This window comes from Pseudoliparis swirei, chromosome 15, assembly GCF_029220125.1.
Source record: "Pseudoliparis swirei isolate HS2019 ecotype Mariana Trench chromosome 15, NWPU_hadal_v1, whole genome shotgun sequence".
NCBI lineage: Eukaryota > Metazoa > Chordata > Actinopteri > Perciformes > Liparidae > Pseudoliparis > Pseudoliparis swirei.
Window position 1 is genome coordinate 8,850,291 of NC_079402.1, and position 205,428 is coordinate 9,055,718.

Genomic DNA, 205,428 nt, shown 5'->3' on the forward strand with positions numbered 1-205,428 from the left:
CTCCGGATCATGACAGAAAGGTTGGCCCGCTGGTTGACTTTGTGTTTGTTTGAAAAACAGAGACATTCAGAAAGAGAAAAAACGCAACTGGGGACTCCACCCATATCGGAGGCTTCCCTCTGTGACACAAAAAGTGTGAATGAGAAAGAAAAAAAGAATCTGTTGCATCTGCACACGAACACACACACACAGACACACACAAAATATAGAATCTAGAACATTTGTTCTGTCTTTTCTTACCAGATTATTTCTGCAAATATGCATGCACACACACACGTGCACACACACACACAGACACACACGTACATGATAGTGTTGAACTCAAGGTCACACACACACACATATCTGTACATACATGTTGTCTGTTGACCTGTACATTCATTGTGTTAGATGGTTTATCTATATTGCCCCAGGGCTACTGTAGACTGTGATAAATAATGTATCAAATCTTTACTTGAGGCAATCTCACATGGAGAGGATTAATTGAGGGTGAAGGGCCGAAAGCAACCTTTGCTTTTGAAAATTAAATTCATTGTAGAAGTGCCATAAACATGCATTCTTTCTAATGGCCATCAGAGGGCGACACTTCTGGTTGCTGAAATAAGTCTGATTGGATAGAAGTTCATGAGAAGCATACCCTTCTTCTCACTTGATTTAGCACCTCAGGACAGACAATGAAGCTCGTCATTGACAGTTTGATACAATGGCATTTTACCATGTGGGTGCTTTTGTCTTGAAACTTTAACCCTTTCACAGGGTGTGTTCAGTTTGTGAAATTTAATTGTAACATTTTGGTTGCGTAAAAATTACTTAGTCAGCATTGGAATTAGCTCCACCCTCTCCTGTCACTTCTGGCTGAATAGAAACAAGATGGCTACGGCTAAAAAACAAGACGGTAACAGCCAAACTCTCGAGGCTTAATAACCATAGTCCAGAAACCAAAGGGTGATGTCAAGGTGACACAAATGAATCTCTTCATCACTCAAGAGTCTGCACACATGTTTTTCTCTCAAAGGCTTAAGCTGTGTGTGGTAGCGGGGTGTGTTTAAGCTCGGCTGCAGAGTGGGTGGAGCGGGGGTGTGGTTCAGGGAACGGTGTCTGATTGTCGTCAGCTGGTCTGATGACAATCAGACCAGCTGATGACAATCTGTGTTTGTGTATCTGCGAGGCTTGGTCTCCATAAAGGAGCTGGACAGGAGGAAGAGGGAGAGTGCTGAGCAGAGACACGGTCTGCTGTCTGGAAACAATAAAATATATTACGAATAACCATCCGACTACTTATTCCATGGTGCTTGAAGGGGGGAACCTACTAGTGACGGCGAGACACGTGTCACACTGGAGCCAAACGTGGAGCCTCTTTTCTTTGGGAAAAAAAAAAGCAACAATTTTTTTTTTGAAAAGCACATGGAGAGCAGTCAGCAACACTCGGATCTGCCGACCCAGCTTTTGATGGCGCTGGGTCAGATGCTGGAGGGGATGGCAGCTATACAGCGGGACCAGGCAGAGGCGAACCGGCAACTCTTGGGGACACTACTGGCCCAGGCAGAGAGGCAGACGGAAGCCCTGGAACGGCTCGCCGCCCGGACAGCTGCGGCTCCACCAAACCCTCCACCCTTGGCGGGGGTGGAGGTCTCTAAGATGACAACGGCAGACGACGTCCAATCATTTCTGGAGATGTTTGAGGTGACGGCGGAGGCGTGTGGCTGGCCGGCGGGGGAGTGGGTGGTCCGTCTACTGCCTCTTCTCATCGGGGAGGCGCAGACAGCGGCGCTGTCCCCGACAGCGCGGCGCGATTACGCAGCCGTGCGTAAAGCCGTCATCGATCGGCTGGGACTGACTCCGCAGGACCACCAGCAGAGGTTCCGGGAGGCAACGCTGGGACCCAAGGACCGGCCGTTTGCCTACGCACACCAGCTGAAGGACGCCGCCACCAGATGGCTACAGCCCGGGAACTCCAGAGGGGCGCAGGCGGTGGTGGAGAAGGTCGTCATGGAGCAGTTCGTGGAGGGGCTGCCGACCGGAACAGCAGAGTAGGTCCGCTGTCACGGCCCCACGTCGCTGGAGGCCGCCATTGCACGGGCGGAGGATCACCTGGCGGTGCACCCCGGCGGGCAGGTCGACAGCGACAGCTCACTGGCTCTGGACAGACCGACGCGACCCATACAGGCCCCAGCAAACACCGGCACCCTTCCCAACCCACAGGTAGTCCCTCAAACACCAGGGCAGGCGTGTTTGAGGTGCAGGCAGCCCGGACACATCCGGCGGGAGTGTCCGCTGATGGAAGTGGGCCAGGTGATCTGGGTTGCTGGCTCTCCAATGCCCTCCCCAGGTCCGGGAGCGACATACCGCGTACCGGTAAGAATCCAGGGGGGTATACATCAGGCAATGGTGGATTCCGGCTGTACACAGTCTATGATCCACCAGAGCCTGGTTCGACCAGGGGCATTGGTGGAGGCATTGTGGGTGAAGATAAGGTGTGTGCATGGGGACATTCACGAGTATCCCATAGTGTCAGCGGAAATTAGACACAGGGGGAAAAAGCATAACGTGAAGGTTGCGGTTAGTTCCGCCACGCACCCCTTTAATCTTGGGAACCGATTGGCGGGCTTTGACAAGTTAATGGGGAAGGCTGGGGTGCGTTCACGCAGACAGGGTCATGCGGTGTGTGCGCCGTGCTCAGCAGTGACGCAAGGTTGTCCGACACTGCAGACGGGAGGGGAACCGTGGAGCCTCCTAGGAGACTCCTCCGCCCCGAGTTTCACTCCATGGAAGATTTTCCACTCGAGCAGTCTCGGATGATACTCTCGCTCAGCCTTTGACCAAGTGATACGAATTGATGGTCAGCTGGTGCACCCTGACGCAGCGCAGACATATCCGCACTTCACATTGATCAGGGACAGACTGTACAGAGTGAGCCGTGACACTCACACAGGGCAGGAAAGCACCCAGTTGCTGGTGCCGAAGAGCCGCCGGAAAATGGTTTTCCAGGCGGCTCACTATAACCCGATGGCTGGTCACATGGGATATGATAAAACTCTGGACCGGATAATGACCCGATTCTATTGGCCGGGCATCCGGGCGGATGTGCGCCGTTGGTAAACCCTCCGGCCATTCCGAGGGCACCTTTGCGCCCTCTGCCATTAATGGAGGTTCCATTTGAGCGAATCGCTATGGACCTCATCGGGCCATTTCAGCGGAGTGCACGCGGATATCGCTTTGTGTTAGTCTTCGTGGATTACGCAACACGATACCCGGAGGCGGTGCCCTTGCGCAACATTTCTGCAAAGAGTGTCGCGCAGGCGCTGTTTCAGGTCATCTCCCGAGTCGGAATCCCGAAAGAGATTCTGACTGACCAGGGCACCCAGTTCATGTCAAGAACACTGAGAGAACTTTACGGGTTACTGGGCATCAAGTCTATTCAGACCAGTGTGTACCACCCACAGACCGACGGTCTGGTGGAGCGTCTGAATAAGACTTTGAAGTCCATGATCCGTAAATTTATTAATGACGATGAACGTAATTGGGATAAATGGCTTGACTCTCTGTTGTTTGCAGTACGGGAGGTTCCCCAGGCCTCCACAGGATGTTCTCCCTTTGAACTTTTGTTCGGCAGGACTCCACGGGGTGCTCGACCTCATTAAAGAAAACTGGGAGGAGGGCCGAGCACCAGTAAAAACGAGATCCAACACGTCCTGGACCTGCGAGCAAAGCTCCACACACTGAGTCAGCTGTCACGTGAGAATTTGCTCCAGGCCCAGGAGCGTCAGCAGCGGCTGTACAACAGAGGTGCCAGGCTGAGACAATTCACACCGGGAGAGAAGGTACTTGTATTGCTTCCTTCTTCCAGCTCTAAACTCCTCGCCAAGTGGCAAGGGCCCTTTGTGGTCACACGCGAGTGGGGATGTCGACTATGAGGTGGTGCGTTCTGATAGGGCGGAGCTACACAGATTTACCACCTCAACCTCCTAAAAGCATGGAGGAGGCGGAGTCTGTTTCTCTGGTATCCTCGGTGTCTGAGAGAGGAGCTGGGGCCTGAGGTCCCAAAATCCACCAATCCGCCTCGCTCCTTTGTGAAGACCGTCTCTCCGGGACCCAGAAAACAGACATTGCCCGTTGCAAAAGCAGTTTGCTGATGTGTTCTCTCCTTCCAGGACGCACAAACCTCATAGAGCACGAGATTGAGACTCCTCCGGGCGTGACGGTGCGTTCACGACCCTACAGGTTACCTGAACACAAGAGAAAGGTGGTTCAGCGGGAATTGGCTGCAATGCTGGAGATGGGGGTAATAGAAGAGTCCCACAGTGCCTGGTGTAGTCCCATTGTTCTTGTGGTCAAGAAGGATGGGTCTATACGGTTCTGCGTGGACTATCGCAGGGTGAACGATGTGTCACGGTTCGATGCTTACCCAATGCCCCGGGTCGACGAGCTCCTGGACCGACTGGGCACTGCGTGTTTCTTTACGACACTGGATTTAACCAAGGGCTACTGGCAGATTCCTCTGTCGCCAGAGTCTAAGGAAAAAACGGCCTTCTCACTCCGTTTGGGTTATACCAATTCACCACGCTTCCCTTTGGGTTGTTCGGGGCCCCGGCCACCTTTCAAGGCCTCATGGACCGGGTGCTGCTGCCGCCTACCTGGATGATGTGATCATACACAGCACCACCTGGGCGGAGCATGTGCAGCAGGTGGGCGCGGTGCTGGAGTCCCTGAGGCAGGCGGGGCTTACGGCCAACCCGGGGAAGTGTGCAGTTGGACGGAGGGAGGTACGGTATCTGGGGTACCACTTGGGCGCCAGGCAGGTGCGCCCTCAGGTGGACAAGACCGCCGCCATCGCAGCCTGCCCGCGGCCCAAGACTAAAAAAGAGGTGAGGCAGTTTTTGGGGCTGGCGGGCTATTACAGGCGGTTCATCCCGAACTTTGCGGAGCTGACCAGCCCCATGACTGACCTGACCCGGAAAGGTGCCTCAGATCCGGTCCAGTGGACGGAGCGGTGCCAGTTGGCGTTTGAGGAGGTAAAGCAAGCTCTCTGTGGGGAACCACTCCTTCACACACCTAACTTCTCTCTCCCTTTTACTCTGCAGACGGATGCATCGAACAGAGGGCTGGGGGCCGTTTTGTCCCAGCAGGTGGAGGGGTTTGACCGCCCCGTGCTGTACATCAGCCGCAAGCTGTCGGAGAGGGAGGGCAGGTACAGCACGGTGGAGAAGGAGTGCCTCGCCATCCGGTGGGCGGTCGACTCCCTGCGCTACTACCTCCTGGGACGCTCATTCACCCTCTGGTCGGACCACGCCCCGCTCCAATGGCTCCACCGCATGAAAGATACCAACGCCCGAATCACTCGGTGGTATCTGGCTTTGCAGCCTTTTAATTTCAAGGTGATCCATAGGCCGGGGACACAGATGGTCGTGGCCGACTTCCTCTCCCGCTCTCATGGGGGGGAGGGGGAGTAGGTTAGGCCGGATGTTGCCCCGGCCTAAGTCGGGCGGTGGAGGTATGTGGCAGCGGGGTGTGTTTAAGCTCGGCTGCAGAGTGGGTGGAGCGGGGGTGTGGTTCAGGGAACGGTGTCTGATTGTCGTCAGCTGGTCTGGTCATCAGCTGGTCTGATGACAATCAGACCAGCTGATGACAATCTGTGTTTGTGTATCTGCGAGGCTTGGTCTCCATAAAGGAGCTGGACAGGAGGAAGAGGGAGAGTGCTGAGCAGAGACACGGTCTGCTGTCTGGAAACAATAAAATATATTACGAATAACCATCCGACTACTCATTCCATGGTGCTTGAAGGGGGGAACCTACTAGTGACGGCGAGACACGTGTCACACTGTGTTTACAACATTCTCGAGGGGCGGGGCTTATCTCCATGGCTTGTCTCCATAACATTTGTTGTCATTTCCGCCATCCACCACGGAAGAACTAACCACTAGTTCTGCACTATACTTGTTGTGGACCACCCACAAATGTTGTAACATCTAACGCCCTCGTGTTTGGGTTCATAACCTCATCCGTAAGCTCGGTGAATGTCACCGTCTAAATAACTTCCGCGTCCAGCGCCACTAGAGTGGCAGCAGCCAGTTGGATTCACCAACGGCGGAGGGTCTCAACGCTGATTGGCTTTGGAGTTGTGAATATTTCAACTTTATATATTGCAACTTTGGTGAATATCCGCAACGCCCAATTTGCGTCAAACGCGCCGCCCAGCGAAAATGCGTGGCTATCGCAACCACTCGCCTCTGTATGTTGACTTTGCATTTGATCTCCTCACGCCAACAATTCGCAACGTTTTTGGTGTGAACGTATGTTTACACTTTCTCTGCATTTAACCAACACACAACAAATAAATACAATCCTTTAAGCACACACTCAGCGTGTGACACGTTCCCCCTGCGGGGGGCAGGATGGATGGCTCAGCTGTCCGGTGACAGCAGGATGGATGATGTTTGATTCCCAGGTGACTCGTTTGACCACAGTCAGAATAGACCTCTACTCAATGGTTCACTGGCTGACTGAGTGCATGTGTGTGAGTGAGAGGGAGAAAAAAAGAAATAAAGTATATGTCAGTGATATATTGATATATTGCAGCCCTCTGTTTTGATCAGCATTAATTAGGAGGAGCAGATTTAGACAGAGAAGAGGAGGGAAAGGAAAGGAAGTGCAAAAATGGTAAAGAATGACTCACATTGCATACATTGTATGCCACTTCTATTGCATGAACTAAGCCTTTAATAACAACGACAATACTCACTTATGTTAATATGATATTACAACAATGAATGCAATGCTCCTAGAAAGGAATAAAAAGACAATATATAATTGATGGAACGGTCTCCAGTGGCTTGTTGCATATTTAAAACTCCATCTGGTAGCTTTAGCGGAAAGACTGCAGTGCTGAGATCAGTGTGCATCTCCACAGGCATGCTATACATGTTTTACAAATTGTGTTGTTATAACTCTTCATGCTTAATTGATTGCTTAGAGATGTGTATAAATGTGCCGATGGAACTTTCTATACCGGAGTGCCACGTATGAATATGTGCAGATACACTGAAGTCCATCTGTCAGGAGAAAGTGATACGTTGGCTTTCTGCTCCTGCACAGAGACGCTCCAGCCCTTCATTTTGTTTTTGTTTAATCAGCTTTCGTATGGGTTTTAACAAGTGCTGTATCACCCTTTAACCACACATTGTTTCACCTACCTGCGTTACGCTACTCTTTTTAGACAATGATTGTATTGCAGTAATTTCCGGAACAAGAACAAGAGCCGAGTGTGGGAACCGAATCTTCCAAGTGGACACTTGATGTAGCTGCCTGTCACAAGGGATACTGCTGTGTGTATTATAAGTGTGTTATTATTGCTTGATAAAACAAGTGGCATCTGTTTGATTTAAGTCAAGAGTTTTTCTATCAGTGAATAAGTGTTTTGCAGCAAAAATAAGAAAGAAAACCACTTTTAAAACATCTATGTCACTGTACATTAGTTCAGCCTCATGGAGGGATTATTCAATCCAAACTAAATATTCCCCTGAATGTCAAATGCATAAAAAATGTCACATGAGAAATATCCATATTGCCGCTCATACGATTGCGACCCAATTATCTCACCAATCAATGTCCTACAAGCTCTGCCCTCTTCTCCTTGTCACTCTCCTTTTCATCCCCTCTTTTCTCTCCCATTCTCCTCTGTCCTTTTTTTCAAGAGCATTATGTGTCATTTCCAAAATTAAGATGACGCTCCAGACCCCTCTCTTGGCTTCCCGAGTCGCCTGCTCTCTCCCATAGCTGCCAAACTGCCCTTTTCAAAAGGCTATCACACTTGTTTTTATTTTACCGATCTATTCATGAAAAAACATTTGCGAACCGGGGCATGACTTGTATTGGTAATTTAGACGAGTGAGATGAGTTCTGTGGTGTTGAAAAACAGCCTGTTTGCATCAATAAAGGGGTTTATTGGGGTTTAATCACACATAGATATGCTCTGAATATCTGATGATTAAACTCACCACAGTAAGTAACATCAAATTATCTGCAGGGTTTCGATACGACTGGATGACGGCAAAGAGACTCTCCCAAAGCTTAGTGCAAAAGACTGCAGAGAGAATCGGGGATAGGAGTGCTGACCGTGCCAGATTGATTTGTATTGACTTTTCCACAGCTTGTAATTGTATATAGCCCCGTGTTCTCAAGAGCTCTTATCCAACTCAGACATGGACTCACATATTGACTGTTTGCTGGGGGATCTTTTGACAACGGGACCCTGGCTTGTGCACTTTCATCCTCTGCTGCATCACCACAGGGCAGCTCACCTTGTTTGTTAATATTTGCCAAATTAAGATTCGGAGGCAAATCCACAAATGTGGCTTTTGCGACCACCAAACCTGTAGAAATAAGATAAATAAAGATAATAGAAGTGTGTAACTCTTGCGTGTAACCTGCAAAGGGTGAAATACCCCCTTAAATGTGCAGCCACGCCATTAGGGTGGTGGTACTGATGTGCTATGTGCACATATGTAAATGTGTAAACATGCATCAATTTGGCACTATATCATCCCCTTTTTATGCAAAAGAGCCTCAGTGCAAACAGAGCCAATAGCAACATGCGGTTCTAGTTATTAGGGTAATTGAAGTCCATTTATATATGGGGTGTCATGCTCTGACTTTCATGTCATCATGGCAGCAATATGAGTGAATGATTTGTCCTCTGCTTCAATGATGTCCTACTCAACATGACTTAATTAAAAGAACATGCTCTTTTAATGAAGTCATGTTGAGTAGGAAATAAGATTACATTAAGATACATGTTGAGGAATGCCACAGTCAGTTCCTATACATGTATTTTTTTCTCTCTGCCACTCTGTTCTTGGCACAAAGGCAACATTGATGATACTTTGTAACCCCCCAAAAAAAGACGCAAAACGTCATGACCGTATTTGTGTTGTAATATCAGGGGTAGAATATATTTCATAGATTTATAGTTGCAAATGATGTGCATTCATACTGTTATCAGTGGCCACACAAACGCTGCCCTTCAGTGTAAAGGGTATTAGTAAGGAGATACTTTAAGTGTGCTTGATAATGATCGTCATGACACAGTCATTCATTAGCCTCCAGTCTACGTTATTGTAACCTTCGATTTTCATCCTCTGACAGCAGCTTTTCCATAAATGCCATCCCACTCCGGCTTCTTAGCGTGGCTCGTGTTGACCTCTGTGTACTTGTTGTAAAAACCTGTATTCTCTGCACGGACTTGTGTTTACCACCCAAAGTGCAGGAGGTGGCACGGGCTCTCTTCTGTGTGTGACCAACAGATTCCCATTGACCAGAGCACCTGCAGCACTGTTGTAAAAGTGGTTGGATTAGGCGGATTAAATTATCAGTGTGTGTGAGCAGCTGGCATCAATCAAGGCCGGTCAGATCATCTGCTCTCGAGCCTTTTAAATGCGGTGCAAACCATTTGCTGTGGCGGGCCGACAGCTTTGTAATGTAGAGGAGCGGCCTGCCCCGATTCCCTCATGAGGGAACCAGCTGCATACAGTGAATTAAAAGTACCCTGCGGAGGGGTTTTGCTTTTGTAAATCAAATTATGTTTACATCTAAAATCGAAATATATAGAATTTTACTCAAGGCCTAATTGATCTTTTGAATGTTTGCCTTCCTCACATTTGCGGGGCTGATATTTTTGAAGTATTTAAAAGTGTTTACGTCCACTTTTGCGTGCGAGCAGTCTTCTTCTTGCAAGACTTTGTTTTAGCTCATTTTGTTAAGTTTCTTCACGTTAACTGGCAAAAGCGGCAACATCTCTTCAATACTTTGCTCCATTGCACTGCTGATGATTCAATATGAAGTGTAATTACCTTTTAGATTTAGTAAGACGGCAACACACTCATAAAACATATTTAAACTGGGGAATTAAAAGAAATCTCCTGTGAAATCCAAATATATCAACGTGTTAAAGTTGAAGTGCCTAGCTAAGAGACCTGTTGAGTATGCTGCATGTATGTAATCCTGGCTGATGGCTTGAGGAATGAAAGAGTTGTTGTTGTTTAATTTTATTTTGCAGCCTATTTTTCAAGGGTGAGGTTGCTGCTACTGCAATTGAAATGAACAGTATGGATATTATCTATCATAACATTTATTTCCCCCAGTTTTTGTGGGATGAGTTTGGTATGCCGGCTAGTGGCTGTGAACAACATGTGTGAAATCAGACGTGCAATTTTCAGATTTTTGAGTTGGAGAAGGGTTCCCGAGATTATAACTGAGGATTCGACTCCGATTACGTAAAGTCAACAGCTTATTGGTGTTTTACCAATACACTGAGTAAAACTAACACAAACAAATTACTTTTGACTACATTTCTATTTATCAGTGTGTATATCACTAAAACCTATTTAATTTGGGGTTAAAAGCACCATTAAACACTTAACCAAATAAACCAAAACACTTGTAGACCATATTAAAGCATCTGCAGGCAAAAACTGGAGTGGTTACGTACAAATAATTGCAGAAAATGCAACAAAGTGGAAATATTTATTTATTGTAAAAAATGTTCTTGAATTCTCATTTGTCTCCTCACATATTTGCCAAGGAAAGACTCAGAAAATGAAAAAAGTGCTTGCAGTGGAATTACCCCTTGACGGCACAAATCATTGCACTTGATCTCCACTTCCCCATTTGTCTGACTGTGTTATGATCTGGAGTGTTTCCTGTTTTATTTTGAAGTCCCTGTCTCGTTTCCTCTGTTTCCCTGCTCTTCCTTCCCTGTGATTGTCTGTTTCATTCATGATTGTTTCCACCTGTGTCTCGCTCCCCAGTGTATTTAGTGTCTTCCTGCTTGTTCTTTGTCTGATTGTTTTTGTCCATCTTCCTGCTTGATCCTGCTTAAATAAACCTTGTTTTTGAAGACTTTGTCTTCTGCTCTTGGGTCCAAGCTTTGCCACATCACGACAGACTGTGTGTGTCTGTGTGTGTGTGAAGGTGTGTGTGTATTTCTTCCATATCAAAACTTTGGAAAAGCCAGGCACGCTTTAAATTGACTGTTTTTTTAAGGAGAAAATCAAAGAGAAGTCAAAATATTGTATCCACTAAACATGCAAGTAAATGAACATATTACACATAACACAAAACTCGTGATTTGTATCTGCACCTTCCTGTGGATGCCTCTGTGTTGGCCTGAATACAACAGTGTATGTGTATGTTTACATTGGGCAGAGGTGAACTCAGGGTGCACCTCTATTCTGCTTGCAGTCAGCCGGGGGGTTGGAGGGGGTCAAATCCCACCTGACTTGTGCTTGATTACACGCCTCCTGGTACAAAAAACTACCGGTTTACGGTGGTGGCTTATGACCTCATAAAATATAGGGTCAGTAATCTCAGTTTGTTGAGCCTTAGCCATTAAATTATAATGCATGACTTTAAAAAATGGGCCTAAACATCAGAAAACGAAACGAAAAAAAAGGAGAAAGGTTTCACAAAGTAACATCGATAATATCCGCAGTAAAAAAAACAGACTTGGAATGGATTCCACACAGACGAGGAAACCACATTACCATCATCATCATCTTCTTCATGTGATGGTAATATTCATGACAATCTACCTTCACCACATGTCTGTTCACATTGATATTCCGCCCGCGAGTCAACCTTGCCTGCGGAAGTTGACATTACACTAAAGAGAGCTACTAGTAACTAATGAAGGACTTAGACGCCGTCTCGCCATAGATTAGAGTCAAGGGTAACTAGAAAGGACCCATGGAGATGACATCAAACGGCTTCCTCAGGTCCCTCTGGCTCCCTGTCCCCAATCGTCTACCACCCTTGAACACACACACACACACACTCACACACACACACACGCACACTGGAAAATGGCGCCGTACGTGATGGCTGCTGTGTTGCGAGCTCCCGGATTTTGTAGTAGTTTTTTGTTATTTATTCTTCTTATTGCGACTATTTTTGCGCAAAACGTTAGCAGCCAGTTAACGTACGACAGATGCACACTTCTGGAGATTGGATCGGCAGTTGCTCGCCGCCTACCAGAGTTTTTCAACTCTTACTCGGACGTCCCGCCAGGAACAGTAGCGGAACTATCTCCGTCCATTTTAGGCGCGATCTCACGCAAGCGTCGCCGACGGAGGGGGAAGCGAGCTGGCGTGCTGGTCAGGCTGAGACGTCGAGCCAATCGACCCCCACTACCCACCATTTTACTGGCAAATGTACAGTCTTTGGACAATAAGCTGCGCGAGCTACAGGCTCGTATTCAATTCCACCGGAAACTAAGGACAACTGCATCATCTGCCTTACGGAGACATGGATGTCGGAGGAGGTTACCGACTCAGCCATCGAGCCGGCAGGATTTTCCGTCCACCGCGCGGACAGAACAAAGACTCTCTCTGGTAAAGATCGTGGAGGGGGTATGTCTCATGATAAACAGATCTTGGTGCAACCAAAGTCATGTACATACTCTCAAGTCGTTCTGTTCCCCGGACCTGGAGTACCTAATGCTCATGTGTCGACCATTCTGGCTACCGCGCGAGTTTACAGCAGTCACCGTAACTGCTGTGTACATTCCGCCTCAAGCTAACACGGGCATAGCGCTGAAGGAACTCTACGGGGCGATCAGCGAGCAGGAGTCGGCACACCCCGAGGCTGCTTTCATTGTGGCGGGGACTTCAACAAAGCGAACCTGAAGAAAGTTCTCCCAAGTTCTACCAACACATAACAAGCAACACGCGGGGGGAGCGGATTCTCGACCACTGCTACACTCCCTTCCGGGATGGATACAAAGCCCTCCTCCGCCCACCGTTCGGCAAATCGGACCACCGCTCCATCCAACTACTCCCGCCTACAGGCAGAGGCTTAAGCAGCAACCAATCGCTGTGAAGGAAGTGCAACGCTGGTCGGACCAATCGGAGTCTATGCTACAGGACTGTTTTGAGCGTGCTGACTGGGATGTGTTCAGGGTCGCGTCGGACAACAACGTCAGTGAGTACGCGTCCTCAGTCACCGGGTTCATCAAGAAATGCATAGATGACGTTGTTCCTACCAAGTCGGTTCGGATTTATCCCAACCAGAAACCGTGGATAAATGGCGATGTTCGCGCTGCACTCCACGCGTAACACCGCCTTTGACTACGGGATTATGGCGGAATACAAAAGAGCCCGCCACGACCTCCGTAAGACCATCGGCTCTGCCAAGCGGGAGTTCAGGAACAAGGTGGAGGAAAAGCTCAAGAGCCATGACGTGAGAGGTGTGTGGAAGGGCTACAGACAATCACGGACTTCAGAGGAGAACCAGCGGTGAAGAGAACTCCTCTACCTCCCTCCCAGGCGAGCTAAATACATTCTTTGCTCGGTTCGACGTGAGCGGCAGCCCGCCAAGGCAGCGCCCCGAGGAGACCAGCCTGCTGATCATCTCAGAGGCTGACGTGCGCAGAGCCTTCAAGCGGGTGGACATCCGGAAGGCGGCAGGTCCCGACCACATCCCGGGCGCGCCCTCAGAGCATGTGCAGTCCAGGTGGGAGGAGTCTACGCAGGCATCTTCAACCTCTCCTGTCCCAGGCTGTTGTTCCTGAGAGCTTCAAGATGTCCACCATTGTGCCTGTCCCCAAACACCCCAAGGTAACCTGCCTGAATGACTGGAGACCCGTAGCCCTCACCTCGATTGTCAGTAAATGCTTCGAGAGGTTGGTCAAGGACTTCATTTGTTCCATGTTGCCTGCCACGCTGGACCCATGGCAATTTGCATATCGTCAAAACAGATCCACCGACGACGCAATTGCCATGGCACTTCACACCGCCCTTTCCCACCTGGAGGAGGAACTGTTGTGTGCGAATGCTGGTTGTGGACTACAGCTCAGCGTTCAACACTATTGTTCCCGCCAAGCTCGACACCAAGCTCAGAGGTCTAGGCCTGCACTCTACCATGTGCAGCTGGATACTGGACTTCCTGTCGGGCCGCCGCCAGGTGGTGAGGATGGGCAGTACCACCTCAGAGCCGCTGACCCTCAACACGGAGCCCCTCAGGGATGCGTGTTGAGCCCTCCTCTACTCCCTGTACACCCACGACTGCACGGCCATGCACAGCTCCAACGTCATCATCAAGTTTGCTGACGACACAACAGTGTTGGGGCTAATCACCGACGACGACGAGACAGCCTACAGGGAGGAGGTTGGATCACTGGTACAGTGGTGCCAGGAGAACAGCCTCGTCCTCAACGTCAAGAAGACCAAGGAGCTGATCGTGGACTACAGGAAGCGGAGAGGAGAGCACACCGCCATCTCCATAGACGGAGTTGCAGTAGAGAGGTCAGCAGCTTCAAGTTCCTCGGCGTGCACATCTCCGAGGACCTCACATGGACCACGCACACCACTCACGTGGTGAAAAGGGCCCAACAACGCCTGTATTTCCTTAGGCGACTGAGGAAATTCAACATGGCCCCCGCATCCTCAGAACATTCTACACCAGTACCATCGAGAGTGTTCTGACAGGTTGCATCACCGTCTGGTACGGGAACTGCACCGCCCTGGGCGTAGGGCACTACAGAGGGTGGTGCGGTCGGCACAGTACATCGTTGGAGGTGAGCTTCCTCCATCCTGGACATATACACCAAGCGGTGCGTGGCCAGGGCCAAACGGATGATGAAAGACAATAACCACCCGGCCACAAACTGTTCACCCTTCTACCGTCAGGCAGGCGATACCGCAGTATCAAGTGCCGCACAAACAGACTGAGGACAGCTTCTTCAGTCAGGCCATCAGGCTGCTGAACAAGGACTGAGACCCTCATTAACACTATACACCAGAACATATTCTGTGAATATCTATGGCCATGGTGTATATTTTATTACATTGTTTATATATATATATATTGTATATATATATTGTATGTATATACATATATATATATATTGTCTCAAAAAAGTGTATATTTTATTACATTGTTTTATATATATATATTGTCATGATGTATATTCTATTACATTGTTTTATATACATATATTGTTAATACTTTCTTCTTTTTTTGTGTGGATATTGTATAGTTTATTCTCATTCTTATTCTTTTTTTTAGTCTGCTACTGCTGTCGGGTGTTTTGCACATAAGAATTTCACAAACCGATTATACTTGTATAAAAGGGGATGTGACAATAAAAACTTGAAACTTGAAACTTGAAATGCACGGACACATGCAAGAAGTAGCTTTTACGGCTATATAGTGTAATCCACCACACACTGTATTTGGGCAAGTGTGTTCTACATCACGTCTGCTCCTTCATCCAACTTCCTCTGCCGGTCTATCGCTTTCATCCACACTCAAGCTGACAGTCTCTGATGTAATCGAACGTAACATTTGATCCCAGAGCCTTCAGATGAATATGCAAGCTTATAATAACCCTAAACCTAACTAATGCACTCCTAAAACAATTGTATTTAAGATTTGTTCACACCACTGGCTCTATTGCAACAGAGTGATACCTCCTTGACATTCATGGCGCAAAGTTGAGTTTAGCAGAATTGAATTATAAGTGAGAGGGAAGGGAAACATTCAGTCCAAGATTACATTGTATCTTGATTCCAATGATGATAAAGAGTCTTTATTCCATTACCTAATTTACAGAAGAACGGGAGAATCTGGTGATGAGATGCCATTGTGAAATATACAGCATTATGACATCTATATGCCCCAGTGGAGTCTAAGTGTTGGGGGGGGGGGGGGGGGGGAAGGCAGTGGAGACGACTGGGGGGTGTCCGGAAGCAGCAGCAGCAGCACTGGAGAGACAGTTCTCTAAAGTGGAACCAGTATACAGTAATGATGGCTCCTATGATCTGAATCTAAATCTCTTGTTAAATGTCTAAATATAAACTGGCAGCATGGAAAAGAAAAACACAAAAGACCACGGGGCAGCACGTGAAACGGTGTTTAAAACTAGAGTAAGTGTGTGTGTGTGTGGGTGTGTGTGTGTGTGTGTGGGTGGTTGTTTCTACGTTTAATACATAGTTCAATATCTTTCCATTGTTAATCTTAATTGTATTACTTAAGCCCTTGCTTTCTAAAAAGAAAATCGATACAAACGTCTGTGTGTTCTAAATGATGATGTCTGCTGACCCATGTGATGCTGCAATGGGGCATTCAGTTGAAATGTGGCCATGCTGATTTTTTAAAGTGTATACTCTCAGCACATCTCAGGGGTCAGAACAGTTGCAGTGTTCCTCGCCCAACTCAATAAATTAACACAATTTAAGAGACGCATTTTTTTCCTTTGCCTCCTGACTGAAAACCCCACGTCCACTTAAAAGCAATTCATACTCGGGCAGAAAAGAGAATGACATGTGCATACAATTGCATTGTGCAATGAACCAGATGTGAATCAACCGTTTGCCGGAGAAAAATACCAACATTTATTTGTATTTATTTTCCTTTTAACGTCCAATGCCAAACATTTTTTAATTATTGCGTCATACTATATCTGCACAATGGCAACATTATTATGGTTGACGTAAAGGAAAGATCATAGTTATGACACATGACATATGGTTGGGGTCAGATATTTCTCCTCAGATGAAGATATATTTTTCTGAGCTTTAACTCTCCGAATAAAGTCATCAAACAATCAAGTTGTGCCAAAATGGCTTCGCCTAAAGTCATGATAATTTTTAAATAACAACTCGGTGGCTCCGTAGTCGAAACCAAGACAGCAAACTTCATCATTCGTTTAACCTTGACAAAGCAGGAAAATGGGGATCCACTCCTTTTTGATTCTTACATTTCATTGAACATATGATTTTTACAGGCCATTATTTGCTACAGCTGCATCTTCTACTGCCAGAGAACATGGACACACACCAAGAACATCAGCCTCTCAAGTGGTCGTGTTTTATATCCACAATTAATAAGAGCGTCTAAAAGCCGTGCTTTTTCCACACTGTGTTTTTCAGTAAAAGCTGACACTGAACACAGGCTTGCCAACTATCTTGGCCCTTTTCCACAGCACACACACATGCTGATAGAGCTGACACATTCTTAGATGTATGGGGCGTCCCTTCACAACCTCCCACAGCGCTAAAGAGCCCAAATAAAGCGGTTTTCACGTCTTAAAGCCAGCTGTGCTTTGGCTGATGTCATTTATCTCACTGACTTAATGAAAAGCCATCGGTGCTCCCGACAGAAAAGGGTAAACCTGATGAGAAAATGAGACAATTAATCAAAAACGAAGATTCACTTCACAGCGGTCGAGTTCCTTCAGCTGTGGCCATGACGTGTGGCCTCGGTAGTGGACCGGGAAAAACACCGAAATGAAAAGTTGAAAAAAAAGTAGAAGTGCAAAAAGATCCAGATGGACAGTTGTTTTGCCACAACAATAGAGAGAGAGACTCCCATGAGTGCGGACATGCGACAAAAGAAGGACACAGGTGTACACAGAAACACAGCTAGACAGAAACATGCCAACTCAGGGACACGAGGGACGGAGGGAGACGGACGGGGAGACAGATGCTGCAGGACAGAAACAGTCGGCCGGGGGCCCGGTGGAGTCAGCGTGTCAACAGAGTTGTGATTATCATCTCATGGTGGACAGTCCAGGGTGGGACAAGGACATGGGGAGCGGCTTGTCTCGATGGATTAGGATCTATCTGGGTTGTGATGATGCGAGGTCATCGACTGTTCACGTGCACGCACACACACACATACTACAAATACACACATACTTTCATCTCCTAAATTACATTGCATGTGACGAGACATTAAGTCAGGCGCTGTCACATGTAACACTATCTTGTCGGTTAGATGTTGGTCACAGGTCATCATGGACTAAATAGTCTGGACACAATAGGATTTGTTATTATTAAAGGCTGTGTCCAGAATCGGACCGGACCGGACCGGAACAGGCAAAGTAATGGAACGTAAACGGCAGGGAGGCTGGATGCTCTTTTGGCAGGACTAGGGTTCCCAGTAGGGCGTTGTGAGGTTGTACAGGAGAAAGTGGGTTTATTAAACAGGTTAACATCTCTTGAAAGGAAATAAAGTTGCCTTGAACTTGATACGCTGGCACAGCATGCCAAAAGAAAGCATGTTTGGAACCGATGGCTGCCGGGGTGAACAGGGTGTCGGCAATTCTTCCACTTCCTGTTCTCCAGCCTGATGCAACCGCTTTCATTTACACAACAGAAAAGTCATTCACCCACTCGGCAGTGATGGTGAAGCCCGCGGAGCAGAAGTTCCCACCTGGTGGAATCGGACCTCGGTGAAGTCATGAAAGCGAAATGTATGTTTAACTGACCCTTAAAAAACGAGGGCATGATGGGTGTTTGTGAGACGTTAAACTTCATTTGTTGCGACAGGAAGAATATTCTGTAATGATATTTAGCCTTCGTTAAGTATGAGGAGACACTTAATGTATTATATATAAAGCTTTGCTCCAACATTAACACTATGCAATTAATAATAAACACAGTTTTAAATGTGTTATGGATTAATAATATTGACTATTATGCATTTCATGATTGGGTTGTCATACTTTATAAATTATATTTTCCCCATTTGTAAATTAATTAATATTTATATATATATATATATATATATATATATATTGCAAACCAATTGTTAAGTTCTTATAGAGGATTACCATGTGCTTTTTAATACTGCAATTCATGATTAATTTAGTTTAGTATTTTGTTAGTTATTAGTCGTTAGTAAAACCCAATCATGGAATGCATAATAGTCAAGCTCATTATCCAAGAACAAAACTTTTAAAACTGTGTTTATGAATTGCATATTAATAAGTGTTAATGTCAAATAAATGCTTCATAAATGATAAATTAAGTGTTTACCCATACCTAACTAATGCTAAATAGCATGTAATTATAGAGTGTAACCGAATATTATATTCCAGCGCTGGTGTTTCTATCTTGCAGCGATGATAATGTTGACAGCTTCTTGCGGTTGCACAAACAGCAGCCCCCTCCGGGGTTTGATTGCCAATTAGGAACACGAGCTCGGTGAGGAGAGTATACAGTCACAACTTGGTGCATGTGATTGGATTCCACCAACGTGATATTGGTCCATCGTGCACAGTCTGTTAGTCCCTCTGTTTCCAGAGTTGATGTTGACCTTTGTTTAAGGACTCCTAAGCAGTCTTACCAATGAGCATCCTGCTAATGTGACTAGAAATATGATGAGGCAAAAGAAGGCAATACAAAATGCTACGGTCCACAGATTGTTTGAATAATGTTTCCGTTAGCCATTTAAATAGAACATAATGAAACGATCAGCTTTGGTAAATTGTTTTTTTAGGGACATGGAAACAAATCAGCCAAAGCACTTTCAAAAAAAGAACCTATAGATGATGTACAACTAATGATATGAAACCCCTCTGAAAGGAGGAACTGCTAACCACGACGGGTACAAAGATAAGTGATTTAGTCAAAATACATTGAGTGCTCAATTAGTACAACGCATCTACACGTTTATCTCTGAGGCCCTTCTAAAACAGGTAATTAAAAGATTTGTTTTCATTTAACATCTTATTATATTACATTGACACAAGAATGAGATTTAGGACCTAGAAAACAATTCAGAACTATTACATTTCCAACATGTTTTATATTTTTAACCGAGTCGAGCTTGGCTTTGACATTGGGGTAATGTTCGTAAATCTTGGAAATAAAAGGACAACAACCTGCATTAAGTTGACTATGACTGATTTTAAAATCATATAGTACCCTGAAGGGTCAATGTCTGTCTGTATATACATGTTAATGATATTTAGTTTGAGAAGAATCAATCAGATCTTTTTTAAACTGTTAACATTCAAGTAACATTCCTCCAGACTTCAAGTCGCCCTCCCTTTTTCTTTCCAACCCTTCTTTGATCCCTCCATTATCCGCTAATCTGATTTGCATTCCTCTGTTTCTCGCAGTCCTGTTATATCACTCCATCTGGCCCTCCTTTTCATCACATGAAGAATCAGAGAGTATCTATCTAATTAAGTGCCACTCCCCATATCCATTCCCCCTCTGTTCTCTCACTCGTCTCTCCACCTCTTCTCTCATCTTCTTATTGCTCTGTAGAAGTGCTGTGACTTTTATTTTTTCTGGTCTCTTTTCATAGCGAGTTTAACTGCAGTTTGTGGATGCTCGAATAAAACGCACCATCAACTTGAAGCGCTACATTAAACTACCCGAGACTCCCCAGCAAAGGCACAGCACTTGTCAGAAACCACGTTACGACCACCATCAATAAACCCAAAGTCATCCCCAAAGGCCGAGGCAAATCAAGTCATATGTGAGACAGATAGACTGTTTGCATTGTAAAAGAGAATATTGTGTTGTCTAGTAATATGTAGGGTATTACAATGAAACTGAAATCAATAAACAGCGCGACATTATGATCAGCATTAAGGACAGTGAGTGAATTTGTTTTACTTTGTCCTTGACTTTATGATCTGGATTTATCGGACATATACCTCGTTAGGTATGAAGTCACAATTTTGCCTGAGATCTGCACTGAGTCCAAGTGTATTTATCTGTGGAACAAGTGTGGCGACTAGGAGATGATGACATAACAGTTTGGAATAATCTCAACATCCTTCTTTACAAAATGTTAAAGAAATAATCTCATAATTGTGATAAAAGAATACCTTCATTGTAATGAAAAACACTTTTGTAAAGGTCATTCTGACTTCATGCTGTCCTGGCATACACTCTAGACATGTGCACGCTGAATATCAATTAGTCAGTATCACACAGAGAGACCTCCGAGATAAACGTGCCATCTTTAAAAAAGGCTTCAGGCCAAGTCCTGATTAATCAGCTCCAATGCTCAGACGTTCCAGGGGATTCCTTTCAACAGTGGGAAACCCAACTCTTCTCCAAATATGTCCTTGGTGAATGGTGTTATTTGCAATACAGCATCACAGGAAAAGCCACTTCCAGCATTTAGTAAATAAAGCTGATTTAAAAACCTGTTCCTTTAAGACGGTTGGTCCTTTCTTTCTGCGTGCAGTGCCACAGTTAAATAATACATGTGGTTAATATATCGAGTGCCTCAGTTGAACCTCTGGTGTCTGAGTGGATCCTTTTTTGGCAAGTGGCTGGTTTCAACTCCGCTGATGTGTTTTGTGCTGGTGCTGCTCACGTATGGGATGAACACTGTGAGTGGCAGTGACTGCAACTCCTGTGTGTGCTGCTCTGGCCTGCCAGCAAGCAGTCAAGCAATCAGAGTCTCAAATGTTGCTTTTCATTGTTTGAGTTCCTTTCAGCAACACATTCTCACTCCCGACTCCTCAAATGTCGTCGCTTAATCATTGGCCATTTGGCCCTTTACATTTCAAATTGTGAAGCTCTCGGTCCCCATCTGGCGCCAGTTTTGGACTTGTCAGAAACGGCGCGCTATTTTCCTCTCAATACAGTCATATTATGTCTTCTGAAAGTTACCTTCTCGCAGTTGCAGGCAGGTGTGTGCCTAACATCCACCTCTAACCGACGCAGAACCGAAAAACCTTCTGCATTCTCCAAAGGTTTGAAATGAGATGCACTCAAGGAACATAAAGCAACATGCTATATTTGTACTCCTTAAGTCAAAGAAGCAGACAGACCTTAAACTCCAAAAGCAGTGAATGGTACCAAGATGACCTGAGTGTCGCAGAGTTTGCGGTTGGGATTAAAAATGTAATACAAAAGAAGTATTCAAGAACAGTCAAGTTTAAATGTTCAGGGACCCATATACAAGGATGAGTACATAGTTGATGGAGTACACTGCTAGATCTGATGACATATTCCTCACCATTTAGCCATGAAAAATCCACAACAGCTACCTAGATGGTTGCATCAACAGTACTTTTATTTTTTATTTTGTTATTCTTTTTGTTAGGCTGATTGCACTGTACACATTGCATGACATTACCTGTTCTCTACTACACATACCAACAACAAACAAATGAATCAAGTACTTGAAGAAGAACAAATCGTCGCCGCCATAAAGTATCACTTTATTTGGGCACACAATCAATGTTGTCTCATATTGGTCACATAACCCAAGGGGACAGTGTTGAATAGAATGCAGTTAAGTGTGAAAGTGTAATTTTGTACATACAAACTTATTACATATTACAAGAGGAAATACGTCTCCTGTGCTTTGTTTGAGGCAGTTTAGTTTAATTTCATTATTTAAATTGGTCCATTGGTCGGATCATTTTTTCTGCACACACCTTTACAATTCGCCTAATGGGAGCATTTGGCCATATTTAAAATCCAATGTGGCTCCATTATTCTAGACCACTCATTTGGAAGAGACACTGAACATTTATTTGCGGAATGAATAGCTTATTGGTCCTATATAGGCCATGAATATATATATATATATATATTGGGCAAGAATCTTCGATTGTGTTGGCTGATCATTCTATGTTGTATAACCATGTTGGTTTTTGTGCCACATTTCTTTTGATGCTTAAAAAAGCAGCTGATTCCAGACGCTTTGATTTTCAGGATCCTGGTCTTGTGCATGTGGCTCACTGTCCCTCTCCAGGGAACACTTGAGCCTCGTTAGCGTTATTGATTGGTAACACCTGTGCTTGTCCGACCACAACGACCTGAGCATATGTGCTGTGAAACAAGGCCTTTGGTCACCTCGCTCTGGGACCAGGTGTAGATCACCTGCTCATTAGGAGACAGTAGAAACAGGTGTGCGTCATCAGGTGAGTGAAAGGAAGAGGCAAATTAAAAGTTTGTGATATTTGGCTATATAAAATAAACTTAATTTAAGAGCAAAGCTGTTCTGAGCTCACGTGGGCCTCCAACTATATTCTGATATCAATAGATTAATCTTCAATGACGTGACCTTTATAAGGTTTGATCAGTCCAGGTCAACCCTCAAGTTACCCATGGGTTCCAGTAAAGATGAGAGGGTAATATCCAATCACTGTTCTATTGACATGGGAGATTTTACATTTATGTTTTTGTGTTTTAGGGGCACTTTTTGACACCTGATAAGACCCTGTGTTTCTGACTCTTTTTATCAGCATAGACCTCTCTCTCAACGACATAGTATCAGTTAATTATGTCAGGAGGACCGCAGGTTATGTTATGTTAATTTATCTAAGAGAGTAATGAATAAGTAATAAATAAGTTACACCAGTACTGAGGGGAAACTGTGTAACCAGCAGCCAAAAAACATTTGGGAGTGCAATTGAAACTCTTTCCATAATGTGCTCAGGCACTCATAATAACAATCCTGCAAGCCTAGCAAAAAAAACAGCACATATGTGCAGAAAAAGTGAAAATAAAGTTCTTTAAGATATAAATGATCACCATTTTGTGTTTGTAGAGTTTTTCCTTAGAGATTCACACATGTCTTAGACATTACATGTATCAATACATTCAACACGTACTATAGCACATTATATTGAATGCATTGTTACAAGCATTTTAAAACGTCAATGAAGTTGGTTTGAATGTAAGATTTATTTTATCTTAAATAATACAAAAACTCAAATTGAATCAACGCTGACTACTTTGGGTTGACTAGCGAGACTCAAATGATCAGAACATTGCATTTGTCAAAGTTAAGGATTTAACTTCTCCTTCTCCAAAAATAAAAGGTAGTCAAGGGCGCTTTGGCAAAAGGATTTAGCAACAAGAAATCTGACATTGTGAAATATACTTTGAGAAACTTGGAGTGGCTCCCTCCATTCCCATGATACCGGCTGGATAATGGAGAGAATTGGGGTGAGAAGGCCAGACAGAGGATGAAGAAAATAAAAGAACACAAAGAACTGACGGAGAAGCATTCATATCATAAAATTAAAAGGAAAAAGCCAAGTGAGCAGAGGATAAGTATATCAGGAGGCGTTATCACGGCGCTCCAGCCTCACCAGATTTAATGTAACAGTACAGTAACCGTCATTTGCATTGAATAAGAGGCCTTGGCCAAACTCTGCTGCCTGGACACGGATCCAGATGAGGGGAAAAAGAAAACTGACAATAAAATAATTCACTTTTCCTTCTTTATTCTTTTCCGTTTCAGACTTTATTGTTTCTGTGTCATTATCTTTTCTGTTTCCCCTCCTTTTTGTCTAACTGGTTAACGGAGATATAATAGCACTCTCACAAAGTGGTGTCTTTAACCGTCTGTGTATTAAAGTCTTGCATAAAGTAGCTACTGATGCACCAGAACCAAACCGGGACTGTTATTCATGCCGGAAGAGATGAAGGGAAGTCGGAGAGGAACCTCACAACCTGATGAAGGGAGAGATGCTGGGATTAAAAGAAATTGTATGGGGGGTGACTTCTGAGCTACAGACACAAATACAATCCCGGGATCCAACATCTCAACACAAATAAAGCAGAGAATAGACTGCGGAAGAGTAGGGGTTGGAGGGGCTGTTGCCTGGGTAATTTGTTGGATGCTGATTTAATATTTTGGTTGAGAAAAGCTTGATTTTTATCTGTTTTCTTCCCCAAAAAACTTGTATTATAAAGAAGCCAAAGGATAATGATCTTCATCACCCTCTCCCAGTGAATGCTGCAATGCAGTTTCACATTCACGGCACTGTCCGTGGTTCCGAAACGCAGCGGGAGACATCTACAGACAGAAGACATCACTTATATGGGTTTCTTAGCCTTCTCTGTATTATGTGTGGGAGAGAGAGAGAGAGAGAGAGAGAGAGAGAGAGAGAGAGAGAGAGAGAGAGAGAGAGAGAGAGAGAGAGAGAGAGAGAGAGAGAGAGAGAGAGAGAGAGAGAGAGAGAGAGAGAGAGAGAGAGAGAGAGAGAGAGAGAGAGAGAGAGAGAGAGAGAGAGAGAGAGAGAGAGAGAGAGAGAGAGAGAGAGAGAAGCCACTGTTTCTAAGCACCTTCCTCTGCTGATTTACAATCAATTGATTTTTAAACAGCAGCCATTGTTGTTGATAGCATTTCTAAGACTATTGCATGGGTAAATTAAATAATCAAATCAAGACTAATTCAGATCGGCAATGTCGTGTCCACCTTTCTTGACAAAAGAGGATACATTTGTATATCGACACTGTACCATGCAACAGAGGTATATTACACATATTTCACATATTTAAATTATGGAAGATAAATAGAGTCACAATCTTATTTTCAATTAGTTATTTCAGAACATACTGGATAGTCTACTGTGCTATTGAACCAAAGTCTAACAATGTGTACCACCTACTTAATGAATCGTTACTGATTAATTGAGTGAAATAACTCACCATGCAACAGCCCCACTATATATCCATTGAGCCATTGAGCACACTTTTATGTTTCATGGTGTGCATAATTAAACGCTAAGAAGCAGATCTTCCCAATAATGTGCGGTACATTACGGTAATGGTAAAACACAGCGGTGGGATTGCCTCTGGGGGAGGGCTGCAGAGCAGGAGAGGAGCAGGGGAGAGTGTTTGAGGAGCGTTTGAGTGGCATTTTCTCTGTAGTATACTTTGGTGTTGTAAATAATAGTATTAGTATTGTTTCATTCTCAATGGCCTACATAAAGCCCCCACTCAAGGCCACTTTCCTGTCTCCACAAACACAAAGGACACTGGGGAAGGAACAGACAGAAGGCCTGGGGAGGAAACCACTGCACCAAGCACTGCATCGATGTGCGAGGAGTGCAACGTTGGGTTCTGTCTTCAGCTGGAAAGGAACTGCTTCAGGGAGCTAAACAAATCTCTAAAACGCCTGTAACATGGACCAATATACCAACCTGTAAAATGGACCAATATAACAGCCTGTAACATGGACCAATATAACAACCTGTAACATAGACACTGAAAGCTGTAGGCAAAACCTACTGTTTGAGAAGATGGAAAATAATTAAATTGTATTGTCAAAAGTTTTCTAAAATTTCATTTTAAATGGTTTATAAAGAGAAACCTGATAAATTCAAAATACGTTTCTTTACTGTTGTGTTTTAACCCTTGTGTTGCCTTAGGGTCAATTTGACCTGAATCAATATTTAACCCTACTGCCGCCTTAGGGTTAATTCAATGTTTAATGTCGGTGTTCTTTCGGTCGTCAACAAACAAACATAAAGTGCCTCACACTTAAACTTGGAAAACAATATTAATTCTAATAATTTTCTGGAGGTTTTAATTGCTGGCGTCAAATTGAACCTTGTTTAAATTGCAAATTGCAGTTCCTGGAATGACATAGAAAGCCAAGAGGAGTCGATGGTCACAAATATTACCATCGTGGCCTCGCTCCAACATGTCAAATACCAGCTTAGTCCGCGTCCCTCTGATAGCGATGCACCGTGCTTTTAACTTACTAAGTGTGAACCCACCCGCGTCATTGGACGCGAAGAGCAACTAATGTGGTATAACGAGCGATGCCAGGAGGACTTAGAGTTAATCACCTAAGTAATAAGTGTTTTTAATCACTTGGCTCACGTTAATTGCTAGTCACGTGACTCATTGGTATCTCACTTTTCACCTGACTTCTTAAACATAACTAAGTGTTTCGTTTGCCTAAACCGTAACCTACTGTGCAGACGGAAGTTTATTTTGAAAAGACACTATTACAACGAGTGAAAACTGATGCAAGAAGGGTACCTAAAGCATCATAATGTCATGATGCGGAGGTCTTTTTTGTGTGTCTTATTTTGAAATCCCTGTCTCTCGTGTCCTCTATTTCCCTGCATTTCCTGTCCCTGTGATTGTCTGCCCTGTTCCTGATTGTTTCCTCCTGTGTGATTGCGAGCCCCGCCCTCGTTGTGTCCACCTGTGTCTCGTTCCCCTGTGTCCAATCACCTGCACCTTCCCTGTGTATTTAAACCCTGTTTGTCTCATTCCCCACGGTGGGTTCGTACTGTTTAGTTTGTTTGTCCTTGACCTGTTTTGAGCAAAAGATTAAATCTTCTGTGGACCGTTGTTGACATTTGGGTCTTCTCTCTCTCTCTCTCTCTCTCTCTCTCTCTCTCTCTCTCTCTCTCTCTCTCTCTACACACAATGCATCCTGACACATAATTTGAATCTTAGGCACACTGACTAAATGTTTGTGTTTGGTGATTTGCCAGTGAGAATGCATTAAAACAAGTGTCAAAAATATAAATTTGAATATGAGTAACCATAATGGTAATAATCTGAGTTGTCTCCTAAGGGGAGGCAGATGTATACGGAGCAAGAAGGGACGCCTGACTGCAAAAGGTTGGAGGGCTGATGGTTCCTATGCATTAAGAAAGCTAAACAACATGTTTTTTATTTTATTGATGCCGCATCAAAGACCCAGCAAGGTTAATTTAGCTCAGAACTGATAGCAGAATATAGTTCCACAGAGTGGAAAGAGCTGGCAGCTTATCGAAATATTTTCGTTACTGCCTGAGCTCTCTGAGGTTCGTCTTTTATGTTATGAATCAACAGGCGTCCAAAGCAAATGAAAGCTAGAGGGAGCGTGGAAGAAAGGAATTGAACGGTATAGAGAATTACACATTTCAGGAAGAAATAATGTGTGTACATGTTAGCTGTGTAAACTGCGTTTATCATATGATCATATTGAGAAGCAGGAAGGGCAGCATTGTCAAATGAAAGTCAAACCGACAGACTCGCCCATGCTAATCCTCAGAGAACTCATGTGTTGCTACATCTCAATGTTTCATCGTGGTGCGATTTATCTTTTCTCTCTTTTTTTAAATCGGTCTTTTTATGTAATAGATTTGAATGACGAAGGTATCATCCTCCATCGTTCATAAAACTACTTATTATGACAGTGAGGCCGTTAGTTTATTACCCGATAAGGGTTGTTGATGGTGGAGATCCTGCAAATGTTGGTGTTTGAACACACACACACACACACACACAGTTCTACAAACAACTATATTGTGACAACTCACAATAAGCTCTACAGAGATTCAGTATCCGGAAATACACAATTTACATAAACACAATTTAAATCAACCTAACCCGACACACACACACACACAACGCTGGCTGGTGGGTAATTGCTGTCTCATTAAGTCGCTGTAAGTTTTTGATGACTCTATTACTGAAGTAGACACAGCAGGGCAATCAAAGAGTGACGGAGTGGAGACAGAAAATGAACCCTCCTTCCTTCTCCTCCTTCACTGCGATGAATTGTTCTTCCTTGTGGACGGCTGACTGGATGGATGACAAATGGCATAAGTACTCTCACATAGGGAACAGAAGCTGAGCAAAAGAGGGAGGTGCAAATGGGGCGAGGATGAAGTAAAGGGAGATTTATGATGAGGGGAGGGTATACAGTCGAAGATGGTAATGGCCAGCAAAGGAGATATGCCGGCATAAATTCCAAAGATGGGCAGAGACAGACCGCCGCAGTGACAGACAGAAATGGGTAACAGGGATTCAGAAAAGAAAGCAGCAGTAAGAGAGTAGCAGATCATTTCAGGCCAGCTTGTACTGTAATACCTCGGCGAGGGAGCCCCCCCTGCCGAGCCCCTAATCCCCTGTCTCTACAATACAGAAAAATAGAGAAAAGTTTGAGGCATGAACTAAATGCTGACTCCAGTGCCCCTTCGAAAATAAGAGGGTCCAAAAAATGATTGGATTAGTCATCTGATTTCACCAGAGAGACGAGGCCGATACTGAGGGTTTTGTTCAGTGGACATTACACAGTCCGACCTGCTCACCGCCATTGGGTTTGACTTCTTCCAGCCAGGGACTGCATGAAAACCGAAAAAAAACTACTCAGCATCGTGGACACATTTAATTCACCTTGTAACTCCACCAACTGCATTCTTAAAGGAAATTAATATTCAAGGCAATACCTGAAGAATACTGTTAAACACAGACTGGCACAACGGGCTCCCTTAATGGAGTTGGTGACCTGATTAGATTCTAGAGCAGCTTTAGACACAATTTTAATTGTTAATTAGAGGGAAAGACTAATTTGTTGGAACCATTGTAACTTCTAATTGTTTCAGGATACAGGCTGTCTGAGGACGACTTAAATTCTTATTTATGAGCTTCTAATTTGCCAAGCTGGTTGCATTTAGTGCATCATTATGGTGTGACGTTTGGTAGCTCAAGTGCCTCTTGTCTGCTTTTACGTGCTTCCATTTGTAAAGCGTCTGCTTCTCATCACTTAGCGCATTACAGGTTGGGTGAAGGTGAGGTCACGGCTGAATGTGAGGTTCAGGTGCACTGGCTCGAGGGGACGTTTTAAGATCGGAGGTCTCTTCACGCCACGCCACGGAAGATAAACATCGTATCGGTAATTTGAATTTGTTGACGAGTGAGATTTCACGATGGCCTCAAAGATGAGCCAAGGCTTTTAGCCGGCCTCGGGCTGAAGGGAGCGACAGGTGTCACGTGACAAGATGTGATCATCAGGCCGTGGCAGCTGAACTCTGTTGTTTTTCTCCGAAAGCCCAGAAAGCTTTCTAAAAAGCAAGATACCTGTTTTTTTGTCATCTCGGATTCAATCTTTTATTCAATTAATAAGTTGATCTCAATTAATGTGTTGGCTCGGGGGGAGTCTGCTGCTTGGAGTGTCAGAGTGATAATTGCTCTCTGAATTTGAGTGCAGAATTGTTTCGCGTCTATTTCTAGTATTTTCCTCGATTGTCATATTATTGAATTTTGTATCCATTACTGAGATTATGTTATAAAATGCACTTAGTAAAAAAAAAATCACAAAAATAAAATCCATAATTTGTCTTGATAGAGTATTATGTCACCCATAGCCACATGGTTCTACAGGATCTATTTATTTTAAGGTATTAATATTTACACCTCACTTAGTGAACTCACTGTGAGTCTGACCTTTTGCTTCTATCTAAAGACTGTGACAATTACTGATGAGAGTTTCACATATTGTTCATACTCCTGACCATTAAATGACATCTTATGCAAATGAAATGAACAATGCTTTCCCAATCTCAAAAGAAATGTTTTGCCACACTGTAGAATACATTTTGATTATTATTGTTTTGTATTCTTTAACATTTGCCATGCCCCCAAGGATTTCAGTTGGAATAAACTCTGCCGGAAAGTGCACTCCTTATAATAAGAGCGATGGTGATGTTTACTTCATACTTTATGCATAAAGTGTTCTGGGTTGCTGCCGGCTTTTTCGTATTTAGGTTGAAGGACTATATAGTGGTAAAGTACGAATCTTGTGTTTCGGTACAGTATAGCAACATTGAGGTAGTGACTCCAAAAGAATCCAGAGATAAAAGATCTGCTTGAAATATATTTGGTGCATGCAAGGATATTTCCATGTGAGTCACATGAACAAAAGAGATGTGTTATCGGAAAATGAAACCGGGAGGACAAACCATATCAATGGGTGCACATAAAAAGGAAAGTAAAATGGGTCTGTCTGTACATACTTCATTTACTTCAGTGCATATTTCAGCGCAATAAGGGTGAACAGCTCGGTTCACCTCGTCCCGTCGCTCCTCTCGCGGTGAGCAGAGTTTTGCACAGTTAAAAAATTTAATGAATGATTTGAGTTTTCCAGAGGTCATACATCATTAACTGAGCTGTGGGGTTACCTCTGTGTCTTTATTGCGGTGTCAATTAAAAGGTTTGAGAGACAAACTTCCAACACTGCAATACTAAAAACAAACTATGTATCTAAAGTAACATATGTATGTTTTATTGTGTCTGAACAAGAGCGTCATGTCGTGTTTTGAATCTGATTAAGTTTCTTATCAGCTTGGTCAATGTTGGTGTGTTTTCTGAAAGCAAAGTCATCCAAAACAATATGCAAATAGGTTTGCCCGTAATTATTAGTCATCAGGATATTATATCAGTTACTCTGACCCTAACCTAAAAGATTTAATTGCTAACACGTTGGGTTTTCTTTGCATATTAACAGTATTTTAGATTCATTTTGAAATGCCTGTCAACGCATCGCCATATCTGACTCTAAATTACAGTTTGACTTTGCTTTGTGTCAGGTTTGTCTTACATCATGTTCATGTGGCATGCTTCACCCACATTGGCCTTTTATTATAATTAAGTAATTTCGCATTTTTCACAGCTTACATGCAGCTTATCACCCAACAGCTCCATCCCGTTGTTTACTTCATCGTTTGGATTCCCGGAGCAAAAAAAGAAAAGAAAGTCATTTGTTCTTCTTCTGTTAACCATGTGCCTTAGTGGCTGGATTTGAAGCCCAGAATCATTCTTACAGGTGCCTTAGAGTAGATGGTGGCGAAAACACAACAACACAGTGGGGGTGAGTGAGTAATGCTCTAACCTGACACATCTGTTGATTAGGGATTGTGTCTAATAACGTGTATGTGTGTGTGTGTGTGTGTGTGTGTGTGTGTGTGTGTGTGTGTGTGTGTGTGTGTGTGTGTGTGTGTGTGTGTGTGTGGGTGTGTTGGGGAGTAATTATGTGCACAGTCAGGGTGTGCACTTCTTTTCAGTAAAAATGACTCAGTAATGAGAACTTCAAGTACAAATAATAGAATTTGCTTCCCTTGATTCAAGGGTTTACTGTAGGTGTTGCTCTCCAGTACATAGTGTGCAGAGGAATAGTTGGTCATGTAGTTTTGGAATGCCGAGAAGTAAAAATAAAAGCATCTCATGGATATGTGGTGAAGTCTGAGGGTTGATGAATACACATCTGACCAGGCTCGGGGCCACGAGGGCCACACAGCTCCCCAACTTTGCTGATGCTCTGTTCTATCATTGGGGTTTGGTTTTACATATAATATAAAAATACATTCCTAAAAATGATGTTCCTGTACAACAAAATGTTGTGAATTAATTTTTTTCGTGGATTACATTTGCATTTGATGAATACATTTCAAATGAGTCTGCATACGTCAGGAGGTCAAACAGAGGGCGTTCACCCACGAGGCTCGTGTTTGTGAACCAAGGATTATGTTGCATAAGAAAGTTATGTTGCCTGAAGCTAACTAAGTACTATTAGATTGTTGTTGTTTTGTAACACAATTGTAAATGTAGCCAAACCGTGATTTTATTTTTTCCCTGCCTAAACATAACAAAGTAGACTTGTAGTGTTTTTTTATTTTGTTCTGTTTAAATTGATATTAACACATCAATCAGTTCAAAACTGCAAACATAACCTAGGAGGAACGATTTCCCGAGAAACATCATCAACAGTGCAGTTTAGATGTATGGCTGAGTCGTCTTACAGCAGACTTCTTAAACACTAGTGGTGTGGATTATTCAGTTTACTCACCAATTAAATATTTCTGTGTAAGAGCCCACAGACTCAGACAGCTGCGTTGGTTTTAGCTGATGGGATAGTGGTTATTGTCAAAGACCGTCTGTCTGGATAAAGATCTCATTATGAACAGAAAATAATCAGGAAGTGCGTGCTGGTCCCGTGAACTGCTCTCTTGCACATAAACACACTGATACATATGGAAGTGTCCATCGCTCAGCCACTTCTGCATACAAGTATAAAGGAAGTGGTGACATTTTAAAACATACTTTTAAATCCTACCTATTCGGCCAGACCTATGATATGAATATATAACGAATCAAATTGTATTGTCATTATTGTTATTGTATCAATCTGAGTTGTATAATGTGATACTAATGTTTTTATATTTATCTAGTTTTGATTTTAATGTTGTTTACTATTAATGCTGCTATTATAGGTCTTTCAGAATTGTGTTTCCTAATTTAAATTGATCAATTAAAAGTGTTTTCTTTGGTATGTTGATTGATTCCTTGTTAAGGCATAATAATATCTTTAAAACACGACAGTAAGTTACCACCAGGAAATGTAAAAAAAATATTGACAATAAATATATAGCAAAATGATTATGTTTGTTTAATTAACAAAACGTTAGCCTGCAGGTGATCGCTAAATAACGGGGCAAACAAATTAAACAGTTATACTAAACAGGTCTTTAGTTATTTTTTTGTACACATTAGACTGACTTTTCATCCTTTTGGGCTGGAGAAAATACACATGTTCAGCTTCTTTAAATATATGAGAACTTCATGAGAAAAATACAGGAGTCCAGGATGAGTCTGTAATCTTCATCAAATATGAAGGAGCCATACTGGCTTCCTTACCTATAGCTCCATGTTTGAGTGATAATCATTTGCCTTCTGTACTCCTCCTGAAACACAGCGAGCCGCGGCCGCTGTCGGTTTCTACCTTTCTAAAATATCCTGTGTCATCCTCTTTCTAGATCCCCTCCTTTGGCAGCAATGCGGAGGGATCGACAGCTGCATACCTCCAGGCCGTGATCCGGCCCTCTGCCCATGTACCACCTGCCGGCCATAATGCGCCCAAATCCATCAGCTTGTGTATCACGTCTCATAGCCATTGGCCCTGCTGATGGCCCCCTCCCACACCCCGGGGTCCATGCCTACTACACACTATTCATACACTCTGTCATACTCATTGAATGTGTTGTTTCTCTGTAATGCTTCCTTCTGTACACATGACATCTATTGCTTCTGAGGGATCCTCCTCTGTTGCTCTCCTGAAGGTTTCTTCACTTTTTTCCCCATGAAAGGTTTTTTTTATTTTTTATTGGGAGTTGTTCCTGATCCGATGTGAGGTCCTGAGACAGGGATGTCTATGTGTACAGACTGTCAAGCCCTCTGAGGCAAATTCTTAATTTGTGATAATGGGCTATACAAATAAACTGAACTGAATTGAATTGCATTCGGACACCCCTTTTCAGACAACTCAACCCTTCTGCGACACTGCCATTGATGGACTGACTTTCCTGCTTTTGTCAGCAGTACTCTGACACTTAAGCATGCTTTTTCGAACCCCCGCAAAAGAAAGGAAAAACATTTTAAAATATATATATATATATACACTTGATGATAAATAAATCATAAAGCCATCCAGACCATGATATGATAAAGATATACTTAAAGCAGCCATGACAACATCCATTTAACAATTTCAAAGATAAATTGAAACACTGTATTCATTTATTATATTTAAAATGATCCCCGTACATAATGCATAAAATATTTCCTTGGGCATCTCAAGACGAGCACTCTGCCGGCTCGCTTACCGTCTCTCCAGTATGATGTCTGTCATGACATGCGATCCGTCATCTTCATCCCCTCCGAGTTTCACCATGGTTCCGATGGGCCCCATCCTCAAATTCCTCTCCGTGCACCCACTTTGCAAAACACACATACTTGTTTACCTCCTTCCAAAATGCCATGCACGTGATTAGCAATTCTGCATCTCATTTCATAGCAAAAAAGTTTTACAAATTAAAGTGCAGGAATTCTTCAAATTTTCTCGGGCCTACGTGAGGGAATGTTGTCATGATTTACTGTTCTGTACGTCTTCAATTAAGAAACACATGCATCGCCTTTCCAGTTCTCTACCAGCTGAAAGTCTACCGATACGACACCGTTAAATAAAGTGTGTTCCAGGGATCAACGGCGTGTGTGATAGCAACCAAAGACACGTCCTAGGTATCCCTCACGATAGAAAGCACAAGAACATTTATACTCATTCTTGGTTTCAAAGTGTTTAAAGTATGAATGCAACCTTCCTAAAGAATACATCCTATCACACAATGTGCAAACGTGAGATGAAGGTAGACAAGACAGGCATGGCTCACATGGTCTCTTATACTGTGGCGTTACAGTTTAACTCCACACCTTCCTTTTTATTAATTGTTTTCATCCTGTCTCACGAACTATCATGTCATTCCAGATCCTGCTTCCCATCTCGTCAGTCCACCTCCCTTCACCTGCCTCTGATCACTCCCTCGTTAGTCCCTCATTACCTTCACCTGGTCTGAGTCGTGTTTTTGGGTCCACTCTAATAGCACCGTGACATACAGAGCATTACAATGTCAGTCATCATATTATTATTCGGGTTCCGGTGGCAACTTTAGCTTTCTGCTCACACGAGGAGCTCCGCCCTCTTTTCTAATAGATATTGGCGTGCTGCTGATCGCCGTGAAGCGAACGTCAGCAAGAGATTAGCCTCAAAAGACACGATGGCTTCTGGTCTGTCTCAATATTAGCATTGTCTTGTCTTCGCCGGTGGCATCTGCCGGATGACTGAAAATCCACACGGGCTGGTGTAATAAGCATCTCCCTGGGATGAATGAGCGGTATTGATTACGTGTTGCTGATGTTTGCCGAAGCAATCACCGAACACAGAGTGGATCATGAAGGGGCTTTTCGGATGAGACTGCAGATTTTCAATGCTTTACGTGAATCCAATACAAATTGTTTAACATGGCAGATTAACGGGGTAAATAACATAAACACAGGCTCTAAATAGGGACCGGACACCTGCAAAGACAATGATCTTCTCCCATCGTTTGGAAGTGTTGATGCTGATGCCACAACAATGTATTAAAAAACCATATAGTGGTGTACACACACACACACATACACACACACACAAACTGATACACCAAAATGAGAGCTATAGAGGTAGAGTATAACTATTTCCACTCACATTTTCATAAGCAATGCACCATCCTGAACGTGCAAGTCAAGGCAAGTTTATTTGTAGAGCACATTTCAACAACAAGGCAATTCAAAGTGCTTCACATAAAACCATAAAAAGCATCAAAACATAATGCAAAAGAAAAAAAAGATTTAAAAACAATTAAGAGCATTTATTAAAACTTTAAAACTGTCAAAAGGCAAGAAATAGAATAAAAGTTGCAATGCAGTTAAAAAATAATAATGAGGTAGTGAGATGCAAACATGTGTACATATATATATTTGGGCTGTCAATCGATTACAAAAAATTAACTAATTAATCTCACATTTTGAAATTCATTAATCGCGATTCAAAGTTTTTTTTTCTTCTAAAGACTACATCTTCTAAATGAACGAGTAATCACTTCAGACAGCGTTTATTTTAGACACTTGTTTAATTGTATTCTTTTTTAAAGACAAAACTTCACACAGAGCTGTGTTTTCAAAGAGGCTCCTACCTATAAAGTGCCAGCGAGGTATTTAATATCGTGGATGATAAATTGTTTCTTCAGTGAAACATCCAGATTAGTAAGAAAAGGTGTATTTGAGACACCATTGGTCCTGTCATCTTTAACATTGAACAACAGCAGAACCAATGGCCTTGGTAAACTGACAAATATGTAATGTTAACCCTCTGGAGTCTGGGCTCATTTTCTCGATTTTTAAATTCACCTTTTAAAGGCTTTTGCATATGACACATCCCAGTGTTTCCCCCACCATTCTATCAGGGTGAGGCCCCGCCCCCCTGAAATGTTCTCTATAGCGCCAGATTACAGCAGAAGTAATGTAAGGTTATTTTCTTCAAGACGTCTTTGTTCTTTTATTAAACTAAACGTCTGATATTGATCGTCTCTACAGCAGCATGTCATTCTGTCTCGACGTGTCGTTCACACTTCTCGGCTCTCCGTCTCGCGCGCCGCAGAGCTCCATGCCGGCGTGTCTGCGCGCGCATCGGGCGGAGCAAAAAAGAAAGTCACCTGCACCTTCCGCCCCGCGTCACCGACACGTCGCCCTCTGTTTCTCTGTGAATATCGAGGAGCAGACGGGAGGAAGGAGGCGGACTGCCGCGGCTTGAAAACTCACAGGAGTGCAACAACTTCAACGACACCGGAAGTAAACAAAGTTGCGTTAATTGCGTTAAAATATTTTTGTGCGTTAATCGCGGCCAAATTAATCGCATAGATTAACACGTTAACGCTGACAGCCCAAATATATATATACGTATATATATGTTTATATATATACGTATATATATATATCCTTGAATCTGTTCAATTAAAGGCAACAGCAAACAGAAACGCCTTCAATCTGGATTTAAAGGAGCTGAGGGTCTCTGAGGGTCTCTTGGGGTCTCTGAGGGTCTCTGGGGGTCTCAGCAGACCTGCAGCTTTCATGGACTTTGTTCCAGATATGTGGAGCAGAAAAACTGAACGCTGCTTCTCCGTGTTTAGTTCTGACTCTTGAAACAGGAAGTAGACCAGTCCCATATGACCTGAGGGGTCGAGATGGTTCATAAGGTAACAGCAGATCACAAATTTTTTAGACCCTAAACCATTCAGGGCTTTATAAACCAGCAGCAGGATTTTAAAGTAAAGTATTTCATGTACAGAAAGCCAGCGCAAAGACCTCAGAACTGGAGTGATGGGATCCACTTTCCTGGTCTTAGTGAGGACTCGAGCTGCAGCGTTCTGAATCGACTGCCACCTTCTGGTTGACTTTTTACAGAGGCCTGTGAACGCACCGTTGCAGTAGTCAAGTCTACTTAAGATAGATGCATGGACAAGTTTCTCCAAATCCTGTTGAGACATAAGTCATCTGACCCTTGATATATTCTTCAGGGGATAGTCGGCTGACTTTGAAATTGTTTTGATATGGTTGTTGTTGGTTTGTGGTTTTTTAACATCAGTGATTGAACGTGGTGAACTTACCTTCCATTCATCAATGCATTTGAATGTTCGCCGACATGCAGATTCAGAGAAGCGTAATTCTACTTTAAATGCGAAGTGCGTTGGGCACTTTTGTGAAGCCAGGCGTGTGTCATGTGGGATTGGGCATGAAATGGGCCACAGTGGAAAACCCTGCCTGGACTTCATTCTACTGTCACAGACAGCCTAACTCCACACACTCGAACAGCCTTTCAGAGAGGAAATTAATAACTGGGCTCATTTCTCTCTCGCAACAGTTGGATATATATGAAGTGCCCTTTATCATCATCGAATCAAAGAGCTTTAAAACCACTTTCTGCAATCTGTAACTTCCCTCAAGTGTGATGACTTTAAAATGATGCTGAAAACACCACAATTCATTGCTGTTGCTTGAGTATATATTTTCTTCGAAGATTCTCATCATACCTCCGAAGAACGGTGCCCCCTCATTTATCAGGATCATGTACAATGCCATATTCTCATCTATTTCTAAGGCAATTTTCAGTTTCCAATATTCGGCTGTAGAACGCGCCCCACGTGTATTTGCTCCCTGAACGTTGTGTTGTTGTTGTTTTTATGCTTTTCTTCTGCCTCATTTGACTTAATGACAACTTCTGAAATACACACAGATGAAAATTGGGAGAGAAATGGGAGAGTAGAGGTTGATGCTACAAGAAATGTAAATAGGACCAGGCCGTGGAGATTGCTCAGCAGGACTCGGCTCCCTCCGACTCCTTTGAGTGGCGGGCGAGAAACAAGGCTATTGTTCTCCTTTGAGTTTTGTAATCTGGGGCAACGGTCCAAAGGGGCAAGGCTGTCTGTCTGTGAGATACATTCAATTCAATTTATTTTGTATAGCCCAATATCACAAATTACAAATTTGCCTCAACAGGCTTTACAATCTGTACACACAGACATCCCTGTCCCAAGACCTCACATCGGATCAGGAACAACTCCCAAGAAATATAAAACATCTTTTCACAGGGGAAAAAAGGGAAGAAACCTTCAGGAGAGCAACAGAGGAGGATCCCTCTCCAGGATGGACAGAATCAATGGATGTCATGTGTACAGATGGAATAATTACAGAGTAACAACACATTTAATGAATATGACAGAGTGTATGAATAATTCCTGGTAGTCATGGACCACGATCCAGACCTCCACCATCCATAAAACAGAAGGAGGTAGAGTGGGGGCACATCAGCAGGGCCATGGCAGGAGGTCGGCTCACCAGGCAAAAGCATCAGACACAGCCAGTTCCAACGGACCCTATGAGACGTGAAGTCACAATGATGTAAATTCATCCATAAGTAGAAAGAGAAGAGCATAAAACGGGGATTCGGAGTGAAGGGCTGTTGCAGTTCAATGCTGATTAGTATAGAAAACTAAATAAATGATCATAATAAATAACAAAAAGAGTGCTACGTCCACTCTTCTGCTCCTTCTCTGGGAGCTGTGCATGGCTCGTGTGTGTTTCCTCACTGTGTTTCTCATCTCGTCATACTCTTCTCAACACGACTAGAGCACAGGACCCAACAAATGACTCACTCAAAACTCTCACGGTTCTTTAGCAAACATCCCAACATGTCCTTTTATATGACAGGCTTGTCCCTAAAGCCGCCCCTAACTGCAGCCAACTACGTGTTCACTGCTGTATTTTACTGCATGCATGTTCAAGCTGACACATTGAGAGGTAATAGAGACCATACCGTTTTCTAAGAAAGCACAAAGGTCGTTTACAGCTCAAATATTCTCATTTTCTATTATTTTCTTGCACTATGATCAAGAGCAATAGCGTGGATAAAAAGCAACAGATTACGTTTGTATTTGACGTATTATAATAACTTGTTATCTCTCTTTTCTACAATGCTGTTATGAATTGTCTCTAGTCTTATTTATTATTATGTTATATATGTTGTTTTTCTGACAGCAATAAGCGTTGTCGGATCATATGAATTGGCGTGAAGATTTACTGCTGGTGACTCTCCTTTATTTTCTTTTTTTAGGTGACAATACATTAATTAAAACTTCACCACCTCATCACCACCTTAACAGAGTCAGTCCCATACGGGTCAAATCAACTATTAAACTTGTTATAAAATGCGCATCTGTCCGTAATCTATGCCATAAAGTTCGCATTTTAACCTAAAAAAAAGTGCGCTTCCTTGTTACCTTTCAAAATAAAAGTCCGATTTGTCTGTTAAGCGGAAGTAGTATAAAACGTCTATATTTATTCAAACAATACAATATAAAAGGCATACATCAAAATCAATAAGGAAAATGCTGAACAGTCAAACAACTCAAAACAATAAACCCTTCATGGGGTTATTTACAGGCGTGTTTACTTCTCATCAAACAAAAGAGCAGGTATCTGGAAAATCTGGGAAATAATTTGGGAATTGTTAATAAAACATGATTTACGCTTCAACTTCCACTGATATGCATGCAGGCACATAAACACACACAAACACACACACACACACACACACACACACACACCCTCACAAAAACACATAGCCACTCACACACACACACACAGGCAGAGACACACATACTCACACACACAGACACACACACACACACACACACACAGACACACACTCACACGGACACACACTCACACAGACACACAGACACACACTCAGACACACACTCACACACTCACACAGACACACACTCAGACACACACATACAGACACTCACATACATACAAACACAGGCAGAATCACACACACCCACACACACACACACACACACACACGCACACGCACATCTGCAGACTGACCCTTGACCTCCCAATTGTCTCTCAGATATAACCCTTCTGCTATATATTAAATATATTATATTTACCTAAATGTAAGACTTTGAGGTCGTGAGAATCCTCCAAAGATTCACAAGAGAAAATTGTCACGATCCTTAAAACCAGTCTTTTTGTTAATTTTGCACACTTTCAATCAACTTAAAGATCTGGATTCTTTTCAGATTCAAAGAAGGGCATCTGAATATGATATACCCTACAGTTTTGGACCGATAGCACTGAGCTAAGGGCCCCAAAAACAGGTCTAAAGGGTCAAATTTATTCTCTTAAATTTGCATATTTTTGACAAGTGCAAAATGGCCATAATCTCCTAAATATTAGTCCTGAAATCCCAAATTGAACACAGACACTCAGGACAGAGCCTACAATGAGGTGATGGGGTGAAATTTCCTCAACACCCACAAGAGTTAATTGGCTGTCTGAAATCCAGGACTTGAAGAGGGTGTGTGGTTTAACAAATCTGAGACCCTGTTGTGAGTTTGGGCTGATTTTAGCTTTTTTTTCTTCTAAACATGTCAGAGCTTAGTTTGCAGGTTGTAGCCTCCCAAATGGGTCCCAACCATGTAGGCTGTATAGCACTTAGCATCCCTGCTTGGGAAGGGTTTAAAAACCCGGGGAAAAAAAATTCCTTCCTTCAAAGGTTAACAACTCCTCAAATGTTTGTACTATATGAACAATTTCAATTGTATTCTACCCCATTTGGGAGTGGCTACAACCTGGAAAAGAAAGCTAAGCTCTGACATGTTTAATTTGACCCTTTGGACCTGTTTTTGGGGCCCTTAGCTCAGAGCTATCGGTCCAAAACTGTAGGGTATTCATATTCAGAGGCCCCTCTTTGAATCTGAAAAGAATCCAGATCTTTAAGTTGATTGAAAGTGTGCAAAATTAACTAAAAGACTGGTTTTAAGGATCGTATAGGGTTATTGGCACAGTGACAATTTTCTCTTGTGAATCTTTTGGAGGGGATTCCCCCCACAACCTCAAAGTCTTATAGTTAGGTAAATATAATATATTTAATATATAGCAGAAGGGTTATATCTGAGAGACAATTGGGAGGTCAAAGGTCAGTCTGCAGAGTATGCGTGTGTGTGCATGTGTATTTGTGTGTGTGTGTGTGTGTGTGTGTGATTCTGCCTGTGTTTGTATGTATGTGAGTGTCTGAGTGTGTGTCTGTGTGTGAGAGTGTGTCTGTGTGTCTGTCATTCTGTGTGTGTGTGAGTGTGTGTCTGTCTGTGTGTGTGTGCGTGTGAAAGTGTGTGTGTGTGTGTGAGTATGTGTGTCTCTGCCTGTGTGTGTGTGTGTGTATGTGAGTGTCTATGTGTTCTGTCAGTGTGTGTGTGTGTGTGTGTGTGTGTGTGTGTGTGTGTGTGTGTGTGTGTGTGTGTGTGTGTGTCCGTGTATTAGTTTGCATGCATATCAGTGGAAGTTGAAAATCATGTTTTATTAACAATTCCCAAATTATTTCCCAGATTTTTCCAGATACCTGCTCTTTTGTTTGATGAGAAGTAAACACACCTGTAAATAACCCCATGAAGGGTTTATTGTTTTGAGTTGTTTGACTGTTCAGCATTTTCCTTATTGATTTTGATGTATGACTTTATATTGTATTGTTTGAATAAATATAGACGTTTTATACTACTTCCGCTTAACAGACAAATCGGACTTTTATTTTGAAAGGTAACAAGGAAGCGCACTTTTTAGGTTAAAATGCGAACTTTATGGTATAGATTACGGACAGATGCGCATTTTATAACAAGTTTAATAGTTGATTTGACCCGTATGGGACTGACTCTGTTAAGGTGGTGATGAGGTGGTGATAGTTTACGAGTTTTAATTAATGTATTGTCACCTAAAAAGAAAATAAAGGAGAGTCACCAGCAGCAAGTCTTCACGCCAATTCATATGATCCGACAACCCTTATTGCTGTCAGAATAACAACATATATAACATAATAATAAATAAGACTAGAGGACGCTTTACAATTCATAACAGCATTGTAGAGATAACAAACGGCAAAGATACGTTGATCAGAGACGTATTTGTTATTATAATACGTCAAATACAAACGTAATCTTCAGTCAAACGTAATTTGGAGAGAAATACGTTTCAGTCAAACGTAACTGCAAATTGCATTTTAGGTCTGGGGGAACGTAATTTTTGTGATACAGGGTTGATAAAAAGATATTAACGGCTAAGATGTGAATGTAATGTATATCCTGAGATAATAGCTTATACCAAGGTTACCATGTGTGATAGGTGCTGCCTGAGTTGTACGACACTCTGTACATTCTCACATGTGGAAGAAAAAATCTTTATCGTTCCTTCATTGGTAAAAATGGCATACCTTAACAGTTTGAGTTCTTATAATGAATGAAAGAAATACATTGTTTAAATACAATTAAAATGCATCATGAAAATATGTGTGAAAAGCTAAGTATATAGTATATCAGTCTCTTCTTTCTTTTCTGAGAACATCAGTTGTAAGTGAAGGGGTGCGAATCACAATCTTGTAATTGTTTACTTGAATGCACTGAAAGAGTGTGATTTCTAGTAAGGATACTTCACCACTCAATGTATGCCTAATTATTGATTTTTCTTTTCACCGAACAACAGAAATCCTCGCTTGGCTTTTCTAACAGCAACGGCTTCGCTTGACTTTGTCTCTTTATTGGAGACTCATAAGTAGATGAAAAGTGTGTGAGTGTGTATCATACATAACAAGACATTTGTGACAATAGTCTTGTAAACGACAATAAGAGCCCTGAATACTGATATTTGATGAGGGGGAAAAAAGAACATTTAATCTAATCTAATCGTATTCAACAGCTTGAGATGGTGACAGCAGAGTGGCAGTTACCTCTGTCGTAATCATACAGCTTTCTCAACAATTTTTTTTTTTTTAATAATATAAAGTCACATTTATGAAACATGTAAATACAGACTATTTATTCTGATATTGTACTTTTTTGCAGCCTTTTTCTCTCGTTAGATGCCCAATTTATAGAGTATGTTTAAAGTTAAATCTACGTATATTTACCTGTATGCATCGAAGACTTTCCGTCTGTGTTGGTGCATTTAGATCAGAGAGATCAGGTGTGTGTGTCTAATAGCTGTCGTGCTCTAACCTTGAGTTTTTTTCTCAGGTGCCATCTGTTCATACGCCCTGCTGCTGGAAAGGGAATTGAACCATGGAGGAATCTGTTTGTCAGGTGTAAGGGTCAGAGAAGTCTGCAGCATCTCGATATAGCAGACTAACTGAGACGGGCAGGCGGACCGGGAGAGGAGGCAGACGGCCAAACGATTACGCAATGATGCCGACGGAGGAGCGGGTGAAGGAAATATTCAGCAAATCAGACAACCAAAGCAGACACACGGGGACCTGGATGAATATGCAATTTGACAAGGGGTCAAACTGATTTTCCGACAGGGACAAAAGGGAATGTAGTATTATTGGTGTTCCAACCAGGCGGCTGGACGGGCGTGTGAAATCAGACGAGGCTGCAAGCAGGAAGACGGGAAGACATCTGGCGGGTGAATACAGGTCAACTTCAGTAAAGATAATGCAAGTGGACGGACAGACAAAGCAGCAGCCAAGAAAGAAAGAAAAAAAGTTACAAAAAGAAAAATTTAAAAGCAGTGCTGGGAAAACTATTAAATTCATGTTTAATTTTTTATTTTATTTTTACTTTTATGTCCAAAAATGGCCACCTCTTCAGTCACAGAGCCAATGTGTCTCTATTAGTTTATTAACTGACTCCCCATAAGCTGACACCTGCCCACTGATCTTCCTCTCAGATCAACGACATGACAAGACAAAGGCAGGTGATCAAAAGATCACACCGAAATATTAAATCACACGATCATTACTGTTGGAAAATCCTCCCCCGTTATTCATTCTGAAGGAGAAAGGGGAGGAGCTTTCTGCAATAGAATTCTGGCGAACCTTCCTTCTGCAGGAATATAAATTACTATTCCCTGCATACACCAGTCCCTTTCCCCTCTATAAATGTTCATACAGTCCCTTAAATGTCCCATCAGTGGCCCATGGGGAGTCAACTAGAATGGGATCGTGAAAATACATTTTAATAGGTGTGAACTTCCTCCAGCTCAATTCAAATGGCGGAAGTATAATCGTCAACATTTGGAGGCTTGAACTGTCTTCACAAGCTCTGAGAATAAGAATGATCACTCTGACTCAGAAGCCTTTTTGAAAGTCCTGTGCAGCGGCGGCCTGATATCCTGTTGCTCCACGCAGCGCAACATGTAATGGCAAAAAGAAGAAAAACGCTTTGAAAGAATTGCTTTTTTGGTTCAACAACAACTATGGCTCCTTTCAAAGATGCACTATAAATATCATCTAGAATCTTTCGCACAATGCAATTTCCTCCTATTTTGTCCACCCTTTGTAACACACGTAATTTTTTTTAAAGGGGTTGCAACCCAAGCCAGTAGGGGCGAGATCCCCCTAGCGACGCTGGCACTCAGTGGCACCTCAGTGGCAAGTCTGTGGCAAGTGCCGCTCGGTGCCAGTACTCAGCGACAACTCACTGGCACCTCACTGGCACCTCACTGGCAACTCACTGGCACCTCACTGGCACCTCACTGGCAAGTGCCACAGACATAGATAATGTATTTTTAGACTTACTTAAAATATGCTTGCTGTACAATACTGCTGTACTATATTGAATATTGTTTTGCTACTACTACGTTTCACTAAATATATAACACTTATATACCATGATATGTATAATGTACCCGCCTTTCTTTAATAATAATAAATATATAATTATTCTCTTTACCATCTCATACTGTCATACCTTCATGAAATTCTCCTTTGCGGAGATGCCACTGTTACTCTAAAGTTTAACCACTGGCACTCAGTGACACTTGCACTTGCCATCAGTTGCCAGCAGTTGCCAGCAGATGCCACTAGCCACTACTAGTCAAAAGTGCCACTACTAGTCAAAAAGTGCCAGCAGACGGAGGGTCGGCCGCGGTGCGAGGTCTGCGACGATTTAGTGACAAGCTTCACTGAAGTGGAAGAAATCACTTTCATGATCACAGAATGGAGGAGCTGCGGTTTAGCTAGATAGATAGATAGCTAAAATAGCTAGATACACAGATGGATGTGTGTTATATATATAAAAGACACTAATTAATATATATATATATATTAATTAGTGTCTTTAATAGACCTACTGACAATATGCAATAAGATAGTGCTGTACATTACTGCTGTACTATATTTAATATTGTTTTGCTACTACTACGTTTCACTGTAATCTATTACACTTATATACCATGATATTGTAACGTCTCGGACGTTATGGCACTGATGACACGGAGACGGACGACGTTATTAATCCTCCCTTTATTGGGCATCCACCAACACATACAGCGTGTTCCTCTCAGCTTAGCAGGTCGAAAGTCAACAACAACGGTTCCGTCAACCACCCTTAACTCCCGTTTTCCGACAGGTTAACCCGCCTCCTCTACTCCGCCAATCACAGGCACGCCCTCGACCAGCATGCACGGTGCCACACTTTGATTGACAGCCACTTCACAGGGTCGCTACAATATATTCTGACGAAGTAGAAGCAAAACAATAAAAGACACTATATATATATATATATCCATCATCTATCTATCTATCTATCTAGCTAAACCGCAGCTCCTCCATTCTGTGATCGGCACTTTTTAACCAGTAGTGGCACGACATGATAAAAAATAATTATATATTTTTATTATTAAAGAAAGGCGGGTATACATATCATGGTATATAAGTGTTATATATTACGAAGTAGTACGTAGTAGTAAACAATATTCAATATAGTATCGTATTGCATATTTTAAGTAGTAAAAATACCAGTGATTGCACTCGCCCTCTCTCACCCAAGCTGCCTCTTGTTTCACTTCTTCTTTTTACGTCTTTACAGCTCTTCCCTTTCCCTCCAAATCGGCTCTTCTATCTCCTCACCTCTCTCTCTCTCTCTCTCTTTCTCTCCCTTCAATCCCACCATTTCCATTTCTATTTCTACATCTTAGCTCCTCTCTCCTCCTCTTCCTCCCTATCTCCCACAGGTCCCCTCTGGTCACCACCTCCTCTTCCTCTCTATCTCCCACAGGTCCCCTCTGGTCACCGCCTCTTCCTCCTCATCTTTCCCTTCTTCCTCCCCTGTCAAAATCTCCCCTCTCTGTATCTCTCCCTTTTCCTTTCAGCCCCGTACTTCGAGGTCATGCAGTATCACATCGATCTGGGCCATTGCTCTTCCAATATCCGAATAAAGGCGTGCCTCTCATTTCAAGAGAGACCATTAGCCAATCATTCATCGAGATGATACCATTAACCAATCATTAATCGGGGTCCTATTTAAACGGGGGCGCTGATTGGGCCAATGGTGACCACTGACCTGCGTGTCAACAAGAGGCAATTAAACATCAGTTAAACATTCGATCCCTCGGCAGCTGTTAATGATCTAAGTGGGTGTCCTGAGGATTCAATCAAACAGGCTCAGTAAGACCAGGTGGCTGTAGCTTTGGTTTAAACAAATGCTAACAGCTAATCAATGTGTTGCGCAATGTAAGTATCTGTAAGAACTCGTTTGAAACTAAACTGTGATATGTTGTGAGCTTGAAAACTAGAGTAGACATGTTGGCATTTGCAGGACGCATTTGTTTACAAACATTTCAGCATGTGAGGTTGACACTGAGTTGGGTTGCAGACATCATATTTTGCCTTAGTGCAACAGCTGGCAGAAATACAGCCGCTGATCACAAATGATGTAACCTTACAAGTGCAACCTTGTGTACATGTTGGATTATAAAGCATGTGTTGAGACTGAAACAGAAGTTTATATCTATTCATCCACCCATCCATTCATTCATGCATAACCCCCACTGAAGGGGGTGGGTGGGGGTAAAGTGAGCGCGGGGTTACATCTTATTGGAACGTGCACGTTATGTCCGCGGTCTCGTGCAGTAGGTCTCGCCGGTACACGTGTTGGTAGAGAGGTTGAGTCGAGCCAAGCAGCGCGCGCGCGCTCTGGAAAGCTTTTAGGGTGTTTACTGAAACAAGGGCAGAAAAAAACCCAACCTTTTTTTCATTTTTTTTCCATCTCCAGTATGAGGACGAAGTGCCAATCCTGCGCTCTGTGTGATAATGGGATCGTTTTCTTTCGAAGACATCAAGCCATCTGATGTCTCTGGATTCCACTGTTTTGGAATGTGTTCGATGCGCATTAACCGTGTTGTTCTCTTCCTGGGCTTGGCGTCACATTTTCTCTGCCACTGGATTATGTGGGAATGTCTCTGTTTGATTCCGCGACCTGTTCAGTCATCGAAAAGCTTGAATTGTGAAAATCTTTTGAGATGAAAAAAAGCACTTTTGGGGATCATGTTTTGCTTGTGCGCGGCTCGTGCCTAACCTCGCGCCCCAGCAGCCTGTTGTCTGTGTCCGTGGAGGAACGCACAACTTTGCCGCGAATTGGAGCCGGAGTTGGGGTCGCAGCCGCAGGTCTGAGCGCCGCACGAGGGCCACGCGCAGGGGGCCAGGAGGAGGACCAACTGAGCGGCCCCGGTGTTCCGCCATTCTGTGGTTGGACGGTGAATCCGGTGCAGCTGTGGAGCGCGGATGATGAAGACGGGGGTGATGATGATGATGATGATGATGATGATGAATGGCCGGACAGCTCGAGCAGACACCGGAGTCTTATGTGTACTGCTGTGCGCGCTAGTCTTTCTCCCGCCGTGCGCTCACTCTCACCCACAGCCATGCCAGGTGCTGAAACGGATCGGCCACACGGTTCGGGTCGGGGCTCTGTACGTTCAGCCTCGCTTGCTCTCCGCCAACGCCGGCAGCGGTTCTGAGGACTGGGACACCGGTCGAGGTTTTATTGGGAGCGAGGAGCCGCGGATAGAGTTGGAAAAGCCGGTTAAAACAAGTGCCGGTGCGCCCGGATACGAAAGCCTCAGGACTAGAGGCACCGTTAATAACCAGCGGGGAGCCAGCAGGAGTAGGAGCCAGGCACGGCAGCGCGAGGAGAACACCTCGAGGGAGAACCGCGTGTTCGCACCGCGGGATTCGAGCCTGCTCGCGGTCGAGGCTCTCAACCGGGCTGGGTTGCTGCCATACAATTTATCCTTGGAGCTTGTCATGGCCGTTGGGTCCGGTCTCGGGGAGCTGCCCGCGCTCTCCACCTCCTCTGCGGGAAGCCCCGAGAGCGAAGACCCGCTGTCCTTCTTGGAGAGCGTGTGTCACACCGTGGTCGTGCAGGGGGTGTCCGCCATGATCTCCTTTCCACGGAACCGGGACGAGTTTGTCATGTTGGAGTTTGTCTCGCTTGCGCTTCAGGTGCCAGTAGTCAGCGTTGTACAGAGGGAGTTTACGCGCCACAGTGAGGTATAAAACAAAAGTTATTCCTATTATATCTGAACTGCTGTTAACTGTTGATTCCTGCACTTCAGCATGCAGCTGCGGGGGCTGCTGCAGATGTTACGTATATAACGCATTGGCTGGGACGGGCCGGTGATGTCTAACCATGCACGGATAGTAGCACACAGCAGTTTCACATGAATAGATTCCTCTCCGTTTGAAGACGTGAGTAAAATGAGTTTAGCTGGATGTATACTGGCCCATAGATGCACAGAGGCTATAGGGAGAAACACTTGCTGCTGCTGCTCTTTTCCCTCTTCTTATATCAGGTGTTATAACATCACCATATATGTACTTCTTCATTCTTGTTCAGTGTTGATTTATCTTGTTAACATGGCCTGCGTGATTTGACATTGTGGACCCGACTTGTGATCTAAACCGATGTTTTTGATCGTCACACTGCATCACATTAGAGACTCTGAGATAAAGCTGCAGTTGCTTCAAACTGAGACCAAATTAACGAGCACAGCAGGCGCTGTCCATGGTGCTGAAATATACCACAACAACACACAATCACAGGGTGTCTCTTTTCAGAAACGGGGGAGAGCGCCTTCTCTCTTATTATATAAATAAGGTTTCCAGTCAAATGCAACACATGCCCTGCGGTAACAATGCACAAACAAACACTTTGCGGGTATTCATCAGAGGCTCACCCCCAGAGGAAGAGGAGGAGGGGGAGGGGGGAGTGAGAGAGAGAGAGAGACAGACAGAAGAGAGAGTGAGAACATAACATTTTAGTGTAGGATAATAACTTTTTTTTAAATAAATAGCATCTCTAACCTCAAGTTCTGCTGACATCTATAAATACAGTTCTTTTTACCAAACAATACCCACTTGGCAGGAAAACCTCACTCTAGGAGTTCTGCATCCTATGCATAACAAGTGGAGTTATTGCACAATGTGCAGTGAGTGTTGCTTGTTTATAACTTGTCATCCATCCAAAATCATCATCTTGAACTGAAAAAAACTATTTGATTAAGATCCTTCCTCAATAAAAATAGATTTAGTCTTTGAATAGTTTTGGTGTGTGCACAAGCTGTGACAATATACACAAATGTATGTGTACTTTTAGAAGTCTCTGACAACAATGGCACTGTAACGCTGTTGGAACAGTTAGTACATGCTATTGTTGACATAACATGGTTAGCTCTGTTCCCCCTGATGGATCCAGGGTTAAGTTTAAGCGACTATTCAATTCAATTCAGCCTGCCCCAAAACCTCACATCACAGAAGGAGGACTACAACTCCTTTGTAAAGTATCGCCTTCGTGTTTGATGAAAATCAACCACGAAGGTTTGTGCCAAACTATTGTGCCAAACACTCTAATTGATGGTTATCTGTGGAGTTCACAGCTGGAGTGAGAGTGAGAGAAAAGTAGCTGAAAGTTTAAACACTCTAAATTAATAACTGGGATCGTTGATCAATAAGCATTCTCCAGAATAGACACCTGCCGTGTGTGTGTGTGTGTGTGTGTGTGTGTGCAGTAGAAATCTCTCACAAGTACAACAGACAGTCACAAACACAATGATTTAATATAACTGTGCACTATTTAATTAGGTGGCACCAACAAGGCCGTTATTGCATATCAATGAGTATGGAGTAGTAGTACGAGAGTGTGTGTGTGTGTGTGTGTTTAAAAAAAAAAAAGTCCGACGCACAACCTTCCTGGGAGGGGCAACACACACACACACACACGCTCACATTACTTTAGCTCAGTAGGTGGCAAGTGTCCCAGAACCCTTCAGTCTAACTAATGGTTAGGGTGCGTGTTTGTGTGTGTGTGTGTGTGTATGTGTGTGTGTTTCCAGGGTGTTATCCCATTTCTTGCTCTGCAGAATGAAAGTCTTACGCTGTAAAACCAGCGTCCAAACCAGTATAGATATAGCAGTCAAACCAACAGACATATATTAATTATGTGATGATGAATACACTCAAAAAAACGATTCAAGCCCTTCTTAGAGGTGACACATTTAAATATTGTTTAATTTAAATGTGTCACCTCGAAGAAGGGCTTGAATCGTTTTTGTGAGTGTAACCTAAATAAATCTAATAAATGAAAGTATTCATACATTTTGTGTTACACCCATTCAATATAAATATCTATTTTTGTAATTGATTTATTTAAATGTATCAAACAATATTTAAATGTGTCACCTCTAAGAAGGGCTTGAATCGTTTTTTTGAGTGTAGACCAAAATATGAAGTGCAGCTCTAAGCGACTAAGCGTTGATAATTTAGCATATAAAAAGAGCAGGGACTGAGAAACTCCCTGGGAAATACCAGTTGTCAATTTCAGGTGGAACTCCAACACACGAGACGACCCTCGAGGTCGTGTGAAGTTAAGATAAAGCATCTTCATACGACAACTCGAAGCATGCAAATGCTGCTGCTTCATCTAGTTATGTGCAAACATATGCTCTTAGCATGCATGGAGAAAGGAAAAAATGGTCGCAGATTCTGTACAGAATGTTTTGATGTTGGTAAAAAAAGCACAATGCAGTACTCAAACAGAAAGGACTTTGAGAAGCACAAGGTCCAATAGACAGAAGATCAGTCCAGAATAAAGCAGGTATCCAAAAATTCCAGAAGCAGAATCAAAAACATAAAACACAGTCAAATTACTACAAGGAATACATGAGGAGAGACGTCTGGAAAGCTTGACAAGGAAGTACGAAGACAAACTGTCATGAGAGAAGAAGAGGGAAGAATAACGTGGGATCAGGTGAAAACAATCTCGCCGTAAATGAACAATGAATTAAAAGTGTCTGTAATGAAAGAGGTGACTATTGAACTAAAACGGCAACAAATTAATGAGCAAAACATGAAAATGAAGGAAAAAATAACCAGATTATGTCATCTGTGTAACGAGTGCAACATAAAGCAAAGAAGTTCACGAGGTATACGCCGTGTTGTCGGTTCAACTCTCTTTTACAATCGGATGTACAAACCCAGTGTTAAAAATGCAGTTTTAAAGTGAATTGACTTGGTCAGAGTCATTACAACTAGAGCATCCCCACTGCCTATTAACAACCCAGTGATGACAACGTTCACTGTTACTCTGGAAAGCTCCGCCCCCTCCTTCTCCTTTCAAATTGAGTTTCATCACGTGCATTTTAATTCTGGAAAGACTACAGTAATTTTCTCAAAATCACTTTTTTATATAAAATGTTGATATTTCAGCAGAAGCAACAGTTTATAATAACGCTATACTGAGTTCAACTTACACTCAAGCTGCTTATCTATCTTGAAATATCAAATTACAGACGGCTAACATGACCGAGTCAAAAGCCATACAGTAGAATTAAAGAGCACATTAACATTAATCCCCGCCCTAGTCGATGTGTCCTTGAGCAAGACACTGAACCCCGAGTTGCTCCCTGCAGCTGTGCACACGGTGGATGAATGTAACATGATTGAAAGTCCATTTGGATAAAAGGGTCCGCTAAATCAAATGTAATGTAAAATAACACTGAACATAGTGATCACAACACACTGAGAAGTGTTGATTTTGATTGACACTCGGACTAGTGTGGGTTGGAATAGCCTACTCAGCTTATCTTTGCTTTTTGGATGCTCATTATGGGTATGATGTGTTTTCGGATGACATTTTTTTAACAATTTTACACCTGTCTTCTGGCAAGTTTACGATTTGGACCGGACTCTATTTAATTGGGTCGGTTTTAAGTTGTTATTGGGCTGCAAACTGGCAAAATGGTTTGGCGATACTGAATATAGTACTTACCCATGATGTAAATGGTTTGTCCCACTGCCCGGTGCGTCTAACCTCTGTGTAGCCGTGTTAGTTTCCAGGAGCTTCAATTACCCATGAGTGATCTTAGGCTAATAGGCAGTGGAGATGGAATAGTGATAGTCATGACTCCAAGATGTTTTTTGGAATTGATACTTTTACTGAGAGAATATAGTAAACATCACTGATCGTGAGCCGGAGATTGTCTTCTCAATTACAAGCAGGGACATTAGTCTGTAGATAATGGTGATTAGGTTATTGGCATAATTATACCCTCAGAATATATCCAGGGAGATGAATTATGGGGCTTTGCGGACTATGAGGAGATTTACTGGAGGTTTTCACTGTTCCTTCATGAATAACACAGTTGCATTGGAGGGGTGGAGGGTGGGGGGGGTGAAAGGCTAAGAGTTATGGATGGGTCTAGGGTTAGGGGTTGGGGCTGTGAAAAAGTGACAGAAAACAAACAAATTATGCAGTTGTAATATAGATTTTATTAATAACATTTTGTTGTCATCATTGCAAAACGGGAGGAAATGTTTTGTGTTATCTTCTGTGGGGAAAAAAACCCAACCAAAAACCCATTTTTATCCGTTTTTCACACTTTCTCCACAATGAATTATCTAATTAAGGAAAGATCAATACCAAGCCATTACCAGTTTATTTGATTTGTCCACTGGCTCGTGATTTTGCCAGTCCATGCAAGGCATGCACGTTTTATTTAAAATGAAAAAATAAAAACAGAAACTCTATTTGGGCTGTGCTGTGATGTCACAGACAAAAAAAAAGTGATTTCTAAAGAGAGAAAAGTGATGAAAGCGAGCAGAGTCACAACAAAGATTTCTGCCTGTTTATTTACACGAGGAACAAAGAGGGGGTTACAGACTTATCGTGATCACAGCGCAGAAGTGCTGCAGCTGAGAATAAATCCTCCAACCCTCCTGGGGGATGAGAGGAGGTGAGAGTCTGATGCCCTGCGGACCGCATTTCCGTTTCTTTCCCTGAAACAGGACTTATAAAACTGAACTAAACTATATAATATTATATAATATTGCATCTTTTTGTAATTCTGTTGCAGCCTCAATCCGTCCATGTATATGCAATAAGCAGATGAATAATGATGGGCTTATTTGCATGCCCATTGGGTAATGTGACTAATGAAATTTATGAAATGAACCAATAGATTAATATAATGGACTTTTAGTGCAAAGCTTGTGGAAAAGTTGGAAAGTCAATTAAACAAGAGAACCTGAGTGCATTTTAAGTGTGTGTAGTTATGTGTGTGTGTGAGTGCAACACACATTGATTGCCTGGGTGACTGGTATGTTGGTGCGCTCTATGCCAAGGCACACTGACGCAGATCTGGCAGCCCAGTCCAGGTGACTGTATGAACTCTGAAACGTACCCGCTCTGATCTCCTGGCTCACTGTAATCCTGTGAGTGCGATGCGGTGCATGTGTGTGTGGAGGACGTCTGCACTGGTCAGATCGTAAAGGTTCTGACCCATACGCTGGTTTCGCCTGCAGCCAATTACCTACACATCAGACATTACATTGTATTACTGTCAACAATGTTCAGCAGCATACAATATTGTTTTAGTATAACATGTCCATTCTTTCAAAAAGCATCTTTTGTTACAATGAGGTTTGAAAATGGGTGTTTAATCAGCTTTATTTCACAAAATGGCTGTGCACAGAAGATGTGCTGTCACGTTCAGGAGCAGCTGATCAGGTCATGTCACTCAATAATCATCAGTGGGCTATGAGCAGTTTGATTCATACAAATGTACTATTATTATAGTAGAAACAGTAGGATGTTGATGGCTAGTGACTTAATGAACTTAGAGAAATGTATGTCCACCACTTCACAGAAAATACTGTATTATGCTGATAAATTACAGTCATCTGTAATTAACCGACCACATTACCTGTTCATTTAAAGGCAAAGGAAGAACATTGGACTGTATGTTACAGTTATTATAAAATACTGTCAAATACTATTGTGAATCCTTAGTGAATTGACAGCAGCAGTTTGGTTAAACACTGCAGGGGCTTGTGCAGGTGCACTGATCGCACCCCATGCTGGACATTCCTCAGGATGCTCAAGAAATGTACAATTCAGAAGTTCTCAATGGTGATTTAACAGGCTGACATTAAGCCAAACCACCCAGGAGGTGAGACATCAATCCATCATGCATATATCGGGTGGAAAATGGTCATATGCAATGTAGTGGAACAACATAACTTGATGTATGTCTGTCTGTGTGGTCCTTAAACAGAATGCATTGTTGTGTACAGGCGTGTACGGGCCAATTCAAAACAATACTGACGGAAAGAGCATTTCCTAAACTCCAACGAAAAGCAAGCACTCAGCCTTTCACGTAATAATAAATATAGTTTGGGTCCATTTTTATTTCAGAGCTCAGAATTTTGTTTCTTCTTTATATCTTTGGTGAAGTAAAATGTATTTTGAAAATAAGCAGGGCAGAATCAAGCTTCTGATTTGTGAATATTTCTGGGCCATTTAGCCAGAATGGCTTTCATCACCGCTAGGAGACCACCCTGGTTTCATTACTGACCGAGGTGGAAATCACACACCGATGCTGTGGTCCAGCCATTGATCTCTCCCGACATCATCAGTGAAGTGAGGAATCCCATGAATAGTAAAGCAGAGTTAAATCACATAGAATTGACCAAGCATAGTATGTGAAAGGCCCAGTCGAGTTTCTTCAGGTTTTAGATATAGAATAAACCTGAAATAGATGTTGTGTATTTCTCATGATGGTAATAATGATATTCCGGTGAGCAGTTGACTGGAGGCTGAAATCTATTATATCCCTTTGAATGTATTTATTCTGGAGGAACAAATTGAATTCTTAGGCAGAAACTAACTCTGCTGGCGAATTTTTAACCTTTGTGTGTTTCTTTCTTTCCTTTTTCCGTCCTCTATTCTCCGCTCTACTTCATCTGCTTCAACTTCCTGTTTCCCATAACCCACCCCCCCTCCCCCGCTATTCCTTAATGTTGCACCTAACCTCCTCCACCATCCTTCCATTGTCCTTTTTATGCCTTTTTATCAATCTTTCTACTTTCCCGCAATCTACCCTCCCTTACAAAAAAACATCCTCTGATGTCCTTCACTTATCTCTCTGCTCTCTATGAGATCCAACTGACCCTCATCAACCCCTCGTCCCGCCCCTCACCCCAACATGTCCATCCCCCTCATGTCCTTCTGTTTATTTTTTAACGGCCCCTTATCTCTATCCCTTCTCTCCAATCCCATATGCCTCATATCTCTCTTCCATTGGTCCTCTAATCACTTAAATCGCACTCACCCTCTCCCCTTGTACATTCCTTTCCCAAATCACTTGCCCATCCACTCGATACCCTTTTACAATCTCCCCGCAGAATCCTCTCCATTTCCAGCTGGCGATGCGGACCAGGGAGGCCCCCCCATCCCGCCTCCTCTCTACTCTGCTGATGATAAACGGCTGGTTGGACGTCAGTATTTTGCTCTGTCGGGAATGGGACATTAGCGACTTCCTCCTCCTCATCAACAACAACACCCGCTTCCACTTGGGCACCGTTGTCAATCTGACGACTCCCTTCTCGACCTTATCATCCTCATCTTCATCATCACACTCGCGACCGGCATCCGGCAAGACGGCGGGAGCGCGGGCGTCTTCGTCGTCGTCGTCTTTGCCCTACTTCTCCCCCTCCGCCTCAACCACCGCTTCTCCGTCCACCTCCTCCTCCTCCAAAGTCGACCAGCAGCAAGCTCTCATGCGGCAGCTGGAGGCCCTGAGAGAGCCTGCGTCCACAAGGGGAGTGGTGACATTTGGGTGCGAGATCCGCGAAGTGCGGCGCCTCTGGACGCTGGCCAGTCGGATGACGCTCCCGGAGTTTCACTGGGTTTTGGGCGACAGCCAGAATGTGGCCGAGTTGAGAACAGAGGGGCTGCCGCTGGGGCTACTGGCTCACGGGGTCACGGAGTCCCCTTCTCTGGATCACTTCGTCCACGACTCGTTGGAGCTGGTTGCGCGGGCTGTGGGCAGTGCGGCGCAACAGAATCCTGCTCTGGCCCTCATACCGGGGACGACTAACTGTATGGATATACTAAAGAGCAACAGCAGCTCAGGGGAGTACTTGTCAAGGTAGGGAATCATGTGGATACCTAAGTCACAATTACACCTACACATTCACATCACACATCAAATGCACTTTTGTATTGTCCCCAAAGTGGCAAACTACCACATATAACTGTATGATCATTTACATTCTCAACCACGTCTACACTCAAAAAAACGATTCAAGCCCTTCTTCGAGGTGACACATTTAAATATTGTTTGATACATTTAAATAAATCAATTCCAAAAATAGATATTTATATTTAATGGGTGTAACACAAAATGTATGAATACTTTCATTTATTAGATTTATTTAGGTTAGATGGTGTGCATATCAACTCAAAATAAATGTGTTTCATTGAGGACTACCCTTTGCGCATGCGCCTTCTGAAAATCAATTGTTTGTATGAGGTGAATACATTTTCAGGGCTGTATGGTGGTGGTGTAGTGGCTAGCACTGTCGCCTCTAAGCCAGAGGGCCGTGGGTTCAATTCCCTGTCGGGGCGGTCCTTCTGTGTGGAGTTTGCATATTTTTTTAGTTAGTTAGTTTATATTTTGAGTTGGACAAACACAAATTAATTTAATTTAATGAATATCGTTATTTTATTTTAGATGTATTTGAGACAAATGAGTTGGACTAACTTAATTACATTGTATTGCACTGATGTGATAAATTTGAGTTGGAGTTGCATATAATTATTGGATGGAAAACCTGCCAACAATTTAATTGAGTTCATCCAATGAGTCATTTCTTTGAGTGTAGTGCAACACTGATGCCTGAAGTCTCTTCAGGTGCTTCCCCACGGTGTTCCCCAGCGTACGCCTTTATGTTCCAGGCAAATAGAGCGATGCGAGGATCAGGCGTAGAAAACTACTTGCTAATCTTGTCTGTCTGTTTTGGGGAGTCGTTGGCAAGGGAACACACGGTGACTTTTTTGAGCGATTGTGCTGCAAACAGCTGCCGGCCGCATTCAAAAACCTGAGTCGTCTCCACCCAACGGCCCTCGTTCTACTCCCCCCCCCCCCCCCTCGGACCCTTTCTCTCTGCGCTGCTGTTCATTTATGTGATTCAGGTTTTGGTCTTTGAGAGTGTTCTTCTCTCACATCACGCATGTGTTTTGGTCACTTCAGAAATACAGGTTGATACAAACATCTACGAAGGTGGATGCATATGCACTAGTAAGCAGCCTATTTGAATGTGCTTCATACACAGTAGATTCAATAACTGCAGCAGTGTGGTCAAATGACACGATGCCATGAATTTTTTTTATTCAGTCAATCAAATACAATACAATATTATACTATTTAATATACACAACATAAAGACTGAAAAGGTATAGATAGAAGCAACAAATGCTTCTATATTCCTATCCTAAATTAATAGAAAATAAATCAGAAAAATAATATAAAATAAAGGACCAAAAAAAAAAAAAACCAGAAAGTCATTTCAGCCATTTCAGTCTATAAAGCAAATACACTGTATATCACAGCATATATGTTTGTGCTGTATATATATATATATATAATATGTGTATATGTATGCATGTATGTGTATATATATATTTATATATATATATGTGTATGTGTATATGTATATATATATGTATATACAGGACTGTCTCAGAAAATTAGAATATTGTGATAAAGTTCTTTATTTTCTGTAATGCAATTAAAAAAACAAAAATGTCATGCATTCTGGATTCATTACAAATCAACTGAAATATTGCAAGCCTTTTATTCTTTTAATATTGCTGATTATGGCTTACAGCTTAAGAAAACTCTAAAATCCTATCTCATAAAATTAGAATATTTCCTCAGACCAAGTAAAAAAAAAGATTTATAACAGCAAAACAAAATCAAACATTTGAAAATGTCCATTAATGCACTCAGTACTTGGTTGGGAATCCTTTTGCATGGATTACTGCATCAATGCGGCGTGGCATGGAGGCAATCAGCCTGTGGCATTGCTGAGGGTTTATGGATGCCCAGGATGCTTCAATAGCGGCCTTTAGCTCATTTGCATTGTTGGGTCTGGTGTCTTTCAGCTTCTTCTTCATAATACCCCACAAATTCTCTATGGGGTTCAGGTCAGGGGAATTGGCAGGCCAATCGAGGACAGTAATGCCATGGTCAGTACACCAGTTACTGGTGGTTTTGGCACTGTGGGCAGGTGCCAGATCATGCTGGAAAATGAAATCCTCATCTCCATAGAGCTTTTCAGCAGACGGAAGCATGTAGTGCTCTAAAATCTCTTGGTACACAGCTGCATTTACTCTGGACTTGATGAAACACAGTGGACCAACACCAGCAGCTGACATGGCTCCCCAAACCATCACTGACTGTGGGAACTTCACACTGGATTTCAAGCAACTTGGATTTTGCGCCTCTATTTTTTTGTGTCTTACCCTCCTAATGGAGGGTGTCAATGATGGTCCTCTGGACAGCAGTCAGATCAGCAGTCTTCCCCATACTTGTGATTTAGTTTACTGAACCAAGCTGAGTGTTTTTCAAGGCTCAGGAAACCCTTGCAGGTGTTTCGAGTTAATTAGACGATTCAAGTGATTTGTTTAATACCCTACTAGTATACTTTTTCATGATATTCTAATATTTAGAGATAGGATATTTGAGTTTTCTTAAGCTGTAAGCCATAATCAGCAATATTAAAAGAATAAAAGGCTTGCAATATTTCAGTTGATTTGTAATGAATCCAGAATGCATGACATTTTTGTTTTTTTAATTGCATTACAGAAAATAAAGAACTTTATCACAATATTCTAATTTTCTGAGACAGTCCTGTATATACACACACACAACCAATATTGAATATATATATATATATATTCAATATTGTCCTCATCTTCTCTCATTATTTCTATTTGATTCCCACTCTCACTCTCACTAACCACTAACACGCTCTCTAGCTATCTCTAGATAATGAGAGAAGATGAGGACAATATTGAATATATACAGATATACAACATGAACCTGTGTGTCTTAGTCCCATCAGAGAAGGGCTGTGTCTATCTGCTGTGTGGGTTGACGAGGTAAGCATAGAGTGTTTTTTCAGAGCCATTTAGCTTCAATCAGCTGCTGGCCACATACAAAAACCTCGGTGATCTCCACCCAACAGCCCCCACTGTAAGTAAGGTTCATTTATTTTGCACTTATCACAGACAAAGTGTCACAAAGTGCAGTACAGTCAATTACAACAAATTGGCAAAAACAGGGGCCAAAACATTTCAACAGTTAAAAGAGAAAAGAGAAATACACAGTAAAAGATGGTGCAGTAAAAAACACAATAAGAAAAGAAAAAACAACAGAGATAAGAAACAGGCCATAGAATATGTAATTTAAGCAAATGCCAGTGTAAACAGGTATATTTGTTGGGATGGTGTTTAAATGATACTATTGAATCTCACAACCGTAGTGGTGCAGGCAGAGCATCCACAGCGTTGGTGCTACTGCCTCAATAACTCGAGTCTGTGGGACTGACAGAACATTGTGGGAGTTTGGATCTGAGATTGCGGGCTGTTGAATATGGGCGGAGTAGTTCAGCCACATATGACGGAGTCTGGCCGCGCAGTGTGCATTGTGGAAGAATGTACTTCTCACACATCATGCAGACGTGTAATCATACTTAGTTAGATGCATACAAGTTAGTCTGAAACAAATATTCATACTCTTTTCTAAAAGTGCATGCATGCACGATCGCGGGGCACATTTTTACGCACACACCCGATGCACTCAATAACTGCAGCCGCGTGGTGAAATGATAAAGTGTGATGATTTACATTTAGCAGCAGTGTCGTAATCCGCAGCTCAGCCACTCTACGTTATAATGCCACAGTAAAAACGTGTGATGAAGAGTGTCTGATCATACACCCGTGCATTACCATGAGAGTCTGACCTTTTCTACTCAAAACATCTGAATCAGCAGGATAATCTCCCCAGAATGAGAACGTGTTTGAATGGAAGCTGGAGCAGATTTCGGGTTGTGTTTTTCATCTCTTTGGTTCATTATATGCTCTCGTAAAGTGTTGATTAGCCTGCCAGCGTTTTACATATCACAGAGCCAAGAACACGTGTTACAGAACCGTATACCACGTTTATAAAAGCCTTGTTGTTGAATCTGTGAAGGCAAGGGATTCACCCGAAGAAGTTTTGTGTCTCAAACGTTGACGAATCCAAACTGTTACACACGTCTAATATTTGGAAAAGTCATCCCTCTGATTGGTTCAGATAAAGCTCATTAATTAGACAGTCATACGTACAAGACTGTAACCAGCTGGAGATGCTGCAAAAAGGAAAGGATCTAGGCTTGTATTTATGTTACCTGCAATTATATGGTATTCCCTTTTTTAGTCATTCAATTGTTGTCAAGCCGTTGGATTGTTTGGACTGCCCCCCGAGTTCATGCTGCAGGGTTTCATACATGTTGACTTGTTCTTTTTCCAATTTCCGTAAGTCTCTCCAGGTTAGAAAGATTGGTGATGAATCATCTATAACCATTCACTTCTGTTGCGCAGTGTAACAATTGAATATATTTCCTTTTTTATTATGAACTATAATCTGATTTTGGAGGCGGCGTGGTTTTGTTGGTCTGTCACCCGTATTCTTTTACAGCCTGAACCCAGGCCGTCAAATGTGGTCACTTTGTCATGACCCTCTGCGACTGAAATTCAATTCAATTCAGTTTATTTTTGTATAGCCCAATATCACAAATTAAAAATGTTCCTCAGAGGGCTTTACAATCTGTACACATACGTCATCCCTGTCCCAGGACCTCACATCGGATCAGGAATATCTCACCCAAAAGTTTAAAAACCCTTTCACTGGGAAAAAAAGGGAAAAAACCTTCAGGAGAGCAACAGAGGAGGATCCCTCTCCAGGATTAACAGATGCAATAGATGTCATGTGACCAGAAGGAATTATTACAGAGTTACAACACATTCAATGACAGAGTGTATGAATAGTTGGTCGTAGGCATGGACCAAGTCTTCAGTCTACTCTTAAATGAGGTGACTGTGTCTGCCTCCCGGACTGAAGGTGGAAGCTGGTTCCATAAAAGAGGACACACAACACACCCGTTACGTCTGAACTTACTTAGTTAGGGTTACCTACTTACCTTAAACCCAACCATGATGGTTGAACAAAGTGTTTCTAATGCCTAAACCTATACACATATGTTTAGGCATTCACAACTCACGGGATGAACATACCTTAAATTCAGCCTTAAAGGTTTAAAAGTCTAAATCAAAGTGTTTGTTGTCTCCAGTATACTAATCTCCATCGATGTCTACTGTTTTCACTGTTTTCTACGAAGCATGGGTCATTAAATAAGGATATGCCCACAATGCCTGAGGGCAAAGGGGCCGTGGACTAAGAGGGAGAGTCAAATATACAAACTAGAATGGACACCCGGTAGAGCGCATACCTTCGCATATCACAAGATTGGGCATTGAATTATGAACATGTTGGCATTAGTTGCATGCCAATTGGATAAAAATTGACCGCGCTATGGTAAAAAGAAGATTTTGACCTTTCCATGACCTTGACCTTGACCTTTGACCCGATTGATCCCAAAATCTAATCAAATGGTCATCGGATAATAACCAATCATCCCACCAAATGTCATGCGATTCAAGAAGATGTTGACCTTTTCATGACCTTGACCTTGACCTTTGACCCGATCAATCCCAAAATCTAATCAAATGGTCCCCGGATAATAACCAATCATCCCACCAAATTTCATGCGATTCGGTTCGCGAATAACATGCATACAAATAAATAAATAAATGAATACACGGCGATCAAAACATAACCTTCCGCATTTTCAATGCAAAGGTAAAAAGAGGTTTGTGTGTGTGGAGAGGTTGGAGTTGACTGTCTCAAGTTCTGATATTTGCACAAGAAAGTTGCTAAAAGTAAGCCTTTATATATTTTGAAACCAATGTTGACTTATTTGTTCCCTCCGGGCTGACATTAGACACTGGAGACGTGCTCTGATGCAAGTTTGATATCATTCTAGAATAATGCTGTCTTTATGAAGTCTGGGTTCAGCTTGGATCTGGAGATCAGATAGTATGCCTTTGATGAGATTATTTTGTATTTATAAGATGTTAAAGCTTAAAACATGATTTTCTAAAACATGATGTAATTGTCAATGCTAGGGTCACTAAAGGTCGGAATCAAATAACTCATAATACAATACTATTATGATATATGGCAAATGATAACAATGGTGTGACAGTTATTGTAATACCATCGTTATGGGATAATAATACAACGATGTTGCAATACATTGCAAGACAATCATCTACTACACATCACAATGAAGGCTGAGTTTGAAGATTGGTGTGATCTGAGCAAGGACGCCAGAAGTAAGGAGTAAGGAAGTATTGGCCTCCCCAATAATACCTCTTGGCCTAAGATTAAGCTACATTTAAGACAATAACATCTTGTCACAGAGAATGGAAGTTCCTCAAACACCGATGAAACCCAATTATCTTAAATCTATACGACCACCCTATAGTAGAACATATATTAGAAAAGCTATTGTATTGTGCAAGACAGTACATGAAATCCGACATTATTATTAAGGAAAGGAAAAGATGAAAGGACTGAATAATAATAATAATAATAATCATTTATTTTATATCGCGCTTCTCAAGGCACCCGAAGTCGCTTTACAGAGTCCAGAGTCCAGTAGTCATACACACACACAGTCATACCGGTGGTGGTAAGCTGCATCAGTAGCCACAGCTGTCCTGGGGCAGACTGACGGAAGCGTGGCAGCCAATCAGCGCCTACGGCCCCTCCGACCACCACCAACATTCATTCACATCCATACGAACCGGGGTGAGGCTGCGGTGCATGTCTTTATGATGGTGGGGGAAACCGGAGTACCCGGAGTAAACCCACGCAGGCACGAGGAGAACATACAAACTCCACACAGACAGGACCTGGAACGACCGGGACGACCGGGATTCGAACCCAGGGCCTTCTTGCTGTGAGGCGACAGTGCTAACCACTGAGCCACCGTGCTGCCCGAAAGATAAACTGAAGAAAGATAAACACCTCTTAAACTCCTTGAGAAGTGAAATAGGGAACTTTAAAAAGGGGGGCCCTCACTTGACATCACTTTGGAGGAAATGTAATTGGAAAATGAAATTGGTTATTCATGGTATTGTCATGTGTGGCAGCTGTCCCCAATCTGGCCTCGGCTGCTGGCTGGTTGACAATCAGTCAGCTGCTCTGACTGATTGGCAATCAGTCAGCAGCCAATGCTGCCTGTATAAAAGGGCAGCAGAGCTGGAGGGAAGGGAGAGTGAGCAGAGGCGCAGGTTGTGCGGTCTGCTTGTGCATTGTTGCTGACAAATAAATGATGGCTTTCAACCAAACCTCGTGGTTCCGGGCTGATCCTTGGTGCTGGGGGGGGAAACCCACGGGTAGTGGCCTTGGAGCTGCTACACTGGAGCCCAATGTGGGGCCCCCAGAAACCCAGCACCTGGAAGGGATGGAGTCTGGGAAACCAGAGGAGGAGCTGATGAGCAGCTTGGGCCAGATTCTGGCCAGAATTGAGGAGATGGGGCGGGCACAGGCAGAGGAGAACCGCCGGTTCCTCAAGGCCCTCCTGGTCCCGCCGGCTCTGCGGCTGAACCCCGTTCCCCAGGACCCGTCGGAGCTGCCGTCGAACCCCGAGGTCCAGGATCCGTCGGAGCTGCCGACCTCCGAGGTCCAGGACCCGTCGGAGCTGCCGACCCCAGAGCCCCAGGACCCGTCGGAGCTGCCGACCCCAGAGCCCCAGGACTCGTCAGAGCTGCCGACCTCCGAGGTCCAGGAGCCGTCGGAGCTGCCGACCTCCGAGCCCCAGGACCCGTCGGAGCTGCCGACCCCCGGGCCCCAGGACCCGTCGGAGCTGCCGACCCCAGAGCCCCAGGACTCGTCGGAGCTGCCGACCCCCGGGCCCCAGGACCCGGCGGCGCTGCCGACGACCCGTGGTCCCCAGGACCCGTCGGCGGAAGGCCGACCCTGGTTCCCCAGGACCCGACGCCGCTACCAACCCCTGATCCCCGGGGCCCGTCGGCGGCGCCTGTTACCCCTGCCCCGTCCCCATCTCGGCTGGCTTCAGCTCCCCGTCCTCCCATCCCAGTCGACCACAGAGCTCCCTCCTCCCGAGCCCGGTCCCGGTCCCCCAGAGCCCCTCCTCCGCCCAAGCTCTCATGGGGGGGGGAGGCTAGGCCGGATGGAGCCCCGGCCTAAATCGAGTGGTGGGGAGTGTGGCAGCTGTGTCTGATTTGGCCTCGGCTGCTGGTGATTGGCAATCAGTCAGCAGCCGAGGCCACCCTTATAAAAGCTCCCACTTGAGAGTGGAGGGGGAGAGGTGAGCAGAGGCACGTGATTTGCGGTCTGCTCGGTGTCGTGTGTGCGGAATAAATATGTCCTTGAACAAAACGTCTTGCTGTCTGGCGGATCCTTGGTGCTGGGGGGGGAACCCACGGGTGGCGGCCTCAGGCCTGCTACACTGGAGCCCAACGTGGGGCCCCCGGAAACCCAGCACCTGGAAGGGATGGAGTCTGGGAAACCAGAGGAGGAGCTGATGAGCAGCTTGGGCCAGATTCTGGCCAGAATTGAGGAGATGGGGCGGGCACAGGCAGAGGAGAACCGCCGGTTCCTCAAGGCCCTCCTGGTGCCGCCGGCTCTGCGGCTGAACCCCGTTCCCCAGGACCCGTCGGAGCTGCCGACCGCTGAGCCCCAGGACCCGTCGGAGCTGCCGAACCCCGAGGCCCAGGACCCGTCGGAGCTGCCGACCTCCGAGGCCCAGGAGCCGTCGGAGCTGCCAACCTCCGAGGTCCAGGACTCGTCGGAGCTGCCGACCTCCGAGGTCCAGGACCCGTCGGAGCTGCCGTCGAACCCCGAGCCCCAATACCCGTCGGAGCTGCCGACCCCCGAGCCGACCCGTCGGTGGAGGGCCGACTCCGGATCCCCGGGCCATGTCGGAGGTGCCAGCTACCGCTGCTCCGGCTCCATCCCGGCCGGTCCCGGCTCCCCGTTCCCCGGCCCAGCGGGCTTCAGCTCCCCGTCCCCACCACGTCCCGAGCCCGAGCCCCCACGTCCCGAGCCCGGTCCCCCAGAGCCCCCACGTCCCGAGCCCGGTCCCCCAGAGCCCCCACGTCCCGAGCCCGGTTCCCCAGAGCCCCCTCCTCCGCCCAAGATCTCATGGGGGGGAGGGGGAGTAGGTTAGGCCGGATGGAGCCCCGGCCTAAATCGGGTGGTGGGGAGTGTGGCAGCTGTCTCTAATTTGGCCTCGGCTGCTGGCTGGTTGACAATCAGTCAGCTGCTCTGACTGATTGGCAATCAGTCAGCAGCCGATGCTGCCTGTATAAAAGGGCAGCAGAGCTGGAGGGAAGGGAGAGTGAGCAGAGGCGCAGGTTGTGCGGTCTGCTTGTGCGTTGTTGCTGACAAATAAATGATGGCTTTCAACCAAACCTCGTGGTTCCGGGCTGATCCTTGGTGCTGGGGGGGGAAACCCACGGGTAGTGGCCTTGGAGCTGCTACATCATGCAAACTTATTTTCAGTTTGTTCCCATTCATCACGAGTATCAGGCTACCATTGTTCAATTTGAAAAGGTGTATTCACAAATATTATCAGTGAGTGCGTGAACAGACTTTCCGCCAGCCGGAGCCACAACAGGTTGTGTGAGGAGAGCCGGTCTGTACTCCTGTTTTAGGACCCAAACTAACCCCCTTTGGACACATTTGATCCAGTTCCTGGACCAAAGCAGGACACCGTCTCTCTTTGTTCTTGTTTAACTGAATCAGCAGGATATCAAAGACAAGAAGCCAAGTCAGTGTGTTGGGTTTGAATGTGTGTGTGTTTTCGAGAGAAAGTTGCGCATATGCTGTGTGGAATATGCCTACTATGAACTATTCATACACTCTGTCACATTCATTGAATGTATTTAAACTCTAAATCTGTCCTTCTGTACACATTACATCTATTGCACCTGTCCATCCTGGAGAGGGATCCTCCTCTGTTGCTCTCCTGAAGGTTTCTTCCCTTTTTTTCCCCTGAAGGGTTATTTGGGAGTTTTTCCTGATCCGATGTGAGGTTTTGGGGCAGGGATGTCTGTGTACAGATTGTAAAGCACTCCGAGACAAATTAGTAATTTGTGAAATTGGGCTATACAAATAAACTGAATTGAATTGAATTATGTTACAGGGCATAGCTGCTGCGTGCTTGTTGTCTGAGAGGCCTTAGTGTTAACCATATAGCCTTTAGTGGTGTGCGTGCAAGGCCTGTAGTCTATATCCTACTTGATTGCCTTGGCTTGCATCCATGAAATTGTCTATATTGCGTTTCGAGTCTGTGTGTGACTTCAGCACAACACTGGAGCACTCGGTATAAGTGCCCCTCCCCCCCTCTTTGCCACCGGATATTTTTGCACGCCCAGATTAATTTGTGCAACACTTACATCACAACAGCACAAAGATGGATGACGAAATGAAGAGCAAAAGCATAAATACAATATATTTTGGTCAGATACTTAGCCAGATGTTTCCCTCCAGGCGATGTGAGGACAACGGGTGAGCGGCTGGCAGAGGGACTTCCACGTGGACGGTGGATCTGTAATGGATGATTCTTGGAAAATTTAAAATACAAGCGGAGAGTTATGTTAGGTCAAGTGAGGCTGTGATTAGCCTCATTAATCAAGACACAGCAGGCCATGTTGCTATTTGGAAAAAGATTCCTGTCGTATCACAAGCATGTGAGACCCCCTAATAAACAGATGGTTGGTTGGCTGGGTACCATTTGTACAAGTGCTGGTACTTTTTTTTTAAAGTCTTTTTCCAAAGAGTGAGAGAAAAATCATAATGTGGAAGTAAAACTGTATCCGGAAACCACAGGATGGCAGACCTCGGCCGTATGAACATATATTGTGTGTAGGTTAAATAACATGATGATGGATGGATGGATATCAGAATACATTATGTGTTGCTTCAGGGAAAGGAAAGTTAATCAAACAGCCGTGGTTTCACGTTATCTAATCTAATGTTGTATAAAAGACCTGAAATTGGATTCTTATAATTCCCAACGGAAAATGGTTTTAAAGAAATCCTGCCAATTATTTCAATTGAGAAACAGAAAAATGGCGACAATAAATCTTCTTCTTCATGATTGTAATATTTATAGACAAAAAATACTGTATAATATAATATATGTATGGTTTGAAGAAATAATGAAACTAAAGTAATCTGATAATGGAGAAAAGATTTCCATTCCATTTTGATAAATAAGATGTTTGATTATTCTTGATTTAAAATGGGGTTAATCAGTTTGGCTTATTGATTTATTCACTATAACTTTCAATCCCATTCCTCTCTCTATTTTCTTTCTCAGGCTTCTGTCAATATGTACCATGGGCAAACGGATGGCCACGCCCTTATGCCTGTATTATTATTAGTTTTAGTAGTAGAAGTAGTCTTGTAAAAACATGTGTTCCGCAAGGAATAAAAAAGGAGAGAGATCAAATATAGATAGTCATGCTCTTGGGATGATGAATACAATTTAAAGCCCAATAATTTTTTCTCGTTCCACCAACATTTCAATTTGCACACATGGTATTGCATCATGTGATCTGGGGACTCATTGGCTATAGGTTGGATCATGGATAAGCCTCCGGGCGCCACGGGCTAAATTCAGATGTAGCCACAAGATATCTGAAGCCAAAAATACCTTTTACCAGTCGCTGCTCTTCATGTACGGTGGAGATGCGAGACCGGAGTTGAAGTAGAGACCATGATTACGACTGGATTGGAGCAGCTAGTTTCCAAAAAGACTATCGCAAAAAAAATCTAAACAATTGTCAGAGATTGCATTTCTCTTTTCTGTTCCACCTCTTTGCTCTCCACCTGAACTGTTGACCATCCAATAATAGTTTTCTCCAACGTAATTGGTCAATTCTACTCTACTCGACTTCAAACGGCCACGAGAATGCTTCAGAGACGGACATCGTGTCCCGTTGGCAACACATTGTGAACGCAGTCGATCGACTGGGGGTCAGTGATTAGCAGCTCCGTCAATCAGGGGGTTGGCGGTTCAATCCCCGCCCTAGTCGATGTGTCCTTGAGCGAGACAATTAACCCTGAATTAATCCGTGCAGCTGTGTCTACGGTGTGTGAATGTAACATGATTGTAAATCGCTTTGGATTAAAGCGTCAGCTAAATGAAATGAAATGTAATTTAAGCATCAAAAGCTCTTAAGGACTCACAAATATTAAAATGTTCACATTATTGTTGTATTTCAACATTTCTACCAGATGAATATCAGTAAACAGGTGTTTTCTATGGTATAAATAATATATTTATATTAAAAAGGGGAAATACCAACTGTGAATAAGCCTATCAGAGGCACCGATTAGGTCTGTCCACTGGACTTAGAAGCTGAGGGAGGAAAGTTACTGGGTAGCTGGCAAAACATGTAATAAGGAAACAGGGGAGAAAAAGTAGTGTGCTGAAAAAGAAAGAGACAGACATCAATAAGCCCTGGAGATGCAGATACAGATAAACTACAGTGCAAGCGCTGTATTATAACAGATAAGATATTGCCTGGATAAAAAACAGTCAGCTTATCATATTCGTTTATCTTTCCCGACCAGAGACAGTCATTCATGATAAAAGACATTTAAAGTAATGCAAAGCCAGACAGAGTACCGCCAGCTGAGCTGTAAAGATGGAAAATCATATATAAATGATGTCCCCTTTGAGCAGGGTTGAAACAAGCCCAAAAAACAAGCTCAAAATTTCAAAAACTCAAATATACCTCAGCTAAATATAGTATTAAAGCTAAGTCAACATTGCATTATATATCATTGCCAAATGTATTGTAATAAAGTAAAAGTAACAAATGGTTATTAGTATGCCGCATTAAAGTTTTTTCCATGATTATTTCCCTTCCCTATAAAAATTAATGGCCTTGTGTAATTAGATATTATATATTATCATAAAAGTTGTTTCCAAGTGTAGGACCAATCTACTGACGGAAAACCTAACCAACCTTTGTGTCTCCCTTTTCTTCCTTCTTTCTCTTCCTCCTCCCCTGAACAACATGAATGTAATTTATGCACTACTTCATATGCATTGCACTTAGTTAATGCAATACTTTGTCCTGAAACACCTTATGTTTTCGTTATATTTTATCATGTACTTATAGTTCAAACATGCAGCAACTGGACGCAAGAACGGAGGCATTCCGAATGTTTGTTTGCTTTGCTGTGGTTTTTTGATCACTTTGAAAGTGACAATCTCGGTTTGTTTTGCCGATAAAACATTGGTATCAAAAACTTCATCCGCTCATTCCATTCTTCTTCTCCGTTTTCACTTTTTCCTTCTTTCAGATATTTTCTTCGTGTATTTGCCCACTCTACTGCTGGCATATGTTTCCAGTGAAGAAGCACTATTAACTACCAGACCAGAGGATCGGAGGCGGTCATGGGGGACCGAGAGGCGAGGCTGACTCCACCTTTGAGGTTTGCATTCTCTGTACCAATGTAAAGACGTTCTGTCTGCTTCGGGGAAGGATTGGTTTAACAAGGAGGGATCATCCTTTATGCTTCAGGACCTTCAGCGGGACAAACACATCTCCTTTGGTGTTGAGAATTACATGTTTTGACACTAACTAGAAAACATGTCTCATGTTGTCGATTGATATTTTGCATATTGTGATATAAGAGATGAAAAAGTGAAGTCATCTTAATCATTTTGAATTCATCTTGCTTTTCTGTTCGCTCACTCTCCTTCTTGGCCACTGATGTGAACACGAGCACCACTCCGTGGTTACACACGCTCAGAATATATATTTTTTTTATAGGTGATTCATGAGGAAAGACGACGAGGCGGGCGTGACATTACATTAGTGTCGCCGGGTTATAGATGTGATTCACCTTGACGTCACTCGGCGACTCCTCTGCTTCGAATGCCACCGTTTGTGCATTCATGGAGTGGAAATGAATCATGTCGCATTGTATAAAAAGTTGTTAACGGAGCGGAGGAGGTGGCGTAGCAGTTGTGGATGTAGAGGGAGTGTTTAGGATAACAGTCATGAGATCTGAAGAGAGACCACCGGAAATGTATCCAGCATGCACCTGTCCTTGCACGAACCATCTGCTCCCAGGACACTTCGGGCCTCGGGGGAGAATTCAGATTTATTACTCGGATGTGGATGGTTTTCTTTGGCTGTTTAAGTTTTTGATTTATTTTATTGCCTTTTCGTGGAGTAATGGCTGCAATTGATGGACGCAGATGATGCACAGTCAGAGCCAGTTGTGGTGGGATCGTGATGTGAATGTGTGTGATTATGACTGTTCCGACTGAGGTCCTATTGCAAACAATTTGCTCAGCGTCTGGATAAGGATTGAGTTATTAAAGTGGTTTAATTCAGCTTCAGGTGAGTTCAGATGTGATTAGTGGAGATCGGAGGGGTCTAAGTAGAGCCTCGGTCAGCTCCAGCTGATTGTTGTCGATAGGCAACGAAAGCTTTTTGGGGAAATTGAGTGTGACTGACGTTTACTTGACTGAGTAATCTATGTTTACTTCATGTTTCGCCGTGGATAAGAAGGGCAAAAGTCCTGGACAAGAAAATAAGTGTTAATGGCGATACTATAATAGTAAAAGTAATTGTTCTTCAACAAGTGGAGCAAATTAGGATGAACTCCCGGGTTGTAATGGGAACTCTCTCTGGAGTTCTGCTTATGTGAGTGGAGTGGCGTGTTTTCTATTCACGCATGGAAGGAAATGATTCATCAAATCTCAAATACTCAAGATTCAAGTTTTTATTTGCCATTTGTGCCAACAGTCCAGACCCATTGGAATCCAGTGCAGGGCTCTCCGAGTCAGCAGTTTAGAAATAACACTATCAAAAGAAAGAAAAAAATAGGAATTATATAGGAATACACTATATAGAAGGTGGTAATATGTACAGTTTTGGATACAGTTTTATATTACAGATATAAATAATATGTCACATATTGCACATGATAATATTAAGCTTGTTCAAAATACTGGACGTCTCGTGCTCGGTGGAAATATAATCAGGATCAGAATGCGATGGATTAAGTTTAACAATATTTAATGGCAAGAAGTTCAAAAAAAAATTGAAGCTACGATCGTAGGGCCGGACTGAATAATACGCCACAGACTAAAAGCAAAGTAGCTGATAGGGAACTGTCTTGTAATCTTCAGAACGTCTAGAGAAAGAACTCGCCCTATTACACCCGTAATTATTAATATCGACAATCACACCTCTTGATCTTAAAAGTTAGTTTCATTGGTCGGTCCAGCATGCTGCACTTCTGTTGCCTTACGGCCAAGATAATAAAATAGCCAGGTCAAACGTCATGACCCCACGACCAACATCACTTCTTCCGGTCAGTCAGTGAAAAATTCCCTTCACAATAAAAGTCCCATATGTTAGTTTCCGGATTCAAGTAACGTCACAACCGGCTTCCAGTTCATGCGACAACATTGAAACAATAAACTAACTTCCATTCCCATGCAGCATACATACAAACACTACTTCTGCCTACTACAGTCAATACGTCAATAGAGTCAATACAGTGTCCTTCTCCTATGCTTCATAATAAATATTAATATCCTGCCTAATATTTAATATTTATAATATATTGCTATATGTATTAATTTAAAGCATAAACTTCCCCTATGTACATATGCAAAGTCGAAATAACCTATTACAACTTTAGAATAAGTGTAGTGAGCTAGTGTTGTAGTGTTGTAGTGAGCTAGTGTTGGGTTATTAGCTCGGCAACAGCCAATCGACTTGTGACTCCTGCACCTCGAGCTAATCACTCGAAATCCAAACTGTCTGCTGTCCTGGCTCCTCAGTGGTGGAACGAGCTCCCCACTGACATCAGGACAGCAGAAAGTCTCTACAGCTTCCGCCGGAAACTAAAAACACATCTTTTCCGACTATATCTGGATTAAAACACAGATTAGCACTTCCGTGGAATTTAAATGGCTCTTATGGTACTTTTGACGTTCGACTATCTTGAAGAAATCTTACTTTCTGTATTCTTGTTGTTCTTAGTTTGTACTCTAGGTTGAATGCACTTATTGTAAGTCGCTTTGGATAAAAACGTCTGCTAAATGACATGTAATGTGATGTTATTACACATACTCTGAGGGATTTTACGAGTGAGAAAAAGCATTTTTGACGTTACTAAAAGCAGCGTTCTGCTGCAGTATGAACTGTGACACTCGGTTCATACGACTCCCCTCTGCTGACATACCCTTCAACTCTTAGTCTCTAACATCACCTTCCACAATAAATACACACTAAAATCATATTGACATCTTGATTTAACACAAAGCACTAACGACCATAAGCTGTGCCCTTTGCAATGCCAGGAATGTGCAAGAGCACATCACTTTCATTCAATGCAACGAGGAAAACGACAGTCGGCAGGTAGATTTAACAGCTACAAGCTGTAGTGAGGACAATGACCTTCAGACCGACCAGTTGAGCTGTCAGGTCGACTTAACGACAGTTCAAGATGTAGTAAAGTAGACAAGGTGGTGGAAAAGGGATTTATTTTCTTTTTTTACAGAGAGCAAGGTGACACAAAAGAGAAATGTCGGTCGTGAAAGGTCACGTCTTTCACACCATTACCACCTGAAGGCACATCAGAGCGCTGTGCATCGCCTCGCACACAACGGATGCCCACATTCTTTCCTACATCCAATCATATCCATTCCAGTGGACAAGTGAGTGAGTGAGTGAGTGTGTGTGTATGTGTGTGTGTGTGTGTGTGTGTGTGTGTGTGTGTGTGTGTTTCTCTTTTTGGGTGCGAGTGTACTCGAATTTCTGACACTCTCAGATGGCCAGTAGCATGGCTCAGTGAGAGAGATGGTGTGATCACTGGACCGTGGTCTGCCTTACCCTGTCACACACACACACACACACACACACACACACACACACACACACACTTTAGACAGCCACTGAGCCACTGAGGCCACCTAGATAGTACACCTCTCCAGTGCTGGTGTTACACTATTAAATTGGGATTTTTTTTGGTATAAACTAACCAAAGGTCAAATATAATTGTACATTTAAGCCTGTGAATCCTGCAGCGACGGAAATCCTTGGAAAAAGGTGTTTTTCTTTCTGGAAATTGTACTAAAACAGCAAGCCAGCAGAAAACGTGTTTAGCAACTGTGCATCTTGAGGTTGACTTGACTTTCGTCAAAAAGATCTTACAACTTGAGGACCATGAGGGTCAATAAGTGATCTTTGTTCCTCGAAATGAAACTGTCTTCCACAAAAAGCGTTGCCTTGCTCATTTATTTAAATGCCTGCAATGACATATTTCTATGTGCACAAAAGTGGGAAGTAGTGGAGCGCGATGTTGGCACGGCACAGCAAAGCCTCTCGGGGAGCGGGCTGTGGTGGATTCAGTCAACAAAGCATCTGGCTTTGGCAAGAGAGACTGCTGCGGTGTTTTAACTCATGACCCCAACTTTCAATATTTTAAACCATGACTAAAGGTGTTCCCGTAATTTTACCAAGCATTTTTCGAGTATCGAGTAGGATCATCTTTAACAATATCACACGGTCCTCATTGGTAAATGATCAAGGAACTGAAAGAGGATTGCAAGGTCAAACATTTATGGTGACCTTGACACCTAAGTCAACATCGATTTATTACTTTTTTTAAATCCAAATACTTGTCATCAGTAATTTGAACGTCTATAGTTCCTAAAGCAAGATATCTGGTGTTTTGATTCCAAGCCTAATGTGAACCCCAATGTCAGTAGTGGTTTAAACCATCATTCTAATTACACATGTGAAACTAGAATGGGCACTCGGTAGAGCGCATACCTTCGCATATCACAAGATTGGGCATTGAATTATGAACTTTTTGGCATTAGTTGCCAATTGGATAAAAATTTACCGCGCTATGGTAAAAAGAAGATTTTGACCTGTTCATGACCTTTGACCTTTGACCCGATCGATCCCAAAATCTAATCAAATGGTCCCCGGATAATAACCAATCATCCCACCAAATTTCATGCGATTCGGTTTAATACTTGTTTAGTTATGCGAGTAACACGCATACAAATAAATAAATAAATATATAAATAAATACACGGTGATCAAAACATAACCTTCCGCATTTTCAATGCGAAGGTAATTACAGAAAAATTTATTCTTTTTTTGAGCGTTATATTCCGACACTTCCACAATTCTTTTAGGAAAAAATTGCTTTCGACCAAAATGGTGGAGATATAGCTAAACCTGCTTCAGTGTGATGCCCCTAGAACCTCCCTCTACTACTACAGTGGTTCTCAAACTTTTTCTGTCAAGCCCCTCTTCGGGGAAAGAAAACCGTTCATGCCCTACTGCCCCAACAAAATTGTAACATTGAAGAGAATCAAGAATCTTGGCCGCCGCTTGTTACGGCGTAACGTAAACATTTACACAAAAGTACAGGCATTTGATTTCGCCATGTATTTATTAATGACTTGTGGATGTCTGTGTACTTTGTACTTTTCGTAATATGTGAAGTTCTCCATAAAGGTCTTGAAATAAATAAAAACGTTCTCAATCCACCAATTAAGGAAAATGTATTTGTAGATAAGATAAAACTAATTATTAGTGGGCAACAACAATAAACTGGCTTCTCTGTGCTCTGTCCATGGCACTGAAACCCTTCAACCCAGTCTCACCATACACGCAATTAAACAGTACACTGATATACTGTTTGTATTTATTGGCCAATATAGTCTTTGAAAATACTAAAACATTATTTTAACTCTAACTCTCCGCCCCCTTTTCCCCTGTCATTGTTTTCCTCCAGATTTCTATCCAACACGTCGTTTGAGGGCCAGACGGGTTTAATATCCAGAGACGCTCACAGCCAGAATATCAACTCAGAGGCGCATCACTACATCTGGTCCCTCCAGCTGGATCCTTTAGGCCAACCAACCTGGACCCGACTGGGACGGTGGCGCAAGGGGAAAGTTCTGATGGACCGGCGGGCTTGGCCAAGCCATCAGGGCCCTGGGAGCGGAGGAGACTGGCGCCGATCCACACGTCTGCACATGCGTGTGGTGACGCTGGTGGAGCACCCATTTGTATTCACCCGAGAGGTGGACGGGGACGGAATGTGTCCCGCGGGCCAGCTGTGCCTCGACCCGCTCACCAATAAATCTTCGGTTTTGAAAGGATTTTTCAAGAACCTCTCAGGACGTAACGGTTCTGTTCACACGGACCTGAAGAAGTGTTGTTATGGCTACTGCATTGACCTGCTGGAGAAGCTGGCAGAGGACATGGGCTTCACTTTCGACCTCTACATCGTAGGCGACGGGAAGTACGGAGGGTTCAAGAATGGACGCTGGACCGGATTGATCGGGGATCTCCTCAGTGGCGCCGCTCACCTGGCAGTGACATCTTTTAGCATTAATTCGGCCAGAAGCCAAGTCATTGACTTCACCTCGCCCTTCTTCTCCACCAGCCTGGGAATTCTCGTGAGTACTGCAACCTCTGTTTGTTCTGACTCTTTGGCCCATGCTTCTCCGCTCTCTGTGCGATGACCTTACCCCAGCCCTCTCCGCTTGGTATGCTCGTGGTCAGAATCAAGATAGGACAGTTTTATTACTGCCAGCCCCAGGTTATTGGATTGTAATGCACTTCTCCGTAGAGGGCTGGAATGGAGAGGGTGCCGCTTTGTGTGGTGACCCGATTACTACAATTACTAGAGAAACTCTCAAATGCTCATAGAAAGATGCCACTACAGTGAGAGGCATTCTGGGTATTTTTTTAAGCAGATTACTTCTCCACTGTCGATATGTTTTCCCATTGTTTTCTCCTGAACAGCAGTGGCTCAGACAGCACCTTTACCTGTAGATTTACAGTTCATATTTCATTTCCGACCTCAAATTGGTGAGACAAGCTCATGTTTAACCATTTAATGTCAGATAAACAAACTTGTTAACCCAATGGAGATATTCAGTTTCCAGCCCTACTTAATCCTCATGACCAACACGTTTTCACTCACGCTTGGACCGCGGCCCTTAGCTTCAAACTATGCTGCTCTTGGTCCCCCGCTAGCATCAGCTTAGTCGCTATAGTTACAGCACAGACGGCGTCTAAGGTTTCCACTCACTACCTGCATGATGTCTTTTCAAAATAATCTTCACAGAAGGTAATGAAAACCTTAGGATTATAGCTTTAACTTCCTGCAAAGATTTCCAAAGACAAAAACAACTTAAGCTGCCCTAATCAATATTATTATATGAACATTGAATCAAATGACTATTCATAATGTGAACATAATGTTCCCCCCAGCTAAATAGAGTTATACAGTGTTGGCATCGTTCAGCTTATAGTTTTGGTTTTCCAGCCCACAATCTTTGTATTTGATAACCTCTTCTCAGGCGGCCCTGTTTCCTAAAAAATATGGTCTGATAGAAAAAAGCTGCATTGTAAATAATGGTTCGAGGGAAACGTATTTTATCGTAAAGCCATCTCTGAGAGAAACTCTTTGCTTCTAGCCACAACGACTTCATGAGGAGATAACACATCACTGTTGTGTTTACAGCTTGTACTGCGGCCCCAAGAGGAAAATAAATGATGTAGCAAATCACACCCTGTGCAATAGTGACGTATTTCTTCATTAAAAAATGAAATGAAAACAACTCTGTTTATCTCTCTGGTGAGTCAGAATGACTTAAATTGATCACACTGATCAACCAAAGCGTGCTTGACGTTAACGTGACCAAACAACACGTATGACTAATGAGTCACATGACTGGAGACTCATGATTATTAACTTTACTTTTAGTTTTGTACAGGAAACAGCTGTCTCCTTGACAAAAGGCCTTTTGGTTTGAGCCATCCAGCTCCCCACTGAGCCTCTGGACTATCTCGCTCAATATTTCTTTTGTCTTCTTACTTTTAGAAAATCATTTACAGTGTATTTACCCCTCCGCCCAGGTTCGTACCCGCGACACAGCGGCACCCATCGGTGCCTTCATGTGGCCTCTCCACTGGTCCATGTGGCTCGGCATCTTCGTCTCCCTCCACGTCACCGCCGTCTTCCTCACCCTGTACGAGTGGCACAGCCCGTTTGGTATGACGCCTCGTGGACGCAACCGCGAACGGGTGTTCTCCTTCTCCTCGGCGCTCAACGTGTGCTACGCCATTCTCTTCGGGAGGACGGTGGCCATCAAGCCGCCGAAATGCTGGACAGGCCGCCTGCTGATGAACCTTTGGGCAATCTTCTGTCTGTTCTGCCTGTCCACCTACACCGCGAATCTAGCTGCCGTCATGGTCGGGGAGAAGACCTACGAACAACTGTCAGGGATACATGACCCAAAGGTCAGGGATGTGCAAATAACTGCATTTTCATGAATTTAAGTTTCCAGTGTCGGGGGGGATGTAGTTTAGGAATGTACTCGGTTTCATTCATTTGTTCAAGTGCAGGTTGTTCTTCTCTTTAAAAATCTTCCTCACGTATATTTTAAAAAACTGCAGACTGCATTAGGTAGCTTTGTTCAGAATTGTAGAAGAGCCCTTCTTGTGAAGCGTGCAGTCTATGAACTTAAACTAAGCACTTTTTTTATTTTTTATTAATTATTTAACAAAACCACCTTTGTTAGAGCAATCGTCATATGTTAATTCGTGTTTTTGATCAACGCACCAAATCTATGAATCAGGAATTCATATTGAGAACCAGAAAAGAGAAGAAAAGAGACAAATTAATATTTCAAAGGTTTCACAAGCTCTTTTTCTGCGTCTGGGATTATTTATAAAAAGAAATAATCCAATTGAAGAGAGAAGCAGCAGACTGAAGTGGAAAATATCAATATTATTCAACATGTATTCTTTTTGAAGCCATTCTGAGAGTAACATCCGGGTTCATTTCTTCTTTCTTGCAGTTACACCATCCCTCTCAGGGGTTCCGATTTGCCACGGTGAGAGAAACCAGCGCGGAGGACTACCTCAAGAAGAGTTTCCCTGAGATGCACGAGTACATGAGAAGATACAACGTCCCGGCAACGCCAGGCGGCATACATCATCTCAAGTAAGACAACTAGTCGTGAGCGTCATCTCATATTCAGGTGGTTGAATAGGTTGTTGCGTGTGTTAGAGTTGGAAATCGGCACACCACCTAGACGACACTCACTGGAAGAAAGAGCGGTAGACTTCTACGTTACATCTATAAGCGTTTTATTCAGAAATCAGGATACAAGTAGACATCATGCATGGACCCTTCTCCAGAGCTCTGACCAGTGGCCCCAGCCCTGGAGAAAAAAAGACCACGACTTAGAGTATGCGGCCATTTTAAATAGCCGAAAGGAACAGTTCTGATTCGTCAGGAGATAAGGGGGCGGTGTCTTCTCATTGGTTCTTGTTGCCAGCTCCGCCTCTGCCGCTCCTTCATTGGTTCTTCTCGTCTGCCAATGAGTTCACATGTTGTGAAAAGGTGGGGAAGAGGAGATAGTTGATTTAATAAACCCTCTCTTGTAAGCAGACTTCCTTCCGGCCTTATCTCTTCAGGGATGAGGCCTGGATCTTCTCCGAAGGTCGTCCACACACCGGGGGCTTCTTCCCACGTGTGAGTGTGTGCGTGTGAGGGGGATCGGTGAAGGGGGGGGGTCAGTGAGGAGAGACAGTGAGGGTTTAAAGTGTCTAAGAAGGAGAATAAATGGCCCCATCTGGACCCTTGTTATCTATCCTCCCGACGAGGTAAGGACTGTGATTGCTCTTTCTAAACAATGAATACAATGAGCTCTTTCTCTAGTCATCTTCTTTGATGAGTGCAGTGCAGAAGGGGGGTTTACATCAACATTCCTTAGGTGTCACTGTTATCTTTCTTTAGATCAGCTCAGACACCAGAGTGCTCCGCTGGAGGTTTTAACTTCCATTCAGTGTTTTCCATTTTACACATAATCTATATGCAAACAATACTAAGCTATGCTAAACTATAATATATATTCTTTAACAATCCTCTTTTCACATCCGCTGGATGTGAACCCTTCTTCAGGGAATATTTATTTCCTCTTTATGCCAGATCTTGTCATGGCCTGGCCTCCTCGTCCTGTCTTAGCTCTGCCACTTGACGTGAATGAGTCTCCTGAAATATAATCTTCGTTGCCTAGATTAAGGTCCCATAAGACCTGTAAAATACCTATTTCTCGGGGAGAGTGTCTCTCTCTGTTAGGGATGGGAATAGGCGTGGTTTCTGTCATGTGGTACTCCGATCCACCCTCTTCGATCTTCCATCCTAGGGAAGTCAGTAGGTCTGTGTGCGTTAAATCTGTAGTGTGCAGGTGTCAAAGGAAAGAGGTGAAATTGAGAGTGGTCAGGCAGGGGGGGGGTCTTGCATCCTAGCGGCTGGTGAGTAGCAGGTTGGCATCCTGATAACCAGTTGACGATCCGGTCCCCGCTGCAACTCATCTGCTTCTACCTGGTCTGGGTCCTTCTGGTCCTCTGGTCCTCTGGTCCTCTGGTCCTCTGGTCCTCTGGTCCTCTGGTCCTCTGGTCCTCTGGTCCTCTGGCTGTCGATGGGGTCTTTATCCAGTGGTCTTGCTTGTTGTTCTTCTTCCACTGGTGTCGCATGGGCCCTGGATTCGACAGGACTCTCATGGGCAGCACCGTGGGTGGTAGAGCGTGCTCTTCATTGGCTCCTCAGTCTCTGAGCCGGGTGATGATGGTGTTCGATGCTCCTGTGGGCAGCTCCTCATGGCAGGTCCTCACAGCAGGCAGTCAGCACACGATGGAGGTCGATGCTGGGCGTCAGGTGTAGCTGTTGAAGAGAATGAGAAAACACAACACAACACAGCGCCACTAGGCCGGCTCTATACAGAATGTGACACTTGACTATGAAAAATTTTATTTTAATTTCTATATTTAATAAGTATCTAATACTTTCTAGGCTTGAATTGCAATCTTTAACTGAGTCGGAGGAACAGCTTCTCACCCGTGTGGAGGAATCATCTATTAAATGGCCATCCGTCGTCCAACAGAGTCTTAATTACTTATCCAATCCAATCTAACTTTATTTATCTTTACTGGTTATGATAAATGCAATTGATCCTATCTGTGGCCCTTGACTAGGGCATAGAAATATTCAAATCCTACTAGGATCTGATAGCAGGCAGGTATTCGCCAGCACCCTCCTCTCTCGTGCTTGAACCCTAAAACAGATCTGTTAGTCAGAATTACCCTGATGAGGCAACTATCCAGCGGCTGGTTGTGATTCTTCGGCCGGCTTATCTGCAAATGTACAATGTGTTATACGGTGCACCTCTTGGTGAAGCCTCTCACCTGGAGGGCGCTGTGAAGTCCTATGACTTCAAAACACCCTGTTCACCTGGGCTCAGTCCACTTCCCATGTGAACCTCGAGTCTTACCCAGTCACCTGGTTCCACTGATGACTCATCAGCTGGCTCCTAGTGGGCTTCAGCAACCTGCTTGGAGAAAAACTTAGATCTGGTCAGTTATATATTTTTATTATTTTTTTTCTCTCAGAATATTCTCTGAAATTTGTCAAGTCTAGGACTGTCTCCTAACTCTCTGTTGGCCCCGCGGTCTTCATGTCAATAACTCATGGGAGAAATGTTCTCCTCCTTGGTGATAATTTAGCCATCATTGTCTCAATTGCTTCAATTGTTGATTAGCTCGCGACTATCACCTGTGATTGGGCAATAGACTGCTCCGTGTGAATGTGCTCTCTAGAAATATTTCTCAACTTCTTGTAGGTGTTGGTTTGCAAAATGTGTGCCATTGTCAGATCTGATTCTCCTTTTATCACCATATCTCAGTATCAGTTTCTTCTTTAGACAATTCACCACTGTCTTTGGATCTTCTGTCTGCATGAGCTTGATGTTCTCCACTGCAAGTTCCGGGAGTTGCGGTATGGCAGCGCTGTCATCTGTTTAACCCAGCTGCTGCTCTCTCCTCTGAGAGGTCAGCTACTTTATTGCCTCTGGCGACTGTGGTCTGTAAGTTATGGTGTCTCTTCATGACTGTTGCTTCTTCATGGTTCCAGGACGACTCTTGGTAGCTGCTTCAATTGGCTGAGTGATTGAGTATAAGTGTGTGCGAGGTGAGTGTGTTTCTTTTGAAATGCCAAGTGTCTTGTTTAAGCCTTTTCAATGTAGTCTAATTTCAGCTGCAGTACATTAGCGATCTCCTTTAACAGCATATCAGCATCTCAGTTCTACTCCTCCTCCTTATTTCGAAGCAAATTCCATTTGATTCATAAACATGAAGGTGGAGAGAACTCACCACAGCCATCACTGGTCATCGTCACGTTTGTTGTCTCAGCATTCAGCACCTGCAAACCTCTGGTGGTGGTTGGGGACATCCTGTTTGAAACCTCTTCTTTCTGTTAGAAGTTTCTCATTCAGGATGCTTCTTCATTGGCTCCTCTGCTTCCTCAGCCTTCCAGCATCGAGATATCTGTTGATGAGACTGCCATCTCTAATCCCCAGAGTCTTAGACTCAAAATCAGCCAATCCTCACTCAAAGGTGAGTCCAGCCTTTAACACCTAGTGATTAGTTCAAAGTTCCGCTAGAACAATGGAGGGGTCAAATGTCACTAACCCATGGTCAAAACGTCACTTCCGGTCAAGTCGCTTAACCAAGTATTTTCACAATAAGAGTCTTCTTTTCTTGCGATTTCTCTCTTTTCTGTCTAATTCTTCTCTCATTTGTCTCTCTCTCTGTCTCCTTCTTGTCTCCTTTCTGTCTCCTTTCTTTCCAACCTTTCTTTGCCTGTCTTTCCTACTTTTCTTTTCCTTCATGTAATTCAACTGGCTTCAATCTATAATATTAACATACAGTCACTCTCAGGCAACATACATTAATAACAATATTCTCCCTAATCTTTTCTATTATGTCTTTTTGGCAGGTTCTTCTCTAACCCTCAAATGAATAATCCTACGATAGTGACAAGAGTCAGTCCCATGACTATTAGAACAGTTTGTCTGACTTCCAGCTGTTCCTATAGTGGTTTATGGGGGACCTTCTAGCTGGGCTATCAGGATCCCGACACACCTACGGAACGGCCTCTGTGGCATCAACATCTTTAGATCTGATTGTGTTTCTGTCAATGTCCCTGTTGGACAGGTGGCTGGGGCACAATGTGTCAGGTGGTGTCAAGGTGCCTCTGCCTTACCCTTGACCTGGACCATGTGTGAAGTAACCTCCTTCACTTGTACAGACCAGTCCACCTAAGCTCAGTCCACTTCCTCTTGTGAACCCTGACCCTGACCCAGTCACCTGGTTTTACTTTGGTTGGCTCTGCTGCCTCCTGATCGATCGTCTGGGCTCGAACAACCTGGTTTGAGAGAGCTTTTGGTGAGAGAAATTAGAGCTTTTATGTATTCTGTCATTTCAATTTTACAGACATCCAGAGGTGGCATATGACCTCCATCTCTGGGTGGCTCTGGCATACTTCTTCCTGTTAACAACTCACTTGGTGACGTCTTCCCCCCTGGTAATGCTCTCATGGTCATCAGTACCTAGTGGAAGCGCCGTCGCACATTTTCCTTTTAATAATTTGATTGGCTCTCTCAACCAATCCTTGAGACTGAGGGTGATATATAGACCCAAACTTGTAGGTTATGCCCAGTGCATATCAACTTTCCCCAGCAGTTTGTTGTTAAAATGTGTTCCGTTGTCGGACCTGATGCGTCTTGTAACTCTGTACCTTGAGTGTGTGCCTGTGTGCACTATATGGGGTGTGATCAAACACTCGCAAGTTATGTGTACAGGAGTGGCGGCTCTTCTTCGAATCAGTCGACGTTGAACCCCATCTACTATCACCACAACTATGGAAGGAACACAAATAAGATTACATCTTTTCATTTATCAAGCATATTTATGATTTCAAAAAATTATTTTTTATGATTCTCTGGGGTCACTGATTCTAAACCTGCTGCTATCTGATCTATTAGTCTGTACTTGTCTGGCCCTCCTCTTAATAGTCTGTCCTCAACATAGATTGTTGTGTGCTTCTATCCCTCTTTTGAAATAGGATGGAATTCCTAAATCCGTCCTTTTCAATAATAATAATCTTAATAAACAGTCAACTTCTAGAAGAAAAGAGAGAAATAAAATAAAAATGCTTGCGTCTGTCAATCAATGCAGGAGAACCATGTCTTGTCTGAACTCACAGCGTCATCATTGTGCTTGGGTAAGGAATGTCATAATAAGTCGGCCTAATTATTAAAGAACGGGTTACACATTTATTTATTGGCCCCATATCAAGGCCCATTTTCCAGGTTTAGGAAATTAAGTAATTAATGTATTCCAGGGCGCCTCGTCCTCTCCAGTCCACCTGCCTATGACAACCATTCTATGATTTAAAAATTATATCTAGTCTGTTCCATCCTTAAGGGATGCTGGTGATGATTAAATTAGAATCGCACGCAGTTTTAACTCTACCTCTATGGGAGCTATCAGAATCAGTCACACATCAGTTCACCCTTCAGTCCTAAAATGTCTGAAAAATAAGTTAAGCATGTTGTCAGTGTCCCCATGATCAGTGTTCTCTACTATGTGTGTGGCTAAGCATGTGTCAGCATGCGTCTCTAATATTAACTGGACCTCCGATGTGTGCAGTTCTTTACATATCCTCAAATGTGGAGTAATGCAAGTGTTAATTTTGTTTGTGCACCCAGTCCGTAGCCTCAACCTCTGCTTTCACCATTGTTCTTCTCAGTGCCTCCACTCTGGACAAACACTGTGATGTGGAGCTGCAGTGTCAACGACTGCATACAATCTGCAACTCTGGTGTTCATTCACCGGCCGCTGCTACTCCTTGCTTCTCTGCATCGATCTCCAAGCCTCCTTAGCTGGGTCTTCACGAACCTCAATCTCGTGTTGCAGGCAGTCCCTCAGGAATTCAGATCTCATCTTGTATCAAGGAGGAGTTAAGGGCACAATGTCTTTGGTCCCCTGGTGGCGAGTAGGGATGCAGGACTTTGAACCAAAGTCTCCACTGCAGGCTGTTGTCATGCAGGTGTGATGTCATCATCATCTACTCTGTCCCACCGGACACTTTGCTTCCTGTTCAGTGTCTCTTTAGTCTCCAGTTGAATCATTGGGTGACTAGTGGGTGTGGCACATTTCTGTTCAGTGAGTACAGTTCGCTGTCAGCTGGTGGATCTGGGCACGCCTAATTCTGTGTCTCTGGTCCGGGCCTGGTGCCGTGGATCACTATTGCCTTGTGGCTGTGGCTATGTGTTGGGTGCTTGTTATGGCGGGTTAGACATTATGAGAGTACTGAAGTGGTTCTGACTGAGACTGCTTAACCCTGTGGTGGATAAGGACAAAATTAGCCCAATGTCCAGCCTGACTATAATTAAAAATTATTAATGCTCGCTAAAGCCTCCGTTGCCCCAGTAGTTACTCCTCTTACTCCTGAGCGGGCTTCTTTTATGCATATTATCTCTCTGTTATGGGGCCCCATCTATGGGCTGCTGACCCACCTGTTGCGGGACATAAGGTTTGAGGGAACTAAACTTGAAGCGGTGCAAACGTGGCTTGCTGTGGCTGTTGATAGATCAGTGCTTATGGATTTGGAGGAGGAGCTGGATACAGACTATACAGGACTTAAGGTCCATGTAGTTGTGCTGCAGTCTGCTGCACCGTGGCTTGTGCCATTTACTTCTGCTTTGGTCAGGTCATCTTTTCTCTGCTGTTTATTTTTATCTGTTTGTCGTCTGACCTGAGCTTCTAAGTCATAGAAGTTCATGTACTTTAGTCCTACTATCCCTTTCAGTTCGGTCTGTATGGTCACAGTCACTGATGATTCTATTGATAACCTAAAAACTGTTCAGTCATGCTATATTCAAGGAAATCTTTCCCTAGTTTGTCATTCTACAACTCTCTGATTCTATCTAAATAAGCTGCTCATCCCTCACCATCAAATGGTGGCATCATCATTATCTTAGAACCATCAACCTTTTTCTCAGTTTTTATTATTTTTAATGTGAACTGCTAAGAGAGGTGCCTTGTGGCTGGGAAAAACTTCAGTTATGCTTGAAAGGGTCAAATCTTTAAGAGAGACTGAGGAATATAAAATAGATTACTATATAAAATAATAAAGGGGATCAATTTAAAACTGAATACCCTCCTACCTTTGAATTAGAAGTCTCATTCTCTACTGACTGAGCTAGCCAGGCAATTTATCAGTTAATTTAAAGAAAAATTAAAACTTTGGCAAACAAGGCATTTCTTTAAAGCATCATTTCAAAAGTAAAAGATGGTCGACACTCTACTAATTAATAGTTATCTTCAAAAGGAATTATTCCGTCCTTGTGTTGTCCCTGACAAGTAGCTTAGTCAGGCTTCGTCATCTGTGGTTCTGGATTTAAAGTCTGCATTCACCTGTCCCTGTACTGCATTAAGTGTAACGATGCCTGAGATGGAGGCCTTTATTCCTCCATCTTCCACTTCTATTACCGGCATCTGTATGAATGGGTTGCTTGAATGATATGATGGAGGCGCTGTCGGGCCTGCTCTGCTGTCTATTTTAGATTAGTGTTCTTTAGGTTTGGGTATAAACTGCTGTCCTGCTGCTGAGCTTTCTCTACCCTGCCGTCTCTTATCGATTTTGTTTTACGTTCCAGTTCCTCAAGGGCCCATTGTTTGACCTGCTTCTCTTCTTCCGCCTCTGTTATTCCTACTCTAGCCTTTTACGGGTTGAAATTGTACTCAAACCCTTTTATCTGGTCATATCTGTCTTTTGCATCTTCTACATCCTTGTCTATGCTTTTCCTCATGCTTTCTCTTTCTTCCTCGTTGGGGAGAATTGTTTGGTCTTAACCATCCCCTTTGTATCCAACTTCCTTCTACTCTTTTGAATACGTTGCTTACTTCTGCCCACTTCAGGCCTGCTCTGTCCTTCACTCGTTCTTTCAACCAATCTCGCACTGTCATCTCTCCTTTGGGTGGGCTCGTCATTATGTGTTGTTGTGTTCTTTTATATTTTATCTGAACTGCAAATGTCCGTTTTCTGTTAATATTATATAAAAAAATACGTATTTATTAAAACTATGTTTCAGACAGAAAGCTGATGGTCACACACTCTATCAGTTTATGGGGAAAAACAAAACATTTGCACATCGCATAAACAGGTGTCAGTTTCTTAACAGCTCATGAGAAATCGATTACTCGTACATCCAACGGACGACTGTAATAATAACCACTATTTTTCCAAAAAACAGTAAACCCAAAACTATCCTTTGAAACCGACTAAAATAAAAATAAACCTCAGTTTTTTAAACGGTGATGAGAAATCAATTACGCCTAACGGCATTACTGTAATAATAACCACTGTCTTTTCCCAAGAAAAAACAGTAAACCCAACACTATTCTCTAAAACTGTCAATCAAAACAGATAAACAAATAAAAACTCAGTACTAAAACAGTGATGGGAAATCAATTACTCGTACGCCGGACGGCATTACTGTAATAATAACCACTATTGTTTCTTAAAATCAATAGTAAACCCAACACTATATCTTATCTTCAAAAGGGATTCTTTGTCACTGTCCTCTCTCAACTTCTCTCGCTCAGAGAGCCTACAGGAGCGGCGCGCGCAGCTAAGTGGGTAGGGAGGGGCGGCTCCGTCTGTGACGGCGCGTGTGCTCCGCGCGGTGATCCGCTGCAGCCTCTTACAGCTGTTCTCTCCCTTCTGTGTTTACGTTTCTGCTCTTGCCTTATTGCAGTGTTTAAGCTGAGTTTCCTCGTTGTTTCGCAGTAACCTCCTCAATCTCAAACTCGTAACTGCTCTTACACATAGTACACAATCGCCATATGGGTGTTCTTTACTCGGCAGCGTGCCTTTCAAAACAATAAATCCTTATTTGTCACTCGTGAAATTCAACAGACTAGAGCTTGCGTTGACACCGTGAGGTTTCGACTCTGCTTTGTTGATTCCACTTTGACAACATGTATTCACCACCGGTATTCAACATTCATTCACAGTTTATGCATTACACATGTGTTTAATTTCTACGCGGCCCCGGTTTCTTTCAGGGTTCGACTCTCCAGCGTTATTCGCCGGCCTCACTTCTTTTAGAGGGCTTTAAACTACGCGACCCCGGTTCCTTTCGGGGCCGACTCTCCAACGTTACCCGCCGGCCTCACTTCTTTTAGAGGGCTTTAAACTACGCGGCCCCGGTTTCTTTCAGGGTTCGACTCTCCAGCGTTATTCGCCGGCCTCTCTTCTGTTAGAGGGCTTTAAACTACGCGACCCCGGTTCCTTTCGGGGCCGACTCTCCAACGTTACCCGCCGGCCTCTCTTCTGTTAGAGGGCTTTAAACTACGCGACCCCGGTTACTTTCGGGGCCGACTCTCCAACGTTACCCGCCGGCCTCTCTTCTATTAGAGGACTTTAAACTACGCGGCCCCGGTTTCTTTCAGGGTTCGACTCTCCAGCGTTATTCGCCGGCCTCACTTCTTTTAGAGGGCTTTAAACTACGCGGCCCCGGTTTCTTTCAGGGTTCGACTCTCCAGCGTTATTCGCCGGCCTCACTTCTGTTAGAGGGCTTTAATGTCAAACTGTATCGTGATTTCCCTTTTTACGCTTTATTCTATTTATTTAAATCAAGTCAAAATTTCTGCAGTTTCAATACTCACTTCAATACTCCTGATCAATTTTAGAGTATTCAATCTGACTGATTTGAAATAAACGGGTTCAGTCTTTACCTTTTGTTGACACCGGCGTTCGATCAGTTTCTTGGAGTGGGCCTTGAAAGCAAGTGGTCCGTCTGGGGTCTCGTGCTCGTCCTTCTCAGGTCTCTGGACCGGATTTCACAACCATTCTCTTGCTACCATTTGTTAGAGTTGGAAATCGGCACACCACCTAGACGACACTCACTGGAAGAAAGAGCGGTAGACTTCTACGTTACATCTATAAGCGTTTTATTCAGAAATCAGGATACAAGTAGACATCATGCATGGACCCTTCTCCAGAGCTCTGACCAGTGGCCCCAGCCCTGGAGAAAAAGACCACGACTTAGAGTATGCGGCCATTTTAAATAGCCGAAAGGAACAGTTCTGATTCGTCAGGAGATAAGGGGGCGGTGTCTTCTCATTGGTTCTTGTTGCCAGCTCCCGCCTCTGCCGCTCCTTCATTGGTTCTTCTCGTCTGCCAATGAGTTCACATGTTGTGAAAAGGTGGGGGAAGAGGAGATAGTTGATTTAATAAACCCTCTCTTGTAAGAAGACTTCCTTCGGGCCTTATCTCTTCAGGGATGAGGCCTGGATCTTCTCCGAAGGTCGTCCACACACCGGGGGGGGCTTCTTCCCACGTGTGAGTGTGTGCGTGTGAGGGGGATCGGTGAAGGGGGGGTCAGTGAGGAGAGACAGTGAGGGTTTAAAGTGTCTAAGAAGGAGAATAAATGGCCCCATCTGGACCCTTGTTATCTATCCTCCCGACGAGGTAAGGACTGTGATTGCTCTTTCTAAACAATGAATACAATGAGCTCTTTCTCTAGTCATCTTCTTTGATGAGTGCAGTGCAGAAGGGGGTTTACATCAACATTCCTTAGGTGTCACTGTTATCTTTCTTTAGATCAGCTCAGACACCAGAGTGCTCCGCTGGAGGTTTTAACTTCCATTCAGTGTTTTCCATTTTACACATAATCTATATGCAAACAATACTAAGCTATGCTAAACTATAATATATATTCTTTAACACGTGTCCAAGGAAAGTCAAAATGCTCTCCACAACAAACCCGCCTGTTTGCATTCAGATTTCCTCCTCCTCCTCCTCCTCCTCCTCCTCCCCTGCCATTGCCGTCATCATAAGCTGCTTCGACATTCAACTGGCATCCCCGTGGAGCAAAGCAGAACCTAGTGAGAAGAGGCAGATGAATACAAGGCCCGAGCTGTGCAGGACACAATTTGAAATGGATGAAACAAGATTTTGTTCTCTTTTTTTTCTTTCTTACGAAGCTTGTAAAATGCTGATTAGAGGGCTCAAGGGAAAATGTCATCATTAGAGAATTACAACTGGTGGAACAAGACGGCAAACGAGTGCAACTTTGAATATTCTGAGCATGGGGTTCACTCCCGAATTGACCGGGCATTAGTTATCAGGGGGTGACAGAACCTTCTCTACATCTGCCCCCTCCCTCTGGAACTCAAACTCATCCGAGACTGCACCGACCTTTCCATTTTCAAACCCCAAATCAAAACCCACCTGTTCACAACTGTTTTTAATATGAGATTGTGTGCTCTGTGTTCTTATCGTTTATATTTATTATTTGTATTGTATAGATTTTAGGATGTTTTGATGTGATGTAAATTGAGTTCATTGAAAAGCACTATATAAATGAAATGCATTATTATTATTATTGTCATTTACATAATCATATCCAATGCCACGTCTTCTGTGTACTGCATTGACAGACCAAGTCCGATGTGGAGATTAAATTCAACATCCATGAATTGATCCAAACAAAACTGCATGTTGGGGTTTACTTACCTTTATCGGTATAGAACAAGTTGACGGTGCTATTCAGGAAGTTAGTGCACGGATTGAAGGAAACAAAGGCTGCAAAGCTGTTCCAGTGGTTAATACATCATTTATTTTTTGAACGAAGACATTTTTTAGATTTACGATAAGAGTTTTTCAATTTAATTGTTTTTTTACATTGAATTGTGACCATATCTTTTCATCATGGTATATGTTACGGCGTCTCTCGGTTGCCTAGGGTTACACAGCTGCCCCCAAAATGAGACAAATGGTGGCACTTAGGCACCACATCACAGAATGTTCACATCTCGGAGGTGACGAGAGAGAGAGAGAGAGAGAGCGGAGCACTGGATATCACTGATGACGTGATGTCTCTCAGGTGGAGGTGCTCCAGGTTTGCCAGAGCTGAAATGGATAGACAGCCCTCTTTTAAGAAGAGGGTGGAGTTAAGTCGGGGGACGTAACAGTATCGGCGTTTGTCAATATGCGTTCTTGTCTGTACTTCTTTGTACTTGTGGACTCGTGAAACGTCATCAGTCGCAGCCCGAGTACATGTTCCAATTCAAAGTCTGCTTATTGCAAAGCACGGTCAAAATGCCAGGAAACTCTTTGTGCTCGTTAGATCCTCCAAAACCCAGTTATGATATCTCATGTGAAACCGCTACTGAGACATCAGAGCCAGCGCAGCATTTTTAAAAGTCTTGCCGAGATCAGGCTGCTGTCGGCGGCCACACAGGACGCTGACCGCCCCGGCGCTGCGGAGCTCACTGAGCGAACAGAACCTCAAATCTACGGCTCGTATCTTTATTAGGCTGAATCATAACAAACCAACCTCAAAATTGATTCTTAAACTGCTAACTTCTTGCCTGAAAACATCCTAAAATTACAATCCGTGACTCAAAAACAGTAATTTTTTGAAAAAGTAAACTGTCAGTTGTTTATTTTCTTCTCCGCTATTGTTTCCGGTTGCCGGTGCGAAATGCATTCTGGGATATCGGCTGGCCAGAGTACGCACAAGTCTCCTCTGATGCGTCCTCCGGAAAGTGCGAGGATCAAGTCACATCCGGGCATTTTGACCGTGCTTTGCGAGAAGCGGACTTTGGATTGGAACATGTACTCGGGCTGCGACTGATGACGTTTCACGAGTCACGAGAACACAACCACAGAGAAGTACAGACAAGAACGCATCTTGAGAAACGCCGTTTCTCTCTGCCCTTCCATTGCCATTTCCCATCCATCCACCAGATGCCCGTGGACTTGCCCTCCCCCCGTTCCTCCTCGCCTGACTGACCCGCCCATCTACACACCTGTTTCCACTTGTTCTCATCAGCCATGCAGTTACCTTCCCATCCCGCTCTCCCACCTGTTTCCAATTCCCCTAATCAGTTCCCTCACCCCTCTGACAAGTAGATACAACCCAGATGATTGAAACCACATTGCTTGTGGAAATGTACCGAACGGTGGAGGTGGAAATTATCTCCCGGCTCTCCTCCCTGCACACGGTGCGACCAAATGCTCTTTCAGAGGAACATGTCCGTCAACTGAAACAAGCAACAACTGCTACCTGCAGCCCGTCTGCTACATCATAAGAGCGTTCTGAGAAGTGACTGGAGCATCATCAGCCGCCAGAGAACTGCCTTGTGCTATTTTGGCTCATTTATTAAAGTGCAGAGGTGTTGGACATGTTGCTTTTATACGCCGTGACACAGTCTTGCATAACACCAGAGACGCACTTTCGAGAGTTCTTTTTAAAAATATAATCTAACATGTCTTACGGTGTGATGTAAAAAGCTGTTCTCTGATCTACCTCATAGGTCCAAAATTAATAGAACTGCTGTGTCACACATTATTGTGTGTGAAGTAAAGCCACATCAGAGAAATATGCCCCGTCACTCGTCAACCATCCACATGCGAATAAATCATTTCTTAAAGCATTACGGCAGGAAGATGATACAGGGAGGCATACTTTTTTGTAATCACACTGTCTCTGTAAATGCTGGATGTCCAGGTCGTGCTCTGATCATAAAATACATAACATGCAGTACTCTGTTGAAATACCAAGGACATAAGCTGCAACCACATTCAACCTGTAACTATGAACAGCCAGCTTGTGGGTGGAAGATAGTTGAGGATTTCAAACACTGTCCCCGTTAAAAAACATAAAACGAATATCTAGAAGAAAAGAAAAGGTGTTGCAGCATTTCGATCCCAGTAGGCTGCACCTGTCAGAGAAGAATTGATTCGTAAAAGCCGTGCGAATTAATATCTCAACTGTGTATAACTGGGAGCGAGGAATCGGAGTAAATTGGCAGAAGCTGGCAGACAGGCATTTATTTTAGTGGAATGCAGCCAGAACAAGTGTTGGAAAGACGACTGGCAAAAGGCTGAGAGGATGTGTTGAATCATTGACATCCCATGTTCAGTGATTGTGGTACACTGCCCTCTGAAAAGCCCAATAAAGAAAATAAATCATACGCACAGGCTTTCTTGTGCTTATTGTTTTCACCTTCAACCAATTCTTTAATTCAATTCAATTCAGTTCATTTGTATAGCCCAATTTCACAAATTACAAATTTGTCTCGGAGTGCTTTATGGCACACAAAAAAAAGAACACTTAAACGAACAATTAAATGGAGTGAAAGCATATGAAGCTTACATCTAGGACCTATCAAAATAGACACGAACAAATAAAAAATAACTTTTTCATTCTTTACACTCGTCAAGGTCACATGTGAGGAGGGACAAAAAAAGTGAGAACGAGCCTCAGAGCCAGAGTAAGATGACAAAGGAAGGTTCTTTTAAGTTTGCCTCTCAGGAGTTTTTTTTAAAGGTTAATTTTCCAGAGGGTTGGTTTTAAATGTCAATCCCAGAAAATCCCAAAAGATGTGAGATTTGTTTTAGCGCTATGGTTACATCTTCCACCACAGTGAATGTTTGATTACTACGGATGAGTCCAGGTCCATCTATCTGGTTGTCTGTCCAGCGATCCATCAAAAACTTTTTCAAATACCACTGATCAGATTGTCAAAAAGCTGAAGGGCAAAATTCAGGTTAACACTCTTATTTGGTGCTCGCTAGTGTGCATCGACATGTTTAATTGGTACAAAACGTTGTGATTGATGAATGCCAAATAGTTGAATAGGGTAACATGTTGAACTAATAGATAGACCCATGATACTTCCCCAGTTGATTACTCGCATTAAGGAATTATATTTCTGTGTTTGTTGCAAGTTTCCTGAAATTGTATTCTTGAATATGTAAATGAGCATGAACGCTAACTTTTGGTGAATGTAGTTCAAGTCTACCGAGGCAAATATACCGAATAGTAAAATAAATACACTACCGTTCAAAAGTTTGGGGTCACTTAGAAATGTCTTTATTTTTCAAAGAAAAGCACTGTTTTTTCAATAAAGATAACATTAATCGAAAATGCACACTATACATTGTTAATGTGGTAAATGACTATTCTAGGTGGAAACGTCTGGTTTCTAATGAAATATCTCCAGAGGTGTATTGAGGCCCATTTCCACCAACGATCACTCCAGTGTTCTAATAGTACATTGTGTTTGCTAATCGCCTAATATCTGATTAGAAAACCCTTGTGCAATTATGTTAGCACAGCTGAAAACAGTTATGCTGGTGATATAAGCTATACAACTGGCCTTCCTTTGAGCTTGAAGTTTGATGAACAAAATTAATACTTCAAATATTAATCATTATTTCTAACCTTGTCAATGTCTTGACTATATTTTCTATTCAATTTTCAATTCATTTGATAAATAAAAGTGAGTTTTCATGGAAGACACGAAATTGTCTGGATGACCCCAAACTTTTGAACGGTAGTGTACATGCATGTTTAATTTGAATGTTTTCTCTCCACTAAACTGAATGAGGACCCTTTTGTTGACAACATTTTTGGGGTAAAAACTGCCTAAAATCTCAAAACGGACCAGTTTTTTTTTTTTAACCTGTCGTGTTTCACCTTTAATATTAAAGCTAAGCCCTCACCATCTCATTCAGGAACCCGTCATTGCACAAAATAAACAGAAAGCTCGAAATAGTTTTGCTACATCTGCTCTTGCGTTGCACAACGTAGCTCCTCGCTGTGTGTGTTTACAGGGCGGACCCTCAGAGGCTGGACGCATTCATCATGGACAAAGCTCTGCTGGACTACGAGGTCTCCATAGATGCCGACTGTAAAACATTGACAGTGGGGAAACCCTTCGCTATAGAAGGTAGGCTGCTTTTTATAAGACCAATAACTTACTTATTCACGGTTATTACCTTCACATTGAAAATGCGGAAGGTTATGTTTTGATCTCCATTTATTTATTTGTATGCGTGTTCCTTGCATAACTAAAAAAGTATTAAACCGAATCGCATGCAATTTGGTGGGATGATTGGTTATTATCCGGGGACCATTTGATTAGATTTTGGGATCTATCGGGTCAAAGGTCAAGGTCATGGTCATGAAAAGGTCAACATCTTCTTGAATCGCATGAAATTTGGTGGGATGATTGGTCATTATCCGGGGACCATTTGATTAGATTTTGGGATCGATTGGGTCAAAGGTCAGGGTCAAGGTCATGAAAAGGTCAACATCTTCTTGAATCGCATGAAATTTGGTGGGATGATTGGTCATTATCCGGGGACCATTTGATTAGATTTTGGGATCGATTGGGTCAAAGGTCAGGGTCAAGGTCATGAAAAGATCAACATCTTCTTTTTACGATAGCACGGTCAATTTTTATCCAATTGGCATGCAACTAATGCCAAAATGTTCATAATTCAATGCCCAATCTTGTGATATGCGAAGGTATGCGCTCTACCGAGTGCCCATTCTAGTTGTTGATATGTTTCTCTTTGTTATTTTCTAAAGCAGAAAAGGGAAACAACATATCAATACATTGCAAGTTTTGCCTTCCAACTTTGAAAGAGTAGATTAACTTTGCTTTGCGATAACTTTCACTCTACTGTTTTTTCCCCCTTTGTCTGCTTTACTCCACCAAATTATGACAACATTTTAAATTTATAGAGTTTTATCGAGTCTATTGTGTCGTAAAGTGTGTCTACGTGTGCCGATATGCATATCTAGGTAAGGCCTTAATTCTAAAATGTAAATGTAAATTCAAATTGTAAACTTTAAACTCTATTTTTACAAATGTCGGTAATCGAATGATGTCTTTTTTTCTTATAACTAAAACAGTCTCATCTTCTTGTGTACTAATTCTGTCGCGTCGTCCCTATTCTGTTACTCCCCAAGCTTATATTATGCAAAATAGTACTTTATGAATATGTGTGACTTTCCCAACTTTTTGATTTTGGTATAGATTGATGATCCATCCATTATCCATTATACCGCTCATCCTCATTCGGGTCGCGGGGCGCTGGAGCCAATCATATTGGGCGAAGGCAGGGTTCACCCTGGACAGGCCGCCAGTCCATCCAGGACACATATAGAGACATACAACCATTCACTCTCACATATACACCTATGGGCAATTTAGAGATCAATTAATAGATTGATGAACATTTGTAAATTTAAATGAGTCATTTGTCAGCACTGGAAAACATTACAGTTATCAGTAACCCTGATTAAAGCACCAGTATCCACAGATCTGTTTTGCTTTTAAAGCATCACTACATTTGAAGAGGTCGTCCTGAATGAGTGCAGATAAACTGTCCATGAGCATTTTAGGACAGCCCAGAATTCAACAATATCCATCAGGAAACCTTTGCACGGTTAATCGTCTTGCTTTCAACAGCTTAGGTCGTCTCCTGTCTGCCGTTAGTCTCCGGTCCACTTAGCAAGCTCCTTCCTCCCACTGTGAAGCTGCTCCCATGGCGCTCGCTTCCATTACAGCCCACCATAGTCCCAGATTCCAGTGTTGTTGTTAATTACTTAATGCACCCGTAAGCTTCGAGGATACAATACAAATCAAGGCGAGGTACTTCTGTAATTGGCTGTTTCTGACTTCGTCACACTTCGCTGGCATGCAAAGAAGAGAATCACTCAACATTAAGTACCTGGTTTGTGTTAGAGTCATGATGGCGCTTTCTGATAAGCACTGGTACAATTAAAATAAAAATATACCAAGACTCCCTCTTTTCTTATCAGTTGTTATTTCCCTTACTCTGTGAAAGAATATAAGGACAGCACATGGAGTTGAAATAATTGTACTGCCACGAAAAGGGAATAATTATGTGTGTGTGTGTGTGTGTGTGTGTCCATTGGCAGGCTATGGCATTGGTCTCCCTCAGAACTCTCCACTCACCTCCAACATCTCTGAGCTTGTGAGTCAGTACAAGTCCGATGGCTTCATGGACACGCTGCATGACAAATGGTACAAGGTCGTGCCCTGCGGGAAGCGCAGCTTTGCTGTGACACAGGTAGGAACAGCACCGCCTTTTCTACACAACAGCTGCAAATGTATTGTTCTGCATGGTGACATGGAAGGAAATGTTGAATTTTGCTATATTATCACATGGCTTTAACTTCCTGCTAAGAGTTCCAAAAATAAAAAATAAAAAATACAGCTGCCCTAATCAATTTGATCTTTTGAACATTAAATCAAATGACTATTCATAATGGGAAAATAATGTTAAATGTGAATAATGTTTCCCCCAGCTCCACAGAGTTTTACAGTGTTGGCATCGTTCAGCTTGTTTTTATGGAGGACTCAAAATGACTTAAGTATAAATAAATGAATGCATGAATAAATACAAGAATAAATAAATAAATGCTTAAATAAATGTAGAAATAAATAAATAAATACAAGAATAAATGTATAAATACAGAAATAAATACAGAAATTAATAAATATAAGTTATAACTCAACAGGACATCATTAAATAAATGTATTTCTACATTTCTGTATTTCTTCATTTATTTATATCTCTATTTATGTGTCCACACGTATTTCTTCATTTATTTATGTGTGACATTTACGTGTCCGTATATTCAAATGAGCTGGGCGGTCCGAACCTCATTGTTGAACAGGATTGGTCAAGTCAGGAGCAAGACAGAAGCAATCGATCCCTAGCACTTGGATCTGTAGACGAACAGCGTTTATTATGCATTCTTGTCTGTACATTCTAAATACTACTGTTGTTGAGTCACGGAATGTAATTTAAGGATGTTTTCAGCCGAGAAGTTAGTAGTTTAAGCATCAAATCTGTGGTCGGTTTATCGAGATTCAGCCTAATAAGGATATGCGACGGAGATTTGAGGTCCTGCTCGTGGGACCTTTGAGCTCCGGCGCCTGGCGCCCAGCTGTGTGGTGTGAGAGAGAGGAAGCCTGATCTCGGCAGGACTTTTGAAATGCTCAATCATCGCTGGCTCCTGTAGCGGCTAAACATGAGATATAATTAGGTTTTGGAGGATCTAAAGAGCACAACAAGTTTATTATTTCCTAAAAGATAACGTTACGTCAATTTGACTGAGGGTTAAGATTCATAACTTCATATTGTAACGACCCTGGGTCAGGAAGCTACGAGATGTTGTATAGTTATTACCGTTTATTCGTAGCCTACGCCAAACAACAGTGAACACCGCAACACATTCTACTCCACTGTAAAGTATTTTACAGTGAATAATTGGAGTAAATTCATGCGCAAGAACAGTTGATGTGGTGACGTCACAAGACCAGACAGACCGTCCCAAGGCCGAGTCTGGATTCCAAGACCAGATTCCAAAGACCAGACTCCAAAAGAACACGAGTCTGTACTCAGTGTTCTTGGAATTGATAAACGGCTGAAGTCAAAAAGCTGTCTAGGCTAAGTTCTGTTAACGGTGAGCTGAGCGAGTCAACTTCAGCGTCATGTGCCAGGCAGAAATAGTAGAGCATAACACACCAGGTGCATCACACTCCTGTGACCAATCATGCTTTAGACAGAGGTTCGGACCGCCCAGCTCATTTGAATATACGGACACGTAAATGTCACACATAAATAAATGAAGAAATACGTGTGGACACATAAATAGAGAAATAAATAAATGAAGAAATACAGAAATGCAGAAATACATTTATTTAAAGATGTCTTGTTGATTTATAACTTATATTTATTCATTCCTGTATTTATTTATTTATTTATACATTTATTTAAGCATTTATTTATTTATTTATACATTTATTTATTCATTTATACATTTATTTAAGCATTTATTTATTTATTCTTGTATTTATTCATGCATTCATTTATTTATTTATTTATACTTAAGTCATTTTAAGACCTCCATATGTTTTGGTTTTCCAGCCCACAATCTTTTTATTTGATTTCTTCTTCTTCGGCTAAAAAATATGGTCCGATCGAAAAAAAGTGAATTGTAAATAATGTTTCGAGGGAAGCGTATTTTATCGTAGAGTACGTAAGGCCATCTTTTAGGAAACTCTTTGCTTATAGCAGGGATTCCCAAAGTGTGCCTCTAGGGGGTGCGCGAGAGGAAAAATGTAATGGTGGTCTAATGGTGTAATAATTAATATTAAACATTCTCAGGGCTCTCAAGTGTCATTTCGGTCTTAACCACATCGTATTTTGAAAAACTCTTGGCTATTTAATGTTTGAATGCAGGGTGCTCCCCCCGTCAACAATTCTCTGGCTTATCGCAACAACGACTTCATAAGAAGATAACACATCACTGTTGTGTTTACAGCTTGTACTGCGGCCCCGAGAGGAAAATAAATGATGTAACAAATCACACCCCGTGGAATCGGGACCTATTGCCTCATGAAACATTAAATTAAAACAACTCGGTTTATCTCTCTGGTTAGTCAAAATGACATACATTGATCACAGTTTTATTTTCACGATTTATTTGTACAGAAGTAGCTTTCTTCTCACTTTTCTCGGTCCTTACCCGGAACTTTTTTTCCTTATTAATGTTCTCGGCTGTCATAATACAGTCGCTGCACTGCCTCTACAACCTCCATGTACAGTGATGGCTCCTCACTAATTCTGATCCCTGACCCTCCATGTGCTAACCCCATAACTTTGGTACCCCCCTCTACACCTCGGTTATTACCGAGCACTCTGCTCTCTAAGCAGCCGCCCAGCTGTGACTTTGGAATCCCCAAAAGTGTCTCCTCGCTCGGTGCTGACTGCACACTCCCGATTATCGAGCGTGAATGAAAAAACTAATTTTCCCCATCGTCCTCTTGTGTTTGTACTTTATTTTATTTTATTTGTCCTGTTTTCAAAAGGCAGAAAACACTCTTGGCATTGCTCGTTACGCAGTCTGATAAAGCAGCTCTCGTGGTTATGTGCTGTTGAAGGACAGCGTTACCTGAAGACATCCCTGTAAATGCCCGTCGTCTGAGTCTCCTGTGAGCGGCACACTGCAGTGCCACAGATCCAGTGTCTCTGAAGTCCACCGTGTCCCACTGCGTAACAGCTGGACGTGATACAGATGCGATCTCCAGCTGCAGACATTTAAATTGCTCCGGGTACAGTTCATGTTGCAGCGGCATGTCTCAGAGAAAGCTGCTTGACCAATATTTCTGCCGTTAAATAAGTTACATAGAATATGTATAATTAAATTGAGTCATCCTGAATCGGCATTCGTTGGCAAAGTCGCAAGGAGCTGTCAAAATGAACTCTGGACAACATCAGAGGGACGTAAGCAATATGAATTACTGACAGAGCTGGCTCAGTTTAGTCCTGCTCAGCATTTTTGTTGTTGTTTTGCGATCTATTATTCCGATGAATGGCTACGACACCACAGACGGCAAGCCTGGGATTCTGAAGAGATGAAACATGGGATGGAGTGGCTTCAGCGAAGGCAGCCAAACTCTCTGGCCTCCGTCCATCTCCCTGTCACCCCGAAGAATTTGATCCCATTTGAAGTAATAAAAGCAATACCAATGATTAACATATTATTCAATTACCTAACATTAGGACGGCCACACTTAACATCGGCCGGAAATAAAATGTGATCAAAGGGAGGAACATTGGGAGCGTTATGTGTTTTATTGAAGTTATTCATCGATTTTTGCAGCATATTTATGCAAATAACCCATGCAATTTCTAAGTGGAGTTCTAAATTATAAGATCCCTGAGAAAAATCATTGTTCCATATGGTTGAATGCGGGGGAAATAGACAGAAGTGTGTGTGTGTGTGTGTGTGTGTGTGTGTGTGTTGCCAAAACTTGGGAGAAGGGGCTTAAATGTGCTGATGGAAGCCAATAACTGTGCTGAATGTTGGAGCGGGTTGATTAACAATACCTTACACTGCCTTTCACACACTGGAGCTAAGTATCAGATTAAATTAATCCCATGTGTCCTCAGTGAGTTTGTCTTAAAGGATAATACCACTGTATTTGTTTTGTCCTAAGTTGGACATGTCTTCTCCAGCCGTCAGATGTGACACTGACGACTGTCAGTAGTAGTATAGGGACATGTATGCGCGTATACGTACGTGCACGCGCGCCACCTCACATGCACTCTCATGCACGCATATATATGTCCCTATTATGCATATTTTTTATGAAAAAAAATATATTTATTTAAATAAAAATTAAAATATATTATTTAAAATATAAAAATATTATCACAAATTAAAAATCTATAAAATAAAATAATTCCCTATAGATAGGAGCTCTTGTTTGTACCATTTAAACATTTATAAAACCCTTCCCTGTGTCTTTAATAATACAAAGTGTTTATCAATGTGCTGAAATGAATGTAAGGGGGTGTGTCACCCCAGCCGCACATGCACTGATGTAGCTTCGTATATCATACATGCACGAGCGGCACAGTAGCTAGGCTAATGAGCACATTCTGCTTATGAATAGGTAGAGGCGGGAAGCTAAGGTATGGGGGCGTGTTTGGTGGGAAAAAAAGGTATGTCCGGAGGAGTAGGGAACGATGTTATTGGGTGCATACTATTTATGAATAGGAGGGGCGGAGGGTCAGGTAGGGGGTGTGTCCCTTAAAAAGGTACGTCTGTGAATCGCTCTCACATCAACAGTCTACCGTTATCTGTCTGCTGATCACATCGCTATATCTGTTGGCGCAGCCCATTCCTTAAGAATAATTTTTTCTCCAAAAAACAAAAAAGGTAAGTGATGTTGTGTTTGATAAAATGTTGTATAATATATCGATTGTAATATGGTTGTGTACTTGATAGCGAGGGTTCCGCATGGTGCTGGTTGCGTGTTCTGTGCCGTGCTCAGTAGTCTAGAGCCGTTAGCCTCCGGCCCTTTAGCCTCTCCGGAGCTATATGAACACACGTGGACCCAAGGCTGGTGTATAATGTTTAGCTTGTAATAGTGTTGTGTACTGGCTAGCGATGGTTCCGCATGGTGGTGGCTGTGTGTCCAGTGCCGTGCTCAGTAGTCTAGAGCCGTTAACCTCCGGCCCGTTAGCCTCTCCGGTGCTATATGAACACACGTGGTCCCTAGGCTGCTGTATAATGTTTAGCTTGTAATAGTGTTCCGCATGGCGGGGGAGCAGCAGCCTAGTGTCGTTAGCCCCGGTGCTGTTGTATAATAGTATTGTGAACTTGCTAGCGAGGGTACCGCATGGCGCTGGCTGTGTGTCTGGGGCGGTGCGCATCAGTCTAGAGCCGCTAGCCACCGTGCAGCTATCCCCATGGGCTACAGGGACACACGTGGACCCTATGCTGTTGTATAATATTTCGATTGTAATTCATCTTTATATAAATATATATTCAATCACTCTTTAGTATAAAACATACACTGACGCTGTGTTTTTATTAATTAGCAGATCATGGATAATATAAATATTGGTAACATCGAAAATATGCTGCCGTCAGCTGCTGTATGTTCCGGTAGTGAGTATTAAATAATTATAGTAATGATGATATGGGCTAATAGCGTTTTGTTACGGTCTATATGTATGATTTATCTTGTTTTAGACAGGCTGAAACGTAGGCGACCGCCCACAGTCGTAAAGTCAACCCCCCCAAAGACATGTGCGCAACAGCTGTTCGACCCCTCCCCACCGATCAATGACAACGCATCAGAACTAGCTGCGGCAATAGCTGGTATACCTGGGGTTGTCGGTGAGTATTTGTTTTAATTACATGATGGCTGCCTAATTATCCATACGTTAATATTGTGTAGTATGGTGCAAAAATAAAAAATTAAAAAGTGGCATTATCTTGTTGATTTCTTCAGCTTTCAAGACTCCTATGAGACCTGCTGGTGTTAAAATATTGACACATCCTGTTGCATACAGTCAGGACATCTGTGCACAGCTATCAGGTAATATATAGCTCCTGTATTATTACCTCCGTATATATATATATATATATATATATATAGAGAGATGTAGATATATATGTATAGATATGTGTTTTCTCAGAGGCTTTAAAGACCCCTTTGAGACATGCTGGTGTTAAAATATTGACACATCCAGTGGCATACAGTCAGGACAACTGCACACAGCTATCAGGTAATATACTGTATTATTGTTATTATTACTACCATATATATATATATATATAGAGAGAGAGATGTAGATATGTGTTTTCTCAGAGGATTTTCAGAGCAGACCAGACCTAGCATCAGCCCCCCGGTGTGGGAACACCCCCTCATCAGATGATGACCCCCTTAGCTGTGCTCAATTGTACACACTCTCATCACCAAAGCCAAAGAAGAAGAAGCAGAAGAAGCTGATAAATAACAGGTCTGTTATGGGTAGACATAATGACATGTCATATTTGTTTATAAACAGTCTATAAAATATATATGCTATTTCACCCTAGAGCGATTCCATTATCAAGGGATACGTCTACACTATGTGTCGAAACGCAGACCATTGATAATACATGCTCTTCTGAGACACAAACACCTAGGGAGCCAACGACGAGAACACTTGCTACACAGACAAAGCAGTGTATTCAAAACCGTAAAAGGTGTGTTTTTAGTTATCTTGTTGACATTTTATTATATATATATTTTTTTCAAAATGAAAATGTAATAATATAACTTATTATTATTGCTGTTCCACAGATCCGTGAAAGCCTCGCAGGAGCCAACGACAACAGTTGCTACACAGACAAAGCCGTGGATTCAAACCGTCCCCAAGAAAGCCGTTAAAAGGTGTGTTTTTAGTTATCTTGCTGACATGTTTTTTTTATTTATTTTTTTCAAAATGAAAATGTAATAATAACTTATTATTGTTGTTCCACAGATCTGTGAAAGCCTCCATTACCCGATTCCACACCCGTACAGACCCTACAGACATCTGCTGCAGCAGCAGCAGCAGCAGCAGCAGCAGCAGCAGCAGCAGCAGCATCATCAACAATACACCCAACGACATCCTCGTCGATGACATTGTGATAAATTCAGGTTTTGACGCTCCGTCCCCACAGATTGTGATACACCCTATGGTTCATACATCAACAGCTCTATGTTTAAATGCCTATGATTTACCACTGGTTCAGGCATCACAAGATCTATGTTTAAATGCCTATGATATACCATCCGAGGTGCTAGATCTTTTAGACAGCGTCTGCCCAGAGCAACTGTTTGATGGGAGGGGTGTTTGTTCCAATGGGGTTGTCGATAATCAGTATACAGAATTGAGAGGTTTGCTTGGCGACATACAGGGGGGCATTAGTACACTAAACACATCACACATTAACTTGGGAGCCGTCCTATCTGACCGTCACAGGTCTGAGGATAAAACGGTGGCCGACTTTAACACTACACTTTTAGAGGCCATCAATGCACACGGTGTTGGTCTGTCTGCCGACATACACAGGGGGATTAGCGCACTAAACACATCACTCAATACTTTAGGCTCCGTCCTATCTGCCCGTCACAGGGCTGAGGATAAAGCATCGGCCGTCGTGAGCACGAAGCTTTTAGAGGCTATCAATGCCCTTGGGGTTGGTCTGTCTGCCTACCGTGTCGAGAATAAAACCACTATCGATGTGGTAAATACCCTCGGTGTAACTAACTCTCGGCAGAATTGCACAACAGTTAGTCCGCAGAAGCAATGTCAACAACACCATCACTCGTGCTCTAATAACCACAAAACACAATCCTGTTTGAACAGCTGTAGACTGCTGCCGTGTTATACCAGCCACCTCCACAGGGGGGAGCCACAGTTGTTTTATTTTTATATACAATGTCAACAACACCATCACTTGTGTTCTAATAACCACAAAACACAATCCTGTTTGAACAGCTGTAGACTGCTGCCGTGTTATACCATCCACCTCCACAGGGGGGAGCCACAGTTGTTTTATTTTATATATATATATTTTTTTGCTTCCATTTTTAAAATTTTTTTGTTTTGTTTTTTTATTACGCTATTACGGTCTAATGTAGTTTTTTCTTTGTTTCAACTGTGTTGTTTGTTCACATAATGTCGCCACCACGTAAGGTTTGTCGTTATAGCCCATCACACTGTATCAGTGGTCAGGACCTCGCTGTTGATAGGTTATCAGATACAACTGATGATGATGATGATGATGAGCTGGCATGTCCTATACACACACAAATAAATCCTTTGGCAACTCTTGAAGTCGACTTGAATGAATGGCTATCTCGAAACGACCCCAATCCACAGGCCAATGTGAATAGGTGTGTCCCTGACGATGGAATGATTGACGCACAAATAAATCCTTTGGCAACTCTTGAGTATGACATGAATGAAAATGAATGGTTAGCCCGAAACGACCCCAATCCACAGGCCATTGTGAATAGGTGTGTCCCTGACGATGGAATGATTGACGCACAAATAAATCCTTTGGCAACTCTTGAGTATGACTTGAATGAATGGTTAGCCCGAAACGACCCCAATCCACAGGCCAATGTGAATAGGTGTGTCCCTGACGATGGAATGATTGACGCCCAAATAAATCCTTTGGCAACTCTTGAGGATGACTTGAATGAATGGTTAGCTCGAAACGACCCCAGCCCTCTGGCCAATGTGAATAGGTGTACCCCTAATGACTGTGTGATTGACGGGTCATTGTGTGATGACGGTGCTGTGTCCATAGATGAGCAGTTAAACATTGTCGAACCCCCACCTGATATGACACACGACTCCCCACCTGATATGACACACAACTCCCCCGGGATTGATGAAGCTACAAACTCTATGTGCGTTCAAAGAGGGTCTACACCCGTACAGAATGCCTCAAACAGCACACAAGAGGGAGGGGGGGTGCTTGAGCAACCTTCGTCATCACCAGCAACAATATCGTCAGCAGGGGGGAGTGTTACGGGTAGTTTACCCATCCGTGATATACCATTGTTTAATGCTTTTGAGCTACGCCAGCGTGTTGATTTTCGTAACATACGGCTTCATGATATTGAAATGATTCCCTCCTTGATTCGTGATGCTGTGGGTGGGGCGATCGACCAAGCTGTGAATACAGCTCCTAGAGGTAGTGTTTTGAATGTCGTATTGCGAGGGCCGTCGCTGGCCAGTGATGTGCAAGCCATATTACGGTCCGATGATGCATACAATGCGGATTTGTTTCTTGAGCTAATATCCAAGGTATTGCAGAGCAATGATGACTCGATATCTGACGATTCGTTGGACCTGATTGTTACAGTAGCCCGTAACCGGAGTGGGGGTGTTGGGGAACGACTAAAATTGGGAGGGGTGACCTATGACGAAATACTGTCTAAAAAAGGCAGGTTTCTCTACCATGCGGGTAACCTGGACAATCAACTGTGCTTTGCCATGTGTATAGCACATTATAAATACCCCCAGACCTCAGCGGCTGATAGGCTGACCTACGCTACACGGATACAGCAGACAGCCGGTTTTGATATAAACCACCCTATCACACTCACAGACGTTGGTAAATTTGAAAGACTTTTGGGTGTAAAGATCATAGTCTTCCACAACCGAGCAGGCTGTAAACGTCTCGAATGTTTTCAGACCCAAGACACTCCACACCCTCAAACAGTATGGCTATATCTACACAATAATCATTACTACCTGATCGAAAACAAGAAGGGTTTTTTCGGGGCGAGATACATTTGCGACTATTGTTATCAAACATACAGTACCATATTGTATCACAATTGCTCACAGAGATGCAATGTGTGTTTCACCATAGAGTGTCGGACCCAGGGCGGGGCAAAGCGGAAATGTGGTGATTGTAAACGCCTCTGTAATTCAAAATTCTGCTTTGAACAGCACAAAAAACCTGAAATAGTTCACAAGTATATCCCCTGCAAGACCTTGAAACACTGTGACGACTGCGGGACGCTCTACAGACTGGCCAAAAAGCCCCACACGTGTGCTACACAAAAGTGTACACACTGTGGGGAGCCCCGACTGGAGAGTGACAAAGAGCACAACTGTTTTATTCAACCTGTTGAGAAGAAAGTAGCACAGACAAACTATATACTGTTCGATTTCGAGACCCGGTTTCACGGAGGGAAACATGAAGCAAACTTTGTGTGTTCTATGGAAATGTCTGGGGAACGATTTTGTTTCACAACTTTAAGGTGTGTTGAGGCCTTTGTCCGGCGTTATCGAATGCCAAAGTACAGAGGCTACACATTCATAGCACACAATGCGTCGGGCTTTGACAACTACATACTCCTGGAGTATTTTGTCAAGCAAGGTATCACACCTAGTGTGACTATGAGAGGGAGCCGTGTCATTTTGATGTTTGATCAGGCCTATCAACAACGGTGGATTGACTCCTTTAGTTTTCTGCCCATGCGTCTGTCGAGGACTCCTGAAGCCTTAGGCTTTGTCGACCTAGCCAAAGGCCATTTTCCCCATCGGTTTAACACTCGCGAACATGAAAACTATGTCGGAAAATATCCTGAACCGTCTGACTATGGGTACAATGAAATGATCGACAGTGACAAGGTCACGTTCATGAGCTGGTACAAATCAGTTTGTGGAGGCACATTTGACTTCCAAGTGGAGATCGCTCGGTACTGTGTCAATGACGTTGAACTATTGAGAAGGGCCTGCACAACCTATCGCAGTAGTTTCATGCAGTGTACCGAGTTAGACCCCTTCAGCTACACCACCCTCGCAGCCGCCTGTATGGGTGTGTTCAAGACACTGTTTCTGCCCCGCGACACTGTCGCTTTGACGTATGATGGGGCATACACCCCTCAGAACAAAACATTCTCCGATGCATCCATCCAATGGCTCGAGTACCTGTCGTGGTCAAACAACTGCGACATCAAACACGCCCTCAATCATGGCGAGCAAGCATTTGACCCCTTCTACGTTGATGGTTATAATGCTGAGGAGCGGATGTGCTACGAGTTTGCAGGGTGTTTCTATCATGGATGTGTCAAATGCCATGTGCAGGGGGACGTGAACCCTGTTACCAAGGTCACCTATGGTAGAATGTACAACGCCTTTAAGGTCAAAGTGCAGAGTCTGCAAAGACACCATGGTGTACGTGTCACGGTGATTTGGGAGTGCGAGTGGTCCTCCTTAAAACGTCACAATGCCTCCGTGAAGGCATTCATGGCCACATATAAAAAGCCTGAGCGGTTAAACCCACGAGAGGCGCTCTTTGGAGGCCGAACAAATGCCATGAAACTGTACCACCAGGTCAGTGCTGAAAATGACGAGAAAATCAGATACTACGACTTTACAAGTCTGTATCCCATGGTGCAGAGTACCAAGCCTTATCCTGTAGGACACCCTATGATTATCTTCAAGAACTTTGATTCTATAGATAACTATTTTGGGTTTGTAAAATGTGTGGTACTCCCCCCAAGAGGCTTGTTCCACCCTGTCCTCCCCCACAGATGTCATGGAAAACTCATGTTCCCCTTGTGCAGGACATGTGCCGAGGATTTGAACCAGTCTACAGCATGTACACACAGCGATGTAGAGAGACAACTCTCTGGCGTATGGGTGTCATTGGAGCTTCAGAAGGCCCTTGAAAAGGATACCTGATAGTACACATTGATGAAGTGTGGCACTTCCCCACCAAGACAGACACCCTGTTTAGGGGATATGTAAACACGTTTCTCAAGTGCAAGCAGGAGGCATCGGGGTATCCTGGTCACGTCAAGACCGATGTTGAAAAAGCAAAATACGTGGCGGACTATTTTGAGAAAGAGGGCATTCAGCTCGATCCAGCCAAAATTTGTGTCAATAAAGCCATGAGGAGTTGTAACAAACTCCTTCTCAACTCTTTATGGGGTCGTTTCAGCATGAGAAACAACATGCCTTCCTGTGAACTGATCACTGAGCCGACACGATTCACCCAACTGATGTTCAGCGACCAGTTTGATGTCCGTCAGTTCTGTTTCATATCGGACGATGTGGCGTTGGTGCAGTGGCGACATGCCGACAGTCGGGGGTCTCGCATTAAAGATGTAAATGTCTTTATAGGGGCTATGACAACAGCCCATGCTAGACTGATGCTGTACGATGTGTTAGACACCCTGCAGGAGAGAGTGTTGTACTGTGACACAGACAGCATCGTGTTCACGTCTGGGGCTGGAGACCTTGTACCACCGCTGGGACCCTATCTCGGAGATCTAACCGATGAACTCAACAGTGGTGACGTGTGTGGCTCCCCTGAGGAGGATTACATCACAGAGTTTGTCTCGGGGGGTCCCAAGTGTTATGCATACACAACGAAACAGGGCAAGACCACTGTGAAATGCAAAGGCGTGTCTTTGACGGCAAAAAACGCTGCGGTTGTCACACAGGCTTCTTTAATAGGTATGGTACACTCGTTTGTAGCCAATCAGCAAGCTCCAGCTCCGCCCCTAATGACTGCCACTGACACCATCAAGCGGGATAAGAGGCACTTTCATCTGAGAAATGAGACAGTTTTCAAGAAAGTGCGAGTTGTATACAACAAGCGGAGAGTGATGCTGGATTACACCACGCTCCCCTATGGCTACTGATATAACCCAGGGTTTTGACGCTCGTTTTCAACATCCCTTCAGTCTGGTAGTCAGCGGTCCTTCAAACTGTGGAAAGACTTTTTTTGTCAAGGATATTATTGCCAACGCAGATAGGGTTATTTCACATCGTTTTGACAATGTGGTATACATATATTCGTGTTGGCAGCCTCTCTATGACCAATTACTGAAGATACGCAAGATCACTTTTGTAAACGGATTACCCGAATCTCTGTGTGATGATGACTTGTTACCCGTGACCCAAAACAATCTACTAATCATAGACGATGTAATGAATGACGCCTGTAACAGCCTCGAAGTTCAAAATGTTTTTACTAAATATGTACATCACAGAAACCTAAGCTGTATATATTTAGTGCAAAATGTATTCATTCAGGGAAAGGCTAGTCGTACTATTAGTTTAAACACAAACTACCTCATTTTGTTTAAGAATCCTAGGGATAAATGTCAGATTATGTTACTGGCTCGACAAATGTTTCCTGGTAACACGCGACATTTTTTAGAGTCATTTAATGATGCGACACATCTACCCTTTGGTTATTTACTCATAGACTATAAAGCCATGACACCCGAACACTTAAGACTCAGAACATCTGTGTTGTCAGACCACCCCGTGGTGTACATGGCTAAGAAGCACAAGAGATAATGTCTCTGCGTATGCAAAGGAATATTGCTCTGTTAGAGTTGATATATAAATCGCCTCCTAAGGTACGGAGAGTCATTGTGAGTAATGCCGGAGCTGATTTTGTCAAGTCTCTGTGTGAGATTGCCCTAAATGTTTTGAGCGGTAATATCCCCTTGACTGACAAGCAGTACAATCTCTTAAAGAAGAAGAAGAAGCTTATTAGACTGGTGGCATCAAAGAAGTGTTCACTCACTAGTAAGAAGAAGAAACTCAATCAGACAGGCGGTTTTTTATTCCCTCTGTTGGGGGCGGCTATTCCTTTTATAATTAATCTTATCAGAGGTGGTCAGTGAGTGCAAAGTAGATGGATCATACGCAGAAAATGTTTCTGGTGCCTCAGCAACAATTGGACGCTCTAAAGCACACTATGCCTGACCAGCGACAAGGTTCTATAAGACAGTCTGTGGAAAACGACCTTGATAGAACCATGAGCGAGGTGTTAGAAAAACCGGACACGGATGTATATGAAAAAGCTAAAAAATATGCGGGTATTTTACAAAGATACTTGAATTTTGTGAGACAAGGTGAACGCGAGAAGAGCGTCTTGACTCTGTCGCTGCCGCCTGGAGAGAATCATGCTGGAGCTAACCCCACAGCATCAAAAGAGGAATCGGGTACTTACGACATGGTACCTAAAAAGGATCTTGTTCTGGGGAGTGTTATAAAACATTTGCCTAAAAACAGCAAAAAACATGCTGAATGTATTCTGGATACGTTAAACAGCTCAAACGATGTGTCGTGGAACGAGAGGGGGGAGCTTATCATTAATAAACAAATTATACCTGGATCACACCTGCATGATTTGGTGAGAGGTGTCACTGCTTCCCATAACGTCTTAGACAGCTCTAGACCAAAGGGATGGGCTGTTTTTTTTTAAACACTCGCCGGTTTAAATGTACCCTTATCGGCTATACCCAATCCTGTGGTCCGCAAGCTTGTAGCCAAAAATAAGATGAATGACACAAATAACTTTAGTACATATGAGGACACAGCACATACATCCCATAATCGTAGTGTTGATGAATATGACACCCCTTTTAAGACCCCCAAGACCTCAAAGGGTAGATCACGCAGACCTGTTAAGCCTTGGGTGACTTTTTAAGCTTTTTACCCGGGTATAACAATTTGTGTCTGTCTTTTTATAATATATATGTATGTGTGTGTGTGTGTGTGTATATCCATGAGTGTATGTATTGCTCTATTTTTTTATTTTTATTTTGACCGCTCTACCTCGTTGTTTTATCACCTGTATTAATTGTTTTTGTTTTAACTACTCTACCTCGTTGTTTTATCACCTGTATTAATTGTTTTTGATTTATTTTGACCACTCTACCTCGTTGTTTTTTCATTACCTGTATTAATTGTCCATATCATATACTCTGAATAAAAGGCTAAGCAATAACTGGGTGTCACATGTTTTATTTATAAAGTATCTGATAATACAGTACATTACATATACTCTGAATAAAAGGCTAAGCAATAACTGGGTGTCACATGTTTTATTTATAAAGTATCTGATAATACATTACATGATGTTTACGAACACTGCACACAGGGAAAATAATCGCCACAACAATCTGTAGAGTGTCTTTTGTTAACGAAACGAGTAACAACCGCATCATTAGTAAACAAATTGTTGCCGTAAAGGGCCAACACTTTAGAATAAGGCCAGCCTTTTTGTATATGACACAGAAAAAACACACAATGCTGCCCACAAGTAGTGGCTAGATGGTTCTGCACCTGTTTTCTCGAATAAGATATGTGCTCACACGTTTCATTGAGGAACTCTTTTATTTCTCTGGGGAACCCCACATAGTCGGGGGCATGCCCAAAGCTATCGAAAAAGTAGCCGTGATTGTGTTTTGTGATATAAATTGCCAACCAATGCTCTCCAGGTTTGTCAGACGCGTGGGTGTTTACAATCATCATTGCAGGGTACGTGTATAATTCTGCCTGAGGTAGTTGATCACAGGCCAGGACCCCCACAAAACGTGTTCCATTAATCATGCATTTTCTGACTATACTAGTCAACTCTATGGTATTCATCGTATTTCAACAGGTACCCATCAATATGCATCCATCAATACCTGGCGCTGGTTTGATATCTCAAGTACAGAGTCAAACACTGAATAACATATCAACGTCACTGTTCTAGGCAGAGGTACACGGAATCGAGCCTCCAGACGAACGTTGCCTGTTCTAATTAGCGACACATTCCCCGAACATCCTTCGTCAGGCTCCAGATTAATGCAGAACATTGAGTAACCATTCCCAAAATCATTGCGGGTGACGGCCAGCGGTCTGTCCTTTAAATGCCTCCCTGTAGTTTGAATCATGTGGTAATATTCTCTAGTGTAGAGACCGTATTGGAATGAGGGCTGGAATGGTCTTGAAGGGTGTGACTGTCCGTCTGCAGAGATGCTCAAATACTCTAAATCATAGTGTTCAAAATTAAAAGGGTTTCTTGCGTAGCTACCTGTATATCCTTCATTGTCCACAAAGCATAATACCATGAATTTAGGGAGTTGACCCATGTATAAATTCTCCTGATTGCATACTCTTGTCCCCGCTGGTATGGAAAAAGTTTTTAAAGCGACTCTGTCAAGAGCATATTTAGCATTTGTGTGCTGTAGGGCGCGGCTATGAGCCATTCTGACAGGGGGTGCCACAGTAACCTTTTTCACAAAAATACTGGCTGATACAATCTTAACTCTGTACAGCGTATCCGCTGCTGTCATTAGGGCAAATGCATCTTTTGATCGTATGAATTTCAGAGAAATATCGACGCCGTTAAGCAACAACTTCTCTTGAAAAAACAGATCAGAGTGTATCGGGGCTATTAGCTCAACCGTCCGGCTAGCCCCCGTGTATTTTCCACGCTCCAATAAACCTGTGTTAGCCCCCTGTATGGTGGTCACATTCATATGTGAGCCTGTGTCTTTGCAAAATAATCCAGGGCTGAATTGTGTATCCAGAGTGTCTTTGCTATAGTTGAGCAGACATTCTATTATTCCTCTGTAGGGGTAAGTATTTGAGGATTGTGATATGAGTCTATCACCCAGCATGATGTCTACTTGGGAAAATAAGGTGCATCCTGGGTAGTTTATGAATCCTACATCTGCGGCAGCGGGTAAATCAGACCCATCAGGATTCGTAATCTTCACCCTCAAAGACAGATATGAATCATTCAAATCAAGATAATCTTCACCACTCGACGAGATGTAGAACTCCAAGGGTCCGGTCTCCGTTATTGCAGACACTGGAGGAATTTCTAAAAATGTAGATTTCTCGAGGGATGTTTGAGTGTAAGGAACCGTAAACAGATCCAGCTCGGTCTTTACACATTCTGCAGATTGTTTATGTATAAGAGACATAGCTTCTTAGTTTCTTAACTTAGGTCTTGTTGTTTTTTTCTTCTTTTTTTCTTTTTAAAAGATGTCTTTAGCCGAGAAGTGAGCACGTTTTCCCCGTGATCTGCTTCGTTTGGCTGCTGTTTTCTTTTTGACTGGTTTCTTGGTTCTACCACCTGTTTTACGTCTTTTATTTGTGGTACGGGAACGCCCCCTATTCACTGGTGGTCGTTTCAGTGGGCGCCGCATATGCACTAACATACCATGCCCCTCCTGCTTATCCTCCATGGTATGTTTAGTAATTTTCGAGACAACATCACCCATGATATTAGATGCCGCTGTCCTTAGGTGTGGTTTAGCGATGTTAAATCCTCTTTTTAAAAGAGGTATGGCCATTCTGAAAAGACTTCGAAACATACCACCCAATCCGTTTCCATACTGGGTACTAGCCCCTATAAAACCCGGTAGGTCCCCACCAGCCTGATTCATGTAGTATGTCATATAACGGCCATCGTCTCGAACGTAGGGGGTTCGACCCATCATTCAATAGTTTTAGAAATACTGTTTTATGGGTCTAAAATGTAGCTTTACAATCACTTTACCGTATAAAAAAGGTATATACCTGTTCTGGTCGTCTTTTAAAGCTAACTCAATGTCATCAAACACGTTTTTGGAGAGCGACGTGTAGTGTGGCTTGTCAAAAGTTAGAGTGGGTATACGTCGCACCTCGTCAGACACATTTATACATCTCAGGAGTGGTACATGGCTATCGCCAACCAGTTGATAGTCTACAATATCACTATATACATATATGTTATAACAGCCCCCATGAATATCGGCCGCATGTGGGGCGTAATTTCGGTGTAGAGGGTCCACATCTGTGGGAAAACCAGTTCCAGGAACGAATCCTAGAATCTCAGCCAGACGGCCCTTTATGACAATGTCCCTATTTGCCATGTCGCTGATGTAGACCCTATTTTTAAAGCTATCATAGTACATGTATTCCTTGTAAGGCTTTTTGGTTAAGGCACGGATTCGGACGTTAAACTCGTAAACCAGCGCCTCTATAGACTCATAATAGCCCACTGTCATGACGATAGAAGTCCGGTCCCCCGTTGCTATATCGTCGGATATTTGAATGCTGGCGTCGCTATCATTGAAGCTGTTCCACATTTTGGGATATTGAATCTCAATCAATCCAACCTCGTGTGGCTCGCTTAAGACGATAGTTTTTGCTAATTTGGTTCTGTAATTCCATATCTTATTATTCGGATATACCAGGTGGGAAGCGTTACTAGGAAGTGTAACATAGAAACCATTCTTATCCATAGCTATACTGTACCGATGTTGTCTGATGAATGGTGCTCAAGTGTGTGACCTTTTGAACGATGGGCCCTACCCTTTTCTATACAGGCACCATGTCTTTTTCAGGGATCCACGTGTTAAACTTCTGGGGCCACCCTAGCCACTTTACAAACACCATATTTTTACCATGATGTTTTTTTCTGGTCAATACGCTTTCTATTTTAAACGTCTTGTTTTTACCTATAATGACCTTGTGTAGTTCTCCTCGTAAAGGTGCCCTCACAGGATCGTTGGCACTATCGGTTAGTTTATAAACAGGCGGATCCCTGGATAGACACTCTGATATGATGAAATGCTCATCTGTGAATGTCTGCTTATAACCTTTCCTAAACACCCACGGAGTTTTGAGATTCTCACGTTATCTCCTTGCTAAATTTAAAAACCAGGGGTTTCTGAGACTTCAACTTGTACAGATGCATGAATACTATTTTTTCATTGTTTTTATCTACAGTGCTTGGTGTCATATTTATAGACCTATGATGAGAGTTATTATAGGCTTTAACAAGATCCTGAACCACCTCTACATATCTGCGTGAGTTAACAGACGTTAAATACCTCCACATGCGGGTCTTGAAGGTTCTGTTAAAACGTTCTATGATGCTAGCCTTTGTCTCGTTTGATGTTGAAAAATGCTTGATTTTATACTGATCCATTAACTGATGAAATTTTTTGTTATAAAATTCTGTCCCCTCATCTGTCTGCAACTTCACAGGGATGCGACCCTCGTTCAAAACGTCTTTAAAGGCATTTGTCACAGAAGCAGCTGATTTGTTAGATAGACATCTCACCCAGGCATATTTAGAAAAGACATCTATACACATCAATAGGTATCGTACGTTATCGTTTTCCTCTGAATATTCGATCATATCTACAAGATCGGCCTGAAACTGTTGGTCTATACCCTTACCAGTACTCTATTCCTAGGGAAGTTTATAGCTGCTTTGGCATGGAGGGTATAAACATCTTGTTCTAATAAAAAATTGTTGACCTTGGATAATTGTGGCATAATACCTGTTTGCTCTCTGACGGCATTACGAAGTTTTGCTACACTACCTAAGCCCCCCGGATGAGCTGGATCGTAATAAATCGTCTGTAGTGTCCTATCCATGATAAAGGATTGTTAGAAATGATCACAGCAGTATCTGTAACAAACTGTTTTATTGCACCCACCCGCACATAAACACCACATCATCGTATTTTGTCGATAGTGATAAACACATGTTTGATACCATAAGAAGAAACAATAGCATACTCAACGGTTATAGGGTGGCCGATGTACAGACTTTAGCCACCTATCACATAGTTTCTCAAGCCTGAGGGCCCAATTGTACCCTGGGGGCTCATACTCAGCTGGCATAGGGTCCTCGATGTTTTCAAGCACTGTGGTCACATTATCAACGGTAAGCAGATTATGACATATCATGGCTGCAGCTCCGTGGATCTGATCAGCCTTTGTTTCAATACCATAGAGTGACACATACATTTGCACTGTTGGTATGAAATCGTCGGTCCACAATGTATACATCAAATCCTCATAGTGCTCAGTGTAGAAATCTTCTGGTATAGGCCATAGGCAGGGATGGTGGATCTGACTGGGATGAGCAGTATAACATCCGTAACATTTTTTCTCCTTGTAGTATTGTATGGCGGTAGACAGCAGACGTAGAACACCCGTTTTAACACATTCTGTGAAACACGGGTGTTCTTTTTTAGGGGAGTCGGGAGGACCTATGATGTCAAGCCCTTGGGTATTCGTTGCAACGGTCTCCCACGTGTCCTGATGATGCTGTAAGGACATAGCATGCCCGGCCATAAAATATGCAACAGGGTCAACAGTGCAGGTGACCTCGGCGTCCGTATTGTCAGTATAGGTATAAGGGGGGTTCTTCACTTGATCGGCCCATGAATGGTTGGCATCTGTGTTTTCAGCGTCTGAAAATAAAATAAAAAACATTTGTGTCAATTATGCATCAAATTTTAAACACATTAACATATAAAAACATACACATGTTGAAACCTACCTTGATTTCCCCCGTTTAGAAGACATGGGCTTGTCGACTTTATCAGATCCGTGGCCGCATGATAGCAGACACCCCAATTTGCATACCAATTGGCGCATCATCGTAGACAAGACGTTTTCTAAGAGTGCCGTAAGTCTCATAGACTCTGTCTGCCCTGATCGCTTTGTCAACCTGGCTGAACAGACCCTGCATGGCCTGCCAATCACACCATTGAACAAAGAATGTGGTCTGAAACCATTTATCATACTCGCTACTATTGAACTGGTGGGTTGTCTGACCATAACCCGTCACCCCTCTACATACCAACATGTGTTCACGGTTCATACAACTGCTAACAAATAGAAACCCTAGCGGTGATCGGGGGAGGTGTCCTGTATCTATATGGTATATTTGAGCACCTGTTTCACTATACCAGTGGGCTGTGGTCATACTATCAGACGGGTTACCCGGCTCAAATGACCCTCCGATTACTGAACGACACTGTCTCCAGTCACTAACAGACAATAACATGCTCTTCACGTAGCCCTGGGATCTGGTACGCCCCATATGTTTACTCATTAGCCCTACAGTACCGTTAGAATAGGTAACCTTGTAAACATACCCATAGACCCCTAGGTGCTCAGCATCTACGCAGGGACCATCAACAGAGGTACGCCGCCCCGGTATGACTGTATCCACATCTGTATACACGGCTGCAGCGACACCTGCTGGCTTATCTATATTATTAGGACTACAGGACCCCAACGTACCTATAGAACCAGCAGGGTTGTCTTTATCGTTGTTGATGGTGTTGTCGTTGTTGTTGTCGATGTCAGACATAATGACTGTATGTAGATAGCTCAAAAATAAATATAAATAAAAAAATAAAAAAAGATAGCTCAAAAATAAAAGAGATAGCTAAAAAAAAATAAAAAAGAAGAAAAATATTCCTGGCAGATATCCAACACACACCCACAAACAGCAGCAGCAGGAGAGTTAGCAGTTAGCAATACCAGTAACAATAGTAATAGGAGCCAACTACGAAGTACACACCAGTGACCAGACTGTTGGATACTGACCCCTTGCCCCAAAAACCCTCTCTATATATAAGCCTATCGGTATAAGCCCGCCCTCCCCTTATTCATAAGTAGTATGCACCCAATAACATCGTTCCCTACTCCTCCGGACATACCTTTTTTTCCCCACCAAACACGCCCCCATACCTTAGCTTCCCGCCCCTACCTATTCATAAGTAGAGTGTGCTCATTAGCCTCACTGCTCGTGCATGTATGATATCTGACTACATCAGTGCATGTGCGGCTGGGGTGACACACCCCCTTACATTCATTTCAGCACATTGATAAACACTTTGTATTATTAAAGACACAGGGAAGGGTTTTATAAATGTTTAAATGGTACAAACAAGAGCTCCTATCTATAGGGAATTATTTTATTTTATAGATTTTTAATTTGTGATAATATTTTTATATTTTAAATAATATATTTTAATTTTTATTTAAAATTTTTTTTTTCTTCATAAAAAATATGCATAATAGGGACATATATATGCGTGCATGAGAGTGCATGTGAGGTGGCGCGCGTGCACGTACGTATACGCACATACATGTCCCTATACTACTACTACTGTCTGCATCGACTTCCCCGGGATCCTCGGCTCTCGCTCCCAATTGACAAAACAGCCAGCTCGCCAAATCACAATATTCCAATGAGGAACTTAATCCTTCATACATTCTTTATATATTTTTTTTAGCAGCGTGACTTCATAATGCAATCATCGCAGCCATTGTTGTGGCACAAGCTGCGGCGTACTCAGCAGTAAAAAAGATTCCGAGAGCGTACTTCTGCCGGAACTGCAACACGCGCTTAATTAAGAAAAGTGTGATATTCCAATAGGAGATGCCACACTTGCTGGCCCAGGATTCATTCCTAAGAGGCTTCTCTATGGTGACTCATTCAGAGTAGAATGAGTGCCAATTAAGATGTGAGGGGGGAAATGTTTGATATCCCAGCAAGAGATGATCTGAGGGTTTCTCAGGGAAACCAGGACAAATCTAACAGTGAGTTCAAATGAAACTCATGTTTCATCTTGATCCAGGTGCCCATTTTTCTTTAAAAGGCAAAGCTGAATTCAGTATTGTATGCAGGCATTGCCGTGTTCCCCTTAGTGACGTTGTCATGCTGTTGCTTGTTCGGTTATCACCGTTCCCTCCACCTCATGTGTTGTTTACTGAGTTTAAATAAAAAACTGAGCGATATTCTACCATATTTCTTGGGTTCAAAATGTTGCAGTGATCGCCGGGTTTTTAAAGTTAAGTTATGGGAAAAAATTATTCACGATGCATTACATCTGGCAATTCAGCGTTTTGTCTTTGTGAGCTGTTTTTAATGGAATTTTGAAAAGAATGGAAGCCAATAACTCCCAGAGGTCGGCCAGACTTTCTGTAATAGTGACAGTATGGATATAGGATATATATATATATATATATATATATATATATACACATATATATACATATCTATAATACAATACATCAACGGGTTCACACATTTGGTGTGAAATAATGGCGAAGAAAATTGAAATTACACTAATTCAGTTTCAGTTTATTTTGTATAGCCCATTATAACAAATTACAAATTAGCCTCAAAGGGCTTTACAATCTGTACACAAACGACATCCCTGTCCCAGGACCTCACATCGGATCAGGAAAAACCTCACAGGGAAAAAAGGGAAGAAACCTTCAGGAGATGCTGTCAGTAAACAGGAAACAATTGAGCAAACGAAAACCAAAAGCTAGTGCCACGACCGCTCCGGCACACAACATCTGCTCATATAAGAAAATGATGCTTACACACACAGTGTTATCAATCTTCTAAATTTTCTCGATTCATTTTTGTATTACAATACAAACAGATAACACAAAAAACAAGTACAAATTTGCTGACAAATAGCAACATAAAACATGAACATATCTTCACTCAATGGCCATTACAAGTCAGCGTTATTGTCATGATGAATCTATTGAAATATAACCACCAATTTTGTACGATATTTCTATCTATATGCCTTGATTTGAAATATTTAAAGGGGACATGTTTTGATGGGGTCGGATCAGTTCAGATCAGTCTCAATAATTGCAAATGCACACAGAGAGACACACAAATGCAAACACAAAGATTTAAAAATGCGCACAGAACAATTCACAAATATATTCCATTTACAATTTGTTCTGTGCACATTTGTGAATATTCGTGTTTGCATTTGCAAATATTGAGACTGATCCCACCCCATATTTTTTTTGTTCTAGTTTTCATAGTTGTATTTCAGGTTTCCACTAGCACATGTTTACATTATTTAATGTTACAAAAACACATCTTTAACCCTCGGTCTGAAACAATCCATACATGCTTAAAGCAAAATGTGATTTCCAAAGCACAAGTTGAGCAGCGCTCTGTGAGCAGGAGTAATGACTCCCTGATCAAAGAATGAAGTCACGCTCCCGCTTGTAAACCGAGCTTCTCCTTCCTTTGTTGACCTAGCCAGATGTGTCCCTTTGGTTTAGTGAGGATGCCCCACCGGCTCCAACGCAGAGTGTTCCAGACAACCACGACTCCCTCAGAAGCAGCAGCGTTGCGTCCCTGACCTCTTTGTGTCTCCTCCTTCCTTCCCGCTGCCCACCTCTCTCCCTCTCTTACCCCGTGTCTCGCCAGACGCTGCAGATGGGCATAAAGCATTTCTCCGGCCTGTTTGTGATGCTCTGTGTGGGCGTGGCCTTATCGCTACTGACCACAGTAGCGGAATACATTGTGTACAAGCTGGTGATCCCGAGGGTCAAGGAGCCCCGCTTCAAATACTGGCTGCACACAAGTCAGGTAAGTCGCACACAAATACACACACGTGCAATACGGCGAAGCACCATTTCAATCGTGAGCCAGAAAAACAAACGCATTACAATCACCAGAAGAAGTGAGTGAAAGTAGCTGGAACAGAATGTAAACAGATAATGTAAAAAAAAAATGTTTCTCTACTTTTAAAGTATGTGCAGCAAAGAGTCCTCACTTTTACTTTTCTCTATTTTCTGCCTCACGCACATATACAAAACACACAAAGCATTGCATGTTCTCAATAGACGACAGAATAATCCCCGAACGACTGATGCACGTGAGGTAATGTGTTTGTTTTCCAGAGATTACACCGGGCCCTCAACTCAGGCTTCACTGATGACAAGCTGCCGACTGTTACCAAGCCCGAGAAGAGGTAATGTCCCCATCGACGAAGGTCGGCCTCAATACAATGTCAGTTCAATCGAATGAATCCATCTCTGAAATATATTTAAAAATTATAATGAGATGGGGTGTTTTTTGGGGTAATCCATCGCCAAGGAATTGAACTGAATATGAACTGAGCCCAGCCGTGTTGTAATTATTTATGACCCATTTAGTACATTTAGTTTTGACTGAGGATGCAAGGACACATCAGAAACCGGCTCGCCACTGACAGTTGGTGGGTCGTCATCAGTCTCGAGGTTTGGTCCTTGGCGCCTTCTGTCCGCATGTCAAAGTATCGTTCAGAATCAGAATCAGAAACATTTAACACACAAAGAATTTGACTTGGCGGCTGGTGTGTACACATTAGACAGACAAACAAAACAATAACAATCAAAAATAATCAACAGTCAACATATCTGTTGCAATCTGTTCATGACTCTTCACTGCTCCTCCTGCTTAGTATGGGAGGAATGCAGAGGTTGCATTTCATGCATGTATGTCATGTAAAATAAAGGCATGGGTAAGGGGCGGGCCTTGCCCTGTAACTGTGATTGGCTCTGCTGTGTTAGAGCTCCGGGACCGGCGGTGATGTCACTGGGCCCCAGTCAAAGCAGTTTAAAACCAGGCCTGCTCTGCACACAATCAGAATCAGAATCAGAATCAGAAACAGTTTTATTGCCAGGAATGTTTACACAAACGAGGAATTTTGCCTTCAAACCACTTGTTCACCGATAAGGAGCACATTTTTAAAAATTTTAAATGTCCAATATTTCCACTCATATTGTTTTATACTCTAATAAAATGTTCATAAAAACAGGTGTATAAAAATACACTTACCTTTCACATTTCACGATGCACTTTTACTCCTTATGGAGTGGTATCAAACCACTGCATACTAAACACAATGTACCAAATACAATGTGTTCCCCCCTTACTGCATTACAGACAGTAAAGGGAATATGAGTCCATATGTTGCAACCCTTCTAAGCAGAAAGTCAATTTTCCAAACCTCAACAGACGATTATAAATAATGAGGCTGAGAATAAGTGACATCATTTAACATCCATGTGGCAGTTGAGGGACGCATTATTAATCAGGAACTAAATGAATTGTCAGTCTGTTGGAAGCTAATTATCTGAAAGTGAAATTGCGGGAAATAAACTCATGCTGACGTCACAGAGTATTGTTTGGCTCAGCGGGTGAGAGAGGGAGATTAAGTACATCATGAAAGCTTCTTTTTTGTCAGTTTAAAAAAAAAAAATATGTTGCACTGTTGCGATTTGGATGTGGTGGGTTTATTTATTTATTTATTTACATTTGCATAGAGTAAACATTACCCCTATGCTTCATAATACATAAATAAAAATATCAATATTCTCCCTAATATTTCCTATTATATCTTTCTATATGTATTAATTTAAAGCATAAGACCTCTGCACATGTTATCAAAATAAACTATTACAACCTAACAGTACACATGGAAATACACGATCTGCATATACCCCCTGTTTCATCAGCATAATAGGAAGGAGCATGAATTTGGCTTAACACGACCTCATAGGGAGGAACCACAACGTAATGAATGTCCTACCTGCGCTAACAAGGATGTAGAAACGCCCAAAGGCATCAGAGAAGTGTGTGAAGGAGAGATAATCGGTGTCTGTAATACCACAAACACAGCATGTCCAATTAAGATCTCGTGATTTTGTATCAAACCCGGTGTCCGGTCATGTATAGGAAAGTCCTGTAACCGACACTGAAACATGACACTCACAATTCAGCTGCTCTACGGTCTTTAATTGAAATTAAATGTGGCGTCATGTTCTCCCACTATTTACACAAGTGTACATTTCATATTTAAGTTAGCTGTGCTTACATTCAATTTCCTTTCAATTTTTAAAGCAATTTTGCTGATGGCCTCAGGTCCATTCTCAAATACTTTATTAATTATTGTTATTTTTTTTGTGTTTTCATGAGCTAACATATTCAAAGCCATGACTGTGTTGATTTGGAAACTTTTATTTTCTTTGTGCGCTTGTGATTCCGAGGACACTTACAATTACTCTCAAGAGCCAATGTGTTTCCGTGCCACCGGACTAACTCTACAGTGACAATATAATTAGGCCGGGATTGGGCGACCTTGTGTCAGCCCCGCTGTGTAACGCTTGTATCGCACACCATCACCCCGATTTGAAAGAATCGCAATCACAACGTATACGAACTAGAACTAGAACTACCATCGACCACAAGAAGACGACATTGGGCATTCGAAGGTTCACCCTCCACAAAGGGTGGGGGGGAGACCCTGGACATACCTGCTGGAGGGGAATTCAATATTTGGTTGAAGGACTTTCCAGCAGGGCGCATGTCGTTCTGCTGCACCTGTGTCCTGCTCGTTGAAGGACAGCGTCCTTATTTACTGTGCTACCAGCTGACAGATATCTGTAGCGACAGATGTTCTGGGAAATACCGATCAGTGGTGAAATAATACCTTCTACACTGGGAGACAAAAAGAAAAGTACCTGGAAGTCGTTAGTCTTGGATTCCGTATGCGTGTCTAACAACTGTGCATCTACAGTAGGTTGTGTGGACATGTGTAAAAACACGGCTCAAGGAGAAACTCAACTTGTATGAAAATGTAAATGAAATATTGGAATCATTTTTAATGATGCGACTGGATATCCCTGGAAATTATTTGGAGGAATCTGAGAAGTTAAAATGTTATCGAGGAGGAGGAGGGATCTGGCCTCTCTGAAGGAAAGGAGCAGGAGCAGCTCAGCCACAGTAGGTGAGAACACTAAATGGTCTCTCTGTAAATGATGAAGACATATTGTCTGATTTGAGTTGTGTGAACCAGCGCCGGCCTCCTCGGACACGCGATGTGAAACAAAGAGCTCTATTTTAGATGTCTGACATCGCGGCGAGGACGACAATAATCATGTTGTTCAATGAATCAAGCAAAAGGCTGGATTGAAAATAAGAAAGCAGGCTTTTTAGTTTTGACGAAAAGTGCTACTAATAATAAGAATCCTCTTTATTTGTGTTGCACTTTTTAGAGTAGCCACAAAGTGCTTCCAAATAGAATAAATCAGAAAGGAATACAACAAAAACAATGAACGCAGAGGAAAGAAAGAAGAAAAAAGGTCAAGATGTACCCCAGCCGTGTTTTCTCAACAATGTTGAATGTCTGCATTCCCACACTAAACAGAGTGCATCTCCTCCACCACATGGACTATTTTAATCATGTTAGTTAAAATAAAAGAAAACACTTGTGAGGATACTTCGGATGTGTAAATATCAGCCTGTATGTTACTGTTTAAGATTAAATGAAGATGGCACACAGCGCAAATTAAAAAGTGTTACTTATTATTGATATGATTATCTCTTTAGAATGATACAGCTGAAAGGTTTAAACTTCTCAAAATCATAAAGCAATGTATGAACAGTAAAGTGAAGCAGAACTGAATTAGATCCTTGTTAGTAAAGACAGTTTAACCCTCCTGTTACCTTTCGGGTCAATTTGACCCCATTCAATGGTTAATGTCGGTGTTCTTTGGGGTCAATTTGACCCCAGGCTGTTTTTCACTGTGTCAAACATATAAGAAATATCAACTTTTTTATATATTTAAAGGGCTATTTAGGTAGTCAACAAACAAACATAAAGTACCTCACACTTAAACAATATTAATTCTACTAATCTTCTGGAGGTTTTAATTGCTGGGGTCAAATTGACCCCGAGGGTAAAATATGTCAGTAAATATAAAGGTAACAGGAGGGTTAAGCAAAGTCTCTAAATGGGCATTTGGGCACCATCTGTGCCATTTGAGGTTTCTTATGTACTATATATCTCACTTTTATATTACTAATGGAGTAAAACTGTAAAAAACAAACAAATTAACTGTGTTGAATCCTCTTGCTTTTTGTTGTCTAGCTTTTTCTGCTAGGACGTAGCTACGGGTATATTTACATCTCCAGTGATAGAAAGCAAAAAGTGATTTTAGGGGCTTAAAAATATGCTTATAGCTTATGTTTTAAAAAAGTTTCTTTATAAATTGCCATACATCTACTATGTGAATAGTTAAAATGCGTTGTGACCACTTGTGTAGCAAAATATTCTTTTATTAATTAGAAAATATAGTAAAGAGGATTATATGCAAACCAAAATATACATATTTGGAATGCTCTGGACAGAAGCTCGGTCTGCCTACAGCAAAACATTTTCATTTTGGTGAAACTGATATTTCCTCTCAACCCAACATGGCTCCAGCCTTGTGTTATATCCAATCACCGAGTGCAGATGCCACTTTCTTTCTGCCTTTGTCCTGTCAAACTTGATGTTGCAGGTGTTTTTCAAGGCCAGTGCAATCAAATGAATTGATATGTAACCAAGGGCAACCATGATGGCTGTTTTTTAAGCTTGTGGAACTTTAAAGTCTGAAAGAAATAGCTAAAATGTTCTTTTTGAAGTTTTCCTTTATATGATTTGTCATTTGTGACATGTCACGATGGAAGAAAAATTATATATGGAAGAGGGTGTATTGAAAATAATGTAAAGCAGAGACTGTATTGAAGAGACTATATGGAAGAGGCTGTATTGAATACGCTGTATGGAAGAGGCTATATGGAAGAGAGTTTATGGAAGAGAATGTACGGAAGATAGTGTACAGAAGAGAATGTATGGAAGAGAAAGTACAGAAGAGAATGTACGGAAGATAGTGTACAGAAGAGAATGTACAGAAGAGAATGTACGGAAGATAGTGTACAGAAGAGAATGTACAGAAGAGAATGTATGGAAGAGAATTATCACGACTTGACGGAAATGAGGAAGTCAGAATTCAGGAAAAAGTAACATCTTTTACTGGGCAACATTTAGAGACGAACCGACACAGACAAGAGGTCGACACAGACAAAATACAAAGGGGAATGAGGCACAGGTGGAAACAATGAGGGCGGGGTCTGCAATCACAGGAGGGCGGCACACAAGGAGGGAGGAGTCTGAAACGAGAGACAAGGTGAGTGACAGACAACACAACAGAAACAGACAGTGAACACAGAACTACCCAGAGGGTCTGGGTGTAACAAGAATGTACAGAAGAGAATGTACGGAATAGAGTGTAGAAGAGAATGTATGGAAGAAATGTAGAGAAGAGAATGGAGATGAGAATGTACGGAAGAGAATGTAGAGAAGAGAGTTTATGGAAGAGAGTTTATGGATGAGGCAGTATGGAAGAATATGCATGTAATTATTATTAATTATGTAATTATAATTACTGGTAACAGTCAACTGATATCAAATGTTCATGTTCATACTTTATCACCTTTAAAATTCCTGGAAAATCTATTCAACATTTTGGAAGAACAAATGTATTATAATTTAAAAAAGGTTGAACAGATGAATATCCTGTTAGGTATTTGATAAGCTTGCAGGATATTCTCTTAAACGGTGATTTCAAAGGTCTTCTGTTTTTAAAGCTTTTTTAAAAATTATTATTTACATTCCTATAAAACAATCCAGACAGTCACCTCATTTAAGAGTAGACTTAAGACTTTCCTCTTTGACAGTCTTATAGTGAGGGCTGAATCAGGTTGACCTGGTCCAGCCCCTAGATATGCTGCTATCGGCTGATAGGCTGCTGGGGGACGTTTAGGATACACTGAGCACCTCTCTCCTCTTCCCTCTCTCTTTATGGATGAATTTACATCTCTCCATTGCACATTACTAACTCTGCTTCCTCTGTTTCATGGATCATGGATGTCTGGATCGTGGTCCATGCCTACTACAAACTATTCATACAAGTCTGTCATATTCATTGAACGTGTTGTAACTTTGTAATGCTCGTCTTGGGGAGAGTGATACAATCTGAGCAACTGGCTTTACATAGGATTCAGCCTGGAAAGATGGGATAAGATTAGACACAATCTCCCACATTGGCATTGTTTAGTAATCAACCTGATATGTCTCTATGTATCCGTCTTATCTCCAGGTGCAATAAGGGAAACAACCAGTCAGCATCTTGGAATCCTGCAGAGTCCTCTCACTGCAACAGGCGTAGGGTCCTTCTACAAGAGATGCAGAATGACCTGGAGAACCCATCCTCCCAGGAGCTTCCTTCACCACCATCCCCATCTTCCCTGCCGCATCACCACTCTCTTCCCCTAATGGGGAAGCGCCCACCCATCGTGACCAACTTTAACGGTCGCTCTTACCTATTAGGGCGAGGGTTGGGCAAAGTCCTGGGGCCAGGGCTGGGGGGCTCCGGGCAGGCCCTAACACGCTTAGGAGCGGGCGACTGCGGCACCGGCCTGGGAGTGGGACAGAAGCCACTGGTTCAGGAGCTTTCAGAACTGGAAGGTCAAATCCTCGTCATCAAGCAGCAGTTGCAGACGGCGATGAGGAGGAAGCGAGAGCTAGAACAGTACCAATCAGAGAAGCAGCAAGCAAACCAGACTGAGTCCAGTCAGCCCACGCCGCACCAGCAGACTAACAAACACACAAACACACTCCCAGAGTTCTGAAGCTCTTCACTTTGTTCTGCCCAGAGAGACCTGGTCAGACGTGGGACTTGTTTCCATGGGCCCCAGTCTCGGTCAAGGAAAAGAATGAGTTTTGGAGCTAGAATCTTCAAAGATTTGTTGGAGTTGAATCCTCCGTTAGGCTCAGGAGTTCCCCTGAATGTTGGACTGAAACGTTCTCCAGAGAACCGATCCTGCTCTATAACTCCGGGAGAACATTTCCTGACTTCTGGGAACTTGAGATTCCGTTAAACGAGAGGAAATGGACAAAGGTGGACCACGGACCCTGTACCAAATCTGTTCTCACTCACTTGTTGCTGTCATTGAGGCGGCGTGCAAATCTTCCTCTTCCTATCCTCCCTTCCAACATTTTCTTCACCTCACTAATCCCTTCATTCTTTTTTCCCATTAATGTCCATCCTTCCTCTTGTCCCTCACTTCCTTTTCCCTCTATGTCGCTTGCCATGATTAAAGCTTGAGCATAGATATGAAGACTGGTACTTAAGCCTAATGAGCAAATTCACCTGTCGTACACTACCGTTCAAAAGTTTGGGGTCACTTAGAAATGTCTTTATTTTTCAAAGAAAAGCAGTTTTTTCAATAAAGATAACATTAAATTAATCAAAAATACACTCTATACATTGTTAATGTGGTAAATGACTATTCTAGGTGGAAGTGTCTGGTTTCTAATGAAATATCTCCATAGGTGTATAGAGGCCCATTTCCATCAACTATCACTCCAGTGTTCTAATGGTACATTGTGTTTGCTAATCGCCTTAGAAGACTAATATCTGATTAGAAAACCCTTGTGCAATTATGTTAGCACAGCTGAAAACAGTTATGCTGGTGATATAAGCTATACAACTGGCCTTCCTTTGAAGTTTGAAGAACAAAATTAATACTTCAAATATGAATCATTATTTATAACCTTGTCAATGTCTTGACTATATTTTCTATTCAATTTTCAATTCATTTGATAAATAAAAGTAAGTTTTCATGGAAGACACAAAATTGTCTGGATGACCCCAAACTTTTGAACGGTAGTGTATGTCGAGACTCGTTGAAAGTGTAAATGACCGGAAGTTGAACCCATCCTTAAATCTTTAAGTTCAGTCGCTAAGGCCTTGTGCTGAAACCTTGTATCTTTGGAGGGGAAAGAAAAGAAAAACACACACTTGTGATTGGTTGATTTTACAATGGATGGACCATGGTCTCTGGCCCTGGACGATGCATTTGATGTGACTTAGGTCGTGTTTTTTCTTGTGCGTCTTTTTAAGGGTTGGTGGCGCAGTTGTGAAGCGTAAAGAACCGACAAAAAGATGTAAAGCTTCAGCAAAACACATTTATATTCCTCAAGAAATTCTGGTTGGAATCATAGGACGATATCTTATTTTCGGGATCACTGTCGAAGGTTGCCCTGCACTTCACTGATGCAATTCTATCTCCTTAAAGAAAAGCTGCACCTACGAGTCATTGGTTAACTTGTCACAGTTTAACTTGTGGTCTGAGTGTTCTTCGTCTTCATAATAGATTCACAGGAATTCATACAGTGGTAATAAATACAAGAGTCTCCAGCCTTTTCAGTCAGGGACCCAAAACAAGACCTTTTTTTACACTTCACAGATCACACCGCTCTATTTGCATCCTCTTGACACAACAGAGAACTACCATTCGGTTATTTCTACAAGTCCATGGTTGAATAGTAAACGTGAACATGAACATAGACCACTTGTCAAACTCTGACATTTTAAATTAAATATGATGATGAGTCACAACTGACCACACAGACATAGCCCTTCTGTGAAAAGATATATTTTCTTGCATCTTCTGTTTGCGTTTGGATGTGTTCTGTTATTAAAAATGTACCTCATCTCTTTGCAATTAATTTCACTGAAACATTTTTGTCAAACTACTTTACACATGATTAAAATAGTTCCAATACATATTAAAAGGTAGAATGTACGATAAAAAGGTATTTTGGCCTTGTGCATATTTACATTTAATGAAATACGCCTCCAAAATCTAGAAACTGCTTCTATGGTCTATGATATAATTTTCTTCAAGGACTTTAGAGTTGTGCTTTTACATATAAGCAAATACTGTACGGAACAATGGCTGTCATACAAACAATCCACCGTTTCAGTGAGGAGTTATTGGCTTGAATACATATATATGCGTTTCCAAGTCGGCCATTGAGATTCACCTGCAGATGCTTATTTCATCTAAATCGTTTCCATTATGGGTTTTTTTTTAAATCACCCTGCAGCTACATTCATATCCAACCTTTCGCTTCCCGCCTTGTAACGATATTTGGTTGTCGCACTATTCTTCACACATATTGCTAGAGGACAGCAGTTTGGGCGCTGAGAATAGAAAAGGATGACATTTTAAAAACACTCAGCATGGACACACACACACCGACACACAAACACGATCTATTTAACCAGTGTGTCTGCAGGGTAAGCGCAGGCTGTCACAGCTGAAATGAATACCTGACAGAGTAAAAGAGCAAGTGCAGAGCCGTCAGCTCCCTTTGTGTCTCTGTGTTTACGTCTTGCGTCGCGGTGACATGAACATCACTGGCGGCGCCGCAGTCGTAACAGGATGAATCAACAGAAAACCTAAATAAGCTTTTGGTATTTCTACGCTCACTCCAATACGCGTCTGATGTGTGGCGTGAAGAGAAAAATGGATTGACTTTTTCGGGGCCCGTCTTCACATTGGTTTCCTGAAACTTAATCCCATAATTGTCCTTCCTGGTTCTCAGAGGCAATAACATGAGGCATGGAGCGTCGCCTTTGAAATCACACACACCAGCTCACAAAATAAATGTCAGCTGTATTTTTTGGGTCATGAAAAACCCCAAAGGTGTTCTAGTCCTAAAAGTTTCAATTTTTTAAAAACTCATCACATGCTTGATTACAGAAGTATGAATGTCCCCCTGAACTGAGCCTCCGGGGAAGCATCCACCTCTCTTCTTTGAACTGCCCACAGCACACTCTACTGTACATGTACCCTTCAAATCTATAGAGGTTGGGTCACACACTTCCATCCTGAGAACATGTCATTCAGCCACCAGAAACACTGACACACAGTGCTTGTACATGACGTTAACGTGGTCATACATTTTAGGCTGTGAATATTTAAAAAATGCAAGGGCAGACATGGTTCCACTTCTTTCGGTGAAGGTAAGACTGATGGAGTTCTACCCCCTCCCTCAGATGGTTTATGTAACTTTGACATTTGAATTGAGTCAATAATTGGTTTATGACAAGAAAAACGCTTTCATTTCAGTGCTCACGCATACACATAATGAAAAAGACAAGAGAACACATTGTTGCTACTGACTATTTAATTTGTGGTCAAACGAAGAAAATATATATTTGTAGCATTTCTCAAATGAAACACTTTTTTTTTGTTCTTAAAGTAAAAAAACGTTGATAATCACAATGATAATGAGGATAATTGAAATCATGGATATCTCTAAAAACATCTTGACCTCTCTCTTCATGCTAGGCGTATCTTCCGACAGGAAATGGAGTCACAACATTGCATCACAATCCACTGGTGGGTCGGGGGGGGGGGGCCTCAAGGAGGATAAGTGAAGCACGAGTCATTCTGGTTTCCAATAAGAGGGCTAGCCACGCCTTTAGTAAATCACTCGAAAGAGCATTTCAGTCTTCTTTTCTCTTTTTTTCAATGTCCTTTATCAGGATGTCTGCTACTGCAACTTCAGGTTAAATGTATTTGTACAGCATACCAGTGAAATCCTCAGGTGCATCTGGTACAGGCTAGCCCCTCTGGACCTCTGCAGAACAAGATCCCGTTGACATCACAGGGAATCAGGAAATTGAGGTGAAACGCTCTCATAGTTTCAACTTATTTCCTACTCATTGTGGCTCATAGCATGGCACTATAAGTGCCAAACCCCATTTTCTGACTTGGAGGATGTCACTGACTCTTCCTTGTCGTTTCCTCCAAAGGGGAGAGGGTTCATTCCCCAAAACACCTAAACTGATACCAAAACATATCCAGGTTTACACAGCAGGCAACAGGTCCAAATGGATCATAATAGTCATACAGATTGACAAAAATCTTTACAAAATATGACCTGACACGGTCAATTAATGTACAGAGAGAGATAATAAAAAGAAGGATTCTGTCATTTTTTTTCTGTACAAATGACAAACATCACAGAACAACAACATCAATATTGTATCCATAGCACATTTTTCAGACTGAAGGGGATAGATGTGGTGATCGACAAGTCACCTGACAGGATGTGATGTAAAACAGCGGGAGTCAGCTGACAGGAAGTGCGCCATCAGGATAGGCTACAGCACTCGCTCATACAAAATGTACAAAACACCGCCCTCGAACTACAAACAGCGCACCGTGGAGGGAAAATAATACCCCATGTTTCAAATGGTTCCAAATATCTGGATAAACAATCTGTGCTTCAGTTTGCTGGTGATTTGTCACCGATGCAATGGATGTGCCTTGGCAGATCGAATCGAGCAGAGCCCAACGAGATGAGAACCGTTAGAAACATTGTGTATTTTGTCCCTCGGGTGAATTAAACAGATATATCAGCAATGTTTTTGTGAAGCATTCAGAGCCACGTGGCATGCGTCCTCGTCATTGTGTCTGGAAGTGCTGTGGAGACGCAAACGTGACCCGGTCCTGCCCCCTTAGTCATGTGACCTCCGTCATCGATGCCGAGTGGTTCTGAAAAATGGACGTGGTGGGAGGAGGGGAGGATGGAGATAGAGGTAGAAAGGATTGACAGAGAAAAGAAAAGAAAGTAGACAGAGGAGGAAAGGAGTGGAAATGGAGAAGTAGAAGAAATAACTGTCAAACAGTGTCAGGAGTGCTCTGTGTGAGGTTGTGTGCGTTTGGGAAGGAGGACAGGGGTGTCGTGCAAAACGTCATGCCTGTATGTTCTTCTGAACATGTGTCATTGCTTTGTGTCGAAAGAAAGAAAGAAAGAAAAAGAAAGAGAAAGAGAAAGAAAGAACAAACACATGGTCAACCAAATATGTGACTGAGCCTTTCTCGATGAGAATATTGGGATTTTACAAATAATTGCAGAAGGCTAAATTCTGAAGGAGAGATTGTTGGAAGCTCACAGTCTTGAGGGATCTCTGCCAATTAATTGGGAAGCATAATGTGCACCGTGGAGATGAAGTTTTTGGGAATCCAGGTTAAGTGTTTTTATGTACCTGTGCGCTGAGGGTCTCCAGAGGGCTCTCTACGCGGGGGAACGTCATCAGAGGAAGACCACGGTAGTCTTCGGTTTTCTGTTTAGCCGCTGCACTGTGGACGCCTTTGAAGTTGTTCACAACACATATACCCTGAAAGGCAAGAGGACAGTTCAACATCAACGACGAGGTTGGGTCATAGTGACACTGAAGTGGAAATGAAATGTCAAAAGAATGAGTTAGCTCCTGCTATGACATTCTGACGATGTGTGTGTGTTATTATGGCTTTTATCAAACCAGGCTGGGTTATTTAAGATAGAGCTTAATTAATCCTTGACAAAGTTTTCATTTAAATTTCGCAAAATATTTTTTTTTATGCCCTTAATCCCCGAAAACTGTCCGAATACATATTAATTTGACAAATCATTGGGATGTTTTACAACAAGACTCAGCGTCTTCAGCCATGGTAGCAGTTATGTGAGAATGTAGTTAAATGACAATATGGACATGCCAACAATGACAACGCTACTGTAGGTATAATATACACTACCGTTCAAAAGTTTGGGGTCACTGAGAAATGTCTTTATTTTTCAAAGAAAAGCACTGTTTTCAATAAAGATAACATTAATCAAAAATACACACTATACATTGTTAATGTGGTAAATGACTATTCTAGGTGGAAACGTCTGGTTTCTAATGAAATATCTCCATAGGTGTATAGAGGCCCATTTCCATCAACTATCACTCCAGTGTTCTAATGGTACATTGTGTTTGCTAATCGCCTTAGAAGACTAATGTCTGATTAGAAAACCCTTGTGCAATTATGTTAGCACAGCTGAAAACAGTTATGCTGGTGATGTAAGCTATACAACTGGCCTTCCTTTAAGCTTGAAGTTTGATGAACAAAATTAATACTTCAAATATGAATCATTATTTCTAACCTTGTCAATGTCTTGACTATATTTTCTATTCAATTTTCAATTCATTTGATAAATAAAAGTGAGTTTTCATGGAAGACACGAAATTGTCTGGATGACCCCAAACTTTTGAACGGTAGTGTATATATATACACTTCCTATTATTAAACAAAATAGTGTTATTTAACATCTGCAACACTATTATCTGCAGACCCAACTCAATGCAGCAAGAGAGTCACACCTAATGTCCATATTAAAATTTAATTAATTGTACATTATATAAGACCGTCTGCCATTTCAGGGCCCAATTAAAAGGAATTAACAGCACCCATGAATTTTTTTGGAGAGACGTGATCGGAGCGCCGGAACAGATATCGCTGTAATACAAAGTTTATACGGGTGTTAAAGCTCCGTCAAATGTTGTATGAGTCTCCTCAAAGGAGAGACTCCGGGTTCATCTTTGTGGCATGAACTCACGCTTTGTTTTATGTCAAATTCTTACAATATTCAGTCACTTTTAATATTAATAGTATAACAACCACCAAGGTTGCTATATTTCTATCGTCCATGTACTGGTTCATCGAAGATGGCAGCCCGAGGGGGGTAATCTGCCCCCGGGCCGACCATGCCCTCAGGCAGTGCCAAAGGAGACAAGGAAGCAGGGCTGGAAGATGCTCGAGGTTCCCTTGTTTGTGGCACTTCATGGACAGTGCTTTCTATAGTGCTCCTAAACTAAGCGTATGAATCACAGCTGCTGGGTGAGAATCTTGGGGCGACACTCCAGCATCACCGTTTCATACAAATCATATAAATACTTCACATAAAGTGACCGTCACAGTGAATCCAATGTTGATTAGTTTAAATCATGATCAAGTCAAAAGTAACCTACACCCCTTTGTACTCAACACTGACACGTATTTCCTGTTGTTTTCACATGGCTGTTCTTAAAGGACTTCCTGTTGGTTTCAAATACAATTCAGTATTCTCTGCCTCCATCTCCCTGATGGATCATGGAGGTCTGGATCGTGGTCCATGCCTCCTACCAACTATTCATACACTCGGTCATATTCATTGAATGTGTTGTTACTCTGTAATGATTCCTTCTGGTCACATGACATCTATTGCATCTGTCCATCCTGGAGAGGGATCCTCCTCTGTTGCTCTCCTGAAGGTTTCTTCCCTTTCTTTACCATGAAAGGTTTTTTTCTATTTGTTGGTAGTGTTTCCTGATCCGATGTGAGGTCCTGGGACAGGGATGTCATATTGTGTATAGATTGTAAAGCCCGCTGAGGTAAATTTGTAATTTGTGATAAAATAAACTGAACTGAATGGTTTCCACCAACTTGTTTCCTCTCAACTGGAGTGCACCCGAGTGGACCGGGAAAGCCGTGCTTTTCTTTCCATTTCCTCGTCGGCCATGCTAAGACCAACATTGCTCTATTGGACCTGGCAGGCAGTCAGCATGTGCCTCGGCTTCGTCTTGGATCAAGTGGACACCTCCAGTCTCCAACATCATCCCGTGCTTAACACTGATCCCTCAATCCGCTGGCAGAGGACAAATCTCTTGTTACACCAAAGGCAGCGGTTTGATGAGTCCATTCAGATCTCCTCGCTGTCAGCCCTGATATCGGGAGGGATTTGAGCTATACCTGCTTTCTACTCTCCTTGGACCAATTAATTTCCCTCGAGATAGCAGTCCATCATATCGCCTCAGTTTTCAGATGACAAGATCTTGATGAACTTCATCAGGACCATTAGGTAGAGGGAAAGAGAGGCTTCCAAACTCAATGTGCTGATAAGCTGGAAATGAGCAGGTTTAAAACTGCTGAGGTGATGATTTATGATGTCCGTCTCTCCCTGGAGACTCCCGACTCGATTTGTATAGATCCCTCATTGAAAGCTAATATCCTTTATTAACGAGTGGGTTGCTGTGGCTCATTCTCCTCATAGTCCAAGGACAAACTAAGACGAGAGCATGCTATGATTTTTAAACCATCTATAGTTTGCCTCACACATTATTATCCTTGGAAAACCCCACAGTATGTGAACCCCTCCTCGCCATCCCGTTGGGTTGTCTGTAAATCTCACTGCTGTCTGTTTCCTTTCCAATTTGGAAAGTGAACTCCTCATGTGTCTTTGCCTGTACCTACCAGCTGTGCTCTCCTGCCTGTTCCACCAGTAAGCCAGTGGTTCTCATCTAGTGGGGCGCCATCGCATTACAGGTGGGGCGCGAGGGGATTTGCAGATTTTTTTTATTTTTCTGACCTTTATTGAGAACTTCACAGATTAGATTTCACGTTGACGGGTTACGCTGCGCGTGCATGATGGCCGAGATTCTTGTTATCAGGTTTCAGAGATGTCAAGGAAGGTTTTTCCATATATGTGTGTGCATCATTGTCGAGAACATCTAGGGGCAACAAAATGGAAACATTCGTATTTTACTGAAGCTTGGATATTGGATAACACGGACCACACTATCCACCTCCTCCTGCAGGGACAGCGGAGCACATCCTCCAACAGAATGCTTCAGCTCCGCTTCACAAAAAGATGGAGGAGTATGTATGACCAAATGCCTGCATAAAAGATCGACATTCCCATCAGCCTCAGGACATCAGGACGCCCGTCTTTCACACTAATCTGTGACACTTTATTATTTCTCGAGGTTTTCCTTCACCTTCCTTTCACCTGCGTGAGCTTTCCGCTTCAATCCTAAAAACAACCTGAGGGTTTCAGCTGTAACCACAACCCGGCATTTAAACATGAAATTAGATGCTGACAAAGTGACTTAACTATTCCGTTAAGGCTGTTTGACAGTGTAATAGTAAAAGAGCAGGACAGGGGCACTCAGGTTCCCTCCATCACCTCTGAATTAAACATAACCACTATTTCAAACTCCTGCTTCCCTCGACCTTCTTCTCACTTCTGGTCCTTGTGACTTCCACTAGTCTTCCTCACTGGGCTCCTTCAAAGCCAGAGTGATCTATCTCAGTAGAAATCCAGCATGTACTCTAATTTCTGCTCTTCTCCTCTTTCTCCCAATCAACCAGTGCATCCTTCCTCTTTTCTCTCTCCAACTCACCTGTGCGTGAACCTCCTTCAAGTCTAAACCATGCTTCATCCTCGCCCTCCATCACCTCTTCACAAACTGCTCTTTTAAGCTCCTTTACCAAGTGAGTGTTTAGCGCGTGGCGGCATCGACACAAACTTCTACATACTATGTTGGCTTGACAAACAAGTCAATAAATGCCACTACAAATCAATATACAGACAAAAATAAATATGTTTCATCTAACAATTTTAGGACATAGTTTGCATATAACTTAATATAAAAATGGCACCAAAACCAAGTTACAGGCTTTGGGAATAATCATTTAATTAACTGGTTTTGGTCAGTTCCCAAATGAGGTTGGAAATGTGAAAATAAGTCATGACCAGAATCCACCTCGGTAGAATCATATTCCCTCTTCTCCAATCCCCACTCTGCCATCGTCCTCACCAGAAACAGAGCAATGGCCGATCCCAGTATAAATCCGGCCACGACGTCCGAACAGTGGTTTCGGTACTCTGAGACTCGGTTGAGGCCGGTGAGGAAGGCCGAGCAGAGCGTGCCCAGACAGAGCACCGGCTTGGCCAGGCGGCTGGACTTGGTCTTGATGGTGCTGGTGATGTACATCTGGACAGGAGGACAGAAGGAACAATAAATCAGACCATGTGGAAATAAATACAACATTATATTTTCTTTCCTGCGTCTTTCTCTCTCTTTGGGTCGACAAGAACAAAGGGAATCTTCCCGCAGACATGGAATCAAACAGTCTCTCGTTTTGTGAGAGCACAAAGCCTCCATTGCTGTTAAAGAAAGATGTCAAAAACTTACATCATATGAGTGAAATACCTCTACAAAACAAAGGTTTTTTTCCACAAAAAATAAAAGATTACAAGATGAACCTCATCTAAGTGTGAGTGAAAGCTGTGTGGAACCAGTCAGCCTTTTAAAACACACCGTCTTCCTACATATGTTCTCACTCCTTGTTCCTTCTCCCACGCCGGGCTGTGCACAGAGCAGTGCGTATTATTAAATCCTCTTTTCATCAATAACCTGTCCTTGTATTCCTCTCGTTCCGGCTGATAAAATCTGCACCTCCTCTCTCTCTCCTTCACTTTTCAGCAGCTGAGCCCCTCTGTCACTCTGAGATCAAACCGCTCTTCAAAAAGCAATTCTTTGTGTGTCCCTCAAGCCAATTTTCTAAAAATGCCTGAACTCACCCCTACGCTTATATATGAAAACAATCTACATTAATTCCTTCCTTGCCAATTCTCCATCAAAGATGGATAATGCTACATAGCATCTTATTACATCAATTAGTGCCTCTTATTCAAAGCCTTTTAAAATGACAACTCAAGTGTAGAACTTAAATCAACTAAAATGATCCTTTCCTATATGATTGCTTGGATAGTGTGTAAAATAATTGCATTCTGTCCCAAATGTAGAAACTTTAGAGCCTGAAGTACATTTGAACACAATGATTTTTAATGAAATGAGCTCCCATTTGGTGGAACAATTAAAAAATATTGGTGGAGAATTAGAACAAATTTAGGACTGATTTAAATAATCGGGAAAAAAACCTCAAACCCTTTTGGTTGTACATTTCAGAATAGAGTTAGTATACAGTATCAACAAGTATAGCCTTAATTTGAATTGATTTATTTACCAGTTACAAATCAAACCCAATTCGGACGACAAACTGCATCATTAATAAAGTTGTATCTTTTAATTCAGTTCAGCAGCTCCTAATTCTCCACAATTAAACCGACACACTGATCTGCTCATGCCCTGCGGTACAAAATAAGCCAAGAGCCCACCGTTAAAGGTCCTCGTAGTGCTCGGTAGTCGTGTACTTTGTGCTCACCGTCAGGTAAACAGCGGAGTATACACTCAGCGAAGCGTCCTTGGATGGGAACGACCGGCGAGCGTTCTCCACAACAACGGGGTTCCCGGTGCAGAGGTTGCCGTTGACGATGAACTGGTGATTAAAGCGGCACTCGGTGCCGGTGTAGTTGGGCTTGCAGACGGACAGGAAGTAGGGCGAGAGGCCTCCGGTCACCACCTGGCCCGCGTTGACGAAGATGTCTGTGGCAAACAGACCGAACGCAAACACACCTGGGGCACACAGACGCACGGTTAGACTTCATGGCACACAAAACCACACAGAAAAGTCAAAGAGACACATAAACACACGGCTTTAAAAGAGCCACACGGATTCCCCCTTCAATCATGCAGTTACCTTGCATCCAGAGTTAAATTAGCCTGTGAGTATCAGGCAACTGTAAAACCCAAGTGTCATTTGCGCCAACTCCAGAATATCTAAAGTTAGTATTATACCCTGAAAGATGCTGCAATCTAATGAAGTTAATACAGAAGGAAAGAAGAGTGGACAACAGGCAAGGAGCAAAATATAAACAGAACAAAAGCATCTATTATGAATGATTGCACTGACACTTTCAGCCCGCCAACCCTGACCAATGTCTGCATCTGCATTCCTTTTGCTGTGAAATATGACTGCTTATTATCTGGCCTGCTTAGCCATGAAATTACTCTGCTTTGGATTCTCATTCAGGGGGGGGGGGGGGGGGCTGCAGAGGGCTGATGGGGTGGAGGGTAGGGTTTGGTTGCCAGTGAGGGGTAAAGGGACACGATTGTGTGAAGGGCATCATTGAGTGAAATAGAGAAGGGGAATTAGGGTGAGAGGAGATGGGATGGGAGGGAGCAGGAGAGCGGGACACGGACGAGTCTGAGAGATTACTCGGGAGCAGACGGAAAAATAAATCGCAAGAATGAAGGTGAATGAATCTCTGATAAGTTTTTTTAGAAATTTAAGGGATATTATTTAGAAAAATTAACAGTGACTTCTTTCAGCAAACAATCAAACAAGTTTAAACTTAATTTTGTTTCAGTGGCTGATGTTGTTTGAGAGAAAATGGAGGACATGCATTAAAGCTGGAATCCGAATTGGCTATTTTTAAATTTAAATTCCTGAATTATGTTCAGTTTGGCCAGTTAGCTGTTATTGAATTGAAAATCCACAACCAGCTAATTTACTTCCCTGAGATTAAGATGAAATCAAAAAAGATGGTTCCACGGTGAGAGACCAGATGCATAACGTGACATCACCAGTTCTAATTAAGCATCACATGTTCTCCCCGTGTCAGGGTGGGTATTTCATCCAGGTGTCCTGCCCTCCTTCCACAGTCTAAGAAATACAGGTTATGTAAATTAAGGATGCGTCAGCCTTGTGATAATCTGGTGACCTGTCCAGGGTGTAACCCCCCTCATGCTCAACGTCAGCTCTGGCCATCTCCCGATGAGTAGAAGTGATGACACATAATGGATGGACGGATACCAACATGTGAACTCGAGAGGAACACAGAACAGGCCAATCTGCTTTTCCTGACATGTGCATGCAAATGTAGTTTTGTTCCCTATAACGTAACATGATGACATGTCATTTGAGTCAGACTTGAACAAGGTTGATGTGTTTCGACTGTAGGTCGACCAGCTCCAAAAGCCTATTATATGTTGCTATATAAGACCATTGACTACTGAATAGACTCCAGGGCACACACACCCCGTCTTCATCTTGACACATCATCACTTAAGCTTACGCCACGGTCCCACTCCCAGATCACTGCCTCCAAAAAGCGGCACATGTATCATATTAGTGCCACTGCCGGCATGGGCTTCAGGCACGCGTGTTGTACGTTCACAACCTGCTGATCTACAGACGCTCAAGTCTTTGCAGACAATCTCCCGGTTACACGTTTGGTTAGTGGAAGCTGCAGCCATGTTGTTACACTTCTAAACGTTCTCATTTTACCCTTAAGTGTGCTCTGACCCGTCCTTGACATGACAGAAAAATGACTGACCACAGCTTGAGAGAACTTCCTTTGCAAAGATACGCCGGGTTTTTCCGAATAAGCCAATCAGAGCAGACTGGGGGTTTTTTCAGGGGGGGGGGCTTACAGAGACAATCGTTAAAATGGAGTGTTTCATACAGGGTTGAGAATACAAGTATATTCAGACAGACAGTATGAAAAACATAAAAGCATGTAAACATAAAGGATGTACACATAAAGCGTGTAAACATAGAGCATGTAAACATAGAGCATGTAAACATAAAGTATGTAAACATAAAGCATGTAAACATAAAGCGTGTAAACATAAAGCGTGTAAACATAAAGTGTGTAAACATAAAGTGTGTAAACATAAAGCGTGTAAACATAAAGCATGTAAACATAAAGTATGTAAACATAAAGCATGTAAACATAAAGCATGTAAACATAAAGTATGTAAACATAAAGCATGTAAACATAAAGCGTGTAAACATAAAGCGTGTAAACATAAAGCGTGTAAACATAAAGCGTGTAAACATAGAGCATGTAAACATAGAGCATGTAAACAGAAAGTATGTAAACAGAAAGTATGTAAACAGAAAGTATGTAAACATAAAGCATGTAAACATAAAGTGTGTAAACATAAAGCGTGTAAACATAAAGTGTGTAAACATAAAGCTTGTAAACATAAAGCGTGTAAATAAAGTATGTAAACATAAAGCATGTAAACATAAAGTGTGTAAACATAAAGCGTGTAAACATAAAGCGTGTAAACATAAAGCGTGTAAACATAAAGCATGTAAACATAAAGTATGAAAACATAAAGCATGTAAACATAAAGTATGAACCTAAAATCAGCCTTTTGTGCCTCTTTACTCTAAACAGGTTTCATGTTTAGCTTTTTGCAGTGGCGCTGCCTCTCAGGAGACTAACGGCACATTCACCTGTCAGCGGAGCCACAACAGACATCGTGTGTTTATTGTCTTCCTGGTGAAAATCTTACTGGAACACTAAAAGCCATCGAAACATTCCTGATGTTTTACAATGCGTGGTTTGCTGAGCTGTTCATCTCATGAACTGGACTAAACAACAGAAAAGTGACTAAATCGAAAGTAAAAAGTTGTGATTGGGCGCCCTTGGCATGTATGACATGGTGATGTGGTGTGTTCCCGAGTTGTCAGCCACCGCCTGGTCGCGTCTACATGAAGAGCAGTTTGGACGACTCGGCGTGGAAGTGACTTACCGACGAAGCGTATGACGCGGCGGATGAGGGGGTTGAGGTAACAACAGTCTCCTGTCACGATGGTTTTCTCCTGGGCCAGGAGAGCTTCCCTCGTCGACTTCATCACATACATGGACACCTCTCCGATGAAAATCTACACGCGCACAAACACACACACACACATACACACAGACAAGGAAGAAAATAAAACATTGTGTTAAGCATTCCTTTATAGGGTCGGGGGGTATATTGGCCTGGTCTAGCCTGTGTACATAAACCACTGTCTTAATGCAGCCTCTCTGCAGGCCCATTATCGTGTGGACATTACATCACTTCTCAGAGAAAAACTGTTGCCGGACACACAATGAAACTCATTGCCAGCTGTCTCCAGTCATGCGTGCTGCCACAAAAGAGAGTGTACATACAGTGCGTACACATCCAGATGTGTGTGTTTGTGTGTGTGTGTGTGTGTGTGTGTTCATAAAATAATTTGTTTTGCGCCCCAGGACAGGTACAAAACAAAGTAATCATGTGTTTTTCTGTCCTTTCTAAAAGGCGTCCACATGTTCTTGTGAATGCAACTCTAATCTATTTCTTATATTGTAGCTACAAGGAACATGAGCACTTGATTTTGTGATGTCGGGAAACTAAAAGGAAAACAAGAAAGAGGGACTGACAGCAGACGCATGAAAAAGGGTTTGAATGATGTAAAGCTCTGCACTGGTTTCAGACCTGTCTGGATTAAAGTTTTCAAACCCTTTTTTCCATAAGATGATGACTGACATAAAGCATCCAAATACAAAGAAAGAAATACAAAAAAGTGCATGGCAACAGACAAATCCATCTTCAGATGCATATTGACCCAGAAACATCTCTCTTCATGAGGAAAATAGCCAATGAAACATGCCGTCATCTTCAAACGGACTGTGACTGCAAAGGGAACTCGTATCATGTGGTTTCATTCTGGCTGAGCAGTGGTTGTGACAAGGCAAATAAACCTTGTTCTCTCCAGGCTATAAACCTTGTTGTGTATTTGTTTTAAGGCGAGACCCGCCAGGTTTTTAGGGTAATGCATGCATCTCCTTGATATCATCATGAAACATTCACACTTGATTACTTACGTTAACGCACTTCTTTTTTGTTTTACAAGTTTTCTGAAATGTATATGTATTTGCTTAGATATACTGTACATCTAACCTTTGGACACAAATAGACAGTGTATAAAGATCTTAATATATATATATTGGATGTTTGCTTTCCATTAGTCTGAAAGAAGCAGCAAAATAACCCAAATTGACCAGTGCATGACAATTATGTTTTTCTGATACGAAATGATAAACAATGTTTAAAAAAACTTGAAGTATTGATCGTCTGATTTCAACTCATGTAACTCCCCACTCTTCTTCAAACAACTGCCATGACAACTGGACTGAAGTGACTGAAAACAATGTCACTAAACTGAGGAAGAACTCACCATTCAATTGAAACCGTGTGATTTCTGTGCAGAATCTTAAAAAGGTTCTAACAAATCTAATTCTATAATTTCTCTGTAATGAAACAAAAAGAACAGATATCTGGTTAATTTGCTTTTATAATTTATTACTAACCCAATCCAATTGTGCCTCAGATTTATGGGAGCCCAGGTCAGCAATACCATCAAAAGTCTATAAAATGCAATACCTGTGACATTACAGTGACCGCCCACAGTCACTTTTTGTTTCACCCCATTCACATTTTAAATTGCTTGCATATTAAATGAAACAACTGTCTCCTGTGGGCAACCATAAATCATTCCTGCTCCGGTTTGTTCAATCATACTGATCGTCAACCCTTTTATTAGATAACCAAGGATGTAGCCTAAAGCAGCAAATAACTTTCTTGGATTGTTACAGTTAGATGTAAATTATGTATAATAATCTATTTAAATTGAAGTTATTAAATTTCATTAAAGTTCTTTTTGGAAAATGTTTAATACAATACAAATGAAGCAGGTGACGAAAACAGCCCGGGAAAATACCAAAACTAAATATTGTGTTGATTCTGGCGGTCCCTGTGGACAAAAGCAGTAGTGTCTAAAAAAATTATATATATATATACAGGACTGTCTCAGAAAATTAGAATATTGTGATGAAGTTCTTTATTTTCTGTAATGCAATTAAAAAAACAAAAATGTCATGCATTCTGGATTCATTACAAATCAACTGAAATATTGCAAGCCTTTTATTCTGATTTATTGCTGATTATGGCTTACAGCTTAAGAAAACTCAAATATCCTATCTCTAAATATTAGAATATCATGAAAAAGTATACTAGTAGGGTATTAAACAAATCACTTGAATTGTCTAATTAACTCGAAACACCTGCAAGGGTTTCCTGAGCCTTGACAAACACTCAGCTGTTATAAATCTTTTTTTTTACTTGGTCTGAGGAAATATTAAAATTTTATGAGATAGGATTTTAGAGTTTTCTTAAGCTGTAAGCCATAATCAGCAATATTAAAAGAATAAAAGGCTTGCAATATTTCAGTTGATTTGTAATGAATCCAGAATGCATGACATTTTGTTTTTAATTGCATTACAGAAAATAAAGAACTTTATCACAATATTCTAATTTTCTGAGACAGTCCTGTATATATACATATATATATATATACATACATACATACATATACATATATATATATATATATATTATTGTCCTGAGGTATGACAGTACAGTGCAGGTTCTTCTGCGCCCCCCTTCCCCTCCAACAACAACCTAACTGTTTGGTTCACTCTCGTCGGTAGCTTCTTTCAGTCCACTGTACGTTTCTAACCCGCAACCAAATTATTAATGGACTAAATTAGTTAGCTAGTCGGAAATCATAGTGGAACATTCAGCAGCTATTGAGGCAGAGATTTCCCTCAGGATTCATAGAGAGACCAAAAAAACAGAGCTATAATGAGAGTGAATATTGGACACTCACTGGGAAGCCAGAAACATGACACCGAATGAATGCTAATATTGCATCACGTCTCAAGTGTAAATAGGCAATAAATAGGCTCACGCTCACATTAACGCGTTCACTTTATAGGGTGATAATATGTAAATCTGCTTTATTTAAAACTCTTTATACTTCCCTGAAGTGGAGGAGAGAAAATAATTAATTAATGTTCCATTAATGTCTATTTAATGTGCTGATAATTTTCCGTATTACCACCAAGACACACATAAAAGGAAGTGGAATTAGCCATTACACGTCCTACACTTCAACAGCAGGTCTGATATCTCTACACCTTTGGAGTTTAACTCGAGAAAGCTCATGGTGGTTACCGCTCGGTACCTTTCATTAGTCAGCCACTTGTTGTTGGATCAACACTTAGCAGATGACAACAACAACATGCTTTAATGGTGTTGAGGGTGAAGGATCACCTTTTATGAAGCCTGTCCGTGGATGAGCAGGTTTATAGCGCGAAGCATCAAAACGTCCCCTCTAACCTCGACAGGCTTTGGCCATGTGGAACAGTCTGAATGAATTACCTCCTCTTTGCTAATTGGCCAACATCCCTGTCATCGTTTATTCTGATTGGCTGCTTCGCTGGTTTGTACCGTATGTGGCAACTGAGCGATACACAGTGTGACGCATCAACTTTAGCACCGACACAGCACTCTCAAAGGGCACAATTAAAAAGTAGTTTGGGATCGCGTGCAGATGGATAGAGAGACTAAGGCCATTAGCTACGGGCCAATGAGAAAGAGAGAGCAAAGAGATGGAAATATGGGAAATGACCAGCACTGTAAAACAAAAGTTGAACAGCTGACAAAGCACTGAGGAAGGGTGTGTGTGTGATCAGGGACAAGCCGGATAAAAGAATAAAGGATTTATCTTATTAGGTTTTCATGAGTTTAACAAAAGAAAAGATATTGCGTAACCGTAAAAGAGCCAAATAACATGTCAACATTGATGTATAATGGAACAAAAAAAAGACTACTGGGAAACAACTCGTACAGTGATGTTGTTTGTCATATATATTAGCCTGTAAATATATTTTCTTTATTTCTCTATGAAGTAATCAGTGTCTGTTGAAACTGCCCTCTTCTGGAAGAGAGAGAGAGAGAGAGAGTATGTTTTTATCTGTTTGCGTGCGTGTATGTGTGTGTGTGTGTGTGTGTATGTTTGCTTTTACATATATCTTTGCGAGGACCAATGGGTTTTAGACAGTGAGGACACTGTGGGGGGTCCTCACCTCTTCAAAGGCTTGTTTGAGGGGTTCAGACTTGGGTTTAAAATGCGTTAATTCAATTCAGTTTATGATGTATAGCCCAATTTCACAAATTACGTCTTTGCCTCAGTGGGCTTTACAATCTGTACACATACGACATCCCAGGACCTCACATCGGATCAGAATGTGAGGGTGAAGAATTAGGGTTTGGGTTTTGGGTTAGGTATTTGCTTGTGATGGTTAAGGTTAGGATAAAGGGCATGGAATGCATCACGTCAATGAGTCTCCTCAAAAAGATAGAAGTACAGGGATGTATGTGAGGGGGGTTGGGTTGCTGCGTGCGTGTGCACACCAGTGTGTAACACTGTCGGATGCTGATGCATCTGCACAACAATTAGCTACAAGAAAAGAATGCAAGCTGGAGGATCTGTGCAATATAACTGACGGTAATTTACGTTTGACTTCAGACTAACATAGCGGTAATCACAGTCAATCTATAGAGCCTAAGAGCAAAGAACAAAGTGTCCCAGATACAGGACTGTCTCAGAAAATTAGAATATTGTGATGAAGTTCTTTATTTTCTGTAATGCAATTAAAAAAACAAAAATGTCATGCATTCTGGATTCATTACAAATCAACTGAAATATTGCAAGCCTTTTATTCTTTTAATATTGCTGATTATGGCTTACAGCTTAAGAAAACTCAAATATCCTATCTCTAAATATTAGAATATCATGAAAAAGTATACTAGTAGGGTATTAAACAAATCACTTGAATTGTCTAATTAACTCGAAACACCTGCAAGGGTTTCCTGAGCCTTGACAAACACTCAGCTGTTATAAATCTTTTTTTTACTTGGTCTGAGGAAATATTAAAATTTTATGAGATAGGATTTTAGAGTTTTCTTAAGCTGTAAGCCATAATCAGCAATATTAAAAGAATAAAAGGCTTGCAATATTTCAGTTGATTTGTAATGAATCCAGAATGCATGACATTTTTGTTTTTTTAATTGCATTACAGAAAATAAAGAACTTTATCACAATATTCTAATTTTCTGAGACAGTCCTGTATATATAAAAAACTCAAGAAAGAGGCAGGCACAAAGAGGCAGCAGAACGGTAATATCTCATTACAAATAAATGGGTGGCGTGTGTCCAGGAACCAGACATCCTTTACGGCCACATCCCAGATTGAGTGCCTCTTGAAAGCGTAATAGAAAAGGAAGATGTCTGTTTGGAAAGGATCCTGGGATATCCAAATGGGAGACGTCCAGGACACTGCTAAAAGCCCTTTCACGACAATGTACAGTTATAAACTGAATTTTAGATTTGCAGAACATATGGTGGTCGAGAAATGGACCAGCATGTTTCACACACCAAATTCTGTAACAACATCAAGGCATACTCAATGTTGTAGTGGGTAAAGAAGAAGCCAGCTATGATAACACATATCCTCAGGAAATACTATCAATTAATTAATCAAATGCTGAAAATATGTACACTTATTAGAGGCCCCCAAAAAATAAATGCTGTTCACAAAATAAAATCTTCAAAAAGTGAAAATGCTAAAAGTGAGTTGGCAACTATAGCCTATGCTTTAAATGTTTGTGAACAACAGTTGCACCAGTTAAGTACGGGGCATTTTGAGCTCTCATTCACCAGCTAATTACTATAAATTAATATACATTTGCTACACACTTACAGCTTTAAAATATTGTACTTTCTTTTTGACACCTTCACTGACCTGATTCTTTTAACACATTGTATCTGTCCTTAACATTTTAGCACTGCGCCATCTTAAAACACACCGAGGGCCTGCGTCTGACAATGAAGCCTCGGCTCCTCCCATGTTCTGGGATCGACTCGTCTTTTCCTTTGAAGGTGCCCCGAGAAAATTAATTCCATCATTAAAAACAGACCCATGCAAACAGTCGTCAGGAGGTGCTCAGAAAAAAATCTTTGACACTGGTTTAATAATGAAGTGAGCCATATGGTGCCTGATGCGGTCTGGTGTGCTGGGTTGGAGTCAACATGCGTGGAGCTAAACTGACACCTAGTGGCCGCATGCTGCACATGCAGCCCGTGCCCTACATTCATCTACAACTGGATAAAGATTTCGAGCAGATCCTTTTCACACAAGATATTCGGCATTGCAGGTACACAGGTGTAATTAATAACACTAATGAGGGCTGAGCTCATGCTCGCTGACTGATACGCCATAAAGACACAGAGCCATCGTTAAGGGTATTAATTACACCTGTGCCTCTCCTGCTGTGACAAGGAAAAATACCTTGTGTGAAAAAGCACCATTGATGCATTTAGCGACGCCTGTAGTTTCCCCTCAATGTCGTGTCAAAAATGACTGCATCTCCCAAAATCCATACTGCAGCACTGCGCACCGTGTGCCACATACCGATTGGCATATACCGTTTAAGTAGTTAATAGGATTTATTTATTTTTACCGTTAAATTTCACAAAGCGGCAGCAACGCGTCTTTTGTTGTGAAGCGGTTTCACCACCACGTCCCACAATCCATTTTAATTGTCCCAGTTCTTCCATTTCCTTTGTGCAGTGCATTGTGGGAGAATAGTGTTTACCAACGTCACACTGACAAATCAACCATGTTCTAGTATGGACACTGTGTGGTCGCCACTGGTCGGTGGGGGGGAATTGTCTGTCCCTTTTTCCAATATATATGCACAACACCTGTGAAAGGATAAAGTTTCATTCCACTTATAAGCACCGAGTCAACTGTACTCTCTGTGCATCAGGAGCTACCCTTTGGCACCGATGACTGGGAATCTCCATGGAAAAAACTGTTTCAGAAATCGCATCACAGTCCAGGGAAAATATGTGTTGGTCACGTCCCGATTAGAACACCTCACTGGTGCATTCAGCCGAACAAGCAAGTAAAAAGTATAAGAGATACGGTTCAGAGTTCAGGGGAACAGAGAAACAAAAGTGCAGTCTCTGAAATTGTCACTGAACTTCTCAGCTGACCCATGAAAAGATTGGAAAACAGTCTTCAGTCAGAAAGGGTCGCTATGACATTTTCTCTATTTCTATGGAGAGAGAAAGTGGAATAAACCAGGGATAGAGGGACGCCTGTGGTAGGTTCACATACGATGCATTGCTGAATATCTATTATGTACAGATGTCCTACTTCATACCTGCAAACTCATGAGAGGTGAAAAAGGTGAAAGGGGTTGGGGGGGGGGGGGTCGCCACACCACATCCCCGTTGTTTAATGACACCTCAAAGCTTTAATAACTACGGTCTTCTGATTGTTCTGACTGCAAATCTAAATAATCATAACAAACATTTTGAGAAAAATGGTTCTCTGAATAATTCAGTAACCGGGCTCTAATTATAGTAATAACAACTTTACATTGTCATTCATGAACCAACTTCCTTTTTTTGGCTCTGCTGAGCTTTGAGCCTGTTCCATGATTCTGTTCCATGATTCTGTTCCATGATTCTATTCCATGAGTCTGTTCCATGATCCTGTTCCGTGAGTCTGTTTCTTCCTCACCTTGCTTGTCACGATCCTAAAATTATAACTTCTATACGATACCTGCCATAAATATCATGATACCCGATACCAGAATTCAATACAATACCATAAATACGACACTGGTATATTTATCTACAGTAGTAATAAAAAAATTTTTTTATTGTGAAGCCGAAGACAGACGCTCCGCAACTTAACGGCACTCGCTGTGAGAGCTGCGCAGCACATTGCGTGCTGACAGCATTTAACGGAGCGGAGCAGCGCGTGCGCTCTGATGGCCCGCTCTCCTAATGAAGTATTGGTGCTAAAAAATATGCAAAACCATATCGTTTTTAACGTACGGGTACGTTGATAGTATCGATACACCGTGCAATATTTCTGCAGTAGATGTAGCGGGCTGACATTCAAACTAACCCGAACCCCCCAAACACTGTCGACATCTTAACGCTGATTGGCCAAGACTCGACACGTCCCATCAAAGATGTTTTATTGCGAAGATCAACACATCGCATTTTCTTATTCAATATATAATTCAACACTAAAGTAACTTGTGTGTCACAAAAGAAGGTAATGAGGCCATACCGTAGGTTAGCAGAAATGTTTGAAGCAACATACTTTGTGGAGAAGTAGTTAGATTTTGGTGGTTGAAGGTTATAAAAGAAGAAAGAAATAGGTTTTTGAAATGAAAAAAGCTGTAAGCAATGAACAAAAGGCTGCTCTTTCAGAGAGACGTTTGAACCAGTATCCGGTTTTAAAACACACCGCATCGACAGAGATACAAATGGGTTTTACTCACCACAGTGGTGGGAGCGGCAGCCACCACACAGTAAAGGATGAGGGGGGGGATGAAGCCAGACTCCTCTGTGCCGGGGTACGGCTTCATCAGCTCGGCGTCGTTGCAGAAGAAGCCCTGCACGTGCACGCTGAACAGGTCCGTGCACTCCATGTAGTAGGCCAACAACACCGTGCCGGACATGATGACGAGCTGGAAGAAAAACATGTAGGAGCGGGAGAGGGCGAGAGAGGAGAGAAAGTTGAAGAAGAGGAGGAGGAGAACGAGAAGGGGGAAAGGGGGACTTGTTAGTTGTATATACAGCGCACTGAAGGCCACCCTTCAGTGGTTAGATGTGTTGTGGCTGATCCCTGAAGAGGCGCTCCGCTCTCAGCTGCGATGTTTCTAACATGGTATTAATGCCAAACAACCGCATAAATCCTCTACAAAAACATATTTTCCCTTCTCCCTCTCTCTCGCTCGCTCTTTCATGCTAACTCCTCATGTACAAGCCCCCCCACTTACCACCTCCTCTCCTCCCTCACCCCCTCACCCTTTTATCCCTCTAACATCATCTTTTGTCTCTGGCCTCTTTTCGCTCTTTACAGAATCAGCTGCGGGCATAATTTTATATATATATTATATATATATATATATATTTACATATATATATATACATATATATATACACACATATACTGTATATACATATATATATATATATATACATACACATATATATCCTTCGTCACTGATAATGAACCAACAGTGGAATATGAAATGTAAGACATTTTACAGAAAGGCTTTTGATGTGGTTTTCTGAAAATCAGCTGCATTTGTGTCATTCAGCCAATTATGTTTTGATACTGCTGCCAACCTGCTGGCACTACGCGCTCGGGTTTCTATATGAAAGGAGTGATGACGCGTGTGCCCATATGTTAACGCTCGATAGAAGCAAAGCATCATGGAACAGGGAAGAGTATCGTCGTCACAGAAGGTACTGCCAGTAAATGTAGACATCTTGTAAAGGTAACACGAGAGTAGTAAGAGCTGAGAAAAAAAGGGAAAATAAGATGCTTTATTGATCCCATACAAATCAATAAAGTATTAGATTGTGTCTGACTATCCTGTGTCATTTGCCTCCAAAAAAACTGCAATCTTTCAATTCAATTCAGTTTATTTGTATGGCCCAATTTCACAAATTACTAATTTGTCTCAGAGTGCTTTACAATCTGTACACATAGACATCCCTGCCCCCAAACCTCACATCGGACCAGGAAAAACTCCCAAATAACCCTTCAGATTTGAGTTGTTTTTCTTTCCTGATTGTTTCCAGCCACGCCCTAATTGTTTCCACCTGTCCCCTGTCTCGTTCTGTCCTTCTGTTACGGTCTGTGGTGCGGAGGACCCAATCGCAACTGGAGTTTCTTGAAAAAAAACACTTTATTCTCAAGACAGGAACACGATCGTACACCACACGGAACAAAAAGGGACGATCCGACAACAGACAACAGAAGGACACAGATTAAATACACAGGGGAACGAGACACAGGTGGGGACACAGGTGGAAACAATTAGGGCGTGGCTGGAAACAATCAGGAAAGAAACAGACAAGCACAGAGAGGGAAGAGCAGGGAAACAGGAAACGAGACAGGGACTTCAACATAGAACAGGAAAAAACTCAAATCCTAACAGAAACCTTCAGGAGAGCAACAGAGGAGGATCCCTCTCCAGGATGGACAGGTGCAATAGATGTAATGTGTACAGAAGGACAGATTTAGAGTTAAAATACATTCAATGAATATGACAGAGTGTATGAATAGTTCATAGTAGGCATATTCCACGATGGAGACCTCCACGATCCATCAGGCAGATGGCGGTAGAGAGGAGGAGTGGCGTAGTCAGGAGCAGGAATTCCACGACCCAGACCTCGATGATCCATCAGGCAGATAGGGTCCGATGACCCCATGAGACGTGAAGTCAAAAGGACTCCGGGGAGAAAGCAGAGTTAGTAACGTGTGATTGAGAGATGAAAATTCATCCTTAAGGAGAGAGAAAAAAGAGGAGATAGGTACTCAGTGCATCCTAAAACGTCCCCCGGCAGCTATAAGCCTATAGCAGCATATCAAGGGGCTGGACCAGGGCAAACCTGATTCAGCCCTAACTATAAGCTCTGTCAAGGAGGAAAGTCTTAAGTCGACTCTTAAACGAGGTGACTGTGTCTGCCTCCCGGACTGAAGGTGGAAGCTGGTTCCATAAAAGAGGAGCTTGATAACTAAAGGCAAGCATTATTAATTCTTAAGATATTATATAGACATAATAATAATACCGTAGTGAATTGTCCCCAATTATTTTCAAAACGTGGTAAAGCCAGCCATTTGTAATACTTCTCCTCCTCAACACCAGGTGGCACAATGCTGCCACTGAAGGATGAGGGTGGCTTCGACACACATTGTCCGTTGCAATATTGTACACACACACACACACACACACACACACACGAGCAAGAACTTTATTCCATAACCTCATTCCAACTATTAAAACATCTTCAGTCAACTAGAACAGCGATCCTGACGGTGTTTGTGAAAACACAGCATACATCTGGAGTCGAGGTCTAAAGTTCAAGGTGTCTGCCGTTCACAAACAAATAAAACAAGCAACTAATTATGGGTCCCATAAAAGGAAAAGCGCTTTGAGTTACAAATTTCAATGAAACATTCCTGATTTGTTGGTTTTTTCCAGCTGTGGATGCATAACATATTTTTTTCCCTGTAGTGGTGCAATGTGAGCCGTGTATTTTCACTGTGCTATTATTCAGTCATTCTATACATCAGGGAATGAATCAGAATCTTGTTCAAACCATTTGTTCGTGCCAATATACAAAGCAAATCAAATGTATGTTTTGAAGAAATATTTTTTCATTAGACAACTACTTATTTAAAAAAATATAAGTGTGATCCTACACCTGTGATCCTGGGTAATGAAGACCACACAAATCCTTTTATGTGATAGTATTATTAGGTCAAGAATTATCAGTTCATCTTGGTTTAAGTTAAAGTGTTTTTGTTTACTTGTTTCTTGCTGTGCTACGACAGGACACTCTGCAAAGAGAGAGTGGATGGTTGTTGACTTTTCATTTAGGCTCGTACTGCTCTACAAATCCTCCGCCACACAAGTACATACCATGCAGCAGCATATATTAAACACCTCATTGCTCTCCTGAGTCGGACAATAACATTAAAGCCAGCTCAAGCTGTTTTTTTACTGAATCTCAACAACAGATCCGGTCCAGTCTAATCAGTTATTCATAACTTATTATATCCACAATAAAATATTGTCCAGTCTGTGTGAGCCAGACTGGACAATATGGCCAGTGGGGTTCACACAGCGGGTCAAGATAGCGACTGTGTTCAGGAGAGAACTGTTGGCATCAGGTGTTGCAACAGATGGCCGTGATGAGATGTCCGGATGTCTCTGGGCCTGTGTGCGCTTTCTGCCAACTTTCTAAATAACACTCAGATAATTAGTCTTTTTTTTGCTTGCTCCTCTTATTAGTAAGTAAATATTGCAGAGCATTTTTACACAATCCACATACTGGGCTGCATTACACCTCGATGCGTCACACTTACCCATCCATTATCAATACCGCTTATCCTCATTAGGGTCGCGGGGTACTCCAATGAACAGAAGTTTTCAGTGTTTCAAATGTGTAAAAACAGTCCTCCAGCTTTTCTATATTAATGAATGAGTGATGATTGATTTACTTTGGTTTAATTGAGAAGTTATTTACCGAGCCCTAATTTTCTTTTTCTAAAAGCACATAAATACAAATGAACAACAACAACAATAACAATAGGAACTGATGATATGAAGCAGTGACAGAGGACCTTGCACAAAATAACAGCAATAATCGGAAATAAAGCTGGATGATTTTAACTTAAACGGAGAAATTTGAGGGGGAAAGTGTATGAACTCATCTCAGTGCATTGACATGCAGAGGAGTGAAGCGTGGACCGTTTTCAGAAATTAATCTTATTTTAATCTTCCTATCTTGTTCAAACCAAGGGTATGCTTTTAATTTGGCTTCATCAGAAACATTTCTAAATACCTAAACATTTACAACAGTTACACAATAAGAGGAACACCTCTGTGTGGGTTGGTTCATTTCACAAAATATGCGAATCAATTTGCATAAGAGAGAGCAGATCACAAAGCCCAAACATGACGCCACCATCTTGTGGCGTCTCTTTGTGACTGTAACTCCTGCCAGAATCCTCAGCAAACAATAAACCCAGTTTACCAAAGTTAACAGATATTTCTCTCAAGACAGTTATGGTTGGAGGAGCAGAGTTTGGTGGTTTTAATGCAAATGAGACCAACTCTTCATTCTGGAGAGATTTTTATAAAAGAGTAGAGCAAGTGTTTCATAAAAGCTCTTCCTCATCCTCATCATAAAGCTCATCCTCCTTAGCAGGTATCTACATGGTCCGGAGTCCAAGGCTTTGGCTTCTGTGCTGCTTGATGATCAGAGCAAGATCATCCTGGTTCAAACTCCAGACGGCATGATCCCCTCTCAAGCCCAGACCTCCACCTTTCCTCGTACAACGTGTCCCACTCGAGTCCATCGCACATGCACCCGGCTAATATTAACCGGCCCTGAGCAGATGCGGGTGATTAACTTGCGGGTCATTACACAGGAAAGAAACAAGCAGGGTGCGCAAGAGAAGTGCTGGACAGCCGGGCAGGTGGAGCACCCAGGATGCGCCATTTTAATTATTAATTAATTTAATTGTACTTAATTTAATTTCTTACCAAATGTTATCTGAAGAACACGCAGCAGCTTTGATGTGACGCAACGTGACGTTTAATCTGGTTTTATTTTACATCATTGTATCTGAATAACCATCTTCTGACGTAAACCATGTCCTTGCCTGTGAGCTTGTGACTCCGGTCAAGGTCTGAGAGGAAAGTGTAAACCTCCAACTTCTTATGCCACCTTTGGGAAATTGCTCTCTGGCAGAAGATTAAAGGATGTAGGCTTCTAGACGTGGGAAAGACGACTTGCTGAAGGTCAAACCGAACATCAGAATGGGGAAGTAAGGCGAATTAAGTGGCATGGTTGTTGGTGCCAGACGGGCTGGTCTGAGTATTACATAAACTAATGATCTACTAGGATTTTCACGCAAAACCATCTCTAAGGTTTATAGACCATATACAGTGACGGGACGGGTTATGCAGTGACAGGATATGCATTGACGCTAAAGGATATGTACAGATGTTAAGGGATATGCATTGACACAACAGGATATGTAGCAACGTTAAGGGACATCTAATCAACGCAAGGAGGGAGGAGGAGGGAGAGAGGGAGGGAGGGAGAGAGGAAGGAGGGGAGAAGGAGAGAGAGGAAGGAAGGAGGGTGGGAAGTGGTGGTGGGGGGGACACAGTCAGGTCCAGGGTCCCGGGATGATCCCGACCGCCGACCAAAAATCGGGAAAGCGGCGGGTGTGGGCGGGATGGTGTGGTGGGGATGGACTCCCCGAGGGGAGGGGAGGGACCCGGAGGAGGGGGTGGGGTGGGTGGGGAGGGTCGCTTCAGTGACCTGGACCTGAAGTGAGGAAGGGAAGGAGGGAGGAGGCCGATAACCGAGAGTGGAGCGATCGGCCTCTCGGATGATGCTCAGCTCCTGCGCTTGGTCTTGGCTGTGGGCTGCAGGGGCCAGAGCGGTGATGGAGTGCAGATGATGGACTCAATGTGGTGGTAGAATACCCTGTATCCATCATCTTCCTTGCATTTTGAATTTCCTCAGCTCTCTCAGAAAGAGAATGGTCTGCTGGGCCTCTGGAGATGGAGCTTCAGTGCCTGGCCCCACTTGGAGTGGGAGAGGATGGGGCCCAGAGGGAGGTAGGACTCCATGAGACAGGGGCGTACAGGGGGATGAGACAGGCGGGCTGGGCTGCATCTCCCCCTCAGAGCCTCGATGTTCCTCAACTCTTCCTCGGGTTGGCTCACCAGGTTTCAGGTCCACCTGTGGTCAGTCTGTCACCTGTGGTCACCCTCCAGATGAGTCTAATGAGGGTGTCATCCAGAGATGAGTTGCTTGACCATGAACTGGTGGACTGGAGTGGACTGGTGACAAGCAGGGGCAGAGGGAGGAACACAGGGGAAACAGGAGAGTGGGGGTCCGGAGGAGGTGGAGAGCGGGAGCCTGAGCTGAGGCCCCGTGCCAGCTCCGAGAGGAAGTCTGCAGCTCAGGTGCCATGGGACAGGGTGTGGAGGAGTGAGAGCTGCAGGAGGGACAGCTGAGTCGCTTGGGAAGGGATGGCAGAGCTGAAGTCCACAAACAGGATCCTGGCGGGGTTCCTCGGGAGTCCAGATGCTGGAGGATGTGAAGGAGGGCCATGTTGACTGTCTGCCTGCAGACCTGTGTTGGCTCTGTGGGCGGGGGGGGGGGGAGGTGGGTGTGTGGTGGTGAGGTGAGAGGTGTGACAGGACAAGCGGACTTCACTTCCAGAGGTCAGGGGGAGACGGGCCGGGCCTGTAGTCATTGAGTCTGATCTTGGGTTTTTTGGACGGATGTGATGGGCCTGGAAGCAGGCTGGAGAACGGGGGCGTCTCTGAGGAGGTGTTGAAGATGCGTGGGTCGGAGGAGACAGCTCAGTCCTTCAGCTGGGGGGGGGCGGGGGAGACGCCTCCCGGGCCGCTGGCTTCTTTGGGCTCTGTTTTTTAAACTCTGTCAGGACTCTCCAGGGAGGCTGAGGAGAGAGAGGAGAGAGAGGAGGGTGAGCCAGGTGTGAGCCCCTGATGGGGGGGGCTGATGGTCTGGGGCTTGTTGGTGGGGGTGGGGGGTGGGGGCGGTCTCAGCTCCTTGTGACTGCTTTCAGCGTAGAACTCACTCATTTCACTCTGCCTGCACAGCACATTGTTCATGGATGATTTGGGCTTGGGGTTGGGTGTGGTGCCTGAGCCTGCCTGCCTCTGCTGAGAGAGCAGAGAGTGCTGAGAGTTGCTGTTTTTCATTCTCAAGTACAGTCGTTCTTACCTCCTCTCCCGCCTCTTCCTGTGTGTATTTGGTTGTGGTGCAGGGTCCCACTCCTGAATGCCTGGTCCTCCTGGCCTGCAGTCCTTCTGAGCTCCCTGAGCCAGGGTTTGTCGTTTTTCGTTTCACCCTGAGCTGATGGTGGATGCTGTCAGCTGTGAAGCTGATGCCTCACATACAGCCTCTGTGTACTGTGCTCATATCCCAGTCAGTACAGTCAAAACGCCCGTAGATCCCCCTCCAGCCTCACTGTCCCCACTTTTTGAACTTCTCTCACCACAGGTTTGCAGAGCTTTAGTCTCTGCCTGTATGAGAATCAGATGAACCATGTCAGGTCAGAGTTTCCCAGGGCAGCAGCTCGAGGTGATATGCCCTGCCTGTTGTGTGTTGTGGAGCAGTGGTCTCTCTGGTAGGGCTCTCTGGTAATTTAATTAATTTAGGATATTATATTTAGAGGTTTTCCTTTGTTAAAATCTTGTTAAAAAGTCCAAGTACAATAAAAAAGATCCGGGAAGGTCCGCTCCTAACGCCCGTATCTGTTCAGCGTGGTGTCTGTTTCCCCGTTTTCACGTTCCTACAGCAAATGTAAACTCCAATGATGAAGACTCAAACTCAGGGAGTAGGGGAAGGATGAATGATAAAAGATGGCCTTAAGCGATATTATATGTAGTGGCGTGAAGGGATATGTAGTAGCGTTAAGGGATAAGTAGTGACCGGATATGCAGTGACATGACATGAAGCAAATAAACTCAGCACATTGCAGGATTTCCATAAGTTTATATTTAAGCTTTCATGCGACATTCTTTACTGTCCAGTTTACTTTTCTTGTTTCCATACAGCCCAAGGATGTTTCCTGAAAATAAATGCAAGATTCTTCACCGATGGTTTGATTGGTAATCTTTCGATGAATTCTGGAAAATAGTGCGTCAACATGTTCATTAAAGCCGCTTGCCGGCTCACACAGCATCCAGAGAGGGATAATTTCCTGATTTTATGTTGTTCAACAAACACGTTCCAGCAGGGTAATCGGCTAACACATAATTCACAGGTCTCTGAAAATATGCTAATTCCTGCGCTTGCAGAAATGCCAAGTAATACCTTGCAGGATCACATACCTCAGGATGTCACGTTTACAGGGAAATGCCTGAATAGGGCTCGGGCAGATTAATAAGAGGGGTGTACACTAGAGTTCATATTTACTTTGACCTTCACCTCATTTGCATTTGAAAAAAAGAGACCAAAGCTCGCCTCAAGCTCAATATGCAACAAACACCACATTTGCATTAATTCACCAGCCTGGGTTCAGCAGCACAGCCCGGTGAGGTGGCTGGTACGAGCCATGGGGCTGCTTGAGAAGATCGAGATGTCCTTGAACCATTTCCTCCCTCCTACATTCATCCCAATCACATTCTCTCTTCAGGATCTCTATGAAACTCATATTCCCTCCATCACTCACCCCTCCTCCTGCTACTTCTCCTCGCTATAAATCATAAAAGGTCACAAACAAGCAGCGAGCTATTATACATCGTGAGAGTCATCGGGCTGTGGCAAATTACCAAAACAGGCCACGAGAGATGAGCAATCTGCTCGTTGAGTCTGATCTCACTCCCCTCTTCACTCGTCTGTCAGAGTCAGAGTACTAGTACTTGAGTATTTCCATTTTGTGCTAGTTTATACATCTATTCCACCACATTTTGGAGGTAAATGATGTATTTAGACAGCATCACTTACAACCTACTTCTTAGTTTATGAGTAGTATTACAACATCATCAATAGTTTAAATGTGCCCTGCATTAACTAGCTGCAACGCGAGTGATACTTACACATACATACATCTTCATAACCCAGTGATACAACATACATTATATATATTTTGATGCACAATAGAATAGTGGTGAAAACCGCAGCTATTTCTGTGACCGTTGCTATTTCTGTGACTGGTTTAAAGAGCAGGCTTTCATGTGACAGTTGTACAACCCTTCTCTGTTAAGCACAACTTGTGGCTGCCTTGTATTTATCGCGGTTCGAAGGGCCGACTCACAAGACTGGCTGCCGTTAAACGGTTATACAAAGTTACTGCGGCATGCCATTGTCCTGCTCCTGTGGAGGGCACAATGCACCTCTTTTACCCAGGATTGTGGCAGGGCGCTGTGGTGCAGCCATCCACCTTTGTTGAGTTGTGACATTTCTCATGGTAAGTACTATAGATCACTTCAGACCAGCACCACCAGTCATGAATTAATTATTCATGAATAAAATCACAGACTTTCTAAACCTTACATTTGTTCTAATCAATATTGTCATTCTAAAACGGACTAATCCAATATAATATTCGAGGTACTCAGCGAACGATCACATTATGCTGCATTTCCCCTCAGCTCTATAGAGCTAAAATAGCATACTGTTTGCTCACAACTTTTCCTGTTTTGGTTCACATTCTCTGCTCCCAGCAACCAGCTTGAGAACCAGTTGTTATATGACAGTAATTACTTTGTACAGCACCAATTTCTTCATAATTCCTAATTAAATGAATAGCCATCCCACTCCTTCTCCAGCGCTCACAATGACTCCCACTCTTCGTCTCCTTGAATCCAAAATATTTGTATCGTCAGTACCACAGCCCATCTCCTCCCTCGGCCCTGAAAACAACCAGGAAAATGTTATATAAATCAACCAAGTCCGGGGTTTTCATTTCACATGTTGCGTTACTACACTGGGAGAAAAAGACTGACTGACGGAAATGGTCATCTTAGTCTGGCTTGTCCGGATTTGGACCGTGATGCTAAACTTCTGTTGTCAGACCCGTCTTGAGGTGACACAGAAGACAGCTACTTGTTTCTGTTTTGTTTTATAGCTAATGAATTCAGAAAAGCTTGGGCATCATGATGAATAGCCAGCTATTAAAGTTAAGTATGCGCCATAAACCAAGAAATAACATTTAGAAAAGCATCTTGTCACATGTGGAGTGTCTTTTGAGGGTCAGATTTCTAAGACTTGTGTGCCTGTTTTTGTATTCAAACTGCGGTACATATTTGCAGATAACATTAATAGGACACTTAGATTCCTTACAATTTTCAGTCAGCATGTTAAATTATAAATAAACAGTACATATGCTGTTCTAAAGTTGGTATAATGATATTTCCAGGCAGACATCTTTTCCTTTTGTTCCCCCTGTTCCCATCAGTTGGATATTGGTCCTCGTGTTCTCTCCTGTAGCTTCGCTGTGTGTAGGCGTGTCTTTCAGCTACTCACCGATCTGCAAACAAGCGGCTGCCCAATGAAGCCCGTCAGGATTTAGCCTCAGTCTTGCCATTGAGGCAAATTTGTAATTTGTGATATTTGGTGATACAAAATAAACTGAATTGAATTGAATTGCTCTCGCTGTTGGCCGATGGTCTTGTGCTCATGCCAAGCACTTAAACCATGTTGTCAAGCCTCGTTTCTGTGACCCGTTATTGGCCGTTTGCCTCGCCCTCACCTGTACCTCTGTACCATGCACTACTCCCTTCTATCTTCATTGTTTGCGTGACATGTTGTCTTTAAAGCTCTACTCGGCTTCTGAGTTCTCTCTACGACGTCCGATAGTATTAGTGTGAGCAGTGGCACAACACATGTGAAACGTAGATGTAATGATTCAAGTCGCATGTGCTTTCAAATTGTAAATAAATGATATTGCATGGGTCCTAACATCTCCAACATTTTTTTTTCCTTTTTTTTTTTTACGAGTGGGGGTCACAGACTGTTTAACAATCCCTCAAATTTCAAAAGAAGGAATCACCACTGCACATCTCTCTGTCCTCCTTTGAATTAAAAATTGCAGATTGCAGGCATGTTTCCTGCCCCAACCTAATCAAAGCTAAAGCAGGTTCACTTAGACTGTGTGATCTTCCAAAACTAAATTTAACATGAGATTCCACAGATAAAAAGACCCTTCCTTTAGAATCCCCCCAAGTTAAAAAATCACATTGCGTCAGTGCAGCCAGGAGAGAGACTGATCGACATCAAAGACCATCACTCCCTGCAGTGATTCTTTTATTCATGACAGCCTCGAAGATTATCACACCATACTGGGAAATGAGATTAAGCAAGATAAAAGAAAGAAATCATCTCTTAGATAGACAGTGGGGATTTTCCCCAATGCCAAAAAATAGTCGAGGCATTAGTTCACTCCCTTACAGCCTGGTGCGGGCAGGTGTTTTGAAGAGATCTCACGTGGCCCTCAATAAGGTTTTGTACACGAAACCTGAGAAGTCTAAGTGGAGAGTAGTGAGCTGAGGGAATGCCCCGGGGCTGTGTATATTGCATAATCTCATCCAGGGGGAGGCACAGGGGTATATGTTCACTCCTCATTCATCACGGCTCGCCTCCACAGCTCTTCCTTTAATTAATTTCTCAAGGGTTTTGCAACCTTTCGCTTCCTTCCCTCCATTGTACGCTTTTCTTCCTCCCCATGTCGTCTTTCCTCCCTTGCGACCCCGTCTTCCTGTTGCACTCCATCACTCATTTTCATTCCCTTTCATCCAGTCGTCCGCAGCAATGGCAAACGGCAAGGACACAACTATCAGCTGAAGGTTAAGTAACAGAAAAGCCACATGATGCATGACTCGATAAACAAATCACCATATATAAGCATCCTCCCTGTCACACGGCCCCCGGCACCGGAGCTGCTCCAATCAGGACGCTTTGTTTTCCGGCCATGTGACGGCACGGCCCCTCTTGCCTCGCTCTGTTCGTGACACACAGGGCGAGTAAAAGAGAGAGAGGGGGCAGGAATAAAAGAGGGAAGGAGGAAACAAAGGAGCACGGAAAGCGTGAGAGGCACCGAGACGGAGCGATACAGAGGAGGATGAAGAAGGCGAGGGGAAGGAGGAGCTCATGTGACACCACGAGGAATAGAAAGAGGGTGGGGGGGGGGGGGCTTGTTCAGTGGAGAGAGGAGGGGCGAGTGAGAAATGAGGCTGTGAGGATGTGACAGAGACATCAAAGTGGGAGAGACAGAGAAAAATGGGCAAGGGCGGAGTGAGACACGGAGGTGGATATGACGCCTTGGAGAGCTTGTCGTGGAAATTAACGAAAGCTCGCTCCTCAATGTGCTAGTGGAGCGCTCCGCCCATGCTCTGCTGCAACGTGGAGGTAATACACACGTGTGTGTGTGCATGGGGAGATTGTGATAGCGAGACAATTGCTCCGTCTTGCTGCATCCTGAACGTCAAATACATTTGTGCAAAGCAAAAAAAAATGGTGAAGTCCTCTTTATTTTGAAACCTCACAGGGCTGAGAGACGGTGCTATATAATAATGTATTAACTTCAGTGGTGTCTTACGGTGATATCATTTTACACAATTGATGTACGAATTAACCATTGCAATCACTTCCGGGATTTTGAATAATTTAAATGAATAATTGAAGTAGATATTCTTCCCATTTGTGTCTGATATAAAGCATAGTGGAACACACCATTACATAATTGTGTCTATAAACAAATATACTTTACAGACATATAGATAAACTGTGAATCTTGATTTAAACCAGATTTAAGCTGTACTGCTTCAATTCAGTATTACATTTCAATCAAGGTATAGATTGAAAAAGAGTTGGAGCAGTAGAGGACATGTATCCGGATGTATAATCTCAAGTATTGGTTATACCAGCTGAGCACTAGATCCTACATTTCCCACGATGCATCTTTCATTATATTACACCCTCCCTGGCAAACAGCAGAATGAAGCGCTCTTTATTTTAGGCGTTAAAATACAGCTGGAAGCTTCGGGAAAAATGTTCCTCACTCCGGTGGAAAGGGGGGGTGTTAGAGCGTTGTCTGTCAGAGTTGGCGACGCATGTCTTTGGAGGACGGCCTTCTGCTAACAACGGGAAGTCTGCGAGCCCAAGATGATGAGCTCATCCGGCTTATTCTTTCAGACTTTCGAGTGGTCCTGACAGAGACACAGGAGACGTTATACAACCGTTTCCTCAGATCCAATAACGGATTCAAATGAATGAGACAAATAAGGGGTGAAGAGGTAATACAACTGTACTCATAATGTAATAAAGAGGGGCAGGGTCAATCCTATTAAATATTGTCAAATGAGACTGTCAATATTTTCCATTTCCTGATCTCCTGCAGTGATTACTCACTGAGGTGGTGAAGGAACATAACAGCCAATACTGGGATATAAATTGTATCATCAGATAGCCAAACCCTGTTGGAGATTCATCAATAACAGCCGCTTGTTTATTGGCTTAATTCTGGTCCGTCTACCAGTAATGAACAACTATGATGGACACGTTGCTATGGTCACCGGGAAGTCTCCAAAATGGACTTTTTAAAAACCAAAAGCTGATTATCAGAATCTGATTAGCTGGAGGTTTCTTTATAAACAATGGGGGCATTGTGTCAGCTCAGGCGGACTTAACGTTAGACCGTTATCAGACGCAATGTGCAAATTCCAAATTCAAAGAATAGTTAGGAAACTGGAGAATCTCTTGTGTATATATTAAACCAAACTCAACTACTCATGAAAGCATGTTGTTTTTCCAGAACAAAAAGCCATCATTCTGGGAGCCAATTGTAAGTATCATCACCACCGAGGTCTGGTGTTTCCAGGACTACGGTATAAACATCCACACCAAGTCGTTTACCAGCTCAGTGTTGAACTGGGGATGTTGTCACCAACAGAATAATCAGTTCCCCATTAAACCCCTCGAGTTACACATCCTAATTAAACAAATTGCAGAGCCGTGATGAGCGATGTCCAACGGAGTATTACACGCTGAGCTCCAGCCAAGACACTTGAAAAGTGGAAATGAGAAGACTGCTGTACGATGATGTCACGGCTGTCTCACAGCAGGACTAGAGAAGATGAAACTTTCAGTGTCTCGCAATTTAAAAAATTAAAAGAAAATTACAGGAGCTTGCTTGCCATGTGTCTGTATCCACTGTGTGTGTTTTTTTTTTTTTCAGTAACAGATGCTGTACCGGGCAATTTCCCACATGCTCCAACTAAAAGTCTGTCTCCGTGGGAGTAAAAGTGACATTTCATGTGACACAAGAGGGACTTCTAAAGCATTCACAGCATATTATCTCTGTTCATATTCTGACAGACATGAATAAGAATAGACCAAGCAACAGGTTTTTTTTTATGTTACCAGAGTGCAGACAGGAGGGTTAGGTGCTCCTTAGTCATTGTGACAATAGCTCATACCTGGATGCTGCTAAACTTGCAATCTGTCAAGGAAAGCAGGTTGTGTTATTCCTGGCATGTTGAGGTGTCACACGTGCAAAGATACATTTTAAGGTGTCGAGCTGACACTAGTGTGGACATGATCTCAAGAAGTGTCGCCACATTTTTGTTCAGCGGCACAAAGCCGCTCCATTTAAATTATTGATGTCTGACTAATCGATAACTGGGGGTGTCTTGAGATGATGTCTCGGGTGTGAAAAGTGTAATTCTTAGGTCAGTACTGAGGCGAGAAATAGGCAGTAGCCCGGGATGCTGCTCAAAAAGCAGCAAGGTAGAAAGAACATAATGAATCAAAAGGGGATGTAAAGTCACTTTACACTTATCTGGGGAGGACATAGTCTGACAAATATATTGATTTTGTGTAAAAGAGTCCTGTAGTGGGAGGCTGTCATAAAATGTGACACAAAGGTCAGACAGGAAGAAAGTGTCAGATAAAAGAGGAGGTGTGAACTCATCTGAGACTGTTATTCAGGATATTTCCTCAGAGAAGCGCGTGTGTGAGTATCAAATAGCGAGAAGAAAGAATAATGGAAGGGTCCTGAGACATCTCTCTGATTAAGGACTTACGACTGACATGGTAATTAAATATGGAGGAGCAGAACAGTTCTTACACACACACACAGACACACAAACACTCAAGATGTCCATTCATTCCAAAACTCTACGCTCTGGTTGACTGTGTATAATCTACCCGAGGAGGTCATTTGCTAATGGTTAAACTGTCACTCACACAAAACACGCACAAACTCATCATGTATATTTTCTCACCAACCGGGAGTGGAATTCACATCCGCTCACCTCCACAAAGATGAAACATGGGATGATGGAGTAGCTGCGCAGGGTGTTGTTGGACGCCATGCTGTCTCCTGTCGGGAGACTTCTCCTCTCGGGATTCGCGGCGGCTCACTCTGCAAAAGAAGGGAACATCGAGTGTCAGCGCTCATCATCTGAGAATGAGCGGAATGCAGCGGTGCCACATTGCACGAGATCCATCATGTAGAAAAGGAGTATTGATGAGAGCCCCTCTCAATACACCTCCTAGGTCTTGAAAATGTTTCCTTATTATCATTTAAGTTGGTTCAACTTTTTTTAATTTGAACTTTCTAAAGCCCACTCCATATCGCTTCATAAAGACTGAGAAACAATGGACGAGATGAGTATTTAGTTAAATCAGTTCACTTGGCAAGCCGACTTGGTAAAGCACCTCCGGCCTTGCCAACAGTCCATCAATCCAGAGCTGATCCGGGGTCCCAGTGGCAGAGAAGGACGAGCAGAACAGCTCAAATGACATTTTCTCCTTTGCAAATCCCTCCTGAGTGGATCCAGAACTCCCAGAGCCATTACGAGATGCAATCCCTGAGTTGTGTCTTATAGGTTTACCCTCGAGTCTCTTTCCAGTCAGATATGTACACCAAACACTCCAAAAGATAAAGGGCCACGGAGCATGTGGCGGCGTTGCAGGGCTGCAATTACCAAGCAGTCAATATCAATTTTTCTTTTTTTCTTTTTTTATTAATCATTTAATCTTTAAAATATTTACAAAAAACATAATTTCCCAGTACCCAGCGTGATGTTTCAAAAATGCTTGATTTGTTTGCAGCAAACCAGACGATGTTTGGTATTTTTGATTGTGTAATGATTTGAATTGGTTAGTTATTAAATGACTAATTCCACTACTTCCTTTAACTTGACTGGATACACCTAAAAAGAGCAAACAGGGCCCACTGGGTTCACCACCTGTGGGACAAAGGGTAGGGATCGGGTGGAAAGGGACCTTCATGGCAAAGACTGGCAAGTTGCCTGGTGCTGATTAGAGCTATACAAAACACAATCAGTCATAAGTACATTATTAAACAGCATGTACAACTAACTTCTCTCTGGCTGTAAAGAACCATCAGAGACAGAACTGATCTCCAGCACTCAAACACAGTACCGGACGCCTCAAAACCATGGCATCCCCCCCCTGGAGATAGCTAGAGAGCGTGTTAGTGAGAGTGGGAATCAAATAGAAATAATGAGAGAAGATGAGGACAATATTGAATGAATATATATATACAGGACTGTCTCAGAAAATTAGAATATTGTGATAAAGTTCTTTATTTTCTGTAATGCAATTAAAAAAACAAAAATGTCATGCATTCTGGATTCATTACAAATCAACTGAAATATTGCAAGCCTTTTATTCTTTTAATATTGCTGATTATGGCTTACAGCTTAAGAAAACTCAAATATCCTATTTCTAAATATTAGAATATCATGAAAAAGTATACTAGTAGGGTATTAAACAAATCACTTGAATCGTCTAATTAACTCGAAACACCTGGAAACACATTTTCAAATGTTTGATTTTGTTTTGCTGTTATAAATCTTTTTTTTTACTTGGTCTGAGGAAATATTCAAATTTTATGAGATAGGATTTTAGAGTTTTCTTAAGCTGTAAGCCATAATCAGCAATATTAAAAGAATAAAAGGCTTGCAATATTTCAGTTGATTTGTAATGAATCCAGAATGCATGACATTTTTGTTTTTTTAATTGCATTACAGAAAATAAAGAACTTTATCACAATATTCTAATTTTCTGAGACAGTCCTGTATATACACACAAACACACACACACACACAAACACATATGCTGTGATATATTTGCTTTCCTGGATCTAGACTGAAATGGCTGAAATGACTTTCTGGGGACCGACACAAGCAGTTTACGTGGGTGTATAGATTAGCTGGGTTTTAAAAGTGTTTATGGAAAGCAAGAAAATGCCAGTATCTTCTGTAGTAATTGTTGATTTATTATTTTCAAACAACAAAGCTATGAACCCCCACAGGTATTCATGTTCTGAAATGTGTTGCACGGCTTTAATCATGCTTAATTCCCCATTAAAGAGAAATGTTGCGGCTGATTTGAGCTCCCTCTCCATCTTGCTACTGTGAAATTCTGACTGATGAAAGGCAGAGAGTATGGAGGGAAGGATTGTTGTGGAGCCAAGAAAAGGACCCAAATGATTTTCTTTCTTTTGTTCTAATGAATTGCACCTGAACACTGGCTTCCTATTTTTACTACTAGAGACCATGACGCCAGGTTCTGTTGGATTTCAACAGATTTACCACATTTCTGGTCCAATGTCGACGAGAAGTGTCTTTGTTGCATTTCATATGCAACTACACTACCGTTCAAAAGTTTGGGGTCACTTAGAAATGTCTTTATTTTTCAAAGAAAAGCACTGTTTTTTCAATAAAGATAACATTAATCAAAAATACACACTATACATTGTTAATGTGGTAAATTAATATTCAAGGTGGAAGTGTCTGGTTTCTAATGAAATATCTCCATAGGTGTATAGAGGCCCATTTCCATCAACTATCACTCCAGTGTTCTAATGGTACATTGTGTTTGCTAATCGCCTTAGAAGACTAATATCTAATTAGAAAACCCTTGTGCAATTATGTTAGCACAGCTGAAAACAGTTATGCTGGTGATATAAGCTATACAACTGGCCTTCCTTTGAGCTTGAAGTTTGAAGAACAAAATTAATACTTCAAATATTAATCATTATTTCTAACCTTGTCAATGTCTTGACTTTATTTTCTATTAAATTTTCAATTCATTTGATAAATAAAAGTGAGTTTTCATGGAAGACACAAAATTGTCTGGATGACCCCAAACTTTTGAACGGGAGTGTACATGGCAATAAATAGCAGAAATATCAGGTTCTCCAACAATGTTCATCAATTATGCATAGAATAGACCATAAGCACAAAAAAGTAAAATGATAAAAAAAATTGTACAAGTTAAACTATAGGGATCAAATATGTATATAAAATAAATATGAATGAAATATACATTTGAAATGTTATATTTATTGTCCTCAGTATTGCAAATAAATATGAACAGACATGACTAAACAACCTAAAAATGTCTTTTAGTTTGCAGATCAAATGTTACGAAAGCAGCACTAAAATAAAAAAAACTCCAGTCCTAAAGAATCAAAGGAACAAGGACCACAGCGGCGTCAGACCCGCAGAGCGTGAAGTCAATACCAGTGTAACAAGGGAAACTAGAATGGGCACTCGGTAGAGCACATACCTTCGCATATCACAAGATTGGGCATTGAATTATGAACAATTTGGCATTAGTTGCATGCCAATTGGACAAAAATGTATTGTGCTTTGGTAAAAAAAAGATTTTGACCTTTCCATGACCTTGACCTTTGACCCGATTGATCCCAAAATCTAATCAAATGGTCCCCGGATAATAACCAATCATCCCACCAAATTCCATGTGATTCAAGAAGATTTGACCTGTTCATGACCTTTGACCTTGACCTTTGACCCGATCGATCCCAAAATCTAATCAACTGGTCCCCGGATAATAAACAATCATCCCACCAAATTGCATGCGATTCGGTTCAATACTTTTTGAGTTTTGCGAATAACACGCATACAAATAAATAAATAAATAAATACACGGCGATCAAAACATAACCTTCCGGCATTTTCAATGCGAAGGTAATCATGTAGGAGTGTCATTTTCATATGTGTGTCATATGCATTGTTACTTACGTATATACACTGAAACTGTACATTTGTTCATTATTTTCAGAAATGTTTTAATGAAAGGATATATTTATTGTATTTTGGCTAGAAATCCTGTACACGGTGGCTTATTGTATAAGTGGTCTGTAGCGTGACGGTAACTGCTAATTAAGACTGTTGCTGCAATTATTGCCACACACTTCTACTCCTCAATTACTACTTCAATGTCTATCTAACTGTTAACACTTGGAGATAAAGCAATCATTTGCGTTTTGGGAAATGTGCTGATTCACTTTATCGTTTCACTGTAACTAGAAAGATTGATATCAGTCTCATATCCGTCCATTAAACCGGATGCTTAAGGAGCGGGTTAGCGTAGCTTGATGGCTGACAGTCTGATGGCAACACAACACACCTGCATCATTAAAAGGTTGCTTAGTCGCATGTTTTATGTCTAATTCATGAAAGAACCTTGATGTTCCTTTCAAAGTCTTTATGCTAAGCTAAGCTATCCAGCTCCTTTAGACAGATACGAGAGTGGTCAATAGGGTCCTAAAAAAAGCCAATAAGCGAATGTGCTATGGTCAACCCTGAATGAAGCACAAGCAATAGGCTAATAAATACTATTTAAAAATCTTCTAAGTTTCTTGTGGCTGCATTGTGCTCTGGTCTGTTTAAACTTTCACCATGTCGGATGCGGCTATTTAAGATGAGATGAGATAAGATATTCCTTTATTAGTCCCAAAGTGGGGACATTTCAGGATCACAGCAGCGGGTGCACGTTAGAGCATTAATAAAAATAAAAGATAAAAATAAAACCACAATAACAATACTAAATATTAATCCTAAAATACTAAATATACAGAGGAAACTAACTATATACACAAGGCAGTAACTAAAGTGAATTTCCAGCAGGTTAAAGTGTCCAGGAAAATAAAGTGCTGAGTGTGCCAAGATGTCCAGCGATCTACTGCAGTGTGTTGTGCAGCCTGACAGCAGCAGGAAGGAAGGACTCGTGATACCTCTCCCTCAGACATTGATCCAGAGGGTGTAACTCCATAACCTGACGTTGGATACTAACATTTAAACACTGACCCATTTGCTCAAACTCTGAGCGAGAATATCTTTATGATCATCTTCAAATATAGAAACCTTTATTTAACGACTGTCAAGTGAATCAAGAACCAATGTTGCCCCTCCTGTATGTTCCACGACAAAGGAAAACACAAGGGAAACTCTCATCCTGGTTTGAGACCAAACACTTCAATCACACCGAGTCAGGCAGACAGCGGCGCTCTAAGGTCTAATCGGCCCCGTCCCATTTAACACTCAATCTTATAATCAATCAGACAATTGATGGAAACAATCCGACCCTCGGTCTCTCTTTTAGGGAAAATAATCTGTTTGGTATCTTTATGTGAAACACAAATCGGCAACAGCCATCCCCAGTCACTTCAAACTTTTAAAACCGGCATTGCGTTTGTTTGCCTTACGGTGACAAAAGCTGCAGATGTAACACTTAATCTTATTTTGCCAACAAAAGATTAGTGCAGATATTAAATAGTAACTAGAATGGGCACTCGGTAGAGCGCATACCTTCGCATATCACAAGATTGGGCATTGAATTATGAACATGTTGGCATTAGTTGCATGCCAATTGGACAAAAATGTATCGTGCTATGGTAAAAAAAAGATGTTGACCTTTCCATGACCTTGACCTTGACCTTTGACTCGATTGATCCCAAAATCTAATCAAATGGTCCCCGGATAATAACCAATCATCCCACCAAATTCCATGTGATTCAAGAAGATTTGACCTGTTCATGACCTTTGACCTTGACCTTTGACCCGATCGATCCCACAATCTAATCAACTGGTCCCCGGATAATAAACAATCATCCCACCAAATTTCATGCGATTCGGTTCAATACTTTTTGAGTTTTGCGAATAACACGCATACAAATAAATAAATAAATAAATACACGGCGATCAAAACATAACCTTCCGGCATTTTCAATGCGAAGGTAATCAGTAGCGGAGCCGGTAGAGGCTCACTCTTGTGTTGAAGGACACTCCAGCAGGGTGGATAGCTGTCAGGTGAGGCTGCACTGAGGTTTTCCAGTTGATAGACGGTCTCACACTTCACTAAAACTGCAAACACCCACATTAGAAGTCTTATACGCCATTTCCATTTAATTGCGTTCAGTAAATCCATAAAAAAAGAAAAATACTCTTCTGCTCGACGTCCTTGCGATCCGTCTCAGTGCACATTAACGGTGTAATCGGCCTCCAGTGACTCAGTGACTTTCCAGCCGATGTCAGTTGGGGAGGCATCAACTACCGGGAGGAAATCGAGGAGTCATGTTTGTAATGTGGTTGAAAAAAAGCCCCCCAAATTAAATGTAATCACATTTACACCGTTATACTTTCCGATCCTCCAAGATATGTGGCGTTTTTTAAAAGTTTCTCTACTATCACCAACCAAGGTTAAATTATTCAGCATATCTGCAGCTCGCGCCACTGATCCACGCTATTATGAAGCCAATCAAATGAAAAGGTTCACCTTGCAAACTATGTTTTTTATCTCAGTGGAAAACTTGATTTGTTTGAGGGTTTTATTTTCCTAGAAGCATTGTTCACTGTACAGCGTTAATGAGCAAAGAAGTGCGGGTCGCTCACTGTATATGGTTTACAATATGTCCTCCAATAATGAGCACAGCCGGTGATGCACAGCATACCACGGGCCGAACACCCCGCTATACAATAGCGACAATCTATCTATAAAGAAACAAGAAGCTGTATTCAAAAGAATGAAATCGGTCCCACTAATAAACGGTGTTATAAAAATGATATGGAACAGTTAATTACTTTCCCATCTGACCTATTTGGTACGTTTCAAACTAACTCTGCTGCGTTTGCTCAACTATCGATACGCCCATAAAAAGGTTCTTGATCTTTATCCGTTCCCATGCTGATGCTTTTTTTGTTGTTGTCAGTTCTCTATTATAAAGTGTGTTAAACGAGCAGCCACACAGATGCGTCACCAGTTGTCTCTTCATCGTCTTTTGTCCGTCATTATTCAAATACGAACCGTTGACGTATGTCTCGTCTGACGTTCATTCTGTATCGTGAGCCCTTTGTGAAGATGAGTAAACGTATACAATCACAGTGAAGCGTTGGTTGACTTAGTCAGTCGTCAAATTTGTATTTCTCTCGACGGGTCCACGTAGCAGAGGATGACATTGAAAACAAACGAGTCCGCCGTCCGTTTATTATCATTAATATTGACCTCAAAACAGGACAGAAAGAAGGCCACACTGTTATTTACTATAGGAACAGACCAACTGAACCAAAATACAGGTTTGAAATTGAAATATGAAATGTACTACAAAGTATATAGTCTAATAACATCAAACAAATATAACGGGTGGCTGCCTTAAATGATTGGCAAGTATTGTCTTTTTGATGATGAAAACAAATCTTTTAAGACATGCTCAAAAAAACATTTTAAAGAAGAAACTGTCCAGGAGGAAAGAGACACAAAGAAAAAACTGCCAATTTGACAGTGGGACTGTGAGCTTGATGATGGACTCGGGACTCTGTGACGGATGATTCCTAATCAGAACATGTAAGGGGGCCACACTCGATGTCAAAGGGTTCACACCACATTCACTTATGTCTTACTCCACCAGCACCGCCTCACAGCTCTGAGGAGTCACAGTGCTGAACAATTGGACCCAGTCACAGTAAAGCCGTAGTCCTTTGTCTCTCGCCTCGAGACGTCGCCGTTTCAAAAGATGTACCACGGATCACAGCCACCGAGAATTTGTCTTCCAATTCTGAGAGCCGGTTAATTACAGCGGGATGAAAGGTGATCGGATCGTCTTCCCAGCGACGAGCTCCTCGAACGAGCAGCCCACAGGCCTTGTCAGGATTCATCAGTCTCTCCTCTCCACTCAGCCAGCCCGGGATGACTTTGTCTAGACGTGAACGCCGTCCTCTCAGAGACGGCGTGGAGCTGACGGTGAAATATTGAGCCCACGAATATCATCCGATTGACCATCTCCTGGTCTCCAGCCGAGTTGTTCTGCCCGACTTAAACTGTCACAATGACAGAGGTGGCGATAAATATTGCCTCCAGTGGAGGAGCCCTTCTGTCCTTTACACTTCAACACGGGAGCATCAGCTACCAAACTTTAACAGGTTCCAAAATTCTGAAGCTGCAATGGCTACTTCCCGATCCACCGTATTGGACTTTGGATCAAGCTGAAAGTCGAAAGTAGAGTGCTGACAGAACTCAAATTGTTTTTGATGAGTCTCTTGGTTATGTGTACAAGTTGGATGAACCTCTTTTAATGGTCCTATCATACAAAATGGAATAACAAGAAACAAAACAAAGACATTAGAGTAATGGGAAAGACCTGAACAAGCAGACCATCTATGGCCCCGGAGAGGCGGTGAACACATGTTGGCCCAGCAAAAATATAATAGAGGAAAATATTAAATATTAAGCACATTATATAACATGGCATCATCTGAATCATGAACAATGTAACTTCCAATTAGAAGGCATCCCATTTTTTTTATTTTACATATGACATGATTGTATGTTGTATGTTTCATGTTTCAGTCTGAAGCAGCCTTCAACATGATTGCTTCCCTAACTGTAGGAATGGAGCAGACGTTTTGTGTGTAGACTGCCTTCAATGATGCATGATGGTACCACAAAGTGTTTTGGGTAATGAAGTTAGTTGGAATGTAGACGTTTAGAGACGAGCTACAGCCAGGGGTGGGCTGGCTATAGGGGGTTGGGCTGGTCCAATACCGGCCCACCTTCATCCCCAACCGGCCCTCCCTCTGACATCACCAGCCCCGATTATATTCTATGCTTTACAGTATACGTTAAATTTACTCTAATGCCTAAAGTCAAGAATCACTGACTGACATTCATACTACTCCTCACGATCTGTATTCACACTCGTGGTTTCCATCTTCTTTATTCATCTAATCTCTTCCGTCAGTCTAACTTTAGGTGTTATTAAATATCAATCACTCAACACTTGCGTCGCTCGCAGACAAAGACGTTTTTGAGCGCCAGCCAAAACAATGTTAAGTGTCTGGGTATTATTCCAAATAGGCCACTGACTGGTCGATACGTGCGATGCGTTGAGTTGGCAGCGCGCCGTGTATCGAAGGGGCCGGCCTGACAGCAACTCCCGGGACACTTTCTCCCCCCCAGCCAATGAATGCGTCCTCTTCGAGCGGAGGTCGTTTCAGCGTGCTATACATTGTATACACAGCTTAAGAACAAAGGTCCGACTCTACAACAGTAACGTAACATCTGTGTTGTTGTACGGCTCGGAGTGCTGGCGAGTAACATCTTACGACATGAAACAAGTCGAAGCCTTCCATAATGGATGCCTCGGGAAACTCTGTCGAATCTTCTGGCCTGAGAAAATATCCAATGCACATCTATACAAGAAGACTAAGTGCAACAGTGTGGTGCTAGAGATCAAACGCCGCCGTTTCAAATGGCTCGGACACGTTCTCAGGATGGACCAGGACCGCATCCCCAAGATCGCCCTACGATGGACTCCACCTGGGAAAAGGAAACAAGGCCGGCCCAAGAACACCTGGCGGCGAACGGTGACAGCGGAGCTGAAGGAGATGAACCTAACCTGGGGCGAGGCACAGCATGCGGCACAAGACAGGTCCAGATGGAGGCAGATCGTCGAAGCCTTATGTCCCATTAGGGACGAAGAGGATTAAGATAAGATAAGATACATTGTGACGTGCATTATGCTGCTGGTTATCATGACAACGTATCCCCATAACTACAGCACCTGAATTAAAGCCATCTTGAGCTTTGGTCTCCAAATGGACCCTCCACCGTTATGCCATTTACTTTGACCACAGAGAGTTTGGGGCCGTTGAACATGCTCCTGCTGTCACCGAAGGCTTATTTTTCTGATGTATTTTACAACGCTCAAAGACCATGAATCAACTTTCAAGAATTTGTCCTGAAATTATAAGCAAGGAAGAGGTGGCCACACACACACACACTTTTGTTCTCTTCAGTTTTCATACTTGCCTTCAGGCTTTCTCAAAAGTGGGGAATCAATGATAATAACAATAATAATAATGGGTATTCTCAAAAAGCATTTGTTGACCAAGCAGGACAATTTACGCTGCGTTCTTGAAGAAAATCACTCCAAACTTTGTCAGGCAGTGATGAGTTCGCTCTATCGTGCACATTCAAATGTGTGTTAACATAACATTACATTGTTGTCTTTCTTCTCCTCCCTCCCCTCAGAGCTGAACATCAGTGACTCACAGCAGATAGAGCGAAAATAATGGGAGAGTCAGAAAAGACATGAGAAAGACAAACAGGAGGGATATAAAGAAGATAAAATTAGTCCTAAATCTAGTTTAAGAAGGTGGTTTATTTGGGGGAGATGAACTCCCTCTCCTGGGACCTGGTGCTTGTCATTTCAGGAGGAATCACAAATAACGGTTTGATGGTTCCTCTTCTTACTGATCTTGGTGCCTTTAAATAATCACATATGATGTATATGCATCAGGTATATTTAAGGTTCAGCATGCGTATGAATTCTAAAGACCCATGCTGTTTCTTATTATCAAACTGAAGATGATCACACAGTAGCGTGTATCTAATACTTTACCAACAAAATGTAAATCAATTACCATTGCTATTCCACTTACAAATGCATGACTAAAAGTGCCCTGGGACAAAAAGAAACACAGAAAATATGATTTGAACTTTGATTCAGTTTCAGAATGAAACTGAGCTTTTATGTTCCTGAAGATATTCAACAACTTTGTTTGCATTAGCAAACACATCTCATTAACTCGCTGTGTTAACACACAGATGGTGCTGGAGCAAAGCACTCATTCATACCCGCAGAGACGCCCCGGGTTCAAGGCTTCGAATTGGTCACGCATTCCAACAGACGCCTTTAATTGCCAGTGTTTGGGTGTGGGAAGCTAGGGAGGAACAATGTCCTCGTTGCTCGAAAGATAAGGAAAGAAAACCCAAATTGGAGCAACAGAACTGAAAATATCATCCGTTTTTAAAATGTTTCCTGAGCAAAACACACCCAAATCTTTTTCACTTGTTAGAGACCGATCTGCTTTGTGGGCAATGGAGGCGTCAAACAAAGAAAAAGAATGTCTGGAATAGAAAAGACAATATTTCTGGTTCTGCTACATTGATTGATTTTTTTTTTTTTTACTGTCAATCATGAGTCATTGCGCTGATAAATATAGTGGTATACTCTTTTCAAAGCTCCCCAACATACACGCTAGAAGCATGCTGTGTGTCTTTTAATACATGTGACGTTGCTGTTTATTACAATAATAATGAAAACAGCGTGAACCACTGTGAAGAACAGTTTCGATTGATTGTGAGGAATTTCCAAGGGAATCAATCAGTCTGACAGAAAGCTGAACTGGAAAAGCTGAACGACGCCTGGCAACGATATACGGGACACACAAATGAAAAAGACAAGTCCAATGAGATCAGACACAGAAGTCCTGCTCATTTAGATTTGAGCTTCCTTCTCACCACGATCTACTTTATCGATTCATTATTGGTTCTTCAATTTCAGCTACATTTAGTATTGTATCTCTTCTCTGTGTAATTTTATATATTGCCATTTGAAAGTAATCATTTCTGGTTGAGGCAAAGCGGTGTCTTAATGCAGCAGGAAGGGTGGCTGTTGCTTTGCATTGCAACAAACACCATTAAACAACTGCTCCAGGAACATTTGCATATGTATGAACACACCCTGGGAAAATGTGTTTCACAAGCGCGCGCGTGTGTGTGCGTGTGTGTGTGTGTGTTCACTCCGTGTGTTGAATGAGTGATGCTGTGATTGTCATGCTGCCGTGTAACGTCTCCAGATTTACGTCTATACTTGGATCAAACAAGCTCTTGATCTCTGGATGCTGTGCTAGTTTTCAACATAATAGATTCCTGCAGCAAAATATCCGAAAACCTGGAAATTAGTTTGCACAGAACTTTGAAGTCAATGTTTATTTTGTTTAGTTTTTTTAAATGGGATTTTTTTTGGGATGCTGGCTTCTGATTTTTTTTAGCTTTTATTCTACAATATGTAATACTTCAACTCTGGAAGGTTGAAGCTTTTGTGCGTCTTCAAAACTTAACAAGGCTTAATCACACTTCTAAAGATAAAAATGCCAACAATCCAACGCCCGTCATCCAGCCGGAGATAAAGAAGTTTCTCCCCTCTGAGATTTCTTGGTATTCTTACAATATGACTTTCGTCCGGAAGCATAATCATACTTGCAATCATTTCATACACAAGCACATCTGTTTGTACGTTAGTTGTTACGTGATGTGTAGGGATATATAGAAAGGCTCTTAACTTATTGTGCCTTACCAGAACAGTTTTCAAATGTACATGGAAAGGATACTTATGCGAATATGTCCACCACCAAACAACTGTAAACAATTTCACAAACCACTGAATCCTCAACACAGTGATGACGGTGGTGCTTTTGGTTCGTGGGCCTGCTCTGTCCAATCAAATCACATCTCAATATTGTTCTGGTACACATGGAAATGTATCCCTGGCACGGAGTAAACACATGTATTGAGTAAGTTGGCATATAAAACCTAATCGATGCTTTAAAGTTGTGTTAGCTCAATCTTTAATGAGATATTTACTCATATACTCACTGAAATTTTCTGCGGCAAAGTTACAGTTCAGCTGCAACCTTTACAAGTTTGACCAACACATATGTGATTTGGTAAGTACTTTACTTGAGTATTTCTTCTTCACTACATTTCAGATGGAAATATTGTACTTTTCACAAGTACGAGACAAATTAAGTTATTACTGCATTAAAACGTAGATATGCAGATCAGACCCAATGCATTGCGAAACATTTTAAACGCCAACTCCCGACCTTTATTGCTAGAGAGTACTTCCAAAAAAGCAGCGTTGTCTCCTTTCACGTCAACGATAATGAGTAGTTACACCAAGAGACATTTCCCTCATTATCCTCATTATTATTTCAAACAAAAAGAACTAAGATGACGGGAGGGTCAGACCCGTCCATTGATAACAACGTGGCTACAGTACAGTGTCATTATGTTTGATACTTTAAGTGCAATTAGCTATGAGGAGTTTGAACAAAGTAGTTATATTTGCCCATTGTTGTCCTGGTACTTTTACTGATGGAACATTTACTTCCTGACCTTTAAAAGACATGTGACTGATCTTAGCATTGACCAGATTCTCTCTATTATTCCCCTTGAGCATCTCTGCTCTTTCCTCTCACGTCTCCACATTTATAGATTCATAAAGCCACGTGGTTAGCGCCAATGTGACTTCACTCTCACTTCCTCTGTTGCTTATCTGTGGGATCGCCGCCTACGCTAAAGGGTTTGATGTTCAATAACAAATTCATATATACATTAAATGAAGCTTTGGCAGAAGTTCAGTCAGAAAGACTCTCTCTACACTACTTTTCATTCATAATTGTTCCGTGTGATTACTCTAACAGCTGATTGTGGGCGTTCACTTGGAATTAACCAGCCAGATTATGCACAGTTTCCTTAAACCAATCACATTCTTGTGGTCAAACTTCACAATAGGTTCTCCTCTCTGCTGCTGTTGGTTGTCGTTTCAGCTCAAACCAGTTGCGACCCTCCTCCACCCGAGTCACCTCCAATCAGCATCAGTCATGCACTTCATTCATCATCGGATTACAGCAACTCCCTTCTTCACCCCCACCACCAGTGTCTTGGGGGGGGGGGTCTGCCTGATCTGACCTCAGCGCCACTACCCTTTTTATTATCCAGTTTCAGGACTGAGTCCAATCGCCAAAGGCTTTTCACTATTCAAATGTTGTGCATGTGTAAAATACATTGTAAGTCGCTCCTGATTGAATTCAAGTTGCTGTGAGATCTGCCAAGGAGGTAAAAACAAGCTCTGGAAACTAGTGATGAACAATTAAACAAATTATTCTACTCATTTCCAAACTGTGGTGGTTTGCATTTTCTAAATGGGATGTCTTGATGCGGTTTTTTTACACTCTACCCATATGTGAGGATTATCAAATCACAAATGTCCTCCTTAATATGGTTTGGTACCAAGCGTCAGCAACATGGCGCTGTACTTTCAAGTATTTCTCTATTAGCTCCCATTTCCATTCAAACTAATTATAGACATGAGTGTGCACTACATTCTGGCACGCTGCGAATACTGGCTCCATTTGTGTAGTCAAGCCAAAAACATACCACACTTCCCTTAAATTAATCAAGCATCCTTTTAAATATAGATGTCAAGCCACATTAGCTGTTGTTGCGTTTGTATTTGGCTTCTGGCAAACCAAGAAAAACATTAATTTAGGGCAGCCAGTGTTACCGTTGTTTGCTGCTCCACTGACACCATCGCCTGAATACATCAGCATCCTTAAAGATAAAGGGAAAGCCTCTCAGTCTTCAGATGTCGGCCTTATCACACCTCAGGCTTCGGGTGAAGTATTCCCAAGAGACGTCATGGTGACAGATATATTGTCCAATCAGGACACACCCACTGCTCCGTTAGTGCTGCCCCCACATCTTGTGGTAATCAAATACCTGCCATCAATAGAGCGTGGAAAGGGTTTATGTGTGTATGTGTGTATGTGTGTATGCATGTATGTGTATGTGTGTGTGTGTGGATATGATCAATAGCCAGTCTCGAGTGTGGGAGTGGAGGAGGAGTTAGATAGCAGACACGAGTTCAGAGGTCAGCGTCTCCTGCAGCTTCACTTCTGCCGTTTTAACATGCGTATGGCATCGGTCGGTGTTTCCCTGTGATTGTTGGGATTTGTAGCACATTTTAGAACACCGCCGTGTCAAGATTATTACATTTTGTTTACACATTTTTGCCATGCCTAAAGAGCACTCCAGCAGATGTGTGTGTGTAACAAAAAGCGGCGAGAAACAAGTGAAGCATGTTAGTGTAAATAGCCAGAAGCGATGTGCGTCTCCAGCTTCCCGGAGCACTCGCTCGCTGCTGCTCAGGAGGAACATTACATTGCACCTGCATGTGTTCATCCATCGCTCGAAGATGGAACGGCGTGATCAGACATGTGATCAGACATGTGATCAGACATGTGATCAGACATGTGATCAGAGACTAGAGCTGAATACCATTTGGAACAGATCTCACGGGGATGCTCGAGTCCGAGCCACCGTCTCGCCGCCCTTCACTTGTGAACTTCCCATGATAACAAGAGCATGCGTTGCCAGCTTTATTCTCCAGGCTTTGGGTTGTTTGCAGGGCCAAAATGAATCTCACCGAAGGCCCACGGATTGCAAAGAGTCCATTTCGAGAACCAGAACTATGACGTGGAGTGTTAAATCCAAACTACCTCTCGAGAGGTTGTGACAAATAGGAGAAAGAACCAAACTGTGGCAGCCCAGGAAAGTATTTTACCATCCTTTTAGTTAAGAGTTAATGACGACAACAACAACAACATCTGTCATAAACCAACATTTATAATCATTAAAGGTGTACCAACAACATTCATTGAGAGAAACATCAGAGACCCCGATGCTGCCGATGATGTCACGAGCGATCGTCACAACAGGAATATCATTGCCAGGCATGACGACGTCGTGGTGACCTCCGCCGGTGCTGCTGCCCGATTGGTCCGAAGTGACGTAACCATCCGAGGAAAGGCAAACACAGACGTCACACACACACACCCTCCAGCGAAGCAAGACCTTCTGTGTGAGCGATCGAGAATGGGAAACGCGTTACACACGCAATCTGGTGTGCATTCTCGTCTGCGAGAAGCATTTGCATACTCCAACATTCTGTCACACACACACACACAGCTATATACAACGCATTGTGGGTTCATGCCAAGAGTTGTCTTGCGTTCGGCGGGCCCTGCTAACAGCCAAGGAAAAGACTCACCTGATGCCCAGCCGCCCGCCATCTGTCTGCTGAATAATACCGTTTGCCTGCGACAGTACACTACCGGGACGAGCTCAAGTACACACGTCAAATACAAACACACGCAAGAAAAAACGCACAAATGCACAGGTACAAATAGCTGGTAGGAATAAGAGCCTCTCTGGGCGGGTGGGACTACCTTGCTTGCAGTGCTCAGGGGACACGAGGAGGATTCAATACAGATGGCAACACGCAGACAGGCGGGAAGCGTTTAGTAATATATCTCCACCGCTGAGCGTGTGAGCCGACACAAAACCATCCAATAATCACAGCAAGGGATTCAAAATAAGCAGCACTTAAAGCACAATAAAGATGGGCAACATAGACTTCTGCTGTACGTCGAGGGTCCAGTGGGGTCACTGGTCTGCAGTGTATTATTCACTGTGTTGTTATTCACCCCATTATTGTTTAAATGTTATCATTTGATCACATTCACAGCCTTATATATACACACACACACACACCTCAGTGAAATATGTCCCTCATGCATTTCAACCTCACGTCCAGAGAGCAGCGTTGTGGTGAGGACATATTGGACCACAGCAGACATGTGTAACAAAAGAGGCTCTTCCTTTGCATCACAAATATGATTTTAATCCACACTGCGTTTGCATTTCCCATCAGAAGATGAGGTTCGGCTCATATTCAAGCTACAAGGCCAAGGCTGCACGTGCCATTTTCTAAATATATGAGGATTGGAGAAGCAATAAAGGAGAGGGTGGTGACGTTGACGACGGTGATGGTGATGGCACACACTGCACGGAATTAATTACCCTATCCACCGCTCAACAAGGCGTCTGAACCATCATCATGGGATGTCAGGCTCTCTGATCTGAAAAGTATCAACTGCGCCGCGCACGTCTACTCGGGGAGGAACAGCCATCCTGTGATGTGTGTGTGTGTGTGTGTGTGTGTGTGTGTGTGGTGGGGGTGTTTGGTGGGAGATGGGCCGATTTTTTATTTATTTCCCCCCCCCCCCGCTGTACTGAAGACACGTTTTGCTCGGCAACGGAGGCGAACCATGTGCACACATGTTTGCGTTACTGCTTCTAAACGAGGGACGCGCAGCGTAGGGAGACGTCAGCAAAAAGGCGGATGTGTAGGGGCGCCCGGGAGCCCCGCAGGACGGTCACTGTTGCTGCTGGAGACAGGTGTCCGTCTAAATACCGATATCGAGCACACACACACACCGAAACCCGAATCCGTTTGCGTTACCGAGCTCCGTCCGGTGTTTTTTCCCGGAACAGACCCCCGCGTCGGAACTTGATTGAGGTCCGAACTTGCCACAGCAACAGACAATAGCATGCGCGATCCCGTGTGCTCTTTATTTCTACACACAGCATCTCTCCGCGCACGCACACACATACACTTACCGCGATGGGATAAAGCGGTGCACCGGAGAAAAGGAGAATCCATTAGAGAAAGGAAAGGGGGGGGAAAGGAGGAGAAGAGGGGCGAAAGGAACCCGTGATCCCACTACTACTCGTGCTACTCCTCCATCGGCTCAGCGAAGCCGCCGCTCTCGGTTTGTGATGGGAATCACGCAGCGTGTGGATGCTGTGGTGCCGTGGAGGAGGAGGAGGAGGCGGAGGAGGAGGGGGAAGAGGAGGAGGAGGAGGCGGGGACAAGACGTGAACTCGGGTCCAGCGGAGCGCACTTAATTGTGCATGTGTGTGTGGGGGGGGCGAGTGGGATCTTGTGTTACAAGCAAGTCGGCTGCCTGAGCGCGCGTATTCCCAGCCAGCCTGGCCCAAAGACCCCAAAGACCCCCAGGTCCTTTAAGGTCCTTTAAGGTCCTTTCAGGTCCTTTAGGAACACTGCTTTACTCAGAGGCGGCCTGTCTTTATCCTGCTTCATATTCATGGGGATTCACACCTTTCCAGTTAGACAGGTGGAATTATTTGCTGTTCACTTGATATATATATATATATATATTTATTTACTTATTTATTAACCAGGGGTGGTTTTATTTTATTTGCCAACATGTTGTTCATTCAAAATGTATTTGTCAGAAGCCTAATAATTACATATAGTCCAAACACACACTTTTGTAAATTGCCTAAAAAAATTCTAGGGTTAGTCCTGAACCCTGAGACATGCCAAAAAATAACATGATATTCATGATGATTTCACAGACGGATTGTATGATTAGTTTGATATTTATTGTTAGAAACTCAAAGTGCAGTTCCTCTAATAGCCACTAGGTGTTGGCTTCACGCAGAACCACTTGTTAGAACAGATCGGGTCCTGCGTGGTTTGGAGTACTTTTGGAGAACTTGCCCCATTCACCAATGTTCTTGTATTGTGAATTTTCTCTTGGGCACAAACATAATTAACGAGTAGGCCAGACCTGTCGTACGAGTCATGTTCAAATCTGCTGTAATTCAAATTGTTTACGAACAGATTGCATATTTCATTACTTTGAAGCGATTTGAAGTTTAACAACCCAAAACAGATTACACCTCATACTTATGTTGACATTATCCTGTTTGATTCTGCAATCTAAATTATAGACTAATAGAATTCTGAATGTATTATTATTAGAGCTGTCAATCGATTAAAAAAATTTAACTAATTAATCGCACATTTTGAAATTGCGATTAATCGCAATTAATCGCAATTAAAAGTTAAAAGTTAAAAGTTCATTCTTTTTAAAGACAAAACTTCACACAGAGCTGTGTTTTCAAAGAGGCTCCTACATATACAGTGCCAGCGAGGTATTTAATATCGTGGATGATAAATTGTTTCTTCAGTGAAACATCAGATTAGTAAAAAAATATATATATTGAGACCCCATTGGTCCTGTCATCTTTAACATTGAACACAGCAGAACCAGTGGCCTTGATAACTGACTGACATTCAAATATGTCACGTTAACCCTCTGGAGGCTGGGGGCATTTTATACATTTTACAAAATAAATTAAATTCACCGTTTAAAGTCTTTTGCATGTGACACACCCCCACGTGTTATACATCAAACATTCCAGAACAATCTCAGCTCTGAAATGAGCCTCATTGTCCTCGCGCCGTGTTCTCTGGTTCTCTGACTGACAGGCTGCTAAATGAGCCTTACCTGTGAGGTGGGAGGTCCTTTGTGATTTACTGAGTGTTCATTGTTTTTTTTCCCCCGAAATGTTGACAGACAAACGGATTGACCAATCACGTTGAAGGTTTCGTGTGTCGAGTTCTTTCCGCGCCGCGTCACCCGACACGTCGCCCCTCTGTTCCTCTGTGTATCAGAGGGGGAGACGGGAGGAAGGAGGAGCAGGAGGAAACCCGACTGATTCATCCACGAGTTAAACTGATTTCTGCTCCTTATTTTCGCGGAGAAATGATTGTTTTAAAAACGGAAACAGTGTCAAACCGTACTGCCGCGGTTTTTAAAAAAAAAATTTAAAAATTAAAAAAACAATTGCGTTAATTGCGTTAAAATATTTTAGTGCGTTAACGCGGCCAAATTAATCGCATAGATTAACGCGTTAACGCTGACAGCCCTAATTATTATAGAGCATTACGATATCACCTTCATTTAAATTGGCTATTGATTCAATTAAATGACACAACAATATCCATTTGAACTCCAAAATGACTTAGATATCAGACTGTATTGAAATAAGTCAACAAGAAAGACAAGAGTAAAGTTATTCTACAAAAAGAATCATGGTGCTTAAAAGCAACTATATTTTTGTATTAATGGGATTTTAAGGATTTTAAAGAATACACATATACGACGGGCTTTGGTCACATTAAAGCTCAGGTGCCAAATCAAGCCACAAGATAAACAGTTTCACAGACTATACGATTCATTTTGATAATTTCACAACAAAGGATTTAAAGCTTACTCCCAAAGTTTATCCTGCCACCAACATCTTCCTCCTTTTACACCGCTACGTTGTTGCTCTACGTTATTGCATAACACATCTCGTCTGTGCAGCCCGACCTGTGTGACCCGGCTAGACGTAGCATTATTAGCACTGTGGACGCACTGCTGCCCGAAACTTGAGACGGACACGATGAAGTGAAGCCGGGGTGGCCGTCTCTGCTACAAGAAAAATGACTGTGTTCAGTGATCTAGATTCTGGGAGCACGCTACATTACACTCTGCGTTCAGCCCCCCCCCTCTTCTTCCAATCCTCTGCTTTTTCAGCACTGTTCTTCCACTCCTCCCCTTGGTTCTCATCTGCGGCCTTCAGTCACATTAATCAAACCGAGCGGGGGGAAAAAACGATGTTCTTGTAAAATGAAAAAAAAATGAAAAAAGTACAATCAGCACTAGTTATATTTAACAGTAGAGCGTTGAAGTGCTCTGAAGATGTGCTGGACAAATGTGGAATTCAATTTGAGCCGTTTCACTGGATTTTAAACGGGGGCAGTGGTAGCCTCGAGGAAGACGATCAGGCTCAGGACTGAAGTGTTCGGGTCTATAAATAACTGCCAATGACATCTTGAGCAAGGCATTTTACCTCGAATGGCTCAGGGCATCGGTGGCTGACAGCAGAAGCCCGGGGATGTATCAGGCAGGGCTGAGGTATGTTTTTGTGTCACGAGTGAAAGTGAAGAAGGATGGCGCCAAGACAACGCATTGGCTACTAATAAGGTACAAAGTTGAAACCAATCTGAAACTGAATTATGAAAGATCTGACATGTATAAACATATATATTTTTGTTGATGCTTGACCTGTTTACCTTCTCTCAGGGTCTGAAATACAAGTTTGAAGGGTTAATCCAGGATGTCAAGCTGATTCAGCAGCAAAAACAAGTTCTAAGAAAAAGAAAGACGCTACTGCCTACGGATCACAGAGTAAACGTGAACCCAATCAACTAGGGATTGAGACAGAAGACAATTAAATTAAGGACAAGCAGCGGTCCTGGGAAGCCAGGCATGCAGGTTTTAGTTATCCGTTACAATCATTAAAAAGCAAGAGCAACGTTTGTATTCAGTAAACCTTTGGTGGCTAATTTAGCAACGATAATGTGCTTAGGTATTCTACGAACCATGGGTTATTGCCTAGGAACCTAATATTTTAGAAATGATTATCCCCTTCCAACCTCTCCAGGTAACACGTATAACTCATACACAACCTTTAACTAGCTCCAAATTACAAAACCAGCCAGAAAATAAAGTAACTCTGAAATGATTGCATGAGAGTCAATGGAGCGTTTTTGGGACCATTGCTTGCCAATGCTCTGCTATGATTGGCCCGTCTGAGTTTGAGGGGCTGGACTGAACAAGGGTCCATTGTACTGAGGTAAAGTACCAGATAACATCTACAAAGCTACTTAGCACAATATACCAATTAACGAGTAGCTGAAAACAAATCACGCATCAGAGACGATACAACCCGCCCTCCATGAGACCGAATGTTATTTGGCCCGGGCTGATGGTCCTGTGATGACCTCGGGGCTATGTTATATATATATATATATGGATATATATTATATATATATATATATACACACACATATAGAATATAGAATATACACTTTTAATATATATATATATATATATATATATACACACTTATATATATATGTATATACACACACATTTATATATATATATGTACACACATATAATTATTTATATGTACACATATATATACACACACATTTATATATATGTACCCACTGATCTATATATATATATACACATTATATATATATATACATACAAACACACATATACATACACACATATATATATATACATATATATATATATCGATATATATGGATATATATATACACACATATTTTATATAAATATATATATATATATACACACACATATATACATATATATATATAAATATGTGTGAATATATATGTGGATATATATATATATAAATATATATACACACACACACTTATATATATATGTATATACACACACATTTACATATATTTATATATATGTACACATATATATACACACATTTATATATATGTACACACTGATCTATATACTGTATATATATATACACATTATATATATATATACATACACACACACATATACATAAACACATATATATATATATATATATATACATATATATTAGGGCTGTGAAACGATTTAAAATTTTAATCGGGTTAATCACAGGTTTTTGTGGATTAATCATGATTAATCACATATTACCGATATTCTCGGTATATTTTGTGAGAACATAGAGATTTATGACAAAAGACGGATATATACATTTATACATTCTTCTATACAATGGTGCTGCAACTCAGCAGTTATTTAGCAGTTTTCTTCCATATGGAACATGAATACATCTTCTTCCTAAACAGAATGTTTAACCCTCCTGTTACCTTTCGGGTCAATTTGACCCCATTCAATGTTTAATGTCGGTGTTCTTTGGGGTCAATTTGACCCCAGGCTGTTTTTCACTGTGTCAAACATATAAGAAATATCAACTTTTATTTATTTAAAGGGCTATTTAGGTAGTCAACAAACAAACATAAAGTACCTCACACTTAAACTTGGGAAGCAATATTAATTCTAATAATTTTCTGAGGTTTTAATTGCTGGGGTCAAATTGAAGGGTAAAATATGTTAGTAAATGTAAAGGTAACAGGAGGGTTAAACAGAGCATTTTTCTTGTTTGTCAACCATTAACTCCACCATGATACAATCTAAAGGCCTCTAGTCTTCCTCTAGCAGCTGCTGAGGCAAACTGACTGTGTGGTTTTTCTTCATGAACTGAGTGATGAAAGGGACGGCGGGGCGGCTGCAAAGCAGAAACCTCCAAACCGGGACGGACGGACACATTGACAATTGACTTTTTTTTTTTTTTTTTTTGGCGCGCGCCGCGCGCAGACAGGCGCGTGGCGCGCCAGACGATGAATAAGTAACGCGCAACGCAGAGACAGAAATGACATGCTGCTGTGGAGATACGATCAACAACAGACGTTTAGTTTAATAAAAGAACAAAGACGTGCTCTAGAGAACATGTCAGGGGCGGGCCAATCTTTTTAATGTCATGCGATCTACCAACACTACGCCGACGACTCGGCAGATCGCGACCGACGGATGAGACCCTGATCTGACAAGAAGTAAAAGTCGTAAGGTTCGGTAGGTGAACCTGCGGAAAGGATCATTACCGATGAACAGACCGCAGACAGAGAGCGTGTTCAGATTGAAGTGGTGTATTTGGAAGCTCATTTTGCAAGTGACTTTTTTTTCGTCCCGACGACCAACAACAGACGGATTGGAAGCTCATTCTGCGTTAAATGCGTTAAAAAAAAAAAAAACTAGTTAAACCTGTAATTGAATTAACTGAGTTAACGCGTTATTTTTCACAGCACTAATATATATATACAGTTCTTCTTTTAGTTTGAACCGATCTCCTCTGGAATATATTGCCTTGTTCCAAAGTACTGTCGGTGCACATTTGCCGAAGTAGTATTCAGTCTAAGTGACATGAACTGACAAGTCTGCTCTCTGGCTACTGGAACATATAGAGAGTTTGTGACATCTTCTCTTAACTTGATTTAAACAACAACGTTGCTCCGAGAGAAGTAGCCGTAGAGAACCATTTCGTGAGGGAAATCACGTTCAATCTATTAATGTCCCGGCCTCTCATCGGGGAGGCAGTTTGTAAAGCTGCCGTTCCCACGGTTCTGACGTGGGTTGGCTGTGGGTAAAAAAAGGATCCATCAAGTTGTTTGTATTTACAAATATCATTGACGGCACTCTATGCAGAAACTTGTTCCTGGCTTCTCTGGCAGAATAGCCAACTGCCAATCTCATTCAGAGAGATGATTGAAGTAAAGCTCACACTGAAATGTGGGTGTTTATTAATCCTCTGAAATATCAGATAGTCGTTAGATATTGAAGACTGCAAATAAGCCTGTATGAAGCATTAAGATATTCTTGTTCCTTCCTATTGTTACATCTGTTGATTTAATAACGATAACTTTCCTCCCAGCATATTAAACATTGGCCGAGTTTACACTAACTCAATTTACATCTGCAAATGTTTTTAAATCTACTTTTCCTATCATGCAAAATCAGATTAAATTGAACAGTGTACGTCGAAGTATAATGATTATAGATCTAGACACACTTTTTCCCTCGAGACCACACACACGCACACACACACACACACGCAGAGGAATATCAGCTTTCACCACATCAGTGTGTGCGCTTGTCATCTCATATACTTTATGCCTGCTATTATCTCCATCTGCCGAAGAAGTTTCCCACAGACTCAACAACAACAACGTGCAGGGTTTCACCACTCTGACAACAGAGAGTCCAATAAAGCATGTTGCTAAAGGGCACACCATAAATAGATTGTGTTTTATTAATGACCGGCCTGTTGATGCATACAGATATATCCAAAATCCAGTCCTGCCCGAGTCTGAAGTGAAATATGCATGAGGCTGATCTAAACTTTAGGTGACCTTGCTCTCTATTAGAGGACATACGCAGGAGGCGATCTGTCATTTGTAATGTCACAAATCAGAGCCATGGAGGGGACCATATATTTTTAACTTGTACAAATCTCAGTCAGATAAAACATCAATAAGTCAGACTAACATATTCAATTAAACTCTCTGCGACTATAGGGTGGAGAGGGGGCGTGGCAGGTTACCAAGGGGCGTGCCTTTTGCCAGCCAGGCGGAGAGCATACCCCTTATTCCCCCTCCAGTTTCCTACTGGTTGTAAAGCGCATGAAGGCAGATGGGCACGAAGAATTAGAAGAGTTCTGATGGACAGACGTGAAATTATATACATATCAACGCTATTGAAAACTTTTCATGAAATGACTTCATTTCATATTAATTGGATACATCACTCCAATACGCTTTAAAAGTGGTACCCACGCTTGTATCAGTATAAAACACTATGGCAACAGGGTCAAACCATCAAATTCAAGGGAATAAAATAAATGCAACTTCAATAAATACCACATTGGAACAATTAGTTTTTCCCTTCACTTTGAAGCTCCCTTAGATCAACACTTACCTTAATGCCTTCACAAAAGTCCCACACTACCTAAGAATTGTAACCAAAAACCAGTCAAAGAGTCAAAAACCAGTGAGAGTTGCTGTTTCCACACCGATTGGCACATGATCTGTTTAAGTAGAAGAAAGACATCTTTACATAATTAACATCCCCAGTGTGTATTCTGCATCTCGGAGCTCATGCCACGACACTTGTGAGAGGAACGAGAGTCACGCTCCGGATCTCCCTCTGCAGCAGTCTGCCAACTGCCATGACTCCTCTCTCTGGCACTCGGTTAAGTGTCTCAGTGGGTTTCCAAAGAGTCTTCCTCACTTTTCCCTCCTCACTGTACTCTATTTAAATAAGTGCTACAATCTACTTATTGATGGAGCTTCAGAGTCACGCTGAGACTGCTGCGTGCGTGTGTGTGTGTGTGTGTGTCAGTGTTTTGTGTATCCACGGCGTCATTATTAGAGAAGCTTATTGATCGGAGGGTGTTTGGTTACTCGGCGGCTCCTAAGCGGTGGGCTCGTTTCCATGGCAACCTAACAGGCTGGCCGCGAAGCAGCAGCCTTGGCTGTGATCAATGTTGCTGGAGAGATTTGCAAACGGCCATTCTCTCACACACACACACACACACACACACACTAAAGACCAGACAATGAGAGGTTTTATATACCGACTGTTACCAGTGCTACCCAGATTCCCCTTGTCCTCGACACTACTACAAATAATGGACATTCAAGAAAGAGAATATAATTGTACAGTGGCCTCCCTCCATTTAAGTAGGTCTAGAATATTAATATATATAATAAATATGGTACTTTAGAGAAAATGCTATACTGTAAACCCAGGAGCGAGGAATACATCCCCTCAGATCCTTTTGTGAGGGAGTGTTCATTTTAATTATCAGCAGTCATGAGTTTCAAAGTACAAATTACTGTTTGTGATTCTTTATCGACTACCAGACTGAGAGACGCATGACGGACAGGAAGTTGACAGTGATGCACACAAGCAAGATGGCCAGATGGGACCATTGCAAACAAAATGGATTGACAAACAATCAACAATGGTCCGTATGCATCTCATGAATATGTTCTTCATGGATTCAATAAAAAGACATAGATAGGTGGAGCACGCGGCACTCAAAAAGATAGCCGTCGATGGTTGGTAAATACCTCTTAAATGTAATAATATTTCGACAAGAAAGTTATATTTACTTAATGCAATGCACAATATGTATGCAGTTTTATGCATATTGCTCTGCTGAGATTTGAATCAAATTGTTTCTCTGAAGGGAACGTTCACAAGCAGGCACAATGCATACAAAAAAATGTAATTAATACAAATAAATGAGTTGAAACGTGTCCACACGCAGCCTGTGCTGTGTGGCAGGCACGCTGGTCCCCTGCTATAAATAACTTGGCTCGGGAGGTTGTCATAGCAACCAACAAACTGATGCCAGGGTGAGAGCGCTGAGCTCCTTGAAGAGAAAAGCACATTCAACGGAGGGACAAACGGTGACAAAGGAAAGGGGAAAGATATCGAGCATGAGAGGGACGTCTGAAAGGATGAACTGGTCAATGTACAAGAGAGACACAGGAGAGAGGAGACAGAGGAGGGAGAGGGATGGGAGGGAAAGGAAATATGTCAATCAAAAGCAAGGAGGAGGGGAGAGGGTTGGACTGGATATAGAGGAACACGTTTTGAAAGAATGAAATGCAAGGTCAAGAAATGAGGATTGGGGGAAGATCAAGTACGAATGAGAACAAGGAGACGGTACAGAGGGGGCTTAGGAGGAGAGGATGGGGAAGTGGAGAGGAGAAGGAAATAAGAAGTGAGAAGGGAAGGAAAGATGGAGGGAATTGGTGGCGGTAAAGAGGACAGTTTTTTCATCCATTGCTGTATGATTGACAACATGTTATGACCATTATTTTATATAATTTATACAATTACAAATACAGCTTCAAAGCAAAAAAAGAGGCTTGTATTGTCTTGGACGTCTGGTTTTGGTCGGGCCTCTTTGTTCCAGTTAAAGGAACAGTCTGATGTTGTTTTGCTCTATATTGCCCTGGGTTAGACGGGAAGATTGATACCTCTCTTACTTGTCTGGTCATTGTGAGGCTTGGATTTGTTAGCTTAGCATAACCAGTAAAGAAACAGCGGGGTAAAAGCTGCTCAACATTTTGTTTCGTACCGTGTAGTCCTCTTCCAATATTAATATTACAGCGAATAAGCGTATACATTTCAAAAAAGGGTAAACTACTCCAACTTCGGGGCAAGTTGCAAAGTAAAAAGCACTTTCAATCTCCCCATCGACCTATGGGCAGACAGATATTCCTTCCGATGTAGATTGAACGCTCCATCTGCTCGGATGAAAAGGGGCAGCATCCCGTTCCGTTCTCCGTGGCGACCTCGGCTCCTTTTGGCCTTGCAGGACAGATGCTGGTGCTGACCTCGACTCTTTCTGCCTCCGACTCCCAGAAGCGCACAACTGCCGTCTGCCTTAATACGTGGCGTGCCGCTGCGTGAACCGACACTAATGCTGACACGGGGCTTTAACAGGATCACAGGCAGTAGAGGGGGTGGGTCGTGGCTGGGAAGCAAAAGGGTGCAGAGGGCAGGATTGATGTGAGAGAGGGTGGTGTGTGTGGGGGATAGGGGAGAAGGAGATGTTCAAATGAGTGGCAAAAGAATGTCAGACGGGAGGCGGTTAAATAGAGGAGTGAAGGGCAGAAATAGGGTGCATCAAAAGAAGTGAGGAGAGAGAGAGGGGGGATGAAGGGGAAACGGGCTGGGGGCGTGCGAGGAGGATTTGGGCTGAAGGAAGAGAGAGAAGAGGGTGCGGGCGGGATTAGTGAGGCAAGACAAAAGCCCAAAGCTGCGGAGGGAGCAGCAGTTTTTCATCTACATCCGTCATAAATCATCACACCCATTCCATCCTGTGGTGGGGGGTTTTCTGTCCCGCTTTATTCTGGGTTCATCCGCTTGATCATGAACACGAGAAGTCTGCGTCTCTCCGTTTCTCCGGGTCGGTCGATGCCACGCCGCTTTCTGGATCTCTCTCGTTTTGCCTCCATCCTTCCGAAGACAGTGGAAGCCAGAGGATTCCCACAGGAGTGAAGCCCTCCGGAGTGAAGCCATCTTCTTCTCTGGCAACACAAATAGGATCACTACGAGTCGTGCCACAGAGAATATCGATGTCTTTTCAAACTGTTATATCGGTGCCATTCGCTATCAAGTCTGACACTTAAAAAGTCACTTTGCCGCACTTGAACTACATTCGAAACTACGGGATGGATTTGATCCAGAAGAATCTTGCCGTCTCCATTACAGCTTCACAGCGCTAGTGACACGACTTCCCACTGGCCTTCAAAAGTAAAAGAAAAAAACTGCACATTTTGTCACATGAATGCCAGTTTTTAGTGCTGAAGCAACAAACTAAAACACATTTAAGCTCTTGACCCCCACCCGTTTTTTTAGGTTTCTGCTCGAAATGACATACGCAAACTAAAAAGGGTGTAGCTCTCCAACCACACAAGCTATTTGAATAATGTTGGTGTTATAATAAAGGGAACACATGTGAGCTTTTGTTCAGATGTGTAAATATTAGCATATATGTTACTGGTTAAGAGTAAATAAAGATGAATCTTCTATTTTCATAGAAGTTTCAGGTTCGACTAGAAAAAATAGCACTTTCAGGATGAATATATCCTCGATGGATGCATAGCAAAGGCCTAAAATCACCCAGATAATAATACAACTTGTGAACAGACTCTCTGCAAAGTTTGACTCAGAAAAAATAAAGCAGAACAATAGTTGGAGACTTTTTAGTAAAGAGAATTTAGGCGAGGTCTCTAAAATTTGCATTTGGGCACATTGAAGCACCATCTGTGCCATTTGACTTTTCTCATGTACCAAACCATTTATTTCACTTTCACTTTTACTTGTGGTGTTCAATACATGCAAATACATCATTATGTGGCTTTAAAACAGTAAATCAAAGATTAAAAAACGATCAAACAAAGTGGTGCTGTGCGCGTGCGTGCTGTGCGTAAAGCCGGTTTTTGGATCTGTCACAGCGCAGCTGTTGCGCGCAGATATCTCCGCCGGGGAAGGGCGGATTTTAAAGAACGACACGTCATTGGAATACTTAGAGCCAATAGAATCGATTGGTACCAAGAAAGACAAGATTGACAGCACTGTGAGCCAATAGGAGACAGAAAGGCGTCGCCATATTTGAAATGTGAAATCCGATTAGCTGAAATTGAACTTCCTGACAGCTGACTATGACGCTTCCCCAAAAGTTCGCCTGGTTTTTAAAGGGACCTACACACACACTAAAGCCATGCCAGATGGAATGCAGGGGAGAGAAACGTGTTTTCTTCTTCTCAAGAACAAAAGTATGTTGAATTTGCTGAATGTAAAGCTATGAAGCGATTAATATTTCTGTGTTCTTTGGCTTATATCTCCGTAATACTTTGGTGCAGAAGGATTCTGTAAAGATATTTAGAATCTGTGTGAAGTCCTCTTGCTTTCGAACATCTCTTCTTTTATGATTGCACAAAGCTACATGTCGCTAGCTATGGAAACGTTCTGAGTGGGCCGACACCTGACAAAATGATGATCATGATATTTGTATTTTTATTTCAGTTGGTGTTTGAGTTGTGTTTAAATGGCTCACTGATACTTGTAGCCCCAGTTGTCTTCTTTAATTTGATGTACAACATCAATATATTTGCTCATGTTTATTATAATATTATAGACAGTTTAGAACACAATATCAAATATGCACCACAGGTGGTGCAATGGGGCTTAATGAGAATAATAAATAATTCACATTGAAAAGAAACAGTGAGGCCAGTCTCATTTATTCTCGGGGTTACATAATATCTGCACAATGAGTGTAAAGCTCGGCGAAACCGAGAGGCCCCGTTTCCATCCTCGTCGACACGAAGATGCACATTCAGCGCCAATGATACCAGCGGATGCTCACGCTCCTCGTATGCAGGCTCAGACATGCTGGGGGGCAGGCGCTCAAACCCAAACAAAGGGCATCCATCGCCAAAATGATTCATCTATTGATCACTGTAACTTGAAGTTATCAAGTAATTGGTTGCTTCGCAACACCTGAAACACATTGTGTTGGGAGAAGACATGAGAGCTCAACAAAATGACATGTTTTCTATTCGCAATTTGTTTTCATTTTCAAAATGATAGGAGCGAAAAATGCCAAATAATGAACACGCGAGGAGGAGGAGGGAGGGGCTTGTGAGCACTGCGGAGCATGTTGGGGCGAAATTCTCACAAGAACTCAAATAAATGCCCCATCAGATATCAAAACACATTTGGGGGGAATTGATGACGGAGTAATTTTTATTCTTAAATACTTATTAATGACGAAAAAAATTGTCTCCAGCAGAAAGGGCACTTTTCTCATCCAGGGCAAAAGGGGAGGAGCTTGAGCACCACTAGGGGTCTCTGTGCACGGGCCTGCTCGTATGGATGTGTTGTCCTTTATAGGAAAGTCACAAACGAGTCACAAGAGTTAAAAAGCTCCCTGAAGGTCGTCCACTCGACCCCGGTTTCCCAGCCGCAGATGTAAACCTCCGTGACTCGGGGTCTGCGTGCGGTGAAGATGTTCAGACGTCGCCACTCGAGGCGAACACTTAGAACTGAAAGGGAGCAGGTGTTCTCTGAGAAGCCTGAGAAGCGTGGATGGGGTTGTGACGTCAACGGAAGATGACTTTAAATGGTTGCCATGGCAATGCCAATTAAGTTATTTTGAGTTATTATGAATGAGTTATAAAATCGACACATGCAAACAAAATAATTTTGGGGACTTTGTTTGACTGAATTAATTCCCGAAACTGTCGCACTCCATTACGCCACTCCAGGCTGAAATTAAATCCATAAAAAGGCTCGATCGTCCACATCTTAATTCAAATCTCAAATCTGCATTATCCTTCCCCTCTTAACAAACTCATATCTATATGCTTAACCTCACCTCGGGCTAATTAGTCATAATTCTAATCTCATGCGTGAACTCGCAGTTAGACCCAAAAATATGAGGAGCTGAAGGATGCCCTCAAAACATCTCTCTCTCGCTCGCTCTCTCTCTCTCTCTCTCTGTACACTAAAGTGCATGAATACACACTTTGCTGCAATTTTATATGGATGCCTTTTGGCTCTCTGTGCCATGTGGTCTGACCTAAGCAATGATTGTGCCTCAGTGTTGTGAGGTGGAGGAGGTGCATTCATCTCCATTAGCGAGTTAGAGGGCTGATAGCTCACTGATTCAAAAACACACACACACACACACACACACAACGTGTTTTTGGAGAAGTCTGTTGGCTTGTAGGAGCACACAACGGGCATGCGGCCCCTCGCAGAGGATCTGGACCGAGATAAAGACGAGCCTCCACACCGAGGATGTAATTTATTGCCGACCAGTGCACAAATCTGTTCCCCATGATGATGAATAATGTAGACTTACATCTGCTGGAGATAAATAATACACCGTGCAATCCTTTGTTCCCTCCCTCTTTCTGCATATACAACCTTTTTTTCCCTTCTTCTCTTGTGCTTTGCCACCTTTCCTCCCCTCACACGGTCTCACAGGTCAGCGAACATAGCACCAGCACACGTGACGCAAATATAACAGCCGCCCGTCGGTGCGTACACTTCCTCCATGCGTCACACAATAGAACACGATGGAAGAGAAGAGCGCGGGATATCTGGTCAGCTTCGGTTTTCAGGAGCCCCAAATGGTGACCCAAAAGGTCACCGACGTCTCACTGAAATGACTTCACGTCATCATAAATGCGGTGACCTGATGAGAACGGGATTCCTGATTGCAGCAGTAAAGTGTTTCCAGTCACTTTGATGTCGGCTGCTGACGTTATGAGTGTCGACGCCACAGTAATTACATCACCAGTATGAGTGAAGGGTGTGACATCATGTGCATGGCTGGACATCACGGTTCTGTTGATACCAATGACCCGACTCCACAAGTCGACATCTCTCAAGATTTAAGACTATGAAGCATCCACCCAGAAATATGGACCAGACCAATCAGCAACTACGGAGGATGTTGTGACTCGCCGTCTCTCGAAACTCCGCGAAAACTATTTACACAGCGTGTTTAAGTGCACCTTTTGAAGATAATTAGTTGATTTATATAGCACTTTATAGAAATCTCAAAGATGCTTTATTTAGTCCAGTTGGTGCGATACCTGGGACGTTGACCTTTGTGCAGGTCATTTCGGTTTGTGGGTGTGCTGGACTTGAGCTCCGGGGCCGATTGGTTGGCCTCAAAAGGGGCCGCTGTCAAGTGAACTTTCATTTCTGATGTAAACACGATTTCAACCAATCACAGAGCGCACCGATTGTAAAACGTTTGGATTAAAAAAAAAAACGTCTGCATTATTCCTGTTTTGGGGATTCTATTTGCTTATTAGCCTATTATTGAGACAATAATTAGCTGGCTAGCATATGAGTAACATGCATCAACTCAATGCTTCATCCAGATTCTCTCGTCACGGGGAAGGAACGCACATCGCCAGATCAGTGACGAGTCTTTTCCGCTCATTTTTTTTAACATTAACAACTGAAATTATTTAAAATGCGCAATTCAGATTTATTGTTTGTGTCACATTGCTGACGATTGACTTTATTTTATGCTCCAACACAAGCAGACATGGTCTAAAAGCACATGTATTGCCTGCCATGTGTCTGTATTCATTTTTAGTGATTGACTGACAAACACACCGGTTTTATTAAAGCATTGAAAAAGCCTCGATAAAGAGGCTGGATAACGATCCGTCAGCATTAATCCAATGAGAAAACTGCCACGCTTTCTCTGGAATCGCTTCTGTTTTCGCGATCCTTTGACGAGGAGTCTCACACCTCAAAGGAAGGTGTTCAGCGTTAATTGCGGCTTCCTGCAAGCCTACGTTCTGCGCCATTCACCCCAAAGCGACCGCAGACGAACGTCCTCTGCGTGTCTGCGTGCAATGGGGTTTAAACATCATGACAAACCACAATCTAGGAAAACAGACCATAGGTTGTCAGGTTCTTGTTGCAGGGTGAGGCTCAGGCACAGAGAGACAGGCTGGACGCAATATGAATAACAAAAAAAGCACTCTTTAATGAGGCAAAACAGTTTACAAAAAACAAGGTCCAAAAGGGGCAGGCAGAGAATCCAGGTTCAGGGCAGGCAGGGTCAACAGGCAGAACCAGGAACACGGACCGGACGATGGGAAAAGGACACGGAACTATAGACGACAATCCGCCAGGAGACAAGGGAAAGACTGACACAATATATAGGGGGGAAACAGGTGTACGACATCAGACAGTAACGAGACAAGAGTGGCTGAGGGCAGGTGCAGGGAATTAAACAATTAAGACAGAAAAGACAGAGGAGACACGGAACACAGGAGAAACAGAACAGGGTGTCACATAGGTTGGTCGGCTACTTTTTGTCCACCCGTGTGCATAATGTGACGTCACACTGACGGTGAAATCGTGACGTGGCAGCGACATGCGGCTCGTTACGCTTCTTGCCCATGAGAAGTGAAGTGATGATGAGATGAGGGGTTTCCGGGCGATGTCACGCTGATAACGCAGAGTGAGTTACATGTCTTTGTCTCTTATGCAAACGATTGTGTCCCGAGTGGCATCAAAGCCTTTTGAGATCCAATACAAAATAAAATACAGGTGAAATGTTTTTGAAATGACTAACAATGGATTTCACACATTTTGGTTGAAAATAAAAGATCGTATTTGAATGGATAATAGAAGTGAAGGGAGGAGGAACAAGAAATACATTTCCCCTGTCTGAGGATGTACGACAGCAAAAAAAGGAAGTGGGAGGTGTAGTTTAAATTAGGGAGAAATAATCTAAGAAGAAAGGAGGGAGCATGAATAAAAACTAGATATGAAGGCAGGGTGATCCAGAGCCTGAAAAAAAGGAGGATTATGCAGGCAGCAAAGCAGCAGTATTACAAAACCGATTTTTGCAGCTGTGTCCTTGGGCAGCGACGTGAATGTATGAGGTCCAACACACGAGTCTGGACGGCCAACTGAAGAGCACCAAGACCCAGAGAGACCGACTCAAATACATGTTCACGAGGAGCAATCTCTCATACAAGCACACAGCAAAGCTGCAGTCGTCCTCATATCTTTTGTTGCAAGTCACTTTTCTTGAATGCATTTCCTTTTTTAGCAGAACTAACATGTCCGTCACCGGGGATTCAAGCGTTTGTAACCCCGAGTTTAACCTGTGTGTGTGGACTCATTACCCCTTACTGGGGCTATAAACATACAAATACACGGGAACATTGTTTAGGTTCCCGGCGGGAAGTCAGCAGGAGCCAATGTGTTCAAACAAATCATGAAGCTATGTTAGCTTAATTATGTAGCTTGCTCAAGCTGACAATTGTCACCTCAGCAGTTGAAATCAACCGCGTTAACATTTTCAACGGCATATGTGCTGTGTGAGTACGGAAAGCATGGCAGCAGTAATGAGGAGGGAGGGGCTTAGCAATTAACGTCAATTGCGAGGTCGTCTTGAATGACAGAGCTCAGCGACTGTCTGCCAGCCACGGCTAGAGTAGTACACACACACACACACACACACACACTGAGGCAGAGGAACTCAACAACTGTAGGTGTGCGAGTGTGTACGATTTTAAGCTTGCTTTGTCTCCATGTGAATACATTGTGTGTGTGTGTGTGTGTGTGTGTGTGTGTAGTCATGCAGTGGTGTGCTGCTCTCCATTTTAATGGCAATTCCTACAGAGCCTTTCCCATCTCCCCGTCGTCATGGCAACCAAGCGGCCACGTTTGTCTCAGGGGCCCTGGCCTTCTTTTGCGTGCCACAGCTGCGTACGCACCAGCACACACACATACCAAGACACACATACACACCCAAGAAATCAATTATAAATACATTAAACCCACAATACAAACATTTACTCCTCCATGCACACACACACACACACACACACGTTGATACATACTGTGCGCACACACACACACATAGCACCGCCCCTGCACCCTTTTAACACAATGTTCTCCCAAAAATCTCCCCCACATGCCTCCCCCTCCTCCAAACCAGTGCTTGGGATTTCCCAGTTAAATGCAAAAAGGGCTTTCCCAACTGTCTCTCTAATTACAGGAAGCGCTCGAATATCTTTCTCTCTCTCTCCCTCGGTCTATAACACAAACACACACACACACACACAATCCACCCCGGTACCCTGAACTGAGGCATGAGCATGGTCTTTGTATGCATCTATAGAAGCTGGCCAGCCAGTCAATGGACTGGAAGGAAGAATTAGCATTCTCCTCTCTGATGTTTTATTCCCAACGTTCATGAATGGAGAAATGCTGAATGAAGCTTGCCGGTGACGATGACTCGGAGGACCGGGCGCTGCACCTCACCCCGCAGAGCCAGGCAGAGAGCATGCTCCGTTTCCTTCACGCCTTTCGTCTGCAAAGCACGATGAAGGGTCGACTGGGAGCAGCAGCCAGAGGCTGAACCACTGAACTGGTTTAATAACTCGCCACCTCCTGAGACCATTACGCGTAGGATCAATTATCAAAACTAGAGGCATTGTATCTCAACATTACAGCTAAAGCTGGGCAATGCATCGATATGTTATTGATAATGTGATAGATGAGACATTGTCTTCATTATCGTGATACCGTAGCACGGCATAAGTTTGGTCTCATCTTGGTTGCAAAGGCTGCATTAAAGTTTGTAATTTTGTGAACTTGCCGACTCGTTTATCAACAACCTCATCTCAGCGGTTATATATTTCATTTAGTCTGTATGCTTTTACGTTGTGTCTCTGACATGTTTTTATTCTGTCCATTTTAACATTTTATTTGCGTGTAGATTGTATTTGTAATCTTGTGTTTTTAGGTTTGTTCTTTACATCAGCATCATTGGGACTACAGATGAAAAATAGCCTCTTGGCTAACTCTGGCACGTTTACTGAAATGTTTTTATCAATGTGCACTGTCCCTTATTAAATAAACCGTTAAAAACTTCTTCTTTTTTAAAGTGTAAACATTTTGTGACAGCACCAATGGTCAACCCTACAGTGTCGCAATATCGATATTGAGGTACTTGGTCAAAGATATTTTATTATTAGATGTTGCCCATATCGCGAAGCCCTAACCGAAGCCCAAGTCAGTCGCTACACGACTACTCCTTGTTTTGTCAGATAGTTCATGAGAAACAGCCGTGATGGTTATATAGAGTGAAAAGTGGAAGCAGAAACTGACTTTCATCTGCAGGATGATATACGGTTCATTTTAGGGTCAAATAAATTGACATTAACCTGTGCTTAGTTAAACCTTTAAGACTGGATCATGTATGAAATGCAGTGAACTGAAAACAAAGCATGTATTATTAATATTGTGATGGCAGTCTGGACCTTGAAACCAAGACTTGCAGATACACCTCTTGATATGCTGAGTGGAGCTCTTTGGTTCAATATTTCATTTGTTTTGATAACTGTGGACTCACAACCATGATATCATCATGCTTCATCATCACCAGAATACACGTTGTTTATGAATTGTTTATTATCCCCATTTGTTGCAAAGACACGCAATTGCACTGCAGTGGGTCACAGAGCCGTCCTCCTTGCCGTCCGTATGAACGTGTATGTCGTGGTAAATAAATGTGTTCATCAAAAAAAACGATGTAAACCTACATAAACTATTATTACAGTGATATGATTAGAATGAGTATACCTTTCCTCTACAGCTGACCTCTATTGTGAAAGTCAAATCGATCCGTCTCCAGCCTCGGGGTATGTTGATTATGCTAATTCAAAATAAATTGCTCACGCATATTTGATAAATTACACTACTTTCTTCTTGCATACGAATGTTTAGGACCATAAACAATCCATAATTGAATCGAAATAAAAAGAAAAGTGATGTTGTGTTCATTATTTCTGCTACAAAATACAGTATTGGGCTGTTTCATTGATATTTGAGCCGTTGGAGCACAATGTATCCCTTTAATTCAAAAGGAACGCACCATACTTAATTTTAAAATGTGCTGACATTACTAGCTCTCAAGATTATCCTTGAGACTTTTTAGAATAACTTGGATATAGTATAAATTGGATAACACAAATGTGAACTCTGTATGAATTCATACTGAATTGTCAATCTCACTGCCTTTTACTAATCACTTTATTTATTGTATTTGTCTTTAGTACTTTATGGTTAATTAATGGCAATAAAGAAAAGAAAATACATGATTTCTGATTTTCTGAACTGAATGACATGAATAAATTAAGTAATAACTGTGCAGCATTTATTCCAAACTTGTTGCCTTATTTAAAGCCCATGTTGTCCCTTGTGTAAGGACTTGTAAGATATGTGGTGTAGTAAAACAATGTAGAGCCCTCTTGAAGTGGGTCAGAGTAAATCCCAGTTGGGACTCCTGTGGTATCGCTGGTTTATCCGAGCTGACAGACTTTCTGGATCAACGACTAAAACCCACTGGAGCATGAACTCTGTCTATTTGCCAAAGTGTGCGTGTGTGTGGGTGTGTGTGTGTGTGGGTGTGTGTGTGTGTCTCTGTCTCTGTCTGCCGAGCTGGCTGAACGTTTAGGAATCGGACTTGGCATTATTGCTTGTAAAGAAGTGCGCAGCCTGCCATGTCTGAAACGAACGAAGAAGACGAGACCAAACACAGGTCACGTGGAATATATGGGGACACATCACTGTTTATCCAGGTGTACAGCAGCAGTGGTGAGCATCATTGAAAGGAGACCAGGTCATTTCATGTCAGTACCTTTTCATAAACATGTTTAACCACTGTTCAGATCGATGTATTCACCGCAAGACAAAAAGACTGGACTGTGTCCTTACTCACTGTCCTCTGCCGTCCCCACGATCCCCTTTCCCTTACTGAACACTTAGCTAGTTATGGTATCAATAAAACAAAATTATTCAAGAAAACATAACTAAAATATGTCTCAAGAGGTCATGGAAAAAAGTTCTGAATGACCTTTTAAAAAGTCAGAGTATAAAAGTATTATTCACACAATACCTTCCCTTTTAAGTTTGACAAGCAGTGCCCCCTACTGGGCGTCCTCTGAAGGTGCAGTTACGGTGTAATTCCTTATGTATTATGTACATTTACCGCAGGCCATGGTTACATCATATGTTGGATATGACCTGCATTATTTCAAACATCTTAGAATGCGAGAACAATTATGAAGAAGTAAGTCAATATAATACATACCACACAGCCTCTCTTTCACCGTGACTCCTACATCACCAGCAGCTTCACATGGCCATGGTCTTGGCTTTGGTTTAGTTTTTTTCCCCGCCTTTGTGATTGTCTGCCCCGCCCCTAATTAAATCCTCCTGTGTCTAATCACCTGCACCTGCCCAGTGTATTCAAACCTTGTCTGTCTCCTGCCAGCTTTGGTTCAGCTGAGTTTAAAAACACCACAAGATGGCGGTAGACCCCATACTTTAAAAAAAAAAAAAGGGACATTAGCCACGACCACCACCCCATAATAAATCACACACTTTTCCAGGGCACGACATCTGCCTGCAAATTAGTGAGGCACTATATATAACAACATTTGGGAGCATTATTTAATTCTAATGAGCACAAGTTAGCCAAATGCAAAGCATTAAGTTTCCCACATTTTGAATACTATTTTTTGTTCAGTCAAATGAGATCCTGATCAAGTCAGTTACGAGTGTGGCATCATCTCAATCTTTATATTTTTCATTATCAGAGCGAGAATCCTTTCCACATATCTGGGATGAGGATGCACTAATCAACATACACATGATTAGATGTTAGAATCCCCACATGTGTGGCAGGTTGGGATCGGGGACGGTGGTGTGTGTGATTGTGAGTGTGAGTGTGGAGGGCTGGAGGACGAATGTGTGATGCCCATTTAAGGTCGTTACCTCAACCTGAGGAGCAGCTGAATCGCTGGCATACCGAACAACATGATAACCATGAGCTGTCAGGGACGAAAGAGAGGGGGAGCAGAGGGAAGGCAGATTAGACAGGAAGAAACAGACTCTACTCTACAAGTGTGCACTTCTAAATGTGTGACAGGCAGGAATGTGAAATGCCGAGCCACTTTGGGAGAGGCGACCTTCACTTTGTCCTTTGAGCCTGGGAACGGCATGTTTTCTGCTTTAATGATCGTACAAAACAATGAATTCAACTAGTTTTATTTGCAATATTGGGCAGTTTACAATGCAGCATTTAGTTCCTTCTGTTTTTTGCGTATATTTACAATCTAATTAAAAAATCTTAAATCTTAAAAGAATGTCCGATGAGCCTAATGAACATTAAAATCATTAAAAGTACACTTTATGTGGGTTCTCCCTTCTGTATATCCCAACATATAGTTGCACTTGATCTGATTCATCCCCTGCACACGTACAACTGTCTTAAGAAGAAAAGGATGGGCAAATGTGTCAGACTAAAAGTTCACCTCAGAGAAAGCAGGCAGATGATAGGAATTAAAAGAAATGACGGGGAAGTAAAAAAAAGAGAAAAAGAATGATGGAGATATAGAAAGAGAAATTAAAGTGAAGAGGAGACAGAAAGAAATGGAGAAAGTAACAAATAAAACATTTTTAAAAAGAGACAAAGATAGAACAAAGGTACAGGAAGGGCAGAAAGATGGAAGGGCTCCTTGGTTCCCCTCTCCCCACCAGCCACTGCTGCTAAGTACTCAGCCAGCAGTTTATAGACCCCATAAAGAGTCTGCTGAGCTTCTTGTTTGGATAAGTAACTCCACTAAACTGTTCTCACTGTAGCTGGATTTGTGACTTGTCTATATCGGGAAGTTTCTGGTATGCCAAACACTGTCAGCTAGCCCTCCACTGTGGGTGTCTCCACACGTGACATTTTGTTCTGTACTTTAACTGGTGGTCCTTGGATGATGGTGCTCTCTCACTGTGTTGGCAACGTAGACAAACAGCAGCCTTCTTGAATCCTTGAGCGTTCATATAATGTCATCAGCCGGCTCAAAATGCAGCCAGGAACATATTGTTGTAGCTGGATTAGTGTGACAGAATATCCGGTCATGGTCCCATATTTCGGATATATCGGATGGTTCGCGCCATCGTCGCGTGAAAAAACAGATTATCATTCTGCACGTGTCATCTTTCCATCGACTGCCAGAAGGTTACATGCAGATTCGCCAGGAATCCAGCTGTGAGAATCAGGCGTGTTTGATATCGATGTGACACCTCCCAACTCCATCAGGAGGATTTGAGTCGTAGAGTGCAGCCCTCCTCCAGATCATGTATGCCCGTGGTGACGTGCCCCAATTCTTGGAGACGAGTGGAGCCGTGGTCAAACCGGCTTGTGAGGGAACATTTTATTATTATTTTGGTGATGATGATTTTTTTTAATTGTTCAGAATGAAATCACACATCACTGTGTGGCTTCTCGACAAATCCTGCTCAGTATCATTCAGTCTATCATCGTCCATGTTCTGCTATCCCGTTTAAAGTTGCAGGACGCCCATTTATTTGAACAATGGAGGTGTTCTTTGAAGTATCCTATCTGGCTCTTTAAATGAATCCCTCTCCACTCTCAGAGGGGAAAAGGTTCTCAGGGTAGCAGCAGGGATGAGGCACGTTGGCCACTCCTTTCATTATCCTGTAACTCCCCCAGGGCTCTCTTTCTCTCGTTGCCGTCCTCTGCTCTCTATCCCGCTCTCTCCTCTCGGCCATCTCGTGCTCCTTCCCTCGCTCTCATCGCCATCACACTCCCTCCCATAGTTACAGCATCTTCTTACTTCATTTTCCTCAGCTACAAATCCCTCATCCCTCTCTCTCATTGACATCATCACCTGGACATTTATACACCTCTCTCTCTATATCTCTCTTTCTCTCTCTCTCACACACACACACTAAC

General features: G+C 42.6%; 2 protein-coding genes and 2 long non-coding RNA genes across 5 annotated transcripts; 3 read left to right on the forward strand and 1 right to left on the reverse strand.

Annotated features, from left to right (window-relative positions):
- The first annotated feature begins 47,757 nt into the window (after nucleotides 1-47,757).
- grin3a (glutamate receptor, ionotropic, N-methyl-D-aspartate 3A) lies at nucleotides 47,758-127,011 on the forward strand. The gene is made up of 10 exons (XM_056433174.1): nucleotides 47,758-48,525; nucleotides 55,714-56,459; nucleotides 75,309-75,978; nucleotides 77,447-77,830; nucleotides 78,391-78,536; nucleotides 94,074-94,189; nucleotides 96,193-96,344; nucleotides 119,938-120,099; nucleotides 120,414-120,484; nucleotides 126,480-127,011. The coding sequence occupies exons 1-10, from the start codon at nucleotides 47,758-47,760 to the stop codon at nucleotides 127,009-127,011; spliced, it is 3,747 nt and encodes a 1,248-aa protein (XP_056289149.1).
- LOC130205139 (uncharacterized) lies at nucleotides 101,933-102,486 on the forward strand. The gene is made up of 4 exons (XR_008833885.1): nucleotides 101,933-101,976; nucleotides 102,092-102,178; nucleotides 102,279-102,368; nucleotides 102,452-102,486. It is a non-coding gene; the product is annotated as an uncharacterized LOC130205139 (long non-coding RNA).
- Nucleotides 102,693-103,270, forward strand: LOC130205138 (uncharacterized). Its single transcript, XR_008833884.1, has 3 exons — nucleotides 102,693-102,831; nucleotides 102,929-103,018; nucleotides 103,110-103,270. It is a non-coding gene; the product is annotated as an uncharacterized LOC130205138 (long non-coding RNA).
- Nucleotides 127,012-130,348: 3,337 nt separating the features above from the next.
- Nucleotides 130,349-181,991, reverse strand: plppr1 (phospholipid phosphatase related 1). Of its 2 annotated transcripts, none has more exons than XM_056432510.1 (8): nucleotides 181,906-181,991; nucleotides 164,796-164,905; nucleotides 149,745-149,933; nucleotides 141,258-141,390; nucleotides 138,034-138,284; nucleotides 136,623-136,799; nucleotides 132,231-132,362; nucleotides 130,349-131,736 (listed from the first exon to the last, which is right to left on the reverse strand). In XM_056432510.1, the coding sequence occupies exons 2-8, from the start codon at nucleotides 164,853-164,855 to the stop codon at nucleotides 131,704-131,706; spliced, it is 975 nt and encodes a 324-aa protein (XP_056288485.1). In that variant the 5' UTR covers nucleotides 164,856-164,905; nucleotides 181,906-181,991; the 3' UTR covers nucleotides 130,349-131,703. The 2 variants fall into 2 exon arrangements, with proteins under 2 accessions (XP_056288485.1, XP_056288486.1); XM_056432511.1 differs by having other exon boundaries at nucleotides 130,349-131,971.
- Nucleotides 181,992-205,428: the final 23,437 nt, after the last annotated feature.

What these genes read in the sequence shown, in the direction of transcription:
- plppr1 (XM_056432510.1), bottom strand. Translation starts at nt 164,855, where the DNA reads ATGGCGTCCAACAACACCCTGCGCAGCTACTCCATCATCCCATGTTTC. An exon ending in CTGCCGCTCCCACCACTGTG is followed by an intron (nt 141,391 to 149,744) that starts GTGAGTAAAACC and finishes GTGCGCGTGTAG; the next exon opens with ATTTTCATCGGAGAGGTGTC. An exon ending in CCGCGTCATACGCTTCGTCG is followed by an intron (nt 138,285 to 141,257) that starts GTAAGTCACTTC and finishes TGTGTGCCCCAG; the next exon opens with GTGTGTTTGCGTTCGGTCTG.
- grin3a (XM_056433174.1), top strand. Translation starts at nt 47,758, where the DNA reads ATGATGAAGACGGGGGTGATGATGATGATGATGATGATGATGATGAAT. An exon ending in TCAGGGGAGTACTTGTCAAG is followed by an intron (nt 56,460 to 75,308) that starts GTAGGGAATCAT and finishes GTTTTCCTCCAG; the next exon opens with ATTTCTATCCAACACGTCGT. An exon ending in GTTACCAAGCCCGAGAAGAG is followed by an intron (nt 120,485 to 126,479) that starts GTAATGTCCCCA and finishes TCTTATCTCCAG; the next exon opens with GTGCAATAAGGGAAACAACC.